We start from the raw sequence: 244,677 nt of genomic DNA, 5'->3' as shown, positions 1-244,677 counted from the left end.
TAAGGTGCCACCGGACTCCTCCGTGTTTTTGTGGATAGAGACTAACACAGACAACCCCTCTGAAACTTTTTAACGGCCTCCCATTTCTGAGCCATTAGGATTCACTGTGGTCACACCCTCCAGCTTTCCTCCGCAATCAGGAGGGCTAGAAACTCGCTTTTTTTAAAAGTGGAGGTGTATTGCCAGGAGCAGTGACTTTAAGCAAAACACCAACTATTCCATAACTCAGCCTGAAATGGCAAGAGCTGACAACATAACCACACTGTGTTTAGCTACATCTCTTAAAAACCGATTTAAAGTAATACAGATGCAACTTTGGCTACAGACAAGGCCCCAGAGTGGGCACCCATAGAACTGCTCCACCAGAGAGCAGGTCAGAGGCACCTGATAGCGCAAGAGTACACACTCACACCAGGGAGCGGCTGGTGTCATGCACATTGATACCAGAGAGACAGGTAGAAAACTTTTGAGGCACTGAGCCCCAACAGTACCTGCACTCATGTCAGACAGAGAGTTTCTACCAAACCAGTGGCTCTCACAGATCTTGTTTCCCTTTACTCCTTCAGCTTTGGATTCCTTTCTGCTCCTCTTGCCCCTGTTCAAGATCCTGCTCCTCTCTGGCTCCCGCAAAATGTACTGCAAATTGAATGGAAGAAATAATACCTGGTACCTGCAACTATCTTGGATCACAGAGTGTGTTGCAATTGTGCATTCAGATCGGCATTTCTTGACATTCAGGAGGCAGTGAGTGAGGAGGAGGGACAAGAGGGAAGGTGAGGTTACAAAGTCAGCATTTGTCCATGTTTCTGTGAACTAACTTAGGAACATTTGGCCAATTTCTGCCTTCAGCTACGCCTGCATCCCTATTAAAGGCAGTGTGCAATGGGCTTGCGGAGCTGAGCTGTAATTGGGGGACAAGAATTTGGCTCTTATAGCATTTAAAAGTAGGAAAGAATCACTAGACGAATGAGTCTGTTCCACTGGCAAGCGCAGGTTACAGCCCCCCATAAAAGACACATCAGATAATTTGGTGCAGGGTGTGCACTAAAGTTTATAGGGCCATGCATGAGGCAAGATGTATGGTGAACTCAGGATAACTGCCACAAAGAAGAGGATATATTTATGGGGGTACAGGATGTCAGTTTTGAGTAGAACACTTGGTTGGTTGTTACTACGTGGGAGCCAGGAGCTTTATCGTATGACAGGGAAATCTAGAAGGTTTTGTCATTAGGATACAGAAAAGGATGGTCCCTCCCCCAATTTATCTCTCAGGGTGGAGGGAGAGGACATAGGAGCATTTTAGGAAGTAATACCCACAGTGTGGGGAAGGAGGGCAGGACTATTCAGATGGTTATTTGACATGCCTTAGACTGGCTCTGAACTGATTTAAAAATGTTATTAAAGCTAATGTTAAAATTATATAATATACAGGTTAAGGAAATAGTGTCTGTACCTCTATCTAGTGTCTGTACCTCTATAAATCTATTACATTAGATTTAGCCAAGAAACATCAGGTGCCATATTTTCTCTCTTTTTCTACATACAATATAAAGTCTCAACATGTTAGGTCAAGTCTACACTAAGGGTATGTCTAAACTGCAAAGAAAAACCTGCAGCACCAAGTCTCGGAGCCTGGATCAATGGACTCAGGCTGCAAGGCTAAAATTGCAGTGAAGACATTTGAGCTGGGGCTGGAGCCTGCGCTCTGCAACTCGGGGAGTTGGGAGGGTCCCAGAGCCCAGGCTCCAATCTGAACCTGAATGTCCACACTGCTCTTTTTAGCCCCGCAGCCTGAGCCTTGCAAGCCTGAGTCAATTGACTCAGACTCCAAGATTTGGTGCCACAGGTTTTTCTTTGGAATGTAGACATACCTTAAGAGTGCTTTGCCATTATGCCTATACTTGTATATTATACCGGCAAAGCACACCTGTGGACGCAGCTTAGACCACCAAAACCAATTTTGGCAGTCTAGCTTATTCCAGTCTCTCTGAGCAAAACAAGCTATATTGGCAAAAGATAAAATTGCCAGTATATCTACATCCACACTAGCAGCTTTTGTTGGCACGGCTGTGTCAATCCGGGATCCCGCCCTGTCACAACCCTGACCAATTTAGCTATGCTGACAAAAGCTTGTAGTTTAGCTCTGCACTTAGATTCTTTCAGGTATGAGTTTATAACTGGAAGAATCTAAAAGACAATTCCATATGCTGCTCTGTTACCCAGGTTCATCTCAGGGAGATACAACCACATAAATTAAAAGCAGAATCTGGCCCCTAATATTGTTACTCATGGCCATTCTACACTTAAAATGTTGCTGGCCTAGCTCTGTCAGGAGTGTGAAAACAACACATCCCTAACCGACATAGTTACTTTGGCAGAAGCTCTAGGGCAAACACAGTCGTACCAGCAAAAAAGTCCTTGTGCTGGTATAACTTATTTTGTTGGAAGAACTGGCATAAGCTATACCAGTTGGCCAGGTTAAGTGGCACCCACACTGGAGAGTTTTACCAACAGAGCTGTACCACTATATTGCTATACCAGCAAACCCCTTCTAGTACAGACAAGGCCTCAGTGATCTTTCCTCAACAGAAAATGTATTTTATTAAACTTAGATTTGATATATGGGAGAGTAATCAAATAAAGATGGAATCTGTAGAGCAAAATGGAAATGTTGGCTGTGGTTCAGGAGACTGTTTGCAAAGTAGGAAAATGCAACATCAGGGGCTCATCACAAGAGGCAGTTTACAAACTCAGGAATGGGGAGAGGTTTTGGTGCTAATGAAAAAAATGCTCATCTGGACTCTCTCAGGAATCTCACAACTAATTGCTTTAACAGGCAACGATCAACTAAAAATCATACCATTATAAAATGTACAGTATAATGTTTCTGATTAGCGGTAGGTAGACACAATCATAAGAATAATATGAGCCGCTATGTTGATTGTTTTCTGTTTTCATAATCTCTGTACTGAAGAATGCAATATGCAAAAGTTGGAGTCATCTTTTGACTGTCATCTATTGCTGGCAAATTATTTCTTAGTTTCTTCCATCTTGTCATTGTAGACATGAAAAATAAATTAATAAATGTTCATTATATATATTTTATGAATTTCACCACAGAATTAAATGTATTTATAACAACAAAATATTCTACCAACAGCTATGCTGGAGATTCTGGCAGTTATGTTGTTCTTTAGTAAGATCATACAGGATCCTAGTTCAATTCATCCAAACAGTTGATCCATAGGTCTGCCTCATGGCAAAGCACTGAAGTGACTGAATAGGAAAATAAATTGATTCATGGATATTTTTGTAAATAAAAAAGACAAGTTTGGTTTCTGGGTTTATGTCACTTCTGGGTAGTCTTACAATCACTGAATACTCACATGAATCCTGAAAGTTAGATGAATTTTAGCATGAATATTATTCATTATTCATGAGTATTTGTAGCAGAAGTGTATTATTTATTTGTCAATTATTCTCCCATTTAAAATGTTTGTCGTCCACAGAGTGGAAACACTAACATTTTATTTAGGTGACTGACCACACAATACAAATATTGAATTGTCAAAGTGAAAAGTTTCCAAACTCCCCATAGTATGAAAAATAATTGTCCAAACTATCAGTGAATACACGTATGGATAACTAATACAAAGAGAATTGAGCTCAGTTTTGTTAATGATTCACTAAACCATGAGGCTTACTTCATAACTAATACAATTCATTCTCAATAGTTCGACCCACTCTGTAATAAATGACAAAGATACTTTTACTATGGTTACAGAACAGTAACCAGTTTTAATTTCTGAAATGAGTTTCTTTCTATAAATAATAATATACTTTGGTCTGTCTCTGTAAACATCAGAGAACTTATTTTAATTCACTTTAAATTGCAGCAGGCTCTGCTGCAAGGTGCTGCTCTGCTAACTAGTGAGGCCCACAAAGCCTGAATTATGTGGAAGCTGGTATAGAGAATCCTCTGACATGCAAACAAATGTCAAACAAAACATTACAGCTAATTTCCCTGAATGTTTAAGAAATGGATTAACCCCCAGCAAGGCAGCATGAATTCACACGCACTACACTTCACACGCACTACACATGTTTGCTCAATTTGGAAAATTAAACTTCGAGGAAACTATGATGTATCATGTCACCAGGTCTGCTTTTAGAGTAACAGCCGTGTTAGTCTGTATCCGCAAAAAGAAGAACAGGAGTACTTGTGGCACCTTAGAGACTAACAATTTTATTAGAGCATAAGCTTTCGTGGACTACAGCCCACTTCTTCGGATGCATATCCATATGATGCATCCGAAGAAGTGGGCTGTAGTCCACGAAAGCTTATGCTCTAATAAAATTGTTAGTCTCTAAGGTGCCACAAGTACTCCTGTTCTTCTTTTTAGGTCTGCTTTTATTATTCATAATCCTCTGAGAACACTTAAAGTAAGAGTGTTAATCCAAAGAGAAGAAAAACACATCACGTGATAACAAGGATTACTTGCTCATATGGCCTGGTCTATGCTCAGATTTAGGTCAGGCTCAAACTAGACCAATATAAATACCTTTATATTCATACAACTGTGTCCACGCTAATGGGTGGCACCAATTTAACTAAATCAGTTTCGCTACCAGGGCCGCCCAGAGGGAGGGGGGCCAAGTGGGGCAATTTGCCCCAGGCCCCATAGGGGCCCCCACAAGAGTTTTCAGGGGCCCCCATGAAAATTTCTGGTGGGTCTTCGGCGGCAGGTCCTTCAGTGCCGCCAAACACACCCGGAGCCAGTGACGGACCCTCTGCCGAAGACCCGGGGCTTCTTCCACTCTGGGTCTTTCGCAGCAATTTGGCGGTGAGGGCTCCTTCCGCTCCGGGTCTTCGGTGGCAGGTCCTTCACTCGCTCCAGGACCCGCCACCGCAGTGCCCCAAAGACCCGGAGCGGAAGGAGCCCTCGCCACCGAATTGCCGCCAAAGACCCGGAGAGGAAAGAGCCCTCACCGCCATATTGCGGCCAAAGACCCAGAGCGGGAGAAGTTCTGGGTCTTCGGCAGCGGGTCCTTCACTGTCCTTCACTTCGGCAGCAGCTCAAAGAGGAAGAGAGGGACTAAGGGACCTGCCGACGAATTCCCGCCGAAGACCCGGATGTGACGCCCCAATAGCAGATGGAGTGCTGCCCCTTTGTATTGGCCACCCCAAGCACCTGCTTCCTTCGCTGGTGCCTGGAGCCAGCCCTGTATGTAGGTGAATGAATCTCAGCATAGGCCATATACATGTATGGTATATATCATTCCTTTGAAGATAACTTTCTACATATCAATGTTGATAACTCCCAGAAATTTGAAACTAAAATTTGACTCCTGAAAGTTTTTCCTTTATCAATGTGACTTATTATTACATTTGGGTTGATCAAAAGTGCTCAGCTGTTAATATAGATTTGTTTATTATTTTTTATTATTTTGTTTCTTTCCTTAGAAAAAACAGCATTGAAACCTATGTTAAAAAAATCACAAATCACCCATGTGTTCAGTGGCCAGAGAAAATGGCTGGGAGTCAGGAAATGTGTTCCAGAGTCTGCCACTTATTTGCTTTGTGATCCTGGGCAAACTCAATCTCTCCATGCCTCATTTTCCACGTTAGTAAAATGGGGACAATGATAATAATACCCACCTTTATTAAAGAATTTTGAGATCCTTTGACGAAAGGTTCTGTAAATTTGCAATGTGTGTACATGGACTTTGCAATCACAGAGAGAGAATAAAAGGCAAGGTTAAATTCTGTTTCTCTCAACCTTGACAGTGTCCCTTGAAGATAATCTTTTTTTCCCCCATAGTGTTAAGTATGTCACTTTCTCCTACAGAATGTTTGCATTCCTAAGAGTTTAATAATGGTGATATGTTGATATGAAAGGGGTACTAAAATTCCCATTCAATGAGTTCAGCAGAACAGCCCCACTAAGTTTAGTGCAGTTGTTATACTGTTTAGAGCTATATAACCCCCAGAAAACAACAGCAAAAAGGATATCAAACCTTACGTTTTGTGGTGGCGTCATGTGTACAATCCTGTGGTATTTTCACGTGCAAAACCTTACTGACTTCATGTGCAGAACAAGTGCAGGATCACACCCCTTTTCACAGCTATAGAAATACCAATGTATTTGCTGGATCCCCGGCTTGCAGACTAAGGCCTGGTCCCCACTAAGCCCCCACTTCGGACTAAGGTACGCAAATTCAGCTACGTTAATAACGTAGCTCAATTCGAAGTACCTTAGTCCAAACTTACCGCGGGTCCAGACGCGGCAGGAAGGCTCCCCTGTCGATGCCGCGTACTCCTCTCGGCGAGCTGGAGTACTGATGTCGACGGAGAGCACTTCCGGGATCGATCCGGGATCGATTTATCGCGTCTTGACCAGATGCGATAAATCGATCCCAGAACATCGATTGCCTGCCGCCGGACCCTCCGGTAAGTGAAGACGTACCCTAATAATCCTTGTTGAAATTAGTGGAAGTTTTGCATACACAAAAACTGGTGGAGAAGAAATGTTTCCAAATTTTCCCCACTGTTAATATTTAGCATTTCTAAAATGTATTATCCTTAATTGTTACTATATGGGCCCAGCCCTGCTCCCTCTGAAGTAAATGACAAAAATTCCGTAGAATTTAACAGAAGCAGGATCAAGCCATTCAAGAATAACAAACTTTATTAAATCAGGTGAGGTGTCTGTGCTCCAACAGTTTTCATTAGTTCCCAATGTTTCCTCAATATTGTTTCAAATTTAAAATGTTATAATATTTATCAAGCCCCAAAAGCACTGAGGAACTTTCAGGGCAGGCCCAGATCCTCAAAAGATGCCTGATTCCCACAAATAACTTTGAGGATCTGGGCCATTGTCTTCATATGTGTTCATATAGGGTTTATGAAGCACAATGGGGTCCCAAGCTACGACGGTAATACAAATATATAGGAGCCTGATTTTGCTACCTTTGCTCATGTTGAGTAGTATCTTAGACTCTGATACTGCAAGCACTTATCCATCTGAGTACCTTTACCTATGTGATTAGTGGCACTGATTTCAGTTTCAGCGTGGTAGCCGTGTTAGTCTGTATCAGCATAAACAAAACTTCAAAAATAGACTCCAACGAGAAACTGCGGAACTGGAATTAATTTGCAAATTGGACACCATCAAATTAGGCCTGAATAAAAACTGGGAGTGGATGGGTCACTACAAAAACTAATCTTCCCATACTAATTTCCCCCTACAGTTACTCAGACCTTCTTGTCAATTGTTTGAAATGGGCCACCCTGTTTACATTGGCCTCATTACCACTATAAAAGTGAGTTTTCCTCCCTTGGTATTCTACTGTTGAGAATAGCCCACTTCCACTTTAATTGAATTGTCTCGTTAGCTCTGACCCCCAATGTGATAAGGCAACTCCCATCTTTTCATGTACTGTGTATATATACCTGCCTACTGTTTTTCCCACTCCATGCATCTGATGAAGTTGGTTTTAGCCCACAAAAGCTTATGCCCAAATAAATGTGTTAGTCTCTAAGGTGCCACAAGTACTCCTTGTTGTTTTTACTGATTTCAGTGGAACTACTTGAGGAGTAAGGTACAATTCAATCTGAGCATGGGGGCAGAATCAGACTCCAAATAATGAATAAATAAATAATGATAATCTGTGATTTTTCTTGATTCAGCTTTGCTTTGCAAAAATTGCACTCATTAAATTAAGCAAAACCATGTTCTCGTAACATTAGCGGAATAACTGTCATTTTCATTCCATTTTTTAAAATAACACTTGCTCTGCTTTACAGACTCATCACAAGCAATATTTTGTTTTTTCCAAAACACTCCCCAAAATGCATTCAGGTTCTATAACTACAAACATTTTCTCTACAAAGCTATACAACTTCTCTTCTTCGTGTTCTTGGTGTTATTCAGGAACAGTCAAATGGAATTTATTGAAATTATGTCAAAAAATAAATGATTAAAATTGTTCTCCCGCTGGGTATGAGAATTCATACAGTTGAATCACAGTATATGCTGCTGAAAATACGGGGTTATAATGAAAACACAAACTTTTTACTATTGGAAACAACAAATCTATAATACTAGGGAACTGATCCCTTAGAACTAACTTAATATCTGCTAAAAGAAATAGGGCAAGACTCACTATGCAGTGAAATTCTGCACTTACAAACTTCTGCTCCATCAGCAGCTTGCAATATAAAACTAACAGGACACTGTTTTTCTTTACATGGAGTTTTCAGAGGACATCCCACATCAACAGAATGTTTTTGAAGAGCAGAACCAAACCCATTGCTTTATGGGGCTCTGTGGCACCTAGGGATGTGGTCAGCCTCATCTTGTTTGTTCCTGAAGGTTTATATTCTGTGCACTGCCCGATTCCAACTCAACATGAATTGTTTGTTTACCTCTAGTCCTTTTGGCTTAGACATGCCCATTCCCATTCCAACTTGGCTAAAAAAGGTGCTTTCTTTGGCTACTGCTTCTATCATTTGGCATTTAAACATGCACTAGATCTCTCATTGGTAATATTTACAGCAGCAAAATATTTAGGTTCTAAGGCTTCTAACACATGTTATTAGTGTCCCATTGCCAAGCACAGCTGAAGGTCCCACAAATTGATCTCTATATTCACTTATGATCCTTGTCATCAAACAGAACTTCATTTTTAGTTATACCAAGATAAGTAAGAGTTGGCAGAAGTGGTTATTTCTGATTAGTGTCATTCACAAGTAAATCACCCCCATTCAATGGGTGCTGAAACCTAGGACACTTTCAAGGGACTCATCAGAAACTACTGGACTAGATCTACAAAGAAAACTTAGACTCAGTGTTGCACAACACCTAACTTTTAGGTGCTCTGCTGCCTAGTGGAATCCATACCTGTGGTTTAGCTGCCTAGATTCCCTATAAAATGCACAGACCCGTAAGAATGAGATTCACAAAAGCCAACAATCTGTGTGGGGAACTACCTAAACTAGCCAATGGGAAAAGCCCCATCCCTCAAAATGAGTTAGGTACCTAATAGGAGGTGCTCCCCTCTGCTTGGGATTCACAGTCATGAACCCCCTCCTGGAGTTAGGTGCCCAAGCCAAGTCATTCCTTTATCACAGTGATCGGAGGGTAATGTAGGGTTTATTCCTTAAAAGTGGAGACAGACTCAGTGCTGTGGAAGAAACAGAGAGTTTGTTCATTTTAGACAGTTTAGGAAGCAATCTCCCAACAAAGAGTTAAAATCTTAAAGGACAATCCACAGTGAAGGACAGGCCAGTTCACTTAAGAAGCAATTAAGATAATCAACAGTGAATAAGGAAATGCTGCTTTCTGCAGTTTCATAAATGCCATCAAACCAGGGACTGGGCTCCCCTGTTGTAGCACAGTCTGACACTAATCAAGACACAGCAGGGAAGCACTGAATAGATGAAAAGTGAGCTCCAAGTTGTCAAATGGCTTCCTTTAGGAGAGGCAAGGCAACCTTAAGCAAACCAAGTTCACAGTCAGAGAAATTGGAGCTGGAAAAGATTTACGGTCATCTTATCTATGCAGGGTTGTTGGAGAAAAATAGTGAGGGTGCAGATTAAAAAAAAGAGAGAGAGAGATAAAAACACCCATTACAATAATTAGTAACAAATGGACAAGGGCACATATTTAAAAAAGAAAGAAGTATTGTATCTAAATTATACCATGTTAGTCACCCCGGTGTGTGAATATCGGACTTCCAGCCAGCACATGCGTACACACACATATATACACAAACTATGTCTAGACTAGAAAAACAGGTCATATTTACCAACCCACTAACACACACATTTTTAAGCAGCGTTTAATACCTTTTAAAACATTTTAACTGGCCGTCAACCATAGAAGGGAGCAGTAATTGCTTTGATCTGGAGCAGGGCTGCAATGCATCCCTGTGCTGCGTATGAGATCTTTTGGCTTCACCACTGGAGCTTGTAAATTCTTTGAACCAAGCTTACACACCCATCTGTGTATGTATCTATGATCAATTCCGAAGTCTGCAGTCGGCACAGTACTCTTCAGAAGTGATGCACACCACGCAAGTTTGCACAAGTTAAGCATACAAAAATCGGTTCAAAGAACTTACTGGTTCCAATGGTGTTGCTAACAGAGCTCACACACACTGCAGGACTGCAGACTTGTTCTGGTGGATAGCACTGACAGGCTCTGCCAATGAAGCCAGCAGAACTTGTAAGTTCCAAATAGCTCTAGAATTATTCTTTTCTTTTAAAAAAAATTAAAACAAAAAACAAGCAAGGAAATTAAAAACAAAAAACAAAAACAACACTGAAGTGGTGAAGTCAAGATTACAAAAATGTTGCAGGAGAACTGCTTTGTTTTGTTATTATTTCTGTTCTTTCTGTTAAAGGTGTAACTCACTGTTGCATCGTAAGGTCTCAGTCCATCTCCTATTAAATTCAAGGGAAAGTCTTCCATTGACTTCTGTGGGAGCGGGATTATGTCCTTAGTCATCATTCCAGAATTTGTGCCTGCACAAGCTTTTACAAGTAGTTCCAGCTGCAGCTCTGTGTATGTTTGGGGGCAGTGGGGATTTTCAGAACAGAGTGCTAGTAGTACCCAAGTCCCCCGTGTGCTCTAGGGGCAGAGTTTTCCCAGACAGCGGGTCAACGACATGGTTAAGAGACTCATTTGGGATTTTCCAAAGTGCTCTCAGCCATGTGCTGCTGGTCTTGACGTATCGGGGGGCTTGGCCCAGAGCAGACTTTACAAAAGACAGACTCTGGGCCAAAGTACTTAAGTAACAAACAAAAATCACAAGCTCAGTCACAATTTATTTACTGCTTCCCTATTCTTCATGGCCACATTACCTTTCTTAGCAGCAGTTCTGAAGTGGAACCTCTGATCCAAATACCCCATGATTTGGAGAAAGTCTAGAACCAAAATCCGAATTTTACTGCCCAGTTCACTATATTTCTTCTTCGCTTTAGGTTAAAAATAAAATCTGTTGCAGATGTTGTTGCTTGTGATATGTGGTAAGTTTAAAATGATGCCATCACTAGGAAGCAGTATTGGTGTCAACAGCCATAGCCTTACTCTGTGAAAGCTTGAATAGGAATAATCAAATTATGATCTTTAAAAAATTCCTCAGGGAGAAGTGGAACCCAATGTCCAGCTTCCTTCCCCTGCTGGACCATGCCTCCAGAGGAATGTCAGTACTGCACACAGCTTGCTCCCCTCTGACAGCCCATGAAACAAGATGAACAATGGGAGCTATCATACTTAGCAATTTTCTTAAAGCCCCAGCTCCTGGAGTCATTTGATTAGGTGACAACCACAGCCTTCATTTAAAAAAAAAAGGGTTCTGGCCCTCAGGCTGTGTCTATGCTAGCACTTTTGTCAGTATAACTTATGTCGCTCAGGGGTGTGAAAAAACACACCCTGAGCGACACAAGTTACACCAACAGAAGCACTGGTGTCAACAGCGCTATGTCAGCAGGAGAGCGTCTCCCGCTGACATAGCTACTGCCGCTCATTTGGGGGTGGCTTAATTACATCAACAGGAAACCTCTCTCCCATTAGCTTAAAGTGGCTACACGAGAGATCTTACAGCAGCACAGCTGCATCGGTATAGCTGTGCTGCTGTAAGCTCTCTAGGGTATACATGGTCTCAGTCGCAGAGAAAAAACTTTAAAAACTTGAATACTAAAGACTCAAACCCCAGAATGCAACTGTTTAAAAATCTCATATTTTTTAAGCCAATCTCTTGATTTCAGGGGCCTGACTCATGATCTCTGAGCACTTGAAGTTGGTGTTACTGAAACCACTCCCACTGAAGCAGCAGGAATCACTAGGGATCCTGGCTGCTAAAACCCTTTTTCCATCGATTCATCCATCCTAAAAATTCTTGGGGGTAGAAAGAGCCATTAATGGCCTGCTGTCTCATTGTCACAGGACAGATCTTCAGAGAGTGGCAAACTCCTCCAGCTGGCTCACGATTCCGTCTGCTATAAGGCACTGACCTTATTCCACTATGCACAAGATGAGCACAACCCACACTATGTGTTCTGAAAGCAACCTCAGCGTGCTTGGAAACAGTTCTTGACACAGTCTCTTCATTTTGAAAAAGGAAGCATTAAAAAGAGATATGGACCAAAGCTGTTAAGTTTGGACCTAGGAGGTGCAGGAAGGGGAAGGAAATCAGATACAGCGGTTTGGTGCATCCCATTATAATGACATGAGCCTTCTGTCAAATTTGGATTCAGGTTCAAATATCTCCAAAGTGCAGGGTTTGGGTTCAGGCAAGTAGAGTAAAACTCCCCAATGTCTCTGGCTGAAGTAAAGATTACGAAGAGAATGAACTCCACTGAGAAGAGTCATTATAAATCAGATCACTCAGACGCCATTTTTATTTTCTACTCTCCTGTAGCTGATTAAGTAGCTGGCAAAAGGAAGAAGTGTAATTTGTCATCTGATTAGGGACAAGGAACTGAAGTCTGCTTGCCGTGATGTTTCTGAACAGCTGGAAAAGAAAAGAGATAAAATCTCTGTTACTAATTTAATATTGGACATGACAAAAATAACCCAGCAGTATATCAGAAGGCAGACAGAGTAAACCAGCTAAGGGGGTAGAGTCTGCTGTGAGATACTATTATACTTTATTTAAAGTGAGATAGAAGGTCCAAGATTCCTGTAAATCTCCTGTGACTGGCACATACCTGGTTATAGCCTTGATTAAGTCGCTCTCTCAGAGTAGCCCAAAATGATCTAGCAGGCAGCTATCTTTATGTAATCCAATAGGATCCTTTTTTGGTAGTGTAATTGTTGCATGCCTGGTACAGTGCAGTTTAAATATACTACAGTCTATACCAAACTATCACTGCTACAACTCAGCTGTGAATGGTATTTGTGTGAGCTGAACAGAGAGGATCGGGGGAATGGTTATAAACAGCTATATAGCATCTCCTCAGCAGGCAGCTGTTTGAAGCAGATAGGAATGTCATCGTGAAAGAAGAAATGGATCCAGATCATCCCTGTCAAACGGGATGTTTTGCTCCACTAGTTTTACAGAGATTTATTTACCTTAGGCATTTTCATATAAAGTAATCAGAAACCTTATGCATTTTTGGTTTAAACATGGGACGCATCTGGGTGCCAAAACCGCAGTACTAAATGAGAAGTCACTTCCAATTTTAGTCAACCAAGAGGTGTATGAGAACAGCTGCAGAAAAAATATACGACATATACTCTTAACACCATTACCACATTGCAACCCTAAGCAGTTGAATATTTGGGAATCAGAGGAGTTAGCAGCTCATATAGAAGTTGTCCAGATATTCTGTCTAATATGAGTTATGTTATATTGCAATTGTTGGGATCAGTGTGGCTTAATCTGCGGATTAATTTGTAGGATATCAGTTTTGGTGCTGACACACATAATAAAATTACCTTTGATTCATTACATGAAATGAGATATGGGTCCTGAGACATTGGAGCCAATGGAGTTGTACCAGAGTAAAACTGGGGTATCAGATGCATAATTCCGACTACTCTCCAAAGTTCAGAGGGCCGACTCAACATGAATCTTGTTCAATGGTGATGAGTGGATATGCAAAAGAAGGAGCTTCTTCCTACCCTTTTCTTACTAGCTTTGCATTGTGATGTATCTCCTCCACAAAGACGACAGTGGAGACTGCATGCCTGTACCAAAATACAGTACTGCCCACCCCAAGCATTCAAAAACCACAAGTCAGGACTCTGAAAATCTTGGGATTGGTTTAAAAATAAAAAATTAAACAATCCACAATACATTCTGGTCTCTTTTCATTTACCTTCATTTAAAAAAAAAAAAAACATTTTTAGCGTACACCAGGGACATGTTTTAAAGCTTTTCTCCACAACCATAAGGGCTAGAAATGTACTTTAAAAAAAGAGCTGACATTCTCATTTATTGGCATGAGTCCAGGAGATGGGGTTTAAAGGAATATACCAAATATTACAAGACTTGTTGTGATAACATTGTAAGAGTTGGCAACACTGATTCTGGAGTAAGTCTATACTGCAGAGATAGTCTGTGCTCTTACCCTGGGTTTAGCCCTAACCCCGTCTACCATGCACACAGTCAGACAGAATTTGTTTAACCTTCCAGGTTAAAAGGAAGGTTCATTTTGACTTGACTGTTTGTGCAGAAGAAACTTTATTAAAAAGGATTGGTGGTTTGACCACAGCAGCACCAACCTTTCCTAAGTATAGCTGAAATGGAGGTATTCACCTGCCCACTGAAATCCCTATTGTACCTTTGGAAGTGAGTGAAGGTGCTTGTTTAATTCCATGCTCATTTTACCTTCTGCAAGATTCCTTCAGCTCCAAGACAAAAGAGGAAAGAAAATAGTACAGCCCACACAAATTAGGATGGGAGCTAAAAGGAATCCTCCACAACAGACCATGCAATCAAAAGTGCAGTGCTGGGAACATTAGCTGAATAAATAATGAATAGATTGTATAAGCCACCTTGATTAACTGATCATTTACCCAATCAGCTAAAATGGAGCAAGAGTACTCAGAAAAACCCAGGCAAGGGTTTAAATTAATGATAGTGGGGAGCAAGGAGCCAATCTGAATCCCATCTTCTTCTGGCTGGCCAGTGGGTGGCAAAGCACCCACTAGTAGGCCCTGCATACACCCTCCCTCTTCCCTTTCAGTGTGAGACTTTCCTGAACCCTGCAGATCCAATCAAGTCTCCCATCTCCCATCCATTAAGCCAGGAGGATGGCATTCACTACAGAGCAATTCATTGGTAGTCTCACCCTCATAATCATGTCGGTGAGTGACGCTAGCCATTGTTGCAGCCTAAGCAGGGTGCAGCAAAGGCCACTTTTTAAAAATTATTATGACTTTTAAATTATTTTTTATTACTTGCTTGTTCATCAGGATGGGATGCAGCATTTGTTGGTTTATTCTTGTCTCCCTACATCCTTATCTCCCCATAGTTCTCCTCATATATACAATACAGTAATACACAGTATTTGTAGCTTTTGAATGTAAGAAAAAGGCCAGTGGTGGACACCTCTCAACATCACAGCACACTGCACAATTATGTGAATTTAAAAAGAGCACCATGTTCACATGAAGACTGACAGTTTAATAGGCAGAAAGGCTGCACTGGAATTTAGCTGGGACACTAGGAAGTTTATTAATATTAGAATATTAAATGACCACAGATGGCTAGCAGCTCAGTTTTGTGTCTCATCTAAAACATACCACCTCCAACGCAACTCCTCTCCTGTGCTGACTCAGAAGGAGGAGTGTCATTTTTTTGACTCACTCACTATACTTCATCTAGCCCCTAAATTTTCCTTGGAATTCTCCCACTCAAGGCCAAACTCTGCTTCACTTTTGGGATCTGACAAAAAAAATATAGCACTAGGCAAGCTGAGCATACGTGGAAGAGCTCTCCCATCTCCCTCCTGAGCTGGCCTTCCTGGTAGATAGGGCCTGCCCAGTATGAATAATCCTCTTTTCTACCTAAGGAAATCATGTTTAAATTCCATCACAGTTTGTCGGTCTGGTCTGGTTTCTGCCAGCAAACACTTTTCTTTCCTCATTTTCTGATGATAATTATTGATATTTTTGAATGGATAGATACTTAAAACCCCAGTCAGTCATGACCCCTGCCCTGGTATTTGGGTGCCAGCAGTTCTGAAATTAGCTATTACAAAGAAATAATATTGAATAGGGACAGCAGAACTGAAATCTAAGCTAATGTTGCTATGGTAGCCAGCAGCAACTACATTTGCTTAGAGCTGAAGAGTAAACAATTGGTTGTAGCTGGATGCTGACTAATATACACTAAAATGGAGGAGCGGGGAGAGAATAAAAGCCAAGAGCTTTCCTGGATGAATCGCTTTTGTAACTTTGAACCATTTAATTAGAATCCTAATAGAACTTCAGCACAGTTTTTTTTTGTGTTTCAATTTGATACAAGCAGTACAGTAATTTCAGTCCACAGTCCAGGTCATCAGCAACAATGACATGTCATAATAGGGCTTACTTTAAGTATTTTTTTCCACTGCCAATAACATAGGTGGCGGAAGGCAGAAGTTTGCAGGTTGTAAAGCTCTAGAATGTAAGAGCAGGCTTTTAATCAGCTGCAATTTTTAATTAAAAAAAACCAAACCATTGGTGATAGACATAGCTTTCCAGTAAACCTTTTATTGGTTCTTAAGGAGATCTGCAGAGGGGGAAAGAGGCTTGTGCCATTTGTGCCTTGATGTCTGAAGACCTGAGAGGTTTGTTTAAAGATGTTGGGAGCCAAGGGGAAGGGTGGGGAAGGGTTCTGCCTTTTTAAAAAAAGGCAGGTCTTGTTTGCACAATTTTTCTGCAGGGAGAGAACTAGCAACATTATTAAATCATTAAAAATGAAACCTGATGAATTGCGAGGGGAAACAACTTTCATTCAGACTTTGTGAAACTCATGTTTTTTCTTTATTTTTGTTAACATATTTAACTCAGATGCTTGGGAAACACTTAGGAGAACATATGTCTTTGTTAAAGATTCACCATTTCCACTCCATCAAAAAGCCCGAGAAAGCTCATATCAACAACAAAAACAAGAAAGGGGGAAATCATATTTGACTTCCCTAATATTCTTAAGGTAAAAAACAAGCAGAAAAATGAATGCATCCTCAAAATTAATAATTACTACAGCTGTCAATTAATCACAGTTAACTCACACAATTAACTAAAAAAAAATTAATTCCAATTAAAAAAATTAATTGCGCTTAATCACATTGTTAAACAATAGAATACCAACTGAAATTTATTCAATATTTTTGGATGTTTTTCTACATTTTCAAATATATTGATTTCTATTACACCACAGAATACAAAGTGTACAGTGCTCACTTTATATTATTTTTTATTACAAATATTTGCACTGTAAAAATGATAAACAAAAGTAATAGTATTTTTAATTCACCTCATACAAGTACTGTAGTGCAATCTCTATCATGAAAGTTGAACTTACAAATGCAGATTTTTTTTTGTTACGTAACTGTTCTGAAAAACAAAACAATGTAAAACTTTAGAGCCTACAAGTCCACTCAGTCCTACTTCTTGTTCAGCCAATCGCTAAGACAAACAAGTTTGTTTACATTTATAGGAGATGCTGCTGCCTGCTTCCTATTTAAAATGTCACCTGAAAGTGAGAACAGGCGTTCGCATGGCACTTTTGTAGCCGGTGTTGCATGGTATTTACATGCCAGATATGCTAAACATTTGTATGTCCCTTCATGCTTCAGCCACCATTCCAGAGGACATGCTTCCATGCTGATGATACTCATTAAAAAATAATGTGTTAATTAAATTTATGACTGAACTCTTTGGGCGAGAACTATAGGTCTTTGGCTCTGTTTTACCTACATTCTGCCATATATTTTATGTTATTGCAGTCTCGGATGATGAACCAGCACATGTTCGTTTTAAGAACACTTTCACAGCAGATTTGACAAAACGCAAAGAAGCTACCAATGTGAGATTTCTAAAAATAGCTACACGCTTGACCCAAGGTTCAAGAATCAGAAGTGCCTTCCAAAATCTGAGAGGGACGAGGTGTGGAGCATGCTTTCAGAAGTCTTAAAAGAGCAACTCTGATGCGGAAACTATAGAACCCAAATAGGGTGACCAGATGTCCCGATTTTATAGGGACAGTCCTGATATTTGGGGCTTTGTCTTATATAGGCTCCTATTACCCCCCATCCCTCTCCCAATTTTTCACATTTGCTGTCTGGTCACCCTAAACCCAAACCACCCAAAAAAAACCAAACCAACCTTCTGCTGGTGGCATCTGACTCAGATGATGAAAATGAATATGCATCGGTCTGCTCTGCTTTGGATCGTTATTGAGCAGAACCCATCATCAGCATGAACACATGTCCTCTGGAATGGTGGTTGAAGCATGAAGGGACATATGAATCTGTAGCACATCTGGCATGTAAATATCTTGCAACACCGGCTACAACAAAATGCCTATTCTCACTTTCAGGTAACATTGTAAATAAGAAGCGGGCAGCGTTATCTCCTGTAAATTGTAACCAAATTTGGTTGTCTGAGCAATTGGCTGAACAAGAAGTAGGACTGAGTAGGATCTAAAGTTTTACATTGAAAAATAAAACAATGCAGTTATTTTTTGTACATAATTCTACATTTGTAAGTTCAACTTTCATGATAAAGAGATTGCACTATGGTACTTGTATCAGGTGAATTGAAAACTACTATTTCTTTTGTTATTTACAGTGCAAATATTTGTAATAAAAACAAATATAAAGTGAGCACTATACACTTTGTATTCTGTGTTGTAAGTGAAATCAATATATTTGAAAATGTAAAAAACATAAAAAAATATTTAAATAAATGGTATTCCATTATTGTTTAACAGTGCAATTAATCACAATTAATTTTTTAATCACTTGACAGCCCCAATAATTAAAAATATTAAAATTATTTAAATTAGACGTTTCCTAGGTAGACTATTTAGAGAGACAATGCCCTTCGCTGTGCTGTGATTTATGTATTGAAACTGAAGTGAAATATCATTGCTTTACAATAACTGAGATACGGATTCAATACACACGATAGGTGAACAAACATGAACTTTGCTCTCAGTTTCACAAATGGCTTTGTGAGAGTCTCATGTGCAAAACCTGCCTTGAGCCACTCTTGATCTTTTCCCTTGCTAACAAGATAGATCTGCTGTGTTGTTGGTTTGTTTATTAATCCATGTTATTGTGTTCAGATTAGGAAAATCCCACATTTCTTATTTCAGTTATGATATGTCCTTCTCCCTAGACCACTTTCGGTTTTTAGTTTCAGCAGGGCTAGTAAGCTAGTTTTCCAGATAAGGACACTTCAGACTCTCGGGTCACAGAGTCCGCCTATGTTGCTGTGCTGTTCACTACTCCCACTTCAATAGGTGCTGCATGAGTTTATTTGATGCTGAGAGCTGTGACTCCCTTAGGAATCAACATATCTGGGACACATCAGTGGTGGTTACCCTCTTCTGTTTAACAGGGAAACGAAATATAGCCCTTATTCTCTTGCTCCACACTCCCTCCCCTCCCCTCCATTTTGAGCATATTTCCTATCCTCTCCCCCTCAACTCCATAGATCCACCCAGTGATGTCTCCCCCTGCAGTCATCTGGCATGGAATGGCAGCTGGGCCTGGTCTGGATCATAACCCTTGCAGCTGCAGGTCTGAATCCACTAGCTTTGCAGGGGGATCCAAATTTGCTTGAAATGTTCCTTTTCCCAGGACCACATTATCCAAGGACTGTATCCCACCCTCCTCCAGGAAAATACATGGAAAGGGATTGAGGGATTGAGAAACTCTGCACAGTTCCCCTTGTGACACTGGGTAGGGATTTCAATGTTGAGGAAGGTGCTGGGAGCACTTGCCCTCAAACTCCTGCTACCTGGCCATCCCCAGGAACTTCACTCCATCCTCACGGACCCCAGGCTGTCTACACCAAGGTATATGCAGTATCTAAGATTCCTGGTCAGTCTCACCCAATCCTCCTCTTATTGATTTAAACAGGAGCAAGATTATTCCCCTTCACACCAATCTGGACCTCAGCCTCAGAGCAGCCATCCAACCACCACACTGCCATCTGGGTGCTGAATTAAGGCTATTACAGTGAAGCAATTCCCGCTCAGAACCAGCCTGACATCTGAAAACCTTGCAGCACTAGAGAGTTGGAACATACCTTTCCCATGCATAGCCTTTCATAGACGCTCATGATGGCTGCAGCCAATACTTTGTGGATAGCCAATAGGAGTATTTGAGTGGGGCAAATTATATTTCTTGGCCTTTTCATGTATAATTCTTACACATCCTGAGTCCGTTCCCCAATCTCTAAACCCCACTTGTAAGACAAGGATTTGTCCGCTTTACCCCACTCTATAAGCAAGACCCCATGTTCTCTCTAGCAAACTGGATTTAAATCCTGCAGCAAATGTAACCCTCACTTGGAGTTTGCCAGCTCCTGGAACTCTGGATTGAGCCTCTAAGGCAGTGGTCCCCAAACTTTTCAGGGTCACGCCCTGCCCTTATCCCAGTTCATGCCCCTCCCCCCCAGAGCCGGGGCCAGGAGCAGGGCCGCAGTACCAGGGAGGAGGGCAGGAGACGGAACATGGAGAGGGGTAAGGGGGCCAAGGCTGGGGCCGCAGCTGGGGGTGGGTCTGGGAGTAGGGCCAGGGCTGAGAACAGAGCTGTGGCCCGAGGCCATGGCTGGGGGTGGGGCCACAGCAGAGCTGGGTGGTGCTCCCTTCCCACCCTCTATGGGGGCTGGCCTGGGGGGCATGCCCCACAGTTTGGGGACCTCTGCTCTAATGGGTCTTAACTTATGGACTACAACAAGCACGGCTACCAGAGCCCTCTGAAACCATTTCCCAGCATGCTTGGAGTCAGGGGAGGGCATGAATGATGTATTTCATAAAGCATTATATACAAATAACAAGAATGACACAAATCTACCTCCCACACATAACACAGTGTTCTGTCTAAACAAGGGCATGATCCTGAGGGGTACTAAACACCTGTAGTGAACAGGAGTTTGAGGGTGCTCAGCTTCCCTCAACAATCAAGGCTAGGGTGCAGTTGCGTCACTGCAGTGCTTCAGTATAGACACTACCTATGCTGATGGGAGGGATTCTCCCACCGGCGTAGGTAATCTCCTCCCCGAGAGGCGATAACTAGATTGATGGAAGAATTTTTCTGTTGACTTAGAGCTGTCTACACCAGGAGTTAGGTCAGTACAGGTACATTTCTCAGGGGTGTGGATTTTTCACCACAGAGAACCCCAGAGCAGCCATCCTTATAGCCAGGGCCCTGCATAGTTCACATCAGTAATAGAACCCATCCCCACTGTGGAACTGTACTTCAGAATCGAATCTTTCATTAATATAGGTGTATGTACATTTCTAGCCCAGTTAGTAACAAATATAACCTTGAAAACGTATACTAACATTAAACTGTGGTGACTGCCAGAGTCTACAGGCAGCTTGAAACAACAGCTATGACAAGTCTCAATTACCTCATTCATTTCAATAGACTGAAATAATTAACAATGTTGACGTTTAAATTGTCATCTTTAGGTTTCAGAGTTAACAATGATCTTTTAAATGGATATATTAATTGCATTTACTTATACCCTAATTCCAGTCTGCCCCCTAATCCTCCCCAGGGGTCAAAAGCCCCAAATGCCTGCTACTCAGCTGGAAAAACGTAAAGTTTTGCTCACATGCTTTGCTGGAGTGTGACCAGAGAGCAAAGAATTTTGAAGACTCAAGCCTCAACTGAGCATCTTGCCCTTAACCTCAGAAAAACATCGGAGCTCAGTCTAGCAATACTGTATTATACCGGATATTAGACTAAGCTAATATTTAGGAAGCAGATCTTTTATTTTATTTATTTAACATAGGTAACATCTACTGGTTCCTTTAAATTGGCATTGACCATCTGAGACTCACTGCTCTTTCTAGCTGTTTTAATTTTAACTCAAGCTATGAATATCTTTTCTTGCCCCCTTATGAAAACAATGTGATTTGGTAACTTGTATATATTTCTTTTAATATACTGTAATGAAAGGAATGTCTATTCCATAGTGATTAGCACAGGATAGATGCCTGAATGGATAGAATGATCTATATCAATGATTTTCAACCTGTGGTCCGTGGACCTCAGGGATCCGCAGACTGTATCTAAGGGGTCTGCGAAAGGTGACTATGAAAATAACTTTTCAAGTCACAGAAAAGGCACTCAGTTTTTCTGATCAAAAGTATGTGAATACCCCCACCTACAGGTCAAAACCCAGAAGTGTTGTCATTACCATAGAAGCCCACAGTGTAACGCCCTCTGAAAATTTCCATTACATGCATCCGAAGAAGTAGGCATTCACCCATGAAAGCTTATGCTCCAATACATCTGTTAGTCTTAAAGGTGCCACAGGACTCTCTGTTGCTTTCTCACACTGCGTCAAACGCCATGCCGAGCACGTGCAACAACATTTATAGTTTAATTCTGTTCAGTCAGTTTTCAGTCTAAGACTTCTATGGAAGGGGTTCCGTACCTCCATTTGAAATTTTTTTAGGGGTCCACAAATGAAAAAAGTTTAAAAACCACTGATCTATATATTGAACTTGTGCATTATTTTTAAATTAATGTTTATATCTGCTTGTAATATACACTTCAGTGTGCCATCCTTTTCTGAAGATGTTCTTTTTTATCATCTAGATAAAATAGTTACTGTTAGGGCTGTGGAGTGAATGTAAATATATATCAATTAAACTGTTTGTAGATTTACAGATACACCACAAGTTTGGTATGGCCCAAAGTCTGATTAGCATTCTTACTTTGTTTGCCAGATCTATGTATGATTATTTACAAAGAATTACATGGGAGGAAGTTGGTTTTGCTTTAAAAAAAGAGCTATACTCTTGTTTCAAAAGAAAAACCTATAGTAAGTTCTTCAGTGCCGAGATTGTCTCTTACTGTGTGTATGTACAACATTTAGCACAGTGGCTCTGATCTCAGATGGGCCTTTAGGCACCACTGTAATACAAATATAATACAAACACCAAGAGCTCAGAATTCGTGAGCAATCTGCCAGTGTCAAAGCTGTGTATTGTTGGAGAAAAGGAGATTGTAGTTTTGAAGTTTTGGGGGCACCATGCTAACCATATGAAAACTTTTATTCTAGAAGGTATGAAAATTACTTTGACTGTATCCATTTAATTTGATGTAGCAGGCCTATCTTTTATTCTGTATTGCCTAAAGATTGCACCTGTGATCTGTCAGTATTCTTCTTTGCTACTTTTTTATATTAAGTAATAATATAATAACTAATACATTTACAAACAATCTGAATAAAATTTGAGATGAACTGTGATGATTATAGTTGCAAGGAAATAATTTAAACAATTCATTTGTGTGATCCAAACTAGCTAATAAAGCACCTTATTTTTTTCACAAAAATCTTTTTTGGTCAAGTGATCAAGAAACCCAAAAGCTTATCTTAAGAGATGTAAACTATGTGTATGGATTGGCATTCCAGATGAGACATCACCCCCATTGTGGGAGGCAGCATGATCTGAAGGAGTGCAAACAGGGTTGAGAAGTCACATTTCATGTACAGATTGATACATGCACTCAGATACCATGCTGGTGGTGGGTGCATTGAAAATACATTGCTAGAGAGGCAGAAATCCTGGATTTAGTTAATACAAGTGGCAGCACCATAGCAGCAGTTTGGTTAGTTCTCAGCTTGCTTCCTGTTTCAGAGATATCCAGCCTAGATGATTTTTCTTTCCCCCAGAGATGAGGGAATTTCTGGTCAATCTCGATTTGTTATTGAAATTAATCTATTTAGCACAGTAAATGTTCAAGGTGCTTGGCACATCCCCTGCCCAAAGGAATTTACAAACCAAGATAAATACAACAAACAAGCACAAGACTAGACCAGGGAGAACAGCCCAAGTGAGGAGAGCTTATAGGTGAAGAGAAGAAAGGCCACTTGGCAAAGGTGGATTTTAATAGAAATAAATAAATAAATTCCTCCACCTAGCTCTTACAGAGCACTTTTCATATGCAATTCTTAAAGTATTTTACAGAGGTGGTCTGTATCATTATCCCCATTTTTTATAGGAGGGGACACGCAGACAGTGGCAGAGCCAGAACTAGAACCCATGATCTGAAGGAAGAGAAAGAAATGGATAGGGAGGGAAAAGACAGAGACAGGAATTGGGTGATTGCTCCATGCAAAAGCAAGCAAGAAAGAAGTGCAAGAAAGAATCAAGAGGTGGTGACATGTATAGGAGGAGTAAGTAGTGAGCAAGAGAGCAGAAGGAAATGACATCAGGGAGGGAGGTGTGGGGGGTGAAGCTTGAAGGTGTTGACAAGGACCTCAGATTTAATGTAGTATGAGACCGGAAGGGATTTGAGGCGGCTGGTGATGTGGAGTGAGTGACAGGAGAAAGATGGCTTTAGCAGCTGTGTTTTGACTAGACTGGAATGGGGAAAAGGAGCTGGAAAGAAGCTTTTGCTAACCAAAGCAAGGACAAGGACTTAACAGTAGGAGTGGTCAGGAAAGGGCATATTTGTTGATGTTCAAAAAGACTATAAGAAGTGACAAGCCTTAATCAGACAGACTGAATATAAGGAGGGAAGGAGACAGATGAGCCAAAGATTACACTGAGGTTGAAAGCTTGGGAGATGGGAATGGTGACATCATTTTTATTTTACCCGTGTCCCTCTCTTTCTTCCTCTGTCTTTCACTTTGTCTTTTCTGTCTAGAGCATCCACCCATACATGTAATAAGCCTCTAATAAGATCTGCTCTCCTGGCAGCATCTCCACACTACAGTAAGAGTAGCTTCAGAAAGCTGGGTTGCCTACATGATCCATGACACTCTGCATTGCCATAGACACTGAAAGAGTTGCAGAAGGAGGTAGGATTTCCCCAGTACTAACTTCTCCCTACTATTACTCACACCTTCTTGTCAACTGTCTAATGGGCCACTCTCTTACCATTTCAAAAGTTATTTTTCCTCCCTTGGTATCCTGCTGTTAATTGATTTCTCTCGTTACACTGACCTAACACTTGGGAAAGCACCCCCATCCTTTCATGTATTTATACCTGCTCCTGTATTTTTTACTTCATACATCTGATGAAGTGGGTTCTAGCCCACCAAAGCTTATGCCCAAATAAATTTGTTAGTCTCTAAGGTGCCACAAGGACTCCTCATTTTAGAAGGAGGCAGGGTCATTTTCCAAGTGCCAGATCTGATTTGTCAAGACCTTACAGGCTGCAGTGTGCCACACGCAGCCCATGGTTCTATTTTGTGCACAAAGACATATCTTTACTTGTTGATCCATTATGACTTGCCCCATTTTTTCCAATCTGCCTAACTAAAGATCCTGTGATTGGAGGGAAGGTGACCTGCAAGCCCACAACCTTGTCTTTGACCCAAGTAAAAAAAAAAATAATAATAATCCTTATGATTTTCCTTACATGTATTGTAATGTTTGGCCCCTAGGGTCTTTAATATATATTTTAATTTAGTTCATTAATTTGCTGCTGCAGCTTATTTTCCTACCTTTCAAAAAGGGTTTCCAACCTTGAGAGACAAACACTCCAGTTCCTCCCCCCAGTGCTACATCCTCAGTTTCAGAACACCCTCCTTATTCCAAAAAGGATGCAGAGAAAAAGCATTGCAGGCATATGTGGGGGGTGGGGGTGGGAGACGGACATAATAGGTGTATTTGAGAGTTAAACTACATCTTAAAAAAATATGTATGTCTCTCTTTCTCCAGAAAATTAGAGAAGAAGATTTTTGATAAGCAGTGCGAATGTGCTTAGTTCTGATCCACTAGGTAGTAGCATCCAGTGCAATAGGTTATCATACTTGCTTCGCACTTATGGTGACCTGGGATCTGCGTCTTCACTGCTTTACATTTTGTGTAGTCATCTGCATCTGTGCAGAGTCAGTGTAAAATGCAGTCATCTGGCTTTGGTAGCAGTTTGTGTCAATTTGCACACAGGTGACTGCACAAGGAAAGCAGCAGTGCAGAAGGGAGGCACCTGGTGTCCAATCCTTATTCCAGGTCACAAGAAAATGTGTATTGAAGATAAGATTACCATCAAATACTGCTACACATTTTAGTACAACAGGTGACAAGGTAGGACCAGGCCTCTAACAGCAGGGGACAGGATACAGAAGGACTGGCATAGCTGCATGGAGAAAACTTGCACAATATTTTCCTGCCGGTCCTAGTTCAAGACATCAGTATTAGTTCCTTACATTGGTGAGTAAAAATGTAAATACATATTCAAAACACAGAAAACCTGAAAGTGATAGCAGTTATCATATAGACCACAAGATGGCAAGCTTTAGCATCCATTTAAAGGAGGCTGCATTGCAAACACCCTGTACAGAGTATAATGTTAAACGACCATATCGTGGTTTGTAAAATGCTTTAGGTCTTAAAAAGATGAGTGGCCCCAAAAAGTAGGGCATGGAAAAAAAAAAAAAAGAGTGGTGCTGGCTTGTCATACAAAAATAATTGCAACCCCTATCAAATTAAGCAATACTAAAAGTTTCCTTACAATCCAATTACATAAAGTCTTTAGTTTACAAAAGCAACTAGGTTTTATTTAATAGTAACACCTGATGTAAAATTGTCAAACCAGCAAAAGCCCAGTGACAGAACTGTGTATCCAAAGAGCTAACAGCCATGAATTATTATATCAGGTGGTTGACTTGAAAGGGGTGTTACTAAAATTACAGTAATGTCTCTGCACCAGACTATGGCTCCCTGTTCAAATCTGGGAGTACACATTATTCTGACAGTAATCCCATTGAAATCAATGGGACTACAGCAAGGGATTACTTAACATAAGTACGGGTGGCAGAATCTGGCCCTCTGCAAAAGGGATTTCAGACCAGTTTTCATAATACATTAGCAGATCCTGGCCAAGAGAATGACAGTAATCAGCCCAGAAGGGCATTTTGCTCATGGAGATGATTTATTTACTCAGTGCAGAAATCTCTGCTGAAAACTGTGTGGTGCCTGTAGTAAACCCAGAGGATCCCCCCCATCTCTCATATCTCTAGTCATTTGATTTTCAGATTGCTTTAATTGAACATACACCACCATGGGCTTTGAACAAAAATGAAAGGGACAAGTACATGATGTTTCAATAAATACACTAGTGAAGGAGTCAGTAGAAACACTGAAGAGATAAGAGTCCATGTCAACTCAATCTGCACATCTTAAACATATGCCACTACATTATCAAAGCAGCATGCAGGGATTTGGCTGTGCAGTTCCTATTAACATTAATGGGGAGTCATGTGGCTAAAACCCTATGCTCCACTTTGAAAATACACTTGACGTGTGGATGTGACTGCTTCATCTGTGTGCTCCATAAACCACCCAGCGTTTAGGTTTTCATTAATCTAACTGCGGTTAGATTCGGTTTTTAAAGGAAATGCTTTCTGATTTGCCCATGGAAACATTTCTAACACTGGTTCCTGACTAAGAATCCAAGGTGAAAAGGAAGAAGAAATCCATCACCCACAATGTTAGCATAAGCTCCACTTAGAATTTGGACATCCAGCCCCACCACTGAGGCAGATAAAGGAAAGATACATGATGGAGGAGGAAACTGCATGAGGAAGGAAAAGATTTAAGAGGTACGGTCTGTAGTTCCTTTATGGAAGAGAAACTCTCCAATTTCCAAAGTAGTTTTCCAGTACAGAAACTCCCCCATGTCTCAGCTACAGATGGTCTGGGTAGGTTTAGTGCTAGCCCAAATCTAACCCCGAGTCTATCATTTGGGTTGAAGGCCAGATCAGGGCTTCAGAATCAGTATAGATCTCATGCCAGTGAGATCTTACAAGTTGCTCCTGCTAGACTGCAGCCACATAAAAAACTGGGACCAGAAGAGAGACCTCATCCAGTTTGGGATCTGACCCAGAGCCAAAACAGGAAGGGAATCAAATCTGAACACCCAGCCCCCCCTATATGAATAATGGGTTTGGATTCAAGTGTCTGATTTAGCCCATCTCTAATTTGGAGGGAGGACAGTCTTCCAACACCCCATGGTTACATGCTTACTATCCCCAGGAACAGTGGTGTTTATCAAGATGCAGACTACTTAGAAAGCAGAGGGTGTGATAGGAGAACCCTTAATCTGAAAGGCTAGACATGTTCTAGGGCGCAGAGGCTTATTGCTTAGTTAATTATGTTAGATCCCTGGCTGTAAAGCAGAATTCATGTACTGGAGCCAAGCTGGGAAAATGAAACATTACAAAACAAAACCGTGGGCGATATTTTTCAGCTCCTTCCTCAGCAGTATGAAGGGCCCCTGCACTGCTGAGCCAGTGTGGGTTCTACTGTATAGAGGCAAGGCTAGGATTTTGGGAAGGGTACACAGCAGATACTCATGGTTTGTGTGGTAAAGCCTTATTCCATTAGAGTGCCCTCATTGTCTGTGTGTCATGGGATCGGGGGTACAGCAGGGGTGAGGCTAGTGGATCTGCTGCTACATGGATCAACCCACAACATCTCTGCCTTCCTCTTTGTGGATCAGGGGCTCATACTGCACCACCACAGCTAGTCCAGAGCTGATGGCAAGTTCTTCTCCCATTAGGCGCCTTGTGAAGATCACCAGCACACACAGCACATTTCCTGAGAAAAGTCTTGATCCTGCTCCTATTCAAGTCCTCCAAATGCATCAGTGGTGCAGGGTTATGCCTAAAAGGTGGATCCAGAGTTCTAGGCTAACGTCCATTATCTTTTGACAATACATGGCTATAAAAAGGATTGTGACAGTGACAGGCTCTGTCTTTTTGTGAAGGAGCACTGGCTGGAAATCGCTTTCCTTCCAGAGACATATCAACTCTACCATTAAGATTTCATTGCAGGATCAAATCAGACAAGGAAATGAACCTTGAGTGCGCAAAATTGGTTGAAACGCAAATCTCCATTTGTCATTGGTAATTAATGACAAACATAGCAAAGAAAGCTATGAAATCCATTACAAATGTGACAAGTTGTTCTTTATCAGAATTGTTGGGTGCCAACTATCTATCATGAGCGCTTGACAGAGACTTAGTGGCAATCCAGATATTGAGCACTGCTATGGAGGAGAGAAGGCCAAGGGAGAAAGCTAGACAAGATGGAAAAGAGAGTCAGGGCATCAGGGTAAGGATGAAGTAAAGGAGGCTCCTCCTCTTCCCTTTTGCTTAATAGTTAGGGACAAATGGGGAGGAAGTAGCTTGGCACTGGAAGGACGCAGGCAGGAAAGGTTGGGGGGGAAATGGGAACATTCTTCCTCAACATTTTTTTGTTTTTTTCCCCTCCACCACACATTTTTGAATTTCAAAGTTTTTCAACCAATTCTAGTCTACATCCAGTTAAAAGGGCAGGAGGGAGTGGGTCAACATGGCTCCTGAACATGAATGGGGGCAGCCATTTTAAGCATTTGATATTAATTCAGACTGGATTTTGCAATCAAATGGGTCTGAACATAAGTCCAACCTAAGGCCTGGACTCAGGCTCACATCAGAAAAGGGGTGCAAAGAGTGCCCATAAGTGAGTGATAGGAAGATTGTGATAAGCCTAGATACGGTACATTTTTTTTCTTCTTTAATCTAAGGTTTTATACTGTGAATACCCATCCCTGTGGTATTCAAGCCCTTGACTGGTAATAACATGGCTACAATAGAGGGTGGAGGCTGGGAAGAATCAGGCATAGTAATGTTGCAGCTGTGTGTTGTGTTTTTGTTTCCTTGTTCCATTTGATAAAGAGTTTGTGTAATGAATAGTGTGTCTTCAGGGTGTCCTCTGACACAACACATGCCTCTTTGGACTTCCAGTACAACTGCAAAATCCCCATGGCAATCATTGCTGGGCACGAAGGAAAAGGAGAGGGATTGTTAAGGGTGCTCGTGTCTGTAGATAGCTGGATTAAAAAAAAAAAAAAAAAAAAAAAAAGATAAAAGAGGCTGTTAATATTTATAGGTAGAAGGTCCAAAGATTGCACTATGCTCAAAAACATTACGGGGCGGGGGGGCGGGGGGGTGTCTCTTGAACAAAAAATAGCTGGAAATGATTCTTTCAAAAGACACCTTTGTAACACTGAATATTTAAGATTACTTCCCCATTCAGCTCCATACAGGGCTAAGCAGCCTGTCAGAGTTCAGCAAGTAAATAGGTATTATAATGGAACTGAAGAGGCTGAGTTTATCTGACTCATTTTCCTCACACATTCCAGTGTGTGTGCAGTTCCCTGACTGAAGCAATTGATAAAGCCCCAACTGACCTCAAGAGCAGATAATTTATTGCGGCTGGATTGCTCTTGGAAAATGATTAAACTTTGTAATATTTATGTTGCCCTGGAAGCAAATATGTTAATTGAGTATTTTTTCAAATCTGCTGGATTGTCCATAGAGTAGTACAGTAATGGGAGAGTCTAATATCACTTTAGATAATTAGGCTATGTGCTCTAGAGAGTGACTGATCTGTCATACAGTACCTAAATTCACTTTCTCAAAATATTTGTGGAGTGGCACCTAATTGCCATATGGACCTTTTAAAGGCCCCAGTGAGAAAGTGAACCTATGATCCTAGTCCACCATTCACACCTGGGGCTAGGTGCTCAGGGCCTGTCTACACTTTTGGGTAAATGCACTTTGCAGGGCTGTGATTTCTAAATCACTCCAATGGGCTGCAACTTCATTAGTCCACATAGACCCTGTGTGAACACTGAAGGTTCCCTAGCATGCATTGACATAGTAACATTTCAAACAGCACTACATAAAAGTGCACTAGGAGGGTCTATACAGACCAATTAGTGCACAACATCTTAGTTTGCTTCAGAAATCACACCTCTTAGCCTCCATTACCTCACCATGTAGACAAGCCTCCAGGTGCATCTAAGTGAGACTTATTGCTCCTGAGGAGAGGTGCAGCTATAGTCAGGGGCTGGTTCAGGTTGCTAGTGATGGGCAAATCAAGCAGGTGAGGAGGTTCACTTAGGCTGTACATCCATAATTTCAGCATCTTATTTAGAGGCTTCTAGTCCCTTTAGGTTAAATTCATGTCAGACTCCAGGACAGAGCCATCAGGAGGGCCATTACCCTATCCCATCTTTTGAATGCTGAATTAAGACAGACAACCAAAAGGCACCAGTTTCATTTTTTGGTTTTCACACTCAGCCCTCAGGGTTTTTGTTTTTTTGATTGATTGTTTTTTGGGGTGGGAGGGTAGAGAGAGGGCTTGCTGTACAGAAGAGGGGGAGCTGAGGCAGCTAGCAAGATGGGGGAAGTGTTTAGATTAGAGCAGCAGGGCATATGGGAAGAGAGAAGGGCTTTATATAAAAAACAGAACATGGAACTAAAACCATGGACCTGAGATCATTGCCTCAGACACTTGGCTTGCCAGTCTATCCCTTTCCCACAGCACTAGGCTGTCTTCTCTATTTAGACTGTAACCTCTTTGGAGCAGGGACTTTCTTTGTATGATTTCTGTATAGTGCCCCATGGCACTATCACAATATAAAAATAATAATACCTGGTGTCACAATATATCAGCTTCAAGCCAATATTCCCTGGTTTCATCTTAGGTCCAGAACAGTGGGATGACATGTCTAGTGGTACTTCCATCCCAGATGAAACTAAGGCAACATACAAAGAATGAAAACGACAAGCAAAACAAACTAAACTCTCAGTCCGTGTACACGTTCAAGTCTGACTCATCTTCTGTGAGAATGTACCTGTTAGTTCTATTTTATTGTAACAACTCACCCATTTCTATGATAAATTTATATGCTTCTCTTAGGGGCATTTTAACATCAGTTGTTTCAGATAAAAAAACCTATCAAGAACATTTAGATCTGGACAAATGAAGTTACAAAACTAGAACAATGTTAGATTATATTAAATACCTCAGATGCTCTGGAGGATTTAAGTCAAGGAAGAAATGAGTCGCTGCTTAATAATCCAACTAATATAAACATGGAAAAGCAAGATGGATTTATATCCTCCAAACCTAACAAGGTTTGCTGTGACTTTGTGAGAGATCTAACACCAATGATCAGGTTGGAAGCTTGAATGGAGTCCTATCTAAATGCCATCATGTTGCCTGTAGGGGATAATGATTGAGTGCCTCCTATTCAATCACCACTTTCTCCTGAATCAACTAACTCAAAACCACTTCATAGTGGTAGGAGGTACCATGGTGGTGAAATTGTTCAGTTTGGGGTCAGACCTAAAACTACAGTCCTGAGCACTTGTGATCATTAAATGTCTTCACTTTTTTTAAAGACATTCTCTTTGATCCCACCTGTCAGCTCAGCCGTGATGATGGGGCTGAATGAAGTCTTTCCACCATTTTCTGTCTTGTACTATCTTCACAGTTTTGTTTTTCTGAGAAGTGAACATGGTCCTTGTTTGTCTGGGAAATGACTGAACCAGCATGCTTTAGTTTAGTTTTCCCAACAGTAGGGGGTTGTAATCCAGATGTCTTGGTCAAATCACAGCATATGTAATTACTGTATTGCAGTCAACATGTCTTTCCATGACTGCTTAATCCAGGGGATGACTTCAGGAGATTCAGTATAGTGACATTAGGTAGCACAAGCTACACCAAATAGTCTGGGAGTTAGAGACAACTACATGCTCTTGTTGGACTCCAGTGGTCTCAATAAAGAATCCCCTTTATAATGTATTATAGATGAGTCCTGTATCCTCTCTTGTATAAGGCATGTTACAATTAAATTCTACCAACCTAAATTGCCCTGGGGTTTTCACTGGATATGGTATTCTTAATCACTGCCTGTCTTAAAGTGGTTGTGTTGCTGTGCACTGTTAAACAGCTGCCACATTCCAACCCAGAGCAGACTGCATTTAAGTGACAGGTGAAGCATTTTATATAGGCATTACAGTAGAACCTCAGAGTTACCAACACCTCAGGAATGGAGGTTGTTCATAACTCTGAACAAAACATTATGGTTGTGCTTTCAAACGTTTACAACTGAACATTTTCAAAGCTGTATTGAGTCACTTTACTATGCAGAAGAAAAATGCTGCTTTTCTTTTCTTTGTAGTTTATGTCTAAACACAGTACTGCACTTGGTTTTTTTTTAAATCTCTGCTGCTGCCTGATTGTGGACTTCTGGTTCCAAACTCAGTGTGTGGTTGACTGATCAATTCGTAACTCTGGTGTTCATACTTCTGAGGTTCTACTGTATTTGTAAAGACATTTGATTGGCTTTCACTTATTGTGCTAAGAAAAGGCTTGACAAAGCTATTGTTTGATAGGATAGTTTTCTTTCCTTAAAAGCAGGAACTCAGTTCCATTTATTACATCTTCTTCACTCCCTACAGTCTCCACACTGTGAAGAAGCCAGAAAGTATTCTCCATAATTGAACTCTCAAAAACAGAAAAGCCAGGATGTAAATAAGGTTCTTTATTAATTCAGACCATAGCAATCAATACTTGCAGAACTCACTAATGCCTCCTAGGACTACTGATCAACAAAATAATTAAGTTGAACATTTTGATTAGTAATATTTAAAATTTGAGAGAAACAGTCAATGCACAAAGATAGATTGTAATAGGCTCTAGTATTGGATCTACTTCAGAGGAACAATAGGGGTGAAATACTGACTTTACAGCCAGGATTTCACCCTAAACCTTTAACACAAAACAGAGGAGAAGAGGACTGAAGTCTAGAAACAGAAACTTTATACAAAGTGAGGCTGTGGGACAGATCCTCTGGTCCAGCTGCGCTGTGCTCAGTGCACCCAAGGACTAGGAGAGGTGGCAAAGACTCTGTAACATACAATAATCACCACCCATAGCACCCACTGATGTAAGGGTGCAACGCTGCAAAGGGACCTCATCTTTGGCACCTCTTGTAGGTCATTTGCCTTTCATTGGGTCTTCTGTGGCTCTGTCCTCCGGTCAAGTCATGTAAAGTTCAGTTTCCTTCCAAGGTAACAAGAAGGTCCAACTGAAAGTTCACAAAATGGTTCCAACATGAAAAAGCCTCCAGCCCCTTCTCTTGGGCTACTCCTCAGCCCATCCTTTGGGGGTCAGTCTTCAGGTACTCCCTGGGCTCAATATTGCTTATGTTGAGCTTACATGCCCCTGCTTTAAAGGCTGGTAGAAGAACCCAGGGTTCCAGCCCAGAGACCCTGTAGTAAGCAGCAAGGTCTGCTTCTCCAGATATGCTGCTGTTTCCCTGGGCTGCTTCCTTACCTCCAAGCCTTCTTGTGCTACTTCTCCACAGTCTGTGCTTAACACAGCCTCATTTTGGTTCTCAGGCCTTTAGCTTCTCTCTTCTCTACTGAACTCATAAGTCTTCCCCCTGAGGCTTTACTTTTACTGATCCTACCTCAGGGCCTCCCCTACAGGAACCTAACCTACTTCCTGTGGATCCTCCTAGTTAGCTTCTTGTCTGTTTAAACCCTGTCTCAGAGCTCTCCACTGACCTGTTCGGAGGGGGGGGGGGGGGGGGGGGTGTTGCTCTCTGCAGTAGTATGCTGTCACCTTAGCAGTCTCTCCCTGCTGAGTTCCCATCACTCCCAGTTCCTTATAAGGCCCAGGTGCCTAATTATCTTTACCTAGCTCCATCTCCTCTGTCAGGAGGCAATCAGTCACAGGGGCACTAATGGGTGCTTAACCCCTCATCTAACAGGTGATGGGAATAACCCGTCACAGGTACTTTAAAACTACCTTTGTGGCCCCAGTACAGCAGTCCAATCTGCACTGTCCCAGAGCTTCAAGATTGTTGTCCTTTGTTCCTGAGTAGCTGTTTTGCAGCTGGGGGTCTGCAGAGTGTAAGGATGCCCAGCTACATTGCCCTTTCCTCTTCATCACCTCACTACAAGAAAGAAGAAGTGGGCTGTAGTCCACGAAAGCTTATGCTCTAATAAATTTGTTAGTCTCTAAGGTGCCACAAGTACTCCTGTTCTTCTTTTTGCGGATACAGACTAACACGGCTGCTACTCTGAAACCTGTCACTACAAGAAGGTGGACTAGGTGAGGTCAGTGCAGAAGCAAATACAGCTGCTCTATATGACTCAGAGTTTCCCATGTGCCGGGGGAATCCCCAAGGATTCACCACCTACTCAGGGGCAATTCTTAAAGACTTTAGGACTACTTTGCACTGGAGCAATGCAAAGGACTTGGATTGGGGCCAATGGCTCTAAAACATTAATTCTTATTGGGCAACAGCTTATAAAAAGCTCTCTCTCTTTTAGCCTCCTATAATACTACAGATGAGCAAAGAGGTTTATTTACTTCTAAAGGATTGGTCCTGTGCTTTATTTGATGGAGCTTAAATTATTGTTTTTATAAACATAATTAAGACATTTAAAAACATATTTTCATATATACTGCAGTGCAATTAGCATTCAAGTGACAGATTATATGGTTTTACATTCAAATGCAAGACGCCTAACAATTTGGTTTCCACAGCACTTATTACAACTATCTGATAGCTCTTTCCTTTGAGCTTTACCTTTCAGCATCCCAATGCTAAAAGTTATCAAGTATTGTTCACATTCTTCTATTTCAGAAATACACAGTATAGTTAGAAACAGGTCCTGCGCTGGCTCTTGACTAGAGCAAGAGTGCACATGATAGTGGATCAGACAGAGGGGGACATGTAACCCATGAGACCAGTGGGTTACACATGCAAATAACAGTGCCACATACAGGGCCTGATTTTCCAGTGTCTTGGCTCTTTTAGTGACATTTGCTTTTGCGCAAAGCAGGTGTAAAATGTTTCCAGATCAGAATGGATAGTGATTTATGCCAGGTAGTGATGGAGCTGAAAATCAGAGGCAGAGGCAAAATGCCTGAGCCAAAGGTCAAACAAGAGTCAGAGCCAAAATTGGAGCCAAGAGTCAGAACCCAGTCAGGGAAAGCCATAGCAGAGCTAGGTCTGGGGCAGGAGCAAGGCTGGGACAGGGTTGGAACCAAGCAAGGATGCAGGAATAAGGCAGGGTCTGTCTCCACAGCAGACCAGGGATCTGTGGCTCGTCACACAGACAGCTTCCTGAAACTCCCACCTTGCTTAAATTATGAAGTCCGGGGGTGGCACTTTCTGTGGTACCGAGGGTTTACTGTGCATTGATCATGGCTGTGCCATGGCTACCAGATGGAGGTCTGGTGAAAGTGTCAGTCACTCAGAGCCCTGACTGGGTTCTAGCCCACCGGATCCTTACATCTCCCCACCTCTTCAAGGGTGTCCCTGGAGTGTCACTGGGCCAGGTTTGTTTGCATGATCCCTGTGAAAGTTATCCACCAGTTCAGGGGCATGGACATAACGAGCAGGTTCTTAGGACCACAGCCTCCCCAATCTATGAAATACCACAGCCTGCCCCATTTCAATTTGGAGTCCAGGATGGCTTGGATGTCATATTCTTTGTGATCTTTAACTGGAACCAGCAGCAGCAGCAGCTGCATCGTGTTGGGGAAATGGGTTTTCCATGTGTGGCTTTAGGAGGGAAACATGAAAGACAGGATGCATCTTGAGAGACCTAGGTAAGGAGAGTTTGAGCATAATGGAATTGATTTTCTGACAAATTCAATAAGGTTTGAGGAACTGATGGTCTAATTTGTGAGATGGCCTGTTCGTGTGGAGATTTTTGGCAGATAGCCAATCCTTTCTGGCCCACTGAAAAAGTTGGTCTCTCCTATCGTCTATGGTCTGTGTACAGTTTGTAAGCCTTCTTGGCATCCTTGAGGTGGACTCTTACCTTTCCTGAATATGGTAAATCTGCTGAACCAAGTTGGCCGCTGCCAGGTTCAGGGAGGCCACCAGTAGCGCAGGGTGGAATCGCAGGTGGAACCCTTACCTGGAAAAAGTGTGCTCTGCCCATGGAAGCATGGTTGGCATTATTGTGCATAAACTCAGGGTGAGGCTGAAGGCTAGACCAGTCATGTTGGTGATAGAGCAATATCTAGAATGGTCTGTTAACTAAGACTTGATTCACTCTTCCTGTCCTGCCATCCCTCTGAGGATGATATGTCAAGGGGGCACAGGCTTGGACATCTAGTAACCAGAGGGCCTCACACCAGAAGAATGAGATGAACTGTGGCCCTCAATCTGAACTGACACTGTCAGGAAGCCCATGGAGGCAGATGACCTGAATCATTAGGAGCTGAGCAGCCTTCTTGGTGGAAGGCAAATGGTCAGAAGCGACAAAATGTGCCACCTTGATCAATTGATCCATGACCATCAAATACTGGCATATAACCATTGGATTCAGAGAGTTCTACAATGAAGTACATGGTGACAGTGGTGCAGAGCCTGGACAGAGTTTCTAGGGGAACAAGGGTGCTCAGCAGCTTAGTGCATGGGAACTTGGTACAGGCGCACAGATGGCTAGTGCTAGGAACCAGCATGCAGGCAGTCTGGCCTATTGGGAGGGGCTGGGAGAAGTGGTTGGGAGTCAAGTTGGAGTTGGTAACCAGAAGATGAGTCAGGATCAGAAGGCAATGGTCAGGAGCAGAGTGGAGCGTAGGGCTGGAGCCAGAGACAAGGCAAGGATCAGGCATGCAGCAGGAGCAAGGCAGGAACAGAGCAAGGGCAGGAATGAGGCAGAGCAGAATCTGGAAACAGGAGTTAGATGCAGATTTCAGGATTCAGGCAAGAGTGTGGTCCGATGTGGCAAGAACAGAGTCTGCATGGTTGCTTAGACAGCCCTTCTAGGTCACATCCTGGCATAAGTAGTGGGTGCAAGCCAATCAAGCAACTGCATGCCAATGGTGTTCTGATAGGACTTTCTGTGGGGCCTGACCTTCCAGGATTGATGAAGTGTTGCTTCATCTAGCTCCACTGGGGATGACGAGGGAGTCAGAGACCCAGCACCCCAACAATCCTGGGTTCTCAGCCTACCAAAACCGCAAATCTCCACCCTTAGAGCCTTATAACAACTGTTAACATAAAAAAAGAAACAGGAGGCTAGAAGATGGGTTTTGTGGTTTTAAAATGGCCTACTAGGGTGTTGTCATGACACAGTTGCAGGACCTCCCACCAGGGACGCCCTGGCAAAACATACGTGACCATTGCCATATATTATTCCACCCCACTTGAAATATTGCCTCTTGGTTCTGGTTCTTGACCATTCTAGGGAGTATGTCACCTCTTTGACTAGTGGGTCATACCATAAAGCTGACAGAATTGTGGTGACCAGATCTTTATGTAGTGAGGCATTAAGAAAACTGCAAGGCTCGAGGAGCTAAGGTTGTTCCTGGTTAGTTCTCTTCTCTTTTGTAACATTCCCCCCTGCAGAACAGAGCATCGGCCTTACTGTTTTCAGTTCCCATATGGTAGGTGATCATAAAATCAAAGTAAGAGAAGAATAAAGCCCACCTGAGCTGTTCTTGGTTCTGTGCCCTGGTCTTGTGTAAATACTCTGTTTTTGTGATGTGTACACTTTCACTGGGTATTAGGCCCCCCTCAAGGTAATGGCACCATTCCTCAATGCAGTCTTGATCACAAGCATTCTTTAAGGATCTCATAATTTTGCTCCACTGGGGTGAACTTACAAGAATAGTAAGCACACAGGTGCTGCAACTTCTGGGGTCCATGTTTCTGGGAGAGCATAGCCCCAATGGCTATGTTGGATGCATCAGCCTCCAAAATAAGTGCTTAAACTGAGTCTGGGTGCACCAGGATGAGTGCAGTGGTTAAAGCACTTTGAGCTGTTCAAAGGCATGCTGACTTCAAGCAACCAGACAAGTGTTGCGGTTTTGTGAAGGAGGGCTGCCACAGGGGTTATTTGCCCTGAAAATTTGGGATAAAATGCCAATAAAAAAATTACAAAGTCTAGAAAGCATTGCTCCTCCTAGGTACTCCAGGTGACTGCCCAGTTGCAAATGGCTTCCACCTTTTATGGGTCAATCTTAATGCCTTCTGGGGAGAGGGTGCCAACTGCTGCGATCTGGGATTTGCTCAAGGGTGGGTTTGACACTGCCTGGAATGGTCTCCCAGATCCAATGACTCAGTGATGACATGTAGGTAGACTTGTTGGCAATGCTCAGAAAGGAAGCTGACTTTCCATTCCCATCAGAGAACATGGAGGTCATGCTGTACCAATCATCTGGCCCCAAGAATCAGGGGGAAATGTGGGTAACAAATCACACTGAACTGCATCACCTCCCAGGGGCCCTGGATTACTGCACGGTCTCCTGAGTCACTGGTCCCTAGGATAAAAGGGTTCGTCTATGGTTTCCACAAGATCTGGTGTAGGTTTCTGCTTGTGGGGATTCACAGGGCCCAGATAGTCTCAGAATCCATAAAGTTGTCTGTGTTGCCAGAATCTATGAGCACCCACTGCGATGGATCTGCCTGGCCTCACCTGGAATGCCAGATCTGCATTCAAAGATGTAGCAAGGGCCCGAGTGGCTTGAACAGGTTCCTATCAGGTCTTGGGGTCATCCTGACTGCATCCAGACTAGGCCCCTTCAGATTTTGGGCACATTTGTTTCCCGATTCTCTGCTGGCGGGGCTCTATGGCGGGCACGAAGCCAGGGCATGTGCTGGCTTACCACAGTAGGTTGTTGTGCTAAAGTCGTTCCTTTTCCTTGGCAGTCAAGCACCAGTGGGCCAGGTCATCCTGTGTGGTTTGGGAGTCAAGCTTGGGGTTATTGTCACAGGACATGGGGCAAGGCAATGGCATAACTCCCCACTTTTGTTCTCTCTCTCCTTGCTCAGCCAATTGCCAAAATGGATGGCTAGATCAATCAAAGCATCCACGTTTGCAGGAGTTTCCATGCAGGCTAGCTCATCATTGATCTCCTTGCTTAGTCCTAATTGAAATTGGCGCAGTTGGGCTGCCTCATTCCATTCAGGGTCTTTTGTAAGCCATTGAAAGTGTGCAGCATGAGAGTCGGATGGCCACTGTCCCTGTCAGAGCTTCTGCTGGGCAGCTTCAGCTGACCACGTGTAATAGGGATCATTGAAAATTGAGGAAAGCCAAAATAAGGTGTTTGAGTCCATTAGTATTGAACTGTTTTGCTCAAGCCAGGGAGAGGCCCAACCCAGAGTCTCACCAGTCCACAAACTGAATATCCGTCCCACATTGGCCTGATTGGTGGGGTTGGTTCCAGGGATAGAGCATAAAAAGTAAATGACACTGGTTAAGGAATCCCCTGAATTTTGGTTTCCATCTAAATGTTCAGGTAGGGACTCCACAGGGCCCTGTTTGGGAGGCAGGGCCACCATGTGCACCTGGAGCACAGTGTTCTCCTCTTGTGAGTGTGCCTCTTGTTCATGAAGGGTTTGATTTTTCTGCCAAAAGTTGCATCACTGACCCCACAGAGCACGGACCATTGTCTGGAGATGGATGACCTGCTCCTGCGGGTCCAGTGACCCGGGGTGTCCTAGGCAGTAGGAGACCCTTCCCTTCCATCCTACTACTGGGGCATCATCTGCAGAGGGGCCAGAGGTACTCTGTGTAATCTGCCAGGAACTGGGCCATGGGTGGTCATGCCTAGTGGTTGGAGCAAGAGTCAAGCTTAGCAGGTGGAACAGTAATAAGAAGCCAGGAAAAGGGAACCAAGGGTCAGAACCAGAGTCAGAAACCGAATGCCCAAGCCTGGGGTCAAACCAGAGCCAGGAATCGCAGTTGAGAGTCAGAACTGGGGTACCTGGAGTCAGGGAAGGCAGGAGCAGAGCTAGGTCCAGGGCAGGAGCCAGGCTGGGACAGGGCTGGAACAGGAACAAGGCCAGGATGGAAAAACAAGGCAGGGTCTGTCTCAGCAGCATGTCAGGAATCTGCCTTCTTGCACAGACCGCTTCCTGGATCTCCCTCCATGCTTAAATAGGTGATCTGGACCAGTCAGGGGTCATATGGAGTGCTGCCAATCGGGTCTTCCATGGGAAGCATTTTCTGTGGTGCCTGGTCTCCCAGAGTTTACAGCGCATTGATCATGGCTCTGCTGTGGCTGTCAGGTGGCAGTGTGAAAGTGTCAGTCACCCTGAGCCCTCACCCGAGTTCTAGCTCACTGGATCCCTACATAGAGATTCAAATCCAGAGGTTGGTTGGTTAGTTAGTGGATGAAACTTGCATGCTAAGGAGGTGGCTGGAGCAATATCCTTGTAGGAAAAGCAATAGACAGCTGTAAAAGGATAAACTAAAGCAGATTTCCACTATTTTATCATACTTTCCTGCCAGTTGATTTTCCTGCTTCAATTTCTGCCCTCCATCCCATTGGCATGTAATTTATATATTCACTTAGTGATGTATATTATACCACCACCATGTACGGAACCACTGAATCTAGCTGACAGCTTCTGCTCTTTGTTCTGTTTCCAAGCTGGTACATAATTAAGGCTCACAACTCAGAAAAATCCCCATTTACAGCACAGAAAAGTTGTCTTAAGTCACTGCTCTAAACATTGTTTTGGTTTCTTAGATGACAAATATACATAGCCCTGGAGAAGCTGGGGCAATTTAATCTCATGTGCTAGTAACCCCCCCACCCCTCTCTGGGCTAATGGGAAGGCTGCTCAAAACCTTTGACTAGGAGACAAAGAAGATACCTAGTATTCCCACTTCAGCTCATACTGGTGGACACTGCACAAGCCTCTAATCCAGTGGCTCTCAAACTTTTTTACTGGTGGCCCCTTTCACATAGCAAGTCTCTGAGTGCGACACACCCCCCCCCCTTATAAATGGGGGGGGGGAAACAAAAACCCACATATTTAACACCATTATAAATGCTGGAGGCAAAGCGGGGTTTGGGGTGGAGGTTGACAGCTCACAACCCGCCCTCCCCCCCATGTAATAACCTCACAACCCCCTGAGGGGTCCCAACCCCCAGTTTGAGAACCCCTGCTCTAATGATCTTTGATGTGTGTCCTAACAATTGTGAAAAGAAATAGGGTGCTGCATTTTCCTTTTGGCAGCCCTCCCAAAAGAACATTTGTAGTTATAGCCAAAAGGTAAATGTAACTGAGACACATAAGCGCAGAAAGCTATTTTCTTTCTGGATGTAAATCCAAGATAGTTAATGGGCTTCACTGCACAGCACAGCTTTATTATTAAAGAAATTATAAAGATGGTGCCTCTGTGGTCAGTGTTTCCTGTATGGAATTAAGGATCTTGGTTTATGTGGCTTTGATATGAAGGATCTATTTATACAGAGAAATGTTTCCCATTCCTAGAAAGCCACTCAGTGCTAGAGTGGAAATAAGAGACTTCAGTGTTGCTATTAGGACTGGCACTGGCTTCTCAGAATGTTTAACCTTAGCTGAGCTGAGCTCTGGCCCAGGCTCCCCCCTTCTCTTCGTGCCACTTTCAGATGCACTGCTACTACAAAGTGGAACTAAAAAGCCAACCACAGACAGGGCCGGCTCTAGGATTTTTGCCGCCCAAAGCAAAAACAATTTTGGCCACCCCCAACCCCCCGTTCTTTAATTACCCCACCCCCGGCCCGCCTCAACTCCGCCCCTTCCCCAAATCCCCAGCCCTGCCTCCTCCCCCCAAGCTCTCAAGCCTAGGAGGGAGGGAGGGGGAGCAGCGGCGCGTGAAACAGCCGCTCGGGATCTCCCCCTCCCTCCCAGGTTTGAGAGGCTGGGAGGGAGGGCGAGTAGCAGCGGGCAAATCAGCTGTTTCACTCGCCGTGGCAGCGGAGGTGAACTAGGGTGGCTGGGGCACATTTTTAGGGGCGGCATTCTGGTGCCAGCCATGCCGCCCCTAAAAGTGTGCCGCCCCAAGCACCAGCTTGTTTTGCTGGTGCCTAGAGCCGGCCCTGACCACAGAAGGATCATAGGGGGCCTTCTCCCGTGGCACAGAACTAGCGTACATAGCACAGCCAAGGGAAGGGGTGTGGCCAGGTCTCTCTTTGCCCCAGTGATTCCCCACTCGCCCCCATTTTGCTTCCTTGGGGTCACTGACAGCCAATGTAACTGAACGCAGCCCTGAGTCTACTTTAAATTATGCCAGGAGACCAGACTGGCACATCCAGCCCAGAACCATGGGAGTGCAAAGCCACCTTTGTGGCTGCCGAAGATCCAGGCCCCTCTAGTTTGGGGTGTAGTTTCATGTTTGGATAACGATTTGATTGGCACTTTTGAGAAAGGCAAAAAGATCAGAGTGCCTGTAGCTCACAGCAATATTTAAATTTCTACTGTACCCGAGACAGCGTTCAACATCTCTTGATCCAAACATGGGTCAGGAACACAGCAGGCGGTGTCACGAGAAAACTGTTTCTTTTATCAGACAGAGCTCAAAAACTCCTAGCTATTCAAGGACAATAAGACCAACCAACAGGTATCAGCAAGTTATAACAATGTATATTAAATCTAACAGCCTCAATCAAGCATTATGTCCCAGGCTAAGTCAGGAGTGGGCTTGTGGATGGCGGGGTATTGGGGAGAAATCAGAATTGAATGTGATACATTCCCTGCATTGGTGGGGGCCTTGTTTCTAAAACTTAAATTCCAAGAGATTTAATACAATACCTGATTACAGGAATACCAGGAAACCATTTACATAAGGCTTCTATATTCAGGGAATCTAATCCCTCCAGGAACAATAACAATGTCTTAAATTATATTGTGTATTATAATCGTAGTGAGAAAAATATTGGAAACACCCTGGAAAGTTCCAGAACCTCAGTATAAAAAGAGCACTGTCACAGATACACCAGTAGTATATCACAGCAACAAATCCATGTCTAGTGACAAGATGAGCCACGTGTGAAACTAAATATTCCTTGGCAGTTAAAGAGAATAATTTAGGGCTTTTCTAATCCCAGCTGATGAGGGGGGCCCAGCTACAACATGGTCATAATATCCCTTACTCAGTAACGATACAATTCCAATTTGTAGTATAGGTGGGAAATTAATATTAATTCACATCTATGGAGGCTCCCCCTATGAAATCCCTAACAGCTTGTCTCCCCACAAAATACCCCAAAGCCACCCCCAAACAGGCTTGCTCTACCTGTAGTTTTCTTGGGAAGAAGGTCCATTGAATGTGTTTAGGGGGAGGATGGCAAGCTTGTTCCCCCTCACCTATGGCATCTTCACTGGGCAACTTCCCATCCCATCTCCTTGTGGTGGGGCATTTTATGGGGCTGGGATGTGCCCATCTCTCCCACATAAGGGTTTGGCATAGGGGAAGCCTCATCTCAGTATTAGTGGGCATTTGTCCACATCTTTCACATTCCAGTGTGCAATCCAGACCACTGAGGGACTGTGTCACCACAACTTTGGGTGCCTCACAATGCTTTGCTGTTGTAGTTCCGAACCAGGGCCACTCAAACAGCCTAATAGCATGCAGGCCATGCCCTAAGGGCTGGTCTACACGGGGGGGGGGGGAAATCGATCTAAGATACGCAACTTCAGCTACGTGAATAACTAGCTGAAGTCGAAATATTTTAGATCAACTTACCTGGGGTCCACATGGCACGGGACTGACGGCCGCGGCTCCCCCATCGACTCCGCTACCGCCGCTCGCTCCGGTGGAGTTCCAGAGTCGACGGGGAGCACGTTCGGGGATCGATATATTGTGTCTTAAAGAGATGCGATATCAATCCCCAATAAATCGATTGCTACCCGCCGAAGTGGCAGGTAGTGAAGACGTACCCTGAGTATCTGTGTATAGCTGCAGCCCTGATCCAGCAACTCTGACCCCAGCCGCCTGTCAGCAACACTCCAGTCACATTCCGGCTTCCACCGGCCTTGGTTACCACTTGCAGGGTGACCCCCAACACACTCCTAGTCCCAATTTTTTCCCCAAAAAAAACACGTGTTCTACACTGTCCAGCCCTTTACTGGACTGTTCAGATTTAAAGGTTTGCTGCCCCTGTAAAAGGTCAATATGCAACTGTTACCTACTTTAACTGGCGTTACCAAACAGTTCAGTTTAAACACAATACTGCATCAGTTTAGACTGAAAATAAAAACACGTTTATTTAACTACAAAAAGGATAGATTTTAAATGAATGAAAGTATGTGGTATTAAAGTAAAAAATGGTTACAAGAAGAGTAAAGATGGTAGCTAAAACTTAAAAAGCTAGACTTGGTTCAAGGTAAAATCCTTACCACAGGTTCCCAGCAACATCGCTGACCAAATTCTCAGGTCCGGATCTCTTTCCAAAGTCAAAGGGATGGCTCCTCTGTTCTCTTAGGTGAAAGAGAGAGTGCGCTCGGGGTGTTTTTGCCCCTCACTCTTATGCTCCAGTCACTGTGTAAAATGCATTTTCCTGAGGGTACCTGTAGATAAAGTTCCTTCCAGGTGTAAGGGTGGAGATATGGAGTCTAGTGGTGACAGAGCTTCCATGCTGCTGTTTGCTAAAATGCAGATCGCTCTGCTCCTGCCCCCTTTATTGCCAAAGAATGACCACTTGACAGGTGATTGCCAATCAATGTTGATGACACCTGGCAAGAGGGGTCAGCTTGTCCTTTGTCTTTAAGAAATCGGTTTGCCCCCTCCCTAGACTTGTCTGGCAAACACATTGTAGTCATAATTTCAGCTTATGTTCATATCTCTTAATATGCTTTTCGTACCTACGTTACACAAGAATATTGATGATCATTGTGTTATTAATTTTTAAATTATACCTCACAAGCCAAATTTTGCCCAAAAATTACTACAATAGGGTGTGAATACAGGGAAGCTTTCGGTTACAACATCCCAAAAGTTCTTCTTTACTTTGACACAATTAGTATCTTCTTCTCAGGCGAAACTCGGGTATGCTGCATCTCATAACTGGGGGCAGGAGACTAGGTCAAACTGGCCCTGTTGCCTAGTACTACATGGTACCAACACTAGAGCTGCATGGCATTGCCATTTTTTTTCTGTTCTGGAAGGGGACAAACAAAACTTTCAAAATTCCCCACAAAATGAAGTTCAAAACCATTTTAGTGTCAAGTGATTGAAATGTTTTGTTCCAACACTTACATTTAACGTTCAATTAAAAAAAATTGAAATAAAAAAAATTCAAAACAAATATCTAAGCATTACATTCCAAAAATGTTGAAACAGAACAACATTACTGAAATGCTTCATGTCATTTTTTGTAACTGGGAATTTGTTCCTCTTCCACAAGCCTTTTCACTTTTGACAAATTGGGAATTTTTTTCGTTAGAAAATGCCAACCAACACATCATTGTAAAGTGCCTCTTGTCCTTTTAAATACAAACAAAAAAAATACAAAAGGCCTCACCCTTTGCTCACTTAAATCACTCTGACCTCTGGTGCGATTTCATTGGCTTCAGTGCAGTTACTCCTAATGTGTGCTGTCAGCCTCAAGTAGCTTGTTTTTAAAGTTTGAGTGCTGAATGTTTGAGTAGTTATCCATTAACATTAGACAACAGAGCTGTCTGTTAAAGTGTTACATTGATATACTGCAAATGCAAAAATTTGCAGTTTGTTTTTGTATGGTTTGATAGGTTTTGTTCTAGTACAGACTGACTTTGTTTAGTTTAATTTAGCTGTCCCCTGTTTCATAGCAGATCTATGAACTAAAGGTCAACCAAGTTAACTTTTAGATCCTGGGCTCAATCCTGAGCTGTACTGAGCTCAGTCTTAGCATAGCTCATGCTGGGAGGCAAAGGTGGCTCTGAGCTCCTTTATAGCTCCGCTGACTGGGTCCTAAAAGTTTCACAAATAGTTTTTTCCATCTGTCATTTTAACATCTAAAGGTTAGAGACTTGTTTCTTATCTCAGACATACTGGTGTAAATCTATTTGGTATTTATACTGATTTAAGCTAAGTTACTCCATAGACCCCACATTTTTTGCCTTTCAGACTTCTGCGAGCAGTAAATACATCCTCTCAAGAGGCTTTGGATACATTATAAGGAAGAAAATATGGATGGCTGTTGTGACCTGCACAGGATGTGCCATATTTATCTTTCTCCCGGGGGGATAGAAGCTACTTCATCTGTACGAAGTGCAAGCTGGTCTCCATACTGGAAGAAAAGGTTAAAGGGTTAGAGAGCCAATTATTGACCCTGCATTGCATCAGAGAAAATGAAGACTTGATGTAAAAGAAGAAAATGAAGTCAGGATTTGGTACGGCGGGCACAGCATGCCAAAGAATCAGAGAGGGCATTGCAGGGGAGACTGAAGAATAGGGAAGAAAACTGGCAGCGTCTGACCTCCAGAAGAAGGAGGAGGAGAACCAATATACCCCCAGATATAGAGAGGTAAACAACCACTTTCAGGCTCTCTGTACAGGTATCTCTGCTGAGAATGCCTTGGAAGAGTCATCTGGGGTAAGGGATCAGAAGGAGACCCTGTCAAACAGAAGGCATGGGATGCATTGTCCTAGGAGTGGGGGTTCCACAACCTCCACTCCCAAGAGAAAGTTGGTGATTATTGGGGTGGACCATCATCCATCTGCTGTCCAGACCGGGAATCCTGAGAAATGTGCTGATTGCTTGGAGCTAGATTTCAGGATGCGACTGAGTCTGCCGAGACTCATCAAGCCCTCAGACCACTACTCCTTCCTACTTCTCCATGTGGGCACCAACAATAGTCTGCAATGATCTGCTCAAGGTTATGTAGGATAAAAGAGTTTAGAGTGCAAGTGGTGTTCTCATCCATCATCCCTGTTAAAGGAAAAGGCCCAGGCAGCGACCATCAAATCATGGAAGTAAATGCGTGGCTACACAGGTGGTGTCCGAGAGAGGACTTTGGCTTCTTTGACAATAAGCTGATGTTCCAGGAAAGAGGATTATTGTGCTGGGATGGGCTCCATCTACCAAATACTGGGAGGAGCATCTTTGGACATTGGCTGGCTAACCTGATAAAGAAAGCTTTAAACCAAGTCTTACGGGGGATGGTGACAAAAATCTGGCCAATGAGCATCTAGGCTCAAGTAACAAAGACAAGGGGAAGGGGTTAATTTCTAGAGAAGGGACTAGAAACCACAGCTGCATTAAAAAGGCAAGAAGAAAAGTAACAGGGCAGTCTGCAAAATATCTTCAATGCCTTTATACAAATGCAAGCAATATAGGGAACAAGCAAGATGAACTGGAAGTCATGGTGTATGAAGAAAATTGACTTAATCTGCATTTCCGAGACTTGGTGGGACAACTCCCCTGACTGGAGCACCAGCACTGAGGGAGAGTCTCTGGGTAAAGATAAAAAGGGAAAAGAATAGTAGTAATGTTATGGTGCAGGTCTATTGTACACCACCAAATCAGGAAGAAGAAGTGGATGAGTCATTCTACAAGTAGGTAACAAGATTAGCTAACACACTTGAGCTAGTATTAATGAGGGATTTTAACTTCCCTGATATCCATTGGAAGACTATTACAGCAAAATATAATATGTCCTGCAAATTCTTAGCATGTGTAGGGAATAACTTTCTGATTGAGAAAGTTGAGGAAAAAACTAGGGGATCATCCCTTTTGGATCTGGTTTTCACCAACAGGGATGAATTAGTTGTGAACATGGATTGCCAACACTTTGCAGGACAGAGTTAAAATTCAGAGGGATCTTGATAAACTGGAGAACTGGGCTATAGACACAAAAATTAAACTCAACAGAAGGTGGTCAGGAACTTTGGAGGAAGTGTAATCAGGCATGGACTCACCCCTGTGGCGCTTCCTGCTGGTCATCTCAGGAATTAGCTCACCAGCATCCACAGCACCCTCTGCAGGCCAGTGTCCCGCCTGTCATTGGCCCCATGCCCCTCCTGGACCCCAGTGCCCTTGGCTTGGGTGCTGCCTCCTTTGCAGTACCCTTCTCTGGGTCTCCCCACCCAGGGGAACCCCCACCCCCTATCCCAATGTCACCTCAGTTATTGCTACTGCCAGTCACCATCTAGCCCCCACACCCTGGGGCAGACTGCAGCCTATCAGCCAATTATCACAGGCAACAAGGGGTTTGGACTGGCTGCCTTTACCCACCCTCAAGTTGCCCCTCTGCAACCCCAATACCTATATGGCCTAGGACCAGGCCCTGCAGCCTAGGGAGTTGCTGGCCCAGAGCTTTCCAGCCCCAAGGCCTTTCCCCAGCCCTGCCTCACTCTAGGTCCCCAGGTGAGCTCCCTGCAGCCAGGCCTATCTCTCTCTCCTATCAGGGGGAGACTCCTCAGCTTCTGGCTGCCCTGGCCCCTTCTTATAAGGCTGAGTTCCTCAGTTTGGGGCGTGGCCCCATCTGCAGCCACTTCCCCAATCAGCCGGAGTTTTGCTCCTTTACACAGCCCCAGCCCTCTGCAGGGCTTTTCCAACCCCTTCAGGGCTGGAGCGGGCGTTCACCCCACTACAGGAAGTGATCTTGATCTGATAGAATTCAAGATCCTATGGAAAGGAGGACATGAGAACAGCAAAACAAGGACACTGGACTTCTGAAAGGCAGATTTCAGCCACCTCAGAGAAATAGTAGGCAAGGTCCCATGGAAAGACCAATTAGGAAGAAAAGGAGTCGAAGGGGGCTGGCAGTTCCTAAAAGATGTAATACTAGAGTCTCAGCATCAAGCTATTCCGATGCAGAGGAAAGATTAAAAAAAAGCCACAGGAGACTAATGTGGCTGCACAAGGAACTTTTTAGCTCTCTGAAACCCAAAAAGGGATACATATAGGGAATCAAAGGAAGGGCATGTCACCAATGAAGTATACATGGGAATCACATGAGCATGCAGGGACAAAATCAGGAAAGCCAAGGCAAAGAATGAATTGCAGCTGGCAAGGAATGTTAGAGACAACAAGAAGGGGTTCTTCAAATAGGTCAGACAAAAAAGAAAGATCAGGAATGGTGTGGGTCTGCTGCTCAATGGAGAAGGTGAGCTGGTAATGGAAGATGGTAGGAAAGTAGAGCTGCTCAATGCCTAACTTTGCTTCAGTTTTCTCACAAAAAATAACATATGACCAGATGACTAGTGAAGTTACCATAGACAATAAAGGAGAAGGGATGCAGATCGGAATAAGTAAAGAATACGTCAGAGATCTTCTGACCAATTTGAATGAATTCAAGTTAGCGGGGCCAGATGCTATTCACCCTAGGGTCCTAAGGAATTAGCTAAAGAAATCTCGGAGCCACTGGCAATAATATTTGCAAACTCATGACAGGAGAGGTCCCAGAAGACTGGAGAAGGGCTAATGTGCTCATCTTTAAAAAGGGGGGAAAGGAGGAGTCAGGGAACTATAGACCATTCAGTCTGACTTCACTACCTGGGAAGCTCCTAAAGCAATGTTTAAAACATTCGATTTGTGAATACCTAGAGGATGAAGGGATAAACACTAGCAGCCAGCATGGATTTACTAAGAACAAATCATGCCAAACTGGCTTGATTTCCTTCTTTGACAGGGTAACTGGTTTGGTCGATAGGGGCAATATGGTGGACATAATATACCTGAACTTCAGCAAGGCTTTTAACACAGTCCCACAATGCATTGTGATAAGTAAGCTGTATAAATGTGGGTTCAGTGGAACTACTATTAAGTGGACAAATAATTTGTTAAACAGCTGAAAACAAAGAGTAACTATTAATGGAATGAGGTCACATTGGAGGGAGGTCTCAACTGGGGTTCCACAAGGATCTGTTCTGGGTCTGGTGTTCATCTTTATTAATGACCTGGATGTAAGAATAGAGTGCCTACTGATCAAATTTGCAGATGACACAAAGCTGGGGAGGGGGACTGCCAACACTTTGCAGGACAGAGTTAAAATTCAGAGGGATCTTGATAAACTGGAGAACTGGGCTATAGACACAAAAATGAAACTCAGACAAATATAAGATGCTACACTTAGGGAAGAAAAACCAAATGCACAAATACAGAATGGGGGATAGCTGGCTTGGCAGCAGCATTGCTAAAAATGATCTGGGAGTTGTGGTGGATCACAACCTTAACATGAGTCAGCAATGCGATGATGTTGCAAAAACAAAAAAGCAAATGCAATTTTAGGTTGCATTAATAGAAGCATAGCATGCAAGTCATGGGAAATGATACTACCACTCCACTTGGCACTGGTTAGGCCTCATCTGGAGTACTTCGTCCAATTTTGGTCATCAATGTATAGAAAAGATATAGAGAAACTGGAAAGGATCCAGAGGCGAGCAACAAAGATGGTCAAAGGGATGAAATTCAACCCATATGAGCAAAGGCTGAAAGAACTAGGGATGTTTAGTTTGGAAAAAAGGAGATTGGAGGTGGTGGGTGATATGATAAGGTCTTCAAATACGTGAAAGCCTGCCATAAAAAAGATGGAGAAAAGTTGTTCTTTCTTGCCACAAAAGGCAGGACAAGAGGCAATGGGTTCAAACTATAGCATAGCACATTTAAAATACATCTCAGGAAAAACTTCTTAACTGTAAGAACAGTAGGACTATAGAACGGACTGCCTAGGGAGGTTGTGGAAGCTCCTTCACTGGAGGTTTTCAAAAAGAGTCTGAATAACCATCTGTCTTGGATTGTTTATACACAACAACAAATCCTGCATCTTGGCAGTGGGTTAGACAAGATGACCCTTGCTGTCCCTTCTGACCCTTTGGTAATCTGATTCTATATTTAAACTGGTTTAAGTGAGATCTGATTCTAGCTCTAAGTGTTACGTTAGACAGATTTCCACCAATCATTGATTGTTCCTTTTTCAAATTGAGGGACGGTTTTAGAAGCAGGGTGGACATCCTGGGCAGCAACTTACAGGGGTGCTGAATTGCTGTACAGCTTAGAGCTTTTTTGTTTTGTTTTGTTTGGCTCAGCTGCTTTGGGAGGGGGCAGTGAGAGGCACCAAAAATGTTTTTAATCCTGGGCAGCAAAATGCCTTGGTTTGACCCTGTTCAAATGCTTAACAAAAATTACAGCAAAACTTACCAGGTTTAATATTTTACATCCTTTCAGTGTGTGGATGACCAGTTCTTTGCGATTTCATGAAAAACTAAATTTCTGGATTGCAAAATAATCTGGAACAGAATGACAAAAATTTCCCCTGAAAAAAATCACGATTTTTTGCATGGATCAACTGAACTCTGTATCTGTTTGCTAGCCCACTGCAACCTGTGAATGTAATGAGTTTCCAAAATTGTGCATGCATATTTAACTAACATGCATATTTTGCAAAAGTGTTTGAGTGATGACATTAAATTGATTGATTAAATTGATTCGCTAAAGTATTTGAATATTTAAATGTACATTAATGTTTTAGTTTATCTGAGAATGTTAAGTGGTATTTTACCCTTTATGTTCCCCAGAAATGATGGTACAGAGCCAAATTCTGCATGCAGTTAGATAGGAAGGAATCTCTTGAAAGTTAGTCTGATTGCACAACCATTTAACAGAGCATAGAATTTGGCTCACTGACAGTCCATTGTGAAGATCACACCGGCCCTGCAGGATTGAAATATTATATCCTAAGCTGCATATTTCTCAGCACTATTGTACACAAGATACACCCCCTTTTCTTTTACTGCTCCTGAAAACATTTAAAAAGGAATAATCTCATGTCACTGAAGAGGAGCAATTAGCCACCATATTTGTAGAACCAGACTTTCAGAGACGCTTTCACTGTATTCATCTTCCAAGGCCAGAAGGTATCACTAGCAGTAAGTGAAACTGTGATCTGGGAAATATTGTCAATAGAGAAAAAATGGATCTTTTTTGCCAGATCCATCCTCTTCACTTAGTGCCTGAATAAAATCTGTGGCACAGATTCTCTGCCTTGAAGAGTTTACATTTAGCACGAGGGGAGGGAAGTGGGAGAAATGAATACATCAGGGATTTGATTCTGGCTCCCTGATTCTCAGCCTGGAGCTGCTCTGACCTAAGCTCATGGTCAATGGGCCTCACAGGGCCATACACCAGCTGGGGATAGCCTGTGTTCAGCATGATCCCGCCGCCTGCCTGACACACCACTTCCCCTGATATATGGGCATCAGTTTTGGGTGAAGGTGATGGTGCATGAACCAGAACATCAGCTTTGCACCAGCTGAGAGCTTCTCCCAAATATTTTCTGTTCTGTCTGCACCACTGTAGAGCCTAAAGAGCTTTTAGGCCAATATTATTGTTTTCTAGTGGCCACTGATTTTGGATGCCTGGCTTGAGACACCTTGGGCTTAAAGACTTCAGGTACTGAGCAGAGAAAACTATAACTGAAGTCAATGTGAGTTGCAGGTACTCAGCACCTCTGAAAACACAGAGATTTTTAAGGCTAGAAAGGGTACTGAGATGATCTAAACGGATGTTCTTCATAGACTAGGCCACAGAATTTCACCCAATAACTCCTGCATCAGGCCCAATAATGTTTGGTTGAACTACAGTATTATATTTTTAAAATATCCAATTTGACTTAAAGATCTCAAGTGTGGAGAATCCATCCAGTCCCTTGGTAATTTGTTCCAGTGGTTAATTATCTTCTTAACATTTTGTATTTTATATCTAGTCTGAATTTATCCAGCTTCAACTGCCAGCCATTGAGTCTTGTTATTGCCTTTGCCTACTAGTTTAAGGTGCCCTCAGAAATCATCTGACCATGTAGATACTTATCTGGGTGGGCATGGATCAGAGTTCATGTCGCACCCAAACTGGGGAAGAAAATGATCCAACCAGCAGACCAAATTCGGTGATGTATCCTGGTCACATGCCATCTGAGGTATGTTGTGCATATGCTAAGAAGAAGAAGATACTTACATACCATTATCAAGTCACCTATTAAGCTTTCCTTCAAAACTAAGCTAAATAGACTGATCTCCTTGCATCTCTCATGGTGAGGCATCTTTTCCAGTCCTCAAAATGTTTCTTGATAGGCATTCAAAATTGGTGGCCATTTTGAAAAATGAGGTCGTCTTCAATTGCGTCTTTTCCCCCATTCCCTGGCCCATTCACGCCTGTGTATCTTAAATCTGATCACAGCTGACATTCCAGCTGGGAACTTCATTGTCCAAAAGCAGCAGCTCCCCTGAATAAGACACCTTTGCCTGCTTATACATGTAATTATCTTTAGCAAGTTGCATTCAGACACCAATAGAATCAGCTAACCAAAACCATGCTGAATAAAACTGCTTTGCTTTTTTAACTTGACATTTTCCATTGGCTTAACAAAACCAGGATCTGGCCTATGCTTACATATAGATAAGGGTGGCTGTATGTTTTATGATAAAAGGGGATAGAGGACTGCTATGACATTTTGTCATCAACAAAAGTCCAGATGGCTGTATTGTCAGCTGCACCATAGTAACTGCAAAACATCCATAGCTGAGACTTGAGAAACAGGTAAACAGCAATTCAATTTCCATACTTACCTTCTCCTGGGTATCTTCTAAACTGAAATTGGAAGCTACCCCAACTGTAACAAATGATGCATTGTGATGTAAATACGCTAAACTAGGTGCTAGGTTAAGATCAAATTCATTGCACCTAGAATCAAAAGCTGGAGTCAAACCAGTGCATTCCCACCCAAGCTCTGTTCACATCAGGAGTTTGAAACTTCTCTTTTTTGGCACCATACCACTTATTTCCACCATCTGTCTTACACCTGTGCATGGAACAGACACATTAGTGCCAGCAGAATTGCATTATCACTTTTTTAAAATGTAGATAGAGTTTGATTTCAAGTAGAGTTTTAACAGGTTTCTATGAATTAATTGAAAGGATAAACAAATCACTACAATGTTTTAACATATATAGTAAAGTTCTTTTGGGTTGAGGTTTTGTTTGTTTTGTTTTGCTTTATAAAGAATTACATCTCAGCAGCTGGTTGCACACAGTAAAGATGCCAGCAGATGCTACAAACACAATGTGTTCAACCATTTGCCAACATTCCACTGAGCCAGACACACTGAAAGAGCTGCATGCAGCTTGGGAATCCCGGGTTACAGATTTCTGTTTTATACACTGGTGCAAATACCATTAAAATTAGCGAGAAGATGGAATCTAAACAGCTGCTAACCTGGTACCTTTGTGTATTAAAAAAACAAAAATCCTTCACCGCTTATCTGCATATGGGCAAACCAGACTAGAAGAGTGTGGCCTTATTCCCTCTGGAAGTCAATTGCACCAAGAATGCCATTTTGGTTTTAACTAGGTTAGTGTTTCTGATATTGCAGTGCCTCATTCCTGGGAGTGCTAGTGATAGCCAGAATGTTCTGAAAAGTCATCATAGCTGACAGCAGAATTTCTACTGCATCCCCAGTCTTAAAAATGGTTTTATTTTGGTGACACTCACAGTTCATTTTAACACTTACGTTTGACCCATTCAGGGATGTCAGGTAGATGGATGAGAGGGAGACTCTAGTAGAGATGAGGTCACATTTTCAGCTGTTTGTGAAATGTATTGTCTGTCTTGTCTTATTGCTCAAATGAGGCATGAACAGTGTCTCCCAGTGCTGCAAATCTACAGTAACCAGAGGTATTAGGACTGGACTTGGAAGGGACCTATGGGTCTTTGAGCCCTCCATTTGTAAATAGTTTGGGTCTATACTAAAGTGTGCCACTCAGATATGCAGCTTCACAACCCTACTCATTAAGTTTGTAAACAAGGCAAGAAAGAAACAGCACTAGTCACTGGCAACTTGTGATTGTCATTAACAATATATACAGGAAGGTTGCACACACATGATTTGTCATGTCATCCTTATGAACAAATACCCTGTCAGTCATCTATGAAGTCAGCGACAGAGCTGGCCTTAATTATTAACATTTCCTTTTAAAGTAGAACTAACAGCAAACACCTCCCCACCTAGCATCTGATCCGAAGTCCATTGAACTCAATCAAAAGACTCTCACTGACTCAAATGGGTTTTGGATCACAAGACAGAAAAATTCCAGTGTAATTGCGGCAGCAGAAACTTAAACAAGTGAAGCATGGAAGCAAATGGGTCTTGTGACCTAAATTCACACTGTTACTTTCGCTCCCTCCAAAGCATACTTTTCATCTGCATTTTGTGCAGGGTCAGATCAACCAGACTAAGAGGGAGGGGCTGAAAAGCCTTTTGATGGCCCCCACCCAACTCAAAGCCCAAGACTGAGTGTGTGACTTTCTAGCCCGTCCCTCTCCAAACTCAGAGTGTTGACAACTTTTGAGATTTTATCAAAAGGCTTGCAATATGGGCTGTTTTTCTTAAAGACCCAGCCCCTACAGCCAAGGGACTCTGGAAGAATCTCAGCTTTCATTAAAAAAAAAAAAGTTAGTTTCTCATCCTCATAGTTGCAGAGAAAAGCTAGAGAATATGACTCAAGTGTGCCCTGAAGGCTTAAAAAATGGAAGGCCAAAAAAAAGAATAAGACTTTGGGTTTTTTTTAATCCCCTGACTTCTAAACTAATCACATGATTCTTCTGGGCTGGACTCTGATTTTTGGATGCTTGGAATTGGCAATACTGCTCCTATGCCATGCAACCTAAGGGATAGGGGAATAAGTGATGCATCCTGAACTGCAGAACTGGTGTGTACTGAGTGTTTCTGAAAGGGGTAAGAGAATAGTGAATAGAGATTCTCTGTTAAACACAAGGAATGAAACTGCAACATACGCTAGCCAGAGCCACAGTAGAAACTGTGACATTCTGATTCCCTAAATAGCTCAAGTTGAACGTGGTGTTCATTTGCACAAAGCAACTCCCGTCCAAATCATGTGGCAAAGCTTAGGACAATGGGGGCAACCTGCAGCCCGAGGGTCAGACATGGCCTGTCAGGGTAATCCGCTGTCGGGCTGCAATACAGTTTGTTTACATTGACCGTCCGCAGGCACGGCTGCCCACAGCTCCCAGTGGCCGCAGTTCACCATTCCCGGCCAATGGGAGCTGCGGGCAGCGGCACGGTGTTGTACTTAAAGTACTGCACAGGATCTTTTCAGGGGGAATAAGACAAAACGCCACATTTATTAGTAATACATGTATTCATTAACACTGTATCATATGCATATAATATATTACACTTACACTTACACACACACACAAACACACTCCGTCTTGTTGTTACCAATTAGTTGCTCCCCTTAACTTCACTGGCCAGGTGAGTTAGATGGGGGAGGGGGTGGAGCCGGGCTTCTGCCGATCCGGATCAATGCTCCCATGTTGACAAGACGAGACCCGGGGTCCTCTGCAAGACACCTTACTTTTATAGCAGCCTTCCTTTTATGCAAATTTGTACCAGATTCAAACTCTGTCTGTGTCCATTGGTCCTTTGTGCTGCTTTCTTTTGAGTGTTGTCCCAATGCTGCAAAGAGGGTGTTTCCAAAAGAAGGTGCTTGCTTCTAACCCCCGAGGCCGTCGGTATGTCTGCTTGTCTTTAATGAGCCCACTTGACACGTTTTATTGTCCTTGGGTCTGGCTCCCAGCCCCTCTCCAACAGTTGAGGCTGTCTGGAGGTGCTGCCTTCCATGCCTTGCTCATCCACACCTCATTCATTCAACAGGGCAATTGATTAAGAGTGGGGGGAGAGAGCTCTTGTTCTACTGCTAGCAAAAAGAAAATTTTCTTCTTATTCTATCCTTAGGGGCTATAATATTATACCAAGGGCAATGCAAAGTTTCTAAATGAGGCTTTGATACAAAGTCCCATGAAAACAGAGGTCACACGTGGGTAGACCCACCACAAGGTTATATGAAGAGGCACAATGTAAAGTCATATGAAAATTATCAGAGATTTATCTACAACGGGTCACAGGGACGTGCTGGCTGCCACTTCCCACAGTTCCCATTGGCCGGGAATGGCAAACCGTGGCCACTGGGAGCTGTGGGCAGCCGTGCCTGCAGATGGTCAATGTAGGGTGACCAGACAGCAAGTGTGAAAAATCAGGACAGTGGATGGGGGGGTAATAGACGCCTATATAAGAAAAAGACGGGACTGTCCCTATAAAATCAGGACATCTCGTCACCCTAGGTCAATGTAAACAAACTGTCTCGTGGCCCGTTAAGTAAGTAAGTAAGTAAGTAAGTTAAGTAAGTCTGTTTCAACTGACGGGGACAAACAGGGAAACTCTAGAAGCAGAGACGAAAGTGTGAATGAGTAATGTAGCGGGAAATTTTTGGACCTTAAAAACATTTCTGATACATTTGAAATGCAAGAGCCCAAGATGATCTTTTGCATGCGTTACTACTCCAACTTTGCCCAGCACGTTTGTTCCAAATTTACACCCAAGTTAATTGAAATCCAAAAAAGAGAGCCAGCTGACTGCATTGCTGGGTGACATGTCCATCAATTGTAACCCAATGAAAAGTTGCTCTGGAGCTGTCCAGTAAGGTCTGCAGAATTGGGCTCTGATTGCTTTGAAATTAACGTACTTTCCTTTTGGTTATAATCTTGCATCTGGGTAATGGAATCAGCATGTGGCTTGTTATTGCCTGGAAATGTCTAATCCTGGACTTTGGAGACGTCCACCCACACTAATAACTTTGTGGAGATCTAAACAGGGATAAACATGCAGCTTTGGAGAGAGATGAAGTGCTGATTTTTTATGAAATTTGGAAACCACTGCTGAACTCTTTTCCAAAGGAGCTGAATCAAGGTTGGATGACCCTACTATAGGACTCATTGAACAGACTGTAAAGCTTATTGGTATGAAATTGTACGGTAACAAAGACAGAAGAGCAGGAAGAAGTGTTCAGAGATTTTACGGGGTGGGCAGCGGATCAGTGATACCTAAACTGAAAAGAAACTATGCTGAAGATCCTTTTGAAAGTCGATAGCTATGTCATTGTTGAATTGTAAAACCAGTTTATACCAGGTTCTCCGATCCATTCACTGTAAAGAAAAGCATGCAGCATTTTAGGATTTGCTGTTTCCATTTTAAGTAAGCCTGTTTTGCATGTCTGCTCTAGTGGCTTCCGTGAGTGGGAATTCACTGGGAGTGGGGTGGGGAGACTTCCATTGATCCAAGGATTTAGAAAAGGAACAATTTCCATTCACACAGAAAGTAAGCAGTTTTCAAAGGGAGGACATATGGCCACAGGAAAAGGACTCATGCCTGTTGCAAGGCATAGCAGTGCAAGCCAACAGTCTGGTGGCAATGCTGCCACAATGTTTCATAAAGGACCAAAGCAAACCAGTGATAGATAAGGGGGAAAATTAGTTTAATAATAAATTATAGCATAGCTTCTTGCTTCATAGATGAAGGGAGGTTTAGTCCGTAGGAGAAAGATCATACAGAAGGACACACACAAACATTTTGCAAGCAGCATAAAGGCATCTATTTTTGAAAACATAGCTGATGGCACATGCATGACACCAGTTTAAAGATGAACAGAGAAATTCTGGCCCCATTGGAGTCAAAGGGAATTTTGCTGTCAACTTCAGCATGGCCAGGATTTCACTGGAAAGCTCACAAAATAACTTCCAAGTTAGAAATGACACATAAAATTGTGACAAATAAAGGCAAAGTCTTTGTTCAAATTCAAGACTGATGGAACTAAGGCTAAGGTCCTGTCTGCACTACAGTCTTTAACAGCCTTTGTAAGTACATCCTGACATGGTTGCCTCTCCACACCACCACAAGCACTGTTCGATGTTATATGGGTGCTCTGTTGCCCTACTGACATATTATGGGATAGCTGCCTGGATTTTCCCAGAAAGCACTCATCCAAATAGGATTAGGCAGTATGGCAGGTGTGGATGTATAGACATAGCAGATACATAGTTGAGCTGGGGGGGGAATGCTGCTCTGTGGATACTCCTCAGCTGTGTTTGTTGTAAATGGGTCAGATGAGCACATCGTGAAATGGGTAGAAAAACACAGTGGTACTTAGCGGATTGATAGGGCCTAAAGGAACATAATGGAAAAATGCCATAACACTAGAAATCTTCAGTTACAGATGATAACTAGGTTCACCTTTTATACAGGAGCCCTCTCCAAAGGAGAGCACTGGCAGATGGGCTTTCTGAAAAGGCAACAAAATAACCCTAGCTATGTTTGTATTCAGACTGAGTACAACCAAAAAGGATATGGCAGCCTCTGGGTCCCAAGCCTCTCTAGTTAGCTCATACCTGACCTGGAGCATTGACTCAGCCCCTTCACCAGATGCTTCCAATCAATCTTCCATCGGTCACTGAACACATCCCCTGTCCCAGATGCCTCAATCTCATTCCCTATTACTAGATTTCTTGCTGAATTAAATTATGCATCAATTCTGGCCTGAGCAGAATAATGAAAGAATAATGAAAACCTTAACAAATAATTTTTAGACCACCACAGAAATCCATTTCCATTTGGGATCAGACTAACTATAATGTTACCCCTTTTGATTCAAGCAGTTAGCCAATGTTCAGGGGTTTGCAGGTTGTTTCTGTTAGGAGAAAAATTGATGAGGGAGCCATGTATCTTTGATGCAATCCTTTGTTATTTACAGAAAAAGAATGTACAAAGTGCCGTTTCCCTAAACAGAGAAGGATTCAAACAGCAGGAGACAGTTTCCTTGCTCAAAATTCTAAGCCTTTTTTCCCAGGCAGCTCTCTATCCAAGAGCGAGCGAGCTAGCTAGCTCTCTTTTTTATATATATATATATATATATATGCTACAAGTGCTTCTCTTGGCTTTCTGCTGCCTTCCCTCTCTGCTTTTGTGGGATTTCTGACTGAACCTGCTCACACAGCTCCACCAAAACAATACCCAGCTCCCTGATTTTGCAATCAACCCCAGTGAACCACCTCCTCCAACATAGCTCAGCTCTTGACTGGCTTTGCACATGACCTGTGTTTTGTGTGGTGGCTCCAATTGTTTCAGCTAATTTACTGCAAAAAAGAGATTAACTGCTCCTTACATTTATCCTGAATGAAGGGCAGCTAGTACCATCTTTAACAAGGGTTCACCCAAACCTCAGCATAACTACAATTTCTTGGGGAAGTTTGAACAAGGACTTTTTAGTTAGGAAACAAAAAGCCCACTGGAGCTTACATCACTGCAAGGTAACTCATGTATGTTCTCTGAAACCATTTCTTCCTACTCTTTTCATGACAGTCCAGCCTTTTATCGTCTACAAACTCTGATGTTTCAGTAAAGAAAGGAAATCATATGCCCGACCTCCACAGTGAACTCTCTGCTTGCTCGGATTAAGGAAGGCAGAGTCTGGGCCTATTTTTCTACTGTATAAAAGAATCAGTTATGTCTTTTACTATTTTTTCCTCTCTCTCTTTTAAAACATTATTGAGCCAATTTGTAATTTCCAGTAGTAACGTACTTGGATCTAAGGCCACTTACTTTGTGCTATTCTCAGTTTTTTGAGTATGCACAATACCTACAGAAGGAAATGAAGTGGCACAATTAGATCTCTGTTTGTTCAAATGCAATTTAAAGTAGGCCCTTTTGTTTGATCAAGGCTGTGCAAGTCTTTTCCATGGGTTACTGACATACTCAGCAGTAAGGCCAGACAGCCTGCAAGAGCCTATTTTGTTTTCACTCCAATTTCTGGGCTGCAGTAATACCAAGGAGGACAGAGCAACTGTTAATGAGACTTCAGGTCTCTTCCCTGTAGATTTTTCTCTAATTTCTTGGGCTTGTGGAGTTATCAATCTATGATAATGTTTGATGCGTTCCCATGTGCCTGTGTGGATGTGGAGAAAACAAAAGTCCAGTTGCAGCAGCTGCCCAGGTGTTGTTTTTTTTTAAACACCCTATCCCCCACATCCCATCCCTTGGTGCAATCTAAAGTGTTTGGAATCTACTGCATTTTTGGAGAGTACACAGTAGACCCTAAAATATCAAAATATTTTGACATTTGAACTTCCTGGAATGAAAGAAGCTATATACATGTTCTACAAATGGCTTCACAACTACAGTTTTATTTTGAACGCATTATATTAAACAAGCTTATTTGCTGTATTAATAAAAAGAGTAGAATTTGTAATAAAGATGTCTGGCTGTACAAGCCTGAATTTTATTCAATCACCCAACATGGGTCAGAGTTACAAAGGTTGCTATTTCTGTCATGTGACACTGGTTCTAGTGACTCCTGTTATAGTATTAGAACAAAAGAACATTATTTATAAAGCACTTAAGAAAATTGCCTTTTTCTAACAATAGCACCTAATTGGTTAAAACAACCTTATTTTTTGAGCTACTGGCTAGAATGAAGAGAAGTTGATAAACTACCCTCAAGGTGATGGTAGAGTGTTGGCATGCACAGGAAGTTCTCATTGATAGCAGAACAGAGGCTCCTCCATTCTGAAGTGCTGGCTAAGCTGAAGAATGCCATTATAAATAGCCCAAGCCCATGTTTGGCATTGCACCATTTGCTGCTTCCATGGCTGATGTTGAAGACAATTCAATTGTGGTAACTACGGGTGTTGTGTGGCAAGAGAAAGGTGAGAGGAACAATGACACTATATCTTAATTGCCTAATTCTGTCCACTAGATCAAGAAGTTGTCAAAACAGTTTGAGAACCATATGCAGCACTCATCACAGCACTGCAGTGGAAATCTATGTGGTTACTCACCGCATGGAATTACATATAGTCCTTGACTCACAATGAAACATAAACTCAGTAAGAATGGACATAAATACAGTAAGAATGGAGCAATGCCTAAACACCTTTCAAAATCTGGCCCTTTGAACTCTGTTTTCAAATATGGAAGTGTGTAATCATAATCATACTTATTTAGGCCACTAATCCTGGTGTCTTTTCTCTTGCTGCCACTATTTGTGAAAAATTTGTATTACTTTATGTTTTGGCTAACTGGGCACTTCAATTCCTATCAAGTGTTTAATAAAAGACTTTTTTAAAATCCATGTCTGATTCTCTAATGATGGCAGTTAATCTATTGGAAGCAAAGAAGAGCGAAATTATCTTGCAAGTCTCATGCAGTCTTTTCATCTAAATCCTTTTTGTATTCAATGAGAACAAAGCTCAAAAGCTTCTATTTGGTGTGGTGGGCAACATCAGAGCATTACAAGTTAATTAGGGTTAATCTCAGACACTGATACAGGGTGATAACTAGACTGGTGCTGCCTTGTAATAAACATTTTCTTTTTGCAGCACTGTGTTGTGATTGGTTGAATGAGCAGTGACTGGGATGTGGTAAACCTTAAAGAATACTAAATGTTTTCCATTAGCAGATCCTCATGCTATAGATTTTCCCTTGGGAAGGAGGAATGTTTACTCTACTGGGTCCACAAACTCTTTGCTTTTTTAAAAAAAAGGACTTTTAAGTGGTGTCCAGTGACAGTCTTCTAATGCGAGTAAAGAATACTCTTCCAACTAAATCAGAGAGCTGGTCTCACTGTTAAAAAATAATTATTCTATAAGCACTGTATTGCTGTTCCCTCTTTCTAGCTACTCTTACATGAACTATTTTACAATTATGTGGAGAAAGGGAATCCAATCGTTATTACAGAAACAGAGCACCGAATGGGGTGGAGGTGCAGAGGGTTTAGTTTTTATTTTAAATATTTTGACTAGGAAAACCTAACCATGTTTAGGAGTCCAAGTGGTGAGAAGGATCCTGCAGATAGCAAGTATTAATTGGTATAAGATTAGCATTGCTTCATTCAAAGAATTTGAGGAGGAAACAGATCATTTCTTCCCACTTGGATGTGAACATCAGACATGAACTAAAATACTATCAAGTGGCTGAACAACTTAGCTCGTCTGAAGAAAGAACCTGCAGGGAACTTCAGCCTGGCTGGATTAAGGAGGAAGATGTATGGAAGACAAGTTTAACTAAATAATTCTGTGATTAAGATGAATAGGCATCTCTCAATGAGAAGCTCAGTAGCAGATCAGTTTCCAGGCCTATAAGGAATTCCTCACTGATGAAGGATCTAAGAGGCCACATTAAAAAATGGCTCCATCTGTGAATGTTTGGAAAGTGGAAATCCAGGTGTGCAAAGAAGATGGAATTGGCACTCAAATTTCATTGCCTGGAATCTGTAAGGCAGACACAGGAGTGGAACAATGTGTGGGTAGGATGCAGATTATGCTCCATTGAGTCCAAGAAGGTGCCATCCTAATCCAGAGGAACAGCTGCAGAGCTGGTAGATACACTGGAATGAAAAGAGAATTCTCAAGAGAGATTGCGGGGCAGGTGGGAGGGAGAATAAGTTCTGCAGCACTGACCAGCATTGAAGAGTCTCCATGAGGGAGCTGGCTTGCTTTAAACGTAGAATTATGATCTGAGGTATGGTGAAAGCACAGCTGTCTGACACAGGATAAGAAAGAAGGAAATATTCCATCCTGAGTAATGCTAGGCAGGAATAAGAACTGTTAACTTGTAAGCCAGCCAAGTGCAATGGTACAGCCAAGCCTTTAGCCACTCTCATGACTCTAATCCATAGCAGATTTTTAATGCCCACTCAAGACACATTTCCCTTCCACTCCTGCCTCTTCCCTCTTTTCTGCTCAAGCTCTGGCTAACTTCTTTAAAGCAGGAGCTCTCCACCCACTTCTCCTTCCCTCCCCCACCCTGCCCCTTGATTTGTCCTTTATTCATATATCTGCCACTGAGCTATTTGATCTTTTGTCTGCTTCAGACCACTTACTTTGACAACTTTACGCCATCTCATCCATCCCCTGCCATCCCTTGCTCCCTCCCCTTGTCTTATCACATATTTTTCTGACCATCCAATATCTCCTCAAGAAGGTCCTGCGCCTTCCTTGAACTAAGGGTGGCAAAATGGAATTTCCCTTGCTGGAGATTTAGCTCATTACTTCTTGTCCTCCCTTCAGTGGACATGGAGAACAATTGATCACTGTCCTCTTTATAACATTCCTTAACATATCTGAAGGTCCCCCCTCTGTCTCCTTTTCTCAAGACTAAACCTGCTCTGTTTTCTTAATCTTTCCTCATAGGCTTCATAAACATTTGATCATGTATCATATCCTCCCAGACATACAATCTCACAAGTTAGGATTATTCTGGACAACTTCCTTTCTTTCTCTCCTCACCTATAAGCTCTTGATACATTTTATTACTTCTTCTTCTATAAAACATCTAAAATTCACACTTTCCTCCGCATCTCCACAGCAAAAACCTGGCTCAGGCCAGGAAACACTCCTTCTGGACTATTGTATATTTTTATCAATTCTTCCCAATATTCAGCAGCAAAAGAAATCATTCTGTCCCACTTCTGACCACGGCACCCTTCCCTCTCCCCTGTCTCTCTACAACCTCTTCCCAGACTCCGTCTCTTTCCATATACAAATCAAATTGTCCTCATTTAAGGCTCTGTACAATTCTGCCTTGCCTACAACTTCTTTCTTCTCCTGTCACTCTCTACATCACAGCCTGAGCTCTTCCCACTCTGTTCACCTTGTTCCTTTAATCTCTTCCTTCCAGTCTCGTCAACTTCCCTCTATGGGTCTGGTCTCACTTCTGTCGAAGTCCCATGGGAGACTTTGCCCTGATTTCACTCTTCCAGTGGGCCAAGTGTCTTTCCATCATCCTATAAAACCTGCCTCAAAACAGAGTTCTGTAGCATTGCTTGCCACTGCAGAGCACCACTCCTGTGCTGACTCCTCCACTCTTCCCATATGTAGCTCTCATTTGAAAAGGTCAGACTATAAATGCACTCAATACACAACACATTTATTCCTTAGTCTCACCCTGGTCTTTCTCTGTTTCTGCTCTTTAATTTTCCTTATTCATTCTCCTCTTCTACATTTGGCTGATATAATTTGACCCTAGCTTAAAGTTTACAGTCTTTATATGTAGAGTCCCATACAAAATCGTTATCCATATTTAATAATGGGAACTGACCACACTGCAGGGTAAAATGTTATTGCCTGTTTGATACACAGATCTAGGTTGCATTACATGGTTACATTATGGCATTTCCCAGAAGACTCTAGCCAGAGGTGATGGAACACCTTTCCAGTAGAATCTGCTTAAAGCTGATGCTTGAAAATAGCCTTGCTATCCCACATCCCTATTATTTGTATTCTAGTAGCATCCTAAGGGTAGGCGTTGTACAGACACATAAACATAATAAAAGTCCCTGCCCCCGCAGGCTTATAGCCTCAGAGGTTGATCTGGTAAGGTCACTTTGCACTGCCAGAGCAAGCCCTAAAGGTATTTTAAAGTTGGGGGGGGTCACTAAAGATTCCCCCAGCTCTCAACCAGCCACTTCTTGATGCAGGTGTATTGAGGCTGCTTGAGTTGTGACAGGGGCTGGAGGGGGTAGAGCTGCCATCAATGTGTTCTGCTGATCCCCAGCCAGCAGAACTATCTTTTTGGGACCCTTCCTGCTGACGCCCATTCTAACTTGGTCTGGGGGCCAATTTGGCACCTGTTTGGCTCAGGAGCGAGGGATGGGTATCGAGAAGTTGCTTAGAGTCACTTGTACTCCTCCCTCTAGCACAAGCTGCAATGATTGCAGCACATGTGGGCATACCCGGACTAGCTTTCACTAAACTAGCTTGTGATGGGGCACCTGTCCCACACTGGAATCTAAGGGGCAGCCAATCACAGAAGTGCTGAACAGCTGAACAGAGTAGCCAATCAGGACCAAGCAGTCCCATATAAAAAGGGAGCTTCAGGGCAGAGGAGGGCAGTCTCTGGAGGGCAGAGCAGTGCTGCAAGCAGGGACTGGAGGAGCAAGAAAGCTCCTGGCTAGCTGCTGGAGTTTGCAGGCTGAGGCCCGGAGGCAAGGGCAAAGAGGATGCTGGGGCCACAAGGAAGTGTCCAGATAATTCGCTGCAGTTGCCACTAAGGGAAGTGGCTGAACAACGGACTGCAGGTCCCCCGGAATGGGGGAGCGCAGCAGGGGCATAGCCAGGGGTGGACCTGGGTGGGCTGCGGCCCACCCATTTAGCATCCAGTCCCCACCCTCAGCCCCGGCTCTGCTCTGACCCCAGCTTGCCCCGCTCTGCCCAGCATTCCAGCTGCGAGCGGGATCAGGGCATGGAGGCTTGCCCTGCTCCGTCTGCTCGCCTGGCACTCCAGCCAGGGAGCATGGTCAGGGGCTTGCCCAGTTCCATCTGCCCGCCCAGATGGAAACAACTGGTCGGGGTGCCCATTTTGCCGGGGTCCCCCAATTGGCTGGAGCCCCTGGGCACGCCCCTTTGGCTCAGTGGCTAATCTGCTACTGGGAAGAGATTGAGCTTCAGGTGACCTAGTGGCAGCAGGGGAATCCTCAAAAAAGGTAGGCCTGCCACTTTGGGAACCAGGCCTGGCAGGGGACAGTCGGATGGGAGCCATTGCCACTGGAGAGCGATGTCTCCTCCCAGAGCTGGGTACACACCTGAGGCCCCAGGGGGCCCTGGCCACAGCATCCATCACCCCCTGCAATGCTGGCTGGAGGGGGTGGGGGAGAGGTGGGCCCTGGCCCCTTCTCCCCCCCTTCATTGCCCACCCACCCAAAGTCGGGGCCCACCCAAATGTCCCATCCTGGCTACACCACTGGAGCACAGTGTGTGGTACAGCTGGAGGGCTGTGTCACTGAAAAGGACGCTGTGGTCCTTGGAGAGTTGTGGATCCTAGAGCAGAAGTGATGGTGCCGAAACACCACCCAAAGAGGGCGCACTAACATGCAGAGCTAATTCCCATGACAGCTGGCAGGAGGCGCCAGAGGGGTGAGTGAACCCCATTACATAGCTCACGAAAAAGAGCAGTGAAGTCACAGCAGCACGGCCTAGCCACTTGAGTACAAGTCTGCTCAATATCCTGGATACATACTCCAAGGGGCTAGCCCATGCCACTTCCAATGCTGCCGCAGCTTTGCTACTATTGTCATTCAATCTAGCTTGATCAAAGTTAGCTTGGACATGTCTATATGTGCTGCAATCAAACCTCCTAGTTGCTGTGTAGACATACGCACAGAGACAGCAGCCCTGGTGTGAGCAGGTACAACTCATTCATTTTAATGGCGTTATGCCCATTTGTGCCAGAAGTGAACTGGACTACAGGGACTGTTCCTGTTATGACGTGATAACTGATGATCCAGAAACCACTACAGCTGGTGTTCTTTCATTTCAAGTTTGGGTTTTTTCAATGTATACTCACTGCTACCAGAAACTACAGATTATAAGGTCATACTAGAACAATGTTTCCCAAAGTAATAAGGTGTACCCTTGGGGTGATGGTGAGAGCGAACTGAAGGGTACAGAGGGCATGAAGGACTAGCTGGAGGAGGGCAGACAGGCCTTTAAATTCTTCTCCTGAGTCTCAGCTTTTGAAAAAAAAGTTTCGAGCTATAATGATTGGGAAGAAAAATTTCATGAAGCGAGTGTGACCTGTGCAGAGAGCCGTACCTGAGTCTGCATAGAGCCTAAAATAATAGCTCTGAGGTATGAACTGCCTCTTTCATTTAAATGCCATCAATGATAGTTAATAGTGTTGACGTATAACATATTTTAAAGCGTATAAGAAAGGAGAAGAAATATATTATGAAGATCTACGCTTCCTCCCCCAACATTTCCCAAAGGGTTGTGGGCTAAGGAGGAAGCACCATGGACTAGCTGGGGGGTGCAGAAAATGTAGCAATCAAGATGTGTAGGCCTTTAACAATACATAGTGGGGATGGGGTGCAGGTAGGGAAAGGGCTTTAATAATACATAGTGAGGATTCGGGGGGGGTGTAGATAGCAGGGATTAGTCCTTTAACAGTACAAATTGGGGATGTGGGGATGCAGAAGGGGTAAAGGGGTAGGGGATAAGGGGGTGGATTCTATTTTTGAAGATTTGAAACATTATTGAGTAGGTTTAGTGACAGTTTCACCTCAGGGAAAGACATGTCTTGACAAGCTCCTAATTCTTTGCATGTCTCTAAGGATTAGGGGCATCGCATTCCTTCCTACAGCATTTTACTTCCTTCTCACACAGCCTGGATCACATTTATGCAAACAATAAAACAAGGCAATACAGACACAAATGAAACATTTGATAAAAATCTACATTCTGCCCATCCTCTTTGCTATTCTGTGTCTGTATTTTAAAGATAAATATTTTTTTAAAAGCAGCCGACTATTTAGCAAACAGCCTTATTTCCTCTATGTCAAAAGTATCCCGAGTGCTTTTACCCTGTTTTTGTGACTAATGCTAGAAATCATTACTAGAAGAATATAGCAGGTATCGCCTACAAGGTGTATTAACATCAGCCTTGCACTAATGAAGCACATTGTTAATTTAAAATCTGACAATAACTCACTCATGTGAGCATGGGCTTGTATACGCCATTGTAAATACAATGAAACAGTGTGCTCCTCCTATGAATACAAGCTCTCTGTTTCTTCACAGCAACAGGGAACTTCAGCCTCAAAGGACTCACAGTAGGCTGTCTGTCCTCATTCACTGTACCGGGACCTATTCTGCAAGTGTAATATCTCACTTAGCAGTTTCAAACAGTGCAGCAGTTTCATAATATTGCAGCAGGAGTATCACAAGATAAAAATCAGGAATAGTCTGGAGTTCAGACTTGTCCAAAACAGATCATTGCTGATTGGACAGACTACAGTGGGTGGAATCTCTTTCTTCTGTACAAAGGTTGAGGTGCAGCTAACAGTATTTTAAAATGGCATTTAATAAATATGAATTAAGGTGTTAGATGAACCCAAGGACACTAGCACTCCAGAGCCCTAGATTGCTGAGTTTTTCTCTATTACACTTATACTAGAAATAGAATTACATACACATTTCTGCTTTATATTTCATCTTGTTTTATTTCCTCTTTCAACACAGATTGTTAAAACTCTACTAACTGGAATGCAGCAGATCTGAGCTTTATTCCTGGCTCTGCTACAAATCCCATGTTTGGGCAAGGGCTCCCGTGCCTCATTTTCCTACTCCCTCCTCTCCTCCCCCCCTATGTGTAAAAAAAGGATGAAATACTGCCCTATTAGAGTCTACAAAGCACCACAGCAAAGTCTATCTGTAACTGTATTGGACAGCTGTACAATAAGCTAGTTAAGAAAATAGTGACTGGGTTTAACTTGAGGCTGCCCTTAAAGCCGGTCTAAAGAAGAATGGCCCTGACAAAAAGAATCATGATTTGTCTGTCTCTGGAACAGAACAGACATAAAGAGTCCTTATCACAGCCCAGAGTCAGGCCCAGATAGTGAAAACAGACTCCATTATTTTCCATCTAGATGCTAAAAAAAAAGTGTGTGACTCTCTGTGTGGGTATTATTGTTCCTTGGCTTGAACAGCTGGCCACTATTCAGGGCCCTGCTGGACTGTTTCAGTCAGAAGGAGAAATTGATAACAGTCAGGGTTGTTGTTTTTTTTAAGTGCAATCCTGTTTATTTACAAAGAATGTACTCAAAGTCCTGTTTCCCTGAATGCAATAGGAACAAACAGCAGCAGCGAGCTTCCTTGCTCTCAGTTTCCAGACTGCCTTTCCAGCCACTCCTATGCCCTAGAGCTCCCTCTCAGGACCATACTCACAGCCGCTTCTCTGGCTTTCTGCTTAATCTATTCCAGGAGTTCTCATACTGTGGGATGGGACCCCAAAGTGGGTCATGACCCCATTTTAGTGGGGTCACCAGGGCTGGTGTCTAGACTAGCTGGTGTCCAGGGCCAAAGCCTGAGCCCTACCATCTGGGACCGAAGCCAAAGCCCGAGAGCATCAGCCCTGGGTGGCGGGGCTCAGGCTTCAGCTTCAGCCCTGCGTGGTGGGCAGGGCCATCCCTAGCCATTTGGGTGCCCTACGCACACACCCCCATGGGGGGGGGGCTGTGTGGGGCCCGTGTGGGGCACCAGGCCTCCCCCCCATGATCTCGGAGGCAGGAGCTGCTGTGGGGGGCCACTTTTGGGGGCCCCACAGGCCCAGTGAATTAGCGGGGAGCCGGGAGAAGCCCGCTCCGCTTCCCTCGCCCCGGCCACAGCCCCAGCCCCAGCCCCAGCCGTGTTGCTCGGGGGAGGAGGCTTGGGGGATGGGATTCCCCCCCCGCCCCCACTCACTGGCAGCGGCAGGAAGCAGAGCAGCCCAGCCCCAGCCCGCTCTATTCTGCCAGCTCCCAGCTCCGGCGCTCCACTTCCCACCGCCGGTGAGAGCCAGGGCAGTCCTTTCCCCAACCCGAGTGACATGGCTGGGGACGGGGCAAGGGAAGCAGAGCGGGCTGGGGCCGCATCTCTCTGCTTCCCACAGCTGGTGAGTGCGGGAGACGATCCTTTTCAGTGGAGCGCCGCGGCTGGGAGCTGGCAGAGTAGAGCAAACTGGGGCCGGGTTGCTCCACTTCTCGCCGCTGCCAGTGAGTGCAGGGTTGCTGGGGGAAGAGGTGGAATGGGGTCGGGCCGGGGGCGGAGCAGGGGAGAAGGGTAAGAAGTGGGGCAGAGGGAATTGTCTGGGGCCCCTCTCCCCCAGGGATGGCCCTGCCCCTTGCAGGGGGGACCAGCCGAGGGATAGGGCTGGTCGCCGGGGCTGGTGCTGCCGCGTATGTAGCACGCAGCTGCCTAGGGCACCATTTGGGGCAATTTTTGTTGTCAGAAGGGGTCACAGTGCAATGAAGTTTGAGAACCGCTGATCTATTCTAGTCTATACAGGTTCTTATACTGCACGCATCACCATAGTATCAGACACACACTACTCCTGGGGGAATTCTGTGCCATTGCGCAATGCAGAAATATGCAGAAATTAATGTTTTGCATGCAGAATTCTCCCCCCCCCCCCCCAAAATGGGCTGCAATGTTGCTGGCCACCATGGCCCAGCAGAGCCCAGCTCACATGTAGAAGACACTGCTCAGGGAAAGGGGAGGGAGTTAGAGGGTTCCAGCAACTGCAGTTCCCTGCGCACCCTGAAGGAAGGAGACAGCAGCGTGCAGGTCGCAGGAAACTCCGTGCAAGCCTGGGACCAAGCATCAGGCTGTTTCTCCCTCTGGATCCCTGGGCTCTGAGGGCTAGGGGGGTGGGTGTCTGGGCTGGGGGGGGGGCCATGGCTGGGCTCTGGCAAGGGAGGGGGCGGGTGTTTGGGCAAGGGGGACCCTGCAGCTGGGTTCTGGGGGGAGAAAGGGCAGAGAAACAGGAACTGGGTTGTCATAGAGGTTTCTTTAACTTTCTGGGGGAATTTTTGTGTGTCTGTATTGTTACACACATACTTGCTGACAGGTATTTTGAAATAAATTACCAAAATAATTGAAACTGGTGTGATTATGTAGTGTTATTTTGACAACTAAAATTTGCAGAATTTTAAAATATTGTGCACAGGATTTTTATTTTATTTTTTTTGGAGCAGAATTTTTAATATTTTGGCACAGAATTCCCCCAGAAGTAACACAGCTCCAATCTATCAGTGACCCATCCACTGCACTTGCTACTAGTCCCCAGGGAAACACCTCCTATTCTCCAGAGTTCGTTCTTGTTCAGGCCTTCCATTGTGACCCAGCACCTTTTGTGGTGGTTTCTATTGTTTCAGCTATCTTACTCCATAAAGGAGCTTAATTGAGTCTTCCATTTATCCTGACTTAAGGGTGGCTAGGATGTCCATCAGCTGTGATTGCCCACAGATCAAACACATGCTTGCTTGCAGCCATTAACAACTTCCAGCATGACAATATCTATAAACTAACCTGCCCTTTCTAACTCAGGAAGTAAAAGATGCTTCCATTAATGTACATTTGATCTGTACATGCAGCTCTGCATAGGATCTGAGTTGCAGATCTTCTGAGATAAGCATTTGGGGTGGCTTCTTTAACCCCAGTCCCAGAGAAACTTTAGGAACTACTCTCTGACCAAATGCAGAAGAAGTCGAAACCCTGTTCCTCAATATGACCTGCTTAAAGGCAAATACCCTCCAAAAGTTGCCTTGAATTTTTGGTGCACACAAGCAGATATGTCATGTAACTTCAATAATGGTCACATTAACTCTTTGTCTGTCTGAGCTAGGAAAGCATCCCCCTTTATAATAGGGTTTAATTGATTTCCATTATTGCTATACAGAGTCAGTGACAGAGCTAGGCACAGAACTCAGTTTCCTGATCCCTGTTTTGAGTATTAAACCATGCTTATCTTGCTAAAGCAAATATGTGTTCTGGCAGAATCACCACTGCCTACCCCAACCACAGAGCTACCATGCACTGTAAGAGCTGCTGCCACTGCTGGATCTGTCTTTTTGGTAGCCCACTGCAGAGGGTATAGCAGTCAGACTTAACTGTAATAAAAAAATGATCAGCAAAAAGTTTCAATACTTGCAGGTGGACTTAAAACAGAACAAAAAAGTGTAAGAGACTGTAATCATTGCAGCTGCTTACAAAGGAGTATTGATGTAGCATCAATGAAAACAACATTTACTATGAAGCAGGAAAGTGCCATTGTGACAGCCTGAGGCTCAAGAAGCACAAACAGCTCATCAGCATACAAATCATGAGGCAAGAGACTCTGAAATTGTCCAATAAACCATCTTTTATAGACAGCACAACTGTGTTTCCATTTTTAGATAAGGCAACAGTGGTTTGAAGCAAAGAGCTCCCCTCCCAACTTCCCCTCTTCCTTTCCTAAGAGGTACTAACTATAGTGCAGTGGCTCTCAACCTTTTTAGACTACTGTACATCTTTCAGGAGTCTGATTTGTCTTGCGTACCCCCAGGTTTCACCTCACTTAAAAACTACTTGCTTACAAAATCAGGCATAAAAATATAAAAGTGTCACAGCACACTATTACTGAAAAAATTGCTTACTTTCTCATTTTTACCATATAATTATAAAATAAATCAGTTGGAATATAAATACTGTACTTACATTTCAGGGTAGGGTATATGGAGCAGCATAAACAAGTCATTGTCTGTATGAAATGTTACTTTGTACTGACTTTGCCAGTGCTTTTTATGTAGCCTGTTGTAAAACTAGGCAAATATCTAGATGAGTTGATGTATCCCCTGGAAGACCTCTTAGTACCCACAGGGATATGGGTCCCCCTGGTTGAGAACCACTGCTATAGTGCCTGTAGTTGAACTGCCCTAGACTGGGTTTGCTGTTGAAAACAGTCAGTAAAATGACAATGCTCACTAGCAGCCACAAATGGAAATGCAATGCCTCCCTCAAAGAGATCCCATCCACTTGCCTTTGGCACAAGGGGACCCTCTTCAGGACAGTAGTCCCCAGGCTTTAAGCAGAGCGATGGGACTGCTGGAGCCATGTGTGGGCTCTCCCAGAGGATAAGTCTGGATAAAGAGGATAAAGAATGCACAGTGCTTCCCTCTGGGGAAATAGTGAGTGCAGGCTGCTGTCCCCCAGGAAGATATACAGAGAAAAGCCAGAGTAACTCACTTACATTAATGAAGGCTGTTTGTACAGTGGGAGGCCAACAAAACACAACAACAACAATCAGACACAGCTGTTATACAGATGGCACTTTTCATCCCTAGATCCCAAAATGCTTTACAAAGGAGATCAGTATCATTATCCCAGTTTTACAGATGAGGAAACCAAAGTTCAGAAAGGGAAAGTGACTTGTCCAAGGTCATCCAGCAAACCAGTGGCAGAACTAGGGATTGAACCTCACTCTTATGAGTCCAAGGCCAGTACACTAACTAGAATACACTGCCTCCTGTTAAGCGGATAATAAGACTGAGCAGCCCAAGGGAGTTAGGCACCCAACATCCACTAAATGTCAATGGGAGCTGGGCATCTAATTTTCTTAGTCTCCCAGCATAAAACCACAGGAGGCAAGTGATCCACCCTAACTAGCTTTATCTAAGCTTTATCTAAGCTAACTCTTAAAACAAACAACAACACTGGAAAGCAGAATAATATAAAAACCCACCCACATCCCACCTCTTCCCTCCCACTGAATGGATCGCCCTGATATGAAGGCGAACTCCCATTACATTGTCTTCACTAAAACTGCAGTGTTCACCTCCAAATAGCTCAGTTTTAAGTGCGTAGGTGTTGGCTGACTTTGCAACTTGGCAGCCCATTGCTACATGGAAGGGACTTAAGTGATGGGGTAGGAGAGAAGGTGCACAAAGCAGCAAGAGTGGACATCTCTCAGGAACCACTGTATCTTCAGGTAAAAGTGAGACCATACATACAGCCTTCTCTAAACTGTCGGACACCACAAGGGAAGACTGCAAACTTTTTCACTGGTACCAGGTTGCAATTTTTTGAATTGCAGTGCTAGTTGGAAAAGGTAAAAAAAATGTGACAGTGGGGTTTCCTCTCTGCTATCTCTCAATGATTTCTGTACCAATGTGTTACATTTGCAAGCAGAGATTGCTTTTTCTACTTGCTAGTCCTGCTAACTCACCTGGGTTCTGGCACCCAAACTGCATTCTTTCCAGTTGATGCATCATCACTGGTAATAAGGTTTCTGCAGACCAAATTATTCCCCTAGCAATAGCTGTGTAACCCCATTGACTTCATTTGCACACATGTAACCAAAATTGCAACACAGTAAACAATTATGTCTGACACACAAGAAGGCATAGAATCCAGCTCACTCCCCCACAGCTATGTTTCCTCTGGAGGACTAAAAAGCAAGAAAAAAAATTGCTAGTCACTGAACAGAAGACTCTGAATAACACACCAGGAACAGGTCTGTGGAGTAAGATGAACCCCACTTCAGTTTGACAAACAAAAACACTCCAAAGGAAGAGAGCAACCCCATTTGGCAAGCTTATACTGTGATCTCATCTCCATTAAAAACTTTACAACTGCTATTTGCAAGTAACATTACTATTGAATTCCTTCTATCAAGTAATGTTAATTAAGCAAAACTGTAAAGATTTTGATGGCAATCACTGTATTAAGTGGAAAGTGCCTGAAACATTTATAGCTTTGTTCTGAGAAGTGTACTGATTATGTTGATTGACTTCTGCAATTTAAGATTGGGGGAGAAAGATGCACATAGACTCCTCAGGGAATGTTTTTTAAATACCCATCAGTGAAAACTGCTGCATTCCAAAGACAAAAATCTTGCTCTTCATGAGTATGTGAGAGGCTCAGAAGTAAGTCATCTGAGGCAGGAATATTTTAGTAGTATCCAGAGAGGGAAGAGCTCCATCACGTGAGAAATCTCCCAAGCCCTGCCATGATATAGCTATTTTGATCATTTGGGGACTGGAACTTTAACAAGAAGTTAGGACAAGCTCCATCCAGCTTACCGAGGGTAAGTCACATAATGTATGAGTTTCTGTAATATTGGCTCATAATGCTTACTCACCTTTGTATAATGCTTTGCTGGGACTGCAGACAGGGCAGGCTCCAGGCACCAGGCACCAGCGCAGGAAGCAGGTGCTTGGGGCGGCCAATGGAAAGGGGCGGCACGTCTGCGTCTTCGGCGGCAATTCAGTGGCAGGTCCCTCTCGGAGGGAAGGACCAGCCGCCAAATTGCTGAAGAATTTTTTTTTTCTTCGCCGCTTGGAGCGGCAAGAAAGCTGGAGCCAGCCCTGACTGCAGAGAGGGAGTATCCCTGAACACGTCGTGGTTTGTGACTTTCATTTTGATCCCCCAGCCAGAGAGACGTAAGGAGGCCCACAAAGGGTAGAACCCCTCTGCAAATAGTGAGTAAGTGGGACACTATTGTGACCACCCAATGTAGCTAACTGGGCATGGTCAGGTTCCCCCAACCCTGACAGATGAACCACCAAGGACTCTGTTACACCAGGATTTAAAAAAAACAAAGATCTAAACATAGACTCTTTCTGTTTTAGCTGCCGCACTACAGATGTGCTTTGCTTATCCTCTGAAAAAGGGACAGTCAAGTCAAAGGTCACCAAACACACATCCAAGAGCAGAATTCTGCTCTAGGACTTTTTTCCCTTGTCTTTTCAATCTTCTTTCTTACAACCCAGTTCAGTCCAAACTGTGCCTTGTTTCGACATCCTGGAAGCACCTAAGGCTAGAGCAGCTTCAGTAGCATATGTTCTCCACTCCAAGGCAAGACTTTATATGAAGCATATGCCCTGGAGATCAATATTTTCAAGCTTCCATGGGATTCTTAATAGATGATCTGAACTCAGTCTACTAGGTTAATATGTTATTAGGTTACTTCTCTTCATACACATTGTTCCATAATTACTCCAACTATTTAGTGTTTTTTTACTTTTTATAAGCTAGGAAAATAAAACATCTGAGCCGTGTATGAGAACTAGCCTTGGATGAATGAGTGAGTGATATATGAAACTGTAGCTTAGATTTTATTACTTACAAAAATCATGGCACCCATAATGTATTTTTAACAGGGAATGATGGTTCATCTGAATGGCCAGATGCTTACATAATACTTCGATTTTTTTTTTTAAGTGCAAATTAACTGACTATTGTACAAGAATAAAACCACCACATACATGAAAAAGCCTTTAACCCCATTTTAAAAGAGACCAATGTCTTGGTTAATTATAGATCAAAAGAAAGGCAGGGGCATTTCACAGCACTGGGAGAGGAGAAAGGTAGGCCTATAGTAGCTCTCCTGGCTGTACCAAGCCCAGGGGCCAAAAGCTCTATTCCCTGTGGCCACAACCAGAGCGATAACACAGAATGAAGCAGAAGATCAGAAAGAACCGTGGGACCCAGCCCAGCTAACTGAGGACCTTAATAGTTAGGCAAAATATTCAGCTAATACTGAAGTTGTGGCCACACAGTCGAAGCGCAGAAGTAAAGCCAGTGGTAGAAAGACAAAACCACCACTGCCTACGACAGCAGCACAGCTACGATGTGCTGTAAGAGCTGCTGGTGACGGATCTGCTGTTTTGGTGATCCACCAGAGAGCATATTGCAGTTCATCTTGCCGTAGTATAACAGAGGAATTCTCATGAGTGCCGGATCTGCCTGTGAAAGAGATGGCTGCAGCTTGCACATATTCTTATAGTAGTTAAAAAACAGCCCTGGTAACACCTACTGCTTTACCAGTCACCTCTGATCAACAGCTATGACCAGTCTCTGGAGGGCGTAGGCAAAAGCTGCTGTGCTCCGATTTTCTACCCAGCCTTATGGGGATCTCTCAATAAGATAACAAGCACTTTCCATAATAACCAGGAGAGCTGTTACCTAGGGCATATAACTCTCACACCGAGTTTTCTGTGACTGCTGCAGATCAAAAGTGTTGGCTAACAAAATCTGCACCAGAATCAGACATGTTAATTAGTTACTCCAGTTTAATTCACTGGCGTAATTAATTACCTAACACTTATCTAATTAGCCAATACTTTCATCTGCCACAGCTAGATGTAAATGCCAAATGGGAGCTTTGGGCCCCTCCAATCAATACTTAAAACCACTTTAAAAATTATTGCATGTAACCACAGACTCTGAGGAGCTCGTTCTAGGCAGCAGCCCTAGCACCCTCCGTTTATTTTTTTCATGTTCCTAAAAGACAGTACACATGTTGGAAAAGTCAGTGCACAGCCATCTCAAATAGATTCAAGTGCTGTCAACATTTCTTTCTTTGCTCGATGTTTCTCCTATAAGTATCTATAGTGTCCTCTAGAAGTGTCTAGGGTGTTTTGCAATTTAACTTATTACAAGCAATGTTTGAATAGATAGTGGTCAATCATTCCTGTTGATTATGTTTTTATTTTTTTTTATTTTTGTCAGAAAATCTTTTAAAACATTAATAGCTAAAATCAGCTGCAGATTGGTACGGAAAGTGTTTCTGTGTTAACCTCAATGCACCAATGGATTAATCTCTCCTAAACCAGCATAGTTTGGGAATAATTTCTCCTATTACTCCTTTCTGAATGATTTGAGATGTTCAGTTCACTTCCTCCTCTCCTGGGAGAATTATATCATTACGGAAACAGGCAGTAGTAGATACTCTGTAACGGAGCCTGGTTTTGTGAGACTCACTCAGGTGGCTGTAATGTGGATAAGATGAGGATCTGCAATTTTAGGCATTTATTGGAACCAAGCCTCAAACTCCCCTAGGGACTCTGTCTTGCAATACTCACTCCCATGAGACATTTCAGTGAAGGAACGGAACTTGAGTAGGGGTGGCAGAATCAGCCCTAGACTGTAAGCTCTTTGAAGCAGGAACTATCTTTTTGTTGTGTTTGTACAGCACCTAGCACAGTGGGGATGTGGTCCATGACTAGGGCTGTTAGGTGCTAGCACAATACAAATAAATAATAATAAAGATGCTTTCTAGTCACTAAAGTCAACCAGGTGAATCTGGCCAGTTCCACAGCCAGAGGGCCGAATAACAGAAAATTATTGTTCCCATAGCCCCAGAAATGCTCATTTCATACCAGACTTCTGTTTTACATCTGCATGAACAAAATTCAGAACACAGCCCAGATATTAAAATACTCACTTGAACACTGTTGCATCCCAAGCAACAAAGCTCCTTAAATCAAAGCAGTGAGACACATAACTAGGCTTTATCAAACACGTCCGCACTGCATGAGTATTCACACACCACTCTCACTGTCCTTCCCCAGCATGCACTGACTCAGCGTAAAACCTAGGGCAGATTCTCTGTGAGCAAGCTCTTCTTTGGTTGTGCCAAAGCCCTGGTCAAGAATCCAAAGAGGAAATGCCAAGATAATACGAAATAGGTTTCTATCTCTATGAATGATTTAGACGACCAAACCAAAACAAAAACAAAAATGGGGGAAGAGTTTTGGAGGAGTATAAAAAGAGTTGTGCCATGGGAGCTGTTTGAAATGTTCAGAGTCCAGTCTGAAATCTCTGTTTTGCTTCAGGCTTCTGTTGTAAATTTGAAATCCAGAGCAGATTTATCAAAAGGTTTACTCTCTGTTCACAAACCATTTGAGAAAACATGGAGTGATTTATTATTGTGCTGAATGGAATAATGGTTTCATAATACAACTCAAAACCAATTTTGAGAATTTGGGGTGTTTTGCACATGGAAGCAAAGCTCAGGAGATGAGAGCCATCATCAGTTAAAATCAAATCTAATGCTTTGCATTAGACAATGGCAGGGACCAGATTTTTCGTTTCACAGGGAGTGCTGGGAATTGAATTTCTTTTTCCACTTCCAAAACCGAACAAAAGAAAAAAATTCACAATTTCCCATGAAACAAAATTCTGAAAACAGTTTCATTTTGGGGTGATCAAAACCTTTTGTTCTGTTTTCAACTTTTATTTTGTGTTATATTACAGAAAATTAAGCAATTGAAACAAAAAGTAATTTTGAAACAGAAAATCAAAATGTCCCATTACAGAAGAATTGAAACATTCCATTTCAACCTTATCAAAGTGCTGTTCTTCAATTTTTTCTTTCCAAACAAACTTTCTTCAAATAGATGCATTTCTTATAAATGTTTTGCCACACAAACATTTCTGACCAGCACTAGTTTGCACAAATCCTTGTGATCCAAAAACATCTAGGTTCTCCTGGCTCTGGCTGTCACATGTACCTTACATGCATTTTCAACAGAACCCTATGGAATTATGAAAATAGGCAGACAATTTGTATTCTCCACCCCTTTTGTTTTCAGAATATACATGTACCACATGAACCTCATGCTGGGATGACTGCCAAGTGTGAGAACCAGGGCCCCTGATCAAAGAGTAAGTATATCAACGGCAGGAGGTTAGCTAGCCCTGGCCCTTCGGTTACCTCAGCATAATGATGGGAGGTAACTTAAAGTTAGAAATGACACTCCTTCAAAAATAGCCAATCTGAGGCCTTACCATAAGAATGGGAGGTGAGTTAAAGTGAGAAGTGACAGTCCTTCAGAAATAGCCAATCTGAATCCTGGAATACTGATCTGACGATTTACTGAAACAAATAGCAATGAATCTCCAGGAAGAGGAATATTTTGCATCTGACTGGTTGACTAGAAAACATAAGAGAAAAAGTTCCATTGTTGTTCTTAGAATAACACTAAGTGAAAAGAGGGTATTTAACTCACTGCAAAGCTTCTTCAAATATTCATATTAGATCCTATAAATTAGCAGCTGTAGCAACAGAAGAGTGTTGTCCTTCCCTGGTGTCAACCAAGAAGTGTTTTTCTGAAAGGGGGAAGTCATAACATCCCTTTCAGTGGACTCCAGTAAGCCCGTTATGACTGAAAGGAAAGGTTATGCTGGGTAAGTAATTGAGTGAATTTTGAATTTGTTTTGATAAGATAGCTGTTTTCTAGGCTTTGTTTTAGCTTTTATTTGGAACACTAAACTACACTGCTATTTAATCCTCTTGCATTTATTATACAATTGGAAAAGGAATGCAAACTGAAACCCCATTGTCTTATGAATCTCACTTTACTTTAAATGCGGATTATTGCCCAGTGATTTATCAAGATGTTGGGACAATATGAAAATCACAACTTTTGTTAAAATTTCAGCAAACTCCTGTATGTAAGATAATATAGAGTCAGTGTTTAAGTACATTATTTATCCGTTAATTCTGGGAGAACTGTATTGAAGAAAGAGTTACAGTTCTTCCCATTGCTAAGGTTAGAGGAAAATATTGACTTTTTTGCTGAACTTTATGTAGATAACAGTTTTTACAAAGTATTTAAGGATTCTAACGATTGTGTAATAGCTGCAAAAAAATGGTTAATATTACATTAAACATTTCCAGAGACATGCCTTTGGCAAGACATAGAATGGTAAGACTTTCCCTAGACATTAACAGCCAGTGACTGCAGTGGTAATACTGGAAGTGTGGGAATGCTCGGTCCACCTACTGAAATAGTTTCTAATAGGAGTTTGAGCTGGTCAGCTGCTTAGAACCCATGAAGGGACCCAGCATCAAAGCCTTGGCAGCAAACTTTAGGCAGATGCTGGCACTGCAGCCAATTCAGAATTAAATAAAAGGGCTAGTGGAGTTAGTGGGGAAGAAGTTGGCTATGAATCCCAAATCCAGCTGGCTGTCTGGAAGGACCAACCCAGGAAACAATTTATTTGGAACAGATGCAGTATGCAAGCACTTTAATGCTGAATGCAATGGGGCAGCCTTGCCTCCCATCCTCCCTTTGTTTTCCTACCTAAATTGAGCCATTAGCTCTTTCCTTGTTGCTCCTGTATTTCCTGATGTTTGCATTGGTTCTTCCTGAGGAGCTTTTCTCAGTTCTGACAGAATGGATTTTTCCAGATCTTCTAACTCTGACTCTCCTCTTGTTTCTCTCTCTCCCTCCCTCCCTCTTTTGTGTCCTCAGGTTTTCTTTCTTGTTCTTTGTACTCTGTAGTCTGTCTGTCTGACACTCAAACCTCTCCACTCACTGTATGGTCTGTCCCCTTTTCCTTTAATTCCACTAGGGTTACCATCTTTTAGTTTTTAAAAAGGAGGACACTCTATGGGGACCCGGCCCCGCCCCAACCCCGCACCTTCCCCACCCTCAGCCCCGCCCCAACTCTGCCCCCTCCCCTGAACGCTCCGCCCCCTGCTCCTCCCCCGGCCCCGCGGGCCCGGCTCCCGGCCCGGCCCGGCCCCGCGACCCCGGACCAGCACTGCGACCCCGGCCCGGCACCGCGCCCCCGGCTCCCGGCCCCGCGACCCCGGCTCCCGGCCCCGCAACCCCGGCTCCCGGCCCGGCCCAGCACTGCGACCCCAGCCCCGCACCGCTCTCACGGCCCCGCGACCCCGGCTCCCGGCCCGGTACTGCGACCCCGGCTCCCGGCCCGGCCCAGCTCAGCACCGCGCCCCCGGCCCCGCGGGCCCGACTCCCAGCCCGGCACCGCGCCCCCGGCCCAGCTCCCAGCCCGGCCCCCGGCCCGGTACACAATCCCGGCTCCCGGCCTGGCCCCTGGCCCGGTACGCAACCCCGGCTCCTGGCCCGGCCCCCGGCCCGGTACGCGCCCCTGGCTCCCGGCATGGCACCGCGACCCCGGCTCCCGGCACGGCACCGCGACCCCCGCTCGGCACCGCGCCCCCGGCTCCCGGCCCCGCGACCCCGGCTCCCGGCCCGGCCAGGCCCCCGGCCCGGCACCGCACCAGCCCCAGCCCCGGCCCCGCACCCCCGGCTCCTGCCGAGCACCGCCGGCCCCGGCCCGGCCCCGCACCGCCGACCCCAGCCCCAGAGTCCCCGGCCGAGTACCGCCGAGCCCTCCGTCCCTCCCTCCCTCCCGATTTTCCCGGACATGTCCGGCTTTTGGGGATTTCCCCCCAGACGGGGATTTGAGCCCCCAAAAGCCGGACATGTCCGGGAAAATCCGGACGTATGGTAACCCTAAATTCCACCACCAATGATATCCTACTCTCCCTAGTCCTTATTTACTTCTTCACTCCAATCCCCCCCAAAACCTCCCCACACTCTGTCCTCCTACCCCATCTGTACCTTCCTCTGCACTTTTGCTTCCCCTGCAGATCCTATTCTCTTCCTTCTCCTCTCGCTTTGCATTATTTTGGGAAGGAGCCTACGCAGCTCACTCCATTCCTACAGGGGTAATGATTTGCTCGTGAGACACAATAATCTCTCTGATGGACTCCTCTGCAGTCACCCCACTCTACACCTCACAGGTGGTGGTACCAGACCCCATGCTCCATGTTTTATATCAGTGGCAGAAATCAGAGGCTCTCTAGTACAACCCCCTTTCTCACTTGCCAGTTTTGGTCACATGACCAATAGCAGAGATGCAATTACATAAAAAATGTTGAGGAAAGTAGTGAGTGTGAAGGTGCTCGAGTCCTGCAGCTGCATCAAGGGGGCATCTACAGAACAGTAAAAAATGACTGGGAAGAGGACAAGCTGTCGCCATCCCCAGTGGTTGGGTCTATGACACATAGCCCTGATGTCATGAGCATAACATTCTAACAATGAATCTAAGTTACCAACCGAATATTCAGATACTGTCTCTTGTGTCATGAATTCCCTTTGTTTGATCTGACTTGTCCATAAAACCTCTCAAAACTTTTTTTCAGAAATGGGCTTGTTCATGTTAAAAACCCTCATTTGGATTCAATGGACGAAGATGTTCTTTATCACTTAAATTTAGGAACTAAAACACACAACCTACCAGTGATGTTTGGTGACATAAAGGTAAACAAAAATGCAAAGGTTACAATAGCTCTAAATACAAATCATTTCCTTCGTACTCGCCTTTCTTCAAACATCTCTTACTGTTACCTTTATCTAGTGTCTTCTTAGGTCTCACTAGGAAGATGAGTTAAACTTCCCATAGGCCAATGCCATTCTGTGAAGCAACTTACTAAAACTGTGCTGCAGATACAGCAGTGGAGATTACCCTTCTTTTCTCAATAAAATATGTAGACTCAAAAACTAAACCTATCACAGACATAATGAGGTAAAATCCTCCATGGTGGAGTTCTACTGACTTCAGAACTGAGAGAGTACATTGACTTCAAAGGATGAATTTGGCCCATCGTGTCGGTGATAGCTGTTGTTTCCAAGTCTATGTATTTTATTATTGAGGAAAGAAGGATGTGCTCCATTTCTGCACCAGCAGCATGGATTCTAAGTTACTTCAGAGAATGGCTTTCACCTCAATTTCTCAAGGAATTTCTACTCATCCTCGTAGCCAAAGATGTTATACAGAATTGTATATATGCAAAGATTCTTTCTGCCCCAAATCTACAAAGTTCTGTAGTTCATCATATGGTCAGAAACCCAAACAGAAAGTTTTCTTTAATAAAACCCACCTCGGTAAAACCTAGTTTCCAATCTGCCATGACATCAGTGGAGTTACACAGGGGAGGAATATTTGTCTTGAAGTATTTGGCCATCATCTACTTGAGGTAAGTGAGATAAGACTTCATGTTTCCAATTGAGATCTGAGGTCAAAATGCATCTTATGATTACAAATCTTTTCGGTTTATTGACTAAGGGCTTGTCTACATGTTGGGGAAGGGGAGTTAATGTGCAACTTTTTGCTAAGCGTCAGGTAATACACCATACCCATGCCGCATAATAGGGTGCATACAGGATGATGTATCCTCTGTTGATGCACATCAGTGTGTACATATGGCGACAGTTTGCTGTAAACTGAGGGCGTGGCATTCCCATGCTTTGCTGCTGAGCGGTGTTTATTCTGGGACTTTTCTTGCTGTCTTGTGGGATGCAGAGCGGAAGCCAAGCTACTTCAACATTTTTTTAAAATCCCATGATTCATCTGTCTTTGCCCCGTACTTCCTTTATGGGCAGGCTTGTGCCACTTTTGAGCTACTGCTAGTCAACCTGGACCCAACAATGCCCTGCACCGCTATGCTGGCAACCTCAAATGTGCAGAGGCTGCTTGGGCAGTGTTTCAGGATTCAAAGCTGGATGAATTCGACTTGGGACTTTGCCTACCACACCACTGAGCAGATGATGTGGCAGCAGCAGCAGCTCCTCCAGCAACAGGAGCATCCTCAGCGATGGTGGAACTGGGATGCAGATGAGGATGAAGAAGAAGACACTGACCAACTGGCAATGGAGGATTTGTTCCTTAAGCAGCTTCACAGTATGCAACATGGTTTCTGGGCTCAGGAAACCAGCAGAGATTGGTGGGAACGACTTGATCTGCAAACCTGGGACAGCCGGCAGTGATGACAGAATTTCAGGATGGGGAACGCAAGCTCTCGTGAGATACATGCTGAACTAATTCCAGCACTAGAGTGGTAGCATGCCAATATGCAGTGCCCCATACCTGTGAACAGGCAGATTGCGGGTCGCCATTGCTCTCTGGAAGCTGGCCACCCCTGAATGCTCCTGCTCTGTTGTGAACCAATTCAGCATGGGGAGATCAGATGTTGGGGCCATTGTGTGTGATGCCATGGAAAAGGTACTATTGTACCAGGTAATAAAGCTTGGTAACGCTCAGGGGGTTATTGATGGTTTTACATGCAAGGGATTCCCAAACTATATTGGGCAACTTATGGGACTCATGTGCCTGTTATTTGCCCCCAATCAGGGCTCAGAGGTATTTCTCCATGGTGCTCCCAAGGGCTTGTCAACCATTTTGGCAGGGTTACAGACATAAAAGCAGGATGGTTTAGAAGGGTCCACAATTCTAGGATCTTTTGCCCCTGGGAACACTATGGACATTAATGGTGTGGATATTGCTCCTGGGAGACCTGCTTACCCTCTGCTCCCCTGGTTAATGAAGCCATTCCTAGGCCACTTGGACAGAAGGAAGGAAGGAAGGAACTGTTTACCCACTACCTTAGTAGCCTCAGAATGACAGTGGAATGTGCATTTGGTTGTTTGAAAGGGAGATGGCGCTGTTTGCAGAATAGGTTGGAAGCAGCAGAAAGAAAACGTTGCCTGCTGCCCTAAGAGCAATATGCACTGCAACAGGGCATTTTGGCTTTATATTGCCTCCAGGAGTTGCCTCTCCATCTCCCTGTCTCTTTCCATACTGTCTTTGACTAATGCAGTGCTTTCCCTGGCAATTGCCACACTGTCCTTTGCTACTGTAACCATCTCCCAGAAAGCTCCTTGTCAGTTTCATTCTCAGTTCTCAGATACTGCCTCCCCGCTCTGCATTTTTCGAGGGTTTTGGAGGATTTTGTATTGATGTCCATGAACATTTTCACAGGACTTTTCCCTTATCTCCCTCTCAGATTTATTCTGCTGTTGATAAAGGCCCTGTCCTTGAGGGTCTGACCAGTGCAGGTGCACAGCAGTTGGGGGTATTAAAGAAATGACAAGCAGTTATTGTTCACATTCTAGGAAGGCTGTGATAGCTATTTTTTTAAACATGTGTTTCTGCCTTTACCTCTCTGCATTTCTTCCCAGTCTTGGGGGGACCTGGAAGATGGTACGTGGTGTTTGTGTTGGGATTTTTGTCTGTGTGGCTTTGCCATTGTTCCTTGGAGGGTGGGGTTGCGGGGGTGGGCTTGGGAATTAAGTCCACTGCCTAGTTTTGCTGTGCATTTTAGGTGCCTATATGGTGTCAAAGGAGTTAGCAGGGTGAATCTGGGAGTGAGCTGTATAGTAATCCCTTCTCCATCTCTTTTAGGCTGTCCTGACTCTGGATGAGGTTATACTGAGGTGGGTGACTAGGAGGCAGAGAATGCCCCCACTTATTCAAAAAGGCAAAAGGCAGACCAGTGAGATACGCTGTGAAGTTAATCATCAAGATGGTCCCTCCAGAAGTGCTGCAGGAGTGGAAGGGAGTCACTAGCTATACCAAGGAGGATGGCCATGCAGCTATTCCTCATAATCTCAGAACAAAAATTGAGCCGTTTCTCTTAGATTGTGCTTAGATATCTCCCCTGCAGGCATATAGAAAGTGAAAAGAAAAAATAGACAGGGTTCTGCAATGATTGCCTGAAGCATTCACTGTTACCAGCCAAGGGAAGGGGAAAAGGAGATCGGAGCACGTGCATGTGTCTTCCCTGGCATAGGCCTGAAATTGGTCAGTAGTTGGGGCTTTAGCATGAGACAGAGACCTGGCCAGGGTAGATACCATTTTGGAAAGGTTTACAGGGCTAGGAGGGCCCTGTAAATGTTTGTCTAGGGAGGCTGGCAGGCAGGGATCATGGGGTTATCAATGGCCGTGGCCATGGGGCGCCCAGAACAGAAGCCAGTACAACAGTACAGCAGCAGCATCAATTAAAAGTTAGATAGTAAATCATTAAAAAATAATTTAAAAAAACTTACATGCTGAGTTTCCCTCCATAGGATCAGTCTTAGTCCTGGTCTGGATGTCTGCCTGGGGGTTGAGGTTGGTTGCTACAGTGTAGGAATTGGGCTCATGTTCTACATAGCCAGCATCAGGGTCCTGAACCAATTCTGGCTTTATGGGGAAATCCCTTTACTGGCCTCTTTATGTTCATACCCCAATGTATCTTGCATGTCATCCTCTGGGAGTGGGGGGTGGAGGGGAAGAGAGAAGGTGGCCAGCAGGCTCCACAAGCTGCCTGGGTTGGGTGGTCATGCAGCTATGCAAAATCCTTTCAGTTCCTCATAAAAATTGACAGGTTACATGTCCCCAGAAGGATTTTTCCTGTTGTCCCTCCATGTAATGTAGGTGCTCATGAGCTCTTTGCTCTTTATCTGGCACTGTTCAGTATCCTGGTCATGGCCCCTCAGAGAAATCTGCCGAGCAATGTCCACAAAAAGGTCTTTATTCTCATGGCTGGCCACAAGAGCTTCCTGCATTGATGTTTCTCTCCAGATACTGGTTAGATTCGGGGTCTCGATGCAGCCAGGTGGCTGTCTGAGGCATGTAATGGGGCTTCTGGAGTATTATCACAGGTATTGTGACAAACTGGAATCTAGGAGCGAATGGACAAAATCTGGCACTGTGCCAGCTTATAAGTGGGGGAGGGGACGCCTGGTCAATTTGACCGAGGGCACACAGGTAAACAGACAGGTCAGTAACGGTCACTCACAAAGCGGAGTGAGACAGCTGTTGAAGGACTGCCAAAGTAATTTGCAGCATTATTGCTTACACACGAACACTAGACTGGACTAACTCCTTCACAGAAAAGTTAGTTCGTTTTGAAAGAAGACTGCAGAGTTCACAGTACATGAGGAATCAGTGCACTACATGATGCAGTTGTGTGTACACAAACGTTTTCAAAGTGGATTAACTTCAAAAGCTGTGGATCCCCCCCATGTAGACAAGCCCTTCAATCTCCTAAAACATATTTTTGGGGGACAAATGTGGTACACCTGAAAGTGAGGGCCTAGCAGTAACACTGGCAGTTAAGCTCTCCCCACAGCTCTGCCAAACACCTCATTTCAATCTGCTACTGTCCCAAACCTCTCTTTTTCCTGAGCACTGTGTGGGAAAGTGTGCAATAGTTTTACAATGTAAACAAGTATACACTAGAGACTGTGTTGGTGGTCTGAAACCTCATGTTACTTCTGACCTCAGCAGCCAGATTTGAAATCAGGTTGGCAGAGGGGAACATTTAGTTGCATTTTAAATGTAGAATTAGATTTTTGAAAATAATGTCATTTGTGAAATGTTGTCTCCCCCCCATTGTTTTTATGTCTCCAGCTATGCTCAATAATTCTTGTTGACACTGTTGATAGAACAAATTAGACCATTAGCTACTCTAACATCTGTTTCTGCTTTGCTGTCTGTAGCAATAGTAACAACTTAAATTCAGTGCATATATTACACTGATGTTATTTTGCATTTACTTGGCCAGGAATTAATATCCAAGTATTCGCAGCTGTACAGTAGTGAAATCCTATAGTAACACCATATGTAATTTTTAATGTTATTTCCTATTTTTTAGACCCTTGAACTAATCTGATCCTCTATAGTCCTCACTAAAAGAAAGAGAGAGCCTAGTTTGTTCATTCTCATGAGTGATAGTCAGAAACCTAACAAATAACAATAATATTTTCCATTTATGTACTCTCACTGCACCTTCCATCTGAGGATTTCGATGCACTTTTACAAACACAAGCTTCACAGTAGTTCTGTGATGGAAGTAAGAATTCTTATCCCATTTTAGAGGGATAATCTGAGGCACAAAAAGATTAAGTAACTTGCCTAGGAAGTTGGAAAGGAAGCCTGTGGCAACATCAGGACATGTAGACAATATATTTTAGGAATAGAATCTGAGTTTCACCCTCTAACCACAAAGCCATCCAAATAAACACTTGTTACTTATCAGAAGGGTAGCCGTGTTAGTCTGAATCTGTAAAAAGCAACAGAGGGTCCTGTGGCACCTTTAAGACTAACAGAAGTATTGGGAGCATAAGCTTTCGTGGGTAAGAACCTCACTTCTTCAGATGCAAGTGAAGAAGTGAGGTTCTTACCCACGAACGCTTATGCTCCCAATACTTCTGTTAGTCTTAAAGGTGCCACAGGACCCTCTGTTGCTTTTTACTTGATACTTAGGATCAGCACAAGTCCAGATCCATTAACAAGGTTACAACATGAACAATGGTTATCTAGCTAGGATATGGGTCTAATAAATCAGATTGTTTGTCCTCCTAAAACACGGTGTTGGCATATTTTTAAAAAATATATACGGTAGATTTGTGATGGGGCTGGAATTATAAAATGCTGCATGTTTCTAAAAAGAATTTCCATATAAGAATTGCAAGACTAGGTAATTGTGTCTTGCAGTTGCTTTACTTTCACATCTGCTCCCTTTGGATATATGATTCCACTAGAGCAATTGAGTGTAACATTAGAAGTGCAGACTGAGTCTTGATCCCTGCTTTAGCTAGAATGGTACAGATAATCTTACATTTTATTTCTAGTTTGTCTGCGTTGGTGGCAGCCCTAACAGAATGAAAGCTTTTGCTCAGTTCATGCACAAAGAACTTGGACTTGAAGGAGATGGGAAAGACTTGAAAGATATTTGTGCTGGGACAGATCGGTATTCTATGTACAAGGCTGGACCAGTGCTCTCCATCAGTGTAAGTACTTTATAGTGTACCTAAAATACTTCCATTTTCAGGCCAACAATAGCTGAAGAATTTAGCACATTGTTTGTATTTCTTTTTTAAATGTTTCATGTGGACTTAGAGCTTCTGAAAGCTGCTGGATTGAGAGCCCTAGACACTGAATAGGGAACATACTATGGGGAGCAGCATTGCAAGAACAGCCTCAGCATGTTGACCTAGAGCAGGGGTCGGCAACCTTTCAGAAGTGGTGTGCCGAGTCTTCATTTATTCACTCTAATTTAAAGTCTTGCATGCCAGTAATGCATTTTAACCTTTTCAGAAGTTCCCTTTCTATGAGTCTATAATATATAACTAAACTATTGTTGTATGTAAAGTAAATAAGGTTTCAAAATGTTTAAGAAGCTTCATTTAAAATTAAATTAAAATGCAGAGCCCCCCGGACCGGTGACCAGGACCCAGGCACTGAGAGTGCCAATGAAAATCAGCTCACGTGCTGCCTTCGGCACGCGTGCCATAGGTTGCCTACCCCTGACCTAGAGGAACTGCCTCTTATAGTGAGAGGCTAGTTAAGTCTTCATGCCCTTCAGTTCTTGGCCTCTGTGTTGAGACTGCCAAGAATGGTGTCAGTTATGGTGGTAATCCACTGATTATTGGATAATCTATCACATTAATTTCATGTTGGTTGTCAAGAAGCCATTATATCATAATAACTTCCATGCACCACTGACCTGAGCTGGATTCAAATCTGTGACCTAGAGATAAAAGGCTCCTATCTCCCAAGCCATAAAGACCCCACTTTTAACTGATGGAAAAAGTTTTGGATTCTTCCAAAAAAGCCTAACAGCTAACACTGTTACATTGTTCTCTATTTGCTATTTCCTAGAGATAGTGCATATAGAAATAACAGCATAGTTCAACAAGCCAGCAGGTTGGCCAATAGTTTAAACATAGTGATTACCACAGCAGGTAATTTTCTTCCATCACATCTCTTAGGGCTCATCTATGATTAAAACTTAGGTTGGCATAGTCTTAGGTTGAAAAATCCACCAACGCCCCCACCCCACCCCGAGCACCGTGGCTACGCCGACCTAAACCCTGGTGTAGACACAGCTTCTATTGACTAAGCTATCTTCGCTTGGGGAGATGGAGTTCCTACAGCAATGGAAAAACCTCTTCTGTATGATAGTGTGTTTACGGGGTTATAGTGGCATAACTACAGCCTTATTGTCTCAGAGGTTGACAAGCTGGAAATATCAACAATTCCACTCCCAGTCTCTTTGCATTTCTGTTGTGTCTGCCATCAGAGGATCCAAAAGTGCTAATTGATTAAACTTCTCAATATTCTATGAGGTAGGAAAGGGTAATTACCCTCATTTTACGGTGAGACCAAGGCACAGAGATTAAGTGACTTGCATGAGGTTACATCTCCTGCTCTCTAGAGATGCCCTGATTCCCATGCCTGTGCTTTTCATTCATAATGGACTAAGCCAGTGGCAAATTTTCCCTTTACGCTCAAAAGATTTTCATCAGTAAAATCTTTCAGTCACTCATAAAGCTATATTTAAAACTTCAATAAGCCTAGTGAAAATCTGCTGTTGCTTGATCTTTTGGTTTCTATAAATTATTTCCCCTTACTTTCAATATTTGGACTAGAGCAGGGGTTCTCAAACTTCATTGCACCGCGACCCACTTCTGACAACCAAAATTACTACATGACCCCAGGAGGGGGGACCAAAGCCCCTGCCCAAGCCCCCCCCTGCCCTGGGTGGGAGGGCCAAAGTCTGAGCCCTGCCGCCCCATGGTGGGGGTGGAGGGACCAAAACCTGGGGCTTCAGCTTACAGGCAGGGGGCCTGTAACCTAAGCCCCTGCCACCCAGGGCTGAAGCCCTCAGTCTTCAGCTTTGGCCCCAGATTCTGGGGCTTGGGCTTTGGCCCCAGACCTCAGCGAGTCTAACACCAGCCCTGACGACCCCATTAAAATGGGGTATTGCAACCAAACAGCTTGAGAACCGCTGGACTAGAGCACATGCTCACGCCTGCTCATGAATTTCCCTTTTCCACACTTCTACTACATGTGTAGACAAAAGATTAATAGGCACGGAGCCTGCTCCTGCTCCCAAGGATGCCAATGGGAGTTTTGCCATGGATTTCAATAGGAGCCGGATCAGGACTGAGAATGATGATTTATAAAAAAAGATTCTTATGTTTGAGTCATGTCATATTTCTTGGCATCCTGTATATTCAGTTTGCAAGGTCCCTGTCTTACAACAGAAAGAGGGCACATTTTGCTCAGAAAGTTCAAGAGGTAAGATCACTTCACACCATGCCCAAACTATGAACTATAGTTGAAAATATTACAACCATTCCCTAAAAGCCTTATGGTAGCAATCTTATTTTGTTATTATTCTTTAAATGTCACCAATACTTTTGGCATGGTATAAAATCTTAATCCTGCAATCACCTACCTATGTCATTTTACTCATTTGAGTAGTCCTAACTTTACTCACATGAGAAGTCAAGGAGACCACTCGCCTGAGTGAAGTTACACACTTGTGTTTGCAGGACTGGAGCCTAAAAAGCATACACAGAAAATATATGGTTCTTGGAAAAACAAAAGAGGAAATAATGACATTTTTATTATTGCTCAGTCAGTCTAAAATTCAGTGACAACTGTGACACTATCAGGATAAATCCTAATATAAGGCCTTGGCTACACACAAACTTGTACCATTTTAGCTAAATTAGTTTTAAAACACACTGTTCGTTAAACCAATGGAAGTCTGTGTGGACAAGGCCTAAGACACGATGTAGCACATGACTAAGCCAAACAATAGGAAGTAAAGAGAAGAGAAGACAAAAGAATAGTAATAACTTCACAGTTTCAGAGGCTACCTGTGTGCACAACTTGTCAATTCTAAAAACAAATTCTTATTTGTTTTTGTTTTATATCTCCTGACCTAGACATCATTAGTTGACTGATATCTTTCAGGCATCAAGAAACCAGCCAATTAATGAAGGCTAGGTCAGGATCAACTTTCCAATGTACGTTGAACACTGTATGATTCTGATGGTAAGTAGGATGAAATTTCTGGCCAATGCCCCATTAGATGATTTGTTATGAGTTGTTGCTGATGTCATGTTTTAGCAAGATGCAAACAGGCTCAGAAATACTAGGGGTATTTATGAGATTTCTGCCTTGGCTATTCTTATAAAAATATTTTTTTTAATGCACTGTCAAGGAACTCAGGCAGCTGTACAAGAATAATAAGAACACAAAATATGTTAACACATAAAATGCAATAAAACTTAATAAAACCATCTTCCTATAACAGAGAGAGAGATGGGACACACTGCAAATGGAAAAAAGAAATGATAGAACCAATGATGTTCCCATTGGGCCAAAATAAATCCTACCCATTTGAAAACACCTGCCTCTGGGTTTTTGAAAGCAGAACTGATTTACTGACAAGACAGATTTAGGGAAAGGACATTCTCGCTGTACTGACTTTAGGCAAAGGGGATGAAAATAGTAGGAAACTGCAAAAAAGACCTATGGTAGCACATCTCAGAGCCCAGGTTGATTGACTTGGACTTGCACTACAGGACTAAAAACAGCAATGTAGACATTCAGGCTCAGGCTGAAGCCCAGGCTCTGAAATCCAGAGAGGGGGGAGGTTTTTGGAGCTGCTATTTTTATCCCCCCAAACTCAGAGAACCCAGGCTCTGAGACTTGCCACTGCACGTTTTGGGGTTGTGTGTGTTGGGGGGGATGGGGTTGTATGTTGTTTGTTTGTTTGGCTTTTTTTTAGTGTAGATGTACCCAGAAAGGCAAGATGAGCCAAAGCAGCAGACTCTTTCCCACAATACAGACACCTCTCCTGTGTGCCCCGTGACCTACATCCTTGGCTGCAGCGGAAGAATGCACAGTGCAGCTCAGGATAGCTATTCCAGGAGAGCTGTAGGTTGATCTTGTTCCCGTGGTGTAACTTGGAGCAGCCTAAATCATGCTCTAAATTATAATGGTTGCCAATGGCCCCAGGAACTGTGTGAGGGGGAGTACAAACACCACACTGGACCCAAAGGGTTTAAAAGGCAATACTGGACCCAGCTAGCCCCGCCCCTCCAGACCTGCTGATAGGGTGACCAGATGTCCCGATTTTATAGGGACAGTCCTGATATTTGGGGCTTTTTCTTATATAGGCTCCTATTACCCCCCACCTCTGTCCCGATTTTTCACACTTGCTGTCTGGTCACCCTACCTGCTGAGCATGCACGGACTGAAGGAATGGGTTAAAAAGAGCTCAGAAACCCAGGCAAAGGGTGGTAAACAAGCTGCAGGAGAAATGAACTCTTTTCCAGGAAGTCAGACAGAAGAATGAGCCAGAAAAGAGACCACAGAGCTGGTAAGGCCCTCAGGCAGAGCCTTCTCCAACCACCACCCCGTTTGAGAACCTGCAGGGCCTTGCTCCTTTGGACTCTTGTGTTGTAAAGTGATTGACTGTTTGGGTGTGGTATAGGGCCTGCAACACTGCGCCTACACCCAAGGTGATCTTGCCATTGCCAGCTATGCTGGCTGCAGGGATACTGTGTATTGCCAGTGCAGTATAAAGCAGCTACAGGGTATATAAGAAACTGGACCTGTGATGCATTTAGGGCTCCATAGGGTGAGAGCAATTCCGGGTGAGTCGTAGCCTCTCCATTATTACAATAATCATTCTTATTATTTGCATTATAATAGCACCTAGGGACCCCTACTGATATTGGGGCCCTGTTGTGCCTGGCACTTCACAAACATATTATTATATTTACTACTGATTTTTTGTCTTGCTATAGCACCTAGGAGCTCTAGTCATGGACCAGGACCCCACTGTGCTAGATACAAACACAGCACAGGAAGACGGTCCCTGCCGCAACCAGCTTACAATCTCAGAATAAGACAAGAGACAACAGATGGACACAAGGGAGTGAAAGGAAACAATGAGACAATGTTGATCACCATACTAGGCAGTGGTCTCAGCACACCAGCAGCCTAACCATTGTCATGTTTTTGTAGGAGAGTTTTGAGGAGGGGTCTGAAGGTGGATAATGAGGTAGCTTTGCAGATGTTTACAGGGAGCTCCTCCCAAGCATGACAGAACAAGAGACAGTCCCTGCTCCAAAGAGCTTTCTATATGGCATCATTCCCTAATATACCTGGAGAAAAACACCTGTGGGAACTAATGCTTAACCTGACACCATTCATTCCTCTGGGCTCCATCTCTGTGCTGCCAACTCCGTAAGAGGTATGTGGATAGGGAGCACAGCAGGTGCACTCAGAGAACCATCATCGGTACAACTTCACCTGGTGCCATGCTGTCAGGTGGGATCAGAGAGAGTAGTTCAGAGAAGCTGGCCCCTCACATGGATGCCCCAATCCATGAAGGTGTGATTCAGAGTCCGATGCTTCTCCCACAAATATCCCATTGACATCAATGGGAACAGGATAGCTCTGGCTATATAGTAATATTCTGAAGTAATTTTATAAATATGTATCAGCTTGAACAAAAATGATGATTAATGATGCTTTCATTTTCTTTTCTCTCAATAGCACGGGATGGGTGTTCCTTCCATTTCTATTATGCTTCATGAACTAATCAAATTACTACACCATGCAAAATGCCGTGATGTTACTATTATACGCATCGGTACTTCTGGGGGCTTAGGTAAGCTACCAGCTTTACTACTTCCAGATGGAAAGGATGTTCAATAAAACACAGCTAAGTAATAGATCAAGTTATTAGGAGCTTTTCATATTTTTTATTTTTTTCAGGTCTTCAAATATCAAACAAAACATGAGATTTTATTTCAAGTCAACAAATATCAAACTTCTAATGGCTGGTTTAGCAGAAACATACATTTTCATAATACATGATATCTTGAAATCTAATACATCTGAATAATACTCTTTCCAGACCCAAACCAGCTGACAGAAGTTTACTCTTATTTCCCAAAATACTCACCCATAAGCTGATACCATGCACGGAAAGTTTCAGCCCTAATAGAACATCTTTCACTCAGTTAATAATAATAAGTATAATCAATTGGTTTTGTCTGGCAAGCCCATAAGTCCTAATCAGGATTGGGGCCCTATTGTGCGGGGTGCTATACAAACATGAATGGAGAGACAGTTCCCAGAGAACTTACAATCTAAGAATGAATGGAAAAGATAGGCAAGGAATGGGACTAAGAAATCTCTCTCTTATAATGGAAGTGTTCAGTCAATATTAATGACCACATTAACTTGAAGTTCAGAAAATATAAATTTAGATTAACTCTCAGAGAGGAATTGGAATAACTATGTAATGGAAATAAAGCAGGTCTGATCATTCAGTCTGGATGCAGGCAAAACTCCCATTTCCTCCAATGAGAGCTTTGACTGCATAAACCCTTCAGGATTAAACCCAAATTGAGGAGCACAATAAAGTATTTTAACCACTCCATGGACACTTTAGGACTTCACATTTGTCGCTCTGCTGCACCTGCGTAGAAGGTCATTTGGAACATCATGGCAGTAGTGGGACAGAAAGCTAATCTTCTGCTCAAAACGCCCACAGCCCCTAGTGAATTAGCTAACTGAGAATCTCCTTTACCTTTTAGGAGTACAGGAACTAAGATGCACAGTTTTGGGGGGGGGAGGGCAGGGGAGGCTTAGAAATCAAAATAAATATGCCTATCTTTTCACCCTAAGCAAATATTCATTAAAACATAGACAAATCATACATACAAACCAATAGCTACACATGAACTTTCCTTGCCCCACCTATGTGTCAGAAGAAATAAATACTCTTTAGCCAACATATTCCCTTTGCAACCCTTCATATCCATACATGTGCACTTACTGAGTTTTACTTTGTATGTATTTGAATGGTTCTCTCATATATATAGTTTGCTGATAAATATTCATATTAATTAAGATATTACTGTAATAAATTAGGTTATAATCTCAATTATAAATATTATGTAGCACTAACCTATCCCCAATCCCCACTTCTGCAGGCATTGACCCTGGAACTGTTGTAATCACAGATATCGCAGTGGATTCATTTTTTAAGGCTCGGTTTGAGCAGGTGATACTGGATAATATAGTTGTACGAAGCACTGAACTTGATAAGGACCTTGTTGAGGAGCTACTGAACTGCAGCAAAGAGATTCATTACTTTCCAACACTTATTGGGCATACTATGTGCACTTATGATTTTTATGAAGGTGAGGGGTATCTCTACTTTTCTATTCATTTTCTTTTTCAAACATAAGACCAGATCCTGAAACCCTTGCTCAGGCAAAATGACCAGTGCAGTCAGCAGGAGAGTTGCCTGAGTGAGTGCTGAGTAAAACGCAAGGAAGGACTTTAGGATTTGATCCACCATATATTTTAGAGACTTGTTTACAGGTCAGAAATAGAACTACTTTCATAATATGTCACACCAATTAGCACAACCATTAACCATAGTGTAATTGGTCTCTATTTGCATCTGCCACTTAGTCAAATTTTGTAACAACATCACATCTGCAAAGAAAATATTATTATAACCATGGCAGTGAATCAAGCATTACAATTCATTCTGGACAGCACTCACTCCCTTAGGAAAGTATAGGATTCCCTGGATAGCACTTCCTGCTGTCCCTCAGCCCTACTGAGCCACCGAAACCAGCATATACTCAGTGAATCTTTGAAAGCAATAGGCACATAACATTAAGCAGCTAAAGTAAATAGCCCCTTGTCTATAATCTTAACATAATTTTAACAGATGGGTTACACTAAGTTACTTCCTATGACAGGATTATAGCTTCAGAATTACCTAACAGAAGAAAAATGTCAGTAAGTGTGTGGCATTTGTGTAAATAAACCTTAGATCCTCAGCAATATCTTGGAACGGTTTCCTTTACAAAATTAAATGCTGATTGCAAAGTGGATGAAACAGAATAAATGGAGAATTAATAATTGGAGGACTATTTATAAACCTTTGGATCTGCTTGCAAATGCAGCCATCTGTGTGTTTCTCAAGGCCATGTTTTACTTAAATAAAAAGCCATTTGAGAGGATAAACAGTAGGAACAACAAGGATATTAAAAGGTTTGTCCAGTGTAGTAAAGTTTTAGGTGTACATTTGCCTGAGCCGAGGACATAACATCTAAGTGAGAAACATAAGCACAAGTGAGAAGAGGTTCATTCTTTGAAGATCAAAATTAAATTCCAAAATACTAGTAAAAACAAATCTGTGATGTTAGCAAGACAGGTCACTTTCCAGGAGCTGTAGTTCTATCAGTCAATTGCCTGAATACAGCCACACTTGTAGAAATGTGCATGTGCCCTCACTTTACAGCCAGAACCCACGAGATGAATTGTGTCCACTGTTGTCAACATGCTTCTGCACAGATCCAGACTTTCCGACCCAAAGGCATATAAAGTGCTTCAACACGGTCTATCCCAAATCAATTCTTTTCCTGTTTAGTCAAAAAATCATCTAAAGACTCAGAAGCAGGGAAGGTGGCTGGGCAATATGGATCCGGTAGCTAATAAGCAGCCTTTTTTTGCCCTTTGATAATTGCCCCATTTGGCGATTAGCTAATGATAACAAACCCACCCCCACCCCACTAAAGGAGTATTAACTGAGTTAATGATTACAAGACTACTCTTCCTCATTGGACATCAGACCTACAAGCTAACTCAAAGAGAATGTTAGTCTCTAAGGTGCCACAAGTACTCCTGTTCTTCTTTCAAAGAGACTGCTGCTGGGAAGATGTGTGAATTGAGCTCCATGTAGTAACCTTACACATCTCTGTTACAGAGACTTTTCTAAGCAATTGTGTAGAGGCTGTTTCAGAGCTACTAGAAAGTGTTCTGAGACCTGGTCTGCAGTAGAAAATTTGCTCGTCATAACTATGTTGCTCAGGGATGTGAAAAATCTACAACCCTGAATGGTGGAGTTAGACCAACCTAAGTCCCCATGTAGAAAGTGCTAGGTCAATGGAAGAATTCTTCCTTCGACCTGGCTACTGCCTCCTGGGGAGATGGATTACCGACACTGACGGGAGAATCCATCTGATCGGTGCTGGGGGGTCTACGCTAAAGCACTAGAGCTGCAGCGGCACAGCTGTACAGTTTTAAGTAAAGATAAGCCTAAAACCTCCATTAAAGACATATGTAAAGTCACAGCAGGCTTGAACGCAATGAATGATTCACTTATTTTCTAAACAAAATTTATCAGCCCTCTGGACTGGTCTCCATCTGCTACAAATAATCTATGGGATTTACAAAAAGGCTTTGTTCTTTCTCAGCAGTAACTAAGAACATTTTGAAGATAACTATCTAGCCTCACCTGCTAAATTAGGAAGATTAGGGACCAACAGTGATAGACTGATAGATTGAGTCAAGTAAACTGAATCATCCCATAGGTCACCTATCCTTACAGCACACTGTTGAAGAAGGGCTCGGTTTTGCAGTATGGATCTCACCCGCTCTCTTTGCTAATGTTACAGCCACCAGGAATGCAGTCCTTATAGATCGCTTTGAAGGCCATTTCCTAACCTAAGTGCTGCATTATGTGGGAGGACGCGACTGCCCTCAGCAGCCCCGGGGACAGAGCAGTGCAAGAGCATCTTTGCTCACTTGCCCTCAGGTCCTGCATCCAGTGAAGGGGGCAGCTTGGCCAGATCCAAGAATTGGGCCCTTAGAATATCTGAGAGTATGAGTGAGAGTTAATTGTTTTTCTAAATGGATCCTGAGTCTCAGGGCACGGCTACACTTGCAGATGTAGAGCGCTGGGAGTTAAACCAGCCTTCGGAGACCGCAACAGGGAAAACGCTGCCATGTATTTACACTGTCAGCTGCAAGCGCACTGGCGTGGCCACATTAGCAGCTCTTGCAACACCACAGAGAGCAGTGCATTGTGGTAGCTATCCCAGGGTGCAAGTAGCTGCAACGTGCTTTTCAAATGGGGGGGGTGGATTGTGACAGGGAGTGTGTTTTGGGGGGGCTGTGAGCATGTCAGCATGCTCAGGGCCGGCTTTACCAAGAGCGGGGCCCGATTCCTGGGGGCGGGGCTTGCTGCAAGCCCCGCCCCCAGGACCCGAGCCGTGCCGCCGGGGGGACCCGAGCCGCGCCGCAGGGGGACCGGGGCCGGGGAGACCCGAGCCGCGCCGCGGGGGCCGCGCCGGGGGTGGGGGGGGGTCCCAGCCGCGCCGCAGAAGCCGCGCTGGGGGTGGGGGGGGGGATCCCAGCCGCGCCGCGGAAGCCGCGCCGGGGGTGGGGGGGGGATCCCAGCCGCGCCGTGCCGCCGGAGGGCCGGGGGGACCCGAGTCGCGCCACAGGAGCCGCGCTGGGGGGAATCCCAGCCGCGCCGCGGAAGCCGCGCCGGGGGGAGGATCCCAGCCGCGCCGCGGAAGCCGCGCCGGGGGGGGGGGGGACCTGAGCCACGCCGCGCCGCGGAAGCCGCGCCGGGGGGGGACCCGAGCCGTGCCGCGGGGGGGCCGCGCCGGGGGGTCCCAGCCGCGCCGTGGAAGCCGCACCGGGGGTGGGGGGGATCCCAGCCGCGCCGCGGAAGCCGCGCTGGGGGGGGGGACCCGATCCGAGCCGCGGGGGGGACGGGGGGCCCCGAGCCGCAGGGACTGGGCCGGGCTGGAGCCAAGCCGGGCCAGAGCCGCTGGGGCCTGCGGGATGGGCGCGCCTCCCCGGAGCCCTTCTCCCGCCCCCACCCCAGCTTACCTCGTGCTGCTGGCCCGCCCCTGCTTCGTCTCAGACTTCCGGCGAATCTCTGATTCGCGGGAAGCAGGGGAGGGGGCGGGGCGTTCAGGGGAGGGGAGGAGGGGCCGGGGAAGTGAGCTGGGGGCGGGGCGGGGTTGATAGCTGCGGCGCGGGGCCCAATTCAGCCGAATCGGCTGAATCGGCCTAAAGCCGGCCCTGAGCATGCTGTCTTGTAAGTTCAGACAGCAGCAGACCACCCTTCCCCCTCTCTCACACACACTCACAACAGCAACATTCCACAGTAATGGCTTTCTTTGTCCCGGAGCAGATAAGCATGCCAGCTGTCAGAAACAGAGGTTTCAAAACAATGAGAAAAGTGGCCACTTGACTTCAGGGGATTATGGGATGTTTCTGGAGGCCAATCACAGCACAGTAATGCAACACTTCGTTCACAGTGACGCCCAGGCGTTTCAGCTGGGGCACAGCAAGCTTTATGCTTCTCGTGGAGGTGGATTACCAGGAGTGCTCCAGCTGCAGAATCCAGGCGCTCTATGTGACTTGGCAGTGTGGACACATTGGGCGTTAGGATGCCTAGGGCTGCTTTAATGCGCTCTAACTTGCAAGTGTAGCCAAGCCCTAAGAGATTTGGAAAAGTGAGAACAGAGGTGTGAACCCCTGGTAGAAAACAAAGTTGTCAAGAAAAAATTCTCTTAAATCAGTTTGATTCCTATAATTAACCATCTCCCTTTAAAAAAAGGAGTTAAAATTAAGATTAAAAAGTCTTTTCCGTCTCCATTTTCTCCACATAATGGAAGGGGCATGTGTACCTAAATTTGTTAATCGTTTTCTAAAGCAACTTGGTATGTTATAGATTTCATCTGCAGAGCCTCACAGAGCTATGCCAACTTACACAGCTGAGAATCTGCCACCATATCTCTATGCACCTGTGGTTTTTTGGTCTCCGTTTTGTTAAAACTTCTATAGCGAACTCAGCTGTATTTTGTCATAGCAGATTGGCTTTAAAAATACATAGCAAATGGAATAAGAAATAATTTAATGAGCCCCATTAAAATAACAATTTAATGCGGTTTTAAGGAGAATTTAGACAAATTCTGCACTTTGAGGGAAACTGCCTGAGACTGCAGCCAGTTTTACTCTGACTGCAAACCCCATATTGTATAGACGGATGAGCAGTCACAGGTTTTTTTCTTTCCAGGTCAAGGACGATTAGATGGAGCATTGTGTTCTTTTTCCCATGAAAAGAAGTTGGAGTACTTAAAGAGAGCTTATGATGCTGGTGTAAGAAATATTGAAATGGAGTCAACTGTATTTGCTGCTATATGTGGACTGTGTGGTCTAAAAGGTAAGATTTCTTGTCACAGGCCATTTCCTTTTCACGTTTGTTCTCATACTCCTTCACACTTCCTAATTTTATCTACATATGGATTTGGTCAGCTCTGGGATTTATACAATGTGAAAACTAAAAATGTATTCCAAGCTTCTTTCATTAAAAAGTATATTAACACAAATCCAGTGGCTTCATAAAATGTTTACCTGAAACTCCTTGTTTGGAAGTGCAGGGCGTAGAAAAAACAATTAACTGTCTTGGCAAAACCAAAATTTCACTCAGCCCAGCTCTGAATAGTTTCCTGGCTATGCCCGTGTCTCTGGTTTTCTTTTACTGGCTGCAAAGATCACTTGTCTCTTGCTAACATATTGTGGGGCATATTTTCAGTGCATGTGATGAATGAATTTTCAGGCAACCTCTGCCAATTGAGCTCCTAAGGAGCTCTGAATAAAGCTTAAAGATTGCAGCTGCAGACCTGCAAAGGGGGGGTAATTATGATGACACTGCCTCTGCTTCACCAGTACAGCTGCCCCTGTAAGTTCCAGGAAGTGGAGCTTACATCTTCCCAGGGAGGTATATTGAGCCCTTCATTTAACCCCTCCCCCGATAAACCTGCATTATCTATGTGTGCTAGGAATATAATCCTTTACTGTAGCAAATACAGTGGATATTTTGGTATATCATAAGTTACTTAAAAGGGCGTTTGTTTTTCTTATAGCTGCTGTTGTCTGTGTGGCACTCCTTAACCGACTCGAAGGTGACCAGATTAAGGCACCCCATGAAGTTCTAGTAGAATATCAGCAACGGCCTCAGCATCTGATCTCAATTTTTATCAAAAAGCGTCTTGGGTTATATAACCAAATGGAATTACTAGACAATGCATTTTTCCTGAATAACTAAGGGGAAAATATACCCTGCCAATACACAAAATGAATGTCTTATGTATTTATCTCTGTATATTGATACGTATAGGCAGACATAAATATAATGTTGCTGTGTAGTGAATTCAAATATAAATGAAACTGTTTATAAGGAAACAGAATGATAGTTCCAAATGGTTTCAATGCATAGTTAGTGAAAACTCTAAAGCCAGTTATAATGTAGTCGTTTTGTCCTATAAGGGGATTTTACGGCATACACATTCACATAAAATTAACACCTATCTATAAAACACTTTCCACATCAGATCCCTCTACAGGCATAAAAAGGTGTGGAGTGTAATCACAAGTAGCCCTAGTGGGACTCAGTGAACCTGATTTATAATAGAGCCTGTGGGTGTTCAGCACCTCTGAACATCTGGCCCTGTAGTGTTCCAGGATCCAGACCTATCTAGGACTTGGTTTTGTTTAATTTTACATATTTATATATCTGAGAAAAGGTCTGAAATGGAAAGTATGTAAGTATTACTATAACATAAAAGGGTAGGCCACAGAAATCCTTCTTATAGCAAAAATAAAATTATCATCATGGTGGAACTGCTCACTAAGTGGGTGTAGGTTTGGGCCCCAAGGTGATTGTTTAGAAAGCCAAAACTAGGCAAATCAGCATTTGTGGCATTATTGTTCTTCATTGAGTTTCAGCAAACACAGGTGATAGGCAGCTTATAAAGAGAGAATAAATATTATTGATACAAATTTTATTTTAAGGTAAATTACTAACGAGTCCTGTATCCTTCATATGTGTTTGTTAATCAGCACATAGAAATACAAATCATGATCTCTAACTTTGAAATGGCTAAAAGGTTCTTTGTTGTTTGGATTTTTTACTTAACTTATGGCCTGATCCAGAGTCCACTTCTTTCACTTTCCCATGACTTCAATGGGCTCTGGCTCAGGCCCAGGCCCTATTTTTATGACCCATTCAAAGTGTTGTTTGCAATGAGAATCTTACAATCTTGTAACAGTAATTTATAGAAGTTTAACTGTTATTTTAAATATTATAAACTTAATATATCACATTAAATAGAGTACAGGCCTGTAAAATGAACACGTTTTTATAATTTTAAACAGAAAATAGAATCAGAAGAAACTATTACAAAAAGGTATTTTTCATGGGCTAGCCTAGACCCACAATTGTATGACCAATATTCATGAAGTCTTCATCAAACATAGGAGAATCCCTATTTTATCAGCTATTCAGGGATCGAGTTAATTAAATAAAAAAATTCATAAAACTGAACATCTCAAAATTACAGCAGGTATAGTGCATAACTTGCAGCATGGTGCACTGCATTGATTACTTCTTGCCCTTCAAACCCCTGCAAAGCAATTCCCAATGCACTGAAGATATCAGAATGTGAAAAGATGTCAACCTATTCTTCACTGACATCACTTTAGTCATATGACTTCCCCCGTACCCCCATCAAGAAAAGTGTCCTAAGATTGATGTTCATAAAATTGAGGTCGTACCGTATCTTTATTTTTTATTTTATTTTATTTTTTTACTACAACAACTTTAAGTCCAGGAAATAATACTTTTAAAAATCTGTTTAAGGAATGTAAGGTCTGATGCTTCTCTCACCTATGCTATTTTACATTTGGTTCACTGTAATTACTCCTGTTTCTCACTGGCGTGAGAGGGATATCAGGTCTGTAGTGCTCACTACTCAGGCATTTGAACTGAAGTCTTTTATTTAATTATAGAACAGGTCCGGCTCAGGCTTTCTTACCTTGCCCCATTAGTATCCCTCAGCCTGAGCTGGAGGTCTCACCTCTAGGTGTTCTGGATAGTACACGTTTCACGTCAAATCAATCCCTAAATCTTAAAACCCCTAAACACCAATGTCCCCAAGGGATCTGTTCTGGGCCCAGTGCTGTTCAACAGATTCATAAATGATCTGGAAAAAGGGATAAACAGTGAGGTGGGAAAATTTGCAGATGATACAAAATTACTCAAGATAGTAAAGTCCAAAGTAGACTCGGTGACTTCAAAAATGCAGACTTTAACAAACTTTAAGAACTGGTAGGCAAGGTCCTTTGGGAAGAAACTCTATGGGAAAAAGGAGTTTAGGAGAGCTGGCAGTTTCTCACGGAGACAATATTAAAGGCACAACTGCAAACCATCCTGATGTGAGAGAAAGATAGGAAGAATTGTAAGCGGCCAATATGGCTCCACCAGGAGCTCTTTAAAGGAATCCTACAAAAAGTGGAAACATGGACAAATTGCTAAGGAGAAGTAGAAAAGAATAGCACAAGCATGTAGGAGCAAAATCAGAAAGATTATGGCACAAAATGAGTTAGAGTTAGCAAGGGACATAAAAGGCAATAAGAAAAGGTTCTGAAAACACATTAGGCGCAAGAGAAAGATGAAGGAGAGTGTAGGTCCTCTATTTAGTGGGGAAGGAGAGGTAATAACTGATGACATCAAGAAAGCTGAAGTGTTTAATGCCTATTTTGCTTCAGTCTTCACTAAAAAAGTTAATGATAACCAGATACTCAACACAATTAATATTAACCTCACAGGGGAAGGAATGCAAGCCAAAATAGGGAAAGAACAGGTTAAAGAATATTTAGATAAGTTAGATATATTCAAGTTAGCAGGGGTTGATGAAATTCATCCTAGGGTAACTTAAGGAACCAACTGAAGCAATCTTAGCAATTATTATGACCATTAGCTATTAACTCTGAGAACTCCTGGAGGACAGGGTGAGACGTTATATGATTAAAACATGACCAGGTAGATCATTGTTGCTGCCACTGTTATATAATTACAACAGATCTTGTACAAAGTATGTCAAGTAAGGTATCTATTAAAAATTTATGATTTGCTCAATGTGATTATCCTATTTGTATGCATGTATCATTTTTGTATCTGAAGTTATGAATATTAACTATGTACCTGTATTTCAAGTGTTTGCTCCTGTGGTAACACCAACAAGATATTTAGTCAGCACATTGTGAAGGAACTATTCAAGTTGAATGGCCCATCAAAGAACACTTCACTTACAATGGACCATGGAAGACACCTATCTACACTTAATGGACTTTCCTGAGGACATTCTAACTAGAGTATGGTTACTGGCCTCTGCTATGATTAAGCGAAGCATGCATAGACATGTGACTTGCTTATGTGATTCCAAACTCCATTTTGTTACCTGTATTTTTTCACAAACTAGAACAATAGGTTTCCCTTCACTTGGCAGAAGCTACAAAAGGCTCTGGAAACATCTCCATTTTGCCTCTTTCCTGCTCAAACCTCTGAACTATGAACTTGTACTAATAGGAGCATTCTAACCAAGGGACTGAGGCCTTCCAATGATTTGGAAGCAACCGGAGACTTAACAAGCCAGCAGTTTATTCTATCATAGAATCATAGAATATCAGGGTTGGAAGGGACTTCAGGAGGTCATCTAGTCCAACCCCCTCCTCAAAGCAGGACCAATTCCCAACTAAATCATTCCAGCCTGACTTTAAAAACCTCTAAGGAAGGAGATTCCACCACCTCCCTAGGTAACCCATTCCAGTGCTTCACCCCCCTCTGGTGAAAAAGTTTTTCCTAATATCCAAGCTAAACCTCTCCCACTGCAACTTGAGACCATTACTCCTTGTTCTGTCATCTGGCACCACTGAGAACAGTCTAGATCCATCCTCTTTGGAACCCCCTTTCAAGTAGTTGAAAGCAGCTATCAAATCTCCCCTCATTCTTCTCTTCTGCAGACTAAACAATCCCAGTTCCCTCAGCCTCTCCTCATAAGTCATGTGCTCCAGCCCCCTAATAATTTTTGTTGCCCTCCGCTGGACTCATTTTAATTTTTCCACATCCTTCTTGTAGGGCCCAAAACTGGACACAGTACTCCAGATAAGGCCTCACCAATGTTGAATAGAGGGGAATGATCACGTCCCTCAATCTGCTGGCAATGCCCCTACTTATACAGCCCAAAATGCCGTTAGCCTTCTTGGCAACAAGGGCACACTATTGACTCATAAGACTACAAGTCTGATCCAACAACTTTGCAATTATTGTATGTATCTGATTCCTTTAACCAATTTTAACTCTCACCTTTCTTTCCTTTTATAAATAAACCTTTAGATATTAGATACTAAAGGATTGGCAACAGTGTGATTATTGGGTAAGATCTAAATTATATATTGACCTGCGTATGTGGCTGGTCCTTTGGGATCAGAAGAACCCTTTGATTGATTAAATTGGTTTTAAATAACCACTCATCATTAAGTCTAGTGTTTTTGATGGTGATACAAGGACTAGAATACCTAAGGAAACTGCTTTTCTGACTTCTTGTTAGCCAGTGCGGTAAAACAGAAGGTTACTCTTGTTGCTGGTCTGGTATATCTTATGGGGGAATAACCACCAGTTTTGGGGTGTGTCTGCCCTATTTCTCAGCAGTTTGTCCTAAATTTGGTATTTTCAGTTGTGACCCACTCTGGCACGGTGATACCGGGTGGTCCAAGAAGACTGGAGAAGGGCAAACATAATGTCTGTCTTTAAAAAGGGGAACAAAGAGGACCCAGGGAATTACAGACCTGTCAGACTAACTTTGATACCTACAAAGATACTGGAACAAATTATTAAATAATCAATTTGTAAGCACTTGGAGGATAATAGGGTTATAAAGAATAGCGAGCATGGATTTGTCAAGAACAAATCATGCCAAACCAACCTAATTTCCTTCTCTGATAGGATTACTGGCTGAGTGGATGGGGAAGAGGGAAAGAAGTAGATGTGATATATCTTGATTTTAGTAAAGCATTTGACACACTCCCACATGACATTCTCATAAGCAAATTTGTTAAATGTAATCTAGAGGAAATTAGTATAAGATGGGACCACAACTGGCTGAAAGACAGTAATCAAATAGTAGTTATCAATGGTTCACTGTCAAACTGGGAGGGTATACCTAGTGGGCTCCCATAGGGTCAATCCTGGGCCAATACTAGTCAATATTTTAATTAGTGACTTGGATAAGGGAGTGGAAAGCTAAGTAAGCTGCATGGCTGTGTGGCCACGCAGCTGCCTATTAAGCCCTGCGCAGGGGCTCGGGGCTGCGGCGGGGAGAGGTGCCCTCTCTCCAACATGGACCTGCCATGGCATGGAGAGGCGCCCCTCCCCTGGCCCCAACACAGACCTGCCCTGGACTTGCCGCGGCTGGGGGAGAGGAGCCCCTCCCCTGGCCTGGCCCTGCCCCGCCAGAGCCCCCGCAGCCGTGGAGAGGTGCCTCTCCCCCAGCCCTGAGCTGCTGTTGTGAGAGAGGGGTGGGAGGAGTCCTCTCTCCCCACTGTAGCCCCAGGGCAGCCTGCACCCCAAACCTCTCATCCCCAGCTCCATCCCAGAGCCTTCACCCCTAGCTGTAGCCCTCACCCCTACACCCAACCCTCTGCCCCAATCCTGAGTCCCCTCCCACCCCCTGAACCCTTCATCCCCAGCCCCACCCCAGAGCTCGCACTCCCAGCCAGAGCCGTCACCCCTCTGCGCCCCAGCCCTGAGCCCCCTCCCACACTCCAGACCCCTGGGCCCCACCCCCACCACATTAATTTTGTTATGTGCACCAATATGAAGGGGATGTGTCACACATCACTTCCATATTGTTGCACATAACAAAATTCATTCTGCACATGGACGTAAAAAATTAGAGGGAACACTGGTGGAAAGCATATTTATAAAATCTGCAGATGACACTAAGCTGGAAGGGGTTTCAAACATTTACGAGGGTAGGATTGGAATTCAAAATGACCTTGACAAATTGGAGAATTGGTATGAAAACAAGATGAAATTCAGTAAAAGACAAGTGGAATGTACTTCACTTAGCAAGGAAAAATCAAATACACACCTACAAAATGGGGAATAATTGGCGAGGTGGTAGTATTGCTGAAAAGGATCTGCAGGTTATAGTGGATGAAAAATTGAACATGCGCCAACAGATTCCAGAAGACTGAAAAGGGCAAATATACTGCCCATCTATAAAAAGGGAAATAAAAACAACCCAGGAAACTACAGACCAGTTAGTTCAACTTCTGTGCCAGGGAAGATAATGGAGCAAGTAATTAAGGAAATCATCTGCAAACACTTGGAAGGTGGTAAGGTGATAGGGAATAGCCAGCACAGATTTGTAAAGAACAAATAGTGTCAAACCAATCTGATAGCTTTCTTTGATAAGATAACGAGTCTTGTGGATAAGGGAGAAGCGGTGGATGTGGTATACCTAGACTTTAGTAAGGCATTTGATACGGTCTCGCATGATATTCTTATTGATAAACTAGGCAAATACAATTTAGATGGGGCTACTATAAGGTGGGTGCATAACTGGCTGGATAACCGTAGTAAGAGAGTTGTTATTAATGGCTCCCAATCCTGCTGGAAAGGTATAACAAGTGGGGTTCCTCAGGGATTTATTTTGGGACCAGCTCTGTTCAATATCTTCATCAATGACTTAGATATTGACATAGAAAGTACGCTTATTAAGTTTGCAGATGATACCAAACTGGGAGGGATTGCAACTGCTTTGGAGGACAGGGTCATAATTCAACATGATCTGGACAAATTGAAGAAATGGTCTGAGGTAAACAGGATGAAGTTTAACAAAGACAAATGCAAAGTGCTCCACTTAGGAAGGAAAAATCAGTTTCACACATACAGAATGGGAAGAGACTGTCTAGGAAGGAGTACGGCAGAAAGGGATCTAGGGGTTATAGTGGACCACAAGCTAAATATGAGTCAACAGTGTGATGCTGTTGCAAAAAAAGCAAACATGATTCTGGAATGCATTAACAGGTGTGTTGTGAGCAAGACACGAGAAGTCATTCTTCCGCTCTACTCTGCGCTGGTTAGGCCTCAGCTGGAGTATTGTGACAAGTTCTGGGCACTGCATTTCAAGAAAGATGTGGAGAAATTGGAGAGGGTCCAGAGAAGAGCAACAAGAATGATTAATCTTGAGAACATGACCTATGAAGGAAGGCTGAAAGAACTGGGTTTGTTTAGTTGGGAAAAGAGAAGATTGAGAGGGGACATGATAGCAGTTTTCAGGTATCTAAAGGGTGTCATAAGAAGGAGGGAGAAAACTTGTTCATCTTAGCCTCTAAGGATAGAACAAGAAGCAATGGGCTTAAACTGCAGCAAGGGAGGTTTAGGTTGGACATTAGGAAAAAGTTCCTATCAGGGTGGTTAAACACTGAAATAAATTGCCTAGGGAGGTTGTGGAATCTCCATCTCTGGAGATATTTAAGAGTAGGTTAGATAAATGTCTATCAGGGATGGTCTAGACAGTATTTGGTCCTGCCATGAGGGCAGGGGACTGGACTCGATGACCTCTTGAGGTCCCTTCCAGTCCTAGAATCTATGAATCTATGAATGTTATAAAGTTGAAAAATAAAGCTAATATCATTCTGAGGTGTATTAATAAGAGAGTTCTATATAAGGAATGTGTGTTAATTGCACCAATCTACTCGGCCATGGTGAGGCCTCAGCTGGAGTACTGTGTCCAATTCTGGGTTCCACACTTCAGGAAAGATGTGAACAAATTGGAAAGAGTCCAGAGGAAAGTAATAAAAAAAAAAAGACAGAAGGTTTAGAAAACCTAACCTATGAGGAAAGGTTAAAAAAACTGGGCATGTTTAGTCTTGAGAAAAGAACACTGAGACCTGATAACAGTCTTCAGATATGTTAAGGGCTGCTATAAAGAGGATGGGGATCAATTGTTGTACATGTCCACTGAAGGTAGGTCAAGAAGTAGTGGGCTTAATCTGCAGCAAGGGAGATTTAGACTAAATATTAGGAAAAAAGGATACTTAAGCTCTGGAACAGATTTCCAAAGGAGGTTGTGGAATCCCTAGCATTGGAGGTTTTTAAAAACAGGCTGGACAAATAACAGTCAGGGATGGTCTAGGTTTACTTGGTCCTGCCACAGCACAGAAGGCTAGACTTGATGACTTTGAGTTCCCCTCCAGCCCTACATTTCTATGATTCCCCAAATCCCATCAACTCCAGTGGGGGCAGATTGGTCCTTAGTTTTCAGTCTTATTCATACCTTGGATTTCAGCTAATGGATAATAGGACATGGACCAATGTCCTCTAGGAATAGAAATTAGACCATTATAAACAGTTTCCCACTAGAATTCCAACTCAGTTCTGCAGAGGTTAAAGACTATTGCAATGACCCCTGTACCACCTAGCAACAACAATTGTAATTTCCTTACAGGATTCATCTAAAACCACACTACCAAAATGCATGCAGTAATTTAATTTATCCCCAAAATTGTTAAGGGGAATATGTTATAGCTTAGAAAACCATATACTTAATTATTAAGCTAAACAATTATAGTGAATTCTTCATTTTTTCAGAGTGCTTTGTGGTTAGCAAGAACATTATTTTGTCTATTTTGCCTTCAGCTTAATGATTAGAGTAAAATGATTTCTCTGTTGCAAATGTGAAGTTTGATGCTCTATAATGCTTTCAGTTAACAGTTTACAGAGTTCAGAAAACTATGTCCTTGGGAAGTTCATTTTCAAAATGTCAACCATTACTGTAAAGGCCTTTCTGGTTTTGGAAGGGATCATTACAACTCGCATCACAATCACTCACACTTTCCTTTTTGCCTGCAAATGGTAATAGACTGAGAAAGCGTACATGGGCATATGTACATGGGCCGACTCCAGCTTTTTTGCCACCCCAAGCGGCAAAGAAAAAAAAAAGAAGCCCGATTGAGCTGCCACCGAAGACGGAGAGAGGGACTGAAGGACCCACCGCCGAATTGCCACCACAGACCCGGATGTGCTGCCCCAACGGATGGAAGGACTGCTACCCCTTTCTATTGGTCGCCCCAGGCACCTGCTTCTTTCGCTGATGCCTGGAGCCGGCCCTGTGAGAATTCTCTGCCAAAAAGATTCTGTGCCAGTTAGATACTTGACCTTTAATCACTGATTAACATTTATGCTATTTACTGACCGGCTAATTTTTTTATTCATAGAAATATAGTATATTACAAGACTTCACTGTAACAAATAAGTTGTTCTCCGGCTAAGAAAATAAATTCTGTCAGCCAAATTGCAGCAAGTCAATAATGGTACAAACTATCACAAACTCAAATCTACCATCAACAAACTAAGGGCCAATCTGGGCAGTATTTATTCAGACACCTTATGCTCATAAACAGGGACCAGCTAGAATCCCGCACCTTGTTCTACCCAAGAGTAAGAAGACAGAAAGTTAGCACTGTGTACAGTGCTCACTTTATATTATTTTTGATTACAAACATTTTCACTGTAAAAATGATAAAAGAAATAGTATTTCAATTCACCTCATACATAGTGCAATCTCTTTATCGTGAAAGTTTAACTTACAAATGTAGAATTATTATTATTGTTACATAACTCCTTTCAGCTGAGTGAGCCCTTGTTTGCAAGGGAGGATGGCCTTTACCTCAGGGATTCGGCATGCAGAGGCTGGTGCAGGGAGGCTGAGCTTGTCAAGCCCCTGTTCCCTATGGCAGTGTTTCTCAAACTTTTTCTGCTGGGGACTCCATTTAGACTTAAAAAAAAATTGTGAACCCTACCTTCAGCCCTGCTTGGGGTGGGAGGCTTGGGGCATGGGGCTCTGGGCTTCAGCCCTGCTCGGGGCTCTGGGTTTCAGCCCCTCTTAAGGTGTGGGGCTTAGGGGTTTAGCCCCACTCGGGACTCCTCAGGCCACTGCCACCTGCCGAGCTCTGGGCTGGGACTTCAGCCCCACCGCCGCTGCCCACTGAGCTCTGGGCTGGAGCTTCAGCCCTGCCGCCACCGCTGCCTGCAGAGCTCTGGGCTTGGGCTTCAGCCTCTCCCCCACCACCCCTGGAGCTGTGGGCTGTGGCTTTAGCCCTCCCTGCAGAGAGGTATGTGATTAACACGTTCATTTTGTTTTCAATTAATCCCAGCCATTAACTTTGATTAATTGCCCGCCCTACTTTTGGTACTATCTTGCATGACTTTCTCATAAAGACACTAGAGAAATATAGCCTAGAGGAACCTACTATAAGGTGAGTGCACAACTGATTGGAAAAGCATACTTAGAGAATAGTTATCAATGGTTCACAATCAAGCTGGAAGGGCATGTCTACTGGGGTCCCACTGGGATCTGTTATAGGTCCACTTCTATTCAATATCTTCATAAATTATTAGGATAATGGCATAGAGTATACACTTTTAAAGTTTTCAGATGATACCACACTGGGAGAGGTTTCAAGTGCTTTGGCGGATGGGATTAGAATTCAAAGTGATCTTGACAAACTGGAGAAATGGTCTGAAATAAATGGGATGAAATTAAGGACAAATGCAAAGAACTACAGTTAGGAAGGAATAATCAGTTGCACAAAAACAAATGTGAAATGATTGCCTAGGAAGGAGTACTGCAGAAAAGGATCTGTGGGTTATAGTGGATCACAAACTAAATACGAGACAACAATATAAAACAGTTGCAAAAAACACAAACATTATGCTGGGATGTATTAGTAGGAGTGCTGTAAGCAAGACAAGAGAAGTAATTCTATCACTGTACTCGGCACTGATAAGGCCTCAACTGAAGTATTATGTCCAGTTCTGGGCACCATATTTTGGGAAAAATATGGACAAGTTGGAGAAAGCCCAGATGAGAGCAACGAAAATGATTAAAGATCTAGAAAACATGGTTTTCAAGGAAAGACTGAAAAAAATGGGTTTGCTTAGTCTGGAGAAGAGAAGACCGAAGGGCGACATGATAACAGTTTTCAACTACATAAAAGATTGTTATAAAGAGGAGGGTGATAAATTATTCTCATTAATCACTGAGAACAGGACAAGAAGTGATGGGTTATATTGCAGAAAGGAAGATTTAGGTAACTGCCTAACTGTAAGTGTAGTTAAGCTCTGGAACAAATTACATAGGGAGGTTGTAGAATCACCATCATTGGAGGTGTTTAAGAACAGTTTAGACAACACTTGTCAGGGATGGCCTAGATCAGCCTTTTCTCAACCTTTTTGTGAAGGTAACGCCCTTGGACTTCAAAAAAAAAAAAAAAAAAAAAAAATACTGTGAGCCCCTATACTAAGACTTGAAAAAATTGAAACCCAGTACCTTAAATATTAAGTAAATTATGAATAATACTGGCCCACCAGCATTAATAAATGAATCTTTTAAATATCTACGCAAATATATTGAGTAATTTCAGTTCCTATATTCTTATATTAGCAGAGAAATTTTTTACCCAAAAATATGCTATATCATGATTGTAAGACTCGTAATTCATAAGAAGTGAATTTATAGTTTGTTTCTATGTAAAAATAAACTTTGATCTGGCACACAAATGTTTTTTCTTACCTTCATATGCGACCCCTCTAAACTCATTCCCAACCCCCAGGTTGAAAACCACTGGTCTAGATAATACTTAGTCCTGCCTGAGGGCAGAACTCTGGACTAGATGACCTATCGAGGTTCTTCCAGTCGTACATTTCTATGATTCTAGGAGTCATCCGTTGCACAAATAAACACAGAATTGTAATTTGGGCACAAACACTCAGCAGTCAAGTCCAAACATTACATGTACAACAAGCTAACAATAGGAGAGCATAAATACTGGAGTAGGAAGACATGACTAAGACACTGGACTGGGTCCCAAAGGACCAGGTTCAGCTCCTGGCTCAGACGCAGACATCCCAAATCACTTAATCTGCACTGTGCCTCATCTGTAAAATGGGGAAGTGCTTCCTAGATCACTGGGGCATTGTGAGTGTACAATCCATTAATGACGGAGTAATTCAGAGACTATGGTAACTAGGGACATATGTAACCTGATCGATAGGGAATTGAATACATCCTATTTTTATTCAAATATTTATTGTCCCTTAATACAGCATGATCCATACAGTGTATGTATTTTATGAACGGTTGAATAAGAAATTTCAATGTGTATATATTATTTGACAAGTAATGTAAAATGAAATAAAAAGACCATATTCTCAGTCATATGCAAATAGTTTCTTGAATGGTGATTAGGTTGCTAGGTGCATATTTGATACTTCTTATTTTCATACATGTTACACGCATGTTATGTAAGGTTAGAAAAAGCGAGGAGTTATACAGAATTACTTTTCAATTTCCCTTTCATGTAAATGAAAAAATTCCTTTAAAAAAAAAAAATATATATATATATATATAGATCCTAAAGCTAAAATGTTATTTCTAATTTTATAATGTATTCTGAATTACTAAATTGCAAAATGAAATTGTTTGGATGATTGGTTTGCAGTAAACATGATGCACCAAATTGGTTTCTAATTTTAGAGAAAGGTTAAGTTTCGTCTTATAATAATGAAGGAATAATAGAAGCATTTATGATAATGACGTTTTTGTAATTAAAAAATCAAATTCTCAGGTAATATAACCTGATATGAAAGTTATGTGGGATGCATCCATGTACTATATTACCATCTAAAATGACTCTTTTGTGAAGTTATGTTAGATTTGTGTTGCCAATTAACACAAAAAAATATTTCTTCAAAATGCCGTTTGCCAAGTGCCAGATTGTATGCTGTGTGATGTGTGTGCGAAGAGCCCTCCACATGCAGATCTCACGTCTTCTGCAGGGAAGAGGCTCAACACTATCACACACCCAGTGGAGCCCTCTCTAGTGCCTTCACTGGGGGAGGCTGAAAAAGGGTAAATCTGGGGGCAGGATCCCACATTATATGACCTTTCCCACAGAGTTTCCTGGGGAATGCTCAGATGCTACTGTGGCCAAGGGGGAGACTACCTACAAGTGTAGCTTCAAAGGAACCACGCTGCCATGGTGGGAATGGGGAGAAGGCTTCCAAGGATCAGAACCAATGAGGGAACATGCTGATGTCCCATGTCTCCCATGGATCCCCAGAGATCCATCAGGTTTGGGGTTGGGCCCCACAGTGTTTATCATGTGGGAAATCACCATCCCAAACATGATGCTGTGTGGAAATCTTAACACAGGGTTCCATGCACAGTGACTCTTTCTGAAGCTTTTCCATAAGGTGTTGATTTGGCTACAGATAATTAGATTACTCTCTCAGTAAACTGTTCTTAAAGAACATGATGTTCCAAATCTCTATTCAAGATTGTGGGGGGACTATTAAATGGCCTACTGCGCATTCCATAGGAAATACATTTATTTTTAAATGACTGCACTGAGAACTAAATAATTCTATGAAGTATCCTAAATTCACAAAGTTATCTAAATTAAAGACGTTTCTTAAAAAATTTCCTACTATAGTCCAGAGGATAGTCAAAGAGTTCTGAAATCCATTCTGGATTCTACATTTTAAAGACTGTAGGTTCCATGTCCCTTCTTGGAAGTTTCGGTGGAGGAATTTTTGGTAAAATCTCTTTAGCATAAAGAGTTTTATGAAGTCCAGCTTCTCGAAGAGCTAGCTCAACACGAACTCTAGGGTCAGAAATGATCTGTTAAAATAAAATATCATAATGATGAACAGAAACAAAATATCAGTATTAATACTTTCTCAAAAATGTAACATATGTATTTGTGTGTCTCTATATATTACCGGTACATAAAAACCTATGCTAAAAGAACATTCAAGTTGGAAAATCAAGGACTCAAAAGTTGGAAAATGCCAAAATTAACATCGCCTGTGCAATTTTATTTCAGTCTCCTTGTACATATGCATAACCTTTAACTTCATGATCATATATTTTTCCCAAAGGATCCCTGCTTTATGAGTTACTCAATATTGCTTTTTATTCTCTATATTTGATGTGTGGCTGCAGGACATATTTAATGCATACCATCCTAGCCCTGCACTGAAGATAGATTTACTAATTTCTTTCTGAGATTTCTATGGTGTTCACCAGGGCCGGCTCCAAGTTTTTTGCCGCCCCAAGCAAAAAAATTTTCCCGCGCTACCCCGGCCCCGCCCCAACTCCGCCCCATTCCAACCACTTCCCCAAATCCCCGGCCCCGCGTGCCGCATTTCCCCTCCTACCTCTCCCTCCCAGGCTTGTCTGGGAAGGTGGGGGGAGAAGCAAAGCGGCAGTGTGCTCCGGGGAGGAGGCAGAGGTGGAGTGAAGGTGAGCCGGGGGCCCCCCCCAGGGTTACTTCCTGCGGCCCTCCCCATGCCCCCCACTGCCGCAGCTCACCTCCGCTCCACCTGCTCCCGAGCGCGCCGCTGCCACTCCGCTTCTCCCCCTCCCCCAGGCTTGCCGCAAAACAGCTAATTCACGTGGCAAGCCTGGGAGGGAGGGGGGAGAAGCGGAGCAGCGGTGCGCTCGGGGGAGCAGGCGGCAGTGGAGCGAAGATGGACTGGGGGAGGGAGCAGTTCCTCTGCCCTCCCCCCACCAGGGTTACTTCCTGCGGCCCTCCCCGCACCCCCCACCGCCACAGCTCATCTCCGCTCAGGGCCGGCTCTCCACTTTTTGCACTCCAACCAAAAAAAAAGGGAGCCGGAGTGCCAACCCTTGGAAAGTGCCACCCCAAGCACATGCTTGGACTGCTGATGCCTAGAGCCAGCCCTGGTGTTCACACCATAGTTATCTGAGTGTTTCACAAATATTAATTAATCTTCACAACCCTTGTGAGAATAGGTGGTGGTGGTATCCCCAACTTCTGCAAAAAATGAGGCTGGGTCCTACAGAAGACATCCTCATTCACTTTGCAGTCCTGATTTATTCCCAGAACACCAGCGATCCTGAGCACTGAATGAGACAGGGGTCCTGTGGAAAATTTGTATGTGATCATGTAGTTAAAAACTGTATCATAATGCATATGCACAAGATAATCTTAATTCTGGTATTTCATAACTTGTCAGTGCTTAACTTTGTAACCTTAACTTTTTTTAAAAACATATTTTAATGTAATTGCCTAATTAAAAAAGCAAAACCGAAATTCCATTATATGGAACCATTTTGACTCCCAGCTTCTGCCATCAACAGGGTTTAGCTCTTAAAATCCACAGCACAGACCTCTTCCACTAATGAAGTAAAAGATAGCAGTAGGAGCCTGTTAACCTACATGCGGACAGGCCACTGGGGTGGGATGGGGGGATGAGATACACACTTTGCCAGTGGGTTTCACAGCTCGTTGCTGACAGCAGAGGTATGTGGAGACTGAGGGTACCTGGGCTCAATTCCAGATGCTGCACTGGAGATTATCTGCCCTCTGTTCCAATCCACACCTTCCAGCTCCTACTCCCTCCCTGCTCCCTCTCTACTCCTTATCCACTCCCATCCCCTGCCTCCTGCAACCCTTCCCTCCCCTCACTCCTCAGCCCATTACATTCCAGTGTGCCTTCTTCCTCCCCATTGCCTGGGGACCAGCAGGGGAGTATTGAGGGCACAGGAGAGAGAGCCACACTGTTCTCAGTTCTGAGCCCAATACCACAGCGGTCTACAGTGTCAGGGAGGAGCCATTGCAGGAAAAATCCTGCTCTGCCCCTGCAGCCCTGGGATGGAAAATGCTCAGTCACTCTGTGGGGACGAGCATAGTCCGGCTGGCATGTAGGAGCCGTGACAAGATGGAGCACACTCACGGCAGACACAATATTTGGATAATTTAGGTGCTACACTCTAACAAGTCTCTACTGGCCATGTACAAACTGAGATATTACAGAAGCTTCTAAGTTGGCCAAATTTGGGTGAATTTCCACGTGGACAGCAAAGAGAACATCCCTGACACCAAGGTTACTGCCTGAAAAATGTTGAGTCCTTTTTCCAAAATACGGAGGTACTAGAGCTTTTCGATGAGACAGTTCCAATTTTTTTTAAAAAGGGCCAAAACAATTTATTTTTCTTTTGTCTTCTTCTTGGAAGGAGCTGAACCATTGCTGCTGAAACTTAAATAATAAAAAAAAAAGCACAGCTTATGGCACACTCAACATTGAAAAATCCAATCTGAATGCTTAAAGTTTGGCAAAGTTATAAGAAACTGAAAATAAGGTCTCATAATGAAAAGTATCTAGCAGCCTTAACTAACAGCATCATTTAATTTCAGCAGATGCAGGGCTAAAAGTTATACCTCACAAGTATACCAATAGTATATGTTTCTAAACAGACTTTCCACATCATTATTCTAGAGCGTGGATAATGTTTTTAAACATATGGTTATTGCTTTTGGGGAAAAATAAATCAACCTATAATGCTGTTGTACTACTGTTTAATTTCTATTTCAAGCAGAACTGGGAATGTCCTCAGCAATCTGATTCAAACTGAGAGAAAGAGTATCATTATTTTAAATTGGTGTTTTCCCTTTACACCTGACTAGGCTTGTAGAGGAGCTATCCCAGACAATGGAATAATTTGCCATTTCATTGAAAGACATCTCCTACTTAAGGTTTTAAAGCTACCCACCCAACAGTGACTCTCACTTGATGTAGTTTTCGATAAGGGCAGGAGTTTACCCTAAACCTGGGATCGGCAACCTTTGGCACGTGGCACGCCAGGGCCGGGCCGGTTTGTTAACCTGCCGCGTCTGCAGGTTTGGCCGATTGCAGCTCCCACTGGCTGTGGTTCGCTGTCACAGACCAAGGGGGGCTGCGAGAAGCAGTGGCCAGCACATCCCTCAGCCCACGCCGCTTCCCGCAGCCCCCATTGGCCTGGAACAGTGAACCACGGCCAGTAGGAGCTGCGATCGGCCAAACCTGCAGACGCAGCAGGTAAACAAACCGACCTGGCCCACCAGGGGCTTAGCCTGGAGGGCTGCGTGCCAAAGGTTGCTAATCCCTGCCCTAAACATTTAACATAATACTAATCAGAGAAGGGGGAAGAAGAACAACAATCCTTTAGAGAAATACATTATACATGTCAAAGAGTTTACTTTTTAATTTTAAATACATTAACTAGATATTAGGGCTGTCAAGCATTTAAAAAAATTAATCGTGATTAACTGAATGATTAAAAAAATTGATAATGATTAATTGTGCGATTAATTGCGTTGTTAAACAATAATAGAATACCATTTATATAAATATTTTTGGATATTTAACACATTTTCAAATATACTGATTTTAATTACAACACAGAATACAAAGTGTACAGTGCTCACTTTATATTTATTTTTTATTATAAATATTTGCATTGTAAAAATAAAATAAATAGTATTTTTCAATACACTGAATACAAATACTGTATTGCAATCTCTTTATCATGAAAGTTTAACTTACAAATGTAGAATTATGTACAAAAAATAACTGCATTCAAAAATAAAACAATGTAAAACTTTAGAGCCTACAAGTCCACTCAGACCTCCTTCTTGTTCAGCCAATCGCTCAGACAAACAGGTTTGTTTACATTTGCAGGAGATAATGCTGCCTGCTTCTTGTTTACAATGTCACCTGAAAGTGAGAACAGGCGTTCGCATGGCACTGTTGTAGCTGGCGTTGCAAGATATTACATGCCAGATGTGCTAAAGATTCCTATGTCCCTTCATGCTTCAACCATCATTCCAGAGAACATGCATCCATGCTGATGACTGGTTCTGCTCGATAACGATCCAAAGCAGCACAGACCGACGCATGTTCATTTTCATCATCTGAGTCAGATGCCACCAGCAGAAGGCTGATTTTCTTTTTTGGTGGTTTGGGTTCTGTAGTTTTCGCATCGGAGTGTTGCTTTTTTAAGACTTCTGAAAACATGCTCCACACCCTATCCTTCTCAGATTTTGCAAGGCTCTTCAGATTCTTAAACCTTGGGTCGAGTGCTGTAGCTATCTTTAGAAATCTCAGACTGGTACCTTCTTTGCATTTTGTCAAATCTGCAGTGAAAGTGTTCTTAAAACGTACAACATGCTGGGTCATCATCTGAGACTGCTATAATATGAAATATATGGCAGAATGCAGGTAAAACACAGAGCAGGAGACATACAATTCTCCCCCAAGGAGTTCAGTCACAAGTTTAATTAATGCATTATTTTTTTAATGAGTGTCATCAGCATGGAAGCATGTCCTCTGGAATGGTGGCCAAAGCATGAAGGGGCATACGAATGTTTAGCATATCTGGCATGTAAGTACCTAGCAATGCTGGCTATAAAAGTGCCATGTCACTATCTGTTCTCACTTTCAGGTGACATTGTAAATAAGAAGTGGGCAGCATTAACTCCCGTAAATGTAAACAAACTTGTTTCTCTTAGCGATTGGTTGAACAAGAAGTAGGACTGTGTGGACTTGTAGGTTCTAAAGTTTTACATTGCTTTGTTTTTGAGTGCAGTTACGTAACAAAAATAATCTACATTTGTAAATTGCACTTTCCACGATAAAGAGATTGCACTATGGTACTTGTATGAGGTGAATTGAAAAATATATTTCTTTTGTTTATAATTTTTACAGTGCAAATATTTGTAATAAAAATAATATAAAGTGAGCACTTTGTATTCTGTGTTGTAATTGAAATCAATATATTTGAAAATGTAGAAAAACATCCAAAATATTTAATAAATTTCAATTGGTAGTCTATTGTTTAACAGGACAATTAAACTGTGATTAATTTTTCTAATCACAATTAATTTTATAGAGTTATATGCATGAGTTAACTGCGATTAATCAACAGCCCTACTGGTTTCTTTCCAGTGTTTTTGGTTTCACACATGACAATAACTTTCTATTATTAATCTTTCTGTTAATGGAATATTCATTTGTACACAGTCTCTACAAGATAGGCAATTACCTGTTGTTCACTGTATGTATGCAATGTAAACAGTGGTCTTTGAAGAACACATTCTTCTTCTTCAGTTCCAATGCCCATTTTAGCTTTAGATGCCACTGTATCAGCCACCATTCTAGCTGGATCAATTTCAGCAACAATAGCAACCTAAACAACATTACATGAAAATACTTATTAGTCAAATAGTTGATACTATCTAACTGAAATGAAGTTGGAGTGAAATGGACTGGCGTGGAGAAAAGTTCTTACCAAGGAACAGTTGTCCTTTAAACATATTCCTTGTGCAGCTCCACATTTGTGAGATGTAAGTGTGCCCATGCCAAACTCTGAACCATTCTGAAAAGCAATGGGACCCGCTGTGGGTCTAAATGATTGGTCTCCAGGCTATAAAAAGTATGTGTGACTTCATCTGCCCTCAGTTCCTTCCACTGAATCCAACAATCTCAGAAAACTCGGAAGAAGCAGGGAAATGGGGGGCCACAGGAGGTGAGAAATGTGGAAATGCAGGAGCAAAACAAGAGTTATTGACAAATAACTCCTCTTTCTCCAATAATTTCCTCTCAATATGACTAGTAAACTAGCTATTTAAGAGAGGAACTAGCACTACAATCTCTCAGGAGGTGGACTGAGAAGGGTTAATTAAACAATGATTGCAGAGCTGATCTCCTAGAACAAGCACCAGGGTGAGATTCCAAATCAAAAAAGAGTGGTCCTGCAGAAAGATATGTTTAGATACCCACAAATGATAGCTTTGCTTAATCTCCACAGTGGGAACGGTACTGGCTGGAGCTTTTGGTAGAGGGTAAGAGGATTCATTAAAATTTTGCAGAAATTCAGATGTGATATATAAGACAGACAGCAGTCTGCCAGGAGTCCTGAACATGGTGCTGTCAATCTTGTAAGCACTAAGTTCAAGTCAAAAGATGGAACAGCTTATGGGATTGACAGAAATACACACGTATGTCCCTTCAAGAACCATCATAAGATGACATCAGGCAGAACACAATAGAAGAATCTAAGTGAGCAGAAATAGCTGCTTAGGGATAATAGCATAGATCCCCTGACTCCTCTGAACTGAATTGACTAGCCCAAAATTTCAACATAGGTTATTTCGTTTGTGAATGCCTATTGATTACAGCTTATGCAGAGATCATTGTCCACTTCAACAAATAGCAGGCTCCCATAGACTCCTTCTTGCACTGAAGTAGTTTGTTCTGCACTCCTTCACAACACCGAGCATCTGTTCTCAGCAATCTATCACTACCCAGGCCACTATGTGAAGGAACTACAGATCTGGGTAGCAAACCAATCTCATTTTTAGGACAGTCTCCTCAGATCAAAACTGCTCATCCATAGAGGCCCATCCTTCGATCCATGATGCTTTTTCTGGCATTTGGACGACAGCGCCACCATCTGATGGCTTAGATGAGTCACCTAAGCCATATCTTATTCTTGGGCAGCCAAGAGAAGACCTAGCACCTCAGTATTTTATTATTTTATTTCTATTTTATTTAGAATAAATAAAAAGTGCCCATTCACAAAATATGCATGTTCTGCCAATTATTTTTTGTCATTTTTTAAATAAACAGCAGCACATAATCAAACATGCACAGACAACCATACCTCAGTCACCTTACCTCAAAGGGTCAAATGCCATGCAGCATGCCCTGAAAATCAGCAAATCTATGCTATGTCAAATGAGGGATGAAAGGGCATAGCAGAACCCCAAGGCCCATATGGAGGAAGCCCTGCCAAGCCTATGGAGGGAGACCTAGCACAACTGTGGCAGTGTATCACAGAGGGACAGACAGTATCTCAGGTAGGCAGATCCCAGGCCATTTAGGGCTTTATAGGTCAAAACCTAAACCTTAAAATTTGTCTGGAAGCTCATAGGTAGCCATTGCAGATCCTAGAGCACTGATGTAATGTGCTATCTAGATGGTAGCCCGCTTACCAACTCTGACTATGCTAAGGAAAAATGAATTGAGGCAACCTCACAACCAACAACAGTCTTGTTTCAAGTTGAATGCCTTGAAAATTCTGTTGGTTCCAAAGAAACCTTGATGAACTATGGCCTCTTTGCTGGAAGAAGATACCAAAGTCTCTAATGATGTGGAGGGCATCATCACCAATATAAGCCTTGGAACAGAAGAAACTCCTGGAGCTTACAAAGATTCAGCACTGACCAAGCATCTTCTGAAGTCAACACATAATTAATAGACCCTGGAATCAAGATGGAACTGAAGGTAGAGCTAGAACATCCTGGAAACTAGTAGGACTCTAGTTAGAAAGAGGCTGATCCAGGATTCAAGACTTCTTGCATAAGGAAAATATTTAGAAGCGCTTCTCTGCTTTCAGGCTTTGTGCATAAAGGCTGCACAGACAGACCATGGAGCTGAAGAATGATCCTTACCAAAACAAAAGAGGCAGAAAATGTGTTGATCAGTCACTGACACTTCATTGCTGCTTGCTGGATACTTCTTATACCCACCCTTCTGGATTAGGCATGGTTCAAAGGTAAGGGAACCAGTAAAGGCAACACTTGAGAACCACAGTTCTGGAGCATGGAAGGGCCCCAAAGAGCAGTCTAAATCAAAATAAGTCAAATAAAACAACTTCAAAATTTACTACACTATACTCTAAACTAAACCTACAGGCAAATGCAGAAATTCTGCCTAAAAACAGTGAGGGCACCGTAAAGATGGTCCTTACATCCACAGCCATATTCTATTGGAAGTGAATGAGTACTGTAGGGGTGGCTTATCCTTTTGAAAGCTTATGGTTTGAATAGCTAAACCCAAAAAGGAGAGCTCACATAGCCCACTGTTCTTTTAGATGGCTCCAAGCTGAGTATGCATGTGTGTACTTCCCATAAGCAGGAATGTGCAGAGGTAAATATTGAAGAAGAGAAATTGCTTATTTCTAACCAGACTTTCCAAGACTGGAATTATGGTGGTTGTGCAAGAGCCCTCAACTGAGTGAGGGTATTGAATATATGAGGGAAAATGATGGTGTCCTCAGGGCTCAAAGAAAGATGTAGGGACTCTTCCCAATCAAAACCAACAACCAAAAAGTGATGGAGATGAAAGAAGTGGACTAATAACTTAGTAGTTATATTAAGTAACAGTCCTTTCTTTATTAAAGAGTCAAATCTAATTCTTCTTGCAAGAGAGTATAAATTGCAGTTTGTAGACAATTTTTATGTAGTTTCTTTGCGCTGTAGTATATACAAGTGGCCTAATACTGTTTTGTAAAAATACAGCAAACTGCATGAAGAAAAGTCAATCTGAAGTAGGATATAATTGCGGACACCTAATCAGATAACTAATACAAGCAAAAAATATTAAAACTGTACATGACAGAAGATTCAACCTTTCTCCCCCTTAACCAAAAAGTTATATCCATAGTTTCACCATGTCAAAAAGATAAACAACTGAATGGACTTTCTAAATATCTTTATCTGTTCCAGATAAAAACTAAGAGATTTATTTCATGGAGTAAGACCCTACCAATATCGGGTGAAGATGGAGAAAAATGATTGATTAGAGGAATAGTTAAGGTGGAACTCAGTCATCATCATCAAAAGCCTTTTTGGAGACATTTTAACCCCAATGTACCAGTCACCAGCATGGTGGTAGCTCACAGAGTTACTGCGACCAAGAAAATATACTTTCTTGTATGTAAACAATGCCAATCTGATTCAACTGATTTAATCAAGTTTGTCTGGAACATATAGTAGAAGCTCAGAGTAATGATCCCCTTAGGAACAGAGGTTGTTCCTAACTCTGAAATGTTCGTAACTCTAAACAAAATGTTATGGTCGTTCTTTCAAAAGTTTAGAACTGAACACTGACTTAATACAGCTTTGAAACTTTACTATGCAGAAGAAAAATGCTGCTTTTAACCCTCTTAATTTAAATGAAACAAGCACAGAAACAGTTTCCTTACCTTGTCAAATCTTCTTTTTAAACTTTCCCTTTATTTTTTTAGTAGTTTATGTTTAACACAATACCTTACTGAATTTGCGCTTTTTTTGGGTGGTGGGGTGAGGGAGGTCTCTGCTACTGCATGATTGTGTACTTCCGGTTCCAAAGGAGGTGCGTGGTTGACTGGTGAGTTCATAACTGTGGTGTTCGTAACTCACTGTATTGACATCGCTAAATAATGTGGTTATTCTAGCAGAATATTTTAACTCAATCATTTTACTCAATCTTAAAAAAAACTTCAATAGGTTTAAAAAAAAAAAAAAAAGACTGAAATAGCAGCCAATTGAACTTTGAAGCTCATTTATCTGAAAACCAGCTCTGAAACATGTTAAAGGAATGTAATGAGGACATTTTGGCCAGAAGAGAACAATCTAGCCTAGGCCTGCCTTTTAAACTCAAGAAAGTAAATTCAATCTGTATCTCTGTAACAAGCTGGCATGTTCCAGAAACCTGTACAGAAAGACAGTGCTCTTCTGAGTTACCATAAACTCTAATGCTAGAACCATGCATCAAGTGTACTCATGCTGGCAAAGGGATCTTGCTAACTTCAATCAAGACATAAGAGGATTTGGGGTGTTGCTCTGAGTAGAGACAACTAAGGAATAGGACAGGGGTCGGTAACCTTTCAGAAGTGGTGTGCCGAGTCTTCATTTATTCACTCTAATTTAAGGTTGTGCCAGTAACACATTTTAACATTTTTAGAAGGTCTCTTTCTATAAGTCTATAATACATAACTAAACTATTGTTGTATGTAAAGTAAATAAGGTTTTTAAAATGTTTAAGAAGCTTCATTTAAAATTAAATTAAAATGCAGAGCCCCCTGGACTGGTGGCCAGGAACCAGCCAGTGAGAGTGCCACTGAAAATCAGCACACGTGCCACCTTTGGCACACGTGCCATAGGTTGCCTACCCCTGGACTAGGACATAGGAGATCCGACAGTTTAAGTTGATAATATCCCTACATTACTAAAGTTCTGCAGGAGATCCAAAAGGAGCTGAAAACATTCCATTTGAAGTAAATTAAATCACTAATGTCAGTCAAGTTACTTTTGTACATAACTGTTTGCAAGATCAGTATCACAGCTTGCATCTGTGCAAACAGATTTAATTTTTCAGTAAATAACTTTTCTTATGCATTTCTCTCCCTCGGGTATGTCTACCCTGCAATTAAAAACCCTCGGCTGGTCTGTGCCAGCTGACTCGGGCTCTCAGGGCTTGGGCTAAGGGGCTGTTTTATTGCAGTGTAGAATTCTGGACTCAGGCTGGAACCCGGGCTTTAAGACCTGTGAGGCGGGAGGGTCCCAGAGCTTGGGCTGCAGCCCAATCCCAGAAGTCTACACTGCTATGAAACAGCCCCTCATCCCGAGCCCTGCGAGCCTGAGTCAGCTGGCACAGGCCAGCTGTGGGGTTTTAGTTAGTGTAGACATACCCTCAGAGCCTCATTTATAGATTTTCAGCTCTGCAGGACCATCCTTCCTTGCAGACTTTGTAAACTCTGCAAATCCAAAGTCTTAATTCAAGGAATTTATAAGGCCATAAACAGGCCTCTCAGGCCTGGCTCACACACTGCATTGGGCTGCCTATGCCCCAGTGCACAGCGTGTGCTGGGGGTGGGAGTCATAGGAAATTCTGCTATGGTCATTCTGGCTTGCATTGCAAACCACAGGCTACCCTGGGGAGGCTGCTGTAACACAGGGCTATCTGAGTTACACTGGGTGCTGTTTTGGCCCCTAGAGTAGCCCACAATTGGAAAGACACAAAAAGTGGTTTAAATAAACTTTTCCCTGCTCCTCACCCACACTCTGGGTTGCACTTTCTATGCTGCACGCACCTCCATGAATATAGCATAGAATCTCATGTACTGGATTTCCCTTTTATTCCTTGAAGACAAAAAACAACTCAGGGAAATTAAATTGAAAAAAAATTAAAGGTAACATAAATGTTTCAAAGACATATGTTCAAAGGTTAGGAAAAGGAAAAAAAAATAACATTATCACAGTAAATTTTACTTGGCCACCCTGGATAAGTCCTGTCTGGAATACAGTTTTTTCATGAACTGCCCAAACTTCATAGAGAGTTAAACTCTATTCTGTGCAGAGAGCCAACCCAGGGCCTATGAATCACTTACGCTCATTTTCGGGGCTGAAGTGGTTCATAAGCCTTGTGCTAGTCCTCTACACAGGATTGAAACTAAAAGGAACAGCAACAGAAGAAAAAGAGAAAAGGGTCCCAACTCAGAGAAATTAATGACTATCCACTTCCAAATGTTGACAGATTCCACTGTGTCATTTAATATATTAATGCTCATATTGTCAGAAGCACAAAACACACAGGGTGTGTAAAGTGGCAGAGGTAATGTTACTGTGAAAACCTTAACTTTTTCATTCCTTGATTGCTGGGGGATTGCTTTTGTAATGTGTTATATTAATGTAATTTTATGTAGCTTAATTGTATATCTAAATATTATACACAGGAAACAAAATCACCTGTTGCCTGAGGGCTTCAAGCCGTCTCTCTCTTTCTTCTTTCTCATGGGCTTCTTGAAGGGACAGTTCTTTTCTCGCCATCAGGCGTTTTTCCAACAGTTCTTGTCTAAACTTAACCCTGTAATAGAGCATATATGATGATGAAAACATTGGGCAAGTTGTATCAAACTGTGGTTTTAACGTTTCTGCTTGAAAACCAGGGTGAAATTCTTTATCTCTGTCTCATGAATAATATGAGGTTTCCTCAAAACCCCTGAAACTAACTTATTTAACTGTTTTACCAGAGTTTAAAGAATGGATAATTATCCATGAATATTCTCACAAGTTAGCTAATTATCAGAACACATTTATGGAGCCTAATTTTTGTTCAATATTCTCTATAATTCATTATTATTATTTTTCTTCCATTTTCTTCACTAACAACCTTAAAAGCAATGCACTCTGACATCCAGACATTGCAGCAAAAACATGACTCTCCCTATCCTTCCTCTTTCCATTCAATAAATAGGCAAGACCTCTAATCTTGCTTCTTGTACAAGTAAGTAAAGCTACTGAATTTTATTGCCCTAAAAAAGCAGAAACCTGCTTTGTCTTTTTGCATGAGGTAGCATTTGCCCTCCTCTGTATTCATGGGACAGACAGACAGACCCCCCCCCCCCTCCTCAAAACTTTTAACTTCCTTTGGGGATATGCACTAGGAAGCACTGCAAAGAAAGTGGGGATTTTTAATACTATTACTCTTAGAAAAAGAAAAACTTTATTAAACTCAGAGGAGAGTATAACTTGTAGGGATTGGGGAAAAAGCAGCCAGTTAACCACGCAGTTACGAAAGACCACGGCTGCAATGATCCAAGAGCAATTAACAGGATAAACTGGTATTCAAGGATGCACAAGACTCTTTCTAAATTTGTTCTTGTTGTTCCTGTATTTTGAATAGGCTCAGAGTCACAACACAGGCCTCGGCAATATTTTTGTCTCAAGGTGAAAGCCTAATCTGCTTCTTGCATGAAGTGAGATGACTTAAGAATTTTTATTTTTTCATGGAAAATGGCAAATGATAAAATTAGCATTTTATTGAAAGCCTTTCATGAAGCTTTAACTGCTTGCATTACTATACTGTTTCTAAAATTATCCAGTGCTATTAAAAATGAGACTGGAAGTTGCTAGGAACTACTAAATAAAAAACTTAGGGACATGTATCAAGGCCCGATTTTTAAGTGACTTGTCCCTACTGCAGTCCTTTATACATGTATAAAGGGAGTGTGAAACACTATCACAGCAGAATGGTAGATTCTTACATGAATTTTGCATTCACTTTGCACAGGTGTAAATGATTATGTAATGTGCAAAGCAGTGGAGAATCAGGCCCAAGGTTTCTGTTTCTTGTTTTCTGACCAAGCAAGGGCTGAAAGTGTTGAAGAAGTGGCACTCCTAGCTCATGAGAAGAAAAAAGATCATCATATTTTCATGATCATACTATCTCAGTGGTTCTCAAACATTTTTACTTGTGACCCCTTTCACATAGCAAGCCTCTGAGTGCAACTCCCCTAATAAATTAAAAATACTTTTTTATATATTTTATATATTTATATTTAACACCATTATAAATGCTGGAGGCAAAACGGGGTTTGGGGTGGAGGCTGACAGCTCGCAACCCCCATGTAATAACCTCATGACCCCCTGAGGGGTCCCAACCCCCAGTTTGAGAACGCCTGTACTATCTTGAGAAGATCATCATGTTGTTCAAGCTGTCCAATCGGGAGCAGCATTAACAAAGATCTTTAGCTTCCTGGTCAGAGGATAACAGTAGAGATATGAAAGCTACATACACAACAGGGAGGAGTTTCAATTTGTAAATATATTCTCAGTTGCAAATAGTATTCCAAGTTTAAAACAGCTTAATAAATATTTTATAGTTGACTTTAAGTGTTTCACTTCTGCTGTAACTCCACATGATACTGTAATAATTTTATTATACTTACTATATTATACTCAGTAACATTTTAACTACTGTTATTTCAAAGTAAACTTTAATTTTACAGCAAAACATTTTAATTTTAATGTTTTAATACTCAATTTTTACTTTAAGTATCCCAGTAAATAACAATTTTAATAAGCAACTAGCTGACAAATGAGTTTAGCTAATTAGTTTCAGCAGAGCTACCTTTTGAAGTATTGTGGGTACATACTTATGTAATTTCTGATAAGCATAATTTCATTAAAATTCTGCTTTCAGACAGTCTCATAACTATTCAAGAGGAAAAAACGAACATGCTTATTATAAAAGTTTTAACAGAACTTTTAAAAATGTTTGTAATACAAGTTTTTTTCAGACTATAATCAGTTAATGTTTATTCCAATTACAGTAACAAACAAGTCACGAATGCTGAGGGTACATGTAGTTTTTATGTAGTGGTTAAACAAAAGAACGGAAGCTCAGAAGATGTTTCCATATCTGACTAGGGTAACCAGACGTTTTGATTTTATCGGGACTGTCCCGATATTTACTTGTTTGTCCCACGTCCCGACGGGACACTGGACAAAGAAGCAATTTTTGCCCTCCGCTCCGGCTCGTGCCCCACCCCCCGCCCCGACTCCGTCCTCTCCTTCTCCCATTGGATAGCTCCCCAAATCCCCGCCCTGGCCCCACCTCTTCTCCACGCACGCAGATTGTGCGCCAATCAGCTGTATGGCTGTATGATCTTGCCAAGTCATTGGATACCTGGGGCCTAAAATACATCACATGTTGGGCCAGGTTTTCCAGAAGTAACTCCTTGCTGGCATCCATAAAATTTATGGGCCAAATCTTCAACTGGTGTAAATTGTCAATTGAAGTCAATGGAGCTATGACAATTTACATGAGCTGAGGATACGGCCCTATGTGTATACAGGGAAATCAGTACAGTATTTGCACATACAAGTACCCATTTGCCCTTTCAATGGACCAAATGCTGATACCTTTGTTGATACTGAGTAACCCATTACTCCACAAGTGGTTCCTATTAGTTTCAATGGGACTACTTGTGGGGAACGATACTATTCAGTGTCTATAAGCATAACCTGCCCCATTTATCTCATGTGTATATGCAAATGCAGGTTTTGTCTGTTCAAATGTGAGTACATATGTTTATGCAACTCAGTCTCCACTTGAACATTTTTCTTATTAGGTTTCTGTTTTTATGGTGGAGTCTCTCTCATTGTGGGATAGTTACCATGCAACAGACTATTACTTACAAAAAAAAGCTACAATCTTCCTTAAAAAATTAAATAAGACTATTAAAATTTAGTAGTCAGTAGCTGTGCACTATTGTTCTATAATCTCTTTCACATTCCTTTACTTTCCGGTCTTTTTAGAGCATTTGTGTAGAATGAACATCAAAAGTTTAGAGCTTCAAACAATGAATGATTCAGCAGTCTGCTGCAGTGAATTACACTTTGATTTTCTATCAGAATTGAAAACTATCAAATGAGGTATGAATAATTGTCACTACCCCACAACATGGATTTTTTAAAAGTTTTAAATAGTCCAGCAATAATTTTACATTTCTTCATAAAGTCAGAAATTGTAACCTCAATAAGCGTCAAAAGTGAAGTACTTAGTCTTTAAGAGGAAAAAAAATCTTATTTACGGTCAGATTCACTGGCACTTTCTGGTAATGCAAAGCAGCTGTAAATCTGGTTTACTCGTGCTTTGCAATACAAGCAGCTACAGCACGCAAGTAAACCCCTGGAATATAGTCTTAACATAGTGACAGGATCATCCATGTTTGAGATGAAAAAGACCAATCTAGCCCTTCTCCCTCTTACTGATAATTTCATAGGCCCAGTTATCCAATTTTATCTTTAATTCAGAAAACTTTAGTTAAAAAAAAAAAGCCTATTTACCTTTTTCCATCCCATTTGCCTGCTCCTATTTTCGTGTCTTTTTCTTTGCCACCCCCTATATCTGGAATAGCCAGACAATTCATATATGCTAAACACCTTTCCTGTCCTCCTTAAAAATCTACTGAAAATCCATTAGATCAGTAAAACATGCCACCTGTAATGACCACTTGCCATGTTATGTCTGCCTAGTACTGTATTGCTTTGTATTGCCCCCATTCTTAGTTTTGTAAAGCCCAATCCTACAAAGATTCTAGGACTAGTCCTGCTTATAATTAAGCACATACCTAAGTCTTCATAGTATTGTGACCCTTGACTGTAAGCTCACTGGGGCACGTATTTCATTTTAGCTTGGCATACTTAATATACTGTAGAGTGCCAGGCAGCACACATGCGCACTACAGTACCTAATAACAGTAACACCTCTCTTTCCTTCTTTGATTAATGTTAGTGAAGAAATCTGAAGATGAAAAGCACTACACAATTCCAAAGAATGAATATCCTCAACAAACAGTAAGTAGTTTTTCCTTTCCTTACACTGTTTTATTCTGTATAGTATGACAAGTCTGGTAAACTAAAATTGAGCATTTACTTACTTTTGATTAATAATCTCACCTCTATTATTTCTTTATTGAATTGTGTCATTTGTTTATTTTATATAAATTATTAGCATAATCCTCTCCTACCGTATGATGCTATATAACCAAATATCTATAGCTTTTAAAAACACATTAGAAAATAACTCATGCACTGCTTATGTATCTTTTATATTATATTCATATTAAATAGAACCCTATAGCTCAGTGGTTTGAGCATTGGCCTGCTAAACTCAGGGTTGTGAGTTCAATCCTTGAGGGGGCCACTTAGGGAACTAGGGCAAAATTAGTACTTAGTCCTGCTAGTGAAGGCAGGGGGCTGGACTCGATGACCTTCGAGGTCCCTTCCAGTTCTATGAGATAGGTATATCTCCATATATTTCTTTTGTAATGGATAGTAAATTGCTCATAAATACAAGGACTAGATTCTGGTTTGTTGTGTGGCTGTTTTATACTGCACTATCACTGGAATCAGGTGTCATTACTGACATAGCTGGCCTTGGCAGGATCACCCCATTGTACAGGGGTCCTCATATGGCACAGAGTCAACACAACAGCTTCTACACATCCACCTTGTTGATGGTTTTTTTTTTTGTTTTTTGTTTTAACTACTGCTGGAAAACAGAATGCAGTCTCTCTGCCCTTGACCCTTAAATAGCCTCAGGCAATAATTTCAACTGGATCTCAATCCCAAACATTCATGGCCTTAGGTAAAGTACAAGATTAATGGCTTCAGTGCAGTGAATTAAACAAAAAGCCATTGCAGGTGTGTTAAAGAGGCGACAAATAAATATACATAAGTAAAGAACACTGAGGATGTGGAACAGAGGACAGAACAGTGCTCATACTGTGACAGACTGACAATATCCTGAATGAAATTTATTGAAATAAAACTAATTCAGTAATGTTTAACTTAACATCTTTGGAATTCATTGTATTGAAAATGCAATTGAATGTTATTGTGGAATTGTATGAATTTCCATGGGAAGGATAAATAGGAGAACAGCAGGGGGGTGATTGGGCAAATTCACTCAGGTTTTAGCATCTCCAGAGAAGCTAGAAAGGTGAGCATATACTAATTCAAATGGGATTCCCCAGGGACCAACAGACAAAGAAAGGGTTTTTTGATAAATAGCCTGGTTTTAAACTGGTTCCTGGCTTTCTTCCCGTTCCAGAAAATGGACAGAACCCCGGCCCACAGAGGGCCCCAATCCTTAGGGTAAAGTTGTCTATAATATCAAACTAATAAATTGCAATGCATGTCAAACATTTTCTTTTCTCATTTTGAACTATACTGGTTCCAAATTATGGAGAAACTATAACCAAGATGCTCTTTTTTCTATGTATTGAAAATTCTAAAACAATCCTTTTTGGATGGGGGAATCCACCCAGTTCTACTGAAAACCTCTCTTTGGAGTGGCATAGTATCACTTATGAACACAATAAATATCAAGATTCATACTGTAAATAGTCTTTACATACGTAATATTGTAAGTCTAAATTTTCAAAAGTAACTAGTAATTGAGTGTCTTAATTCTTGGGCATCCAACTTGAAACACCTTAAAAGGATGTCACCCTGACTTTCAGAGTGTTGGGGCTCAACATTTTCTGAACATCTATTCACTTCTCAGGGTTTTTTGTTTTGTTTTCTTTATTTGTTTTAATACCTTTCTTTATCTTTAGTTGCTTGTTCGATCATTAATTTCTTCAGTTCTGCCAGACGCTGTAGATCTTTCTCTTCCATTTCTTGCCACTTGCGTTGTTTTTCAGCCCAGTATATTCTCACCTGGAGTTTGTATGCATGAAATATACAGATTAAAACAGAACACTTATAAACCAAGATACAGGCCAGCAAAGCAAGGATAATGCCAGGGAAACCCTGACATCTTGGGTTTTGTAATAATATGTATATTTTAGAATAGCATATTTGCCTATGTTAGGAAACATTAACAAGCTACACTCTAAATGTGAAGCTGCAGAAACTGCTTTTGAAATGTAGTAGGAGCAGAAGGGAGTTTGTGGAACTCCCATGCATGAATAGAAAAATTGCTAACTGGTATGTTTCCTGCAGTCTTTTCTTTTTCCATCCTATCCAACAACAGCAACTACAGACAGCATTATTGCTCCCCCTACCAGGGAGCAAGGAAACAAAATACATGGCAATCAGAGCACCTCATTTCCAGTTTGAATCAAGAGTAGCTCCAAGTGGCAGTCCTCCAGGGGAGAAGCAAGGAGAGCTACGACAAACAGAATTACCAGTAATTTTTTTCTTGTTACTATGGCCCTCTTCATCTGTTCTACCCAGCAGTAGCAATTACAGAAAGCAGACATCCCATGAAATAACCAAAGAAGATGGATGGGCTTTCTTCAGATGTTTGGAGTGTCAGATATGTCCTCACTGACATTGCTTTTGGTCTGACTGGTAATGCCAGCTAAAGATGAAAGGAACAGACAACTATCTTGCAAATTTAGGTACAGAACTGGAATTTCAATGAGGCAGAAAATTAGCATGCTCCTTACTGAATGAAGATGAGCTCTGTGTAAGCTTGAAAGCTTATCTCTTTCACCAACAGAAGTTGGTACAATAAAAGATATTACCTCATCACCTTGCCTCTCTGAACGGCATTTAGTAACTTTGGATATATTATTTTGTCCTAGTCAAAAGCTAATAAGATAATGTCTGATCCACAGAGGTTTTTGTGGTGTTCACCATTGTTGCATTATTCCTCAAAACCAGTGGTTTTCAAACTTTTTTCATTTGCAGACTCCTATAAAATTTCAAATGGAGGTGCGGACCCCTTTGGAAATCTTAGGCATAGTCTGCGGACCCCTGAAACCACTGTTCTATGGTAACAATCTTGAAAACCACTGTTCTATAGTAACAACAACCTTTCACAGACCCCTTAGATATTAAGCTGGAATTAAAATTGTAAATATGTATCAATAATTTAATGAAGGAAAAATTAATAAATCATAGAATCTTTATATAACACACAACTTTCTGAAAACAAGGAAATTCAAAGTTAAGGGTGCATTTTAAATACAATTATTTTAAAAGTATGGAAATTCAGAGCTAAGGTATCCCAAATAACTGTAGCTTTGCTCTCTTGTCCACTTCACTGTGAGAACTCTCCATGTAAAGTTCATATGTATCTTATACTCTGAGGCTCCATGTGACTGAACCTCAAAAGGGCTCCCATCTGAAGATATTCTGTGCATCAGCTGTGTACTAGAGTCCTGCTTCTGCACCACCTGGAGTCAATGGGAGTTTTGCTATGGACTTCAGTGCAAGCAAGAGCCAAGTTCTGTGTAGCTTAGGACTCCACAAAACAGATACACAAAAGAGCTCCAGTCATGGATCTTAGGAGCTCCACAGAATAGCCATACATCTTGGGACACAGACTTTTAGTTATTATATACATTTTTAAAGCCCTCATAATTAAAACATCTAAAATCAATTTTATTCATTTCGAAGTACATCAAGTCCCTGGTTAAAGAGAAAGGAATCTCTAAATTCACTCCTTCTCCCTGCCCAATCCCCAGTGAGGAAGGTGCTTACTTAAAAAGGAAATAGTTTAAGTGACCATTCCTTGCAACAGAACCTCTATGAAATGGCAATAAAAGTAATAAATTATATGTCACAGAAATACACTAGTTTTAGGCTTTTGTAGAAGGCTCCAGTTTGCAATGGCTTTCAGGACATCAGACCCTTCAAAATGAGCTGTTCCATTTTTGCAAACAATCCTTTAGGTGCTGTGGTTCAGGTAGGGTTACCATATCTATTAAATAAAAAAAGAGGACCCTCCACGGGCCCTAGCCCCGCCCATTTCCCCACCCCAGCCCCGCTTCAACCCCGCCCCAACTCCGCCCCCTCCTCCCTCCCACTCCCAGCCACGGGGAAAGGGCTGCCCAAGCGCTACCGGCTTCACGGTTTGCCGGGCAGCCCCCAGACCCTGCGCCCCCAGCCGGCGCTTCCCCAGCGCAGCTGGAGCCCAGGAGGGGAAGCGCCCAGCCGGGGGCGCAGGGTCTGGAGGCTGCCCGGCAAACCGTGAAGCCGGAAGCGCTTGGGCTTCAGGCAGCCCCTATGCCTCCGGACCCTGCGCCCCCAGCCGGGCACTTCCCCTCCCGGGCTCCGGCGGCGCAGGGTCCGGAGGCATGGGGGCTGTCCGAAGCCGGTAGCGCTCGGGCAGCCCGGCTCTTAAACAGAGCCGAAGAGTCAGGGGAGGAGCAGAGGGTAAGGATTGCTCCATGATCCAGGTAGTTATACAGAGGAGTGACATTGCCAATGGCAATTAAATGCCCCCCCCCATGCCTTTTTTCCTGTTCCTCTGGGGTTTTATGCCCACCTGCCATTGGGCAACCCAACCTAAGAAAAGACAGATAGGCAAAACAAACTAAAACAAATTGATCAACAGCTGAAAAACTTCAAATAAAAACAAAGCAAAAGTTGTGATGCAACCTACCCTGTAACTCAACCACTCCTCCTATGACATAGGAGAAAATAAAAACTAGATGGCCAAGGCCACCAATAGAGACAACTTGTCAGACAACTCTGAAACATCAATCAAAATTTCTTCATGTTGCATCCTAAACTAGCAGTAAACCACTGATACTAAAAAGGCATTCAGGTGGCAGGGGATCAGAAAGCAAATACAATTTTTGTAATGGCTGGAGATTATACACATTTACCCCCTCGAAGGCTGTCTCTATACTAGAAGCACTTTTCCTGGCAAAGTGCTCCTCGTGTAAATGCAACTGTATCATACTGGTATAGAAAAATCACTCCCCAGGAGTGAAACAAATCGATATAAACACAGCTTTGTGTCTATGCTAGGAACTTCTGTTGGCACATTATATGTCAGTCAGGGATCACACCTCGTCATACCCATGACCAACAATTATGCAGACAGAAGTCTTTAGTTTAAAAAGACTAAACCAATACCGAGAAGCAATAATAACCTAGCCTCTGGGAACAAATATCAGAAAACATCTGCCAGAGCCAATGTGAAAGAATGCAGGAATCGCACAGTATAGAGAATCTTGAAAAGTTCCTCTTGTACATTTTTGATATATGCTTAAAATGTCTACAGATAATGACCAGAACATGCCTACACAGTGTACATATAATCCTGTCTCATCAAAGTCAAAGCCAAAACTTGTATGGACTTCAACAGCACCAGGATTTGGCTCCAAGTGCATATTTTACCTGCTTATAAGTATGACCTCATAACCACAATTGAAAATGACAAGTTCCCAGAATAAAAGAAAAAAGTTATAGGATATGAGACAAGAGGGAAAACATTTTTTCAAGTGCTTTTGTCCCACTGTTACACTAACTACATGCCAGTCTCTTTAGTAATTTCATTCATTCTATTTTTTTTAGTGGTAGTGTGACCGAGGGAACAGGGTCTGGCAATACTTTATATTTAATAGCAATGAAAAATCGATGAGAGAAGAGACAAATCCATGCTACCTCTATAACCAGCGAAGAAGGAAACTAGATACATCCTGTACATGGGCACAACCTAACATCCATAGCAAAGAATGATGGCCATGCAAATCAAGTCCATCACCCTCGACTGGTGAGGTGGGTCTAAGGAAGGGGAGAGCAAGATGGGCTTGGAGATAGGAAAGTGTGGAAATCTCTCAGAGGAAAATTCCTTATATGGGACACAAAGACCGGCACTTTCTCTAGGCAGCATTCTTGTTCAAATACTCATGTGTGGAATGGTTGAATGGAATGGTTGATATAGCAACACAGATACGATAATGATCTGTAGGTAAGGGATAAGGGGAAATTTCTTTGGACACAATAGGGAAATCCTATGTCAGGCCCAAAGAGGAGTTGATAAGAGGACTTTCTAAAGACCTAGGATTTTCTTTTCTTTTATCTGTAACTAAGCTAAAGGACCCCTACTTCACTCAATTTTGTAAACCTTTTTTTTTTTTTTGCTTTACTACCATATTCTCTTTAGTTTTAATAAATCTTGTTTTCAAGAACATTACTGCAATATGGATAATGTCATGCAGATGGTCTGAAAGAGAGAATACTTCAAACATCAAAGTAGAGGTAGCGAAGGATAAGGCATTTCTGGAGCCTAACTCCTCCATTCATGCTCTCAGTCAGATAGGGCATGAACAGAGTTTATGTTCGTTCCCATTAAGGTATGTTACAAAGGGCTATTACAGGTATTCACCTGGGGAGAAGCCTAAGGACGGAGACATCGGTTGGCAGGGTACTATTTTTTCATTTTTCAACCTTCACCACTGGCTGATCAACTGTTAACTTAAATCCTCCTTGTGGGCTGGGCTCCCTGGACTTCACTAAACCCTTCAAATACACATAATGAAAATATTCTATTTTGAAACAATTCTGCCTGATTTTCTCCCCCCCCCCCCGCTCCAACTCATTGCTTCCAACAGACATATAAATAAAAGCCTACTCGTCAGTGGCCCAATCCTGCAAGCATGTCAGCATCAATAGTGTCATAGAAGTTAATGGGACAGCTTATGTGAGTAAAGTTACTCATGTGCTGAAGCGTTTGCAGGACCACCCTATAAACATTAAATTGCTCCTGCTGTTTATTGCTGACTTGAAATAATAATTATGCATTTTTAATATAAAAATTCCACAGAAACCAGTTGTGATGTTAATCCTTTGAGTGTAAGATTTCAATATGAGAAATAAGTAAAAAAATAGGTAAATTCTCAAAATCAAAAGGTTCCTGTTTTTGTATAAATTACATTAATAATAAAAAATAGTGTTGAGAAATACAGCTAGTATGTGATACATAAGTAGATTTTTTTTATAAGTAGTAAATAACATATTCTCCAAAGTTTTCCCACAAAGTATTGTTTAGACTTTAGTTAGAACAATGTTATTTCCCCACGGAGAGACAAGGCAGGTGAAGTAATATCTTTTATTGGACTAATTTCTGTTGGCGAGAGAAGCTTTCCAGCTTACACAAAGCTCTTCTTTACATCTGGGAAATTTACTCAGAGGATATGTTTACACTGCAGTTAGACACCCGTGGCTGGCCCGTGCCACCGGACTCTGGGGTCTTTTAAGAGGCGGTTTCATTGCAGTGTAGATGTTGAGACTCGGGCTACAACCTGGGCTCTAGGACCTTGGAAGTAGGAGGGTTCCAGAGCTTGGGCTGCAGCCCCAGCAGGAACAGCCCCTTAGCCAGAGCCCTGTGAGCTTCAGTCAGCTGGCATGGACCAGCCATCAGTGTCTAATTGCAGTGTAAACATACCAAGAGTGTCACAGATAAATACAAGGTGGAACAGATTATTTAGCATAAGTAGTTAACATATATTTCAAGGGACTATTCAAGGTAAAGTGGCTTGTTAACGCCTCTCCAGTTATGGGGAAAGGGGAAAGCCGGGGAGGGGGGAGGATTAACAGGGTTACAGATTGTTGTAATGAACCATAATTCCAGTGCGCTATTCAGTCCATGATGTTTAGTGTCTAGTGAAGTTATGAATTTAAGCTCCTAGGCTCATCTCTTGAAGGTGCAAGCTCCTAGGTTCATCTCTTGAAGGTGCTGTGCCTTGGCTGAGAGGTGTTAATGGGCCATTTCACATTGAAATATGTGTTAACATATGCTAAACAATTATCTGTTCCATCTTGTATTTAGCTGTGACACTGAGTACATTTCCCAGACCTAAAGAAGAGCTCTGTGTAATCTCAAAAGCTTCTCTCTGTTGCCAATAGAAGCTGGACCAATAAAATATAGTACCTCACCCACCTCGTCTCTCTAATATCCCGGGACCAATAAGGCTACAACACTGCATACATTTCCCAGTCAGTCAAACGATGCTTAGCACACTGTATACATAGATGTGTGCTGTCTTGAAAGAGGTAATGTGCATCTGTTCTTGGAAGCCTATTTGAAAGTTCCCTGTGTTGATCTAAGTGCAGTGTGCTTAAACACTGTAGCCAATATATTCTGAGGCTCATTTGCTGCAATGCAGCATATCTTGCTGCAGCTTTGGTAGCTTCAGTGGTCTTTGCCATACTACTCGATAGCATAAATCTGTAAGACAGCTAGAAATGCAGTAGTTTCTCTGCACTGATTGTCCTTGAGACTGTGTGGCAGCCCCAGAGTATATGCCTCTATTGGTGTCTTTTTAGAAAAATAAGAAAGTAGCAAAATTGCTACACAAGTATATGCAGCTTCAAAACTGGGTATTGGCAACATTCCACCAACCACTTGCTAATCTCTGAACTAATACCAAAAAGACTATTTACAATAATATAAAGTATTGAGATTACTTAAAGCTTTTAAAAGCAATTAGATAATAAATCATTCAAATACCACATTTTCCATACTTTTTCTTTTTCCTCTGCTCTTTGAATCATTTCCTTTTCTTTCTGTATCTTTTCTTTTTCATCTTCCTTTTCTTTTCTTCTGGCAGCTATAGCAGCTTCCAGTCTGGCTGTCTCCTCCTGGTCTGCTCTCCACTGTAGAACCTGGCATAAAAGATTGAGAAAGTCTTCCTGTTTAGTCAATCCCTTAACAAAGTAAGTGTAACATTGTGGGCCTGAAAAATTGAATATAGTGAAGAAACACAAGTAGTCTGTTTATCAATTAGGTGTTCTGATTCAATCAGCAATGTACTATTATTTAATAAACATTACTTCCACTTAGTAATAGATCAGTCATTCTCCATTAATTGGTGAATTATTTAAGAACAAAATCCCACATGAAAAGTGAAAGACTTTCAATGATACTTGAGCTCCTAAATGCCTAAGTCACTTCCGAAAATGGCCTTGAGTCTCTTACGTTACTTAGGTGCTTTAAAAAATGTTACCATTTACCTTACAAGGTATGCATATTTTTATTTTCTTATTTGCCATATATTGCTTCAAATCATCATTATGATATTATATTATTAGTAATAATAATGATATTTATTATTATTGGCCAAGCAAAGTGAGGCCCTACATTCAGCTTGATGGCATTTCTGTTTGTCTGTCTGTAATGTGATAACTTTGAAACAGCGCATCCCATCAATTCCAAATTTTCAGGAATGTTCTAGGCATCAATGATGTCCCATTGATTCTGTGGAAAAGTCAGAAACCTGGAAGGGGAAATCGGGGACAACACACAGAGCCCCCTCACATTTGCTTAGCTGGTTTAACCAGCTTTGTAATTACCTCTAGATCAAAGAACCTGTCTATGAAGCCAATCTCAGCGCTGCCAATATCTCAATAGAGTTTTAAATGCTGGCACACTGAATGGCCTATCTCCCAGAGAGAACATCAGGAGGAGCCAGAGGGAGAGAAAAGTGAAGGAGGCCTAATTCCTTCTTCCCTCCTAGTGCGCTGCCTCCCCAAAACTTGGTCCAAGGTGGGGGAGACAGAGACAGGGAACCAGCCCCTGCAAATATTGACTCTGGAAGGAAAAGGAGCACACAAAGGGAAGTGTGTGCGCGTGTGCATTTCCCAGCCAGGGCTTGGGGCTGTGATAATGGAGGGTTCTGGTGGGGAAGGGATGTGAACTTCTGAGGTCAGGTAGAAGGGATTGGTGGAGCAGGTTAACAAGTATCTAGGGGTTGGGAGTGTCTAATGCCCTCATCATCTCGTTCTTTGACCCCCCTTTCTGATCCCTGTTCCTCCTCCCTACATACCCCCTTCCTTCCCCCACCACATTGCTACAGGCAGATAAATCTCTCTGATGCCTCATGATGCTTCCTGCACATATCACAAGCAGCAGCTTTATATGCGGCTCTCTCATTGTTTGTGGAGCTCAGCAAGTGTGTGACCCTCCAATTATAAAATAATAATACTGAAAAGCACATACAAGCCATAATTGAAACCATTTATCCAAACCCACCTCCCCATTAAAGTCAGGGATCCAAAATACCCCAATTTTTGGTTTATAAAGCAAAAACCCAACCAATGAGATTTTGCAAATGCCTAAACCATTCCTATTTTTTCCATCTCTCAGAAAGTAAGATTAAGTATTAAATGACTCCAGAGAAATTATACCAGGCATAACAATGTGGAACATAAAAAGCCACAATATTGGAACATTATGAAATGTAATAGTCAAAATCATTTTGGTAGATAGAGATTTATTTTGCTGCAGAAGTGCGGCCTGTGTATTTGTTTCATGTACCGTGTGCTGAGTAATAACATGAAAGGACTCCAAGCTTGTAAAACTCAACTGGCTCATAGTAAAAAAGCTATTTAGAGATGCTGCAACTGCAGCTAGCATTCTAGCCATGTGCACAATGTCTGATTTTCTGATGACTCCTCCAAATTCTTTCCTCCTGCAATCTGTGCTCTTCCCTTCAAGTTTCAAAGCAGGTTGCTACATCTTTCCTTTTAACAGCTTTTGTTGTTGTGTTTTTTGTGCAAAGTGTTTGCTGTCTTGCTGGGGCCAGAGGTTACTAGTATACAGCCCACCCTAGAGACATGGCCTTTAGCACCAGCCCATTGTAGCCTGTTAGCGTTCAAGTGTGTTGGCCTTTGAACCAGTCTCTGACTTCTTGTTTGTGTTACCACTCTTGCTGCAGGGCTTGCTTTCACTCTGTTGCTGCCTTCATTCTATTGGGTGGTGTCCTGTTGGTCCTCTGTGAGTCTCATATACCTCCTTTCTACATCAGGCCAGCTGATGGCTGAGGCTCTATGTCCTCCTGGTCCTGACCTTGGACAGCTATCTGCCACTACTCTATAGTTGTCTTTGGTTTCGTCTCCACAGCACGGCAAAAGTGAAGTCAAGTAGCTTATGTTTGATGCAACAGTGCATCCCTCCACTGCTAAGGGAACAATGACATGAGCAAAGTGATGGGCAATGAAAATGATCTTTGCAGCATCATTTTGAATGGATATAACTGGGAAAAGATGGCATTTGTCAAGGCCAGTGAAGGATGTTGCACTAACTGAGATGCAACATGATGAGAACCTGAACAAGAGTTTTAGCTGGATGGATGGATAGGAAAGGCTATATCTGAGGCTGCGGGGGAGGGGAGGGAGTCGACCTAAGATACGCAATTTCAATTACGTGAATAGCATAGCTGAAGTTGCGTATTTTAGGTCGACTTACCTGGCTGTGAGGACGGCGGCGAGTCGACCGCTGCTGTGCTGCTGTTGACTCTGCTTCCGCCTCTTGCCGCAGTGGATTTCCGGAGTGGACGGCAGAGCCATCAAGGATCAATTTTATCGCGTCTTCACTAGACGCGATAAGTCGATCCCCAATAGATCGATTGCTACCTGCCGGATCGGCGGGTAGCAAAGATGTGCCCTGAGAGATATTATACAGAGAGATTTGGCAAGACTTAGAAATAGCCTGGATGGTGTACTGTCTTCCTGGAGTAATGCTGCAAGATTGAATGAGACAATAAAAAGGAGTTTTGTTAAATACATTAGGAACAAAAAGAATCCTAACAATGGTACTGGTCCATTACAAGATGGAAATGGTAGAATTATCAATAATAATGCAGAAAAATCAGAAGTGTTCAATAAATATTTCTGTTCTGCATTTGCGGGAAAAACAGATGTAGTCATACCATATGATAACACTCTTTACACCTCAAGAGGGTGTTAGACAGCAGCTACTCAAGTTAGATATGTTTAAATATTAGTTCCAGATAACTTGCATCCAAGAATTTAAAAAAAGCTGGCTGAGGAGCTTGCTGGACTATTAACGTTGATTTTCAAAAAATCTTGGAACACTGGGGAAGTTCCAGAAGACTGGAAGAAAGCTAATGTTGTGCCAATTTTTAAAAAGGATAAAATGGATGACCCAGGTAGGCTTGTCTGGGAAGATAATGGAGAGGCTGATATGGGACTCAATTAATAAAGAACTAAACGGAGGATAACATAATTAATGCCAATCACCGTGGGTTTGTGGAAAACAGATCCTGTCAAACTAACTTTATTTTTATTTATTTATTTTTCTGAGATTACAACTTTGGTTGATAAAGGTAATTGATGTAATAGATTTCTGTAAGGCACTGAACTTGGTACTGCATGATATTTTGATTAAAAATACTAGAACAATATAAAATTAACATGACACATTAAATAGTTTAAAAGCTGGCTGATATGTCTCCAAATGTAATTGTAAACAGAAATCACCACTGAGTGGGTATATTTCTAATGGGTTCCTACAGGAATCAATTCTTGGCCCTACGCTATTTAACATTTTTTATCAATGACTTGGAAGAAAACATAATCACTGATACAGTTTGCAGATGACAGAAAAGTTGGGGTAATGGTAAATAATGAAGAGGATAAGTCACTAATACAGAGTGATCTGGACCACTTGGTAAGTTGGGTGCAAGCAAACAATATCAATATATCTAAATGAAAATGTATACATCTAGGAACAAAGAATGTAGATCACAAGTACATGATGGGGGATTCTAGTGTGGAAAGCAGTTACTCTGAAAAAGATCTGAGGGTTGTGGTGGAAAAATCAGCTGAACATGAGCTCCCACTGTGACGCTGTGGCTAAAGGGCTAATGAGCTTTTTGGATTCATAAAGAGGGCAACCCTCTGAATTTGGAACTGGTGTAACTGCTGCAGGAACACTGTGCCCAGTTCTGGTGTCCACAATTCAAGGAGCATGTTGACCAACTGGAGACTTTTCAGAGAAGAGCCATAAGAATGATTAGAGGATTAGAAAACATGCACTATTAGTGACAAACTCCAGGAGCTCAATCTATTTAGTTTAACAAAGAGAAAATTAAGGGGTGATTTGATTACCATCCATAATTACCTAAATGGGGAACAAATATTTGATAATGGGCTCTTCAATCTAGCAGAGAGAAAGGTATAACACAATCCAATGGCTGGAAGTTGAAGCTAGACAAATTCAGACTGAAAATAAATTAACAATTGGAACAATTTACCAAGGGTCATGGTAGATTCTCCATCACTGACAACTTTTAAATCAAGATTGGATGTTTTTCTAAAAGACGTGCTCTAGGAATTATTTTGGGGAAGTTCTATGGCCTGTGATATAGAGGTCAGACTAGATAATCACCATGGTTCCTTCTAACCTTGGAATCTGTGAACGTATGTGAAGACCTAGGGAGAGTTTACAGGCCTGAGTGACAGGCAGGATGGTGGTTTTGTCCACAGTGATCAAGAAACAAGGTAGCGGGAAGGCTTGGAGGTCAGAGATTAAGAGCTCTTTTTTTAGCTATGTTGAGCTTGAGCTGACAGCTAGACATCTATAAGGAGATATCAGAGAGACAGACTGAGGTGTTAGGTCTGGAGTACAGAAGTAGCTCTGTGAATTAGCTACATAAAGATAGTAGTTCAATTTGTATTTACTGATATTACCCAGAGATAAGGTGTGGAGAGAGAAGAGAAGGGAACCAAGTTCAGAACTCTGTGGAACCTCCCCAAAAAGCTGAAAGGCAAAAGAAAAATATCCTCTGAAGGACACATTGAAGGAGCAATTAGAGAGGCAGAATAAGAACCTGGAGATGACAGAGTCATGGAAAACAAGGGAGGACAAGATTTCAAAAAGAGGACTATGCTTGATTGTGTCAACGGTGATTAACAGGTTGTGGTAGATGAGGACGGAGTAGTAGTTTTGAGATTTGGCTAAGAAGAGGTCATTAGAGACTGAGGAAGAGTGGTTTCAGTTGAGTGCAAGGGCTGAAAGCCAGACTGGAGAAGGTCTAGGATGAACTGGTGGAGAGGAACTCCAGACAGCAATTGTAGACAGTGTGTTCAATGAGCTTAGAGATGAGAAAGGAGATTGGGCAAACGTTGGAGAAGCAGGGCAATAGGTAGAGGGGCAAGCGGGGTCAAGGGTGGATATTTTTAAGATGGGAAATTACAACAAGTTTTTATTGTGAAGGGAAAGTATTTTTTATCAATGACTTGGAAGAAAACATAATCACTGATACAGTTTGCAGATGACAGAAAAGTTAGGGAAGGTTAGGGAAAAGAATAAGGCAGATGATGAGGATAGGCATGAGGAAAAATCAGGAGATAGGATGAATTGGGGTCACTGGGGCAAGTGGATGGTAAGAGGGGGAGAGCAGATAAGAAATTTCTACATCTGTGACCAGGGAGAAGAAGAAGAGAGTTGGAGATGGGGGGGAGAAATTCAATAAGAACATATTAACATAAGAATGGCCCTACTGGGTCAGACCAAAGGTCCAGGCCAGTGCCAGGTGCCCCAGAGGGAATGAATAGAACAGGTAATCATCAAGTGATCCATCCCCTGTCGCTCATTCCCAGCTTCTGGCAAACAGAGGCTGGGGACACCATTCCTGCCCATCCTGGCTAATAGCCATTGATGGACCTATCCTCCATGAATTTATCTAGTTCTTTTTTTAACCCTGTTATGGTCTTGGCCTTCACAACGTCCTCTGGCAAAGAGTTCCACAGGTTGACTGTGCGCTGTGTGAAGAAATACTTCCTTTTATTTGTTTTAAATCTGCTGCCTATTCATTTCATTTGGTGACCCCTAGTTCTTGTGTTATGAGAAGTAGTAAACAACACTTCCTTATCTACTTTCTCTACACCAGTCATGATTTTATAGACCTCAATCATATCCCCCCTTAGCCATCTCTTTTCCAAGCTGAAAAGTCCCAGTCTTATTAATCTTTCCTCATAAAGAAACAGTTCCATACTCTAATCATTTTTGTTGCCCTTTTCTGAGCCTTTTCCAATTCCAATATATATATATTTTTTTTGAGATGGGACGACCACATCTGCACACAGTATTCAAGATGTGGGCATACCATGGATTCATATAGAGGCAACATGATATTTTCTGTCCTATTATCTATCCCTTAATTATTCCCAGCATTCTGTTCACTTTTTTGACTGCCGCTGCACATTGAGTGGATGTTTTCAGAGAACTATCCACAATGACTCCAAGATCTCTTTCTTGAGTGGTAACATCTAATTTAGACCCCCATTTTATATGTATAGTTGGGATTATGCTTTCCAATGTGCATTACTTCGCATTTATCAACATTAAACTTCATCTGCCATTTTGTTGCCCAGTCACCAAGTTTTGAGAGATCTTTTTGTAGCTCTTCAGTCTGCCTGGGTCTTAACTATCTTTAGTAATTTTGTATCATCTGCAAATTTTGCCACCTCACTGTTTACCCCTTTTCCCAGATCATTTATGAATATGTTGAATAGGACTGGTCTCAGAACAGACCCCTGGGGGACACCACTATTTACGTCTCTCCATTCTGAAAACTGACCATTTATACCTACCCTGTGTTTCCTATCTTTTAACCAGTTACCAATCCATGAGAGCACCTTCCCTCTTATCCCGCGGCAGTTTACTTTGTGTAAGAGCCTTTGGTGATGGACCTTGTCAAAGGCTTTCTGAAAATCTAAGTACACTATATCCACATGCTTGTTGACCCCCTCAAAGAATGCTAGTAGCTTGGGGAGGCTGATTTCCCTTTACTAAAACCATGTTGACTCTTCCTCAACAAATTATGTTCATCTATATGTCTGACAATATTGTTGTCAGCTGAAAGGGAGTGGGAACTAGTGAGGCTTGAGCCGCTAGTGCTTTTTGTGGAGAGAAAGGAACAGTGGGCAGCAATGGAGAAGCTAGGTCCAAGGAGCAGAGAGTTGTTGAGAAGCTGGGGCTTTGCTCTTCCTCCTTTCCCCTCCTGTAAAACATTTAGCTCTTCCTTGCTTGGTGAGAACTACCAGTTGTTTTACCAGGAAGCAGGATGGGGGCAAAGAATGAGCATATATGTGCCTCTGCGTACGAGTGTGGTTAAACATGAATGAGAATGTGGAAATTGTGTTGTTTGTGAGGAGAGAGCATGGACAGATATGCATGGGTGGGGACTGATGGGTGTGTGTATTTGTGGAAGAGGGGAGTTGTAAATGAGGGCATGTGATCAGACACACAGGTAGCAAATAGTGTGTAGGAGGATGGCTGCACTGCAGCAGCAGGCAGGTAAGAAGCTATTTTCTTTTATTCTTACAAGGAGACATTAGCCTGAAATTCACAACTGTGAACTTTGAAAAGAAAAATATCATTGAAATATTCTCAGAGTACACTTGTTACTTTTCATGGTCTTTCTTCCCAAAACTTTGAGAATGTTCTCTTAACAGACTCTCAATTGCCATACCATCTGTTTCATGGCTGCATAATTCAAGAAGTAACCTCAATTGAAAAAGTAAACTAAATACAGTCATTCTCAAGGAAAAAAAAAAAACAAAGCAAACCTAAACTGTCTGATCTGACGGTGTGCTAAGCACCTACAGTATTAAGGGGCCAGTCCTGGTACTTATGCAACTCATTAGACACCTGTTTTTGTGATTTACTGTTAATGAGAAATGACACATTAACATAAATAACTCTTATACGTTAAGTACTGCACTATAAAAAACTGTGAGCATCAGTGATGAATCATTTGAATTTTTTTTTATAAAAGAGAATTAAATATGATTTATTCTACTAGAATATATATTGCATAAAAATAATTCACCTGAAATTCCTAAGAAAAGGTTATAGGAGTAACTTACACCAATCTTCCTAACAATTGCTTGTAAACAATCTGAACCAAAAGTAGAACAGAGATGTTTAACACTGGAGTACAGGATTGCCTTGGTAGGGTTGATTTTCCTCCCCCCTTTATAATATGTGCTGTATGCATGCTGAGGGGACAATGTGAACGACAGCAAGTAGCTGTGAAATTGGTGCTGAATGATCAATGATCTAGGACGTTTACTGACAAAATTATTCTTTTCTCTGGTACAATGAGAAATCTATAAAACATGTAATAGGTGTAATCACAGCCAAACTTCATGATAAGCTAGTGAATTACCAGTGACTTGTTTGTTTGTTTTCCCCACATTCATCCTTCTATCTCTCCTTTAAGTTAAACACACTGCTTTCCCCTCCTTGCTCCCTTCCTCCATATTTCAGCCCACACCTCTTTCTCCCACATCACTTCTCAGCTTCAGTTCCAATATCCTTGTTCTTTTCCTCCCCATTTGACTTCATCTCTCCATATAAAGGAGTTTATTCACAAGATAAATAAATGAAGTAGGTGACTTATGATCTGACCCTGCTTCTATTGAAGTCAGTGGCAAAACTCCCATTGCCACCAATGGCAGAAGGAGCAGGCCCCTAAGTCAGGTAGTTTTCTTGTAGGCATCTCAGAAATACATCTTCAGGAGGGCTAGAGAAGGCAGTGACTTTGTGAACCAGCCCAGGAAGGCTGTTCAACAGTCAGGGGCATTGTCAAAGCAAGATAACCAAAAAAGATCCATTACAGAAAGTGTCAAAAGTGACTATTGTCTTAGTATTGTGAAAGTTCTGGAAAGAGCCATAGAAGGGAAGCAACACTCAACTGCAAATTCTTTCATAAAGAAAGAGAGGTATTCAAAATGTCAAAAGCTAAAACACCTAAGTTTCACCAAGACACATTTATTTCATAGCTCACTCTAATTGTGACATCCTGATAGTAAATTTAACACTAGAGGGAGTCTAAGCAATGTGATGCTGCCTACAAGAGCCTGCTCAGCTTGAAAAGAATTTAACATCTGAAGGCTTGAGCATAAAATGCTATTTAACATATGTTTATCAGATGATCCCACCAAGGAAGCCAAGGAGTTTGGGCATGTCTCATGCCGATAGAATGAGAATCTGATTACAGTATTTCTGAGCTGTACAAGAATAAGATAACCAATAGGTGGGCAAAGAAATTAGTAGCAGAGCAATATTCTACAGCAGATAGGCTTCCAAGTAAAATGTCATCAGAAGAAAGAATGGCCTAGAAGAACTTTATAGTATTCTTCTTAATTTAAAACAGCTAATTATAGTTTTAAACCAGTTTATCCGAATAGATGTGTGAAATGATAATGATGAAGGACAAGGATTAGGTAAAATCATTATAGTGACACTTGGTAGAATCTTATAGTAAAGGTGTCAGAATTTCCATTCTAAGACTCTATTTTCTGGAGCTTAGTTATATATAATACCTTAATGGAAATTCCCTCCCAATGTGAAACTTGTAATACAGGGTCTTTGACTAAATGGGTATTTTTAAAAGAAATTTTGGAAGTAATCTGTTCAACTGTTTTAGCAGAATATGACTATAAAATAAAAAAGTTTAGTTTCTGTTGCTTTTGTATGCTCTTTTAATAAGCTGAAACAGAATTGTTTTTAAAATGAGACAGTGAAGGACATAGTCATATTTAAGTCACCCTGAGAAGACTGAAGGGAACAAAGAAGCACAAGTAGACCTCAAAACCTTCTAACAATAGACAGTGAATGAATGAAGCCTGTTAATGCTGACATTATCAACTTAACAATATTACTTTTATATTACTAAGGTAAACTACTGAAGCAGTCTAAATTCTCAGAAAAATAGCAGACTGGGATTTTCTGAACTGGAATGAAAAAGTTCAGGTTTAGATCTGCAAGATTCAAACATGTAATTTAATTTTGAGGCTACTGTTGAAAAATTCAGAACATTTCTTTTTTAAGCAAATGCTTTGCTATGTCTCATTTAATTTAATTTTTTCATTCTAATCGCTATATTAGAAACATATCCTTCAATAATGAATTGTTGGATTGTACAAGGATGTAGGCAGGCATATACCATGTATGCAATTTTCATTTTCCTGAATACAATATTACTTAAGAGGTATTATACTTCATTGTATCTTTATTAACACACTATTAGACTTCTATATGTATCTAATTTCACCTGTCAACTTGGATGGTGATCACACTGGATGAAATGAATCAGTGAAAGCAAGGGCTACAAAACTGAAGTGGTTTTGCTGTATGGGAGTAGGTACTGAGCACTGCAGAGGGAGAACAGTAGACTGGGAGAGGCTTGACCATTGAGTTCAAAATCACAGAGCCAATCAACTAAAAGAACAAAACAAAACATACATACATGTAGGAATCAAAGACACTATTGCAACTTAGTATCACACAAATCCTGTTTATTCAGAGTGTGCGCGGGAGAGAGAGAGAATTCCAGTCATTCCGTCAAATGGCAGATCTATCTCAGGAAATTGATACACTGGGAATGAAAGGTAGTGGAATGTTCACTATGTTTCAAATTTCAAACTACTTGCTAGATCTCTGACTTAGGGACCATTTCCCCCCCTGGTTTCATAATATGTTCTTTATACAGTCTAGCTACTTGCTTTTAATTACATTCATACAGGTCATCAGTTAAAGCCCTTAGATCAAAGGCAGAAACTTTAAGCTGTGACCAAATATTGAACGCCTGATTGCTTTTATATGAATAAATGAACATACCCAAGCACCAAATAATTAACAAGTTTACTCGCTTGACAAACTGGCTCCCAAACAGAAATGATATACTAATATGTATCAATAACTTACCATCAAGCTGTATATAGTACGCTACATTCAGACTTAACATAATTTTGTTGGCTTTCTTGGTGGCGTTAGTTTGCTTTTTTTACATTTTTATCTAATCTATTTTGGTTGTTTAATCACCATGGTATCTGAGTAACTTCTCCATGGTGTTTGAGCACATGAATTTAATGCTCATTAAAAGGTATTAATTTGATGGCACTGAAGAAAAAGCTCCTTTCTTTATCAACAAAACAGCTACAACGCAGGCCACAACAGGGAAAGCTTCACTATATTGTCCTACCATGTACATCTTCAGCCTGTTCTCGAGGGTGCACCTCTAGCGGTAAGAAGTTAGTTCACTCTCTGTGCCCATCCAACCCCTTGCTGCTGAGACTGCCAACAATACGATTCTAATTAACATGTAAGATAATCAGAATGAACAGTTTTTTGAGTACAGGAAAGGCTTTACATGGCCTGATTACACACGCAGTTTAAAAAAAAATAATCAGATCTCAGACACAAAATTCTGACTGGCTCAGCATTTATGATAAAGCTTAAAGAGTGTATGAAATATTTATTTTCATATTTTATTTTTAATTTTAAAGAAAACAATAAATAGGCAATAGTGAACAAATGCATTGGAAAGAAATGGACTAGATCAGCAGTTCTCAAATGGGGGTCCACCAGACCCTGGGAGTCGATGAGGGTATTCCAGGGGGTCCGCAAGTCATGTCTGTCTCCTGGGGTCCTGCTGATCAACTCCTCCCAACCCCCCAGTGCCTCCTGCACGCCGCGGAACAACTGTTCAGCAGCATGCAGGAGGCGCTGGGAGGGCGGGGAAGGAGTGGGGACAGGGCATGCTCAGGGGAGGGATGGAAAATGGTGGGGCGGGGCTGGGGCTTTGGGGGAAGGGGTGGAGTGGGCGCAGGGCCTACGGCTGAGCGGGGGCTGAGCACTCCCAGAGAAAATTAGAAGCCAGGTTGGGGGTCCATGAAAAATTTTAAATCAAAATGGGGGTCCTCAGGTTGCTAAAGTTTGAGAACTGCTTGACTAGATGACATATTAAGTCTTCCCACCTCCCCCATCTCTAACTTCTATGACTCATAAAGGCATTACATTTTCTTTCTCCAATTCATGACAAAAATCAAGATGGCTGCCAAGTCCCTATCTTGAGAACAAATTCAATTACCCCCTCCCAAACACACACACATTCTTTTCAACAGTTTTTCTTTATTATAAGTAGTATCATGATTTTTCTACCATCCACTGCTAGTTAAGGCTAGAGATTCACAGCTCTATGGAAACTGAGTGTAATCAGAACAACTGGTGCTGATGATAGAGAAAACGTAGCTTATATTTTTAAGTCTTATTGTTTTCTGCTTTAATCTGAATGTGCACAATTTAAAATATGGACTTACTTTTGTTGCACAACAGGGAGTTAATCAGACTAGAAAGCTATGGTAAAGTGCAGTCATATCATTTGTAAGAAGAAAAGCAGGTAGTGTCCTAGAATGGTAGAAAATAAAAGTTAAAGATTTTCTAGAGGATGAAAACCTGGACATTTTGCTTAAGCACTGTCCAAAGTGAGCAGGAGTTCTCAAGAGCTAAGCAATCATACTCATCTCTCTTCCTCCGCCCACAAGTAGGAGAGGAATAACCTAAAATAGAAGAGCTTCACTGTTTCAATTTGAACAAGAAAAAAATATACAAAGGTAGAAAAAAACAAATATACCACAAGACACAATTTGCAAAATAAACACAGATGCAGTTTGGTTTCAGTAAGATGGCAGTGTACTATATCCATGTGTGATCATGAGATATGGTAGTTTAATATCTAAGTCTTATGTTTTTAATGCAGATGAGCAAAATTTAGAATTGCTGTCCTTTGGGAAATTCTGAATTTCGGCATTTGTTTTTCATTCCAAAACAAGATAAAATGTTTAAATGTCAACATTTTCTACAGAATGCAAATTGGAAATATCAAAATGTTTCATTTAGACTGTATTGATCAAAACAATTCAACATTCTCAAAACAAATGTTTTGTTTTGGTTTGTTGAACCATCCACATTAAATGGTATTTCACTATTGCCATAAAGGAGTTATAGTTTCTGCCTCCAGTCTCTTCTATGGGGCTGGCTCCCTGGCCAGACTACATTTTGCATAAGCTACTTAGAGTCATCTGACACCCACCATGCACCACACAGAGGAAATGCACTATCAGAGATGTATTGCATTATGCTGCAGGGATTCTCAAACTGTGGGTCAAGACGCCAAAGTGGGTCACGACCCCATTTTAATGGGGTCACCAAGACTGGCATAGACTTGCTGGGGCCCAGGTCCAAAGCCGAAGCCCAAGCCCCACTGCCTGGGGCCGAAGTCAAAGCTCTTGGACTTCAGCACTGAGCAGTGGGGCTTAGGTTACAGACCCCCTGCCTGGGGCAGAAGCCCTTGGGTTCATCTTTGGCCCCCCTGCCAGGGACTGTGGGGCTCGGGTGGTGGGGATCGGACTTTGGCTGTGGCTCGCAACCTGGGACAGCAGGGTTCAGATGGACTCATTGGATATTGAAATTTTTTGGCAAAAATCAAAATTTTCCTGGAGAAAATTTCACTTTTGTGGAAACTGCAGTTTCTGTTGGAAAACCAGCTCTAGTTCTTAATTTTTGGAGCCACTCAGGTTCACTGCCTGTGTAGTCACACTGTGCAAAGTGAATACAAACTTTTACCAAATCCGTTTTACACCCATTTCATCATGGACTGAAAAATTAAGATCACATCACCTTAGACTACCTTAACTCATGATCATACACAGATTTAGTACACTGCCATCTTACCGAAACCAAACTGCATCTGTGTTTATATTGCAAACTGTGTTTTACTGTATGTTGGGACAAGACCTAGCACAGGAGGGCCCCGATCCTATTTTGGAGTCTCTAGGCATTGCTACAGTACAAACAACAAGAAGGAACACAGGCAGTGAGATGGAGTAAAGTCTATTTGGGGGCTCCAGGTGCATATTTCCATACTTTTTAATGTTCTGTTATTTTAATGTGGTGCCTTGATTTTGAATTTCTAGGTTTTTGTCGTGAAGTAACTTGAGGTGATCTGATGAAAAAAGTCCTGAACTGCAATCCTGAACCATTAAGGAGGCTCATATTAGACAACAACAGAACACTGAAAAAATAAGGTGGTCTTGCCAGTGGCAGCCTGTGTATAGAGAGTGTTTGGGTGGCATCCCCTCCATCCCCCAAAGTATGCAAAAGGGCACATGTGTGTGTGAATGTGAGTGAGAGAGACTAAACATGAATCTTGAACACAGCAAATCTGATTCATATTTAGTGGCAGCCTCAGGGTGTACTTCTCCACTGCCCCTGTGGCACATGCACAGACTGCCCTGTCAAGGCCTGATACTAGGTTAAGGCAGGGGGATTTTGTGTGGGACCAGAGGCACTAGATTAACTGCCCAAGGCACAGACTATGGTGACTCTGAAGTGCTACACGCTAATTGCTCCAAGTGGAGTCTACCCTGGGCAATTTAGAGCACCCTACTGTTAATGCAGCCTGTGGCTTGGGCAGTGAATCCAGTGCCCCAAACCCCACTCAAAATCTGTGTGGCTTGTCTGATATTCAGACCTTGACTATTCAGTCTGCAGGGGAGGAGAAGCTGGAAGAGATATTGACAAGAAGCCAGAGGAGGCTCGAGGGAAAGCAGGAAGACGGACCATAGAGGTAGAAGAAAAGCCACCCTGCTGAGCTGAAAAATCTGTCAGGCAGGGAAAGGGAAAGCCCTAGAGGCCTGGGAGGTGAAGAAGCCTTGGGGCCATTGGCGGACTGAGGAAGGTGGTGGGCAGAGTATGTGGGGAGAAAGGAGGAATTATGGTGAAGGGAGAGGGAAGGAGGGAAATTCAAGGGCCAGGAATAAGCAGGGTGGGAATTAGGAGGATGGGGGAAGCACTTCCAGAGATCTGGGGTTAAGGGCAGGGGAGTTACAGTGTTGGGGAGCCCCAGGGGTTTCTGCTACACCCAACTTGTCCCAAAGTTCACCAGCCGCCACACTTCTTTATTCTTACTAGTACAAAATCAGGACATGGACTTTACTGTGTAAACATTAAATGTTCAGTTTAAATATTAAACAAACCTGATTGTTTAACTTAATATTAAAATTCACTGAAAACTGGCTCCCCTACTGCCTGTTTCAAAAACAAGATCACATTTAGAAGTGAAGCCACCGGCAACAGTAAGATCAAAGTTTTTAATTACAACTGGCATTTCAAATATATTTCCTCTCGTTGTTTATAAACAATGAGTTTTTGCCAAGTGAGTTATTAGATCACTGTGCTGAACAGAATAAGTACATATTATATTTATTATTTAACCCCAAACTTCTGGAGACCAATAGATAATCTGTTGTTCAGAGACCTATCTGATCCTTCTTACAGCCCCCTCCTATAGTAGGAGAAAAACTGAGTTAAAAAGTCATGCCTCAGCATGGTTTAAACTCACTTGTGGCCAAACTTATGTTAAAGGATTTTCATACAGGCCAGCCCAACCATATTAACATTTTGGCCATAACAGAGTTTCAATCTTTCTGAAGCATTTTTTTAAAAACTGTTTATAATTATTTTTCCTGTTACCAGACCTGCCAAGTTTCACAGATCTTATGGAATACTCATGGAATGGGAAACCCTGTCACACCTGCTTGCATCTCAGGGGCAAAGAGACACTGTGCCAAGAATACTCTTTGGCTCAGAGACCCTGGGCTCTGGTCTCACCTCTTCCACTGACTAGTGTTAGTATAGTTCACAGCCTTATTACTGACCAAAGCCTCATTCTTCTACCCAAAGAGACAGGCAGATATCATCCATCCCAGTTTACAAATAAGATAATTGAAGAGTTACACAAGGTCACTTCAGCCAGATCAGGAAATAGAACCTAGGTCTTTAACATAACATATCCAGGTCTCTAATATGACAGAGCCAAGCCTCATCCACTTTGCCAAAGCTCAGCATGGGGCTCTGCTGTCCGCAACTATTGCTCTAACCCCTAGACACCATTCCATTCACAAAGCCAGGACTAAGACCCAGGAATCCTTATATACAGTGGAAAACTGGCATCTCACAAATAGTTGCACAAACCACTGGTTAAACGGGTGAATTTACAAAGACGGTAACAGCCTACTACTGCTCTACCAATCCAAGTCCCGGCTCCCAGTGTAGGAGTATTGCTGGGGCACTAATGTGCCTGGCTGATCCCTAGCTGCTGTAATGGCCCTTGGAGGCTGTAAGCAGCTAGTTCTAAGTTAGTGTAATTTTTACGATACTCTAATATACATCAGGGGCCAATCAAGTTCTCAGTGGCCCCAGGATCAGGGAAGCAGAAAGGTGCTTCCCCTGCTGGTTCTGCAACTGCAACAATCACATTTCAGCCAGAGCAGAGGATATAGCTAATTATTTTACCCATTTCCCTTAGTTATTTCTACTTCCTGGGTGCAGGTTCATGCTATAGGGGAAGGACCTATGGAGAAGGGAGGTTTGAAGGAATCGCAGCCAAAGTCCAGAAAGCAGCATTAAGAACTAACTACACTAGGTCCTGGTAGCCAACTTTGTCCAATCTCTCTCCACTTACTAACTGCTCCTCCCCTCTCTCACATTCCTCGCTGTTTCCCCTCTCCCTGGCCCAGGGTTCTACCTGAGCCCTATTCCATCGTCTGCTCTTTCTCAGCCCCGACCCACACTCTGTTCTGTCTCTCACTACATGGGAAGCAGGAGCTCAATAGGAGTCTGGAATCTGCTTAATGGTAAATCTGAGACTCCCTTTACATTTTAACAGAAACAAATCACATAGGGTAGGGGAAGGAAGTTGCCTCTTAATTTCCAGTTTAGATCCAAAACCAGTCAATAAGTTTCCCCTTCATGTTTTTAAGATCAGGGATTCAGACTCATCACTACAGGAATTCTATTTATGGAGAAGAGGCCACTTTGGAGCCATCAAACTCTGGGGATTTCTGAAGACGAGAATTAAGCAAATGTATGTAAAAGGTGAAAGAAAAGTTATTAAAGTTTATGAACTAAGTGATTTATAGGATTCCAAAACAAGGTCTTCAGTGAGACTATTCTTCTCAATTCAGTTCCAGACACATCACATAACACAGCTGATTTAGTGAATTTGGCAGAAGTTTTAATCTCTTTATAGAAAAGATCATTATGTCTTACCTACAATACCGTAGGCCAAAGTGTGATGTCAAACTGATATCGCTAGACCATTAACATGGAAAACTCATAAAAGGGTGACTTTCATTACCAGCAGCGTAGCCTCGTAACTTGCAATACAATTCAGTAATAAATATTTCAAATACAAGTAGTGTGTGCTGATCTATGTCTCTTGCCTGAATGACTCCCTCCAGTCCAAAGAGCGGAAAAAGAAAAAATTGAAAGAAAAAGAGGAAGGAAATGGAGAGGGAAAATACAAAATTAAAGATCTAGTCTCTTATCAACATGCAGGGATTTACACAGATAATTTCCATTAAGGCTAATGGAAGTTAAGCACATAAATTGCTATTGTATTAATGGGAGAATAAATCCCTTAGTTTCAAATATTTTATAAGTACAATAGGATAACAGCACTTTGTGAGACAAAGTTTTGCAAAATTGGTTGCAAGCAGACCTACTTTAAAAATAAATATAATATATACAAATGATATTAGGGATTTGGTATTTTTCATTCTTTTTTAAAATAAGGATTTGCAAATACATGCATTTTTTCTCCTCCACCCCACTCTCTTCATAACCTTCTTTTTTTCTCCTCTTTAACTCTACATGTGTTACTTTGAAGCACAGCTAAAAGGTTTTAGCAGAAGACTGTTTATGATGAACATGAAGGAATGAAATGGATGCAAGTTATGAAAAAAGGTCTCCCAAGCACCCAAATTGTAGTTCTTTTTCAAAAAATAAGAAAAATACTGAAACCTAGAGTATAATTTTGTTCACCTTATTACTGTACATTAAAATCTAAAATTAGACATTGTTATTCTTGAAAGGAAACCAAGAAAGTGAAATCTATACTTGCATCTCCTGTTTGAAAGATATTCAGTTAACTATCTTTGGGTATGAGATACTAGACAAACTAGAGGTTACAACAGGGACCTACTTAAAATGACAAATGAATTATAGCCTCTTAGATTTCAAAGTGTTAATGAGGATGAATTTTTAAAACAATCAATTAGTTCTGTTAATTTATCAGTACTGTCTGCAAACAATGCTGTTTTGCCTTTCCTGTTTGTCTCTATAACCCCTCCCTACAGAGTGGCAGTAATCTTGAAAGCTCTGTGTATGTCTATTACTTACCCTGGTGATACCAAGAGATAAGGTACCCCCCTTTATAAGTCAGGCCTTCAGTTGGGAAAATTTGCATTCAATTCCCAAAACTCATGAGGTTGGCTTAAAAGTCATGGATTTTTTTAGAAAATAAACTGTCAGATTTCTAGTGTGTTTCATTTTTTGAGACTTTAGCTAGAAACCACTTATCCCCAATTTATGTTCATTTCAGGTTCAAAATTCAATTTTAAGCAGAGCCTCCCTATTAACTGTTCAGAGGGGGTGTGGTATGATATAATATTCACCCCCAAGTCCCACACAAGGCAGAACAGTTTAAATTAGGTTAATTAACCTGATAGACTACACCTGGGGAAGAGCCAGGGTTTAAAGGATTGATTGATGGAGCCCAGCTGAGAAGGAATAGGGGGGGTTGGAATAAAGCCAGGAAATTGACAGCAAAAAGGGGCTACAAAGGATGTAGTCTGCAGCTATTGCTTAGGAAAAAGGATGTGTGTTCAGTGGCTATGGAGTTGAGTAGGCTAAGGTTACTTCCCTGAGGGGAAGGCATTTGAGCTGGTAAACAGAGAGCAAGAGGAGCCAAAAGACATAGGATGGAAGCCAAGGCAAGAGCAGTATCTGGGAGAAAACAGACCACAGTTGCTAGACAGAGGGCCCCTAGACTAGAACCCAGAGTAGGGGGCAGGCCCAGGTTCCCCTACCAGCCACTTGGGGTAAGTGGTGCAGGCTGGGCAGTGAAATTGAGAACTGCCTGGGACAGTTCTCCCAACAGTTTCCCAATAGTTCTTTAACACCCCAGAAGGAGAGGACTATAGTGACCTGACTGGAAGGCCAAGCTATGAAGCAAGAGCAACCTCAGTTGCAGAGAGAGAAAGTGAGGTGGCAGGGTATGTGAACTAGTGGCAGAAGGGGGTGTCAGACCTGGATGGAGCTAATCCCCCAGAACAGCCAGGAGAAGGTACCCTAGCAGTGAGTGGATGCTGTTACAGCGGGACTTATTTACTGCCCCAACTGTTGAGGTGGGGAAGCTCCTATTGTCTTTTTCCATTGTGAGTTAATTCCTGTTCCACTTACATATATACATATACACTTCATATTCCCCACATTCACCTGCCCATGTATTTTCCTTCCTTTGTTCCTCAGTCTCCTTCCCCACACCCTCTCTTCCTCCGCTATGCAGTGACAGAGTGTTAGGTATGAAAGCCTGAATCAGCACTCTGTTCACAGCAGCTCCAATCAGGCAACTGCAAATTGGAGCTGATTAAGCAGAGCTGTGCCTAAATTGTGGGTGGGGCAGAGCAGAAAGGCTAATTAAGCCATTAGCCAGAGCCCACAAATAGGCACAGGAAGGAAGTGAAAAGTGAGAAAGCAGGCACTAAGAGGAGAGAGAGATTGCTCTCCCCTGCTTGTAAAAGGCACTATGTATGATATACTACTGGGGGAATTCCGCACCACTGCGTGTGCACAGAATTCCTGTCCTCCTTAGCTTTCTTTACTTCCCTGCAAAAAAAAATGACACCACTCCTTAGCTGCACATGTACATCTTTTCAGGCACCTGGAGCAGCTGGTGGGGAGGTAAATCACCCCCAGGGCTGGGGACACCCCAGCCAGTGGCTCCTACCCTGATCCAGGATCAGCTCCTAGTCCTTGCTGGGCTGGAGGCAGGAGAGGACAGGACTTCCTCTTCACCTGCAAGGAGGGGCTGGCGCTGTGTCAGACCCACCCCCAGAAGCCTTCCCCAGCTGCAGGAAGCTCAGAATCCTGCTTCCTGCCCTGACTGCTCTTCAGCTGTGGGGGGAGGAGTCAGTGTACAGGGAGCTGCTCCCCATCCACCCAACCCCCATGCATCCAGACCTTCCATATCCAGACACCCCTACCAAGCCTCACTCTGTACACCCAGAACCTCCCTAAGCTCCTCCATACCTAAACCCTACCCCATTGAACCTCAACCCCTGCACCTGGAGTCCCCTGCATCCAGACGCCCTGCCTCCAGACCCCAGCCCTGCACCCAGACCACCCCACACTGAGCTCCCTGCACTCAAACCTCACCACCCTGAGCCCCCACATCACTGACCCCCAATTAGCTGCACCCAGATGTCCACCCCACCAAGCCCCACTCCTCCAGCATCTAGACCTTCCTGCTCAGACCCTTTCACTGAGCCCCAACCACTTCCATCTGGAAGCTTCTGCAGAGTCCCATTGCCCCTGCACATGGAACCTACCCAACAAGCCTCTGTGCATCCAGATCCCCCCACACCTAGATACCCCACTGAGCTGCCTGTACACAGATTGGACCACATAGAATCCTCTCATCCCACACCTGGATCCCCCATCACTCAACCCCTCTACACTTGGATCCTGCCTGCCCCGTACCTGGTATAGAGGGCAGGGCCTCAGGATGTTTCTGGGGTGGGCCCAGGCCTTGTGCTGTGTCAGGGTTGGGTGCAGCCTCACCCGAGTCCATGTCCCCAGGAGGGAGAGGCTGCAGAGTGATCTCCCACCTTCATGCAGCCAGTGGCCTGTGCTCCCCACTGCCATGCTGGAGCCTCTGCATTTATTTATTGACAAATAAAACTTGCAGAATTTTAAAATATTGTGTGCAGAATTTTTAATTTTTTGGTGCAGAATGCCCTCAGGAGTAATGTTAGGAAGGTGGTGGGACTCCTTTATAAATAAACTGCACAAGGTGTTAGACCAGCACAAGGGTCTCTGCATAGTTTGTTGACTGAGACAGAAGCAGGACTAAGGAGGCCCTGTTACACAACCCCTAGCCTTTTTCATGTCTTCAGTCTCCCTTCTGCTTCCTCTGGTTCTTTTCAGTTTTGTCATAGCTCACCACATTCGCTTATATATGTAGTTTCCCTCCTATACCCTCTTATCTTTCCTAAGGGTAGCCTGAGTACAGTCTCATTGAAAACAATGGGAGTCAGCAGCCATTTTTACTGGAGGCAACCACTTTCATATGCAAAGGCTGTAGAGAAATCATGTCCATCTTGAAGAAGGACAAAGTTTCACAGGTTTGATGCCAGAAATTGGAAGATCATGAGAAACTTAAACTACTAATATTTGAAGGCTTATGATAAAAATGACAAGAGTTGGAAACTCTGCATTTACACTAGGGATCTTAACATTGCTATAATTTGGGGATTGACCAAATTTGGCAATGATGGGTTTTTTGTTTTTTAAACAAATTTCTCTAGTGTAAACAGTTTTTAAATATTTATTTTTTAAATAGTGTCTTGCAGGATATCTTTTCCTTTAAAACGTCTCAGTTCTGTTTTCCTAGCTTAAGAAAATTGCTCATTTCAGAGTAATGCATCAATAGTTTGTTTTTAGATACTTTTTTAGATCAGAGTATTTTTATTCTGAGCAAAGCTTCAGTATGTTTACAGTGACATTAGCAGAATATTTGCTTCAATTTTCTACACAGCAAGCTATATTAGATAGTAGTATACATACACATTTTGGGTCCATAATATGACAATCTGGGATCTGCTTACTGTTTTAATTGCTACAAACTGAAGTTTGCATGTTAAAATAGTCAGAAGATGAAGTGTGGTTATGTTCATAAAAGTAGCTATGTAAAAGTCACATCTTTGTACTTCAAAGATCTGATTGCTGTTCAGCATATCTGTTTGCCTTAGTGACAATTTAAGGCTTTTTATTATGTTTTAGACTGAGAGCCAATACACCTGTTGATCTGGATTCTATTCTAGCTCATGCATCATCAATAGAATGGTTAATTAAAGTACAGTTTCAAGCCCAAATTCTGTCCTTAGTTTCACCTGCACAGTACAAACGTTCTTTACAGACAATGGGAGTTAGAGAGAAAAGATGGTTCAATTTTTAGGGTGACAGCCTAGGAGACCCAGATTCAGTGCCCTGCTCTGAAACAGATTTTCCTTGTGTGACCTTGGGCAAGCCACTTAAGCCGGTACCTTCCTGGAGGGTAGTGATTATTTATTTCATCCTGTGGGACTTTCAGATAGCACCTGTAGTCAAATCCAGTTTGCCTAAAAGTTGCCATAACAAATCAGACAAGTGGTCCAGTTAGTCCCGTATCCTGTCTCTGACTGTGATCAGTACTAGAAACTTCAAATACATTATAATCTTTGGAAACAGACAATTATGGAATAATCTGTTCATAGGGGATGCTTCATTCTAACTCCCAACAGTTTGCAGTTAACTTATGCCCTGAAGCATGAAGATTTGCATCATTTGTAGTTTTATTCTATTAATATAACTGGATGTTTTCATTATCCATATAAACATCTAATCCTTCCTTGAATTCTGCTAAACTCTTGGCTATAATATTTGGTGTCCAGGAGTTCCATTGATTAACCATGTGTTGTATACAAAATATTTCCTTACATCAGTTTTGAATGTTCTGCCTTTCAATTTCAGGTTATGTTCATATTATAGTTGCATTTAAATACGACTGTTTAACAAGTAGAGGAGAATTTTATCTTTACAAAAAGATTTAATATTGTCTAGACCCAGAGTATAAAGAGTCAGTGTGGGCATATTCACAAACAGTTAGGAAACTCAGTCATAGACTGGTAGCTATAAAACTCTCAATCGAATATGGGACCCGTCTCAGTTCCTTGGAGCTGAAAGCTTGTGACAGCATCTTAGCTCAAGACAATGTATCAATGTATGTCAGCTTTCATGGCCTGTCCTTGTACGTCCTCCCTTTTCAGTCAGTGTTCTGTTTTTATACAGAACTTTTTTGTTCTTGATACAGGGAATGTCAACCTTTTTATTAGCATGCTTAAACATCATATAGGCTATCTCAGATATTTGCACCTACCTATACCTAAACTAAAAAAAGAAGAACAGGAGTACTTGTGGCACCTTAGAGACTAACAAATTTATTAGAGCATAAGCTTTCGTGGACTACAGCCCACTTCTTCGGATGCATGCTTATGCTCTAATAAATTTGTTAGTCTCTAAGGTGCCACAAGTACTCCTGTTCTTCTTTTTGCGGATACAGACTAACACGGCTGTTACTCTGAAACTATACCTAAACTGTATCTCCATTTATCACTTCTTTGATTGTTTGCTACTGCTTGAAACAGTAAAATCTTGTATATATCCTTCTATAATTGTATGAACAGTTCTTTTGATCCTTTACTACTTCTGCAAAGTGCATCCCCTCCTTGTTCTGCTCTAGGTAAATATGCTTTCTTTGGGAAGAGACTTTGAATGTAAAATCTACTTTCTCTCCCTGAAGTGCCAAACTCCATCTGCACAAGTATTCTGATTCACCATGTCTACAATTTTGAAGGAAAAAGTACATTAAAAGCTGTCACAAAACACCATAAAAATTTACAGTCAATTTTCAGAATAAAACCACACTTCAGTGTCTATAAACTGGGCAAATAATGTGAGGAAATTATGCTCAGTGAGGAAACTGAATCTGTAATATTGCCCATTTTCCTTTTATCAAGTTTTCTGAACCGTCATAGATGGTGGTTCAGGTCAATCAAAGGAAGAAGGGAACAGATACAGTTTAAGTGCTTACTCAGATTTTAGCAAAGTGCTTAAAAAAATTAACTTACTAATATTTTCTCACCCATCTTTTTAGTCTTGTTTTGGCTCAGATTAAAAGGTATTTAGGTTCTTAATTTCCATTTAAATCAATAGGAGTTAGGGCCTTAAATACCTTTGAGGAACTAGGCCTTTGTTAATTAATCTCAATGTACTTTCGCTCTGACTCCTTTAAAACACTTTCTAGACCTACCCATCACCCACTACCAAGATAGCACTGAGCTTCTCCTGTATGTAGCACCGGAAGCTCTAGCACAGGCTCACTAACACTGCCAAGGAGTCAGGGTGGGGGAAGCACATTACATCAACTTCCCCCACCTGCTACAGAGACCTATTTCCTGCTGCTTCCATAAGTGGGTTACATGTGCGATGGTGATAGCTCCAACAGTGAAGTAACATCCATTGTGCTTACAGTCACGTGTGTTGTTAATGACATAACTAAGGCATCAGTAGCAGGACAACTGATTGGAAAGAATTTCTATGTCTATATGTGGTACAAACAATTTCTGAAACAGGCAATGTGAGAATCTGGTTAACAAAGTGATCATTTGGTAATTTAGCTTGTATTTTGATAATAACTGTCTTAATTATAAAACAACAACAACAACTTGACTTCCAGATTAAACCCTGGGAAAAGTTTGTATTTTTTATATTTGTAAAAGGAGAAACTAAAATAGTGATTGATATGTAAATATTTAAGTAACCTGTGTAGATGGTGTCTATTAGAGGGCTTTGGCTTTCTCAATCATGGAATACCGTTCCAAGAAGGCAGACTGCTTAGAAGAAATGGGGTCCACCTAACCAAGAAAGGTAAGAGCATCTTCGGACCAACCTAATGAGGAGGGCTTTAAACTAGTCAAAGGGGCAGATGAAAAAAGACCTCAGGTAAGTATAAAAAAAGTGATCTTATCAGAGGACTAGATCTTGCTGGGGAAACAAATTATAGTAGGGTCATAGGAGAACAAGAAGGAAAGTAGATTAATCTGCTCAATATCTTGGATGTCTACACACAAATGGAAGTAGTTCATACATAAGCTAAATTATTTAATTGGCATCACTAAAACTTGGTGTGAGATTGCTTATTCAGGAAGGACAGGCAGGAAAAAGAAGGAAGAGATGTTGCATGATACATCAAGAAAATAAACATTTGTTCTGAGATCCAAACGGAGGTGAGAGGTAGACCAGTTTAAAGTCTGAGTGGGAGAGGAAGAAGACAAGAATCCCATTGTGATAAATGAAGGACACCCAACCAGCCAGTTAGCTGTAAAATTTCTCTTGGTAGCTGTTCTCTGCTTGCTTTACCCGTTTATGGACACCCAACCAGCCAGTTAGCTGTAAAATTTCTCTTGGTAGCTGTTCTCTGCTTGCTTTACCCGTTTATGGACACCCAACCAGCCAGTTAGCTGTAAAATTTCTCTTGGTAGCTGTTCTCTGCTTGCTTTACCTGCAAAGGGTTAAAAGTCCCCCAGGTAAAGAAAAGAAAGTGGGCACCTGACCAAAAGAGCCAATGGGAAGGTAGAACTTTTTAAAAATGGGAAAGAAATTTTCCATTTGTCTGTTTTTCTCTTTGGGCTGCAGGGACACAAGAGCAGCAATGATATAAGCAGGAATGCTATGTAAGGTTTCAACCAGGTATGAAAAATTATCTTCCATATGTAGAAGGAATCATTGGGACAGGGAATATTTAGATAGACACGATCAAGTTTATTTATTTATTTTGGCTTGTGGATCTCCTCTGTGCTAACCCCAGATGCTTTTGTTTGCTTGTAACCTTTAAACTGAACCCCCAAGAAAGCAATTTTGGGTGCTTAATTTTTGGAATTGCTCTTTTAAAATCTAGCAAAAGCCTAAGTTCCAGATGTATTTTCTTCCTTTTTGTTTTTAATAAAATTTACCTTTTTTAAGAACAGGATTGGATTTTTGGTGTCCTACGAGGTTTGTGCATGTTGGTTAATTAACTGGTGGCAACAGCTAATTTCGTTTGTTTCCTTTCTCAGCTCTTCCCCGGAGGGGGGGGTGAAAGGACTTGAGGGCACCCCACAGAATTCCCAAGTGCTCCTTCCTGAGTTCAAGGGTATTTTTTGCATTTGGGTGGTGTCAGCATTTACCAAGCTAAAGTCAGAGAAAAGTTGTAACCTTGGGAGCATAATACAAACCTGGAGTGGCAAGTATTAAGTTTTAAAATCCTTGTGGGCCCCCACCTTCTGCACTTGAAGTGCCAGAGGGGGATTCAGCCTTGACAGCCATCATGATAGGGGGTCTACTGCAGACTATCAAATCAGTAGAGGTGGTGAATGAGGCATTTATAGAAAAAAAATGACAGAATAATCCAACACTCAAGACCTGGTAGTAATGGGGGACTTGAACTACCCAGATATCTGTTGGAAAAGTAATGTGGCAAAATGAAATGTCCAATAAGTTATTTGAATGTCTGGGAAAGTTTGTTTCACAGGGTGGAGGAAGTAACCAGGACAACCATTTTAGACTTGATTCTGACTGACAGGGAAGAATTGCTTGAGAATCTGAAGATTGAAAGCAATTTGGGTAAAAGTGATCATGAAATGATGATTTAATGATTCTAAGGAAAACAGAGTGAGCCCATGGAGCTTGTTTTTCATTTGGTCTGATAATAGAGAAGGACCCTCAAACAGCATGTCCTCCTGGATAGTATTCTGAACTTCCTAGGGAAGACCAGAAGACTGCAACCAGGATGAGCTGTTCATGACAACTGCAGAAGCCATGATTCTAGCTGCTGAGTCTGCTGCATCCAGCCCTGCCTGCAGCGATGGTCTCACGACTAGTCTGCCTTTGTTATCGAGGGAAGAGAAGTCCTGCCTAGTTTTCTCCAGAAGCAGTTCTCTGAACTTCTCCATGGAGCCCTATAAATCAGACAACCCCAGCTGAGCCTGTTAATTAGCAATATGCAGCTGCACCCCACTGTCAAATCTTCCTGTCAAATAACTCCAGCCTCTTAGTGTTTTGATTTGGGGATGACAACCTAGTGCCCCTGTCACGTGCACACTCTCATTAGCTGCTATCATGACTAATCAGCCCACTGGTGGGTAAGTAAAAAGGTCCTCAAAACCTTAGGAGGGTTCATAGTATTTTCTTTCTGCCCTTTTTGAGGTGGGAGGCAATGAAGATAGAGGCTGCCATAGAGCCTTTATAGGCTCTAGTATTGCCCCAATAATTGGCAGAGCCACCCTGGAGGTATCCACAGATAAGATGTCAACCAGGCTAGGCGAGGACTCCCTGACCTCCTTAACCTGTATGCTGCAGTCTGCAGCCTCTCTCTAACAACTCCTGATACACTTTAAAATCATCAGGTGAGGTGAAGTTGCTCTGGATAAAGCAACTTCATCTGGCGAGGAAGCCAAGATAGGAAGGGGTAGAATTTCTTCTACTGGCTGTTGTTCTGCCTCTGGGAACTTTTCTTGATGATTGGTACTGGGCCCGGTACTGGACTTTGGAGATGGAGCCACCTGGTGCACAGACTCTGCCCTTCTAGACCAGGGCACCGAGTAAGCACAGTGAGGGGAATACTTGGAAACTGGGGGAAAAGCTCAAGGGTTCCAAACCAGCCACTGATATGAGGCCGGACCCCACTGGTCAGCCCACATTTCCATATCAGTTCCCGTTGAGGAGGTAGACTGGAAGACAGGATCTGTGAGAATACTGGCATGTCCTGCTTCAGACTTGTGAGATGTAAGATCCCACCTCACAATGTGACAACAAAGACTTCCCTTCCTCTGACCATAGAGGGGCTGATCCAGTCAGGGCCAGGGGTGCTAAGAATGTGGTGATGGGTGGAGCATTGCAGGCTTCCCTTAGGATGGTACTGAATGGCCACCTGAGTGGGAAGCAGGCAACTGCTGGTAGTGGATGGGGAAAGGGATGGCCGAGGGAGCCAACTCTTGTAATGATGGAGACACAGGCACCAAGAAGCAGAGCAGATTTCTTGCTGCCACAAACAGCTCCAGGGTAGTTGGCACTGAGATGGCATCCTGTTGTGGTGCCAAAGAAGATGACTCTGCTGCTTCTGGCACTAGGCTCAATGGTGAACTTGGCTGCGCTAAAGTCTTAGGCATGGATTTGGAGGAGGAGCACTTTGATTTCAGATGCTCTCTACTCCACTCCTTTTTGCACTTCTTACCAGATTTAGGGGGTGGAGACCCAAAGAGGCCCCTACCAAGGGAAGATGTCTTATTCCTTCCTCAGCATGGGCAACAGAGAGTGGTGCTGGGATTCCGCTAAAGCTGGAGGTATGCTTCTCAGTGAAGCTGCAACACTTGGCAGCAGTCAGAGTAGGCAACGAGGTTTGCTACAGGGATTGGTTCCTGGGTTGGTGTTTCTGTGGTGTGGTGTGTAGTTGCTGGTGAGTATTTGCTTCAGGTTGGGGGGTTGTCTGTAAGCGAGTACTGACCTGCCTCCCTACTCTGTCCCCATATCTACTCTGGCGACACCATCATAGGACCCAACCACATCAGCCACGCCATCAAGGGCTCATTCACCTGCACTTCCACTAATGTTATATATGCCATCATGTGCCAGCAATGCCCCTCTGCCATGTACATTGGCCAAACCGGACAGTCTCTCCGCAGAAGAATAAATGGACACAAGTCGGACATCAGGAATGGTAACATACATAAGCCAGTAAGTGAACATTTCAATGTCCCTGGTCATTCCATTACAGATTTAAAAGTCACGATCATTGAACAAAAAAACTTCAGAAACAGACTTCAAAGAGAAACAGCAGAACTAAAATTTATTTGCAAATTTAACACCATTAATCTGGGCTTGAATAGGGACTGGGAGTGGCTGGCTCATTACAGAAGCAGCTTTTCCTCTCCTGGAATTGACACCTCCTCATCCATTATTGGGAATGGACTACATCCACTCTGATTGAATTGGCCCTGTCAACACTCGTTCTGCGAAGTAAGTCCCTGCTCTCCATGTGTCAGTATATAATGCCTGCATCTGTAACTTTCACTCTATGCATCCGAAGAAGTGAGGTTTTTACCCACGAAAACTTATGCCCAAATAAATCTGTTAGTCTTTAAGGTGCCACCAGACTCCTTGTTGTTTTTGTAGATACAGACTAACACGGCTACCCCCTGATACTTGACAGTATCTAGTTTGCATATCAATTCAAGTTCAGCAGTTTCTCATTGGAGTCTGTTTTTGAAGCTTTTCTGTTGCAAAATTGCCACCTTTAAATCTGTTACTGAATGGCCAGAGAGGTTGAGGTGTTCTCCTACTGGTTTTTGAATGTTATGATTCCTGATGTCAGATTTGTGTCCATTTATTCTTTTGCATAGAGACTGTCCGGTTTGGCCAATGTACATGGCAGAGGGGCATTACTGGCACATGATGGCATATATCACATTGGAAGATGTGCAGGTGAATGAGTCCCTGATTGTGTGGCTGATGTGATTAGGTCCCATGATGGTGTCACTTGAATAGATATGTGGACAGAGTTGGCATCGGGCTTTGTTGCAAGGATAGGTTCCTGGGTTCGTGTTTTTGTTCTGTGGTGTGTGGTTGCTGGTGAGTATTTGCTTCAGGTTGCGGGGGCTGTCTGTAAGCGAAGCCAGGTCTGTCTCCCTAGGGACAGGAACCTATTCTTGCAACAAAGCCTGTTGCCAACTCTGTCCACATATCTATTCAAGTGACACCACCATAGGACCTAATCACATCAGCCACACCATCAGGGGCTCATTCAGCTGCACATCTACCAATGTGATACTATCAATTTACGCTTAAATAGAGACTGGGAATGGCTGAGCCATTACACACATTGAATCTATTTCCCCCATGTTAAGTATCCTCACAGCTTCTTGTCAAACTGTCTTAAATGGGCTATCTTGATTATCACTACAAAAGTTTTTTTCTCCTGCTGACAACAGTTTATCTTAATTAATTAGCCTCTTAGAGTTGGTTGGGCAACTCCCACCTTTTTATGTTCTCTGTATGTATATATAACTCCTCACTATATGTTCCATTCTATGCATCTGGTGAAGTGGGTTGTAGCCTATGAAAGCTTATGCTCAAATAAATTAGTTAGTCTCTAAGGTGCCACAAGTACTCCTGTTCTTTTTTTAAAGGTGAGTATGTGTCCCCTTGACACTCTGGCAGGGGTGAACTACTTTAATGAATGTGCACTGTCCAAGGCAGCCTTGAGCAGTGTAATAGGGTACAGTCCTGGGGTGTAGGGCTGGAGCTGGGGGGAACTGGTTGGAGCCTTTCTATTGACGGTTCATGAGTGACTGGTAAATCATTCATGTAACTCAGTTGGGTGTGTCCCTGCCGGTGGATGTCTGTGTAAGTACAGTGCCTTTCAGAGGTTTGTAGCTTGACATCAGCATCACAGTGTGAGTGGCAACCCAGGCTGGGGCATTTGGAGGGCTCAGCAGTCCCACAGCCCAGGTTGCACCCTGGGAACCTCATCACAGTTGAAAAGATGCCAGATCTGGCCAGCTGAGAATTCCTGCAACACAGGGGAGCTCTCAGCTGGTGCAGAGACAGAACACTTGGCTTGTTCATCACTTCCTCCATTTGGCCACTGCTTGGGAAGGGTGTGAGGTGCAGAAAGGAGTGTGGCCAGAGTTCTGCACTTCAGCTATACTCCGCTGGCAAATGGTCCCCTATGGACAGTTGCTGTCTGAAATATGTTAGAAGAGCCCCAGGCTGCTTTATCCAAAGCCAGGGCACTAAGCTGATCCACTAGTCTAGGAGGCATAACTAATAACCCTAATTCCCTAATAACCACCCACCCAGACCCACTGCTGTGCCAAACAGAAGTTCAGTGAAACAGAGGATCTGGGCCATCAGGTGTACCAAGCTAACATAGAAAAATAGTTTCGTTTAAAGAACCAAATTCTGCTCTCAGTTATACTCCTGTAAATCCAGAGTAAATGAATAATTTGATCCAATTTGAGTTTTCTTGTTTTATAATACCTTTTGGATAGAACCAAAAGCAACTGACAAGTACTTGCTAACCAATAAGAGTTCAAGAGAGAAAACATTAGAAAAGTTAGAATAATGCAGCATGTATGCTTTCAAATGTTAAGTTCTGTGTAACTGGAAAAATCAGAGCCCAGTTCAAACAACTTTTAACATGTCTTTTACAGATCTTTCATGCTCAGAAATGTGAGACTTTCCCCACTATACATGCCTTAGGTATCAACATCGTATCACTTTCCTCTTTTTGTGTTCAGATCTTTCCTTCCCATCCTACTCTCTACAGAAAAAGAGGTGTTACCATCTCTGGTATTCTGTTAACACAGTTACACCTTCCAGAATATTTGTGAACCATTACCAGAAGCCCTCTGACAGGGACAAGCAAGCCATGGCATCAACTTTTCCACGTTCTAGAAGATGTGAATTCTCATAAGTAAACAAAAGAGGAAACTGAAATTCATTATATCGCTCTTCCGAAACAGACTAGCATTAATTTTAAGAATTGGTGGTAGTTCTGTTTACCATCAGTAATACACTGTTATACTTAACACTTCTGTGAGGGACAGTTGAGGATCTCAAAGCTATTTGCAAGAACTTATGAGTAGAGCTGGGTGAAAGTTTTTGGACAAATAGTTTGTCAAAAAACTGCAATTTAGGTCAATCAACTGTTTGCAAATTTGGTACAAATTTGCCCAAAAGTTTTGGCCAAAAACATTTTCTGGGCTAGATTCACAAGGGAATTTAGGCACCATTCACAAATCAGTGGAGGTGACACTTCCCCTTTACAACCTTTAGCACAGTGGCTAGAACACTCACCTGGGCTGTGGGAGACATAGGTTTGAATGTCCAAGGTGGAACCATTTAAACCTTGTCTCCCCATTCCCAGGTAAGTGCCCTAACTACTACGCTATTGGCTATTCTGGTGTGGGTCTCTCCTATTGAAGCTGTTTCACTTTGAATAAAATACACTGGGCCTGGTGGTTAGGGTATTCACTTGGAAGGGATAGACCTGGCTTCAAATCCCTGTCCAAGAACAGAGATTCAAATTTAGGTCTCCCATATCCAAAGTGAGTGTCCTAAGTAATGGGCTAAAAGTTATAGAGGGGAAGTGCAGATATTCTTTTCCTCTTCCTTTGTGAATCTAGCTCTTTAGAAATGCTTGGAAACAAAATGTTCATTTGATTGACCAACATACTTTTTCAATTTGCCAAAAATTCTGAAAAAGGTTAGATTCAATTTGGGTCAGAACAAGCTTATTTTTTAGAACTGCCTCTGAACTGAAAACCCCACCCCCCAGTAATTTACCCAGATCAGTTTATGAGGTAAGTCTCATAACCCCCATGTGAAGTAGGGAAGTATCATCAGATACTTTACAGAAGAGGCAACTAATGCACAAAGATGTTGTGTGGCTTGCCTTGGTAACAAATGAAGCCGGTGGCAGACCCAGAACAGAACCCTAGTGTCTTGGCTCACAATCTCACACTTTAACCTTTGAGACCATTCTTCTTCCCTTAGAATGGAGCCTCATTTTTCCCCCAACCACAGAATGTGTGAAGCCCATCAAAACCAATATGATCACATTTACAAATACTCAACTATTTTAACTAAAAAGGATAAAAATACAGCAAAGGTGACATGCTAAGGCTCAGGGGGTAGCCGTGTTAGTCTGTATCGACAAAAACAACAAAGAGTCTGGTGGCACCTTAAAGGCTAACAGATTTATTTGGGCATAAGCTTTTGTGGGGAAAAACCTCACTTCTTCAGATGCAACTGAAGAAGTGAGGTTTTTACCCACAAAAGCTTATGCCCAAATAAATCTGTTAGTCTTTAAGGTGCCACCAGACTCCTTGTTGTTTATGCTAAGGCTGCATCTACACTCGCAAACTGATAAGTATGAATCACAGAGTAGAGAATACTCATACTTTTACTTATGACTGGTATTACACTACTGCCTAAAAATGTGCTAGGCACTGTACTGTCATGATGGAAAACGTGATCCCTTCTCCCAAGAGTATACAGTCTAAAAAGACAAAGATTCGATGAACGGTTGGTAAGAGGGATACAAAATACAAGCAGGAGATCAGGATGATGATTGGCACAGATCTTATTTTCATGTTTGTTGCTTTTCTTTGTCCATCTGTTCATCCTAACTGCTCCTTTATTTGGCTCTTTTGGGCCCTTTTTTTCTAGAACTACTTGAATTTTTTTTTTTTTGGCATGAAAATGTCAATTTTTTTCAGCTTTTTTCAAAATTGGAATTTTTCTTTTTGAGAAATAAAAAAACAAAAACACTGATCTTTCCCTTTTTCCCCCTCCCCTCCTTTCCAACCTTCTCCACCTTCAGTTGTCCAGTGGCAAAATGGAAAAAAAAAATAAAAAAAGGAAGGGGAAGATAAAAGGGCAGAAAAGGAAAACAAAATTTCAAAACCAAAAAATTTTTAACTAAAAGTTTCTAATTAACAAAAAAACATTTCATACACTGCTGATGAAATTTTTCACAAAAACGTTTTCCATTTTTTTGTCCAGTTATACTTTCTTCCATTATTTATTATTCACACTAGAAAAGAAAAAGCAGGGGAAGATAGGTGATCATACAAGCAAAGTGATGCTTAGCACATGTGTCAAATTTTTATTTTGTTTCTTTTTCTACTTTTGGCCTTCCCCAATTCTCCATTTTCTTCTCTGTGCCCATCCACCGAGTAGAGCTGACCTTAACATGTAAAAGCAGTGTGGTGGGTCCAAGGGCAAGGACTTCCTGAATGACTTCACCTGTCTCTGGGGTGCTTGGTCCAATGAGCATTTTGTTTCTCACTACACTGATGTTATTCCAGGTTTTCCCTCTAACCCTAACCCCTTTGCTCTCAACTGTCCTGACTTTTAGTCTCTTATGTCTAACCACTTTATCTAACCTTCTCTCGATCTTATTAAACGACTCACATTCCTAGTGTATATACAGCTTTAGAGAGTTATAATAATGAAGTCCAGCACCAGTGGAAAAAGGACACTTAGGAAAGTAAGGTGAAGTTCTGGCATGAAAACTTTCAGCTTTTCTCATGTCAAGGTTATTATTCATACATGCCTATTTTTGATAGGCCAGATCCATAGCTGGTATAAGTTGCACCATTGACTTCAATGAGCTGCACTGATTTATACTAAGGTGCTCAGCATGTATTTTTAAATAACTTCTATTAGCATAAGAAAATATCTTTGTAAAGCTATTCAAGCATGCATGAACTCCAAAGAAGTCAAACAGGAGCTCTGGTATAAAATAGAGTAACCTCGTCATTTGCAGTTCAAGTTGCACAAGAGAATAGAGGGATAAAAACATACAGCTCTCTGCCAAAAGATCGCAGTCTTCTTCACTCATGTATGGGTATATACTTTTCTTGTAATAAAAGGCTGCCCAGAAGGATTAAATCAGACTAGTAAAAACAAGAATATGACAACCAGTCTCCATTAGGATTTTTTCTCTTAATACTATAGGTTATGCAAGATTTTTGCTTGAGTTAATTTTGAATCCACCAGGATACAACTACCAATATATTTATGTGTGGTCTTGTAATTGAGCCTACCTTTCCTTTCAGATCAGTACAGATTTCCTGTTGCTTTCTTCTATTATTAGCCAACATCACTTCTGTCTCATGAGCAGCACAGGCTTCAGCAATAGTCATTACTGCTTTCAGTAAAAAGGCTTTTCTAGCCTGAGCCCAGTTTAGAATCAAAGCTCTACGTTGATTCCTAGCAAAATGATACTGGTCCCAAGCCTTTTCATGAGCAACCTAAAAAGTAAAATTTCAAAAAGATTTAAAACCATATATAAAAGAATAAACCATTCTGGACATTAATTTTAATGACTTGTAAGTTTGAAGTATATTAATAATATTCCCATGGAACTGAAAATGTAGGTTTTGATTTTGGTAGGTGCTCAGCCCCCTCAATTTTCCTAACTTCAACAGGATTTGAGTTCACTTCACAGGCGGTACTCAACACCTTGCAAGGTCAGGCCCTTAGTGACAAATTTCTGTTCTCCTTTATGGTACTATAGCTCCACTGAAGTCAATAGAGTTGCAATAATGTAGCATAAAAGATAATTTAATTTGCCTCACTATTTTTCCTAATGTGAAATCTACTTTTACCCTTTTTTGACCCCTGCAGTTGTCCAAAATTAAGGATCCTACAGATTGTTTTGGTTAGGAGGAGAAATTGATGATGTAGCCAGATAACTTTGATGCAATCCCGTTTATTTACAAAAATGTATGAAATCCTGTTTCTCTGAACACAGAAGGAATCAAACAAATAGGAGATAGTTTCTTTGCTGCTGAAAAAGGCTTGGAACTTTGAGCATGCAGCCAAAAGGTCTCTTTTTAGGCTTTCCTCAGGGCTATGCTCCCAGCACTTGTTCAGGCTGTATCCTTGGCTTTCCCCTCCTTCTCTAAGTCTGCTTCTCTGGTCTTTATGTCCATCTTTCACAGACACACACATCTTCATAAACAATACCAGCAAAAGCCCTCTGCTCATATGTGCCTTTGTTTGGGGTGGAAGCTGCTGTTTCAGCTATCTGGTTCCATAAAGGAGCTTAACTCATTCTTGCATTTATCCCAAAGGAAGGGCGGCTGTTACAACCATTAGTTTCAACATGTTTTAGCCCAATCCATAAAATAATAGGAATACATTTTGGTTCTTTCAACAATGTAAGTCAAAAAAAAGAGAGGAATCTTTCATCTCCTCAGAGTCCAGGAGCTGTACCATTACTTCCTTTCACCCACTCTTCATTTGGCTCATCTATTCAAGGCTTGAGGCTTCAATGGGAACAGGATCAGGGCCTTACTCCACAAAAATCAATTGAAATCAACAGGACTACTATCATAATAAGGCATGACAGTGTGAGGAAGACTAACAGTCAGGTGCTCAGATTGTATCGTTTTCGGGACAGGAACTGTCTCTTACTCTGTTTATGTTCCATTCCTAGCACAACAGGGCCCCAAATCTCTGTCAGGATTTCTAGACACTATCATGTAAATAATAATGCTACAATTGCCCCTTGCATTTATCCACAACATGACACAATATTTGATGAGCATGCCCATCTTAAAGTAGATGCAAAGTACCAAAACAGGCAACAACTCTTAGGAGGAAAAAGGAAAACATAACAATTTTTTTTAAAATGTATATGTATCTGAAATATCCCATATGTTAAAATCTGTGATTTTAGTTCATTATTCAAAGACTTTCCCAGTATGAAGCACTTTAATTTTTAAAATATTTTCCATCTAATATCCAATGGTTAGCATTTTACCTGTGTTTCATAAAGCCTAATATATGCTAATTTCACACCTGCCAAACATTCAAAAAAGAAACAAATATACAAGCTTCTAAAATATGCTGCCAATCACTAATGCAGAAAAACAAACCCATTTTAGTTATGCTAATATTATGTAACTATTTTAAGAATTAATTTTAGTATTATTGTAACATTTCTATATTTAGAATGCTGACATATAGTTGTTTAAGAGAATAATGGATCAAAACTGGAATATAATCCAATAGTTTTGGATTTTTAAAAATGGACCCTTTCAAGGATGGAAGGCCTAAAACTAGACCTGCACATTTTATTTTCATATATGTGACACGAGGCCCATGCTCTCTCATTGTATCTTCCAGCTTAGTTCCTGGGAGGAGAAGTATTGAAATTCAGAATAAATTCTCTTAGAGGGATTGATCATCATTCCTTTTTGCTGCAAAAGAGCATGCAGAGAAAAAAAGATGCTCACTTTTTGCACATTTTTTCACTCTGCCCTGAAAAGATTTATAGTCCATGAACGACTATAGAGTGCAAACTTCCCCCCCACACCTCTACCCCAGCAATCTATTTGTAAGGCATTATGCTTACTGAAGGCACTTTTGGTAGCATCTCTTTTGGTAAAATATATTCTTTTTAAGAGTTCGGGGTAATCTTCCCCACCTTTCCCCTCAACTGTATGCTTTGGAATAATTAGAATGATTGATCCCAGAGTGTAACAATACTGTGTCTGCTCATAAGAAGAGAATAGGGAGGCAGAGCGCAAGGATAGTATGATATACATGTAAACACTTATAAGCACAAACTATCCTAGCAAGCTGTATTTGTTGTGGTTGGGTTGTCCAGAAGAGTAGATGCAATTAGAAAAGTGCCACAGTTCTTGTTTTGGAGAAGTGATAAATTTTCAGAATTCTCTTAAAGGTAACTGAGCAAACTAAGCATGAACTGGGATACTCAGTCTTGACTGTATTTATGAACAAGAAACCTTTCTCTTAACATCTATAAGCTGAATTCATTTCAAAATATAAATTTTTTTCTCCTAAGCTTTGGTAATAAAAGTGTATTAGTCTAGTACTTTTTTTTATTATTTTTTTTAAAAGCATATATTTCTAGCACATGAAGTGGCACTGACCAGATCATGCCTAGATTTGTGAGGCAGATGTCTCTGTAGCATATCCAAGTACAGAGTTCTTCTGCTCTGAAGGTCACTTGGATACTGATTTATAACAGTCTGATAAACCCAGTGATCTTCTTCACTCCAGCCAAAGTTCCTGTAAGCAATCAAATCCAACATAAATTTTAAATGGATTAGATATGAAAATCATAACATTTGCATTTGATTTCTTTCTCTAAGGCCTGCCCCTGCAATGGGCTCTGAGTGAGCATACCTCTGCAACTGAGTGGAGTCCTGTTAACATCAAAGGAGTTCTGAATTGATACGGGGGTCTTCCTTCATGTAACTCATTGCAGGGTCAGGGAACAGATATATATAAATTGTCTTACTTACAGTAAATGGCATTTCTAAACATGGCTGTTTATCATGTCTTTATAAAAGTGAACAGTTTTTTTCTTAACTTGGCTTTATAGTAAAAGAGTATAGAACTATATTGCTTTTCTTACAGTAATTACAATAATATAATATTTTACAAGAGATGGAAAATATGGGGTAACGAAGGAAGGCGCTCATATCTATCTAGGTTCTTTTATGGCATTCATTAACATCGTGTCTGTGCACCAATGAGATGATCTTATAGTATCTGAGTATGGCTTCAGGCCATATTTAAATTGATTTTATAAACTTCCTTGGCCAAAATGGCATGACCAAGGTACAGAGACTCAGAGGGACATAGAAATTTACAACCTTTTAAATTGGATGACATAGTAATCAAGTCTGCATTTAAGGTCAGATTATCCTTAGCCCCTGTACAGGTGCACAGAGGATACAAAAATGTTGCCCATACACAGGTCAGGTATGACTAGATTTATAGAGAAAATGAAAAAGGTGTGTGCTAGGACAAACAAGACAAAAGAAATCCATGCTTGTGAATTGTTCTTGGGGAAAAGAGAACAAAACAAAACCGCTTTATTTTTTTGTCCTGGACTTTGTCCTCGTCCTTCCTTAATGAGTTCAGCCCCTTCCCAACCTCAAGCTTATAAAAAAGAAACACACTTGCATAAAGTAAAATAAAGACAGCAGAGGGTAGTTTGCCCAAACTTTGAGGAGAGCAATCAGCACTCCTATTTTCTTCCACATCTCTCCCTATCTGCTGGAAGGAGGTTCCTGTATATCTAGAGCCATTACTCAACAGGCTTCACCAGAACCCTGAACTACACTTCTGGCTGTCCTGGAGACCACAATTTCCAGCCTGCTGTGTTCACTTGGCCCCATGAAAGAGCAAGACACTGTCTAGAACCATAAAGAACCAGCTTACCATTACAAAGAGATGGAAGTTCCAGCCCTCCTTGCTTTAGGGTTGCCACCTCTGAGGTGCAAAAAATCCACAGGACATCTAGGATGATCCTGAGCCCATAAATCTGGACAGTTAGCAGTGTGCACTGAGCACCCTTACAGATTTCTCAGGACAGCTTTCTCAAAAAAGGGCTGATCTTGGGAAAACGTAGCCAGGAGGCAAACCTACCTTGTTCCCGGAACTCTGGCCTCAGCCCCGGAAACAGTGATAGTTGTATTGATTTTCCCAAACCCTAAACTGCTTCCCTTAAGCCTCTTTCTTGGTAAGGATATTTTTCTATTCCACAGGTATTGTTCCTGGAATAGGGGAGTGCTGACCCAAAGGGGTCCTTTCAGGCCCTAAAAGGCCATTACAGAAAGAAAGAAAATAAGATTGAGAGAGAGACAAGATACAGTGCTAACATATGTGAAAGTACTCAAGAAATGACATTGTGTAAAAGATCCCAACTGAAATATAATTGGTTCAAAAATGTCACTTTTGACCATTATATCCTCTATAATAAGTGTTGTAACAATATTTTATTTTCATTCACTAAGTCAAGGTGGCTCAGGAAGTTTCCACTGGTGAAGAAGAATACAATTTTTTTTAAAGGGCCATACATATTTATTGCTTGATTTCCAAGGCAGTTAAGAATGCCTGAGTTCATATCTAGCCCCTGTAGGCAAAATTTAACTGAGTATGAAATGAACATATGGTGTGAAACTAGCAGGCAGATTCTAATTTAAATAAAAAAAGAAAGAAGGGGCGGGGGAGAGAGGTGACACATGAAAGCAATTATGCAGATACAAAGGTGTGAATTGCCAAAAAGGTGTGTGGTTTATCCAAACTCTAGATTAATATGTGCAAAATGTAGCATAAACCTATTATGACTCAAACTTTCATCATCGTTCATATAAAGTTTTCCCCCTTTTGGTGAGTAGGGGCACCAATATGACTCAAAACATGTGGAACACGGATGCCTTGTAAGGACTGGTTTTTTGTTCTGTGTTTGTACAGTGTCTGGCACAATGGGGTTCTGGTCCATGACTAGGGCACCTGGATACTACAGTAATACAAACGATAAAAAAAATAAGTATTGATAGCAGTCTCAGCACACCAACTTAGTCACCGTTAGTCTCTTCATGCCTGTAGGCAATTTGTGGCTTGAGTCATGCTGGAACACATTTCAAACACTTTCTTTTGGGAGGCAGAATGGTGTTCCAGTACTACTGGAAGTACATTCTGGCATTTTTGTTTAAAAGGACTTGAGCACTGATTACAGCTGAACCCAGGCAGCTAAAGAGACCTTGATCTTGCAAGATGCTAAGCAATTTGCCTCCCACTTCCCAGTCTCACAGAAATTAGACCTATAAGGATGATTGGTTACTGTTTATGAAAGTTTTGCAGATCACATGGCTGAATGTGAAGCCAAATCTGTTGTCTTGCATGTTAACAGTGACTATACACACTATTGTACTGAATGGTTTAGGACTACGTCTGTGATTTGTATAGATGGTGTGCATTCACTGTCACTCCTACACAAAAAACCATGACATGGCAGGACAAATATTATCTAGATGATCAAATCTCCAATGATGGAGATTCTACAACCTCCATAGGCAATTTATTCCAGTGCTTAACCACCCTCAGCACACCCAATTTATCGTGTGCTAAATCTACTTTCTATGAGGTGGTTCTTACTCTGTGCAATTACTTCAAAAAGAGTAACATTTTTTTTGCCATGTAAGCCTTCATCGCATTTCCTGGTCAATGAAGCCATGACCAACTGCCTCATTCTTAGCCTGCACACAGCTTTCCTTTTGTGCATGGGTAGTGTTTGCTAGTTAGCAATCCACTGCTGTCACACATAGATTGCTGCTGTCTGCACAATGGTCAGCTATGTTTGGCACTGATGGGTAATGCAGAGATGTCACTGTGCCCTACTTATGGTGTATTATGTGCAACTGATGCAATGCGATGCTTTAAAAAAAAACCACACACAATCTCTCTCCCCACCTTCCCCCGCCCCAATTTTAAGCTCTGGTCCATGAACCACTAGGGTGACCAGATGTCCCGATTTTGTAGGGATAGTCCCGATATTTGGGGCTTTTTCTTATATAGGCTCCTATTACCCCCCACCTCCGTCCCGATTTTTCACACTTGCTGTCTGGTCACCCTAATGAACCACCAATGGGCTGGGGACCTTGCTGACATCTGTAGAATGAAATATTTTGAGAATCAAGAAGTAGGAATGATGAGCCTGGAATGTAGTGGTAGTTTGAGATGATTTTCTCTTACAAAGTGATCTGCAGCATTAAAACATTTGAGAAGCACTGATCTACCGTACCTTCATTTTATACATTCACTGACTGACTATCCAGGTATACTCACTCATATTTGGGTTATTTATTGTTGCTCATCATGTTTGCATATGTAGTTGTGAGAAGGTATGACAGCTGCCCTCTTGGCCAACACACTGGGGACTGAACCAGGGATCTCCAGAGCTAAAATATAAGCTACTACAGCTTGAGCTAAAGAGCCAAGGTTCTGTAGCAAGGAGCTGTAACAACTCATATCCTCTGTGGATAAGCAGAGAGGGAACTCCTACCATACATTCACCACTAGGTTACAAAGACATCTTTCCTAGCCTCCTTTACAAGTTCAATCCTTGAGGGGGCCACTTAGGGAACTGGGGTAAAAACCTGTCTGGGGATTGGTCCTGCTTTGAGCAGGGGGTTGGACTAGATGACCTCCTGAGGTCCCTTCCAACCCTGATATTCTATGATTCTATATTCCATATACACTATGTGAAATCCAAAATAACCTCTTCCAGTGATTTGGCTTTAACAATAAAGGAAGCAATAATGTAACCAAGGTCACCTCACACCTTTCCCAAAGCTTGGCTCCTCATAGGGTTCCTCATTCAAGATTACTCAGCTTCTCCCTAGATGACTCTTTTGAGAGTCACTCCAACACAAAGAACTGTGACATGACACAAGTGCAAGGGGACCAGTCGCCTCACATATAATCTTTCTGCTCCATAACATAATTGCTATGCTCATCCAAAACATTTCAGCCCTGTTTTCATACGAGAATAAAGATTAGTCAGTCCCACCCTCCTTATTTCTGGCCATGATAAATGAGTAACCTGTCTCACTTAGGCAGTAGAACTGACTTAATCCTTTCCCAGAAAGATCAATACCAGCAGACAGAATGGAGCATTTCAAGCAAAATCTTACAGCCTCTTACAATAATGTTATTGTGCTATTTTTGTTCTGTTCAAAGCACTAATGATTACCACTGAATGAGAATCAACCTCTCTTTAGGGAAATAACTAAAGTACAAATGCAAAACAAGACTAAAATTGATTATTTAAATCAAGGTATCCTGTCAGCTGATTTAAATAATGAAAACCAGTGATTTAAATGGCTTTGATTTAAAATCAATCCATTCTGCATCAGACCACACCGCTGTGGTTAGTGGAGCTATGACAAGCATTCATTGCTAGTCCCTGGGTTGCCTGGCCAATTTTGGATCATGCTTTCTGGTTTCCACCATGCTTGTAGCTGTTGTTGCACAGTAGCTGCTCAACAGGCAATGTTATCCAGTCTAGCTCTACCCATATCAATTTATGCATAGGTCTTACTCCATTGGGTCTCTGATTATCTCTCAGAACCCTGATCTTTGACCTATCACTCCTCTCTGAATCAGTGATATGGAACATGAAAGATATTTCTGGTGCCTCTGTTGGTTTTGCTTTTTCATACATTTTATGTTCCACCTTTTTCCTTGCACCCAGCCTTCCTCCTGTGGCAGTGAGCAAGAAGCTAGTCATTTATAGCTTATTTTTACATTTCTCTTTATGAGGTCATCACAGCTATTTTATGCATTTAGGCAACAACTGACCCAGTATAGTGACCACCATGCACAGATGTCAGAAAATTGAAATACTAAGATTTAACAAAAGTCCAAAACAGAGTATCATAGCTTAAGAGATAAAAAGTCAGTCTTAACTTTGAGTTCTTTCGTCTCTATTAGGTTGTCACCCTTTGTCATTGTCAAAATTATATTTTAAATATTTACATATTTTAAAAGTGATCAAAATGTATTTAACGGGCAAACATTTTTCATGTATTTCCTTTCTCAAAATCGTTGTAGTGTTCTGTGCTGTTAAAAGCATCTGCACGGCATTCCAGAGATATTTGGAGCAATATGCATTTGTGATTATATAGGGTTTTTTTGTTAAACAAAAAACAAACAAAACCCCACTAAGTTAAAACTGAAATTAAAGGATAAAAAAGCAACCCAGTTGATTTTTTCCCTGATTTTCACTTACACTAGGACCACTTTACATCAATCTGGCAATGTAAAGGGACCTTAAGGTAAGAGAGTACCTTAAGGTAAGTACCATACTCTCACTTTAACAAGGGAAGCTTAATCTACAATTCATTGGAATGAGAAAAGGACAACATATATGCAGATCTGTTGCCCCCTGCTTATCAGAACTGTAAAGTGACCCTTGAAGGCAGGATAAAGCACCCCTTGAAAATACAAATGAAAGGGCTGGTTCTTTATTGCCTTGCACCTTGCGTAGCAATTAACACTTCTGACAAGCGAATACAAAACTGATATAAAACCACCACCATTAGGATAAGTGAGATTTCTGCTTGGTAGCATTTTATATCCACTTTTTGAAGATGTGATTGATTACATAAGGTGCAAGGCAACAGGGAATTAAGAGCAAAATATTTTGTATATAATGTTATTTATTACTTAAGTGTCATATGGAGAGGCATTAATAAGAATAAAGATAATATTCCAGATAGAATTTTTAAAAATAGCATGCAATGTGACAGATGGCTGTTTAGTTTTCCTACACTCCGTTAGAGATGAAAAACAACATTTTCATAACAAAAAAAAAGAAAAAAATAATCTGTTATGACAACTTTGATATATTTGCATTTAAAGATCACCCACACTAAATTAAGTCTAATGTTTCCCTAACAGAGGAAGTGCCAAGAGTTATAAGGGGTTTTTGAATCAAAATACTAGAAAGTAATACATCTTGCTTCACATAAAGTGCATTTAATGTAATAAAATTCTAACACTTATATATTGTGTGACAGTATTAATTAGGTGCAGATTTAGTGTCAACATTAAAATGTAATTCAGATATACATGAAATGATAGTATAATGTACAAATGTGCATCTCAAAACAAGTGTGCCATGAACAAATATTACTGACCTCAAGTCCATTTTTGCCCCCTCACAGAATTTAATGGATTTATATTTCAATACATCTTTCAAACAACCCATGATTATGCAGATTGCTCCCTTCCCACCAGTACTTGGAAGATAAAACTAAAAGCTAAACAGCATGTTTACTACTAATTATGTATATACAATATTAGTATGATGCCCTCAACCATGGCCAGTCGAGCTGGTGCAACAGTCCTCAGTAGACTAAGCATGTTTGATGAGGATGATTAATATTATATTTAATGTTATGCAAGGACCTAAAACAAACACCAGAAATTCTAATGCACTGAAAAACATTGATTTGATTACTCCACTGTTTTCTAGAAGAAATCCCGAAAAAAGAGAGTTACCTTTTCTGTAACTGGTGTTCTTTGAGGGGCGCTTATACTTAATAAAATCACTTTTGTTTATTAACAAACCCAGAGTAAGTAATTAATACCTGGAGGAGCAAACAGCTGTGCATATCTCTCTATCAGTGTTATAGAGGGTGGACAATTTGAGTTTACCCTATATAAGCTTTATACAGAGTAAAACGGATTTATTTGGGATTTGGACCCCACTGGGAGCTGGGTGTCTGGGTGCTGGAGACAGGTAACCTACTGAGTGGTTTTCAGTTAAAGCCTGCAGCTTTGGGGGCGTGGTTCAGACCTGGGTTTGTGTTGCAGCAGACTGGCATGTCTGGCTCAACAAGGAAGGGTTCTGAAGTTCCAAGCCATCAGGGAAAATGGGCTCAGAGGTAATTCCACCACATCAGGTGACAGTCCCCAGGGGGTCTCTGTGACTGAACCTGTCACAGGGGCTACTTATGAGCGATTACTAACATGAAAAAGGGCTTCACAATCTGGTCCAAAAGAAAGCTTACTAATGAGAACTGCCCTAATTAATACACACAAGGCTTGTCCACACAGTGCTTTTGTCTGCACCTGAGGGGTGTACATCTTAGTCCACACTAGCACACTAGTATTGCACGCTAACTGGCCTGTGTAAACCCTGCTGGCAGGCACTAAAAGTTCCCTAGTGCACATGAATGAACTCCCATTTCAAACAATTAACATATACGAGGGAACTTTTAGATGTGCCAGCAGGATCTGCACAGACCAGTTAGTGTGCAATGTGCTAGTATGGACTAAAATTTACATCCTTATAATACAAACTAAAGCATCACATAGACAAACCCTAACATAAACAATGATATAAAGGAGTGATATCTTCATCATCCTCAGGATAATATAAAAGATGAAGTAAAATACAACATACTTCAAGTACATAAAAATCATGGAAATGTACTCTGAGAAGGGACCTTGAAATGTCATCTAGTCCAGCCCCCTGCACTGAGGCAGGACCAAGTATATATAGACAAGGGGCTCTAACTGGGGGTCATGACCTCTTAGGGGTCACGAGGGTATGTGGGGGTTGCGGGATGTCAGCCTCCACCACCAAGACCCGCTTCGCCTACAGCATTTAGAATAGTGTTAAAAGTGTTTTTAATATATAAGGGTGGGGGTCGCACTCAGAGGCTTGCTGTGTGAAAGGGGTCACCAATACAAAACTTTGAGAACCACTGACATAGATCATCGCTAACAGCTGTTTGTCTAATCTGTTCTTATAAACCTCCAATGACAGGGATTCTGAAACCTCCCTGTTCCAGTGCTAAACTATTCTTATAATTAGGACATTTTTCTTAACATCTAACCTAAGCCTCCCTTACTGCAATCTAAGCAGAATACTCCTTGTCCTATCCTTTATGACCATGGAGAAATAATTGATCATGATCCTTTTTATAACACTGCTTAACCTATTTGAAGACTTATCAGGTTCCTCCCTAAGCCTTCTCTTCTCTAGACTAAACATGTCCAATTCTTTCAACCTTTCCTCGTAGGTCAAGTTTTCTAAACCTTTCATCATTTTTGTTCCTCTCCTCCGGACTCTCCAATTTATCCACATCTTTCTTGAAGTATGGCATACAAAACTGGACACAGTATTCCAGATGAGGCCTTCTCAGTGCCAAACAGAATGGAATTATTACCTTCCATGTCTTACATATGATTCCTATTAATACATCCCAGAATGATATTTGTCTTTTTTGTAACTACATTACATTGTTGGGTCATATTCAGTTTGTGATCCACAATAATTAAGGCTACAACTCTGTCACAGAGGTCATGGATTCCATGATTTTACAAAGACCTCAGTGACTTGTACAAAATTCCAATAAATTCAGCCCTGGGCAGTGGGGCTCTGGGCTTCATTCTGTGATTTATTGTTAATTACCCATGTCCTGTCTGTGACTTTTAATAAAAATGCCTGTGCCAAAATTGTAGCCTTAACTATAATCTCTAGATCCTTTTCTGCAGTGCTACCACCTAGCCAGTTATTCCGCATTTTGTATTTGTGTAGTACTTTGCACTTGTCTATTGCATTTCACATTGATTTTAGACCAATTCTCCAATTTATCAAGGTCCTTTTGAATTCTGATCCTGTCCTCCAAAGTGCACCATACTCCTCCCAGGTTGGTATCATCTGCAGATTTTATAAACACATCTTCCACTCCATTATCCAAGACATTAATGAAAATATTGTCTAGTGCCAAACCAAGAACAGACCCCTGAGAGACCCTACTTCATATGTCCCCCAGTTTGACAGTGAGCATCCCATTGACTTTGGATGACCATAGGATTACCTATATTCCTAAAATGCTTTGCTGGGTTGGGCCACAATTAGTTTATATAATATGATATTTAGTACAATCTGTACAACATAAGCAAATATTCAATGTTGAGATATGTGCTCAGACTAAGTTTGTGGTTTGTTCTGTGTGGTCAGGAAAGTATAAGGCTGTAATTAGAATTTTGTATTACAGCGTTGGGATGAATTGGGGGTTCTGTGTGTACCACTTCTGAATTGTGGATTATTTTATGAAATTACTGTGTTATGGAAAGCCTATATGTATGTGGATCCACCATGAGTTAGTAGGGTTGTGCCATGTCTCTTCCAGTCAGAAACAATGGTGTGTGATCTCCACTCAATGATCATTTATTCAAAGTAAAACACCTTGGGACAATGGGTTTGCTTTAGCTGGAAGAAGACACTTCCTCTTCTTGTCTGAAGGGAGCGGGGTTTGAGAGTAAAGGAAAATTACCAGGAGGAGAAAAAAGAAGCAGGTGACCCAGCAGGAGTCTATAAAATAACTCAGAGGGGGGGAAACGGGGAGAGAAAAGACAGTTACCTTTTCCATAACTGGTGTTCTTCGAGATGTGTTGCTCATGTCTATTCGACAATAGGTGTGCGTGCTCGCCACGTGCACCGGTGCCGGAAGTTTTTCCCCTAGCAGTATCCTTAGGGGAGCGCCCTAGAGACCCCTGGAGTGGCACCTCCATGGCGTGGTTTAAGGGGCGCTGCGCGCTTCCCCCACCCTCAGGTCCTTCTTGCCAGACAACTCCGACAGGGGAAGGAGGGCGGGATGTGGAATAGACATGAGCAACACATCTCGAAGAACACCAGTTACAGAAAAGGTAACCGTCTTTTCTTCTTTGAGTGATTGCTCATGTGTATTCTACAATAGGTGATTCCAAGCTATATCTGTTGGAGGTGGGAAGGAGTTCACAAACTCTTGGGACAGAGAACGGCCCTGCCGAACCCAGCGTCCTCCCCGGTCTGAAAGACAATTGCATAATGTGAGGTGAACATGTGAACTGAAGACCATGTGGCAGCCCTACAAATGTCCTGAATGGGGACATGGGCCAAAAAGGCAGCCGATGAGGCCTATGCCCTAGTCGAGTGTGCCTTCACAATTGGTGGCAGAGGGATTCCTAGGTCATAACAGGTACGGATGCATGAGGTGATCCAGTTGGAGAGCCGCTGAGTGGAGATCGGCCAACCTTTCATGCCCTCAGCTGAGGCGATGAACAGTTGCGAGGACTTTCTGAATGGCTTAGTCCGCTCCAGGGAAAAAGCCAGAGCCCGTCTCACATCCAGCATGTGGAGGCGGCGCTCCTCACTGGACGCATGGGGGTTGGGGCAGAGGACTGGCAGAAAAAATGTCCTGACCCATGTAATAGGCGGAGACCCCTTCGAGAGGAACGAAGGGTGTGGGTGGAGCTAGACCTTATCTTTATGAAACACCATGTACAGGGGCTCGGAGGTCAGGGCCCTGAGTTCCAAGACCCGTCTAGCTGAAGTGATCGCAACCAGAAAGGCCACCTTCCACGAGAGGTGTGACCAGGAGCACGTGACCAGCGGGGAAACGCCCTCCTCGTCCACCCATCTGGAAAACCAAGACCACTTTGCCAAGTACGCTTGGCCATGGAGAGCCACCTGCTTTCTAGGAGGACGTGCTGAACCCCTTCCGAGCATGTCCTTTCCTCCCTACCTAACTATTGAGCAGCCACGCCATGAGGTTGAGTGCTGCTAGGTTGGGGTGGAGGGGCGGTCCTGGGAGAGCAGGTCCGGGCGGGACAGCAGTGGCCACGGCAGGGCGACCGCCAGGCCTGTGAGGGTCCTGTACCAATGCTGCCTGGGCCATGCCAGGGCAATCAGAAGGACCTGGGCCTTGTCCGTCTTTATCTTTTCCAGGACCTGGCCAATCAGCAGGAACGGGGGAAAGGCATAGAGAAACTGGCCTGACCAGGACAGGAGGAAGGCATTGGAGATAGCGACCCGTCCCAGCCTGCCCTGGAGCAGTGCTGAGAGGAGAAGTCCCTGCTCAAGCAATCCTCCCACGCGTTCCGGGTGCTGGCAGATGGAAGGCCTGTAGACAGATGTCGTGGGCTATACAAAAGTCCACAGTCTGAGGGCTTCGCGGCAGAGGATCGGGCCCCGCCTTGCCTGTTGATGTAGAACATCGAGGCTCTGTTGTCCGTGAGGACCCTGGCCACCCGGCCCTCCAGGTGCAAGCAGAAGGCCATGTACACCAGCCATACCACCCTGAGCTCCTTGACGTTTATGTGGAGGGTCAGATCCTGAGCCAACCACAGACCTTGGGTCTGAACATTCCCCACATGGGCCCCCCATCCCAGGTCTGACACGTCAGACACCAGTTCCAATGACAGGGCCCTACCCCTGAACGGGACACTTTGAAACATGTTTCTCAGGGAGGACCACCACCATAGGGAGGTGATCACTGGCTCAGGCACCGTGAGGACTTTGTCCATCCTGTCCCTGACCTGGGAGAACTCTGAGGCCAACCAGAGCTGGAGGGACCCCATCCTGAGTCTGGCGTGACAGACCACATACGTGCATGCTGACATGTGACCCAAGAGCTGGAGGCACGCTCTGGCTGTTGTCACCGGAAACCTTGTGATCATGTCGATGAGCCCCTTCAGGGTCTCGAAGCATTCAGGACTGCCCCAGTAAACTCTATGCATTGTACCGGGACTAACATGGACTCGGTGTTGTTTACCAACAGGCCCAAAGTGGTGCACGTGGACAGAAGGAGCACCACGTGATCCCACACCTGCGACCGGGAGCTGCCTTTGACCAACCAGTCATCTAGATAGGGGAAGATCTGGACCCCCCTAGCGCCTGAGGTAGGCCACCACCACTGACATACATTTCGTGAATACCCTGGGGGCAGCTGACCGGCCAAACAGGAAGACCGTAAATTGGTAGTGTTCCTGCCCCACCATGAAAACGGAGGAAGTGTCTGTGCCCCTCGAATATATGAATGTGAAAGTACACATCCTGCAGATCGAGGGTGGCATACCAGTCCCCGGGATCCAGGGAGGGGATGACTGAGGCTAGGGAGACCATGCGGAACTTGAGCTTCACCAGAGGTTGCAATGTGAAGAATGTCCAAAAGTTTATGTTAAGTCTTGCGACCCTCCTCTAAGGGAATCTGGAGCTAGTCATCCTCTTCATAAGCTCCTGGAACTGTTTAAAACAATACACATTAGAGGGCCAAGGGGGTATTACTGCTTCATCAGATGAAGATATGCTAGTTTGTGGAATCATGTTCTCATCAGCCCTTGCTCTTGTTACTCAAAAAGACTCCTTGTGAGATGGAAGATGGTTGGGAGGAACAGGGGATTGCTGACTGCTGTCTCTAGCACTCCCCATGGGCGTAACTGGGTGCTCTGGAAAATTATTGCTGATAGGCAGCCCATTTCTTGAAGCATTTCTTTAAGAAAAAAATGTCAAGAGAGGCAGCTCTGGTTTGGTAATCGAGCAAGCCTCATACTGAAATCTGAGAGTCAGAAGAAGGTGTCACAGATATGGAAATTTCCTGCAATATCTTTGGAAGATCCTAATATAGTAAGTTTATGTATCATTGTGGGCCAGGGATTGTATGTAATTCCATGCAGGAGGGTGACCACAGCCCTCCAGGAACTATGAACGTTAGGGGGTGATTAGGCAGATTCAGGTTGTAACACCTCTCGAGAGGTCCTGCCTTTAGGAGAGGCTCACATATACTGGTTCAAACTGGATTCTCTGGAGACCAGAAAAAGAAAGGTCTCTTGGATAAACAGCCAGTCTTTAAATTGACTCATGGCCTTCTTTTTGATACAGCAAATGGATAGAACCTTATGTCCAAGAGGAAGGCCCCCATTCTTAGTCTTTCCAACCTTACCCTGACACCTGACAGAGCCAGAGACTGGAGTTGGGGTGACCTTTGATAAGCTTTTGAGCATGTGTGTAGGTTCTTTAATTCTTTTGAATATGTTTTCTCTGTAATGCTTTCACCATAAGAATAAACATGCTTACTTATAAAGGACTGTGTGGTAACTTGTAACAGTGGGCAATTATGCTCTTTATAGCCCCTGAAGAGAGAGCAAAGCACAGATGTTGGTCTGTTTAGGTAGTCTGGCTTGCTGGAAATGACAGAAAAGGCAGGGAACGGAGCAGCCTGGAAAAACCCGTCAGAAAGGAGAGAGAGGTGACAGTTGGCAGCTTAAAAGTAGGTGCCTTTTCTGGACCACAGAAGACAAAAAAATACACATGCAGTTACCCTGAACTGTGTAAGTAAGAACATAAGAATGGCCATATTGGGTCAGACCAATGGTCCACCTAGCTCAGTATCCTGTCTTCTGACAGTGGCCCTTGCCAGATGCTTCAGAGAGAATGAACACAACAGGGCAATTATCGCATCCCAGTATCTGGCAGTCAGAGGTTTGTATCCTCTTCATGGACAGTGGTTGTGATCAGGGAAGTTGTCTGTCTCTTTTCATGAATACCAGAGAGCTAGACGGTACTGAAGAAAGTTGTGGTATTGATGATGTACAAGGTTCTCGTACAGAATCTTTCAGTGCTCATTAGTTGAGGGTACTCAGGTTCATCTGAGACAAACAAGTCTCCGGAGAATCTAAACTCCTATGGTGGTGGGTGGATCTGAGCTGAAAATTAGCGAGGCTCTGTGGTGGTAGGCAGCGGCACTGAGGATGACCTTTGCTTCTCTGGTACAGGTCTATCACCTTGTAATGCAGATTGAATACCTGAGGTAACGTGGGAGGAGAACCCACAGTCAGTGCCAATCTCTTTGAAGCAGAATTCTTAGGATCACTAATACCTTGGTAGTGTCAGGAAGGTACTGAAGCTGACTTTGGTACTAAGGAATACTGGGTACCATGTGGCTCAGAAGATCCTGGACTTAGCTGAAGAATCCTCAGTTCCAAGGGAGCCTGGTGGGATGCGAGGTCTCCAGAACAGTAGGTCTTTGTGGTGACCTAGGTTTCTTGGCACCAACTTTTCTTTGAGGAGACCTGGAACTCTTCTTTCCCAAAGTCGTGGTGTTGTACACTGTGGTTATGTCCCGCAAAAATATAGCAGGTGAGCAGACTCAGGAGGTCAACAGCATACTGTGCTCACTGGAGGACAGCTTTACAGGGATGATTGTGGGGTGTCTGGGCCCATATCGGAGGCAGGTTGAAGGGAGCGCTCCATCATCAGAAACCTAATCTTAATCTCCCTATTTTTCTCGACCTAGTCTTAAACCCCAAACAGATTTTATGCTCATGGGACATGAGTGTCCCCTAAGCAGTGGATACAGTGAGAGTGATAGTAGAATCCCAGCAATGTTTAAATCTCATGCATTTAGGCATACCCTGAGGATAAAAACTCCCAAAGGGGAAGAGCTCCCTTGGGGAAGGGGGAGAGGGGGAGAAGATCTGACAAAGAAATCTCCTCAATCAAAACTAAAAGCTACTGAAAACTAAAGACAAAAAAAGCCTAACAATAAATGAAGACTAAAGCTATCCTTAAAGGGGAATCTAGCTAGAAGAAGGCACTACAATATGCTCCTCTCAGGCAAAGGCGATTGAGAAGGAACTGAGGGCATTTTGTCCAACATTCATGGGGCATGAAGGCATGAGGCTAGCTAGGGCACATGTACTATGTCAGGGGTCAGCAACGTTTGGCACGCGGCTTGCCAGGGTAAGCACAGGGAAGCGGCATGGGCGAGGGATGTGCTGGCCACGGCTTCCCGCCGCCCCCATTGGCCCGGGACGGCGAACCGTGGCCAGTGGGGGCCGCAATCGGCCGAACCTGCCACATCAGCAGGTAAATAAACTGGCCCGGCCCGCCAGGGTGCTTACCCTGGCAAGCCGCATGCCAAACGTTGCCGACCCCTGTACTATGTTATGACTATAGCATGGTTGCAATAGTACATTAAGGGAGAACACTAGAGCGAGACAAAACAATTGTTTGCAAACCTTCAGAATAGCCGTTTGTTCTTGATCTTTTTGTTCACTTTTTCTCAGACACGGTTTTTCATCACATGAATGTTTGAGGCTACTTTGGGTGTGAATATCCATATTCATACACAAATTTGAGTATCTGCATAAGAATATTACAGGAAGTGACCTCCCCTGCTTATAATACTCTAGCCATTAAGTCTGGGAGTAGAAACAGTACCATCTGAATTTAGTGACCAATAGTTCATGTTGTAGTTGAGGTAAATACTTTGCATAACTAGAGGCTATAAGAGTTTCTATTACAGTGTTTGCAAATTATGTGCAATTCTGCAAATGTATTTGTAATTATTCAAAGAGTAAAAAGGGCTAAATTAATCAGAAAGTTTTTTCTTACAATTAGTTTGCCCAGCTCTAATGGACACGAAGTGTTCCCACCATGACAGCTGGTAATCATGTTTGGTAACAATTTGAACCCTAGCAATAAGCTATCATATGATGGAGATAAAGGAAGCTTTTTGTACCTTCCCAAAGATACTTGTTCACATTTTCCTGCATTTGTAGGCTACTATAATTGACTAAATTGACTATTTATAGTGCTAAAGCTGACAATTTTGCATGGGATGCAAGAGGAGAAAAACCCCCACAAAGATTCATCTTCATTCTTGGTAAAGAAATATTTTAAGACCTGCCAATTTTATTTATTTTAAATAAAATGACTCAGATTCAATGGTCAGAAGGGAACATTATCATCATCTAGTCTGACCATCTACATAGCAGGCCATAGAACCACACCCAGTAACATCTCCATCAATTTCATAACTCTAAATAAATCTCTCAGAAAAATATCCAGTCTTGATTTCAATATTTCAGGTGACTAGAATCCACCATGTCTCTAGGCAAATTGTTCCAATGACGAATTACTCTCACTGATGGATCTCCACCTTCATGAGAAGGGAAATGGAGAAGTTCTTTAGGTCTCCAAGAAGAGATCTGGAGGACCTTCAGGAAGAAGTTTGTGATTCATCCTGATCCACTTATGACTTTCAACTGAAGTTCTGCAGCTCCATGACAAGGTTCATCAGCTTCGCATAGACAGTCAGAGAAAGTATGATTCAGCCTCCTGGGGATTCATACATACTTTTCCCTTCAGATACATTAGGGGTGTTGCACATAGCCAGGCAGAATGTCCTGGAACATATAGTTTTAGTTTAGCTTTCGTGAATATCCAATATATCATCTAAAATATGTGAGAGTTTGAGTACACTACAGATAATATTTAAACAGATACCACACCTCTCTAGATGCCAAGAGATGTCAGACTTTTATCATGGTGAAAACATGGCCCAAATTTTAAATGTGGCACTTGCTTTCATACACATCTTTTTTCCACTAGAAGTGTCTATAACCATTATTTGGTTTCAGAACTGAAACATGGCAATTGTCCTATACATAATAACTCCTCTCAGGCAGCTGCTTCCTCTGAAGCAGATTTACCAAGAGTTAATCCCTAGCTTTATATCCTCTAAAGAATATAAACAACTCATAAGGGAAGTTACCCTCTTCAACTCATAATCCCCAGATATCCTTTACAATAGCCAGGACAATGTAAACTGGATGCGCTGTTGAATCTGCAGACAGACAGACTGCAACAATACCACTGAATGAGATGTCAACTTCCCCAGCATGTCAACCATATGATTGCTGATTGTTGTACCAGACACATCCAACTATACAGCGGGGCTAGATTTACTTGACATACTCTGATATTTTATTCATTTGAAAGGACACTGCACAGTATGCACATTTTGAATATACAAATAAGTAGTTTAATATTCAATTCCTCTTTCAGTTATTTAGATAATTTAGACATTTGCCTGTATCCTTAGAGCTTGAGGTAAAAAAGGTGTTTACAGACTCAGCAGTTTGATTGTGGCATATTTCAGGATTTTCTATAACAAAATATATGTCCCAGCAGCAGTAAAAAGGAGGCTTTAATTTAATAAAACTACATAATCCAGCCTCTCAAATTAAAAATGCTACCTACCAATAGTAGCCTCAATTTCATAATTTGCTGTTTCCTCAACTATGCAGTTTGGTAGTTTTCATTATCTGTAATATTTACTTATTTTTTCATTTCTTAAACAAGAAATGAAACACTCACCTATTCCAACTCTACCAAGAAAAGGAATAACAGCTATCTCAGCATCTGAGCCTGACTTTTATCTCTTATAAGTCTCTTTCATCCATCCACTGACAGGGGGATTTTACCTTTTCCTTGGAGTTAGCGAGTAACTAATATAAGATGCACACCCCCCAACACTTATATGAAAAAGGGGCAACACACATAATTCTGAACTATGTTTGGAACAGCTAACTAAATTTTAAGACTTTGTAATTCTATTTCAGGGTTCTCAAATTCAGCTGAGAGTAAATTTAGAGCTTCTCTACACATCAGACGATGGCAAGCTAGGGTATGGGTGAGCACTAACCTGCCATGCTCTAACTGTTTACGTGCACCCTGCTGAAACAGGACTAGCTCAAAGCACTCCAATGAACTGTTAATGTGCATCAACAGAGTGCACATGAACAGTTAGAGCATGGCACGCTAGTGCAGGGTAGATTCACACACCAGATTGCCACAGTCTAATTGTTCATGTAGACAAACTCTTTATAAAGTACTCCATAGTTATCAGAATTTTGAAACAAAATTATAGCCTTGTAATTAAACATTTGGTCTCTACTATCCCTAAAATAAAATAATATTTCTAAAAAGAGTTATACAATACCAATGTTACCAATTCTCATCATTTTTGTTGTTACTATTTTTACTACTGTAGCCTGTACAAGTTTTAGACATGGACCAGTACTCCACTGAGCTAGGTGCAAACACAAAACAAAACAAAAAACAAACAGTCTTAAAGACCTACCTCTTGGGGGCAGCTAATTCTCTTTTTTTAATGGTCCCTTTAAAAGAGCTCCACACTAGACCTATAAATAGCTTTTATAATATGTCTTCATGGTAATCTACTGCTGCAATGATCTGCACTTCATGAAAAGATTAGGACTCTGCTGTCACACATGAGTGTTTATATTTTAGATTTCCCTAAGGAAGGAAGTGCAAATGTTTTTTCCTAATGTGAAATAATTACCATACAAAAATAACGTTCAAAGGAATTTCTATCCATAGAAGGACAAAGCCTGTGAAGATGACATTTGCTATACGTCATACTGTTGGTTCATTAATCCATAAAGAGTTTTGCTTATTATTTCAGGCAAGTTCTTTTGAAAAGAGTTGCAATTCTCTCTGCTGTGCAAATAGTTATTGACTATTTAATCCCATAGAACTGGATAGTGAGTCAACTATGTATTCTACTCAACAAAAGGAATAATTCTCCTACAAAAAGGAACTACAGTCTCTGGAGATGACAGAACACAGAACAGTTTGTTATCCTGCCCTCAAAAAATGAATCAAAACAGATTTTATTACCTGGATATTACTTTTAACTGTTGATCAATCTCTTGAAGTTTAGACCAATATTCATCTGCAAATTTATGGAATTCATTAAGGATTGAAGACTTCAAATCGGGGTATGGACATTCCAAGGCCAGTAACTGTATAGGAACTTCATGAAAAAGGCCAGTTTTCTCTTCAAAAGAGTATATTAGTACCTGAAAGAAAAAAAAATCAGTTATCAGTGGTCAAATACATTTTTTTATGTTGTGGAGTAACTCAATTAATTTGGAAATGTGACCATTCTCTTACTTTAGTCTTACAGTCTTCAAGCTCTTGTTCCAAAGCCAATTTTTCTTCATTAAGTAATTCCAAAATTGTTTTCTGTTGTTCCTTCACAAAGTCTACCTAGTTTTATGAAATATTAACAGTTAAAACTAATATTCTTCATATCAAAACTGTCATTTAGAAGCAAAGCCTAATTTTCTTCTACCATACACCAGTTTTACACAAGTGTAACTTCCCCAGAATTAATCCAGATTTACACTGGTGTAAGTGTGAGAATAATCAGGTGCACTGAGGTTGTTGATCATGGCCTTAAAAATTAATAGCGACAACATTTTCCGATAGTATATGCATCTTAAGATTACATTTCACACTTCTTTTAAAAGGCTTTGAAACTTTTTTCTCTCCCTCAAAAAAATAATAAGCAAAAGAAAATATTATAAAATTCAAAACAGCAACGAACTGTAAAAGTGAAGTTACCAACCTGCTCTAACACCTTGATTGGAATAAACTCATATTCCATGCAGGATTTCTGTGAAGAGTAGCACTGCATTTCAGACAGCCTGTATTTCAAATCCTCTCTCAGTTGCCAGATGGGATCTACTGTATTTGTTTGATATGTATCCCGTTCCTTTGTTAACTTATGTGCTATAGACAGTTAAACATAAAGCTTTCTCAAAAAAAAAAAAAATATATTTACTACATTGTTCTGTAGTTTATCTGAAATGGTGAATACATTTGTTTTTAAAAACCCCACTTAAATTAATCAAGAAATCAAGTGAAAATTCTTACCCAAGTCCCACATATCCAAAAGAAATTCACATTCAAGGCTCCCTTCATCAAGGAAAGTTTGTATTTCTGCTTCCACTTTATGTCTGAAATGTATAATTGAAACTTATGCAAAAACTTTAATTTCTTACTCATATAAACAAATATAGAAAACAACCACCACCCTACACACAATTAATGTTATAATTGAATAGGGGGAAGACTCTGTATAGAAGGCAATTAGGTGGGCTGGGGCAGAGATTAGGCAAGTCAGCAGAATACAGGATACATATCAGGCCCTCTGGCACCATGCCTATTCCAAAGAAAAGACCACTTTCCTTTGGATTCCCCTCTGTCATGCCAATCCCTGGAGGCAACCCTATCCAGAGGGGTCCCGGATACTGCAACTCCACTGGGGCTGCACTGTTTCTGAATGACAGGAGCAAGGCTTGGGGACACAAAATTGGAGAGTAGGCATGATGTCTCCATAAGGATGGCATGGGGCCTCCCACTGATTCTCTATGATCCACAATAAGACCCACTACTAGTCATTCAGTCACAAAGGTCTAGTGACCTTGCTAGGCAAAAATGAAAGTATTCTACAAAAGCAGTAGGATACTTTAACTTTAGGCTGCTCTACAAGAGAAGAGTAGAATAAGTCTCCTTTGCATTCAAGAGAAGTGGGGGGAAAAAGACACCTTGAATTACACTCTCCTAGAAGAGATTTGCAGGATTAAAAGCTGATCTGAGGTTGGCTATGGAAACTACCATCCCTTGGACAAGAGTGCTGCTACTGATCAGCGGAGTGTGGTGATAAATGCAGACCCTCAGAGCATTAAGGGCCCATTTCTACTTGAGTTTTGTATGCAAAGTGCTTGCAGAATCAGGCATCATGTCATCTAAACACTTTGGGGAAAAAATAAAACCTAGGAGGCAGTCAAATATATAATTCCAAGGAAAAACCTGATGGTATTTCCGTATTTTACCTCAACAAAATGAAGAAATATCTTCTGAAGTACATTAGTAGTGCAGTGGCAGCAAGAAGCTTATTCACCATTATTAATTAGGGCCAAATCATGCCTTCAGATATAAGCAATGACCATACCACTCTTTTTGAAATAAGTGTGAGTTGCATATCATATTTGAGGACAGAATGTGACCATTTATAAAGAATTAAACATTAGGGGCTCCGGAGTGCGGAGTTGCCAATATTCCAATAGGTTCTAGGCTGCTCAGATATTGATTGATAGCCAAATATTTGGCTGTGAATATGTGACTGAGAAAGAACACCCCACCCTCCCTGTCTTTACCTATCTTTTTCTTATCTGTAAACTCAGTTTAGACGTGGGTAGTTACAATCTCCCACTCTTTTCAAATACTCTACACCTACTGCTATTCGATTACAGTAACTCCTCACTTAAAGTCGTCCCGGTTAATGTTGTTTCATTGTTACGTTGCTGATCAATTAGGGAACATGCTCGTTTAAAGTTGTGCAATGCTCCCTTCTAACATCGTTTGGCAGCCGCCTGCTTTGTCCACTGCTTGCAGGAAGAGCAGCCCGTTGCAGCTAGCTGGTGGGGGCTTGTAACCAGGGTGGACCGGCAGCCCCCCTATCAGCTCCCCCTAAGTTCCCTGTGCTGCAGCCGCCCTGCAAGCTATCAATCGGCAGCTCAGCCGTCCCTCCCCCCACTGCCATGTACTGCTCCTGCCCTCTGCCTTGGAGCTGCTCCCAGAGACTCCTGCTTGCTGTGCAGACAGGGAAGGGGGGGGATAATGTCAGGGTGTCCCCCTCCCCCCTGCTCCTGCACCCCGCTTACCCCTTCTCCATATACAGCAGGGAGGGGACACAGACGGAGAGAGACAGAGCGAGCTTGGGGCAGCAGCTGCTGTCTGAACTTCCTGATGCACTTAAAAAGACAATGCACTTAAGAGTGGGTCAGCTTACTTAAAGGGGCAGTGTGCATCTCTCTCTCTCTCCCACACACAAGGTGTGTGTCTGTCTCTGTCTGCTATGCTGTCTCCCCTCTCTCGTGTTCGTGCTGCCTTGAGTGAGAGGCTACATTAACAACACTGTGTTAACCCTTGAGGGCTCAGCCGAGTGCTAGTTCATCATTTAGCAGCAAGGCATTCCCTGGGAAATATCCGTCCCTCTTCCACCCTCTAACTTCACCACCTCAGCCAAGCTTCACAATCATCATAGCTGTGAATAGTATTAATTTTTTTGTTTAAAACGTATACTGTGTGTATATCTATATAATATATAGTTTTTTGTCTGGTGAAAAATATTTCCCTGGAACCTAACCCCCCCTATTTACATTAATTCTTATGGGGAAATTGGATTCGCTTAACATCGTTCGCTTAAAGTCGCATTTTTCAGGAACATAACTACAACGTTAAGCGAGGAGTTACTTTTTCTTTCAAACAAGCAGTCTATACCAACATTTTTGCTATCGAAGTATTTCTTTTATAATCTCTAAGATTTCCCAGTTATTACCTGTTCTCACTCAGTCGTTTATGCTCTTGCCACCAGATCTGGTGGTGCTGTTTCAGCAGCATTTGTTCTTTGTTAGTTTTTGAAACTTGTTCTACTCTTTTAACCTGTGTGAAAAAGGAAAAAGAAAAAATTCTTACTAGTATTGAAATTAGTTTGGTATATTTACAAAATGGCTTCCCCAAATAAACAGTTGATATTAGGTTGCATGAACCTATGTGCCCTCGCAAGCACATCTTTGTGAGAAACAGAGCTGACTGAAAATTTAAAACAAATTTTTCTTATAAAAAATGACGTAGGAAATTTTCATGAAGGCTTTACTTTAGTTTTCCCATTTTTTGATGAAAATTAAACAAAGGAAAAGCAAAAAAAAGTCAGTGCTTTTTTAAAATTATTCCCCCCCACACACCTTTAAATCTTTCTGCTCCCACTCCCCTTATTCAGTGGCAAAATGGAAAAAGGGAAGGGGAGACGAAAGAGAGAGAGTGAAAAAGGGGAAGAAGGGAAGTTGACACTCCCACCCCCAGCCAATGTAAAATAATTTTTTTTAGCTGAAAATGTTCAAAGAATGTTGATGAATGAAAAATCATTTCTATTGGAAATATGTAGAACAAAAAAATGAAGTTTTCAGATTTTTTTCACAAAAAATTATTTCCACTTTTCAACCAACTCTAGTGAGAAACAACATTTTGATCTAAATTGAGAAATTGCTCCTATCTCCTAGGCGCTTGTCTCTTCCTCCTTCGCAGTGCACACAACTGGATCAGTGATACAAGCAGTCCACATAAGGGAGGAAGGAGACAATTCATAACTCTTCTGTCCCTACAAGGGCAGATAAGGCAAGTGATAATTTTGCCCTTTGTTAACTAGCATAACTTTTTATCCATCGAGTGATAAAGTAAAAACCCTATTTTAAAACTAATATTTTTCACTTTAAAAACTAGCAAATATTTAAGTCTTTCAAACATAGCTGAGTTAAAAATATCTTCGAGCAGAGAGTCACTTTTAGTTTTCTACAAATTACTTTCACCTCATATAATGCCAGACTGTTGAGCTCTTACTTACATTTGTGAGCACTTATGTAATCTTATTGAAGTGAATGGGGCTGTGACGTTGCACTCCATATGTTTATGGAAATATGCTTATGAGTATGAATATAATGTAACTGAACTATGCTTTATGCAAAAGGTCTCTTGTAAGGCACCATTACAAAGCTTATAATCTACTGAGTGTGTTAATCCTATTTGTATGAATGTATCATTCTTGTATCTGTAGCTAGAAATATGAAGTATTACTCTGAAGTCCTATTGTAATTATGCAAAGTGTGGGCCATTAATGGTGGTTTAGAATCTTGATGGCTCCCACTGACCAGGACAATTGGTTGTAAATGGCTCTGTTTACTTGTAAGCCTTCCTGTATACCTGGGTGCCAGCCAGTGAGTAATGAAGTCTCACAGGAGATGTGAACACGTCACATGATACTGGAATCTATCTTAAACCTGTTGGTTTTCCATTTAGAAGGAAGGGTGGAAACCCAGAGAGAGACAAATGATTGCCGCCTTATGCCAAAGATATAAAAGTGGGTTGAAGAGAACAAAGGGGGCTGAAGTCATGAAAAAGCCCCTAGTTACCACCTGAGCTGGAACTAACAAGAACTGTACCGGGGAAAGGATTGGGCCCAGACTAGGAAGAAGTCTATTCTGTGAAAGAAGCTATTGGAACATCTCTGTGAGATTTACCTGTATTCAGTTTCTTAATGTATTAGGCTTAGACTTGCGTGTTTTCTTATATTTTGCTTGGTAACTTACTTTGTTCTGTCTGTTATTACTTGAAACCACTTAAATTCTACTTTTATACTTAATAAAATCGCTTTTGTTTATTAACCAACCCAGTGTAAGTGATTAATACCTGCGGGAGCAAACAGCTGTGCATATCTCTCTATCAGTGTTATAGAGGATGGACAATTTATGCGTTTACCCTGTATAAGCTTTATACAGAGTAAAATGGATTTATTTGGGGTTTGGATCCCACTGGGAGCTGCGTGTCTGGGTGCTGGAGCTAGCTAACCTGCTGAGTGATTTTCAGTTAAAGCCTGCAGCTTTGGGGTAGGGAGGCGGGGGAGGGTTCAGACCTAGGTCTGTGTTGTGGCAGACTAGCGTGTCTGGCTCAACAAAGAAGGGTTCTGAAGTTCCAAGCCATCAGGGAAAATGGGCTCAGAAGTAATCCAGCACATCAGGTGACAATGCCAAGGGGGTCTCTGTGACCGAACCTGTCACAGGGGCTACTTAAGAGTGATTACTAACATGAAAAAGGGCTTCACAATCTGGCCCAAAAGAAGGCTTACTAATGAGAACTGCCCTAATTTAATACACACAAGTCTTATCTACACAGTGCTTTTGTCTGCACCTAAAGGGTGTACATTTTAGTCCACACTAGCACACTAGTATTGCACACTAACTGGCCTGTGTAAACCCTGCTGGCAGGCACTAAAAGTTCCCTAGTGCACATGAATGGACTCCCATTTCAAACAATTAACATGTACTAGGGAACTTTTAGATGTGCCAGCAGGATCTGCACAGACCAGTTAGTGTGCAATGTGCTAGTATGGACTAAAATTTACATCCTTATAATGCAAACTTAAAGCATCACATAGACAAACTCTAATATAAACAATGATATAAAGGAGTGATATCTTCATCATCCTCAGGAGAATATAAAAGATGAAGTACAATACAACATACTTCAAGTATATAAAAATCATGGAAATGAGAAGGGACCATGAAAGGTCATCTAGTCCAGCCCCCTGCACTGAGGCAGGACCAAGTATACATAGATGAGGGGCTTTAACTGGGGATTATTATACGGGGGTTGCAAACTGTCAGCCTCCACCACCAAGACCCGCTTTGCCTACAGCATTTAGAATAGTGTTAAATATGAAAAAATGTGTTTTTAATATATAAGGGGGGATCACACTCTGAGGCTTGCCGAAAGGGGTCACCAATACAAAAGTTTGAGAACCACTGACATAGATCATCCCTAACAGATGTTTGTCTAATCTGTTCTTATAAACCTCCAATGACAGGAATTCTAAAACCTCTCTAGATAACCTGTTCCAGTTAAACTATTCTTATAATTAGGAAGTTTTTCTTAACATCTAACCTACGCCTCCCTTGCTGCAAACTAAGCAGAATACTTCCCCCCAGCTACACTACTGTGTTCTCCTTTATGGCAATGGGGAACAATTGATCACAATCCTTTTTATAACACTGCTTAACGTATATGAAGACTTATCAGGTTCCCCCCGTAAGCCTTCTCTTCTCTATACTAAACATGTCCAATTCTTTCAACCTTTTCTCATAGGTCAGGTTTTCTAAACCTTTTGTCATTTTTGTTCCTCTCCTCTGGACTCTCCAATTTATCCACATCTTTCTTGAAGTATGGCATACAAAACTGGACACAGTATTCCAGATGACACATTTCCAGTGCCAAATAGAATGGAATAATTACCTTCCATGTCTTACATATGATTCCTATTAATACATCCCAGAATGATATTTGTCTTTTTTGTAACTACATCAGATTGTTGGGTCATATTCCGTTTGTGATCCACTATAATTAAGGCTACAACTCTGTCACAGAGACTCAGTGACTTGTACAAAATTCCAATAAATTCAGCGCTGGGCAGTGGGGCTCCGGGCTGGACCGTGAGTTTGGGGCTTGAAACATCCTGGGGCTTGGATTTCCCTCACAGCAGTTCTAATGCATGGCCAGGAAGGGGCACTCAGTAGGATCTGTGACAAAGGTGAAGTAAATAAACATGCTGTGTTTTCCCTCATCTGTTGAAGGAAGGAGGAAGTTCATTGTGAAGGCGCAGAGCCTGTCGCTGTCAAAAGAAATGTCCTGAGTGGGGATTAGGGTATAGTTAAGAAGAGTCCCCTAATTTGGCATTTCCTTGCTTTTAATGATTTGTCTTGGGGAGTGGATGTCAAATTTAACAAACTAATTAATCCCTTTTAAATAAAGTTTTTGTGTACGGAGGTTTTTTTTGGAGGGAGAGGGGGGAGAAGGGAGGATTGAATACAGCAAGAGTAGGGAGGTTTTGGATGGAATGGGAGACAAAATTTCCCTCAGCTTCTCTATGCTGTGGGATATGGAGGAAAGGGAAACAGCAGAGTACAGAGGACCAGGAGAAGCAAATTATAGTGGAAAGGGAGCCTCAGTGTGTCTGTTATTATCCTCCTTCAGTCCAGCACAACAGTGCCCACATTCTGAGGGCCAGGGTCAGCTTGTCAAACAACAAATCTGTTCCACTGTTCCAGCCATGGCTGCTCAAAGCAAAGGCCCCTTTGTCAAAGTCAGACAACTTTGACAGTCTTGTGAGCTACCATCACTGGAGCTTGTATCTCCTTTCCTCTGGGAGCCCCAACCACTACTCCTCTGACAGACCCAAAGAGGGGGAAAAAGAGACCCCCCCTATCAAGTAAGGAAAAGGTATGCTGAGCTGAGAACTGGGAGACCATGAGTTAAACATTCATAGCCCTTAACAAAAAAAGCAACATAGGGGAACACCTTTTTGATATTGTGCAGGTTTCAATGTACAGTTTTACCGCCTACTTGACTGGAAGAGACTTGTGAAAAATGAAATACCAAAAGACATAAGACTAAAATTTAGTTTTAAGTTTGAATGAGCTCAACAGAATTCTATGCTACCAGCTGATGAAGTAATAATATCTGCCAACTCTTTTGATAAATTATACCCGTACCATTAAAGGAAAGTTTCAGAGTAACAGCCGTGTTAGTCTGTATCCGCAAAAAGAAGAACAGGAGTACTTGTGGCACCTTAGAGACTAGTCTCTAAGGTGCCACAAGTACTCCTGTTCTTCTTTCATTAAAAGAAACTATACTATAAAGGAGACAAGTATTCCTGCTCTCATTCAATGTCACCTCTTTGCTCACAACTTCTTTTTGCAAGATTCCTTTCCTTGTCCTGAGGCCCAACAGACAATACTGCATATATTCTGATTAAGGTTTGACAAATAACATCCGCAAAAGATAACTAAAATGCATAAAGCAAAAATACAACATACCACATAAAAACCTAAGGTTCAGGGCCAGCTCCAGGCACCAGCGGAGCAAGCTCGTGCTTGGGGTGGCAGATTCTAAGGGGTGACATTCCGTCCAATCCTAGGGTGGCACGCACGCCCCCCCCTTTTTTTTTCCTTTCTTTTTTTTTTTTTGGTTCGCCGCTCCGGCCACCCTGTAGGGGGCGGCAGCGTGGAGGAGGGGAGCGCCCTGCTGGGAGTGGGCTGCACGCGTTGTCTGCCCCAACCGGTGCCAGGTCTGCAGCAAGCCCGGCAGGGCAGCCCGCGTCCTTCCTTCCCCGCCAACCAGAGCGGCGTGGAGCCCTCCCGGCAGGTGGTGAGGCGGGAGGGGCCAAGTGGCGAGTGCCCCGGCTGAAGGAAGCCCTGGCCGCCCCCCTTTTCTCTCTCCCCCCCTCCCTCCCTCTCCCCTCCGCTAGCCGGAGCACGCACTCCACTGCCCCTGGCACCCTGACTCCAGCCACCCCGCACGGGTTGTTTTGGTTTTTTTGCTTGGGGCGGCAAAAAAGCCAGAGCTGGCCCTGATAAGGTTACTTTGCTAAGTAACGTATTACATTTATTAAGTGCTGGTCACTGAAATTCTGAATTGCAATCTACAAGAACTCCTTAATCTTCTAAACAGGACTTTATCCTGCAATTTTTAGACAAAATTTCCCATTGACTTCTTTGGGAAGTTTACTCAAATAAAGACTCAGAATCAGGCCTTGCGTTTGCCAGACAAGATCCACTCATGCGGGCACATCCCTCCCACATAGAAGTTGGGAATCAGCTGCTTCTGCAGCACGGCATCTCCCCTGCCCTTCCCAAGAGCTCTATGGAAGGCCTTCCATGAGATTGGGATTTATGCAGAGTAATTGGTGAAGTTTGGGCTGACAATGATCAGGCCACATTAGGAGGGATGAAACCCAGGGATGTACTGTCTTACTGCACTTGCAGTTATCTGGGAAAAAACAATATAGCCACATTGGATGTTACTGTGGGAGGAGAGGGTGAGCATAGTTCATAATGATTTAGTTTTCTTTTGTGCTCTATGTAACAATAGTCCTAACCCAAAAGAAACTATTATAGTGAATGACTGATGTCAGTTTCTTTTGAAATTTAATTTTATTACCTTTATTACCTACCAATAATCAGTAAAAACTGCCATAAACCAAAAAAAGCCCTACTTTTACAAGGAATTATTACTTCTGTGTTTTTCTGTACCTGACCTTTATATTTGTGCTGAAGAATCTATTAGCAACTGCAAAGGAAAGAAGGAAGCCATATAGAACTAGCAGCACATTCTCCTGAATGGCAGGCAGGAGTCTTCCAGAATATCCACATCCTCTCTCCAGGATTAAAAGTTATTTTCTTAAAATGTGATTTTTAAAAAACATTATGGAGTCTGGTATATTTTCTTTTCCTCATAGAAAGCACAGTTTTTCCTTTTATGCCAAGTTCTTTGCAAGCTAAAAATCAAACCACGTATGTCTGGACACCCTTGATATCTCATGAATCCAAGAATCTCCTTAAATTACTTGAGTACAAAAAAAAGCATGCAAAATTAACCACAATACAGTGCAAGACAATTTCCATGTCTCAGCAACCTTATGAAACAGAATATAACAATGTTTAAGATTTATTGTGGCTTTCCAGTGATATAATATGGTTTAATTGAACCTTTGTAGAAAAGACCAAACCACTTTTCAAGTAGGTGTGAAAGAAGTGCTTTATTCGAGGTAGAGGTCTAGGGACTCAGCTACATTTTTATCCTCTTTATAAGACGATTCTGACCCATCAATGCAAGCCAGAACAAACCATACTGTAACTAAACAGTGGGATTAGAACTTAATTTAGCCACTATTTTTAAACTCAGCTGTTCTTGTAGTCTTTTGGGGCTAATTCACCAAAATCTCCTGAGTTTCCTCTGTAAGACTTTAGGGAATGTTGGGAGAAAGCCAAAATATAGTCTTAATATGCACCTCCAAAATGGGAGAAATGTAGAAATATATAGTGCAGGGCTTAAAGTGTGGTTCTACTCTGAAAGGTGACTGAAAAAATTGACATCTTGGTCAGCAGATCTGCATCCTATGTATTCAGAGCAATAACTTATTTTTGTGAAAAGTACATTTCCTCTCTAATACAGCTTTGGGAGAATTAAGTACCATTTTTACAAAGTCATTCTTCAGAGGAGAGCTGTACATTAAATTATTGATATTAATATTACATTAAGGTACAGATGAGGAAAGTTTTCAGGAAAAGGAATGGGAAGGAAAAGAAAAGAAAACAAAACAAAAGGAAAAGAAAAGAAAACAAAAGAAAAGAAAAAAGAAAAGACCATACACACAAACGCAGGATACCAACATCTTCTTTAGGTTTTTGGGGGGAAAACCTGCTCTGATATTGATGTCCAGTATTTTTTGTTTAACTCTTTTTCTCTCTTTAATGGTTTTTATACTAGCCAGTTTTCCCTGTCTGTCTAGAGATATCTTAAAGCAAGATATTGCTACTTATTTATATATGAACCTTGTTTAATTGCAGCTAATGCTGTTTTCAAATTGTTAGAAACCACTTATCCACTTACTTGTTAAGTAAAGCATACATTAACATATAGCGAATGTTCAGTTTACAATATTTCTATTCAAGAAGTCCGTAAAATACTTCACTAAGTCTCTGCCCCCACCCTACATTTTACCTATATTATATATCCCCCATCACAATAACATGTGAGTGCCTATTCTGGAATTAGACAGATCCAGATCATGTCTAACTCTTGCCACTTCTTCCTACACTACAGCATCTCTCATATTTACTCTTCATCCCAAAGCTAAAACTCAGGCCCAGGTCCTCATTGCAGTAGTTAATATATGAAGTCACTGCCTCTTTTCTGGCCTTCCCACAAATGCCATCTTGCTCTTAAAACGATTTAAAACACTTCTGTAATTCTCATCTATTTGGTTCATCACATTGACTATGTTATCTCCATCTCTCTCTTTGCATCTCCCCATGAGCTCCTCATTTTCCACCACTAATACAGGTACTTCTCCAGGAGCTTCTTCTTTTTATGACAAACACAGGTACTTGTCTTTACTTTTAAGACCTTTCATGATTTGAGTCTACTGAACATTTCTCATTAGATATCAAGTTGTCAGCCCTCACCTCTGCTCTGCCAAGGATACTAGCCTTTATTACCCATCAGTCCAACTTTCCTTAATACCCCTTCTTTGCATTTTCTTTCATGCAGACCTCTATGCATGGGGAAGCTCCTCATAAAAAGAAAATCAGCATATTGTCCTCCTTCAAATTCAGAGTGCTGTAACCACTGTTTATTGCACTAATCATAATAACACACTGTTACCTTTCTCCTCCTCCCATGCATTTGTTGTCCCTTGTCATATACTTAGACTGTAAGCTTCTTGGGGCAGGGACCTTCTTTTCATTATATATATGTAAGGTGCTTAACAATGGGCCCAGTCCCTGATACAGGCCTCTAAGCAGACCACAATACAAATAACAAACTGAAGCAGCTAAGAGAAGATTATTATACAGAAAAAATGAATTCTACTAGGAATAAAAAACAGCTTACCTTTAATTGTATATTAGCAGATGCTTTTTTCTTTTCTTCAGTAAGTGCATGTAGATGTTTATAGTCAACAGGTTTATACTTCTGGCTGAAAAGACCATTTTTCATACGAACAACCAGATTATCTATTTTTAACATAAAAAAGTCATTTCAAATTGTGTAGAAACATTTTTTAAATGTTGGACACAAAATTAAAGCTTAACTCACAGGATGATTGAGAGTATTGTACTTAAAACACATGATTTTGCTAAGAAAATATTAGGAAAATAGTTACACATTAAAAGTAATTTGTGTTCAGTGGATCTGATTTTCATTCCACTTTAGTGTCAAATCAGGAGTAACTACTGAAATAAACTGAGCTCCAAACTGGTAAAAATGATATCATAAACAGTTTCACAATTTGTCAATGATATTGGCAATCAACACCAAAAATTAACATAAGGAGCACAATGAGTTCTGGTTCATGACTACAGATCCTAAGCTCTACTGGAATGCAGATAAATAAATAATATTAAGTTTAAATTAAGTTTGCTGGAATTTTAGTAAATTCTAATAAAATAATAGAAAAACACAGGCTACAATGTACTTTTAGTTATTCCTGGTTCATAACTACTCAGACATATTTATCATGAACTCTGAATTAAGGAATCAGTATCACTTCTAAGATGTCAAGTGAATAGTTCTATTTACATATGACTGGAATGAATTATAGAAACCGAGTTATTTCAGCTATATATCAGACTGATTTTCCAATACAAGAACAGAAAACATTTTCCACTATATTTAATTCATTATTCTGAATTATGTAGACTTGGGGAGAGGGGGGAATAAATTTACTTTCTTTGAATATCTGGGAAGCCATCAGACTTCAAGGACAACATAATTAATTCCTACTGCATGCAACATAGGTTTTAACATCTGACTTCTGGATTCCTACAGTCACCGTTTAAAAGATCCAGACAAGCAGGTAGATACAAGACACATTGACTGGGATTTTCAAATGAGCCTATGGGAGTGGAAGCTTAAGGGAATTAGGCATCCAACTTCCTGAGGCTCCTTTGAAAATCCCAGCCACTGCCTGTTGCTTTGTGGTACTGCTAATCAGTTTTAGACACTGATGGCAAAAACACATCCTTGGTACAACTCAACTTCAATGGAATAATACCCTCCCTTCAGTCTCTCACCTCTCTCACACCTAAACAATCTAAGTGAGAGAGAGGGTATCTGGGATGACGACAGTGTGAGAGGGCAAGTAAAAAGGGAAAAAATAGCAGAGGAGGTAATAATGAATGTGGAGTATCAGATGAATAAGAACAGAAAGTGAGTCCATGGAGAGACTTAACAGACAGGCAGAAAAGGGAGAGGATAAAGAAAGGGGACAGGGGGAAATGGGAGAGACTACACTCATTTTTTTGAGCTTGAACTTTAACAGTCATCCATTTCACACAGAAAGATACATTAAAAGAGACCACTAAGGAAACATATAAAGGTACGTATGCTTCTGCCAACCATGAAATAATTACTTATCAGGATCTACATTAAACACCTGAAAAATATTTGTTCCATTACTAATGTTTGGTAAAGGCAATAATATTGTATGCCAACCCCAGGTAATAAGCCTCCATCATCCTGGAAATTTTCTTTCTAAATATATTTTTTTCATGTGCTCAAGAAATGACAGTGGTGGAGACTGAAGTAATCTTTTCCTAGCTCTCCACAACTTATTCCCTTTTTATATTTCTACCCGCATTTCCTTCCAGTCTACACATCCTTGCTGCTCACCCTAAGAAGCTTGTGTTATTCATGTCCTTCTTCTACACCTTTCTTTGTGCCTTCTTTCATGTAGCCTATGCCTGGAACCCCCTTCTAAACCCAGCCTCCACCCTCTTCTTTTAATCATGCTTCAAAAATTCACTCCTTCAAGTCAATGGGATCTGCCTACACAAGATTTCAATGCAGGAGGGATTGGAAAGAAAAGGCCCATCCCATTAGGTTACCTTATTTAGCAAAGCTTGCTATTATGTTTTGGTGTCAACATACCTTCTGATGGATTATTAAAAATAAAATGACATGGGGTGATGCTTCCAATATTGAGGTATGTGTTGCAAAGGAGCACCACATAAAATGCTAATGTAAACATCAGCAAAGCTACCTCATTATCCTCTTTAATGCTCTCCTTTGCTGTGATGCCTACAAAAAACTTGACAATGGTTAGGCCAGTAGTAATCTGAGACCTCTGCCTACTACACTGACCAATATTTTCCCATTGTTTTCTAGTACTCCCCTATCAGTATCCATCTGTTGTCCCTTATACTTAGCTTTTGGGGGGCAGAGACCTTCTTTTTGTTCTGTGTTTGTACCTTAGTACCTAGCTTCTAGGTGCTAAGGTAATACAAATAATTTTATGAACAACATTTACCTAGTAACAAACCAGATCTTATGACATTTACATATTACAGCTGGCAAAGGAGCACAATAAATAAAATGCGAAAGAAAAAACCCAATGGCTTCCAAAATGACCCCAGATGATATCTTCTATCATAAAAGAGGTTTTTTTAATACCAAAGATCAGAATGTTATAGTGCCATTCATAATTGTATGTAATTGTACACAGTAGCTTATAAATATTGTTATATTGTAGACTGTGATAGAACAGTTAAACTGGAATAAAAACTCAAATAGATATACCTATGTCACTAGTCCTGTGAGTTGTAATGAACGTTCGAAGGTCCCTTCCATTCATGTTTCTTACATCTGTTGAGAAATAAAAGTTTTGATATTCTAAAAACCAATTTAGCTAAGAAATTGTAATGTTCTTATTTTGTTTGTACACTGGGACAGGAAAGCTAGTGTCATATTGTTGAAGCTACCTTTTAACCAGATAATAAATTATAAGGGTTCATCTTTTGTTTTAGGACAGACTTCATGTATCACTTTGTGAAACATTAGCAAAATCCCTTTTATATTATATTGATGACATTAGAAGAAATAGAAAAAGTAGCCACTCTATGGTAGATCTATGTTACTCAGAAAAATGCAGTCAAACATGAAGTCATCCACTCATTATACATGTACTAATATCTGAAAGCCAGTGCTGTTGCATGGGTGCAGCCATAGGCACCGACTACATGAGTGCTCCCCTCCGCTCCCCATCCTGCCTGCCACAATCAGCTGTTCTGCAGCGTGCCAGAGGTGCTGGGGGGGTAGGGAGGGGAGGAGTGAGGGCCGGGCATGCTCAGGAGAGGGGGTAGGAAGAGATGGGGTGGAAAGGGGTGGAGTGGGGGCATGGCCTGAGGCAGAGCTGGGGGATTGAGCACTCCCCAGCAGATTAGAAAGTCGGCGTCGCTGGGTGCAGCATTTGGGCCAAGTAATCCGCCATCTGTTCAGTCTTCCTCATACAACCAATGAAACTGTTGCATGCAAGTTAGCTATAGAGTAGGAGTAGTGATAGGTCAGAGATAACTCAACCAAACATGGCATAGATACATGACTTGCTGTTGCTTGGATATATTTTGTAAAATCAAAATGGCTGATAAATTAAGAACTTGATGTTAATGGACTGTGAATCCCAGTGATGATTGAATTTGCTGATATTCTGAACAGAAAAAAAGCTCTCAACCACGCTCATAGATGTTTCCATTGCTTCACACTGACAGACATTCTAGGCTTCAGAGTGTCACAAAGATAAGATTCCAGGATTGTCACCTATTATGTAATAATGCTGTTCAAAACTTATTAGCATTATTAAAATCATCCCAGGAATAGAATAGGAGTAGAAGGCTTTGTGGGAAACTTATATGCACTGTTGTTGTAGCCATGTTGGTACCAGGATATTAAGGAGACAAGGGGATGAGGTAATATCTTTTATTGGACCAACTTCTGTTAGTGAGAGAGACAAACTTTCGAGCTTACACAGAGCTCTTCTTCAGGTCTCAGAAACTAACTCCCTACTAAATACAAGGTGGAACAGATTGTTTAGCATAAGTAGTTAACACATTTGAAGGGAATATTCAAGGTGAAGAGACACATTAACACCCCCTAGTCACAGGGCGGAAAGGAAGGGGGAGGAAGGAGTGGGGAAAGCAGCTGAAGCGAGGTGGTTAGTGGGTTACAGATTATTGTAATAAGACACAAATCCAGTGTCTCTATTCAGTCCATGATTTTTAGTATCTAGCAAAGTTATGAATTTAACCTCCCAGGCTCATCTTTTGGAAGTGTGGTGCAGGTATCCTTAAAGGATGAGTACTGAGAGGTCAGATATAGAGTGAGCACTTTGTGAAAAGTGTTCACACACAGGCGACATGGTGTTTTTGTCTTTTATCATTTTCCTGTGTGAGTTCATTTGAGAGTGTATTGATTGTATGGTTTCACCCACAGTTGCTATTGGGGCATTTAGCGCACTGGATGAGGTACACCAAATGTTGTGATAGGCATGTGTAGGACCCAGGGATCTTGAAATGTGTGTTGTGTGGACCATTGATCATTGTAGCAGTGAAGATATGTCTGCAGGTTTTGCATCTGTTCTGGCAGGGTCTGGTGCCACTTTGTATGGGTGTATCCTGGTCTGATGGAGGAGGTTGGAGGGTTATTTGAAGGCCAGAATAGGGGGTTCAGAAAAGATTTTTCATGATGGGGTCCCCATCGACTATGGGTTGTAGTTGTTTGATGATACCCTGTATGGGTTCGAGTGTGGATTGGTAGGTGACAACTAGGAGTGTGTGGTCGGAGGGGGTTTTATTTCTGTGTTGAAGCAAGTTCTCTCGGGGTATTTGGGTGGCCTGTTCTACTTCTTTGATGGAGCGTCCTTGTTTGGTGAAGGTGGTTTTGAGTCTCTTAAGGTGTGTATTCTAGACATTTTCCTCAGAGCATATTCTGTGGTATCTGAGTGCCTGGATGGAGGTAACAAATTTCTTGGTGTGTTTGGGTGGTTACAGGATTTATGAAGGTAAGTGTGGTGATATGTGGGCTTCTTGTATATAGTTGTCTGTAGGGTTCCATTGAGAAACTTGACATTTAACATATAATACAAACTATAATATACTACTTGTAATTCACTTTGACCTCAGTTAAGAATTTGTGGACACTATGATAGATCTTGCACATGATGTTCTGTAGTAGAATAAATGAGGGAACCAAGATGCCTAGTTCAGTACATTCTTAAAGCATGTACTGAAATATATCTGATGTTTATAGCTATTATGTTCCTTAATGACTATACTCTGCATAGCAAAACCATCAAAAGCCATTGGGAAGTCACATCTTTGTTCTAGAAGATTAAAATTCTACAAATAAGTTCCATGATCACTGCAAACAAACAGTCAATACTATTCAAATTTGAATTGAAATTTGAATCACAACTGTAGCATAGCACACAGACTACTAACCATATGGCTGAGAGTTAGTTTTATACCCATTTTGCACAGGTATGACGACACAAGTTAAAAGACAGTGTAGATTCAGGCCCAATAGGTTTTGTATATTTGATGTTACACAGTCACACCAAACAGAAAACAGCTAAGGCCTGTTGATCAAATTTGACCTTCCTCAGTACTCCTTGATTTATGCTCTTCAGTCTTCTTTGATGTTATCATGAAATAGACACTTACATTGAACAAAAAGAATAGAAGTATTCAAAGTCAGAAAAATATTTATTTAAATTTCCATAAGCCTCTATAGGCTTCCATCACGTGCCTGTTCCAGAAGTAATACATCCATTTCACAGGGTTATTGCGAAGACAAATACACTGTCAGTATAGTCAGTCAAACTACAGTGATGGGTGTCATAAGAACTTAAACAGACAAATTAAAAATACAATGTAAATAAAATTACTCATCCCACCTTGACAGCTAAATATAAAATAAACTCCCATATTCCAAACCAGATCCCACCTCCCCCACAGAAGTCTGAGCGAAAAGATGGGCTCAGCATTTTGCCTGAAAGCATAGCAAATCTAGGCTCTGAAGGACCAAGAGGGGAGCAAGCAAAAGGGAAGACCTTAATGGAGAATACTAGATCAGCAGCTCTATTTTGTCTAGTGAGGGAACTCCAGCTTGAATATTTCTGTTGATTGCAACTGTGGCAGGAAGAGACAGTCTCTCAAATAGCCCTAAATCATTTGAGATCTAGTTTTCTAGGTTAACACCTACACACTGAATTTTATACAGAAGCCTATTTGCTGCCAGGGCTCATCTGAGAACACTGGTTTAGTGTACTCCTGACCTAAAATGTGCTTAAGCAGCCATGGCATTCTGTACAAGCTTCAGTTTGAGTGGCCTTAAGGTGTACTCTTATGTAGAAAGCACTATAGGAATCTAATCTTGAGATGACAAAAGCATAGATAATTGTGGCATAATATGCATCAGTGACAAAAGGTCCCTTTTTATCAGATGCAGTGGGTTGTGGGACACAGATGCTGTCTGGGCATTTAGGCCACCTATGCTAGAAATGGCAGTCAGTCTCTCAATCAAAGGTGCCAATTTTAGTTTCACAAACTCCTCTAATTGCTTCCGTCAACTTATTAACATTATCTTGGTTTTAAGATGCAGCCATCTAGCACTCATCCATGCCCATGCCCACTGAGTCAGCTCTCTATCTCTCCATTATGCAGCAGCTTTGTTCAACCTTCTAGCCACACTAAGGCTTCATCTACACACCCTTTTCGTACTAGTTTAAAAAAAAAAATCACAGTCCTAACCAAAATATTTAAAGATTAGTTATACCTGTACAATCTTCAGTGTGGACAGAATTATTCCAGTATAAAGATGTAGTACACTGATACAGTTTATTTGCCTTCCTCTACAGGAATAAACTATACTGGAATGAGTACTTTTATACAGATGTAGTTAAAGCAGAACACCTTAGATGTGTAGACGAGCCCTAAGATGGTTATCAGGTGCTGGTGTTGCAGCAGGATGCCCAAACTAGAATTCCAGGGCAGGCAGGGCTGCTGAGAGCGGGTTCGGGCCCCGGTGAAAAAAAATTTTGGGGCCCCTCAGCAAAACCAGTTAAACAGGGCTGACGAGAGGGGGGGGGAAGCTGGGCCTGGAATTTTTTCGGGCCCCCCAGCAAGGGCAGACTGGCTAAACAGGGCCGACGAGAGGGGGGGAAGCCGGGCCCCGGGCCCCCTTCTGGACCACCGGGCCCCGGTAATTTGTACTGGCTTCCCCCCCGTCTCGTCGGCCCTGAGGGCAGGATGCAAAGTCCATACTAACCAGCTACTCCCAGCCAATCACCAAATTTCTCTGCTCAAACCTTTCCCATCCCATAGAAACGAACCCATCACAGATCCCTCTCCATGAATAATGAATCAATCCACGCAAACAACCCTATGGGTATCTCACTGCTATGTTGCTTGCTCATCAGCCATGTATTTTCTTCCTCCCATAACTTAACACAGAACTCTAAATACCATCTGAAAAATGAGATCTCTGGCAAGCATCTAGGCTCCTGGCAAAACAAAACAATCCTAAAGGAGAGAGATTATTCAAAGGGCTGACAAGGTAGTGCAGTTCTTAACTAACAAAAGGGTCTAGGCCAGTGTTTCCCAAACTTGGGACACCGCTTGTTTAGGGAAAGCCCCTGGGGGGCGGTTTGTTTACCTGCCGTGTCCGCAGGTCCAGCCAATTGCGTCTCCCACTGGCCACAGTTCGCCGCTCCAGGCCAATGGGTGCTGCTGGAAGTGGCAGCCAGTACGTCCCTCGGCCTGCGCTGCTTCCAGGAGCTCCCATTGGCCTGGAGCGGCGAACTGCGGCCAGTGGGAGCCGCGACTGGCCGGACCTGCGGACATGGCAGGTAAACAAACTGGCCCGGCCCACCAGGGTCTTTCCCTAAACAAGCAGCATCCCAAGTTTGGGAAACACTGGTCTAGGCCAAGACATGATAGCTGGCTGATTGTAGTCTGAACAGGACAGATTAAACACCACCATTATTAGTCCCTCAGAACTCTTCTCTACAAGTACCTGCCCAACCACTTATATCTATCTCCCCATTAACCCAGAAGTAATCCATTCTTCTCCCAAACTACCTATCCCCTAAACAACTCCCGCTCCATCACCCACTCATCCCAATCCCGACATCCAGTACACAAGTTTCATTCAATTTACTATACTGGATCAGATAATTGCTGGTTATACATATTCTCTCTCCCTCCACCCCTCTTCTGAGATTTTCACTACTATCCCTTTCTCCTACATGAAATTTAGACAAAGTGCATAAGACTGTCCCAAAAATTTATCAGTGCTGATGATGGGTGAGAAGATAAAGTGACCTGCAAAGGGACAAAAATTGGATTTGTTTGTGTCTTTTTATTTTTGATGCACAAAGAAGCCCTGCATTTTTAAAAAACCACATACATTTTCTTCCTGTTTTTAAATTTTAGTAATATCAGGAATGCCAAGTCTATCTTCCATGTTTTCTTGGAGGAATTATTGGATGTTTTAAATAAGATGTCTCTAATAGCCTATATATTGTTGAGGAAGGTCTATCTGAATAAAAATAATTATGCTTCTTGGGCTTTCATCTGGTATTTTTGATACTATATCCTACCAGATTTTCAATCACCAAGAGTCTTCGATCTCCTCCCACCCACCTACTCCCCCAAAAAGCAGTATAGACAAGACAAGACATGAATTCCTAAGACAAACAACAGAAGGAAAAAAAAATAATCTAAAAAGACAAAACCGAAGGTTGCCAACTTTCATAATTTTATTACAAATCTTACAATATTTATTTTTCCTAAAAGCCCCATTTCCTCAAGTAGTGTGGTTACATGGGAATTAAGCCTTCATTAAGTTTATAGCCATCACTGTAGTATAGGAAAGCATGAAAACATGAATCCTATTGGCCTATAAAACAGAAGACAAAAATACTGAAAATATTTTTTGTATAATTTTTATTTTTAAACCCGACTCATTTTTTAGTTATACTGAAAATCTTTTAGAACTTTTTACATCATAAAGAAGCAGAACAGAGAACAAACCCATTTTTCCTTTGCTTAGTCCTCCAAAAGAAAAAGGGGAAGTTATTAACCAGGGATCACAATTAAGAACAAAGGAAAGGTGTGGCACAAACTCAGAACCTAGCAAAAGAATTTGCACTTCTACCAAATATGGCCAGTGTTTAGCCTATACACGTATCATATTCAATTATATTCTCCCCTGTGTAGGCACCTATAATTCCTATCAATCATGCAAACTTCAAAAGAATAAACCTCTCAAACATGTGTTTCTATGTGCTTTGCTCTGAATGTCCAGTCTATAACAGGCTTTCTACTCATTCCTCAGTCAGAGTATCTTTGGTTATCACAGTTAGTTACTATCATTATGGGAATGAAAAACAATATTCAGCTGAAGTGACATATTAGCATAGTAATGGTATTCTACATAACACATCTGCATTAGCAAGAACAGACCCAATTCTCTATTTGGAAGACAAGATGCTCCCCCCAGGTAGGGTTGCCAGATGTCTGGTTTTCAACCGGAACACCTGGTCGAAAAGGGACCCTGTCAGTTCCAGTCAGCACTGCTGACCAGGCGGTTAAAGGTCTGGTTGGCATGGGGCTGGCAGGCTCCCTACGCAACACCGTGGATGCTGCTGGCATGTCCCTCCGGCTCTTAGATGTAGGGATGGCCATGGGGGCTCCATGTGCTCTGCTTCCCTTCCCCCCACCCCCCGAGTGCTGGCTCTGCAGGCGGCACTGGCCAGGGTGGGGGCAGGGCGGGCATGGGGGTTGAGTACCGCTGGAGGAAGCCGGCGCCTGTATCTGTTCTGATCACCAATCTGCAAGCACACTATCACAGAGTCTCCTGGATTTGCAGGAGAGAGTGAACTGATCAAGCCCTTTGCAAGCAAGGCTGCTTCAAACTTCCTGTAACATGCAGGGCAGGCAGTAAAGTTTCCCCACACTGCACCCTGTTCTAGGGCTAAAGCAGCCACATTTTGGGGGGGAGGGGTGCTAGGGATTCTGGGATATCGCTTCTTTGACCTGGGTCTGCACACTGCAGTGTGGAAGCCAGAGCCTCAGGTTTGAACACAGGTTAGTAGGGTTAAAATACAATGAAGATGCTCAAGCCCAGGGTTCCCTAACATGGGTCAGCTGACTCAAGTCCCACTAACCCTGGGTTTACCTTGCAGTGTAGATGTACCCTTATAGTTTCCTATTCATGCTCCCCAATCCTGCACCTGATGACATTCCCTTTGATTTCAGTGTGGGAGAATCTGGCATGAGGGAGGTATTCATCAGCATGCACAGAAGGCAAAACCACAGGCTAAAAATTGTAGCTTGAAACATCTCATTGTGGCTTCTTAAGGTGCTCTGATGCCATAGCATTCCCCCAGAGCTCTGTACTGCTCTCCCAGCCAAAGGGAAATTAGTGCTGCTCTTCTAAGAGCTCTGTGTAAGCTTGAAAGCTTGTCTCACCAACAGAAGTTGGTCCAATAAAGATATTACCTCACCCACCTTGTCTCTAATATCCTGAGACCAAACACAGCCACAACAACACTGCGTACAACAATATGTATTGGTCAGTTACATTGCAGTGCAACTATTTTGTATTAGTATGGGCATTCTGCTTTCTGAAAGTGCTTTGATAGCATAGGGTTTTGAATCACTAGTATTAAGGAAATCCCCACTGTGCTGGAACAGTCTGCACAGTTGAGTCAGTGGAGGAACAGTGATTAAGCAATTTCAGAAAGCAAAAAAATCTACTTGCATTTTCATTTCCTTTCTGACAAACATAACTCAAGGAATTTATAAGCGGCAGAAATATTGCTTACTTTATCTTGTACCTCTATCCTAGTTCACAAACACTGAAGTATTTTCTTATTGTTTTTTTATTCTGAAGGATAGCCACTGAATTTTCTATTTCAATATGTCTGATTGACAAGGTGGGTGAGTGTAGCCCATAGGGCTAGCTTGCCTTTGTTATATTCTGCCTTTATTATATTTAACAGTAATGCAAGGAATCTACAGGCCTGTATCCTGTAAGACATTGGCTTGAGCAATTAGCATAAGACTTGAGGTCTATTAACTTTGGTACAGATAAATGACCTAGTGGTCACCCCTAAGTTTTGGGGAACTGGAAATAGAGTGTGAGGGGGAATTTTATCCATAATGACATCAGCCAGCCACAGGAACATGAGCTAACATCTGCAGATATCTGACCACATGAGTGCGATGGCAATGAGTTGATATACATAAATTGAGATCATTAATATACTAACATATAGGAAAATGACACCCTAACAGTAGTAGGGTGAGGAAATACAAGTAAGGAAGAAGAGAGAAGCCCCTACTGGATATGCATTAGATATAGAGGCATCAGCATAACTTATAAAAGCTGTTTCCCCAACCTGCGTGTGAAGACAGCGAGATGTAGCCGTTGGGAGGTGCCAGGATGATGGCCATTGATGAGGAAGGTGAGAGTGATGAAGAAGATAATGGCTAACATTTCAGGTTGTTCTGCAAGGGATGGTGTGAGTATATAGATCAGGGGTCGGCAACGATTGGCACGGGGCTCGCCAGGGTAAGCACCCTGGCGGGCCGGACCAGTTTATTTACCTGCTGACGTGGCAGGTTCGGCCGATCGCGGCCCCCACTGGCTACGGTTCGCCATCCCGGGCCAATGGGGGCGGCGGGAAGCTGTGGCCAACACATCCCTCGCCCACACCGCTTCCCGCCGCCCCCATTGACCCGGGATGGCAAACCGCGGCCAGTGGGGGCCGTGATCGGCCGAACCTGCCGTGTCAGCAGGTAAATAAACTGGCCTGGCCCGCCAGGGTGCTTACCCTGGCGAGCCGTGTGCCAAACGTTGCCGACCCCTGATATAGATGTTCAGATGTACATTTTATATTATCTCTATCTACCTTACTGAGTGCTTGTGACTTTTCTAAATGTATTAATAAATTATTGTAAATATAGAATGGTTCATATAGTATGAGTGTTGCAACTGTACACATAGGGGTTCCCAACTATATAGTAATTTTAATAATACTGGGCCTGATCTTGGGACAAGAACCTGTTAACCCTCAAAGTGATAACTGGGACTTCTTAAGTAATCAATACAATTAATACATAATTTATAGATTAGGCTACAGTGAGGTCATATATATTTTATTGGACCAACTTCTGTTGGTGAAAGAGACAAGCTCTCTTCTTCAGTTCTAGGAAAGGTACTCGGATTGTCACAAATAGATACAAGGATGGAAAAGATAAAGGAGTTAATACATTGCAACTTGCAAGAGATCATTCAAGGTGAAGTGGGCAGATAACACCTCTACAGTTGTAGGACAAAGGGGGGTTAGTGGGATACAGATTGCTGTAATCCATAAATCCAGTGTCTCTATTAAGTTCATGATGTTTGGTGTCTAGCAGAGTTATGAATTTAAGTTTTGAGGCTTGTCTTTTGAAGTAAACTTGCACAACACCTTAACAGCTTGTCTCTCTAATATCCTGGGACCAATATGGTTACAACCACCACTGCAAACAATATATCTTGAAAGCAGGGTGGAATGTTGCTGAAAACTTTCTTCTTTAACAAACAGGTATATATTTACATTTGTATTATGCTGTGTAGGAATAGGTATTTTGAAACCTTATAAAAAGTAATTTCCATTCAATTATGCACTCTTACGTAATACTTTAAAACTTGCTAATATTTGTTGGTTGCAGAACCAGTCTTCAATTAAAGTAGGATGTTTACAGTTTGATGTAAGGCTTCATGTGGTTTTTAAATAACAAAATGTCACTTTTATGAAAACCAAAGAATATTTGCCATCAATAGTAGTTTTAGAGATAACAATTCTAATGATTAACTGTGGGGTCAAATCCTGCAGTGCTTACTCAAGAACTAACCAGGCAAAACTCCCATTAATTTCAGTGGGTTCTTTGTGTGAGTACGGCCATGTTTTCATTACAGAGTTAAGTCGACTTCGGTTCCATTGATGATCATAGACCAGTGTAATTACATCGCTTGTGCACATTCACACAATGCTCCTTGTCAGCGGAGCACGTCCGCAGTTGGAACTCTCACACCAACAGAGCAGTGTACTGTGGGTAGCTAGCCAGCCCACTGTGCAACCTCACCACCTTCTGCTGCTAGGAGTTCTGGGAATGGATTGCAGTGCATCATGAGGCTGGGCTCACCACCCCATGAGGCAATTTTCTTCATCCCATATTTCCATGGGCTTCAGCCTATGTTTCACTCCATTTTTCAACTGCCCCTGTAAACTTTGCCCCCGCCATCTCTGCCTGAAAGCATGGATCCCACACAGCTCTCCAGTCTTGTGATGAGTGTTATCACACAATATGGCTGATCCTGCAGTATTTCATGAGCTGTGACTCTGAACAGCAATCCGTGGTGCCTGCCCTGCTGGGTGCCATAGAAAGAAACAATTCAAGATTGATGTTGGCATGTATGGAGCAGCTGCACATGGTGGGACTGTCACTATTGGGCTTGGGAAACAAGTACTGAGTGGTGGGATTGGATTGTGATGCAGGTATGGGACGATGAGCAGTGGCTGCAGAACTTTTGGATGCTCAAAGCCACCTTCCTGGAACTGTGTGTGGAGCTTGTCCTTGCCTGCAGCGCAAGGACACCAAAATGAGAGCTCCCCTCATGGTGGAAAAAGCATGTGGCAATTGCTACGTGGTAGCTGGTAACTCCAGACTGCTAGCAGTAAGTCACAAATCAGTTTGAAGTTGGGAAGTCCACCATGACGGCTGCATTAACCAAGTGTGCGGGGCCATTAATTGCCTCCTGCTACGAAGGACTGTGACTCTGGCAATGTGCAGGAAATAGTGGATGGCTTTGCTGCATTGGGATTCCCTCAATGCAGCAGGGCAGTAGGTGGCACGCACATCCCAACTTTGGCCCCAGACCACCTTATGATAGAGTAAATTAACAGAAAGGACTACTTCTTTATGGTATTGCAGGTGCTGGTGGATCACCAGGGTTGTTTGACTGTCAATGTGGGGTGGTTAGGGAAAGTGCATGATGCACGCATCTTCAGGAACACTGGCCTGTATGGAAGCCGCATGCAGGGACTCTTTCCAGACCAGAAGATTCCAACAGCGTATGTGGAAATGACCATAGTGATCTAGGGAGACCCAGCCTACCCCTTGCTCCAGTGATTCATGAAGACTTACACCAGAAATCTTGACAGCAGCAAGGAGTGCTTCAACAACAACTCAGCAGGTGCAGAATGACAGTTGAATATGCATTTGGCAGATTAAGGGGTCACTGGCACTGCCTTTTTGGAAGGTTAGTCCTCAGTGAGGAAAATATTCCCATGGTCATAGAAGCCTGCTGTGCTCTGCATAACATTTGTGAAGCCAAGTGGGAAAAATTTACCCATGGGTGGAGCATTGAAGTGGATCTCCTGGCAGTCGATTTTGAGCAGCCAGACACCAGGGCTATTAGAGGGGCTCAATGGGAGCTATCCAAATCAGGGAGGCTTTGAAGCAGCATTTTGACAATGAACCCCAATAATGTGTCTTTCTGTAATACATTCAGCCAGACATTGTTTACTTGCTGCCTTGAAGGGACTCTTGTAATGATTGCTGCCTGAGCATAAATTGTAGTCTGCAAAAGTGCCAATTGCCATTGTGTATGAATTTCTGCTGCAGGCACCGTATGTAGGACACAAATAAAAGAATCATTGTATTTGTAAGCCTAAATTTTTATTAAACAAGAAAAATATATAGATTTACATTTTGTACAAGGGACATGACACTGAGTGGCACTCTCTCAAATGAGGCTCTCTCAGCTCTGTGCAAGTTCAGCTGTCAATATGGAATATGTTTTTAGGGGTGAAGTACAAGGGGTACCGCAACGTGCCAGTAATATACAAGGAGTATTTGTGTGGGGGGGAAGTTTGGGGAGATCATGGAATGCACTTCTATATGGGCTGCAGGGGGAGTCCAGCATGAATGAGTTCTGACTGCAGAGCAATCAGGCATCTGAGCATCTGTATGGTCCTCCTTGAGCTTTATCATCTGCTCCTGCCGCTGTCTCCTCTCCTGGCTATCCATTTTTAGTTTTTTGTTTATTGTCTCTCTCCATGCTCTGTGCTCGCTATTTGCATGATCAGACGATTGCAGCACATCTCAAAACCATGTCCTCCTTACTCCTCGTTTGCTTCCTTATCTAATGGAGGCACTCCACTGGTGTGTGCGGACTGGATCTCCAGGGCACATCTGCTGAGGCAAAAGAAACAATTCAGAATCAGTATAGTGAGTGCACTCAGTCTTGAATCATAAAAGTTACATACACCTCTTTCTCACTTCCCCTTGGCAAGCATGCAGCACAGCGAGAGCACTAAAAATGATGAGTTAGGCCTGAGGCGGAAGGGCATGAGGTGCAAGATGGGAAAAGAGTCTGGGTGGTTTCATAAGGAGATCACTACAAGCGCATAGGGATGCTATTCTGAATACTGGCACGGTTTTCCACAGGTGGGGGGTGATTGAAGCTGGTATCTCACTACTGAGGGTAACCAAGGATGCATCTCCTGCATACATACAGCTTCAGACTGGGTCCATCTGCTGCTCCTCTGTGTGCTGCTTTGGTTCCTGCATAAGTAATTGCTGATTGGTGCAGCAAAGTTTCCTACAGTGGGGGAAGAAACAAAACAGGCCTGCTACGGAACTGTCGGCAGAGGATTTCAGAGTACCTTCAACAAAGTTACCTAGAGATCTCTAGGGAGGATTCCCAGGAGATCCTGGTGTGCATTAACAAACTTTTCTGCAGGGCCCCCCCTGCGTAGTTTCACTGGGGAATGAGAAGCAGATGCAAAACAGTATCTAGTGTTAGTTTCTATCTCTTCTCCTACATGCACCTTGTAACAAAATGAAGGACACCTCTACCTCATATAACCGTGCAGTATCAAAGCAAAATGAGTACTTACCGGAGCTCCTCTCTCCTGTTTCAGGCACACCAGAGCCAGACTGCTGGGACTGGCTAGAGCCCTCCAGATTCAAAAAGAGGTCCTGGCTTGTCATGGCCCTGGAGACCCTGTTGCCTGCCTGTCCCACATCCTCTTCCAACTTGACCTCCTTGACCACCACTTTGACTCTGCTGGCTGCTGCCTCCAGTCTCCTTGAAGTATCCATGGGGCTCTTTGTGGTGGGACTGCTACAGAGCATGGTGTGCGGCTCCTTGTAGGAGCGGCATATTTTCCGTGCTGCACCAGAGCAATGGTTGGCCTCTCTTGCCTTCTACTATGCCTATCTCAGCTCCTTGATCTTAGCATGGCACTGCTGTGTGTCCCTTTTGTTCCCTTCTCCTCCATGCCATGAGCAATCTGCTCGTAGGTGTCAAAGTGCCTGCAGCTGGATCGGAGCTGCGATTGCACAGCCTCCTCTCCCCACAGAGGCAACAACTGTGGCGTGCTCTAGGTAGAGGGTGCATTTTCTGCAGAAAGCTGGCATGATCAGCTGGGAAGATGCTTTGTGAACTCTCCACACAGAGCAAACAGGAAGTGGAATTTCAAAAATTCCTGGAGCTGTAAAGGGGAGCAGTTTATGCCTGTGTATCTGGCTGCAGGGCAGCAGAGTTGAAACCGCTGACCAGAGCGGTCATGATGGGCATTGTGGGACACCTCCTGAAGACCACTTTGTGTGACATAAGCAAGCGCAGCATCTACACTGACACTGCATTGTACTAACTTAGTCGCAAAAAGCTCTATGCTGCTCATCGAGGTGGTTTTGTTGTGTTGGTGTAGCAGGAGAGTTATATTGGCGGGAGAAGCATTGCAGAGTGTACACCTCCACTGTTTCGTCAACAAAACTTTGTAGTGTAGACAAGGCCTCAGTATTGCATAAGAACTGCAGGGTATGACCCAGAGTTTTCACAGTTACATGCTGAAAGTTATTCATCTTTAAATTTTGAGGCTGCTTGGTCTGCTAGGCTGAGTTAGTGGTAGAACAGCACAGATTTTTAATATATCTATATATATATATATATATATAAGCATTATAGTAATTTCTTTGAGTGGGATTTTCAAGTGCATCTCAGTACTTTAAGAGCACAAGTTCCATCAACTTTCAATGAGGGTGCTTAAGTCACTTGGATGATTTTGAAAATCCTATGCTTTATTCTTTTATTGACTTAAGTCTTTCAGGAAGTCCCACCCGTCCCCTCCCCATGCATACACACACAATTCCTAACTACATTTGGATTGTAGATTTAATTGAGGCACATTTAGAACTTAATGCAACCAGAAACTTTTGTATTAACTTATTTTTTTATTATTTCAGTTGGTCAAAGATAACTGTCTTCTAAATTTAAGTACCTCAGCCATTTTTAAAGTCATGTTGATTAAATCTCAGTCCTGATTTATTAATGGGCCTAATTTCTCTATTTTGCCCCAACATGTTTGTAAATACCTTTTCTTATTTTCTTTTGACTAGCATTAAAAAAAAAAAAATGAATTAAACTACCCTTATTTTTGCTAGTCAGGCTTTACTTGAATCTCCATATTTGGTTCCCTCCACACTTTTCCATTTCCAGCAGTGCATTTACTTTGTCCTCAGTTCTGTAAGCAGTCCCTTATGAAGCTATGCTGGCCACTTCTTTCTTGCATTCTTTTTTAGAGAAATTGTGATCTGAATCTTATGTTTTTTTCAAAATGCTGCAGCCTTAATATTTCCTCCCATTGTACCATCTTACCTAGATTTGAGCATATTGACATAAAAAGTGTCAGAGTTTGATCTAAGAGTGTTGAAAGCCTTGCACTGATTTCATTGAAATCAGAGGTCTAGCTCTAGATTTACAAGATTTGGACCTAAATCTTTACATTCAATATTTTCTATAAATGAAAAAAATTCCAAAGACATAGGTAACATGAAATTCTCTCTCTTTTTTTTTTTAAATTATTTAGGTTTCAAAAGGAGCATTTATACACATATGTTTAGTTAGGCACATAGGTGAGTTTCAACTCCCTGAGAACTTCATCATATCATGACAGGTTTCAGAGTAGCAGCCGTGTTAGTCTGTATCTGCAAAAAGAAGAACAGGAGTACTTGTGGCACCTTAGAGACTAACAAATTTATTAGTTATTTATTAGTCTCTAAGGTGCCACAAGTACTCCTGTTCTTCTTTCATCATATCATTCCACTCATCCTTGTAGAGACAGGGACAAGACTCAAACATATGGGTGTCCTAAGATACACAACATATCACTCTGCATTATGGAGAGTCCTGTAGAGATCCTGATGTCCAGCTCTCCATTACTCCCTTGCTACTCCTCCTCTGGCAACATGAGAACTTGAGGTCTGGAGGTCAACAGCATAGAAAATTATTACTGATAAGGTAAGCATTATCCATAGGGAAATTTCTGAAGGTTTCAGGGGGATGTTATGGAAAATTGCCAACCTGCTTCACCCTTTCTATCTTCCCGGCCACTCTGATATATGTATCCTGATCCACTGGAAACTCCAGTCCGTGGGTGTCAGAGGGAAGCAGGATGTGCCCCATGGAGCTGGTTTCTGTACAAAGATCCACCAAGTTTGCTAACATAAGGTGAGCCAAGGAAGAGCTTATAGGCCTCACTGGGTAATAGACTTTTAATTCATAAGTAGTATTTATTAAAGGAGCGCAGATATCACTCTTCCATTTTACAGAGGAGAAAATGGTGGCCCAGCAGAGATGAAGGTCAGATTTTTATTTTATTTTATTTTTTTTTAAAAGAAGTGGCCACTGATACCTGGTGCCCAATTTGAGACATGGTGGCCCCAATCTGCTGAAGTGCAGAGCAACCAAAACTCCTCAGGATTGCCAGGTCTGAATATCAGCCCCAGAGTGTCTCAAGTTGGGCCCTCAGAACTAAAGAGTCCAAAATTAGTGCCCATTTTGAAAATAGTAACCTAAGGGTTATTTTCCCCATCAAGATGTGTTTTGAAATCTATGGATAAAAAGTGCAGTGAAAATTAAAAACTTTACCAAAAACCAAACACCACTGCATGAATGTTACACGTTTGCACAATAAAGCTCTCAAGTAGGGAAATGAAAAAGTTTTACTTAAATCCTCAGTGTTAACTACATCCCCAATGGTACCTAATTACATACTATTTTCAAATCATGTTATTTTTTCCTACAACCACAAACATACTTCCTCCAAGAGTCAAATAAATATTCTTGTCCTCCGACAGTGTCAGGTCAACAGATCAACAATAAACTAGTTATCAATCTTTGATGTCAAAATTAGTGCAACCTCTTGCTTCAGGGAGAACATCCTTGTTTGGGGGGGTGTGGAGGGAAGTGATTGGTTGGTTCAGAGGAAAACCAGAGGGGGAAAAAAGTTTCTCTGGGAGCTTATGAGACACTTCCTCCTCTCTTCCAGTTGCTCCTAACTGCTATGCAAAGTGTCCTTTCTGACTGCATCTAGAGCACCAGGACCTAGCTGCCTACTCTCTCCAAGCCTAGATACAAAAATTCTGTTACTCTAGTCTGGGCAGCTCAGCTTCATCCTCTCTCTTACTAGCTGTCCCACCTTATTACCCAGTATTTATAGAATAGTCTTCCTAAGCTCATCTGCAAGCCTACTCTCCTTATTCACGTTCTACAGGAAACTAGCTGATGGAGGAAAATTTTGAGGAATAATTGTTTTATTATAAAATTATTCCCAAACAACACATGACTGTCCTATAACCTTATATGCAACCTTATTATCCAGTTGAGGCCAACACCACCTTGGCTGTTTTATTATATATTTGTACCCCTTCCCTCTAAATGTCTGCCTGACTTTACACTGTGAGCTTCTAATGACAGGAACCAGGCCTTCTTTGTTTGGAAAGCCTACTGAGATACTAATAAGATATTAACCCTGTCTTCATCCTCTGATCTTTTTAATGCCACTATATCATAGCCAATGCTCATTACTCCTGTTATTAAAACACTGACAGTGTGTCAGAAGTATAAGGTTTCAACAGCCTTCATTCCTTTGAAAGAGGACTATCAGAGCAAACTTGAGGGAGAAGAATTTATATAAAAGCAATTTAGCTGGCCTGTTTTCAGTATTTTTGCTATTGTTCCAGATATATGATTAGGTAAGAGCTTATTCCCTCCCAGCCTGGCTGTTCATCTATCCTACAATGAAGTTATAAGCTTCTGTTTGATCTCAATCTCTTTCAATGGAAATTATTCTAATATTACAAATTCAACATTATGACTTCTCTAAAGCATTAAGGAAGAAAATATGATGGGGTTGAGAAAGAGCAAGCCCTTGTTTAAGCCTCTATTTTGTCTTCAATAACTAGAAAATGTAGCAAGACAAATGATGAAAGAAATAAAAATTAAATGGATTTCTGTTTTAAATTTGATACATCTGAAACTTTCCTCCACTATGAGAGTCCCTATGAACACAAATTCGGCTTCAAGGATCTGTTGAAACTTCAATACAGCCTCAAAGGTGGAAGCCTTGATGCACCTTAGAAACCAAAATTACAAAGGGTGAATAAAGGAAAGACATTGAACAGAAGTCTTCCATACACAGAAAATTATGTGCTCTGAAGTATTGCCAAGTCAGCCACATCTACACTTTTTAGTAAACTATAAAAATTACTAATCCTAAATTCCTGTTCATGTTGATAATTGTAATGTTTTATTACTATTACTTCATATATGACTTTTCATTCAGATTACTTATTACAGATATTTGTTAATTACAATACTATTCTGAGTCTTCATGTGGAAAAGGTTTAATTGTATACAAAGTTCAGGCCTGACCCCAAATTCTTTCTTTAGATAAACTCCCAATGACTAAAATGGCCTGACTGAAAAGAGTGCAGGATTATGTCCCCTATTCAACAAAGCAATTAAGCACATGCTTAACACACACATCTATATCCCACTGAAGTCAACAGAATTTAAGCACACCTAAACATTTTCTGAACTGGGATGTATATACCCTGCAGGACCCATTCTACTCCAACTGAGATCAATGGAAGTTTTACAAGTGACTTCGATGGGAGCAAGATTGGGCCCTTATTTTGGGTAAATTGTTATAAGCACTTCTTGGGTGGCTGAAGGCTACATAACCCATGTGGGTCATTGAATGCATGAGAGTTTTGCCATTGACTTTAATGGGAGTAGGATTTCACCTACTGAATTCAATGGAACAAATATTGGCAGAATCAGCCTTTAATTTGTTAGTTTCTATCTTGGTTCAAGTGTCCATCAGGAGACCAAAAATTCCTTTTTTCAAGAAAAGGAATATTAAGAGTCATTTTCAGGATATACTATTCAAAAAGGTGATCTCAGAAACTGAATTAAAAAAATAAAAATAAGGTCAAATGAATAGTTTCCTTTTAATACAAAACCAGTAATGTACAGTTATATTGTAATATTGAAAGTGTTAATACAAAATACAATAAGAGTAAATTTTTAATAAAAATTAATAGCATATCAAGCAGTGGCATTGTAGTGTGTATCTGCACTGTCTGGGTGGTTAAAGGCTGTGTAATTCACACTGGCTTGTGTCACTGACGACAGTATATTATAAACTTGTCTACTCTCCACCAGTGCTACCACTATTGCAAATTGCTTACCATACAAAACTAAAAATACCAGATGTCACTAGAGGTTTGTCTACCCTTAAGGTTCCCAATGGAGCACCACTAGGAACTTATCTGATTATTTTTTGACTGTAGACACAGTCTATATGCATGTGTTGTTTTAAAAAAAGTTTCTTCCTGGTGTTCAGGAAGCCTCTTGTCTTCAGTGCTGTTTCTTTCAGAAAAAAGAAGAACAGGAGTACTTGTGGCACCTTGACTAACAAATTAGATGGTTTACTGAACTTTTGGTCTGATTGTTCAGGTTTAAGGACCCGTTAATTACTTTACCATTGCATGTTGCGATTCAGAAGATTAGGATATGAATGTATAATTGTGGCAGTTCTCGGATAATTATATTGAGAAAACAAATGATGGATTAAGAAGGGAAATCAGAATAAATATGAGGAAAGTGGGGAAGAACCATTTCTGGATGTAAGGCTGGGAGTAAAAAGAGAACGAAATACATATTATCCTTAATCACAGTCATTCCCGTCTGTCAATTCAACTAGCTACCTGAGAACATCCATTCACAGTATTTCTCTTCACAAGTGCTACCAACAGTCTCAGACACATCCTCCTCTTCACAGAGAGGAACATACTATTACAAATAGATAGTTTTATGCTCTAGTATTAAAACATTTATGGAAAATTCCCCTTTTCTCAATATCATGCAAATGTGCAGTCTTTAAACAAACAAACAAAAGATGTATTTGTAGAAATAGTCAGATATCAGAAATCACATCTTCCAAAACAGCAGCAGTCTTTGTTGTCTCTGGTCATCTCATTATTTCTTTGTTAAATGAAATTTAATCTAAAGTAGGAAGATCAAGATCAGTAACATTTAAATATGAAGCTGGTTGGATTTATGGGATACTTTGTCCACAATACAAACAAAAATGAGCTCATATCCTTCGTTTCAGCATATTGTAATGTCAATATGGTTGCCCTTTAATTTTTTGAGTATTTTTGAAATATCACATCTGAAATAAATGAATCTAAAGTCAACACCATGAGAATTAACAAATAAGGCAAAAACAAACAAGATTATTGGTTTAAAAAGAGCTGAAAGGGGACATGAAAAAGCAGGAACTGAAGTCACCTATGTCTGCCAAGCTATTTTCAATCACACGATTCAGCTGGTGCTTTGTTTTTCTAAAAAAAACAAATGCCCTATACAGCCAATTTCTGCTGACCAAATGCATCCATTTAGAAGTTAGCCAGCAGCAGACAGTATGCCTGTCAGTCTCAAAGGCTCAGCAGAGAGAAAGTACTGCTCTCAGTGCAGACATTTCCTATAAGTTCCTCATACACATTTTGAGTGAAATCTTGGCCCCTTAATGTACGTCTACACTGCCATAAAAGACTGCTGCTGGTCCAGGTCAGCTGACTTGGGCTCGTGAGGTTCAGGGCTAAAAATTGCAGTATAGGCTTAGGCTGGAGCCCATGCTCTCGAGACCAACCACCATCGCAGGGTTTCAGGGCCAGGGCTCCAGCCCAAGCCTGAGCATCTACACTGCAATTTTAGCCCCACAATCCCAAGTCAATTGACCCAGGCTTTGAGACTCAGTGCCATGTGTTTTTTTACTGCAGTGTAGATGAACCCTTAGAAGTCAATGGCAAAACTCCCATTGACTTTAATAGGGTCAGGATTTCATACCTAGATTTTAGGATTCAGCACATTAAAAAGTTGTAGTATTTTAACAATAACTTTTTAAATAAAAAAAAAGAAATTTTCCTTTTCTCCTCGCCCTAAATATTTCTCTGTAAAATGTAAAAGATTAGTAAGTTACAAATAGAACATACTTCAAGTTGTGCAGTTAAGGAACAGCCACACTTCAAGTGGTAAGGTTCCTTCAACGAAGAGCCTGAGTTATACGTCAGACACTTACAATTGCTTGATTAAAAAAACAACAACAAAAAACACCCAAACACACAAAACCCCACAACACTAAAGTTGTAGATAAACTGACCTATAGATTTACTCAGATAATAGATCTGCTTGCTCACCAACCCACATAAAAACCAGCTTTACCATATGACAATACTGAACAGCTATCACTCTATTGCACCAGCATCCATCCGATTAAATCTGCATCACTCATTTAGTACAATAGAAATAAAGTCATTGTAATAGGACACTGCCATAGAACCAATGCTTGATGCATTAAAAACAGACATCTTGGCTTTGCCTGGATATTTATTTTTGATAAACATAAAATAAAACCAAGGCATTTATCTGCCAGCTGGAAACCACTTTCTTATGCCAGTGTTCCCTTGTGATGTTTTCAGTGTTGTTGTAGCAGTATTGATTCCAGGCTGGGAGAGAGACAAGGTGGACCAGGACCTGAAAAAGAGTTTGTGTAGCTCGAAAGCTGGTCTCTTACAGAAGTTGGTCCAATATGAGCTATTACCTCACCCACCTTGTCTAATATTTTATTTTAATATTTGCTTTTATATCCAGGGTTGCTGGAACAATTTCTATAGTGGGGGTTCTGATGATGGAAACCATGTATTTAGTGTTTGTCATTACTACTTCAAGCCAGAGGGTACGGGAGCACCCCCAGCACTCCAAGTTCCAGCAGCACTGCTTAAATCTCATCTGTTGCAGCCCCACATTTTGGGTCAAAATGTCTCTGCCATCCCTTCAAAACTCATTATCTAGTCACCTCTTTTGACTATAAAGCATTCAATCCACAAGAGCAAAGAACAGAAATAACAGTGCAAATAAGCATAGAGGAAGTAATTGAAATTTGCTTGGGGTTTCCTATTTTAAGAACATTAATGAAACATGGTCAAGGTCCAAAACTTGACCTGCCTTGTAACTGTTAAGATTAAATGAGGAAATCTTCCAGTTTCCAAATATTTAGATTATTAATATCTACCTTTCTGTTAAGAAGAAATAAAACCACCATTTTGTATGACCAACAACATGTGTTTTGTCCTCCCTTTGTATAAGTAAGCATCTTCCCAAAGCTCTGACTGACACATAGCACAGTAACTTTAACGTCTACAAAATCATCATATCAAGCAATTAAAGTAACTCAGAACAAAACATCAGTCAAACAGAAAAGGCCAAAATTGGTAAGGAAGAAACAGGCTCACAGAAATGTAGGGCTGGAAGGGACCTGAAGATGTCATCTAGTCATTTTAGTGCATCCTTCCATGCTGAGGCAAGACCAAGTATACCTAGACCACATGCCTGACAGGTATTGGTCTCTCTAGCCTGTTCTTAAACCTCACTGGGTTACCTAATTCCAGTGCTGAACATTCTTATAGTTAGAAAGTTTTTCCTAATACCTAACCTAAATCTCCCTTGCTGCATATTAAGCTGACTGCTAATCCGACCTTCAGTGGACATGGAGAACAACTGATCACACTCCTCTTTATAGCAGTTCTTAACACATTTGAAGACTGTTCTCAGATCCCCTAGGCTTTCTTTTCTCAAGATTAAACATGCTCAAAGTCTTCCCTCATAGATCATGTTTTCTAAATCGTTTATCATTCCTGCTGCTCTCCTCTGGTCTTTCTCCAATTTATCCACATCTTACCTAAAGTGAAACAAAATACTATAGCTAAGGCTGCAGCACTACCAAGTGTGACACCCTGGCACCACAATATTTATCACTGTCATATAATGAGGATATGTTTTGTACAACGTATGCCTTGTGAGGTATCACTCAAAGTCTTGATCTTCTACACCAGGGGTGGGCAAACTTTTTGGGCCGAGGGCCACATCTGGGTGGGGAAATTGTATGCAGGGCCAGGGCAGGGGGTTGGGGTGCGGGAAGGGTGCGAGGTGCAGGCAAGGGGCTCAGGGCAAGGGTTTGGGGTGCACAGGGGTGCAGGAGGGAGCTCAGGGCAGGGGGCTGGGATGCAGGAGGGGTACAAGGTGCAGGTAGGGGGCTTAGGGCAGGGAGTTGGGGGGCGGGATGCAGGAAGGGTTCGGGCTCCGGCCCGGTGCCGCTTACCTAAAGTGGCTCTGGGGTGGCAGCGGCATGCACCGGGCCAGGGCAGGCTCCCTGCATACCTGCCCTGGCCCCAGCCCCGCGCCACTCCAGGAAGCACTGCGGCCCCTGGGGGAGAGGGGCCGGAGGGCTTCACATGCGCTGCTCTTGCCATGCCTCCAGGTGCCTCCCACCGAAGCTCCCACTGGTCACGGTTCCCCGTTCCCAGCCAATGGGAGCTGCGGGGGGATGTGCCTGGAGCCAAAGGCAACGCACGGAGCCCTCTGCCCCCCTGCCGGGGCCGCAGGGAAGTGGTGTCGGCTGCTTCTGAGAGCGGTGCCAGGCCGGATCTGGCCCACGGGCCATAGTTTGCTCACCCCTGTTCTAGACAGTAATATCTCATTGGATTGTATGTGCTATCGTCGTATGTGAAGTTAGGCTATGTATGTGTTACTGAAACATGATGTGAGGTTGAAAACACTCACAAGCATCCTTTTAGGTACAACAGTAAAAAGGCCAAACAATGTAAATAGCTTACTGAGGAAATGCACACAAGCACAAGGATTACCCCAGGAACTTTGTACAACAGAAACCTCTCAGATACAGCACTACACAATAGGAACTGTTTGACCCAGGTCACAGCAAAAGAGTTTTCCAGCAAGTGGGAAGTAGATCTAAAAAGGGGACTATGACATCATGATGGGACCTCACTCTCCCTACAACACACCTGGCAACACCTGAGGGGCAAGGACTGAACTGTGGGAAGTGATGGTCCCAGGCTAGAGGAATTTTTAACTTGTGTATGAAAACCTGGGAAAGCCAAGGCAACTTGTGCTTTAAGAATCTGCCAGCCTGTTTATCACTCAGGGTGAGAATTTGCTAATTCATATCCTACATATCTAGTATGTTAAGCTCAGTTTGCAGTTTTGTTTATTTACTAAGGAATCTGCTTTGATCTGTTTGCTATCCTTAAAAATCTTTTTTATTTGGTCTAAAACTAGTGGGGCAGAAAGCTGTTGCATATCTCTCACCACACTGAGGGAGGGGACAAATTTTATAAACGTATGCTGTTCAGTTCCCTGTACAGCACAAGATGGCATAATTTCAGGTTTACACTCTAGAGGGGAGTGTGTGCCTTAGCTGAATCTTCCCATGCAGAGCTGAAGCTCCAGCTGGGTGTGTCCCTATCTGTGTGTAGGCTGGTGAAAGAGCAAGCTTGGAGAGCTTGGCAATTTATCACAGCGTGGAGCCCAGGCTAGTGGGTCAGGCCGGCTCAGTGGTATCCCAGTTCCAAGTGGCACCCTGGGGGGGAACCTGTCACACCAAGTACAACAGAATATTTACCTCCCATTGTGACGGGTTGGATCACAGAAACCCCCTTGGGAGCTGCCACCCGACGTGCAAAGACACCCCTGCTTCTGTTTTCCCTGCCAGCTCAGGACTCCAGCTCCCTGTCTTGTTGAGCCAGACACTCCCGTCTGCCCCAACACAGACCCAGGGTCTGAATCACTTGCCCCAAAGCTGCAAGTTTACCTGAAAACAGCTCACAGAAGTGTGCTTGTCTTTAGCACTCAGATGCCCAACTCCCAATGGGGTCTAAACCCACATAAATCTGTTTTACCCTGTATAAAGCTTATACAGGGTAAACTCATAAATTATTCGCCCTCTATAACACTGGTAGAGACCTATGCAGTTGTTTGCTCCCCCAGGTATTAATACATACTCTGAGTTAATTACTAAGTAGAAAGTGATTTTATTAAATACAGAAAGTAGGATTTAAGTGGTTCCAAGTAGTAACAGACAGAACAAAGTAAGTCACCAAGCAAAATAAAATAAAATGCGCAAATCTATGTCTAATCAAACTGAATACAGATAATCTCACCCTCAGAGATGCTTCAGTAAGCTTTTTCTCAGACTGGACACCTTCCAGGCCTGGGCACAATTCTTTCCCCTGGTACAGCTCTTGTTCCAGCTTAGGTGATAGCTAGGGGATTCTTCATGATGGCTCCTCCCTCTTTGTTCTGTTCCACCCCTTTATATATCTTTTGCATAAGGCAGGAATCCTTTGTCCCTCTGGGTTTCCACCCCCCCCACCGGAAAAGCACCAGGTTAAAGATGGATTCCAGTTCAGGTGACATGATCACATGTCACTGCAAGACTTCATTATCCACTTGCCAGTACACACATATACAGGAAGACTCACAGATAAACACAGCCATCTGCAGACAATGGTCCTTGTTAATGGGAGTCATCAAGATTCCAAACCATCATTAATGGCCCACACTTTACATAATTAAAATAGGCCCTCAGAGTTATGTTTTATATTTCTAGTTTTAGATACAAGAGTGGTACATTTCTACAAATAGGATGATCACACTCAGTAGATTATGAGCTTTGTAATGATACCTTACAAGAGACCTTTTGCACGACGCATATCCCAGTTGCATTATATTCACTTATTATCAAATCTTTATAAAACTACCCCCTTACATTATATTCACTTATTATGTTTTTATAAAACCATATAGACTGCACAACATCACACCCATGTCTTATAGGATGCCCCAGTAATAAATACGCCCAGAATAATATTAGCCCTTTTCTCTTAACTGCATCACATTGCTGGCTCATATTCAATTTCTGATCCACTATAACCCCCAGATCCTTTTCAGTAGTACTACGGCCTAATCAGTGAATTCCCCATTTTGTACAATATTTGTGCATTCAGTGGCGGATTACTGAATGGGCTGACGGGGCCTGTGCCCAGGGGCCCAGTCAATTTGGGGGCCACACAGGAGCAGATGGAACTCTAGTCCCACCCTCTGCTCCTCCTTTCCCCCTCCTTCCCTCTCCCCGAGGCCCTGCCTCCAGCCAACCAGAACCCTGTGGAAGGGTGGTGAGCAATATCCCCTGTCCCCAGGCAGAGCTGGCTGAGCACTGCTCGCCCAAGCCCAACACTGAGCTGGGCCAAGGCCCTCCCCACCATGCTGGACCAAGGGGCCCCCCCGCCTGGCATGGCACTCAACCAAGGCCCCCCCCCCATCTAGCACTGGAACGAGCCCCTCTCCTATCCCGCCCCCCGCAGCATGAAGCTCGCCAAAACCCCTTCTCCCTTTCCCCCTCACCAGTCTGGGGCTGGTCTGAGTCCCATCTCCCTTTCCCCCCCTTGCCAGCCTGGGGCTAGCGTGAGCCATTCGCCAAAGCCCCCTTCCTCCCCTGCCCAGGGCTGGCCTGAGCCCCACCACTCACCCCTGACAGCTCCTTTTTTGGCAAAACTAGGCATTTGTCCCATTTGCTCTTGCCAATTGGTGATCAGTTGGAAAGAAAAAATGGGACAAATGCCTAGTTTTGCCAAAAAAAGAGTCAGGACGTCTGGGGCCAAAATAGGATATATGGTTACCCTAGGACAGGGGTCCCCAGACTTTTTCAGTTATGCCCTCCCCCTTACCCAGTCCGTGCCTCCTCTGTCCCTGGAGCTAGGGCTAGGGCCCGGAGTGGGGCTGGGGCCTACAGTCAAGGACTGAGTGGAGGTGCAGCCAAGAGCAGAGCCACAGCTAGGGCTGGGGGGCATAGCTGGGAGTAGGGCTGTGCCCTAATGTGCATCCCCAAATGTTCCTCCATGCCCCCCTAGGGCAGTGCACCCACAGTTTGGGGACTAGTGCCCTAGGCTTTGGTAAGAGCTGCCCAGGGAGCCCAGGCAGCTGTAGGGAGCCACAGACCCTGCATCTGCCTTGGGCAGGCAGCTGGTGTGCCTAAGAGCAGCCTCTGGCCTGTGTCCCTGTCCCCCAGGGTGTCTAGGGCTCCCCACTGTGGCCCAGGCTCCCATAGCTGGGAAGGATATGGGGGCCCCAAATATTCTGTGCCCCAATGTTCTTAATCCACCGCTGTGTGCATTTGATTATTCCTTCCTAAACGTAAGGCTTTGACCTGGTCTTCACTGAATTTCATCTTGCTGAATTCAGACCAATTCTCCAGTTTGTCAAGGTCCTTTTGAATTCTAGTCCTGTCCTCCAAAGTGCTAGCAACCCCCCCAGCTTGGTGTAATCCCCACATTTTATGAACTACTCTCCACCCCCATTATCCAAGTAATTAATGAAAATAGTGACTAATAGCAGACCCAGGACCCATCTAGATGTGTCCTCCCAGTTTAGTGCAACCATTGACAGTCTTTCAAATAGTTATGTACCTACAACATCTAGGCCACATTTCCCTAGTTTGCTTTTGAGAAGGTCATGTAGGACTGTGTCAAACGCCTTACCAAAAAACAAAATTCCCAAGCTCTTTCACATCTATTGCTTCCCTGCCCCCCCAATCCACTAGGCCAGTAACCCTGATAAAAAAAGGAAATTAGGTTGGTGTGACCGTAAATGCTGACTCCGTGGGTGCTCCGGGAAGGGTGGAATGGGGCAGGGCTGTGGGCTTGAGCACCCCACAGTACATTGGAAAGTCAGTGCTGTGGGTGTGACATGTTTTTTTTCTTGAGAAATCCATATAGAGCTATTCCGTGTAGCCCTATTATTCTTCAGATGCTTACAAACTGAATTTAATAATTTATTCTGATATCTTTCTAGGTATCAAAGTTAGGCTGAATTACCTGGGTCCTCTTTACTCCCCTTTTAAAATATGGTTACTATGCTTGCCCTGTCTGTATATTTAAGGTTTGTCTAAATTGAGGGATCCATCCTCCAAAGTCCTGATCACTCTGGCCCCCCTCTAGCAAAGCACTAACCCTCATGCTTAACTTTAAGTGCATGTAGCCACAAGTTAAAGTGTTTTGCTGTGTAGGCACCAGAGTGCTCAGCACTGTCCAAGATCAAGTATGGATGATGAAGTATATTCTTAGGCCTTGGCTACACTTACCAGCTAGTTCGACGGCTGGAAATCGAAGTTCTGGGTTCGACTTATCGCGTCTAGTCTGGACGCGATAAGTCGAACCCGGAAGTGCTTGCCGTCGACTGCGGTACTCCAGCTCGGCGAGAGGAGTACCGCGGAGTCGACGGGGGAGCCTGCCTGCCGAGTGTGGACCAAGGTAAGTTCGAACTAAGGTACTTCGACTTCAGCTACGTTATTCACGTAGCTGAAGTTGCGTACCTTAGTTCGAATTAGGGGGGTAGTGTAGACCAAGCCTTAGAGTTATACTGAACATAATGGAAGAGACAGTTCCCTCCCCACGTACTTTAGTCTAGACAGACCAAACAATACCTTACATACACTTAATGAAATAGATTACCAGGAATTGGATTTCTACAGTAATAGTGCTGTTATTAAAAAGTGTTTAATGCTAATCCACCATATAAGAACTTCACAGAAGAAGTGGGTTTTCAGTAGGGGTTTGCAAGAAAGGGTGATTGGTTGGCACATCAGGAAAAGGAGAGAGTTCTAGGTGTAAAAGCAGCATGGAAGAAAGCATCAAGATGAAAGAGAAGGATACAGAGGAAGCTAATATGCAGGAGCTTCAAGTGAGAAGGAAAGAAGAGCAGAGAAGTAACCTAGAATGAGGTTACATACAGTTTGAAAGAGAGGAGAAGTGGCATTATCCTGCAAAGGTGCTTAAGTAGCTTGATCTTTTCAAGAAGGGGAAGGAACATTAAGCACTATGTGGAGCATAATTTTACTACATCTCATAGGATCAGGATGTAGTTAAGTCACCTTGCTCAGCAGCTTTGCAGAACTGCATTGTCTATGGTATACAAACTAGTTCTGTAATTCACCACTGGCACAGTGGAAGTATTAGTATAGCCAGGGCTCAGGTGTTTTTACCACCACACCAACTAACCCCGCTCAAAGGGCCAGAATAGAAAACTACCATTGACTGCCCAGGACTTTGGATCAGACATAGAATTTGCTATCAAAAATTGGTTCAGTATTAAAAAACCTAGGAGAATGCCAAAAAGATTAGTATATTTATTAATATTTACCTGCATGAAGCAATTTATTTACATGAGAAAACAGTTAAATTACTGCAGGTTAACTGCAATATTTTTAAAATAGCTATCAAAACATCCATGTATATTTTACAAATAAGCTTTTATTAAAAAACAAAATAATAAACAAGCAATTTTCATAAATATTTTAGGTAAGACCATGTTAACATTAAGGGTTTCTCAATGGCAAACAATCCTAAAGTCTATGGCTTTTTGTTTTATTAAATTAAAACCCTTTGCCACATCATAATACTTGGTGTCGTCTATGTAACATTGATAAAACATCTGAGATGGTGCATTGGTGCCACAGCTGTAAAGCCAGTGGAGACTAAAATACACAGCATTCAATAGTACATTTTGATATACGACAATTAAAGCAGCCCAGAATGAGTGATTCAGCATTTCCATCTGAAAATTGCCATTTCTGGACACGTTAGTTAAATCACTTTGTGAAGCTTCACTGGGTCCTACCTAAAGGTTACTGATCTGCTTTCATTCTCAGTGCAGTAGATCATAGAGTTATCACAGTATTTTTTTTTCAGTGTTGTGATTGATTTGTTTTTCCCTTGAGTATTTAGAACCCTTGATGAAGGCACAGTGGTAACATACGAATTATTGCTTTGTATTTTGTAGAATGGAATATGCGATTCAGGAGTGATCTTTTGTGATATGATTGGTCTTCATTCTGGTCTTCTTTATGGTGTTTAAGAGGTGAAAATTTTGTTTTTATAGTAGCTACATGGTGGCTGTTTTGAACATAGGTGTAGTTTGACTTCCATATTTGGGGAGGGCAGCTCCAGTCAGGCCAACGGGGCCACAATGGGGGGGCGGGCAAATTCCACATGTGATGGAGGCTTGCAGTTTGGGGTGGACAATGTCCCCCCATCTTCCCCACACTACACCCATGGTTTTGACGAAGGAATTCATTGCTTCTCTCTCCCTTCCTCTCTGACATAGTGGAGGAGGATGTGTGATGTACATGCTGTGGCAATCATTGCAAGATGTTTAATTTGTCAGGGCTAGTATAAAAGGGTAACAAGAAAACATTCTACAAATACATTAGAAGCAAGAGGAAGACCAAAGACAGGATAGGCCCATTACTCAATAAGGGGGAGGTGGGGAACAACAGAAAATATGGAAAGGACAGGAGTGCTAAAGGACTTTATGTAAGTTTTCACCAAAAAGTTTAGTAGCAATTGGACATCTAACAGTGAATGCCAGAGAAAATGAGATAGGATAGAAGGCTAAAATAGGGACAGAAGAAGTTACAAATTACTTAGACAAGTTAGATGTCTTAAAGTCACTAGGGCCTGATGAAATACATCTTAGAATTCTCAAGGAGCTGACTAGGGAGGTATCTGAGCCATTAGTGATTATCTTTAAGGCTACGTTTAGTCATGGGTATTTTTAGTAAAAGTCATGGACAGGTCATGGGCCATAAACAAAAATTCACAGGCCCATGACCTGTCCATGACTTTTACTAAAAATATCCACCCTGATTAAAACTTGGGCAGGGGGCCATGGGTGCTCGGGGGGAGGAGGGGTACAGGGGCACTGCAGGATGTGATCCAGGAACCCCATTGGTATGGGGGGGGCAGGCTGTGGCCCAGGACCCCTGTTGGTACTGGGGGAGGGGTGTGGGGTGGCAGGGGCTTCCTACCCATCTTTGTGTCCCTGCAGCTCCTAGACAGCAGAGGCAGGGGCTCTGCTGCTCCTGCCGCAAGCACCAGCTGCTGCAGCTCCCATTGGCTGGAAATCGCAGCCAATGGGAGCTGTTGGGGCAGGGTCTGTGGGCGTGGGCAGCATGTGGTGCCCCCCCCCCTTTCCCTGGCCCCTCTGCCACCTAGGAGCTGCAGGAGGCCATGTCAATGGAAGCCAGGGAGCCCCCACCCTGAGTTAAGTGCCTCCCCTGCATTCTTCAACCTCCTGCCCCTAGCCCTGAGCCCCCTCCCACACACCCAAACTGCTGCTGCTGGCCCAGAGGCTTCCCAGCTGGGGCAGCCCCACAGCCAGCACCAGCTGCTGCAAAAGTCAGAGGTCATGGAATCCATGACTTCCGTGATAGACTCATAGCCTTAATTATCTTTGAAAAGTCATGGAAGATGGGAGAGATTAGAGGACTGGAAAAGGGCAAATATAGTGCCAATCTATAAAAAGGGGGAATAAGGACAACCTGGGGAATTACAGACCTGTCATCTTAACTTCAGTACCAGGAAAGATGATGGAGCAATCAATTCGCAAACACCTAGAAGATAATAAGTTTTATCAGCATGGATTTGTCAAGAACAAATTGTGTCAAAGCTACCTAACAGCTTTCTTTGACAGGGTAAAAAGCCTTGTGGATGGGGGGGGGGGGGGGGGGGGGGAAGAGCAGTAGATGCGATATCTCAACTTTAGTAAGACTTTTGATATGGTCTCACATTTCCTTCTCATAAACAACCTAGGGAAATAAACCTGGATGGAGCTAGGTGGATGCATAACTGGCTGGAAAACCCCAGAGTAGTTATCAGTGGTTCACAGTCAAGCTAGAAGGGCATATCAAGTGGGGTCCCGCAGGGATCAATTCTGGGTCTGATTCTGTTCAATATCTTCATCAATGATTTAAATAATGGCATAGTGAGTACACTTAAAGTTTGTGGAGGATACCAAGCTGGGAGTGGTTGCAAGTGTCTCGGAGGATAGGATTAAAAATTTAAATGATCTCGACAAACTGGAGACATGATCTGAAGTATCTAGGATGAAATTCAATAAGGACACATGCATAGTACTCCACTTAGGAAGGCGCAATCAGTCAGACACATACAAATGAGAAATGACTGCCTAGGAAGGAGTATTGCAGAAAGATCTGGCAGTTATAGTGGATCACAAGTTAACTATGAGTCAGTGTAAGACTGTTGCAAAAAACATCCCACAAACATCATTCTGGGATGAATTAACAGGAGTTTTGTAAAGCAAGACACAAGTAGTAATTCTTCCACTCTACTCCGCACTGATTAGGCCTCAACTGGAGTATTGTGTCCAGTTCTGGGCACCACATTTCAGGAAAGATGTGGACAAACTGGAAAAAGTCCAGAGAAGAGCAACAAAAATTATTAAAGATCTAGAAAACATGATCTATGAGAGAAGAGAGTGGAAAAAAATGGGTTTGTTTAGTCTAGAGAAGAGAAGACTGTGAAAGGGGACATAACAGTTTTCAAATACATAAAAGGTTGTTACAAGGAGGAAGGAGAAAAAAAAAAAATGTTCTCCTTAACCTCTGAGGATAGGACAAGAAGCAATGGGCTTAAATTGCAGTTAAGGTGGTTTAGGTTGAACATTTGGAAAAACTTCTGAACTGTCAGGGTAGTTAAGTACTGGAACAAATTGCCTAGGGAGGTTGTGGAATCTCCATCATTGGAAATTTTTAAGAACAGGTTAGACAAACACCTGTCAGGGATGGCCTAGATAATAATTAGCCCTGCCTTGAGTGCAGGGGACTGGACTAGAAGACCTCTTGAGGTCCCTTCCAGTCCTATCATTGTTTTATGCTGTAATAAGTTTTGTTATTCCTGCTGAACTCATTTTTGTTGTTGTGTGCATAGAGCTGTCTTGTTAGTACTTTCCAAGAGGACAAATTCATTACTAATATTTTTAAGTCATCTATTTTAGATAAGATCAGAAGACAGTGAGTAGGCTAGGCAACATGCTTAAAGATCTATGATAAATGCATTTTATCACATGACTTGCTTCCCACATTATCAGCATAACAATAAACAGACCAAGATTAAAGTCATCATAGAGCAAAACATAGGTTGAAAGCTGGTTTACATATATATTATATAAATAATCCAGAAACTGAAGTCTAGCTGATTTCATAGACAGGCAACAACTCATAACAAAAGTTTGCACCCACAACACAGTCTTTACATTCACCTCACATAGGCCGGACAATAGCACAGGAAAACTTAGTAGTCAAATAATGGTATGTATTGTCTGTTTAGGACCTATAATACTGCAGTGATACATGCTACAGACATTATTTCTTTAGCAGGCACCATTTCCTTAGTAATTTACTGGGCTTTTCTGACTACTAAAGGGTTGCCCTCTAATAGGAGCATTTTTCCCAGCATACCTTTCTCAGGCTGCCCCTTTAAATATGGAAGAGTCAAGCAGCTGTAGTTCTAAAGTAGCCATTTTGTAACTAGTTGCTGCTCCTGGTCTTCCAGGTAGGAAGTATTCTTAACTCCTATTATATTTGCTCTTGCTCATGGCTAAATATATGGCCCATTCCAATATATCTATAGCTATAGACAGCCATTCTCTCACCAGATCCACTTATACAACATACAGGGACAACAGTCAGTGACTGAAAAGCAGCTGCTCACCAGGAGCCAAGTCTAATGGGAGGCACAGTGGGGAGTGAAAGCTGAAATCAAGGCTGGGATTCACACTTACCAGAAGGAAGAGGATGGATTCTTAGATGGTATCTTAGGAGACCTCCACCCACTCCTAGTTACTAGCAGAAATGGTCTGGGGCAAACTTCACTACTAGGGGGGGAACTTTTTTGGATTTTGCACCACGTTGTCAATGCATTGCCTTTCTCTCGCCTCACCTTTCCAGCGGGACAGGTGAGCCTGACAGTCCCCAAGCCTGGGCAGGGCTGCAGCGTGCTGGCTCCCTTGTAAATCCCTGGCACTGCAGGCAATTCTGCTTAAGAGGCCCCAGAGCGTGGAAAAGGACCTTAC

At 42.2% G+C, this 244,677-nt stretch overlaps 2 protein-coding genes across 5 annotated transcripts; one reads left to right on the top strand and one right to left on the bottom strand.

The window, feature by feature from the left end:
* The first annotated feature begins 80,047 nt into the window (after positions 1–80,047).
* UPP2 (uridine phosphorylase 2) lies at positions 80,048–105,340 on the top strand. Of its 4 annotated transcripts, none has more exons than XM_054044464.1 (7): positions 80,048–80,320; positions 83,094–83,211; positions 89,347–89,505; positions 95,081–95,195; positions 96,529–96,738; positions 101,433–101,579; positions 102,283–105,340. In XM_054044464.1, exons 1-7 carry the CDS (start codon positions 80,295–80,297, stop codon positions 102,462–102,464), a joined length of 957 nt encoding a protein of 318 aa, XP_053900439.1. In that variant the 5' UTR covers positions 80,048–80,294; the 3' UTR covers positions 102,465–105,340. The 4 variants fall into 4 exon arrangements, with proteins under 4 accessions (XP_053900439.1, XP_053900441.1, XP_053900440.1 ...); XM_054044465.1 differs by lacking the exon at positions 80,048–80,320 and adding an exon at positions 86,132–86,163 and having other exon boundaries at positions 83,134–83,211; XM_054044466.1 differs by lacking the exon at positions 83,094–83,211.
* Positions 105,341–114,343: 9,003 nt separating this feature from the next.
* CCDC148 (coiled-coil domain containing 148) lies at positions 114,344–244,466 on the bottom strand. The gene is made up of 16 exons (XM_054043310.1): positions 244,387–244,466; positions 242,142–242,197; positions 211,225–211,290; positions 208,540–208,661; positions 199,880–199,983; positions 197,410–197,492; positions 197,102–197,265; positions 196,645–196,740; positions 196,369–196,550; positions 177,680–177,818; positions 174,821–175,027; positions 140,438–140,578; positions 133,770–133,888; positions 127,625–127,742; positions 121,156–121,299; positions 114,344–115,947 (listed from the first exon to the last, which is right to left on the bottom strand). The coding sequence occupies exons 2-16, from the start codon at positions 242,146–242,148 to the stop codon at positions 115,801–115,803; spliced, it is 1,839 nt and encodes a 612-aa protein (XP_053899285.1). The 5' UTR covers positions 242,149–242,197; positions 244,387–244,466; the 3' UTR covers positions 114,344–115,800.
* Between the last annotated feature and the right edge of the window lie 211 nt (positions 244,467–244,677).

The sequence above is a fragment of the Malaclemys terrapin genome, chromosome 11 (genome assembly GCF_027887155.1).
Source record: "Malaclemys terrapin pileata isolate rMalTer1 chromosome 11, rMalTer1.hap1, whole genome shotgun sequence".
Taxonomy (NCBI): domain Eukaryota; kingdom Metazoa; phylum Chordata; order Testudines; family Emydidae; genus Malaclemys; species Malaclemys terrapin.
The sequence above is the reverse complement of the archived record's forward strand: the minus strand, read 5'-3'. Positions and strand labels throughout refer to the sequence as shown.

Bases quoted from the DNA above. Each gene is read 5' to 3' on its own strand.
- UPP2 (XM_054044464.1), top strand. From the start codon at position 80,295: ATGACTGAAAGGAAAGGTTATGCTGG. The intron at 95,196-96,528 runs GTAAGCTACCAG...CCACTTCTGCAG, and splicing joins CGGTACTTCTGGGGGCTTAG to GCATTGACCCTGGAACTGTT. The intron at 96,739-101,432 runs GTGAGGGGTATC...TTTTCTTTCCAG, and splicing joins CACTTATGATTTTTATGAAG to GTCAAGGACGATTAGATGGA.
- CCDC148 (XM_054043310.1), bottom strand. The intron at 199,984-208,539 runs GTAAGCTGTTTT...TTTTTCACACAG, and splicing joins CTGCTAATATACAATTAAAG to GTTAAAAGAGTAGAACAAGT. The intron at 127,743-133,769 runs GTATTAAAACAA...GCTCTATTACAG, and splicing joins GCAACTAAAGATAAAGAAAG to GGTTAAGTTTAGACAAGAAC.